Source organism: Tauraco erythrolophus, chromosome 20 (genome assembly GCF_009769465.1).
Source record: "Tauraco erythrolophus isolate bTauEry1 chromosome 20, bTauEry1.pri, whole genome shotgun sequence".
NCBI lineage: Eukaryota > Metazoa > Chordata > Aves > Musophagiformes > Musophagidae > Tauraco > Tauraco erythrolophus.
Window position 1 is genome coordinate 3,193,677 of NC_141484.1, and position 255,687 is coordinate 3,449,363.

At 41.3% G+C, this 255,687-nt stretch overlaps 3 protein-coding genes across 3 annotated transcripts; all 3 read right to left on the reverse strand.

Moving 5' to 3' along the window:
• Nucleotides 1-4,399: 4,399 nt before the first annotated feature.
• On the reverse strand, nt 4,400-26,859 carry AXIN2 (axin 2). Its single transcript, XM_086624097.1, is given in 11 exon segments — nt 4,400-4,526; nt 8,761-8,928; nt 10,105-10,200; nt 10,799-11,017; nt 11,302-11,481; nt 11,610-12,037; nt 12,039-12,107; nt 12,283-12,423; nt 14,300-14,402; nt 19,746-19,886; nt 26,036-26,859. Coding segments are annotated over 11 exon segments (2,496 nt in total).
• A 34,431-nt stretch (nt 26,860-61,290) lies between these two features.
• Nucleotides 61,291-228,480, reverse strand: CEP112 (centrosomal protein 112). Its single transcript, XM_086624318.1, has 26 exons — nt 228,381-228,480; nt 227,226-227,416; nt 226,286-226,449; nt 225,636-225,674; nt 219,761-219,857; nt 217,238-217,312; nt 208,106-208,153; nt 207,888-207,965; nt 194,396-194,482; nt 192,421-192,520; nt 191,078-191,196; nt 188,889-189,032; nt 186,000-186,154; nt 185,552-185,681; nt 184,470-184,562; nt 183,585-183,644; nt 180,075-180,154; nt 164,301-164,436; nt 161,148-161,255; nt 149,338-149,520; nt 121,328-121,558; nt 104,792-104,854; nt 101,076-101,234; nt 76,671-76,760; nt 63,825-63,926; nt 61,291-61,443 (listed from the first exon to the last, which is right to left on the reverse strand). Exons 1-26 carry the CDS (start codon nt 228,478-228,480, stop codon nt 61,291-61,293), a joined length of 2,985 nt encoding a protein of 994 aa, XP_086480444.1.
• Nucleotides 228,481-234,589: 6,109 nt separating this feature from the next.
• Nucleotides 234,590-241,775, reverse strand: APOH (apolipoprotein H). Its single transcript, XM_009992343.2, has 8 exons — nt 241,712-241,775; nt 240,279-240,455; nt 239,574-239,670; nt 238,123-238,199; nt 237,360-237,548; nt 236,208-236,387; nt 235,516-235,713; nt 234,590-234,660 (listed from the first exon to the last, which is right to left on the reverse strand). The coding sequence occupies exons 1-8, from the start codon at nt 241,773-241,775 to the stop codon at nt 234,590-234,592; spliced, it is 1,053 nt and encodes a 350-aa protein (XP_009990645.1).
• Nucleotides 241,776-255,687: the final 13,912 nt, after the last annotated feature.

The following is a 255,687-nucleotide window of genomic DNA, read 5'->3' on the forward strand; positions in this document are numbered from 1 at the left end:
CCCTGGTATCTGCTGTGACCTGCCAGCCAAGGGGCCTGCAAGCAAGGGCTGGGGATGCATTTTGCATCCAAATGCAGCCTGTTTTCTACCAAGGGAAGAAAACCTCATGTTTCCAAGGTCCCTGTCCCCACTCATCTCAGAGAGGAGAACTGACTCCACGGCTGCCCACTCCCCACCACTTCAAGCCTTTAGTTGGGACTGAGCAAGACCATTGCTCGTCTCCATGCGCCCCCAACAAATCCCAGCCATTAAATACTTGGGAAAGTGATGGGTTTTCCCCCAAAAAGCCTCTGATCATGATGCTTATGATTCCCAGCCCACTGCTCCCTCTGTGCTCCATGGCCCAAACATTCCCAAGGATCATTAAAGGTCCATCAAGGTGTTTTAACTGTGCTGTAGGCAGGGCCAGTGGTTTTGCTGGACTGTGACCCAGCCTGCAGAGCGGACACGTGGCTTTGAAGCTCACCTGGCCACCGCTTGCCCCATCCACGCTGCCAATTATCCGCCGGGCGCCGGTCTAACACGGGCAGGTTTACCTACCCTCCGTGGGGGTCGTGGGGCTGAACGTTTCCAGCACACTTCGAAAATGACAAATGCTCTAAATGTTAAGAATTAGTGTGATTTAAGGATGTGGAGAAGTTAGGTCTCGCTCACACCGTCCTTCCTGCAGCGCTCGAGCACTGATCGGGTGTTGCTTTGCAGAGCCGGCTCGTGCTGGTGATCTCGTTTGTCTGGAAAGACTCAAAACAGGATGTTTTACTTGCGGAAATGTCCCCTTTTTGGGTCCTTCCAGACAAGGGACCCAAAACGTCCCATTTGGAAGGACCCAAAAAGGGGACATTTCCGCAGGTGCTGTAACACCGTGAGGGCTTTTTTTCCCCACCATGAGTTTACATAGCTTTCATTAAACCAGATAAACTTAATCTAAACAAAAAAAAAGCCACTGGGGTCCAAATAAAGTCTTGCTCGCTCCCTGTATTCCGTACCATTAAAAAAAATAAATATATATATCTATGGGTTGGATGTGAGACTTTTTAAGCTGTAGCAGTAGAACTTTCCCACGCTGCCTCTCCATTTAGCAGCTGACAAGCCAGACCTGTAATCACGTTCTTTATCCCGAGCCAGGCTAAAAAAACAAAATGTTTCTGAAACGCTGAAGGTAGGTGAACATTTTCAGTGTCACGTATTAAGGTGGTGTCTAACAAGCTCCATGTCCCACTTATAATTGAAACAGAAGAGAGTGTTCACTTTTCATTCATTTTTAAAAGACTATTCAAATACCCTTTCATCTCCACTAAACAGCCTGCCATGTATTTGAAGCCATTTTATATTTTGTTTCTACAGACATCCAAAAAACAGAGGTGAGTATTTTGGAACATTGATAGAAAGATGCAAAGGCTTGCGAGGCACTGAATGGCTTCAAGCTGCCTCAAACACATTCATCTTCTCAAGAAGAATTAGGCACAGTGTGATTCATTTTAATAGCAGAAGAAAAAGAATACTACGATGTAGTGCTAAGTTCCCAACCTTTGATGGTAGACTAAAAAAAGAGAGAGAGGGAAAGAAAAAAACATAGCTTTCTTCCCTTATGTTGTTGAAGTCTCCCTACACCCATCCGTTATGTCCAGCTTATCAATTAAGATGAACCCCATGAACTTCAGATGGCTTTTTTTAAAACAAGGCACCATCCATTTAAATGTGTAAAACTGCCTGCAGCTCTCTTGAACTGCAGGATTCAGTCCCGAGCTCTGTGTACTCGGTGTGAAGTTGAGCCCTTTGATAGAAGTTTTACTGATGTTTTAAATGAAGTCTTCTCATACACACAAAATAACCCAGATAATTTAAAACCTCATAAAAAAAACAGGGTGGAGAGAGGAAAAAAAAAAAAAAAAACCACCTAGTTGGTGCCATTGGTCTAGCGAAAGAGAAGAGGTTGGCTTTGGTTACCAACGGGACGGACCAAAAGTGTTTCCACAGTTGCTTTCCCAAGGTTATTCGCTTGATCTGGGGAAGGTCTGAGGGACAGCTGGGAGACAAACCTGTCCCTGGTATGGACGGCTTCCCTCGGGGACAAAGTAAGCTCATTGGGCTATAAAATAGGTTTTGTACCATGAATACTGGTGAGAGGGAAGGCGCACGGGTAGGAGCTCCCTGGCGTTTGTCCTGCTCAGCTGCTTCCATTGAATCTCTCCTAACTTTGCCTCGGCCAACGTGGCCACGTCAGCCAGGGCTTTGCAAAGCTGGGTTTAGCTCTGGCAGGTGATGGAGGGGGATGAGGGGATCCCGGAGCAGCCCCAGCGCCGTCACACCTGGGTAAGGCTGTGACCACCCTCCATCGCCCAAGGGCTGACGCCGAAGCCCTCCGACGTGCCATGGCTTTGCAGAGCTCCAGCACTGGGGCCACCACATCTCCGTGACCATCAAGCCCTGGCTCCATCGGCCGTGTCTCTCCCCATCAGGTAGGCTTGGTGGGGCAGCCAGCCTACCCTAAATTTGTAGCTAAGTGACCCAAACAAGCTGTAAATAATTTAATCATTGCACCCAAGTGCAGCCCCAGCCTTTGTCTTGCCTACTTGAGCTGCAACCGCTTCCCAGCAGGAATAGCTCCTGCCAAGGCTCAGCTCCTGTTTCCAGCTACCACCATACACGAGAAGAAACCTTTTAAGGTATTAAGGGGGGGGGAAAAAAAGTCAGACAATATTAATTTGAAAAATATAAAATTTTAATAAAGGCTACATCTCTTAATTACAATAATTATTGTACCAAGTAATTTTTTTTTTTAAATGAAACTCTTTATAATGCATAATTTACAGTATAAGTAGAACAAAATGCCATGGCAAAAGTCATGAGTACAGGACTTGTAATAAAAGGCATAAAATATATTTATACATAAACCCCTTAAACAAACAAGGGAAAGCTTGAACCCTGAATATAGGGCGACGCATGGTCTCGTAACACCATGCAGGCACAGGTACTGTACTGATTAAATTTTAAAAACACTAGAGATAGTGTATTAATATCTTCACCATACATTTTCTACAATATATACAGACTTACACAAAGTAGCAATGGCAAACAGAATGCACAGATTAACTTAATCAACACAAAACCCAACTGTAGAAATGCAAGGTCTTTCTCGGGAAAGGGTCGCTCTGTCCCAACACCCACGCCACGCTCTGCCCAGGGCTGCAGGGAGCCTTGCCCGTATCACCCACGGGCTCGCGTGGGTGTTGTGAAGGTAAGGCCAAAAAAAAAAAAACCACCCCAAAACAACCCACAACCCAACCGAAAACCACCACGCAAGGAATCACGCGCTCCGCACCGATCTGAAAATACACCCTCGTGGAAACAGAAGCTGTGCTAACATTGAAGTAGGAACAAAATTAGCTAACTACGTGGAACACACACGGGGTTTTTAACCTGGCTTTTGCAACGTGTCCTTTTGGTGTGCTCAGTACGGAAACGGGAACTGGATGGCTTCTTCTACAGCTCTCCCAGGCTCAGGGTTTTGCTCAACTTTGCCTTAACCAAGAGGCCCTGGGCAGCACCTGGTACCCTCAGCGCTGACAGCAGCAAAGCAAAAACCTCACACCGCAGAAATCCATGGACAAAATCTCAAGTTGCTGTTGTTATATTGCATCTAACGTATTTAACGCTTAAGACCTTTATTTCAAATTAGAGCAGCATAGATTAAAATGCACCGGTCTCTAGATGAATGGTAGGACAGTATTTTTATTTCGGCTTTTATTATTTCTTTCGAAAAGTTTTATCTTCGCTTGGAGAAAATACTGGGCACAATGTTGCTCCTTCCCTCCTCCCCCTTCAAAAAATAAAAAAAATCATGAACGTGCTTATAGCCAAACTCCTAAATTTTAGACAGTGGGAACAATATAAAAAAATAAAATAATCCTTCCTCCCATCACCCCACTTCCCAGCCCCTCTCTTCTCCATTGTTAAAGCAGCATATCCAAAAACTGGACTTAAGGGAAAACAGACTGTTCAATAAATATCAATAAGGATTACTGTTAAGGTAAGCTATACACAGTTTCTCTTAGTCCATAGATTTCAGATCCCCAGGAAATCATATATTATGTATGGAAGTCTCTCAAACACGGTCTGCATCTCCAATAGCCAACAGTGGTCATGTTTTTAATAAATAGTTCAGGGTTTTTATCATCTCAGTACCTAACTCATGAATAATAACTGCCTTTTTTTTTTTTTTCCTCTAAGGCTAATTCAGCAAAGTCTTCATAGACTTCGCTTTTTTTCTTCATTGGTTCAAAACTTTCCTTCAGAGTTTGGTGTGTGGTTTTTTTTTTTTTTTTTCTCCTGGTCATCACTACTGTTGTGTGTCCAAAGACTTTTCTAGCTTAACTTTTCTTAAGAAACGCAGACACCATCAATCGATCCGTTCTACTTTCCCAAGGATCCGTCCTTCGTACATCGGCAGGATGGTTTCGTCTTCCCAAATCTCTTCAAACACCGCACCGCAGTCAAACTCGTCGCTTGCTTTTTTGAAGTAGTATCTGTGGTCAGGAGAATTAAAACACAGTTAAAAAAAACAAAAGGGAAAGCGAAGGATGCTTTGGCAGTTCTTTTAACCACAACATTTCCAATCTCTCCCTCCTAGGATGCTCCTCCAGCTCCCGGCGTGGCCAGGAAAACCTCAGGACTGCTCAGGTCCAGCAACATGAAAGCATCCCAGGAGCTGCAGGGACAGGGATGGGACAGAGGGAGCAGGGCTGTGCCGCTCCTCAGTGGTGACAATGGCTTCTACAGTGAGTAAATTACACACGTTGGCAGTGGATATCCTCAGCCGTAAAGAAAATTAGAAAGCACAGTGATTTCTGGTCAAATATCTTATTTAAAAAATAAATAAATAGAATTTCAAAGCAAAGTGTAAGGTTCCCCTCTTCCCCACCTTCTTTCTTTCATGTGTTTTCTTGTTTCAAGGCTGAAGCCCAACATTAAAATTAGCAACTGTTATTAAAGGAGAGGCTTTTTGGGCATACGGATGGATGAAAAGAAAACCATCCCAGCTCCCTGCAACGCAAAAGCTGAAACTCTGCGGTACTCCCACTGAAAAAAACACCCCGGAAAAAAAAAAAAAAAACAACCCTGGGAGCCTCACATTGGAAATAACCAAATGCCTAATTCACGTCTCCGTTTTAAGCGGCAGAAACTCCGGGAGCCGCGTCCCGCCGGCTCCCAGTGCGGCCCAGTCTGCGCGCTGGGACGCGGGGAGGTCACGCCGCGGTGTCCCGCGCTCCTGCTCTTTTGCTCCGGGTCGTTAGATCATGAAGCCAGCGCTCCCCCAGACAAAAAAGCACCCCCACCTCTCCCGTGTCAAACAGTAAGGACCCCTCTATTATCCTGAATTAGACCGTTCAGCTTCTTGATTAAAGGTTCCTTTTATCCCGTTTGGAGCTTTCTTCCTTCTAGGGCTGCTTAATTGCATATGCACAAATGAAGGGCTTCCATTCAGAGGGGTAGCATTTAGGGAGCCTGTCCGTCTGCCGCCGCACACCTCCTCCTCGGACATGCCTGCTCCCTTGGAAAAGCGCTTTGCCATCCGATCGCCAGGGCTGGAAAACCCTTCCTCAGATGGGTTACAAAGGAAAATAGAAAATAATTACCCCCGCTCACACCGCTCCCCTGTAGTCTGCAGACAACTGGGGTTGGTGGATATTTGTCAGGGGAAAGGGTTTTGCCATTGTTGTGCTTTTAGGATGGGAAAGGAGATGAAATTCAGCTCCCTTTTACTATTAAAGCTGAAAGAGCCACGGCAGGGTCTTAGAATTTTTTTTTTTTTTTTTTAGTGACTGTTCTATTACACATTTTTAAAATACTCAGTAACGACAGCCTGAAAAATCTATTTATTTTCAGGGCACATGAAAACTATTTTGGTAGGGGGCTAAAAGCTAGCTTCTTAGTCAAAGAGATGAAACCAGCTCCATTTAGTCAAGGTATGGTCAGGATTTATTTTTGTAAAGTCATTCCAAGCTGAATTGACACATGTTGCCTCTTTAATGGCTCAGCAAGGAAAAACATCTTATTTAAGCCCTTCAGAGCCTGAGCTTATTGAAGTCAGTGGCCCAGCTCCCACCAACTCTCATGCTGCAGGTCAAGGCCACAATTCCCCAGGCCAGCAGCCTTGAAACAAACCCAAAAAAACCCAAGGAAAGTTTGAATGAATTACAAAGAACTTTCTCTTCCCTTTCCCTTTCTCCACCCCTCTTCAGATAACAGCCGCTCTTCCCAATAACTTCCTCCACAAGCCCAGGCGCTGGCTGTGTTTACAAAATTTTTATTTGAGAAAACACGCTATGACCTTTTACATAATTACAACCTTATTTCACAGAGAAAAGGGAAAAAAAAAAAAAAAAGGAAGAGAGGAGGCAAAGCAAAAAAAAAAATCCTCCTCCACAACATCTTCAAACAAGTCACTCTGCTCTTATTTGCTCAGAAATGGGCTTTCCATTGAAATATATTTTATGTGGCGAGCTTTGCTCTTTTTTTTTAATTTTTTTTTTATTTTTTGGGACATCTGGCACCAATCGAGGCGAGCGGGCCTGGCGTTACAGCTCTGTTTTGAACCGCTGCCATCTTCGGATTACCCGACACCACCCAGTTTTTTTGTGCCTCTATGTTTGTTTTTTGTTAACGCCATCAGTATTAAATCACTGCTTAATTCCTTCATTTTCTTTTTTTTTTTTTTTTTGAAGGGAGGGTGGTGGTCAAGGAAAGCAAAGCAGCGAATTTCCCGGCGGCTGCCCCACGGCGGGACCGGCCGCGCAGCTCCGGCATCGCGGGAGCCCGAGGTACCCACCTCGCAAACTGATCCAATCAATAAAGAATTTGGAGAGCGGAGCGTTTCTGCGTGTCTTTGTGCATTAAATGAAAGGCAACGGCTTCAAAGCCATGCTTATTAAATGTGCCTTAAAAAGAAATCAATGCCAGATGTGACCAAAGCAGCCTAGTTAGTGCCTCCCCGTAACACACACGCTACTCCGGGCACTACGGACCTCTTCCCTGAAGGTCACCCGCAGTTTCACTCAAAGTCCAGCCAAAAGTCAAAGCTTAGATCAAAATGATTCCCCGGAGGTACACACATTTGTGTAATTAGTTTCACCTTGTGTCTGTGCAAGATAAAATACTGGGCACGTACCCAAGTTCCTTTTCTAAATTTCTGTATTGTCTTTACCCAGGTGTAAAGGGGTGAGATCTAAGCAAAACGTTGTTTCATCCTTGTCAGTCACTTAAAAACATTTTCTAGAGTAATTACGGGCTGACAAGGCACAAATAATTGCACCTGGAGGGACTTTCGGGCCACATAGGTTTTAGGAGCCAAGTCCTGCGCTTGGGCATCACGCAAAAACGTCATAGAAAACAAACAAACAAACAAAAAAAAGGAATTTTTTAGGGGGCGGTGGGACTGGAGCAGTGACAGACCAGCGACGAGGGGAGGGAAACTGGTCTGCAATTGGGGCATGAAGCTGCATCAGCCCAAGGAGAGGTGTGGTGGGCAGGAGAGGCTTTAGGGGCTGGAAAATGACACAAGGGTGCAAGAAGGTCAGGGACCTCTCCTGGAGGTTGTCCAGGTTGGGTGTACGTGCAGGTTGCTGCCATCTGATGGTGGCTGCCCAGGCTGCAAAGATGGTTTTAGGGGACGAATTGGCATTAATTCAGCCCCACAGTGCAACTGCCACAGCCAGAGCCCAGCTCAGCATCCCCCAGCCTGAGAGCACCCATGGGTGACCTACCTCTGGTCTGCACAGGTGGACTTCCCAAAGCTAGAGATAGGCCAGTGATGGAACATCGGCTGGAAAGTCCTCATACCAAACCCAAATGACCCATTTTGAGGTCAAAGCAGAGGCTGCCAGTCCCAGGGCAAACCTTCTGGCTCTTCGAAGAAGCACCAAATTCAGGGCAAATTCAAAACTTGAAGCTGGACCATCCCTCTCCTGCTCACCGTGCAGGAGAAGGGGCCAACAGACAATCCCACTAGTGCCCATGTCCACTGGGAAAGCACAGCAAAAAACAGCCAACATGAAGCTACTGCCATGGGAACTAGAACAGGTGAAGCAGCAAACTGGTTAAACTGGGAGCTGAGCCCTGGAAACCAGACAGGCAGGGTTTGGTGGTGACCCTGAGGAGAAATGTGGTATCGCTGACAGAGCTTTCCCTGCAGGGCAGAGGATTTTTTTCCCCTAACAAAGAGAAAAATGAGCTCCCCACCTCTCAGCTACAACATCCACTAAGATACAACATCCCAACCTTTCCCTGACCGCATTTATGGCCACACCATTGAAAAAAAAAACACGATTAAAAAAATCAAAAACTTAAAGGAGTAGGCAAAGCAGGAAGCCAGCACCAAGACGAATGCTGACCTTCCCCCCCTCCCCCCCAAATTGGGAACTGAACCCCATTGCTCCATGCCTTCACCACAAGGCCATCCCAGTTTTTCCTGGTATCTAAGCTTTCTGGACAAGGGTTGGGATGCAGAGCCTGCCAGGCTGCATCCCTGGGCAAGGGGAGGGATGGAGAGGTGGTGGCCCCGCAGCCAAGCTGCAGCTCAGGGCTCCTTTCTCCATCCCTAAGTTGCTCTTGGTTCGAGTAGGAAAAGAGTAAGAAGATCTACAGCCTCAGAAGAAAAAACCCGAGGTAAATGTGTCACTGCAGGTAGACCTGCAAAATGTCTGCTGATTCTTTTGACTTCTTAAAATATACAAAAAGAACAAACAAATCACAGATTCTTACCTGTAATTTCCCTTTTTGCTCAGCTGTTCTTTAAAGTGCCCAAGGGTAAGGCTCTGGGCCCTTAACATCCTCCTGTAGGGAATTTCTTCTCCGCAAAAAAAATAGGTGACAACCAACTCGCTCGACTGAGAGGTGTGAACAACTGGCAGTTTCTTTGGCTCTTTGTGACTGAAAAACAGAAAACACACACAAAACCCTCTATTTTTCCATTCAAGGACAAGCCCTTTCGCCGCGCTCAACCCAGCGGCGCTTCTGCCACACGAAACACGCCGGGCGTGATCCAAAAAGTCGGATATTCCCGTGCTCGCCGTGTGCACAGCCCTTCACTGGGCTGCCCCCGCATGCTGCCAGGGTGGGAATCACGGTGTCGCAAAAGACCCAGCCATGGGGAGACCCCTCATCCCATTTTACGGATGGGAGAACTGAGGGATGGAGGTCAGATGTTTGCTGGAAGCATCAGAGCAGGACCACAGGTCGGATGAGCGTGCGTAGGGCTCGCCATGGGCTAACCTGTACCCAGTGAGCCCCAGTACTGTACTCTGCTGATTTTAAAAGGCTCGTTACACCCATCTTCATACAAAACATCTGCCAAGCTGCTTTCTCCTGCACGAAACCACCTGCACCCACCAACAGCTAACAAAGCAAAACCACCGCCAGATTCTTCACCTGAAGTACACAGGTAATGTTAGTTTTCCCGGTGAGGATAAAATTAACTGGGTTTTGTCATCTGCACCAAGGAAGCCGTCTTAAAGAATAATTAAAACAATATTACCCAGCAAAATGGCAACGGTGTAGTGAATGCCGTGCAGCCAAATCTGCGCCCACTTCTGAGGCAACGTACACTTGGCATGTCAAAAGGTCACAAAGTGTTAGTCCGCAGTAATTTAGTCTTCCTAATTTGTTCTAAGTCTTTGTAGAGTGGCTTCAGAAAAAAAGCTGCTAGCAAAGACAGCTGGTGGACTTAAGGTCAACCAATTAAAAATGAAAGGCTCTAGTCAGGTGGCTCAGTCTGGACTTCAAACATTACTCATTGCTTAAGATGAAGAGGGTAAGAAAGAAAACTTTAATTATTTAGGCCATTTTAGACCTCTCTGTAGCAGATTTCTTGTTAAAAGAACCATCCTGTAATTAGACTAATCCAATCTTTGTCCACTTTACAGGAATGCACGTTAAAAAGAGCCAGAGACAAGATTTGAAAATGTTTTGTTCTTTCTTTAAGAAGAACGCTTGAAAGACGAAAATTCAGATGGAAGAATTTCCTCTTTTCAAAGCGCAATCCATTTAAGGAAAATATAAGCATTACAGATCCATTTCCCAACCCGTTCCTGAGCGCGCGATACTCACTCTTCTGTCGTTAGACTTGCACTGCAGAAAGGGCTGTTCCCCCCCGGAACGGCAGCGGAGTGGTTTCGATCCCTCGGCTGATTTGAGGTTGAACATCTGAAGGGGAGAGGGGGAGGGCAAGAGGGGAAGGGGAGGAAGAGGAAGAAGGAGAAGAAGAAGGAGAAAAAAAAAAAAAGACTTCTTAAAAACATTGTCGAAATACAATCTTCTTAATTGAAGTCTCCTGTGGGTCGTTAAGTTCGCTCTTTGTATCAACCCTCACATGTTGTAAACAATCAAAGGAAGAATTAAGAATGCTGTGGGCTCATTTATCCTCCCATACCCACATGAACGATAACCAGCCCAATTCTCCACTTGGTATGTAGCTGGAGCCCGTCCCAGAGGAAAAATGGGCAAATTACAGCCATCAAAAGAGTGGAAGTAATAGTCTAGGACTCAAACTATTTGCACCAGCGTAGGGTGGGGTTGGAATAAGGAGGCTCATCCTTGGGGCTCGGCCAAGACGCGCCGTCACGCGTCCCCACGGTCCGGCCCCGTGGCTGACCCTCTACGTAGACGGGGAGGACACCGTCCACGTTCACCCACCACCGTGGCTGAAGATGAGCCAACCCTGCACCCAGCAAACTTCTCTCCTACCCCTCCTGCTCCCCAAACCCCACGGAGGGACCAGGACCATCCCTCCCGCGGCCGTTACCGTTGCTTCTGTGGCTTGGAGACCTCGGCGAGGCGGCGGCACGCTTCCTCCAGCTGTGCCAGGGTGTTGGGCGGGGTGAGCGGGGGCATGGCGGGGTCCTGGACGAAGGGGTGGGCGGGCTGCGCCCCGCGCGGGTGGCTGCCGGTCCCCCAGGGGTGGTGGCGGCCGGGGGCCCCCTTGGCGAAGTCGGAGCTGTAGGCCTTCTTTGTGCTTTGTGTGCTTGGGGAGGGGAAGAAGTCGGGTTAGAAAAGCTGGAAAATATGACTTTAATAGCAGCTCCTATTCTGCTCGCTCCCTCTCAAAAGTCTGTCATAACATGAAAGGAGGTTTATTGCCAAAAACATGACATTTTTGTGGTTTTTCTGGTTCTGCGGAACAGCTTTTATATTAAACCGGAGGAGCAAAGAGTCTCATTTGTTTTTAGCGATTGTAAAAATAGACAGCCCGTGTAATATATAAATATTTACCGGGAGCAGTATTGCTGTAGACAGCTGCGTATTTACCTATGGGGCTTGTGCTTATTTTGCCTCTCGCTCTCCAGCATCCACTGCCAGACGTTCTGCGCCCGGTCCGCCTCGCCCCCCGGGAGCTGCACCCCTGCGGGGCCGGGCAGCCCCCCATCCCCGGCTGGCATGGCACCGCTCTCTGCTCCTCTGCTCGGCCTCTTCGGCAGCGTCCCTGTCCTGCGGATGGCGAGAAGAGGACACAAGCCCACCATCAGCCCCCCATGATGGCCCACGGCTGCCTGCTCAGCCCATGGTGGGGTGACGGTTCAGGGTGGGTGTGATGGAGAGAGATGCTTGTGACTTACCGGAAGGGCTCCAGCGGAGGGAGAGGGGGGTCCATGCTTTTGGGGTGGCCCCTGCACTTGGGGTAGCAGTAGTAGTCGCCGCCCGCCGGGCAGCAGCACTGCGCCCGCTGAGCCGCCTCTGCTTCGATCTGCTCCTTCGTCTTGGGCACGGCGTGGTGGTGGATGTAGTGGTGGTGGACGTGCTTGGTGGTCTGCTTGGTGACGAACCCCTTACCCAGCAAGGCGCAGGCAGCCGGCGATGCCACGCCGGGTGGCAGCTTGCCCGTCGGCAGGCGGTCGGGGGAGCGGGTGCGAGGGCTGTGCCTGCCTACGCCGGGCGACTGGCAGCCGGGGGTCTTCAGCACACGGGAGAGATGCTCATCCAGGATGGCCTGGGGGTCCTCCTCGTAGCTGCCGGAGGGCAGGAGTGAGAGCGGGTGCTGCGGGTGCTGGGGGGGTCGCCACTTCCCGACCGCTCTGCGGGCCAGCAGGGAGCTCCAAGCCCTCCTTCTCCTCGTCCTGCCGGCCGAGCGATGGCGAGAAATAAATACGAGGGGACGGGGAGCCCGCGAGGCGCGCGCCAGGATGTCCCCCCGCCGCGGGTTCCAGAACTGCAGCGCGATGGAAACGCGTTCCTCCCCACGGGCCCCCTCCCACGAGCTCTGCCCGGCCCCAGCAGGGTTAATCCTCCTACCTCCTGGATTTGCTGCAGCCTCTCCTCCAGACTGTCCATGGTTTCCTGCTCCTGCTTCAGCTTCTCCAGCCGGGAAATGAGCTCTGCGGCGAAGGCAGCCGGCTCCACCGGGGTCATCTCCTTGGGAAGACGGTGGGTCCTCTACAAGGAGCGGGGACAGAAGGCACAAGGCATGTTTAGCGCGGGGCGCGGGCGCTTAGCCGGAGCGGCACCGCCGGCCCCGCTACGCTTGTTGTGTCTCCATGTTTGGATGAAAAGACGACCGCAACCAGGCATGGGCTGCTCTGGATTTTTATGAGCTAGTGCTGTGGCCTCATGGAGTGACATCCTCCCCACCAGCGTTTGCCTTCGGCAGGAGCAGTTGGTCGCACTCTGAGGAACCCCGCTTGTTCTCTCTGTAGTACAACCAGCCCATCAGTAGCTACTCTGAAGTAGAAAATCTTCAAAGACTGTTGTCAAACATCAAAAAAAAAAAACCACCAAAAAAAAAAACCACCTCCAAAAAAAAACCCCTCTGAGGTGGGAGGGAGAGACTTTAACTCAAGGAATAAAGTGAGTATAAACAGAAAGGAGTTGGAAATTAAAAAAAAACAAGATGGGGGAGAAAAAGGGAAAGGAGAAAAAAAAAAAATAAAAAAAAAAAGAAGTCAAACGGTTGCAGATCAGAGAAGTGCTGGTAATTTATTTCCTGGCTACACACTGGGCACCTTTGAGGTAGTGTTGTCTCAACAGTGTCCTAGATCTCTTCCCCCCCCCTCCATCTCTTTGTACAGAAAATGAAGAAAGCTGCTGCAGGCGAGCGGTGCTACACTGCTGAGCTTGGCTGCCTCGAGCAGATCTATCAAGGGAGAAAGGGAACATCTCCAAATCAAGTGCAGAATATAAAAAGGCAAAATGCGAATTTCTGCCAAAAGAAGCAAACATGGCAGGAAAAGGAGGGGGGGAGAGGAAAAAGAAACCACCCACCCGCCTCTGCCCTCCCTCCTGCCACCCCCACGCACCCCACTCCCCCTCTCCATCTTCCCCCCCAAAAAAAAAAGCAGAAAGCTGAACTGCCAACTCCTTCACATACTGCCCACCAGATGAGGTGGGGCCTCTCTCCGGCAACCACTTAGCTCCAGAAATGATGTGAGGGTAGAAAAAGGCCACTCTGCTGGAAATTGTCACTCTTACACAAGCTGGCTCTATTCAGTCCCTGATCAAAGCACTGCCTTACAGAGAAAGTCGATTTGCACGCCCTGGGACAAAATAATCTAATTTACAAGCTCAGGCTATAGAACTTTCTTTATAGAGGAAGGGAGAAAAAAAATACCAAAAAGAAAAACCACATAAACCAACCCCCGCCCCCCCCTCCCGAAATATCAGCTATGATTTCTTGCTGCTTAAGACAGCAGAAAGAGGAATTTTAGCACATTAATCTCGAGACAAGATAAGTTGATACTTGTCTGTGTAAACAGTTTATTCACTGCAGGAATCGGAGTCTGCAAGTCAACCGAATTAGCGAGTCAGCGAGTTAATTTCCAAGAGCGCGGCGACGCCGCGAACCGGATCCGCTCACGGTGCGGCACGGCGCTGCTGGAACGTCCCTCCTTTGGGAGGTTCCTGCTTCCCCCCACCTTACAGACACGCGCTTCCGCAGGCTGCCGGTGCCACGCACGAGGCCAAGCCCCAAGGTGGAGGTGTCGGTGTGGTGGATGGAGCCGAGGCTCTCGCTAGACCCAACTGGGGCATCCCTGCGTGGGTTTAGACCAGGAAGACCAATTTGGTGCTGCTGAAAAGCCCTAATTAGCACCTGGCTTTCCAGGAAGGACCAAATTTTGACTGTACGCAAGCAGGTTTCTGCAAGGATGCTGAGAGCACACAGCTCCTGCCCAACACCAAGCAGCATCTCTTCTCAGGCATCATGCGGGGATGGAAACGATCTCCTCTCCTGCTCCCTTCCCTCCACGTTTGCCCATTGCCAATCCCAGCGTTTTCCATGGCCAGCCCAGTCCCTGCAGCTCCCACCTGGACTTACCGGAAAATGAGGTAGAGAAACTTGACCGTTGGCCTTGACGCTCCGATGCATTTCCCGCTGGAGCTGCTTCTTGCTCCCAATTCTGTACGGGGGGATCCCATCTCTGCACATGGAAGAGAGGTCACCATCAGTCGGGGCTCTCTCCACGCTCTAACCAAGATGTTTCTCCATCACCTCTGAAGCCACCCAAGCACACCGTGGGCCTGCGTACCCAGAGGTGCTGAGACCTCTGTATGTCACCTGAAGCCTCAAAGATCTGGCACCTTGGGAAGTGTCCATGTCACCATCTACAAGGATGTGCAGGAATACAGCAAAAGCTGAAAAGCAAGCTGAAGGCAACTCCACACTGGAAGACGCCCAAAGATCTCATCAGCTTCACTTCTGAGGAATCTCACAGAAAGGCCCTTCCAGTGCTGGGGTTCTGCTTCTGCACTGTTGCTTTTCCACCACTGAACTACACTCGCTAAGACCACAACTTTCCTCAAGCTCTGAAACAACCCACGGACCATTGGCACAGTGGAAACAAGAAGGAAAAGGCTGAAGATAGGTTGGCCACCAACAAGGCTGCTCCCCATCTCTAGCCCTACTGAAGACCCAGGATGTTTCTCCCGCCCTGGGGCTGGCCGGCACAGGTTGGCCACCGCCAGCCACGAGCAGAGCCAGCCTGTGCCCTCCAGACACACCGCTGCCCTCGGCCGCGCCAGCTCGTGGCCGGGGAGCCATGGGAAGAGCCCAGGCGAGGAGCGCCGGTGGGAACAGCCCCCCACACAGCCTGCTTGAGGCAACGCTGGGTGTTTCCATCTGTCCACGCAAAAAATTACCTCGGTTAGGATTAAAGGGCCTTCTACAGAGAGCGGGGACAGCCGGAAGAGCATGCCTGGAGATCCTGAATGTCTAATTCCACCTCTTCCCTCAGACTGAATAACCTGATCTCCAGTCCCGTCCCTTTCATCCACCTGCCCCCACGCCTGACTCATCTCCCGAGCGGACAACATCGCTCCTGCCTGAGGAGCGGTGGTGGTGGCGGAGCAGACAGCGGTAGCCCCACGCTCCTGCCCGAGGAGCCAACGTGGCGTCCCTGCGTGCCACCTCCCACGGCCACGGCGGTGGTGGGCATGCACCAACGTGTTTTGGACATGCAGCCGGAGACAAGGCGCAGGGAAAGCCTTCCCGGAGACACCGGGTCCCTTCCCTCGAGGAGGACAATCTGCTCCACGTTCAAGGTTTGAAGCACGCTACCTATCACAGGCCTTTGAGAAGATCTTCGCCAAAACGTCCGGTTGCTGTTAAATTTAGTGAGCAAGATTAAGCTGCAAAGTCCAGAGGGAAAGACCAGAACAATTTCATCTTAGAAAACTTGGGAAAATCTCAATAGCAAGAGAGCACACTGAGACCGCAGAGAAAGTCCTGGATGCTACAAGATGAACATCAGCCTCCTCCGGACTTGGTCCATGAACACAGGTTACGTTTCAAGTGGAAGGAGCTAATTGTCCTCACGTCCCCGTTTCACAACACGTGGCTCTGGAGCACCTTCTGGAGAAGCAGCCCCGTTACGTGCTGGCCATCACAGCCAGCCAAGGCTCCTGACTGCAGCCACTGGTGGCCACCAAACATTTCTGCTCCACAAACCCATGGGGCGACAGGGATCAGGGCACATGACAAGCTTTAGCTTTGGGGGAGAGTGGGGGCAAAGCAAGTCTAAGGTGAAAACCAAATCATCTGCACCTTCAGAGAAGCATTTGCTCACTGAGGCGTGCCGAGATAAGGGTCTCTTAGGGAAGACCTTGAATGCAGGGACTAACAAGCAAAACAGGCATTGGAAAGGTAAGGAAAAACACCTCCACGAGCACGTTACACACACGTGTATGTACGGGACTAATCCCGTTAATGTGTTCAATTAAAGAGGAGGTGTCCTCCATAACCATCAGCACAAGAGGCCAGATGAGGAAGAGCAGGGAAGCAGCTCTTGAGGCACCCAAGGACATGACCAAGGGACAGCGCGGAGTCGTCCCCAACCCCTCTGCTGCGGCCACTGAGCTGGGAGCACCTGTCCTTGTGGGGCATCCCCATGTCCCCAGCTTCCAGGGACTGTCTCTGCCCGAAGGGACAGTCCTGGGACAGGCTGCGGAGCAGGAGCGGGGACTCCCGCTGTTCCCAGGCAGGGTGGCCCAAAAAGGAGGAGGAAGAGCAACGCTGACCCAACAGCACAGCTCCTCACTTTGTTTAAGATTTGCCCGGGTTCAGGTGGGTACAAAAGCTGCTCCTTCCCCCCTAAAACTCCTCCAGCTGCACCGGAGAGCCCCACATCAAACCTCCTGCTCCCTCCTACAGCCCGGCCTCCTCACAAGAGTTCTACAACTTGTAACAATGCGCAGAATTAAAAAAAGATGTTTTTAAAAAAAAAAAAAAACAAAACAGAGGTATTTCACTGGGATGGGAAGGCTGTGGAGTAGCTCAGGAAAGTCATCCTGGGGAACGAGGAGCGACTTTCGGGGGAAAACAGAGAAAGCCAGGGCTGAAGGGGTGACCCATGGGTGATCCCCGATTACAAGAGGGACAGACAGACGGAGCTGGAGCCAAGCTCAGCTCAACAAGAGATATTGGGGGGGCAGAGGGAACCCTGATACTGAAACAGACCCCCCAGCCAGGAGAAAGAGCCTTCGAAATGAAAAGGCTGAGCTCGGCCAGAGGTCTGGGGCAGGACAAGGGTTAACCCCAACTCTCTGGGTGCCACCTCTGCCCTTGCTCCAGCAGCAAACATCTGCACTCGCTTTCTTGGCTACCAAAAGCTGCGGGGCTGAGGAGCTACAGAGTTTAGGCACTAAATAGTAGAGTTTAATTATAAACATTTCAGCTAACCAGGCTGGGGCTAAGCCAATCTGTTTCTGGGGGAAACACTAGTTTGAAGTCTTCTACCCAGTCAGCTGCCATTTAAGCTGAGCCAATTATCTTAGCCTTTTGACTCAGATGTGCCTGACCTAACCTGAATGTAGTTTTACTGCTGCTTTGAAATATCAGACTCATGCGCATATGCATTCACTCCCATCTTCATTTGGCAACGGCTCTGAAACAAGCCTCTGATCTTGCCAACATCAAAAGCCTGGTTTGTAAGATAAGGTAATATTTGAAGTTTGCTCAGCAGCATTCCCCTGTGTCCAAAGTAAATCCATAAATAAGATATAAGCAAATAAAAAAAAAAAAATCCCCTTTCCTCTCTCCCTCCCCTCCCCCCCAATCAAGAAATGGAAATATAAATTTGCATGATGCTTTGTGGCTATTACAAAATATATATGGACAGACTGATCCCTGGCAACTATAATAAAATAGAAAAGCCAGAATGCGTGCTATTTGAAGACAGTACAGTTTGGATTTAGATTTATTTTAAAAAAAAAAAAACAACCTCACTTTATTGCTATGTCTGACAGACTTTTCCAGAACAAGTTTTTCCTCTTCAGTTGATACCAATATAAGCCAAAAGAACTAATCTGCATCCACACTGATGAAACGGAACAAACCCGGGTCCTCTGGAAAAGGGGGGCAGAACCTCACGGGCAGCAGAGCGCCCAGCCCCATCTGCGCCCCGAACACATCCACAGCATCTTCAGGAACCAGCGGGGCCGGGAGAGGCTGCGAATGCCAAACACTTCACTGCCATCCCAGCAGCGGCAGTTTCACACCAACCAGCCTCAACTCTCAGCCCAAACCTTCCAAACCGCCCGTTCACCTCTCCCGCTTCCCAAACCACCCCGACACCCTGGCGCATCCGCCCGCTCCCGGAGCGTGGCTGCGGGGATGCCCGGGCAGCAGCTCTGCGGCAGGAAACACCGCGGTCCGGCTGCCCCCCGCCCTGCCCGCCGCCCCCCAGCCCGGAGCCGCGGGCAGTTTAATCAGCCGAGCTTCCCCAACCCCTCGCAGCCTGCGCGGGCCATTGTTCCGGCAGGAAAAAACAGGCAGGCTCCTTTCACCGTGCTTTATGGGGAGCTCCTATTCACTTGTTCAAGCAAATTTCAAAGCGGGCTGCTGCCCTCTCATCCCCGCTAAGCTCCCCTGGCCGAACAATGGGCTGAAAGCGATTCAGTTAAGCCTTTCATCCACCATGCACTTTATTTCTCACTCAGTGCTCTCATCTGTATAAGGCCCACAATTGGCATTGCTGTGAAGAGAGGGTATAATCCTGGCCCTGTGAATCCCAAGTGACCCTACACTGGTCCAGAAATGACTAACCCAATGAATGCTCTGTTGACACATGATCACATACAACCAGCGCCAGTAAGAAGAAATAAAGAAGTCACCCTATGATTCAGCTCTTTTATTTAATGCCAATATTGTTCAATAAGGGAATCTGGTGGGACAACAAACTATTTTTTTCCATAATATCAGTTCAAAACACACATGTGCGTTAAAAAAGAAAAGCTTTTTTTACGCATCAAGGATTTGGGGCAAATCCTGTTTTCCGTTGTGCATCATCACGCACATTGACTTTAAAAACCCAGCAGGCAAACCTCTCTGAGGAGCACACAGTAACCACCAGCCACGTCTCACAGAGACATTGGAGAAGCTTCACCTATGAGAGGAAGACCAGGAACACAGCACTCTGCTTACAGGTGGGCTTTTCTAGAGCACTTAAGTGAAGATCATGAAACACAAACAGCAACACCTGCCTTACACCCAGTTGAAGAAAACGGTCCTTAAGAGCGCAAAGTGGGTCTTACTGTCCCCTCTACAGACACAAAACCACCGTTTCTCTCCTGCTGCAGAAAGCAAACTGAGGAGGAACAGTCAAACGTCCTGCTCCCAGCTGCACACTCCTCAGCAGTCAGGAGAAAAAGACACATCCTGCAATTCCTGGGCTCCTCCACAGCATCATCTCTCATCCCTACACTCCTGAAAACACCCAGACCTGATCCATGCAGCTCCATTCAAATGGCTCTTTGAAGACTGCCCCAGCCACACTAGATGAGCAGCTATTTGCCCCTCCAGGTCACTGGCCCTATTACCGCACATTCTGACATTAACGACGAACCTTAATTACAGAAAGTACTTCCTACAGGAAGTAATCTCCTCTTTGATGACTGATAACTAGCTAAGGAAGCCTGGCCTTAAGACAAAGGCTGAGGGAGATATGCTCCTTGGGTTAGTCAGGCAGCACCATTAGCATAGGGCAAAACATGTTTGTTCAGCTGCAGTTGCAGAATGGCAATAGAGGGATTCATTATTTTACTCCATCCAACACCTCCGGCGACGGCAGGAAGAGCGAGCCCACGCTGCCCTGCTACACCTCCGGATTTGGGCGCACGCCTCCGTTTCGGCAGCCCCTAGTCAACGGCGAGCAGAAGCAGGGCGATGATCCCAGAGCCATCGCTCCCGTAAGCCCCCGCGGTGCATCGGTGCAGCTGATGGACAGATGGCATGTCCCAAAAGGACCTGTCCTGCATGAGATACTTACACACTGCTGTCCGTCATCGACATGGAGTCGTCCGTCAGGGCATCACTAGATATTTCACTATCGTTGGCGCTGGTTGCTGGGGCAAAAACATAGCCAGAATTCACATGGTATGGGTTAACTGGATCGTTCCTCTTGAAGGACCTAGGGACAAGCAAAACAGAAATCTAGTTACCAGCCAGTCTTGGGCTAGAGAAGAGCACACAAGTTTCATGGTAGCACTCTCTTTATGGGAACCATGCACACTGGCTGCTCAACCCCTTTAGAAGCATCTAACCCTCCACTGCTCAGACCAGCAGCAACCAGGACACGCTGTCTAAACACTTCCAAAGTCCAACTTCACAGGAGTTGCTTTCAGCATTGGAAGCGTGCTTTAGAAAACCCCAGGAAGCACCTCTACATACTTTGATCCCTTCAAAAACTTGGTCCTCAAAGCTGGACGCTGCACTGCTGAGGTCAGCAGGATTTTTGCTGGTGGCATCAGCAGGCAAAAGATCAGGAAGTTCACAGCTCAGGTCCCACTGAAAGCCACTGAGGCACCAGCTAATGAACACTTGAGTCTACTCTGAAGACAGCAGTTAGGGTCCCTTTGGGAATACAAGTTACGGTATCCGTGTTGCCTGAAACAAGAGAACTGCCTGAAACTACTGGAGCAGGACCACCATGCGTCAGAGGAGGCATGGACAGGGCTGAAATCTGCTCTCTCCAGCTTGGCCTCCCAAAGCTGGGTGCCATCTTCCTGGCGTTACACAAACACATGATAAAAAGGCCCAGTTTTTGGGAGAACCTACTCCTTGTTCAACTTGAGTTTTTGTGCGTGGAGTTGGGTGGGGAAGAGGAGGATGGGGGATGTGAGGACAGGAGCAGCAGGTTGTATTTTTAATGGACACATGAGTTACCAACACCAATGCCTTTGGCTTCACCCGGAAAAGCAAATCCAAAGCCCAGCCTGGATGTCTGAGTTGAGTACCCAAGAGTGGTCACGTGAAAAATTCACGGGCAGTGACATGGGCTGTGACGGAGCACCGCAGGGGTCACCACAGCAGGGTCACCGCATGGGGTGGGGGGGACACGACCTGGGCATCCCCCTGCCTGCCTCCTCCCATTACCCCAGCTTCCCAGCCAGGATCAATATACATATCTTGGGCAGGCGATAAGGGGATTATGCAGGGAGGTTTGAAAGCCCCAGTCAAGGTGCACATTTTGTTCCTCTTCCAGGGAAAGATGGGGTTGTTAAGCTTCTGCCTTTGTATATCAAAGCAAAAGGCCTTGTCATCTGATAAGGACTGCTGATTTTAATAATTAGGGCCACTTACCCAGGACCCGGGGGCCTAAGGAATGTACCAGCAGGCTCGGCAGGTTTTTTTTAATGGGCTTTCCACCTCCCTGCCCCCACAGGGGGTCGGAGGGGACCAGCTGGGTTTAAGTGAGCAGCAATGTCCTCCCACCGCCCGGCTCTCCATCCCTCAAACCAACCAGACACCCCTGCCACTGCCCACTCCCACTCCGAAAACGGGAGCCTCCACAAAGGCTTAAGTTTGAAAAGAAGAAAAAAGAAGAAGAGAAGTTTAAAAAAAAAAAGAAAAAAAAAGAGGAAAAAAAAAGAGGAAAAAAAGAAGAAAAGTTTAAAAAAAGAAAAAAAAAGAGAAAAAGGAGGAAAACAAAGAAAAAGAGGAAAAAAATGAGAAAAAAGAAAAAAGAGAAAAAAGAAAAAAAGAAAAAGAAAAAAAAAGAAAAAAGAAAAGACAAGGAGGGGGAAGTATGGTGGGGAAGATGGGCCTCTCTGGTATGAGAGGCGCGGGGCTGGCTGCAGGCAGGTATTCAGCCCAGCCGGGGCTGCATTCCTTTGCGAAGCAGGCCAAGGCATTTCTGATGGGGAGATCAAGATGTTAAAAAATATATATCTGGGAAGAAGAAGAAGAAAAAAAAAAAGAGATAGTAAGGAATGCCACAGGAAAGAAGTTAAATCTTCAAAGATAAATTAATTCCACATGTGGGTGAAAGCTAAGTTATCCTACTACTACTACTACTACAAAAGTTTCTCGAAAAACCACGTAGTCTTCTACTCTAAATCAGGGGGATGTGCAGCCCAAGTGACCGTTCCCGGGTCCTTGGTGGGCTTCTGGGTAGACTGTGTATGGGATGCAGCTCTTCAAACTACTTGATCTGAAACCATCTCAGGTCTTGAGAGCACATCCAAAGCCCAGGAGGCTCAGGGATGGAAGATGCTCCATGAGGTGCAGGGGTGCAGAAGGGTCCCCAGCACAGAACCATCACCTTGCCACCCCTGGATGCATCCAGGAGGGCTGTTTTGTCATGTTCTTCCAGCAGATGGGATGACTGGAGGGGCTGGAGTGGGGGCGGAGGCAGCAGGTCCCTATGAACCTGACACAGGGAGAGGAGGTGTGTCCAAACAGCGTTTGGAAAGATGTAATTAGAGAATGTGGCCAGAACTAATTCATTTTCTCATCAGTACTGGACTGCAGCACCCATTCACCTACCAACACCTCACGGACCAAAAAACCCCAAAGTTCACATATTTTTAAAGCCAGCCCCCACACTCCATCTCCAACACGCTGCCCCACAGAAACCCCCCAAACTGATGGGGGCTGATTTGCTATGTTTAATTATTATTCTTTTTTTTTTAATATATATTTTTTAATTTGACCACCTTACTCCAGTAATCACACCCAGATGCAGCGAGTTGCCCGCGAGGGTTCTGAATTCCAGCGGGAAGCGGTGGTCTCCTGCTGCACAGGCAAAGACCCGCCGCAGCTCCCAAACTCAACATGCAAAGTGTTTTCAGCTGTCAGGTACCAGTTGCTCTGGAGCTTCAAGGAGAATGTCTGATGTTTCTCAGCCTATTCTTATCTCGATGCGATGACACACAGCGTGTAACTCTCTCTCCATGCTATGTCGGGCAATGGGCATATCAGAGGTATTGTAACACCAGGAAAATTTCAGGGGCTCGTGGTTGTAGCCCCCCGTTAGGAGGGGGCAGTTTCAGAGCGTGGGGTTTTTCACTGTCAAACTCCACTTCTTCGAAATAAAAGCACTCTGGCAGGTCAAACCACAGATTCATACTGAGAGAGAAAAAAAACTACAAGGAGCATTTCGAGGCAAAACTGAATGTCATTTAGTATTTTCTTGGGACAAATATCACCGGGCAATCATGGGTTTAAGGATAAAAGGAAAAAAAAAAAAAACCCACACACGCACAAACGTGGGGGGAGGAAAAAAAAAAAAGTAGTATATTTTAACAAAACTATGTTAATCACAGCTTCCATGCTCTAATTGTAGAACACTGCTTCGAGCATAGCTTTACAATGGCATCATTTACTTTGATAATTGAAGCCAAACTTGGTTCCAATAACTTCACACACAAGGAGCTCCACCGGCGGGTCCTTTCAAAGGCCAGGAAGCACCAGGAGCTGGCAGAAGGCATCTGCAAGCCCCGGCCTCCGCACAGCAAGGAGGGTAATGGGAGGCAGATGAGTCCACCTCGGAGAGAACAAAACCACGCGCCGTGAAGGCTGCAGGGCTCCTCTGCGCACGCAAACCTGCGCGCGATAAGTTTAGCAGCGCGGATAAATAATAGCTGGAATTCCTGGAGCGTGGGGCCAGGTCCGGCGCAGCGTGGGGAGGCTGGTTCGAACGGCACCGCGAGCTAGAGGGGAGGGGAGTCGCTTTGAAGGACAAGAGGGAGGTTCTACATGTAAAATATTCCCTGTGTTAGAGCTCCAGATACACGAGCGGCAGCTCGCGCGCACGCGCCCGGTCTACGGCCGGGCACAAACACCGTGTTTTCACTTGACTTCTCCTGTTCCTGTCCATCACCGACGCTGGGGCCAAAGTCTTTCAACTCGCACGATTTCTGCGGTCTCCCGTTTGCCGCGGTTTTGGCCGTGACTCCATGCCCGGGGATGTCCAGGTGCTCTCTCATCCGAGATGGCTCTGCTCCCGCCGTTGGGTGTGCTCGGCCTGGCGCTCCTGGCTCTCGCTGGCATAATCACATCGAAACCCACCGAAGTGAATGGCAAAAGCCTGCACGGTGCTCTAAAACCAGAATGCGCCGAGCAGAAATTCTTTAATTCCATCACACGCACGAGGAGGGAGGTGTGGTTTGGATGCTCACCAGGAAAGACTTTCTGCAAGCTTCAGCTCCAGTCCTCAACGCAACCCTAAGCGCTGAGCGACAAGAGATACCCCATCTGAGATACCCCATCCATATGCTCATCAGCTTCTAGCACATGCACGCACAAGTGGCTTCACAAACGGATAGCTCAGGGAGCAACTGAGAAGCATCTCAGCTTGACCTCCCTCTCTTTGCATTGAGATCTCTTGGCCCCATGGAGAGCAAGAGCTCCTGGAAATTCAACAGAAGGTGATCAAAGCAAAACGCACCACCTAATGTCCTAGGAGGGTAGATCTGACATGTGAGGAGCAAGCTGCATTAATCCCCAGGCAGAAAAAAGATAAGAAAGAAAAAAAAAACAAAGAAAAGGAAATAAAAAAACCCAGCACTAATCAGGCAAGCAGCCACCATTCTGGGAGAGCTCTCCTGGACAAGGCACATGTGGGTTTTTAGCAGGGCCTGCAGCTCTGGTAGAACATTACAGCCAAACCCTTCCAGCACTGAACACCAACAAAGGCTGAGAGATAAAAGCATCAAACATCCCCCTCCTGGAAAGCACGCGAAGGGCAGCAGTTCAAACCAGGTTCTGGAGAGCAGCAGATGCTCAGGCAGCAACACTCAGGCACGAGATGAGGATCCCCAAACCCAAGTCCTCCATGGAGCAGCTGCCAGCAAGTGCCCCCCCCGCAGCCCCCCAGCAGGAGAGGTCCAGAGGCCACGCCGGGACAAAGCACATCCCTCCTGCCCGCACCCACGCCCATCACCCTCCATCACCCCTGTGCTGGCAGGGAGGGCCTCATGAGAGGGAGGGGACCAAAGAGGCCTCCGGCTCAGCAGGACCCTCGCAGGCGAGGGCATCCTCCCAGCTCCCGGCAGCTCGGCACCGGGAAGCCCGGCACAGCTGGAAGCTCTCGGCAGGGCAGGAGAGGAGGGTGAGCTCCAGCAAAGCCTCGCCAGGAGAAGCCTGATGCCCTTTGATGTCCATGAATCACAGACACGCTCTCAAAATTCCTGTAAACGAGATGTCAAACACTCACCACACCAAACCCCAACCTCCTGGGCCAGCGCAGGAGAGCGCACATCTGCCAGCAGAACCCTCTCCTCTCAGCCCTGATTCAACAATCCACATTTATGGCAAGGGTGGGGAGAGGAAAGAATACATTTTCAGAGGATTATACAACTCATCATTTGCTCATCGGAGTCTTTCTTCCACATCCCCCCTCCACTCCCCCTTCACTTGGAGACGGCTCTCACTTTCTTCACCCTCAACACCACGGTGCCACCAACATTTCCGACAAAAGAGAAGGGTTCGGTGACGCGGACGCACCCCAAGCCGAGGGCACGAGAAGCCCCTGCCACCACGCAACACCCTCCACATCCTCACAAGCTGCCCTTAGACACAACCACATTTTACTGAGTTTAACTTCCAGCACAAGGCCAACAGGAGAGCACCAAAGATCTACTGGAGGGATCTACTCTACTCCTCCTCTACACCTGGAGTGTCTCTATTACCTTAAGTACTCAATTTTAAGCATCCTCCTGTACACATTGGCTCAAAGCCATCCTAAATGGCTTTGACACGATACCAACACCCAACGCGATGGGAGAGGCTGTCCATCACACACAAACACACACACGGTCAAAATAAAAGCAGATTTTGTGCAAGTTGCAGAGTTTGATGCAATAAGCGCACACATTTCCTCCTCCATGACCGCACAATTGCTTCCCACATAACCAAGATAGTTAAACACTGGTCGATGGTGGAGTTGGGGAACTAGTAGGTTACATTATTCATGCGCCTATATGATCCACTCTACTCCTGCTCTTAATAGGTTTGAAAGTTGAATCAATAATTAACGAATGTCCGGAGGACATAGTTGCTATGAAGTTTTTGATCTATAAGAGAACTGAAAAAGCCAATAGGGCTTCAGAGCACAGTATCTTGTTTTCCTCTGTACAGAGGGGAAAACACAACTCAAACCCAGACAACACCCCCCAAATTCCAGTGTTTAGAGGTGCAGGGAAGCCCCTGTGCTCCTAGCCCCTGGGAAGCCCAGCCTCCCCTCGCCTCCCCGCTAGCTCCCCAGCAGCCTTCCAAAAAGGCACTCTCAAAGTCCTTAAAGTTGAAACAAAGCTCAATTTCCAGTGGTTCCCTTACCTGTATCCGTTCTCGATCGTTTCCGTAGATCTGACATTCGCCGTAACCCTCAACGTCTTGCTGGATAGTCCAACTACCGAAGGCAAGATTTTGTTTTTAAAGTCTGCACAGCTCCATTCCTCTTCTTCATTCAAGGTTGGGAGATAGCCACAGACAACTTTTAAGCTCCCCAGTCCATTGCTGTTCATGTAAGCAGGATTCTCTCCTCCACTCCTTACATATTCGAGGTATATATCAGAAGTTAAAAACATCTGGTAAGCATTTTCCTCCATCACAGTCTGAATCTCAGTCTGTGCCTGATCAAACATGATAGAATCTATCTGCTGCTTCTTGATGCTATCCCTTATGTAGGTCTTGGTAGCAGGCTTGAGCTGCTTGGAGACGATGCTGTTGTTCTCAATGTACCTTTTGTATATAGCTTTGGCTACTCTTAAAGTTTTGGTATCCTTAAGGTCCATCTGCCTGAAGCCATTGCAGGCGAACCAGAAGTCTAAGGTATCCACACATTTTTCCCTCTCCAGGAAGGTCCGAAAAAGATAGGCACCATCTTGATCTCCCAACAAGGAATGCAAGGATTTGGTCCATCTGGCCAGAGGGGAGTCTGGAGATGCACTGCCTTCCGGCTCCCCGAGTCCGTTCTCATTCCTCCGCGGGGCAGGAGGCACCGGCATGGCCTTGAAGCTTTGGCTTTTGGGGAGAAACGAGCTGGCGAGTTGCGGGCATGGTGCTTCTCCTTCCTCTCCTGGGACGGGGGGTCGGGGGGCGTCTTCCCTGAAGCTGCTGCTGGGGTCTGGGAGGTGGGCGAGGACCACGGCGCTGCTCATGGCTCCGGAGCCCGATGGGGAGAGAGGCTCCCAGTTGCTCCAGGAGCTGCCTGCGCCTCTGCCTTCCTCTGCCTGGAGTCAGCAGGGGATCCTCTGAGCCTCCTCTCTGCAAAGGGGAAAGAAAAAAGGGGGGGGAAGAGAAAAAAGGAGTATTGATCTAATCAAAACCAGATCCTCCCAACATCAAAGCCAAAAAGTAAACAGGCTTTTCAACTCTTCACATTCAAAAAAAAAAAAGGAGAGAGAGAGAGAGAGAAAGGCAGGGCAGAGGGAGCGCGGCTCTATCGCCAGCCCGATCGCGACTATCAGATCCGCTCCGCTGAACTCCCGACGCACTTTTAGCGGGGCCGGGGGGGGGGGGGGGGGGGGGGGCGGGGGGGCAGCGCGGCCACCTCCCCCCCCCCCCCCCCCCGGCAGCTCCCAGCAGCACAGGGCGTCCCTGCCCCGGCATCTGGTTTCCATTTTGCACCCCCCCAATACACACACACACTCTGCCCCTCGCCCTCCTCCAGCGCGCACGTTGCGCGCCCCATCAGCACCGCGCTGCCGGGGGCCGGCCGGTCCTCTGCCCCCCCCCGCCCCGTGACGGGGAGCACCCGCTCGGGAAAAAGGGCTTTTTGGGGCGCTTCTCTGCGGAAACCAGATGCTGGAGCAGGGACCCACCCTCCCCTTCCCAAAAAATATCCGGCGAGGGGGAGAGGTTGAGGCGCAACGGCCGTACCTGGGCGCTGCGGGGCATCCCGGGCCGGGCGGGCGGCCCCGCGCCCCCCCGGACCCGGGAGCCATCAAATCCAGCCCCGGGAAGAGGAAAATAAATAGAAAGGAGCACCGGGGGGGGGGGGGGGGGGAGGGATCGGGGGGGGAGGCAGCCCCCGGGCGGCGCCGACCCCCGCGGGCCGGGCTTCCCGGCGCTGGACCAGCGTGCAAAATAATAGTAATAATAATAATAATAATAATGATAAAAACCTGCTCCAGAAATGGCGACGGGCTGGGAGGAGAGAGGTCGGAGCCGGAGCTGGAGGGGGGGAGGAAGGGGGGAGAAAAAAGTCCGAAGCGACTTGGCTCCTCCGAGCCCTGGAGCCTCCGAGCCCTGAGCAACAAGCCGACCCCGGCCGCGCCCGCGGAGGCACCGCGCCCGCGCAGCGCGGGCACTGCAAGGCGCGCACGCCAAAAAAAAAAATAATAAAAAAAAAATTAAAAATCCATATTAAAAAAAAAAAAAAAAAATCCGCCGGCAGCGCGGCCCGCTGCTCCCGAAGTTGCCACTCACCGCGGAGCCGGAGCTCGCTGCGCGCCCGCGGCCCCGCCGCTCTCCGCCGCCGGCAGCGCGCAGGCTGGCCCCGCTCCCCCCGCGCCCCTCGCTGTCGTCCTTCTTCTTCTTCTTCGTCTTCCTCCTCCTCCTCCTCTCCTCCCCGGCGGTGCAACCGCATCGGAGAGCATCGGGAAGGGGGGGCGAGGGGGGGTGGGCTGCGAAGGAAGGAGCCCACTGCGATCCGCGCCTCCCTCCTCTCCCTCCCCTGGTTATTTATTTTATTTATTTTAAATACAAAAGCGCTGGTCCCTCCCCCGCCTCCTCCCCCTCCCTCCTCCCGTCCCCCCGCCCCTCCCCGCCCCCCCGGGCTCTCCCCGCCAGCGCTGCGCGCATCAAAGCGGAGGCCGGCGGAGCGGTCCTGCAAGGGCGGTAGCGCGACTCCGCGCCGCCCGCCACGCTCGCACACACAAAAAAGAGGGAAAAACAGGCCTCAAAAAATAATAATAAAAAAATAATAAAGAAGAAGAAGCTGGGGGGAGCACCCTCTGCCCCGCCTGGCGCTCCCGCCCCCGGGCATCCCCGGTGCGAGGCGTGCGCGGGGGGAAGCCTCTGCCCGGGGAGTGGGAGGGGTGTGCGTCACCATTCGTGAGGAAAATATAATAATTCTATTTTTGCGGGAGGATTTCCTTTTTTTTTTTTTTTTTTTTTTGCCCCCTTCTCTCGGCATCCCGGAGCAGCTACGGAGTTGCCAGGACCTTATCAAAGGGAAGCGATCGGCAGCCGCCGCTCCGCCGCCCCCCGCGCCGCTGCCTTAAAGGCGCAGGCGCACCTTCCGCGCCGCTCCGCGCCCTTCCCGCACCCTTGCGCGGGCCGCGGTGGTACCTGGCTGCCTCTTCCCCTGGCCGGGCGGAGTACTACAGGGCGGGAGGTTACTCCCAGGCAGGAAAACTTCGAGAAAAGTTTTCATCTCAGGGAGAAAATGGGGCGGGTCCCCGTATTTTCTTTTTTTCTAATAAATAATCCCAAGGCATGTTTTCGCTCTGCACGCTAATTAAACAATATCTGATTGCAATATAACTGGTACATCAGCAAAACTCCGTTTGCAGTTGTGTTCACATCTTCCCCCCCCCCCCCCCCCCCCCCCCATCTGTTAATATTTAAACAGACACGGAATGGAGGGGTTTTTTTTAACTTCATACAAAAGGTTTTAATTAGGGGTTGGCCCCCAAACCTGTCCTCAGATCCAAGGCGCCTCCTGCCCTCCTCCCCGTCCCGCTCGGCGGTTCCCTCCCGGCAGGAGCTGGCCCGGCCGCGGGGAGCCCACCCCGGCCCCGGCCGGCCGAGCTGCGGCGCGGCTCTGCCCTCCGCCTTCCCATCGCCCGCCCGGCCCCGCAGCTCCCTTTCCCTCTTGCTGGAGCGCAGCAAACGCGCCCCAGCTTCGTGGGCAGGCACGGAGCTGAGAACTGCAGGGCAGGACGGAGGGCAGTGCCACGGCAGGAGCCAAGCTCTGCTTTATCGTTATCATCATTATTAATTCCTACACTGCAAATCCTTCTAGAGGCCCCAAATGGATTCTCTCTACCGTATCCCTGAGCCCCACTCTTGCAAGCACTTCTGCACATAAGCAGAAGACCCCGTGTGCCAGTCCCCCCGCTCCTCAAGCCCCTGGGCAGGGACTACCATGGGCACCACCACCTAAAGACACCCATGTCTCCTTGCACCCAGACTTGCAGCTGGGCTCAGCACCCCATGATCCCCCTTTTCCTAGGAAAAGGCTTTGGAAAATGAGCCCGCTCCCCTCAACTGCTGCGCCTGCTGCACACGCGCGTACGGAGCCAGGAAGATGATGGCAGCTGCGCAGGGCAGCGCGGGCAGGGGAGAGCAGGCAGCGCACGTTGGCAATGCCTCTGGCAAAAACCAAAAGACACCTTCCATTTTTGGTGTGCCTGAATGTAATTTATGGCATCTCCTGGGAAATACAACAGCAAAGTGCAGCCTGTCATCAGACCAGCCCTTCTCCCCACACTCCGCTGGACACGGACTGCCCTGTCCCCCCAGCCCACCTCTGGCACAGACTCCAGAGCTGCCCATGCCAGCCAGCAACAACACCCACAGCTCCAAGAAATGGAGCTGTGATGGACCCTGCTCCCATCACTGAGGTTCATCCTCAACAGCCTCACCCAGCCCCCTCCTGCCCTGCCAACCCCCCACATCTCCGCAGCGAGGGGGGACCCCGCGGTGAAACCCCGAGGGAAGGACGAGGTGCACGGGACCCCAGCAGTGGGCACACCAGGGAGATCCCCAACTCTGGTCCCAGGGGCTTAACGTGATCCTAAATGGAGGACAGAAATCAGTCGTGGCCGCAAACCCGTGCCTCTCCCTTCCCGCCCAAGCCAACTTCTCTTTATCCACCAGTGAAAAAGCAAAACTGGTTTGCAACATCACTAAACACGGTGCTCAGCTTCGCCCCGCGCTCAAGAGCTCCCCGTTTCTTCTTCTCCCCTAGGCCCTGCTCAAACCACCATCTCTACCAAAACAACCAGCAAAACACCAGAGAGGACGTGTGTCGTGGTGGCCCTGGACGTGGCATCCTTTGACGCTGCAGTGTCATCAGCTCCGGGATGGCTGAATCCCTCCGAGCCACGCGCAGCAGCGAGGAGCCGACCGTGCCTATTGCCAGGTGCCTGGGCTGGACAGCCTGGGCTAATAATACAAAATAACACGTAGGTGAATTTGTTGTTGCTGCCCAATTACACATTTTTCAGGCCTGGGAATAGCTACCACTGGGCACAGAAAGCAAACTTTCTGCCAAACCCACGGGCTGACCAGTAAAAGCCATTTCTAGGCACAACAAGCAGTTATAAATTATTAGAATTAATAATATCTTTGCTGCTGATGATGCCAAGTATCAATATGCCACTATGCCAGATGCTACTGAGCCACACAAAATGATCCTTTCCTGGGAAAATCACAGAATCGTAGAATGGTTTGGGTTGGAAGGGACCTGAAAGATCACCTAGTTCCAACCCCCCTGCCATGGGCAGGGACACCCTCCACTACACCAGGTTGCTCAAAGCCTCATCCAACCTGGCCTTGAACACTTCCAGGGATGGGGCAGCCACAGCTTCTCTGGGCAACCTGTGCCAGTGCCTCACCACCCTCTGTGTAAAAAATTTCAGTCTGTGTCCCCTGGACCCCTTGTGATGGCGACAGTGAGAACACCTCCAGCCCAGGACCTCCAGCCACCAGAAGCTGATTGATCATCTCCTGCTCCTTACACCTTGAACCTGCTTTGAAATAACGTTGGCACAAACAGCTCTCTGAGTCTCATTTACTACTATAGCACAGAAAATCGAGCCATTATAATGGAGGCTGAAAACCTTGGACTTCTCCACTTTGGAAGCAAAATCTCATTAAGTATCATTCATTATATTTTCATAAAAATGTCATTTAACCAACTAGTTTTCTCCAAGTCCCGTTGTGCAAGAACGCTGCCCTGCACCGATGCCCTGGGAGCGCCCCAAGCAATCAACTCACCCAGGTGCTTCATTTACTGCATTATTTGGGATGACATGAGCGTAAGAGCAGCCCACCCAAAGACCTGTCTAGCCCACCATCCTCTTTACAAGTCACCAAAAACGGATGCTTTGGGAATAAAATTAGAGGAGGGCAAGCTCCTGAGGCCGTGGCTTTGTGTGGAAGTGCCCGTGGAGCGGTTTGTCCTCCCCGAAGCCACGGGGGCCCGTTCGTTCTCTGCGTGTCCGGTCAGGGAGTCTATTTTCTCCTCTTGCCAACAGGGAAGAGTCATGTAGTGCCTGAGATTTGAAAGCAAGCCGATGAACTAGGCAGGCGGTGGCAGGTACAAGAAGGTCTTCCAGAGTTTTCTTCATCTTTATCGGTTTTGGGAAGTCCTTGTTCACAGATCTACAGGGAATCTCTGTGTTCAGGTAGCAGCTGCAGTCATCAAGAAAGCCGAGTATCTTTGAATTTCCTTCTGATTTTCCAGTCTAAACTTGAATCTGAATTCCTAGGCTGAACAGAAGGAAAATTAACTATTTATATTTTATTTGTTAGCCCTTCTGCATTTTAGATAAAAAATGTGCGAGGAAATGACTGCAAAAAGGTGTACGAAGCAGCGCCACCCAGCCGTGCTGGTGCCCTCCTGGTGCCACCACAAAGGCCAAACGTGGCCTCTCCTCGCTGGCTGCTGCTCTGCATCACGTCCACAGGCAGCGCAAAGAAGCTTGAAGTCAGATTGTGGCACCAAAAAGGAATAATTTTAGATGAAAAGAGTCAGTTCACAGTGAAACTACATAATAAAGAGAATTTTTTTTTTTTTTTTTTTTTTTGTGAGAGCTGCTTTAGAGCAGGTAGTGGAAAAAAAAAAAAGGTAGGAAAGAAAAAAGCAATGGGAGCCATTAAGGACTCGAGTGCCAGCCTAAGAGCATCGCTCTCAGTGCAGCGCTGATGGATGTGCCCGTCCACGCTCCCCGGGCTCGTAATGCAACACCCCATCTTGTCCCAGCTGTGCCCAACTGACCCAGCTCCATCCTCGCCTTCTCTGCCCACCAGGCAGATACTTTCCTGATGTCTTGTTCCAAAAGAGATGCCTCCAGGTTGTCGTTTTTCTGCAGAAAGCTAGGCCAAACGCCAGGAACGTTGGGGCACTGAGGACCACACCAGGGTTGTTCTGTTCGTTCTTCCTGTGTGGCTTTGTGGAGCCACACAGAAAAAAAAAAATAAAAAAAAAAACGGCAAGATTGCAAAGATGTTGATGGAAAATATGGAGGAAGGATGGAATGAGGACACTGAGCTCCCTCCTCTCCCTGCTCACCTCTCACCGGTCCCCACTTGGGGCCAAATCCCCACCCAGGACCCCTCAAACCTCTCCCCTCCCTGCTCCATCCCTTTGCCTCCCCTTCCCTGGCCGAGCAGGAGGAGCACGAGCCACGCTGTTTGCTCTTCCCCCCTTGGCCAAACATGTTGCCATGGTGGGCTGAGGTCTCGGGGTATAAACCATCTTCCCGGCAGGAAGATAAGGAGGATCCATGTGACTGGAGGGTCTAAACCCACCAGCGGTGTTGGTCAGAGACGGTGACTGCCGTCATCTGCTCTGGCACACCCTCAGCAAGCGACCGGGCTCTCGCTGGTGGCCACGTTGATAACGAGATCAAAGGCTTGCAAGTATTTCAACAGAAGTGCTGGGAACAGTCTTGATCAAAATGAGAGGAAGGCCCTGTATACAGAAGACATGAGAGGTTTGCAACCCACATGTGAACCTTTGAAGTTATTCTTCCTTTTTTTTTTTTTTTAATAAACGAGTTTAACATCATTAGTTTAAGAGGTATAAAACTGCTGGGCTGTATAATCTCACTACCCACTGCAAGCACAGAGCATTAGCCACGTGCAGACACGCTTCTGCAGCGGGGGAAAAGCGCGCTGCCAGCGATACTCGAAAATAAGACAAGAAAACACACAATTAGTTTTATGGGATTTGAAGTTCATTTCATAAACCGACATACTTTTGTTACCGAGTATTGCCAGATAAGTCCGATACATTTTCTCTTCCTATAATCCTTTTACCATTTCCATTCCCCCCTACAGACTCTTTTCCTTGATGTTTTGTTCGGCGCACTCCCTGCTATCTGCACACACTCCGCCAGATTTTTTAGACTCCAAAGGGGCACCGGATCAGCATTAACGGTTCTATGAGAGCTGATAAACCACGTAGAAGCACTTTGCTATCTATTAACATTTCTGAACTGCTTCCTTCACCTGCACGGAGCGGTGATGGAAAAGAGGGTGGGGGCAAAAGAGGCGAAGGAGGATGTTTATGATCAACTTCCCACGACTTATTTTTTCTGCAACCCCTTCCTCGCCACGCACAAGCGAGACATCACTTTCTCTGCCAGCTTCTTGTTTAAGTAACCGGTGGGAGACAGGGTCTACAAGACCTCTGATGGGCCACTGCTTGCCTGGGTGCGTGCCACGGCGATGGCAGGAGGGGCTGCAGGTGCCACAGCCGTGCTACGGACTCTGGTCCTCACAGCCGAGTTCCTCACAGGCAGCACAGAGCCCAAATTTCGCCCTTGAAGGTAACGTTTAAGTCCTACTGAAATTTTTTAGTGAAATAGTGACTTTTTTTGGATGGAAAAACAAGCACTGCTACGGCTGCTGGGGACGTATCTGTGATGCCATGGCAGAGGCACTGAGTGTTGTCAGGCCCAGGTGGAAACTCCTTCAAGGGTCCCGTTCAGGGCCACATTCCTCCTCGCTCCCACCCCTGCTCACTGCTTCTGCTAGGCATAGTATTGATTCTGGGTTTGCTTCATACACGTGCCAAGGAGAATCTGAATCTAAAGCAGTTTAAAGCCCAGTTTTTGTTGGGGTTTTCCATGCACTAATCCTGTGAGTGCCTATGAAGTGACTTTTAGACACCCCACCACGTAAGCAGTTGAGCTTTACGCAACTGCTTGTAGGTGTCCATCACCCTGAGGGGGGCTAAACCTCCCCTCTCCTTGCAGAGTTTGCAGCAGTTCGTTAAAAGCATCAGCAGATAAGGTGTCTCTGGCAGCCTGCATCTTTATCTGCCAAATGGGTTCAGATTTAAGGATTTCCTTTCAAATTTGAGGTGGTTCTCATCCACCTACACATGCGCTCATCCTGCCTCCTCTGCGCTCCCACTGCGCCCTCGGCAGCGAGAACCTGGCACGTGAGGTTCAAGTGGGAGAACCATGGGGAGGTGATGGGACCATCAGTGCTAGCAAGGCCTGAAGTAGATTCCATCCTGTTTTTTCAGGGAAATAGGAACATTTTTTCCAGGCATGCTCAGGGAAGTCCTTCTGCTGAGTGCACAGAGCAAGCGGGGTGTGCTGGCTCTCGTTCTGCAAAGGCTGGATGTTCCTGGAAGAGAACATGGCCAGCTTGGTAACGAGTTGGGTCTGATGGTATCTTGGCACGACCGCGGAGGAAGTGAAATATATGATGTGTTACTAGCTTGAACTGATGTGATTTGATTCTGCGATATAATCCTTTTTGTTTGCTGGCTGGCTTCGATAGCTGTGTAAAAATGGTTACTGAAAAACTCAACTAAGTATGAAGTGTACTCACTGCAAATCTCAGCGAGGAAAGGAAATCCAAATGTTTTGAGTTTAACTATTAAACATAGTTTCCAGCTAGTGTGCTCAGAATTTGAAATTAAACAAATGAAAGAAACATGTTTCAATGGTTTTATGTAGGCAATAATGTCATTAACAGGAAATCAAGAAATTGGGCTTTGCAGCTGCGAGATGAAATTTAACCCTTCTATGGAGCAGGGTGCTCGCTCGCCCAGCACAGCGTGTTCTGGTCCCCACCTGACACGGGGCATCCCACACATCCGGCAGGACCCTGGAAATCCTGATTGACGCAGCCCTTAAAGGATGATGATAATGGAAAAAGCAGGAGGAGAGACAACGGTTACGAGTGAACAGGCTTTCCTGACTAGTGGAAAACTTTTAGATCACAAAGTCAAATAAAACTCTTCACTTTCAGGGGGAAAAAAACCCCAAAACCAACCCCTTTATGCACGGTTATTTTTAAGTGTGCTATCAAAGTTGAGAACCCTAAAATTATACCTGTTTTGGTTTGTTTCTGCCTGTCGATTCAATTTTCAGTATCAGGGAAGGGTATGAGCCTCCAGCCCCCACGGTGCTGTCAGGAGCTGGATGATGTCTCCACTCTGCCTCTCACCAGCTGGACCAGTACTGAGGCCACAAAAGAAGCACTGCATTTTTTCTAAGGATGCCTGTATTTCCAGGTGGGAAATACAGACTGGAGGGAGGAGACTTTGCATGGAGAAAGCCTCATCCCCACGTTGCCCATCAGGTCATCAGGTGTGGACCTGGCCCCCAACGTCCCTGGAGTGTCTTGTACACAAAGAGGTACACAACCACAAAGTCCCATATCTGAGCCCATCAATGATGGAAACACCACTGAGAAGAATATCCTGCCCATAGCGATGGAAAACCGCTGAAAAGAACATCCTCAGTATCTATCAGACAGAGGGGACAACAACCGGAGAGGAACCAGAAGGCAGATTTTTTTTTTTTTTAGTTGAAAGAGGAAACAGTTGGATAGCTAATTCTGGAAAAAAAAACCCCAACAAACAAGCAAACAAAAAAGAAAACCTAAAGAACCTACACCTGGCACGGAACTTCCCCTCATGTAGGGAAAATCAGCACCATACCCCAAAAGCTGGATTTGTCCTTCACAAAAGCCACTGCTGGCAGGCTGATGGAGACAGGCTGAGCTCTACTTCATTGCCTTGAACTGAAGGACAAGCCCTAAAGATCGCCTCTCACGTACACCCTTGCTTAAACCAGCAACCAAGTGGCCATCGGGATTTGTGCTGTAGGACCTGACCCTCCACGTCTGGAGCATTTACACATTCTTGATATAATTTTCTAGAACTAGAACCAGAAAAATCTCATTGTGTTTTTGGGGCACAACATACACCCACCTGCCAGCCCTTGTCCCCTGGACTGGCAGCAACACCCAAAACCATATTTATCACCGTCGGACCATCCTGATGGCACAAAGTACGGATTTTTGGTACCAGTTAATCTAGTATCAGACCGTGCTGCTCCCCCTTCTCCCGATTTATCTAATTTTTTTTTTAGTAGATCATGTTTTCCTCTGCCAAAGCCCTATTGACTCTACAAAATGGTGTTTTCTTCCACTATGGGAGCCTCCACCGTAATCCTTTCAAGAAAGGGTAAACAATTAATATTGGCATCCTCGTTTCCCCTTTTCATTAAGTGTAGGGGAAGCTCAGTAAGCATGAGGTCAATCTCTTCAATCTCTCTCCAGACTAGACCCAAGAAATGGCTGTTTAGACATGTGTTTCGTTAAGAGTCATTAAATTTTTTCTTTTTAGTAGAAATCATCATGCTGTGGGAGAGACCATCAAAATATTATTTTAATCTTTTCTCCTTTTGCTAGTTCAGATTTCTGATCCTTTCACAGAAGCCTGGAAATCACTAACCCAGTATCCTGTCCCCCCATAAGAAACTGGGGACACTGGGAACCTCGTATCACTGAAAATCAGGAGAAACTGAAGTGCTGTCAGTCCACATCCCCACTTCTGCAGTCCCCAGTAGTCACTGAAATCAAGTTCTGGGCTTCTCCCTCTCTTCCCAACACAGCTGAAATTAAGACACCTTTTTTTTTTTTTTTTCCTTTGAAAACAAATCTAACTTGAGTCTCCTGTTATCTTGAGAGCATATTCCTGGCCCTTTCACATCACTGACAACTCCTCCACTTCCTTTTTTGTAGCATTTGTAGCTGTCAGGATGACCATTCCCCAGGGACCTCCTGTTCCTCCAAAAGCCCTTCCAGTTCATGGGGTTGTACAGGACGTAACCCATCCCCATGAGGGTCCTTGGGGGAACTGAAGAAGTTCCTAGCTTGGTCCCTTCTACGTGTCCCATGTGCCCCTCCAAGGTCTTCTAATAAAACCTGGAGATTAGCTCAGCAGTGATGACGCAGCAGGAGCCCCTGATAGGGGATGGTGGCTGTGGCAAAGAGTCCTGAGGGGAGCAGGAGGTCACTGTCACCTCCGAAGTCCCAGCTGCTTCTTCCTGAGATTCATTTGTTTTGTAATGGGACAATTGCCACCTGGGGAAAGCTCTAAAAACTCCTAGAAAGCAGCAGTAAAAGCTGAAATCTTGCCGTGGCTGATGCGGAGTCAGGTTCTGAGGGTTACAGGACAACTGCACCGCTGCGGTACTTCAAATCCATAAAAAACACTGCTTCTGAAGATTTTGTTAGCAATACATTTTGGGGTCAATTTACCTCCATTTGTGCATGCAGCTCCCATTAATGTCAACGAGAACTTCCACATGAGTCCTTTGCAAGCTGGAAGGAGAGCACTGCCATGGTCTTAAATCACACACGAAGGGTTTTGCTTGGAAATGGCATCATGCAAATAGAGCTCTGCAACACTGGAGATGACTACGGTCCCTGTTCACTTGCCACTTGCTCCTCACCCGATGGGTTAAATTAAACGAGAGTGCTGCCATGAGACGTCTCTCCCACTGAAGTGAGTTGGGGATGATGGCCAGCTGTCAGGGAAACAGGCCACCTGCCAAGCATGGAGGACGTACTGGTGGGACGCCCATCCCCGGGATAGCATGGCATGGGGGTGGCTGCTCCAGTGGGCAGAGGTGGAAGGAAACTGGCAATAAAGGCAGTGATTTCTGAGCACTTTTGTACAGATCCAGGTCTGCCAGGGCTTGCCTTGGGCGTTTGTAACATATGTTTTAGCCCTGGGTCCCATTTATCCACTCCGTCTGCGCAACTGATAATAGACTCATTAAAAGCACAACAGAAATGCTGAAATAACTGCCCTAACTTTAGACAGTAACATAAATTCCATAGATTTAACCAGTATAGCGATATACCATTACACATACCAAACATGAGAACAGAGAGAACGGCTCATATTAAATTGATTTCAGTTCATAAAGAATGTAATATCAGTGCAGGCTAAACCCCAAGTTATTTAATACATTTTAAGGCACGCAGTTTCCACAAGCTTATACACGTTCACATCTGCTCTTGATGATAATGAGCCTCTTATGTGCTACACCTGACGCCAGAAAACACTGGAAATGTCGATCTGTCATGCGTGGCTGTGAGTAAAATGACAAAAAAAAACCTGTGGGCCAGATACCTGGGGTTAATCAGCATCCAGCTCTTGCCTTCAACAGTTTTAAGAAAGCCACCGTGCTTCTGAGCTGCTGAAAACTCTCCGACTGCTCCACTTTGGAAATGCAGAGCCAAACGGCTTTTCCAAAGCGGAGCAGTCAGAGAATTTTGAGCATGGGTCAGTTGTCATGAGAGGACCACTGCCACAGCCCCGTTCAGCAGCTGAGACACGGTTAAATATCCTGAGCTCAAACCCAGCCCTTTGTCCTGGACTGAACTAAAAAAACATAATCTGTTTAATGCTTCTCTCTGCAATTATCCTAGAATGGTTTGGGTTGGAAGGGACCTTAAAGATCATAGAATCATGGAATGGGTTGGGTTGGAAGGGACCTTCAAAATCATCTAGTTCCAACTCCCCATGCCATGGGCAGGGACACCTTCTACTAGATCAGGTTGTCCAAAGCCTCATCCAACCTGGCCTTGAACACTTCCAGGGATGGGGCATCCACAACTTCTCTGGGCAACCTGTGCCAGTGCCTCACCACCCTCAGAGGGAAGAATTTCTTCCTTAGATCTAATGGAAATCTCCCCTCTTTCAGTTTAAAGCCATTGCCCCATGTCCTATTACTACATGCCTTTGTCAAAAGTCCCTCTCCAGCCTTCTTGTAGCTTTCAATTACACTGGTGCAAATCAAGGAGAAAGGATGTACATCACTACAAACCAGTAAGAAAAAAAAAAAAATAAAATCCAAGTGATTTTTCTTCTCTTGATGACTTTACAGAGGCTGAAGCAGCTGGGGAGGTTCTCCCTGACTGCTTGAAGTTGCTTGGAGCCTGGACAGCAGCCTGGAACGGCAGCAGCCGTGCTGCGGAGGGGAGCCGGGATGTATATTTTGGCAGCAGGGACAGCCCGTTTCCTTGGGCCACCCCCTCCATTGTGAATGCTTCGTGCATTAGCTCAGGGAACTCACCCCGTTAAAAATAACCCTCCCCCGCACAAAAAAAAAAAATAGACAAAGAATAAAGGCTATTTATACCCCGGATCAATCCCTCGGGCTGGTTCACTGTGTGGCCCCAGCCCAGGGTGACCGTGGGGACGTCCCGCTGACACGGGGGGGACAGCACCCACCCAGCAGTGAAACTGCTTGACCTCTACAAGATGACTTTTCTTTTTTTCCCCTGTGACTATCAGGTGTTGGAGATGGGAAGACTCTGGGTGTTTTTATAATTTTGATTTTAGTTCCATGTGTTTTCAGTTTATAACTGTATTTTTTTTACCTTCACCTCACGTGGCTCCCCTCCCAGCTGAGTCAGGGCTGTTCCTTTATGTGCTGTTTCCAAATTCCTGGGTGTAAATGCCTCATACACGGACAGCAAAAGGGCCAGCCCCAAAATCCCGATGAGAAACAGATGATTAGCCAAATAGTCTGATAAAACTCGGGGAGAATCATCCATCCACCTCAGCAGACAAGTTTAGATATGGACAAAGATAGTTGGTATAATATATATACATTTTTTTTCCCATGTTGTTTTCTGTTTTGACTTCTTTGGGATCATTCAAAGGGAGGTTCAGGCTTTGATCTTCTCTATTGGCAATATTTTTTTCATCTAGGTTTTTATAGTTTGAGAAGAGATGTTACATGCTTGCAACAGAGACTATCAATATGATGTGGGTCTGAACAAAAAACCTGGTGTCAGGTTCTCCATTTGGAGTGTTACCTCAAGCTTTGAAGTTTGTAATGATTCAAAAGCATCTAGAGCTGCTACAAATGTTAATAAAATTAAAGCCATCTGAAAGTGAGGCTTGCATGTGCCTTTGAAAGTAGGTCTGTGATCAGTTATTACCCTCAATTACCTTGTTGTCCACTCTTTTAGCTCGAGGTTAAACTCTTAACACTTTGCTTTGAAGTGGTTATCCTTTTATCTATGACCGGACTGAGGAATTTAAGGGCAATAATCAATGAGAGCTTCATAAGAATAAAGGGGAGACAAGGCAAGGAAAATAGGTGTGAATGTTCCCTTAACGGCTGGCTGGGGGTTTGGGGGGGCTGGGAGGGACCCTGAGCTCTGACATGGTCCTTAAAAGAAAAAAAAAAAACCACAGAAGAAAAAGAAATAGAAGGAAAGAGGGGAAAAAGGGGGGAATGAAAGAAAGTAAAGAGGAGCTCCAGCAATTTCCAAATCACTGCTAAAAATGAAGCAAAAGCCCTAATTCAGGGTGGGGCTGGGAGTGGGGAGAGCACGGGGAGGTGAAGCCCTCATCAAAGGCGCGGGATGGGTAAGGAGGCACCCAGATACGATTAAAGTATTGGCTTAATCCCGGCTTTGATGTCCACCATGGCACCTCACCCTGCCCAGTCTCAGCGGGGACGGAGATGGGACGGGTCCCCTGCACCAGGGTCCCGCTGCCCTCGCCAGGCTCCCAGCGATGACCCCCCACCCCAAAGCAAGAGGTCCCTGGGCCGAGTGCTGGCACTAGATGCAAAGCAGGATACGGGTGATTCCTTCCAGCCGGCACAGGATGCCCTGGCACAGGGGGCTCTGCCCTTGCCGGGGAGCAGCAGCAGCATCTCTGCCACCTGCACCCCAGAAGGTCCTCGGCCACTCCCCTCAGCTCCCAAAACCCGCCGCGGGCAGCAGAACACCCTTCTTAGACGAAGGCATGTCCAGGGAAAGAGGCTCAGAGAATTAACCTGGCTGCTGGCTTGGTCTTGACATCCCACGTCACACCCCACGAGGAGCCGGCGACCCGGCGCTTTCCCCGCGGAAAGGCAGCCAGCCTCCGCTTTCACTGGGTCCGGGGAAAACTGGTGTAATACTCTCGGCCAATTTTCATTCACTTATTTATTTTTTTTTACTCCGAGGTGCCTACAGCAAGGTGTTGAAACGCGTGTTGAGCTCGCCGAGTTTGGCAGGGGATCAAGTCCAAGCGGCCGGGTGTTCTGAACCTCCACCGCCGCCGAGCGAGGGCTGCGTGCGCTCGGCACCGCCGAAAACCGCGCCGCTTGGCTTTGATCCCCGGCCAGCCTTTGGAGCTGCGTGTCTAATTTAAGGTGCTCGGGTTGGAAAACGTTGACAATTATTGTTACTCTAAAATTAAATCAGTGCTTAATTATTGAAGTGGATGGTAACTTAGGTGGCGTTTTCAAAAAAGCCTAAGGGAGTCAGAAGATTTTCAAAGGCAGTTTAATGTCTCAGGGCCACGTCTGCCTCCTCGTACCTGCACTTTTCTTACCGACTGCTCCTGCTTCGGCACCTTTTTAAAGCCATCCTGGAGCTGCTGAGGTCTTTTTACCGAGAAGGTACAAGGTGGACCTGAAACCACGAGCGCAGACCAAAGTCTTCAGCCCTCCAAATGCACTTGGCTAATTCACAGTGAAAAATCAATTGGTTTTGGGTGCCTAATTCTTCTATAATCCTCTAGATAATCCCATCTTAAGGCTTTCAAATACTGATAAAAAAAAAAAAACCACAACCCACAATACAATAGTATAGAACACAAACATATATTTCATATAACTTTCAGATACTCTGAACTTAATATGAAATAGGTTGAGGACAATAGCAATAAAACATTGCTCAAGAGAGAGTAAAGGCACCGAGACCGTGAAGCCTGAGGCTGAGAACACTGTTTCGTAATTAAGGTAGCCTCCAGACAACGATTGTCATACGCAGGCGTTGCTCAAGGACCCAACCATTATTGCTTTCATTATAACTTTTCAGGAGAGGATCTCTTTCTGGCTTGGCTCCACCTTCATTCAAAGCTCCCAATGGCCCCAGCCACTAACGAGAAAGCGTTGATTGAGAAACGCTAATGACAGCCTCCACGGGATGCAGAGGAGCGCGCCCGCGGGAGCCCTGCCCGGCGAGGGGTGGCCGTGGAGCGGGCTCGTGGCACCACGGGTCCAGACCAGGAGGTCTGGTGAACGAGGTGACACCGGTTGGGGACATCAAACGCCACGTCTGGGATGAGGAAACTTTCCTCCGTGGGCAGCGCAGCGAGACGTGGATCGCTGAGCCGTGCGGAGCGAGGGAGGAAGCTCGTGCTGCTGCAGCCTGGACCGGGTGGTCGCTTGCTGGTTAAATGGGGTCCTGCTGGTCTTTGTGCATCAAACCAGTTGAAAAAGGACTGGCAGGAAGGGTTTTCCAAAGAAAATTGAAACTAACTTTTTAAAAAATCCTGATAAAGCCTATATTGCAACCAAATAGCTTACTTTTATTAATTGCAATACAACACGGGAGCTGTCGTTTCTATGTCCCATGCTCTCCGCTTTCCACAGCCCTAGACTGCCTCTCCCACAAAAGGCCGGGCTTCGTGCTCGGACAAGGAGAGCGTGGGGGAGCAGAGGAGCACACGTGTGGCCGGGAATGGCAGTGTCAGGCATCCCGCACAGCGACCTCCACGACGGATCGCTGCTGCATTTCAGAATTTACACGTTCTGGGTTTCGGCTGAAATCGGAGTTTCAGCTTTGCAATGGGAGGGAAGAAAAGCATGAATTAGAAACTCCTCTGTTTGTAGAAAGTTTAATTTCCCATCAAAATCCAATTTGACTAAAAAAAAAATCAGTTGGTCCTATTTACACCATCTGGTTCTGAGAGAATCTTATTGGAATTGCAGGATCAGCTCCCATCATCTGATGTTACATTGAGCAGGACCATGCCTGTCTACACTTAACTGCTAACCTATCTTAATCATCCTAGTAATTAATACGCTGGAGCAAAGTCATGTTCCAACACGGTCTAATTTTCTAGTGAAGACAAGTGCCAAGAAGCATAAAAAACAAATGGGAACACCCCGGGATGGCTTCCTCGTCCCCCAGAGCCGCTGTGGGTCATTGCTCCTCTACCTCTGGTCTCCTTCATGCATGAACCCAGGAGGACCCTGGTTCCTGCCAACTCCTGGCTAAGCAGAAGTCCCGAGGCCGGGGTTGAGTCGCTTGCTCCCGCTGCTCTGATGTTTGGCCAATTATCAGCACCTGGATAGTAATGTAAGAAGGTAACGAAGGAAGAAAGAGACACTTTCAAGTTCTCTTTGCTTCTGTAATAATGCTTCTGCTCGACAGCCTGCCCGGAGACGGCCGGCCACAGCCCAGCTCCTGGGGAGCCTCCTCAGCCGCTGGCAGCCCAGCCGGCCGTGCCGCGGGCGGATGGACTCATCCCACGGAGGGCTGAGCCCCATCCCGCAGGACGGGGCTGGCTGTGGCGACATTCCCTTTTGCACTATGATTATTAATTATTTTTTTTCCCCAGCTCATTATATCGAAGAACGGAGGCAAATACCCCGGAGCAGATCACTTTGCTCTAAAGGGTCCCGATCCCTCTGCAAAGCAGCAGAGGTGGCCGAGCACCCACCGCTATGCTGCTCTGCTCCTGATAAATGCACGGGGATTTTTTCCTCCTGGGAGGCTGGGACTGACCTGGGCAAAGGCTGCACCAGTGCCTGCACCCCTGGGAGCTGTTGCTGTGGTCATGGGTGGACAAACCTGTCTCAGGTCTCCCCTCAGACCCAGGCAAACCTGGGAGGGAGGGAACCAGCTTCCTTAACCCTTGAGAGAGAGAAAAAACGGTGCCACCAAACAAGAGTGTAGGCAGAGCAGGTGCTGGAGCTGCAGGACCCCCCACCACCCCAGCCCCATCACACCTCCATCAAGAGGGCCTCGGGGCAGCAGCCGTTTCCCACCGCCAGCCAGGAGTCACTGGCTGCTGAAGATCCGTCAGGTTCTTTTAAGGCTTTAATTCATTTTCTCCCCCACCCAAGATAAATGGTCCTCTTCTGGGTCTCACCTTGATGGCTCCTCCACCCACTCCTCCTCCAGCACCTTCCACTGCACCAGATCTCTCCTCTTCTTCTACCAGGTTTAGAGAGAAGGCAGATAACAAGGGAGAGCAACTCCTCTCCCCGTCTTTTACCCATTCCTCTCATGTCTGGCCCCAAAAGCCAGGGGGAACGCTGTGCCTGTGCGTTATGGGACAGACTGGTCCCACTGCAACTTCTCCGTACTCTGATACATGACCCACCACCACCCCTTACACCAAACCTCCCACCTCGGGTGTCCCTTGCCTGTAAAAGAGCAGGTGGTGATCCCAGGCTCCTGCAAAACATCCTCCTGTCCTGGAGCTGGGTGAAACCTCGCCGGGTCCCCCCGAGATGGCACGGGGGGGAGGAGAGGCGCAGCCACCCTTCGCGAGGCCGCAGCAAGGTTTTGTGACTCCGAAGAGTTGGCAAATCCCCGGATAAAAGGGAAAATATGTTCATAATAAATAACACTGAAGTAACGCGTTGTGAAATATTTACTCCCTCGGAAAGGCGGCTGTTTGCCTTCAGAGGAGCTGCTATCTGATCCTCTGCCAAACGGCACGGAGCGGCTGGAAAAGAGACTTTTCTGTGGTCGGCGAGAGAAAACCAGGTGCCCAGAAGCGGGCTGACTGCGTGCGCTCGGGGAGACGGGCACGGAGTCGCGGGGGTGTCCGGCTCCCGCGAGCCCCGTTAACGCCTCTGCAGAGCGCACACCGCGGAGTCGGAACTTTCATTTTAATGCAACTAATCATATGTCAGCGTAGAGACTGGGGGAAGGAGAACAGAGCGGGGGGGGAAAAAAAGAAAGAGGTGTTGATAAAATACTTGTTAGAAAGAAAATTGGATTAGCGGTGCCATTCTGGCCATGAAGTTCTTTGAGCCGGAGAAAAGAAAATAATAATCTTGTTCCTTTTCTCCCCTCCTCTCTCTGCAGCCCACAGAAGGCCTCACAGCCAAAACATCAGTCCTTCTAATCTTATTTTCTTTTTTCTAGCATGTATTTTATTAACCCCTTTTCTCATTTAACTGCTATGAATAGCTCAGTGGGTAACATCCTTCTTAGAAAGCGAAAACCTCCTTGGAGATGCGGCGCAAGAAGAGAAATGCAGACAAACTTCCAGCTCCCGCACTCGGAAGAAAAGCCCCCTCTGTAATCCTGTCTGGTGAATCCCGACGTTGTACCCCGAGGGATCTGTGAGTTCCATGTCCCCTCTTTGGAGCAGGGACAATCGGGGAATTTATCTGCCGATGCGCTATGAGATCGTTCCCGACTCTACGAGCTCCACGGACATGGAGCAGAGATTAGAAAATAAATAAAAGCCCATGTTTCTTGTCGGGAAAGTGTATATATATCTGTAAGATGAAGTCAGGCACTCTGAATTACCTTTCCTTGACAGCTTCCCTCGCCAGCTATCGGTCACGTACAATGAAACCCCCCTGCGTGGGCTGGGACCGCTGGTGCCACAGGGGCTTTGAGGGGTTTTATTTGAGGGGTTTTATCCCTACCAGCCCCAAAGCAATACCTGGTTTGTCCTCTCACACCCAAGGCAGGATTCTGTGCCCCAAGTAAGACATAGTCAAACCGGGATCTCAAAGCTCAGGGGGGTCAGTCTTCCCTCTGCGCAACAATAAAAGGAAAAAACCCACAATTAAAATATCAAATCCAATGGAGATAGTCCTGCCCTGCTGTAAGTGAGAGCAGAGGTTTGGCCTCGCCATAAAGAAAAGCCCAGCTCCAGCGAGCTCGGCTGCCGCCTCCTTCCCTGCGAGCAGCAAACCTTCCTGGGAGAGGAGGGGAGCAGGATCCGGCCCCGTGCGATATTTGTGTGTTATTTTCCTTGACAGCTGTGGTGCATAGTGGTAAGTGCATGTTTAATTCATTCACAATTTATGGCGTAATGAGAACAATGGATGTGTCTGAGGGAATAATTGCTTCACGGCGGGGATGCTGGAGAGTTCAAGTTGGTTGGCACCTGGACTTTGAATCGGGGCTGGCGGGGATTGGCTCTGCCACCCCACAATAGCTCCAATAACAAAGCTGCCGGGGACGGGGAGGGGGTTCAAAGTCACCCCGCGCCCCCGCGAGCTGTGAGAGCCTTTCGCTGGGACGGCGGTGGCCGGATCCCAGCCCCGTGCGACCCGTCTGGCCCCATTCCCCGGGCGGCCGGCGAGGGCTGCGAGCGTGGTCGCTGCCTTTCCTTCAACCTGCACTTACAGGGGAGTTCTGCTGCGCTGCAGACCCGTGCCCCGTGGAAACCAGTGCTTCCCCGACTCCATCTCCCTCTAAGACCCCTTCACTGCTTGGTCCTGGCCACGTCCACCAAACCCCTCCTTTTGTTAGGGGTGTAGAGAGGGGCTTGACCCTTTCCAATGTCCCCAGCAGCCACATGGAGTTTTGGAGGCCCCAGAGGTCAAGAGCATCCATATGGAGGGCTCAGGAGCTCCGTGCGTCTCCCAGCTGTCCCCACGGCAGCTGTGCTCGCAGCCCCCAAACAAAGCTCGTTAGGGGGCTTGTTAGGATGCTTGGGGGTTGCTCTGCGCTGTCCTGGAGGAACCATGGTACCAAACCACCTCAAGAAGGCCGCAGCCAGAAGAAGGCATCATGCTCAGCTCCCGTACACGGACGGCTAATTATTCATCGGGCTGAGAGCGGAGAGATGGCGTTGTCTATCGGAGGCTCTTTCCTGCGGTGCCGGAGCGGGGCCAGATTTAGAGCTGACAATAAAGAGACGCCGACAAAGCATTGCTCAAGCCTTGGCCCACGCAGCAGGAGATATGCAGCAGCCCTCCCAACAGCTCCTGCCTCTTGGCACCTCGCGGGAACGCCGATCCAATTGCTCAAACAGACGTGTCAAAGCACGAGCGATGACTCTTCCGCACCACAAACCCACCCCGAGGGGATCCTCTATCAAGACGGGGCTCTTGGACCCAGCATCGCACATCTGAGGGAAACAGGCGTGCAAAGTGCTGCGAGACTCTCAGATGGAAGGTGCCATACGACCACAGAGGCTGTTGTTAATTATTACACCGTTATATTGGGGAGCTCTGCTACAGACCATCAGCGCTCGAGCTTTTCCATACATGGACAGAGCTGGGTCCCTGTTCTCCTTCTCCATATGGGAAAGCCGTGGGCTGGGGATGTGCTTGCCTTGGACATCTTTCAGGGATGCTGAGCTGAGAGCCCTGTTACACATTAACCCCCCCTCAGGGCTCTGCAAAACATTTTGGACATGTATGTAACACTTGGTAGCAAAGAGAGTCTGCTTTTAGCTGGGGCAACATCTGGGTATGAGCAGATGTGGGCCACGCTGTGAGCAAACCGCTGCAAGGGCTTTCCTTGAGGGACCAGAAGGCACTTTTTAAAAGTGTTTAAAGGGTTTAGGCACATAAATTCAACACTGTCACTTGAGTTAGACCTAATTCAGATTAAAAGGATCAAGATTTTGGGCTCCTATGTCCCCTTGAAAACATTCCACCTGTCTACACGATGGAACTAGCGACAGTTAAGACTGTAAGACAGAGCTTAGGTGCAGACAGAACCATGAATTTGTAGTCCTGACAGAGAACCGTGTTTTCTCCCATCTAGTCTGAGGTTAAACACAATGTTCTGTCAAGCCACACACAGAGGAAAACATGGTTTGGCAGCGGCGTCTCACGTAACCACGGTTAAACACGGCGTACCTCCGCCGCAGCCGCGCGCCATTGGCATCGCGGAGAGCTGCTGCCGGTTTCACTTTCATCTGCCTCTCAGGAACACCGAGGAAGCAGCGTAGCTGTAAATACATCAGCCGTTACGTCCTCCCTGGAACGCTCTGTCTCGTCACCCCTTTCTCTCTGGAGCTACAGCTGCTCACCGTAAAGCCCGATACCTCCGCCTGGGAGGAAAAATAACAGACGCCGAGTGCTTAAAGAGGGCCCGGCCAGGACATAGTCTTCATCCCTCCACGGGCAAGAAAAGGTTAAAACCAACCATGACTGTGGATGTAAAATGTGAATTTGGCTGGGGTGAGAGATCTTGTCCCCCTGCTCCATCCCTACTGAAGCTCAACCCTGGCCTGAGCCCCCCAAAAGTCCCATCCCTGGAGGAGGATCCAGACCCACCTCTGAGCCCAATCTCCTCTCTGCTCTTCCAAGCCAACAAACAGCCCAGATGACAGGTCAGGATATAAATAAAACCATCCATAATTGCACATCTTTAATTACTGAGGGTGTTTGGGTTTCTCGGAGAACACTAGGTTGTGAAGAGTCTCAATCAAAGAGCCCTTAGGGCGTTCAAATCAAGGCAAGCATCAAAACCCAAAGCTGTTTTGCAAACACAGCTCCAAATATGTACAGCGGAGGGGGAAGGCTTGAACCCGCCTGCCCAGTAAAGAACACACCCTGGAAGGGGTCCTCGCTACAAAGCCAGCTCCGTGCAAGGGCAAGGGCTGCGACCTCGGGGTACCAACATCTGCAGGAGCCTCCAGCGAGTCCCCGGGTTCATGTGAGGGCAACTTCAGCCATGCTTTAACCACAGCTTTCACCCAAGCGTTGGAAGTAGCCATCATGCCACAGGCAAGCAAGGGAGATGTTTCCTCTACCGTGTTTTCTCCGCTGTTCTCCCAAACCTAATCTTTTGCGTCCGTGCAGTGTAGCTCTGAGGCTGCACTTGCCAGAGATGCATTTTACAGCATTGTTCTGCACCAGCTCGGAAACGATTAGAAGAAAAGTTAAGTCAGGAAGAATCTTTTGTCAAAAAATTTGTGACTGATAATTGTGACCCCTGAAAATATCTTCAGCTAGACCAAACCAATGTACAACATGTAATTATGTTTTTATAACGATGGAATGGTATTGCAGGCACGTAAAGTGTGCAGAGAGGGAGTGGAACCAGCAAGAAGTGTTGTTTTTTTTTTTTTAAATAAATCACAAATTAAAAAGAGAAGGTAATTAATATACAAAAATTCAGGAAAAGACATGGTAAAATCTCTAACTAGCAGAGCTGAAGACAGTTCAAAGGACAGTTATTTTTAAGCAAATGTTACAATGAAAGGTGATTTGCATGAGATGTGTCCACTATTAGATCAAAATGAAAGACCAATGGCGAAAAGTCAAAAGCGTTCTGCATCTGGAAAAAAGCCAGATAAGCCATTAGAACGGAGATGAAACCTTTCTGTTGCAGAAGATAACATAAGAATATATTACACATCTTACGGTAAGACCTGACTATCAGCAAAGCTGCCTCAGAGTTTTTCAAAAGCTGGTCTCTCAGCTTGGCGGGCCGCTGCCACGCTCCGTAAAGCGTCCTGCTTGGAGGGGAAGGTCTGGGGCACCCGAGAAGACAGCTATGTTGTGTCAATGCTTAAAGACATGTGGGATGTTCCATATTGCTATTGACCTAAGCCCTGAGTTTAATTCCAAATGGGATAAGAGACTGATGCTCAATAAATAAAGATTTAAAAGAATACATGACAACTCACGGCAGTCTCTTTAATAACTTCCTATTGAATTAACCTGGTATTCTTTTTCATGAGATTTTAGAAAAGAAACATGATGATAACTAAAAGATAGGAAATTACAACCTGTTTGGAGATTGAGGGAACTTGCTCTGTCCTGCTTAAAAAGGTTTAACCAGAGAGGATCCAATCACAGGCAGTGAGAATGTAGAAGAGGATTTCAATAATATTTGGGTAGTAGTTCTTCTTCTAATAGAGATGTTCTATTTTAGCCAAACCCACTGGATTTGAAGCAGAACATTAATTCAGGGAAGTTCTAGGAAAGGTGTCCCTAGGCCATTCCTGAGTCCCTTTTGGTCTTTAGATCTCCAAATACAAGTTTCTAAGCACCCACACAGCAATTTCACAGCTAGAATTCACATGAGCGTGTGTGCGTTTGCTTGGAAATAGCTGTCGTGAAAAAAAGAGGAATAAAGGCCGGTAGATCCAGAGAGATCCACATATATCAATTAGAAAGGTTCTAGCAGTCATATGAATTTCAAAATATTATTTCAGTTTAAGCTTGGCATTTCTCATCCTCTTCCTTACAGTGACCATCTGGCCAAAACCCAGCATCTTCTGTAACAGCAGCACATGGAGGCAAAGGGCCACCAGCCCCTCCTCCACCAACCACCTCCCATCCTATAGTTTAACATAACAGCAGCCATAATTTTCAACAAGACACGTGCATGTTACAGAGGCTCGACCAGAGCAAAGTGCTCCTCTGCCTCTGCAAAGGCAAAAGCGAGGCAGAGCGATGAACTGGGGAGGGCTCGCCGCGCTGCCGGCGGAGGCATTCCCCGGGGGCACATGGGGCGGTCCAGCCCCCGACGCTCACCCGTGTCTCTGGATGCTCAGGCCCATCTGTCGAGGTGGCATCGCGCCAAGTCACGAGCGGGCTGGATCCCGCGCCGGGCTCAGCATTGCAGGCCAACTCGGCACTGCTCGTCACAACGGTGGTGGGCTTGCTCCTCAGAACAAAGCTCTTGCATCTATCCTAAAACATGGCTTAGCATTGCCTGGAGAGAAAGGCTCAACCCCCACCAGAAACACATGACAGAAAACAGTCCATAGCTCCTACTAGATCCACCAGAAAGGTTAAGTCACTTGATTCCACCAACGTATCACAAGGTGCTACTGATGCACAAACCCACTCTGCACAGGAAGCTGCTTCTACCAGTATGAAATCCCACCAACTCACTGCGGGGCCAGACCTTCGGTTGTCCTTTGCAGATGAGACATTCCTTTGAGCCTTTTTGCAGTCACCAACAGCAACTCCGGAGCTGCTGACACAGAGGGCTGCGCGCGCTGCTCGTGGGGAGCCCATGGATTTCCCAGGCAGGAAGAAGGCAGAGACGAGTACAATACTGCTGTGTAGAGATGGACTCTCAGCTTTGAGGAAGACATCTGGAAGCATAAAGCAGGTCAGGTATAATCTGCATTAAATCCAGAGGCCAACCATCAAACCTGGCTGTAGGTCTGAAGCCCCCAGAAGGTCCCTATTCATCAGCACATCCAAGTGTAAGGATGGGCCTGGACTTAAGTAAGTGCAGGTTCAAGGTTAAGTGTTTGCACATGTGCTTTATTGAATCATGGCCAAAGGTTCAGGTGGGAAGTGCCCTGCTGGTGATGGGCAGGTTTGTCTTCCTACTTTTTGTCCATCATCTGCGAGTGGTCCGGCCCCATCGCTGTCGGGGCAGGGTGCGGGGTGGCAGCTGCGCCCCGTGGCTGTAACTGGAGCTTCTCTGCAGGTGCCTGGTTACTTTTTTACTACACCCAGCATTTATATTTCAAACTGTAGCAGAGCAGCCCAGTGGTTTATGGAACCTATAGAGCTGGCAGGAGGGTCCATGGCAAAGGTCTGAAAAAAGGCACCGAGACATCACTGGGGCCACCACCTGGGGACAGGGCTGGCAGGAGATGCTCCTCTGGTCAGCTGCTCTGTGCGGGTGCTGCTGCAGGAAGGGGGATCCATGTGTTTGCTGTCCTCTTGTTTAACAACTCCCTTTACAGCAAGGCAGCTGAGCCTCGTCCAAACCCTGTGAGCTCGAGGAGAAACTTTCAGGAGATTGAAGTCCGCTCTAGGTGAGAAGTTGTGGGTCTCACTGCTCCTTGTCCAGGAGTGAGATGAAGGAAATGCAACACATGACGCCCCATGTGCCCCTTCTCCGTGTCCATGGGAGGCTCAAATCCCCTTTCTTTCTGCTAAATGCTCCAGCAATAGGAGGGCAAACTTGGATCCGTTGCATGACACAAGCCCCAGGAGCTGGACCAACCAGCTAGATACGCAGAGGACAACCCAGAGGGCCCGTTGTTCACTGTTTCATGATAGGTCTTATTCCTTGGCACTTGTTCAGGTGCAGCCACAAATGGTGTCCTTCCAGCCGTGCCCAGGGCAGCAAAACGGGTACGTGCATTCCTGTGTCTGCCTCTGGCAGAAGGACACGTCCACCTCATGCATGTGGCAGCCACATCTTACAAAACCTGTTGATGCTCATGTGCCAAGAGAGGAGAAGCCAAAAGAGCAACTGCGAGTCTCCAGAACCACACCAGCTCGATCCCGCAGCTCCCAGGATTTCCCGAGCAGAGCGGCAGGGAGCTGCCCACTTGCTGTGCCCTCAGCAGAAGGTGTCAGTAACAGAGGTGGTCCTCTGGAGTGCACCGACAGGGCTTGGTCTAGAGCCAGCTGCAGTCCCCTGAAAGTTTCCCTTTGAGTTTCAAGGGTTTGGATTACAGCTCCACGGCTGTAAAGTTTAAACACAAGGACAGCAAATACTGGGACAAAATTAGATCTCTCTGGTGAAGCTGGGGGGGAAAGGGAGACTGTCACTTATGGTGTTACTCAAAACCACCTGCATATCCTTCAGAAAGGGGCAAAGTAGGTGGTAGGACCGTGGCTGCCCCTTGCGACCTGCCCGTCGTCCCTACCTAACCCTGCTCTGCAGCTCCTCCATCACTTCAGCTATGAGACACCTGCTTTAAACACACTTTTGCATTCCTTTTCTCTGCAAATCCATCAATCCCGTGGGTTACTTTGGAGAAATGGTTGGTTCAGTTGGTTTCTTCAGTGTTTTGCTACAATCAGTGAGGAAAGGTTGAAGTTGCAGAATAATTTTAAGGGGTTTCAGAAGACTCCTGGCAGCAGAGCCAGGCTCCTTTCCCTCTTGCAGGAGCTCCATGGTGACCCCCCTGGCACCATCACTTTGATAAACAGCTTTTAAAGAAAGGGAGGGAATTGCCTGGGGAGGAATCCGTGTTCCTCTTTGGGAGCTGAATCCCCCGTTACTGATGGTTTTATCACCTCATTACACTGAAACCTGGCTGGGGCTGTTCACTTTGTATTTTGGCAATTTCAGCTTCCCACTAAACCTTTAGGACTCTCTGTCTCCTAATGGGTGGCAGGTTTTCTTTCCTCCTTTTTTATTTATTTTATTTTTACAAAGAATTTATGAAGAATTGCAGGACCTGGTGAAGGGTATTGCTCAATCAGAGCACGTTGTCTTTACTGATCTAACATCTAAGAAAATTAAAGATCTTTCTCTAATTATTTCGAACACGAAGTACTTGATTTTGTGTTACTTCCACTTGCACTTGAAATATATATAAAGAGCGTGGATAAATTCACGCAACCTAATTTTAGAACTTTCAGAAATTTTTCCATAACCACCTTTAACTGGAGTGCCCATGCTGCTCTATAAACAGGGAAAAACCAACAAAACACGATCTCCTCAGCACAGGTCACCGACAATTTCAGCTGCAATATTCAGCTCTATTAGGAGCAGCAATTAACGGTAAACGGAGTCAATGAATGTTTGCTCCGCTCCGGATCTGTGCCTGGATGAGGCCTGGATGCCCAGTGGCTAAATCATCTGTTAAACAGGTTCTTGGTGCCATCAAGGCACCGTGGGCTCCGTAACGAAGTGCTCTTGGGAGACGCACCCTTTCTGGTGCTCAGAGCACCCTAACGTAGGCATTTTGCTGAAACACTCAGCTACAGACTTCGGGGAGGTACTTAAATTCCATACACTGCTAGCCTGGAATTTATGAAAACAATCTGTTTCAGGTATCTGAATGCCTGAGGAGCTTTACGTTATACCCACTGTTACCAGCTCTGCACCCTGGTTCCCCTGAGCCCAAGGTGGGCACCCGGACTGACCCATAAGTCTTACAGAAGAAGGCTGAAAATCTGGTTAAGCGGAGGACTGAAGAGATACAACCCAGGCTTCCTCACTCCATTTTGCCAAAGCATCTTCACACAGATCCAGCGCTGTTCTGCTCTGCCGTCTGAGCTCCGAATTACTCCCAAAGGAAACAAATGGGGAAGAGGAACAGGGGAAGAGTCTTCTCCTGCCTTCCAACTTCTGCACTGTGGGTTTGATGCAAATACTTTTACTGCTGCAGGAACGGGGCGCTGAGCTCGTTCTGGAGCACGAGCCACGGGCTGGGTGGCTTTGGCAGAGGGCTCGCTGGCACCCAGGTGCCACGGATGCTCACTGCCAGTGCCATGGTGCCTCTGTGCTTTCCTGGAGGTGCGGCTGACTGGGGAACGGAAAACACGGGGCTTCGTGGGCTGGGGGTGTTCTCAGGGTGCTGGTGAGGTCAAATGGAAATGCTAAATAAAGCATCCAAGATATCCTTTATGGTCTGTGAGCATCAGTTACACAGGCGGCCGAGTTGGTGCTTTGAGATTTCATCCAATGGAGCTTTGCAAGCATGAGCTTCAGCACCTCTTTGAAGAAGAAGCTGTGAGCACCTCCTGTTAGTGACCCTGCCACAGTGTGCAGCACAGCCAGAGCAGCTCCTGTCTCCAGGGCCAATTCTCCATCCCTTCACTGCCCTGCTGCGCTGTCCTCCAGCAGGAACCCGGGACAAGTGACATTTCATCTACTACAGCCCAGGGAAGGTGAGGGAGAGGGGATGAAGAACTGATTAAAATCAGAGTTTGCATTCAGAGTTTTTATTCTAGATTCAAATCTATACTGAAATTAGCCAGCCAATGACCTCATCCAACAGCGATGAGCAAACAAGAAGATGACAAGCAAGTGTCGATAAGTCTCAGAAGACGTAACATCATTCCTGAGCACAATTAAACGCAGCCCTACAAACATCCAGGCTCCGACTGTTCATGAAACCCATATGGAGTCATTAGCCTTCTTAGGTCTGTTTTTCCACCACCCTTAGACACAGAATGAGAGCCTGCCTGTATAAAAACTTGCTGAGATTTAGGTAAGCTCTGAATTTAAAGAGAAAGAGCCATTTCTCAGGAACCCCTTTCTAAAAATGCTTGCTCTGGAAGAAGAGTGGTCAACTGTGAATCCAGAGGTCATCACAGACAACCCCCCAGATTGATCAGCCGCATCTTCAGCGCCGTGGTAAATGGCCGAGTCTGCTACAGCTAATGGTGGAGTTCAGCTGGAGGGAAACCAACTGGTCAACAACCGCACCAGTATTGTGTGTTCGGGGGTAGGGTACTACCTCTCAGGTGATATAGACTGTCAGCTAAGTCTCATTAAACTTGTCCTCTACCCTCCAGCAGTTCTCAGCACTACTGCATTGGTCCTCAGTGGAGAGACAAGGGCGGTATAATAAAGTCCTTGATTTCAGCTCAGGATCACTTTGACTGACAGACTTACGGATTCTACGTCCAGAATTTTAATAAATTCCTTGAAACCTTTCTTTGGGCAAAACTGGACAAAGGTAACTTCGGCATTACTTTGGCTGGAATAAAACAACCATAGAATTAGGACCCACAAGCTTCTTTTGAAATGATGGCCAAATCTGTCTGTTATTAAACTTTGATATCAGGCTTTGAGTGGGACAAGAACAGGACTCCTAAAGTATAAATCTGGTGAATAGATGTTATGAAGTTGGAAGTATTGTGCTATAACTTAACCACTCAGCTGAGACAAAGGTATTCCTTTCCTTTGCTCATTCCTTAAACACAAATTTCCTTGTTTTCAGTCCTAAGTATCGAGACTAAGTCTGATACATGTGCTGACATACCTAAAGCACATCGTTTCCACTAAGCTATATGTTTATGGAGCATGCAAAAAAAACCCCAGCTGTGCAGATAAAACTGTTTTAGAGCTGCTCAAAGGAGGTCGCAGCTCTAAATCCTCCTTGTGTGAAGGTAAGCTGTGTGCCCAGCTTCCCAAGGCTCTCCCAAAAAGAATACCTTGAATATGAGGCATATCTGGGTTAAAACGAAAACTAAAGTTTACTGTTGCTAGTAACAGCATTAGGAGAACCACCAGGAAAGAAAACATCTCCTCTCCCAAGGATGCCTTGAAGGAAGCACAGCATTTAACGGCCAGTAACCGACGGTCAGGTCATGGGATAAAGGCTGCATCAGCAGAGATCAGGATCAGGGACTGCAAAGCAAGGGCACGACACGAGGTCTTCACTCTTTTCTGTCACCATGTTTGTCAGTGAAGGAGAGATCATCTCATGGTAGCAAATGGTAAATAAATGATATTTTGCCCAGAGGCTTGACCTATTTACATTATTATAAATGTCAGATAACATTAGAGAGAGCTTCATAATTGCTATGTGAGTGGTATGAATTGCTGCCAAACACAGGACACTCACTCTCTTTCTCTCATACAAGACACATTTTTGCAAGATCAGATGCTTATTCAGTTCTTTCAATGTTTTTTCACAAAAAAAACCCAAACCTTCTAATTGAGGGAGGAAAAGTTTTATTTAATTGTCTTCTTTTTTTTTTGGTTTGAATTGACCAACTGTGTATCTTCCACTGGTTTTATCAAAGAAGCCACCAGTACCAGAGCACATCTCATTTTAAGTGGGCTTTAGTTGGCAGACTTAAAACTGATCATGCATTTTAGTTTCAGTAACTTGCAATTTCTGCGCTCTTTGATAGCGCACTTTAAAGAACAAGCCTTCTTTAATGACAAAGGCTTAAAAGAAATGACCTTTCTGAACAAAATATCAAAGCTTAGAAAAGATAGTTCCTTGAAAAAAAAAGTCTGAATTAAAATGACCTTGTGTTCTGAAACTTCTGCATACCATATCTGACGTCTCACTTTTCCTTTGTACCCTCAGAACAAGACCAAGTATAATTGAGTAGTGTGGTGCCTCCAGTACATGTTGTGATCTGGGAAGGACTTGCAGTGCATTAAGATAATTTAAAAAAAATAAACCAGAGCCCATATGCACTCTCTATCAAGACTGCTGCTTGCTAGAATCAAAGCTGCGCATGCTTTTCCGAAAACTCAACAAACCACTGTAAGATATTCTCGTGATTGCAAATATTTTCTTCTTTTTCTGTGCAGCAAAATAATTTCTCAGTTTGAAACTACAGTCAGCAGAGATTTGGGCAAGTAACAGGAGTATCTGCTGTCACCAGCACAATTAAAGCACTGTTGCAGAAGAAAGCAGAGGGCTGGGAGAAGGAGGGAGGTTATATCCCTTTTCTTCCAGCCGCACCAGAAATGAGCATATTTGTTACGTGTAACACAAGAACTGTGAGCGGCACTGAAATAAAGTGTCACCTTGATAAGGGTCACCTCCCTTGATACTGGAGAAAAACGTTATGATGCCTTTTTCTTGGGGGGTTTTATATAGAGTGAAACAATCCTCCCTCCCACAGCAAATATCAGTAAAATTAAATAAATAAAAAGTACAAATAAAGCTCTAACTGTACTCAAGCTGGTTTCGCCAGAGCTTGTTTTATGGACAATCAAGCCAACCACCAGCAGCTGGCAATTCCTTACCCAGGGGGTGAAGAGAGAGGTAGAGAGCAAGTAATATGTATGAAAACATTTCTAATCCTGCAATTTGGACACTCACTTGTCACAAAAACGATCCAAGAAATGTTAACAACTACAAGAGAACTCCAAACAACCTTGAATTTAATTTTTTATCAGGTTTATAAGCACCTCCAAAATGGTCCTCATGCTGTATTTGATGTTGGAGAGAGATTCCCAGAGTTTTAAAACTCCCTAATTGACCAAGATCTACTTTTCCCAAACTGCTTTCTGATCATCAATGACATCAGCAATGCAATTCCATCAAAACCAAGGAAACTGAAGCCTGAATTCATCTAGCTAGAAGAGGGTCCATGTGTTTCTTTCTGGATGTGTCCCCCATTTCGCTTTCAGAAGCACTGTAACCACCCATGCACCATGCAAAAACGCAAGCAGAGCAGCAGAATCAATAACGCCTCGTTTCCTTCACACATGAGAAGAGAGACTTCACTGTCCCAACATCTGCTGTTTGGACCCAGGGCAATACCCGACGGGTAAACCCCAGCCCACAGATCCCTGAGCTCCCGGTGCTTCTCCCGCCGAGCCCAACCACCGCTGCCACACACCTCTCTGAGTAAATACATTTCATTTTACTGCCCACAATTAACTAAACGCATCCGAACAAATTCCTCCAACTCAAACTCACCGTTGCTCCAGGCGAGGCTTCGTGCCACCTGCCGCAGCACCTCCGGCCTTATCAGAGCCACGACAACCCCTTATCTATAATTAGAAGAATCACTTGTTGATTCAAGGAAGGTGGAAAACCTGCCCAGGCCCCGACCAGATTGATGATCGGCAACGCACCCAGCAAGGCTGGAGCCTGTATTTGGCACGGAGCTGCCTGCCAGCACTGCCAGGAGGTGGGTGGATGGAGCCCAGCCTGCCAGAGCCTCTCCTGGTTGATCTCCGTGCCAGGAGGAGATAAGAGGGCAGCTGGTGAGCTGGGACTCGGCGGGACAGCCGCGTCCAGTCACCGGCACTCAAGCAGTCAGGACCCTCCGAGTTCTGCCCGGACCGCGGCGCGTGAGCACCGGTGCCACCGGGGCGAGGGAGGAGAGGTGGCCGTCCCCGCCAGCAGCGATACGGAGGGTCTCGCTGCTGCCGCCAGTGCCACAGCTGGACTTAGAAGACAGGAATTTCTGGCCCTCTCTCAAGCACTCAGACCATTAACTGTGCCTGGATACGAACGCTGCCGGCAGGATGGTGCCTAGGGAAAAAAAAAGCTGTTCTTGTATTCGGCGTATCTAAATTTACAGATGACGAATGTACTAATGTACACTCTGGCTCAGGGATGGCCAAGAGATACAGAAACCTTCCCATGCCTGCGAGGCAGAGCCGGCTACCAGGAGGACTCCCTGCCCGGGTCCTTCAGCTTTCCACCGTGGCTCAAACCTCATCCCTACAAACCCTCGGGAATCTGCTTAGATTTACCAGGATCACTCCAGAAAGCCTGTGTACACTCATGCAGAATCAAGGCCGTATCAGTTACGATCCTTTCAATAACATCCCATAACTGTGTTATCAGGACTTTCCTGTGACCGGTGTATGCAACTCCAACCATAGATTTACACGCTATTAACTGGCAACGGTGGCCGCATTTGTCATCATGGTGTTTTCATTCTTGCTGCAAGATTTTTCCTTGAAACACAGCACGAAATATTTTCCCAGTTAACGAAGCCATACAAAACTCTCATATGCACTGTGGCTGCTTAGGTGAGTGAGATGCCCAAGCAGGACAATAATGTCAAAACAAAATAGTACAAAATAATAATATTTTAATATTATGTAAACACATGGACACAAAACAATGTCAAAATATGTTAAAATATCTTGGACGATCATAATAGAAAATGGGATTTTCTTCATGTATAAAAGTGAAAAGAATGGTACTGGGAAGTAATAATAAAAATATTAGTAGAGGAAACTTTGCTCGCTCGGTAAGCAAGCTCAGCACGGAGTCAAACACACGGTATATCGAAAGCATAAGTCTGTAATAAGATAATGATAAAAAAATAATGGAAGACACAACTAAAGACATGCTGGCATGCGCAATGGATGTGTTTTTATGAACTTCATCACATTTTATGTGCTAACAAAGCAGCCACTGATCTTTGCATTTGAATTTACAAGAGCCAAATCTTCAAACCTATTCAAAGCAGTCCCTTTGGCAACCGAAGGAATCCAACAGCTCCAGCAGCTACCTGAAAACGAAGAGATTCTCATTAGTTAGATCTTATTATTCTTAGTGGAAAAACACAACGGGCTGAAGCCAGGGCTGGGTCCCGTCCCCGGTGGCCGGGATACGGCGCGATGGCTGCTGTCGGGTGTCCGGGGGGAGCGTGCCGCCGAGGAGCTGCGCCGCGGCTGCAGCCATGGGCACACGGGTGCAGTTTTTCAGTGAAGGAGGGTCAGGTAGATGCTAACACAAAATTTAGTGTGAATGTAGTCTTGGAAAAAAGCCCTGGTCAGGAAGAAAACTCTGAACAGAAGCAGCACAAAAGGTTCTCCAAGTCTCGGAGCAAAGGCGGCGGCAGCCCCGCTGGAAGCGGAGCCGCTGTGGGCCATGTTGGCTCTGCCCCTGCCCTTCCTCTCCGGCAGGACATGGCTGCGGCTCCTTCCAGCCCCGGCGTTTCGGTCAGTGGTGGCCTGGCCTGATCTAACGGTACGTGATGATTCATCTTTTTAAACAGCTGCTTTCCTAACTGTGAAGACGCTAATTCGGAATAAGCCTGAGACAAAACGCATCCCTTGGTAATGCTGCTGCTGCTGCTGGAGAGAGCGCGCAGACCGCGTTACGGTTTTACGTTCTTCTAACCAAGTTACCTACACTGGACATATTACCAAGAATCTACAACATTTTCCATTTCTGATTAGCCTTAGCTAATTCTCCTTAACAAATCGTTTAGGATTAATATTTCCAGACAACTTTCACACTGCTAACATTTTTACAAAGTTTCAATACAAATATCTTCACAAGCACCCATTCTTATTTGCAGAAATCCTCATGTGAGATACGCAAGTATCATCAAAGGCTATAAATGTAAGAAAGTCGGAGTGGCTTTCCTGGGAAGTTTCCTTTTACTCACCTCTCCATGTGAATCACTAAAGGCACAGCAAGGCTTTTTATTGCTGCAGCACTTGCTATAATTTATATTGGAGGGTGTAAACGCCTGAAAAAAAGCTCAGGCTCATGAAGATCCGGTACTTTGAAGATGTGATCTGTAATATTACGCATTGCATCATTGTTTTCTATCTTAAAAGGAGGTGGCATCACCGCAGAGCTGCAGCTGTGCACCGAGCCACTGTCTCATCATGAACATCGAGGCAAAGTCCAGACTTGTAATGCACCTGCAAGTTCTCTAATCTTGCTCTAATGGTACTGACTAAGCACTGGGAAAATTCTCAGACGCTTGTTTACTGAAAATAAGGATCTTTTAAAACTGCAACCGTATTTAGAGTGTTTTAATTAAGCCGTAAAACTTCAATAACTGGGATCCACAGGTGTGAAATGGTACAAATTGATCAAAGATAATCCCGTACCTTCTGGCATGGTTGGCGTTCTGCTCTTCCTGGAGGACAGACACTCTTTTCTGCAGAATATTGACCTGTAAAATACATCCTGCATGAAAACGGTGTACAAAATTCTAATTAATAAATTTGCCCTCATTTCATAAAGGGTGTTTTTCTCATCTGTCCTGCCTACATAAAATGCAGTAACACTTGAGCTGCATACTAGAATTAATACTTGATAGAAGATTGTTAGCATGGCTTCCCTGGCCCTGCTCCAGCTGCACACTATCTACTCCTTTAGGAACAGTCTACACAGTTTTAAACTCAGCTGGTGGCACCCTATGGGCTACGGGAGGGTTTGGGAGCTCCAGTCCTACGCCCAGCTCCCACGTGACGCCTGTGCCCTGATCCCTGCACTTCTGCTCTTGTGAGGAAGGTACTCACCTATTCTTGAAGCATATGAAAACTGATGTGTGTTAATGCACTGTGGCCACTTCTGGATGACTCACCCAGAGCTGACAATTGGGCAGCATGCTTTATATTTAGCAACGTTTTCAGAAAACTTGGCCCAAGCCTTACGTATTTTCTTTCCTTTTTTTTTTTTTTTTTTTTCTTATTTTTATCACTGCTCGGTGCTTTTACCCAGCCTGTCCTCTTCATCCTCCTCCAACAATAAATAATCCTGACAGGTGCAGAGATTCCACTGCCCTTCTTGTCTGATGTTTTCAAACAGGAATTTCAACAATTTTCAAAGACCAGGACACCTGTGCTTCAGAAAGAGTGCTGCTTACTGAGTGGTCTGCGACGGCAGCGTACCGCTGGAAACACAGCCAGCAGCTATGTATTTCTGGGATAGCACCCAGGTTTTAGTGTGTGTAGTTACTTTTACTCTTTTGAAATGCTGCTGCTGCTTACAGAAGCCCTGCAGGTGGATATCAGATTCTACTTTTTTTTCTCTCATTAAAAGGTGTGGTATTCTTATATAAGCTCCAGAGTAACGCTTCCTACCAGCCAGTGCTAACATTCAGCCACGCTTTAAAAATAGCTTTTTACTATCAACTGGAAATAGATTTCCCCAGCAGATCCTTAACTCTTTATTCCCTGCAACCATTTAAATGAGAAAGAGCATCACTTCCATTAGGTATCCCTTGACACGTAAGCAGAGTGTTTACAAGCAGAGTTGAAGTTGTGTCACTACTAGCACGTAGGAAAATGAAAGTTTTCCCCTATGAAAATTTCCTGCTTCTATTAAAGGCACACTTTGTGAGGGGAAGTGTCCCATGCAGAGCAAAAAATGCTCATGCATTGTAAAGAAGGGGAAAAAAAATAAGAAAAAACAGCAAATACATTAAATCACCAACCATCTCCATAGAGAGAGCTGGCATAAGAGCGAGCAACGGAGTTTGTAGATCTATAATTGCTTGAAAAATGGTCCTGAAAATTGGTATAAGGAGTGTGCTGGTATCAAGCCCAAACTTGTACGCTGTGTCCTCAGGGCTTCTGCTCTTCCCAGAGCTCATGGGCAGCTCTGAGTCACCAGCATTGCCCTGTCTTTCGTTTTTCCCTTCAGCCCAGGACAGATCCCAGCCCTTCCCAAGATGTTTAAATGCGCAGCCCTGCACTGGGCCATATGCGAACACTGACAGTGTTTTATTTGGATTAGCATCATGCCACATCTATGATCACTCCTCTTCATTGCTATTTATCCTTCCTCATGTGAGTCCAGGCAATGATGACATTTTGTTTTCTTCCAGCTCCTAATACACTGAATATGAAAGCATCAAATAACTTCTGCGGGAACCATGCACCAGAAACACAGCCAATTCATTAGTAATTCCCTATTCACAATGACATTTTGATATTTCTATTAGCCAGTTTTATAGTCTAGTTTATATAAACAGTACTGGTTCTGCATTATTCTAGATGAGCTTGTGTTTTGCAATGCTAAAGACAAAGCATTCGAGAAGTCTGTTAGAGCCTCTTTGTATAGGAAAATGTAGAAATAACATGATGATTATTTGGACTAGGATCTTAAAAAAAATATCCCATTTGCTTTATTACATAGGCTGGAAAGAACACAAAATGATTTCCAATTCTCCTCTGCACCCTTTACACACATCTTTTAAACGATTCCTTCAGGAGAAACAGGGTAAGGAAGATGAGAGATAACTGTGTGCTATATTTGAAAGGCTGAGAAAAAACTCCTAAGATGAACACAGTATAACTCCTACTTTCAGCTGTTAACTGCAGCAAAATCTGGGATCAAAAGACACAACATGGTAGCTCTCAAGCTGAGGAAAAGAGGAGAAAAGCCTCATGAAAGATGGCGAAGTGAGAAGCATGTGGGTGCTGCCATAATTTGATTTTGAGATTTATTCAGTATTTCGGGCCAAATTTTAGATAGCCATGATTTCTTGTCTTGAAGAGATGGTTTTTATCCAGTACAAAAGGTTGAAGATGAATAGTAATAAATTACCTGAGATTTTAAAGATACAATGGTGTCTTCAAGTTCCTGTCTCAAAGATGCTGGCATCAAACCTTTGAGTGTGGTTTCATATTCTTGTCGTATATGAGTAATCTGTAACAGAACAAAAAGAAATTTATATATAGATGGCTACTCCTGGAAGCCAGAGAGTAACGATTTTGCTTCTTTACTCAATTCGGAGTCCAAGTAAACTCAAAATTGGGCTGTCAAGGGAAAGAGAAGGAGAGAGAAGAAAGATCAGCAAAGACCTGTGAAGAGCAAAAGAGGTAAAAAAGAGGATGAAAGGAAAAAGAAAACATAAGAACATACAGGGAGAAGGAAAAAATCACGGAAAGGAAACAGGACAGCTTTGTTGGAACATGGTCTGAAGAAGCAATAATCATTGTTAAATCCATCGCAACAGCGTTTATACTGACACAGACTTTACAAATTGATAGTCAGAAGTTTTCTTTTTGTCTTCAGTGGGATCTGAACCAAGTCAGTAGAGTGATACTTGCCCCTTACTCCCTTAGACAAGGGGAATTATGGTTTCCCAAGATTTTTTTTACAAAATTTTGCAACTTCTAGGTGCTTTTAAGAACTTTTTTTATTCATCATGCAACTATTTTTCATTGCACTTCGTGTCTTCCTCAACTTCATTGAGGGACAGGACTTCCAACAAGTAGGTTTGAGCATCTTAGACATGTTACAAGTTCAGATGTTCACACCAAAAAGGAGGACGTTTTAGTCCATGACCTTATTCAACAGATGCTGAGTACACAGTTACAAAGCTGCGTTATACAAAGACAGATACAACTTCCAATAGGATTAACCACTTAATTCAAATTAAGCAAGTACTTAGGTGTTTTTCTGGATTAGCAACTGAACATGCAAATAAAGGATAAAAGCGGTTCAATATCAGATTAACTTACAAAATATCTTTCAACTTTCAAATTGAATCTTTTTTCCAATGATTTACACACCAATGCCATTTTGCACTAATTTTGTTTTAGTTACCAAATTGTTTCAATCTACCATTGCGACCACAAATCAAAACCTCAGTCTTACATCTGAAGAAGCCAGGAATGATAAATTCCAGCTCCCAGCTCGCTTAAACACGTGAGAACCAAACACAAAGTTGACTGCGAGATGTGCCAATTACCATCTTTCAGAAAAAGCAGGTCATGCCAAAATACACGTTATGCATAATGCAATTATCAATACAAAAGGAATAAAACAATCTGATGAAACTTGAGGAAAATTCTGTCTATGAGTCATTCCAACACGCAGAAGAAATCTCCATATCTCTATGCAAATAGGCAATTAGAGGCTTTCCTTGTGAGCTGCGAGTAAGTGATGCCACTATGCAAATCTAAAGAAAAAAAAACGGTGAGACAGGAAACCTTGCTTGAACTCTGCTTGTATGCAAGCCAGTAATCAAAATTCATGTTTTTGAAAGTTACTCTGATAAATTTATGCTACTACTTCTATAAAGGCTTACAAAGCTGTGCATAGGTGCTTTGCCAGGATAAATATTTTCTGAGCCAACAGCTCATTTGGGTGGGGACCTTGATAGAGCAGAAACATATATTTCAGTTAATTCAACATGTTACATTTGTTCTCGGTGAAGCGGGAGCAGAAACAGGCAAGTAGAACAGCAGCATGCTTTTATTTCCTAGATTCTGAATTCTGATTCTCTTTCAGAGAGAAGACATGCACTTTTTTTGCGGTGAAAACTGTTCTTTGGGATACAACTGCAATTTGGTTGTTTGCTAAGACAAAATATGTTACTTTCAACTGCGCTCACTAATAATTGCATCACAAGATGGAAATAAGATCCCAGCTGTTTCCTGCCATATTATGATAAACAACATGCTGATATTTTTGGCTGAAGTTACTATCAAGGTTTATTGACCCAAGAGATTAAAATAGTGCATGGCAAAAATCTGAATCACTTCTTACAACACAAAAATAACATATAGTGTGCTAATATATACTAATTTTAATGAAGGAAGGTTTTTATTTTTTAGCACTTATTTATGACCAATGAAAGCTATATCTGCAGGGATTTTTTTTTTTTTTTTTGTGCCTTAAAGGCTTTTTTGTTCTTTTATAGCCTCAAGCTGCCTCCCTAGGATCCACAAATACTATGTCTCCTCTTGCGCTCTTTAGAGATGTCTAAAATCGCAATTCTTCAGCCCTCAGGAGGGCTTTAGTCTGCTGGAGGAGGATAGCTCTGTTTCATTTACTGTTGTGTTCATTTTTCTTGAATCCTGAGAAAGTTTTTTTTCTGAAAATTCATTTTGGTGAGTTGATTTAATCCATGAACCCCCAGGAAGGTTTTATAGCTTTTAATATTAAGCTGCCACACTGGTCTTTGTTTATTCAGGTTGGTGGCTAACATATGAGGTTTAAAGTTTTACCATCAATCATCTTTGGTGTCAGTAGAAAGAACTGAAAGCTGAAGTTGCCACACATAGCTATATACATGCTTAGTCACACGATAAATTAGAAAAAAAGACAAAAATATTCACAGTTATACAAAGTGATGCAAAAAGCAGGGAAGTTACATTTTCCCAGACTGCCATGAGATCTTGTCATAGTTGGGCATTGATCGTTCTCAAAAGAGGTTAAAGTAGGTTTTGATGCCCAGAAGAGAAATCTCCAAGACTGAGGTTCCCGAACCAAGCAGTCAGGCCTGGCCCAATGCTTTTCAGCAGAGTAAGACAAGTTTCAATTTTACTACTTTGAGGAGTCTTCAGGTGGCACAATTCAGTTCTGCAGCTACTCATTATTTCTAAAAGCTTCCCAAGGATGTCTGTGGCGCTGGGTTAGAAGCCGAAGGGAGCCCAGGACTGATCAGGAACGAGTCCCATTGGCATCCAGCTGCACTGTGGTCACTCTCCTTCCTTTTTGAAAGAAAACAACTGCAGCACATCCAGGAGAAATACAGGATCTTCAAGATGACCAGGTGCATTTTAGTCCCTGTGCTAAGCACAGCCTGTAAAGCAGAGGATATTCTGCTTCTCTTCTGTGCTTTGCTATACAGCCACAACCACACCATATCTTATCCAGGTGCCTGATAGCCAGCTCTCCCCTTCTTACTTTTTAGATACCTGTGATGCCGAGTTTCTCATCCAGAACATGCTTTGGCCTTGGTACAAAACCCCTGTCTCGTTAAAAAAAAAAAAAAAAAAAAAAAAAAAAAAAAATCCCAAATGCAATCTTCTCCAGATCTCCCAATTGTAAATTACTTGATTCGAACCATAGCAGCATAAGTAAAATGCAAAAGAAACTCTGAAGTATACAAGGAAGTGAAGATACAACAGAAGAGTTATTCAAGTTCCTTTAAAAAAAAATAAATCTTGTCTTGAAGGGCATGAAGTTAACATTTTGTTTATGTCAGATAAGAATCAAAAGGCAGTTCACTTAACTAAGTTGTGGGGTTTTTTTAGTATCTTAATTTCTGCCTGTTTGTAATATTTGTGAAGGATAATAATTCCAGGTGTGCCAGGAAATATTAGGAAAGTGACCAAAAGGCGTAATTAGTGTCATTTAATTATGAATAAATTTTCCCCACGTTTCAGGGGGAGTAAGGTGAGAAAAGTAATTTCCTGTCTCTCTCAAATCATTTTGTGCATTATTTAAACAACAGTTGTTACAATGCTGTTTAAAACAGAACTGTCTTAAAAAAGGCTGTGCATGTGTTCTGCAGTACACATCTCTAAAAGAAGACATGAAAGATCTGCTGTAAGAAATCTGAATACAGGTTTGGGTACCAAAAATGTAACAGTAACTCTTCAGCCTTAGGCAAATAATTTAATCTCGGACTAAAGTCTTATTGTTCTAAATGAGGATAATAATAATAATAATAATAATAATAATAATAATAATAATAATAATAATAATAATAATAATAATAATAATAATAATAATATTGCATAGGTCAACTTCATTCAGGTGCTGTGAAGATTGCAGAAGTAATTTTCTGAAAGCACCTTGAAAAGGACAAACAAAGGATGAATTACTACAATGCCATCCCAAATAAAAGAAAATCCCAATCAACAAAATCAAACAACAACCCAAAAAATGTCAAAGTCATTATTAATCGCAGCCCATTTGTGTTCTTCCTAATTGCAGAAACTCCTCTTCTGCTTCTCAGCACTCCTAAACCCCAAGTGAGCACAGCTCTACTCCCACAAAACTGCTGTAAGTCTGCCCCTTCCTCCATCAGCTGGCATGGGGATGCTGGGCAGTATCTATAACCGAGGAACTAAATCTACCGAAATCTGAAATTTCCTTAAACTTCAGATCTCTCAGTGTTTTGCTGTAACAGAATATTTGGAGCTTGAAATCTTCTCCAACAATTTTTCCTGATGAAGAATCAAATGATGCATCCATCTTTTCAATGAAGAACAAGGCCTGAACACTGGTCTTTTCACAATATAATCAAACACGAATATCCGATGTTTTTTAGTCCACATCTTCTCTTATTTCAGGCAGTGGGAATTTCTATTCTTACTGTGCGACATGCGTTGAAATATGGTTCTTCCAGATTTAGAGAAATAGAATGCAATTTGATACAAATGTTCTCAAGTTCTTAAGAAAAGTAATGAACACTATAAATTGCATGAATTTGGCTCAGCTGAAAGCAGAAACCGGGCAAGATCAGCTGAGCAAGTTATTTTGTCAAGTGTGCACCATGTTGTTCTCCACTGAGAAAATACTGCCGGAGAACCTCCTCTGTCCTGACAGTTCCAATAAAACATAAATTGGTGACATAGCCCTCCTCTTTGTTTTTCTGTCTTTAGCTAGTAAACCATCTGAGCGTCCAAAACATTTTTGCCTCGTTGTTTTCCTAACCCGCGGGGACCTCCAGTTAAGCCGAGCCGCTCGCTGCGCACTCGGCTTTCTGCTCTAAGTCGTTTTGGTTTTTTTTTTCCAACCCGCATCCAAGAGGCCTTGTTACTTCAGTGGCTTGTATTTTGATATCTTTCTTTTCTTAACCAAGATCTCCCACCTGGAAAATCCTGTTCGTAGTTAAGCAATACAAGTCCATATAATTCATAGCTGCAAAGGAAGGGAAGGCAGGCAAAATTTTTTTTAAAAAAAACCACCAGTGGGCTGCATATGGCAAGAGCAGCATTCTTGGGATTACGTGAGTTGGAGAGGAATAAAAGCTTTCACTGTCAACACCATAGAACAACCAGGAATGTTGTGGCTAGAAAATTCGCGCTGTTCTCCCAACCTCCCCCTCTCCGGGGCTCCGCTATTGTTCCAGCCGGGATTTGGAGGATCCCCGACTTCTTTTCGCCTCCTTCCAAATGACTCATCACAGATGCCGTCTTTGTCCCCGAGCACTTTTTCCTTCAGCTCATGTCAATGCCGTCCTTCCATCGACTGGAGAGGCCACTGTCTCGCCAGGAGCGGTCCTCCCCTCCGCGGGGCGAAGGGGACCCGGACACGGCTCACACCCCCTGACCTGCAGGAACGAACCCAAAACCAGTCCAGCCCCTGACCAGCACTGCTGGGCCAAAGCTGAAAACACACAGTGTTCTTTGCTGGCTCTGTCGATTCCTAACGTGCTATCGAGATAATTAAGTCTGAAATAAAGCTATGAGCCTCTTTGACACCACCACTGGAATGTATTTATGTATTTCAGCTTTACATTCCAGCATGTGTTACCTTCTATACAATCCTTTCCATCCTGGGGTGGTTCAGCAAGTCCAGGTGTCTGATCCGTGGAGGTGCTGAGTGCTCGCTAACGACAGCCAGGACTCACCAAGCTCGGCAGCATGCAGGATAAGGCTCAATATTTTCACACTGACTGTGTGAACAAGCCAATCTTTGTAGATAATGATCACAAGCTACTTTTACTATCACCATTTCCCCTCTTTCAAGAACAAAAATCTGATCGGCAACTGGAAAAAAAGCTGCCAGGTTTACAAAGCATCATGGCTGGTACGAGCTGCTCGGCTTTGGGCACGGGTGAGGATGGGCAGTGCAGGAGAGAGCCACTGCTGCGCTTCCCGGATGGCATTTTGTGCTGCTTAAATTGCAAATAAAATAATACTTCAGAATTTAAATTATGTTAAAGATCAGCATAAAGGTGGCCTTTTTCAGTCCTTTATAGCTCCATGTAGGCACCTCATCACCTAGGAAAAATGAACAGGACAGTTCACTAATTGAGAACGCATCGCTGAGAGTCCGTGCTGGAGATGAGGTGTCTCTGCTCTTCTGCCATCCAACTGGCTCCTCCATGCATTGACATTTCTTCTTTTTTTAACTCCCTGCATTAAATACCAGCACCATTGTCCTTTGTGGTCCTACTTTAAACGCTTCTGAAAGAACAAAATTCCCTTAATTGACAATATGCAAGCAAACCACAGATGCTCTAAAATGATCTACTGCTCTCTTAAAAGAAAGATCTCTTTCTCATTCACTACTATTTAAGACAAAGAGCTAGAAAACTGACATTTCAAAATGCTCTCTAATTCCTGCATGCCAGCATATGCTTCTATTCTTTTTTGCTAAAAATTCTTTTTCCTTTTAACTATTTGTTCTGTAGTTTCTGTTTTACTGTCTTTCTCCAGCTGGCCACTTCGTTCCAATAATTCATTCTGTTCTATGAAGTAGGTATATATTTGTGTATTTTCCAGTTGTGTCTGATTACCAAAGCTAACATTTGATCATTGACTTCCACACGTACATCATCATCATCTACCTCCTTTCCCTTTGACAGTTGCACAGTTGGTGAGAGCCTCCACTCCCGCAGTTCCTGCCATATGGAGCTCCTGGGAACTTTCAACTCCATTGATCTCCAGCTCCTTTCAAATCCCACCTGTAAATCTGTTTTTCTGTGCTTGAATCTCAGCTTCTATCTCCTTCTGCTAGTCTGAAACTTCATGCTACACAGTATAACTTACTATATTCTGTTTAATTCTGCATTCCTTTCATAGCAGGCTGTTAAAGAAAATGCTATATAAAATATAAAACATGTCAAAGGCAAAGTTATGATTTATTCTAACAATCTCAGTCTTAACTGAAAATTGGGGGGCACTTTTGTATCAAAGTGATTAAAGAACATATCAATGGAATTGCACGTATGGTAGACACTCCCCAACATAAAAGTGGTAGAATTCGACTCCAAATAATGTCAGTAGTCATTTCAGGGTACTTTTGTCAATATTGCCACACACCTATAGGGGCACCTATATCCATGAAAGCTCCCTTATAGAGATACAACCAGAATCAGTCTGATTCTTCCCCAGCAGCCTCTATGGGGAAGTCTGAAAAGAGAACGACATACTAAGAAATGGATGTCATGGTCTGTGCACACCAAACACCCTGACCAGCACCGCTCTCGCTTACATCAGATTCTTCACTGCTTGTATGCTGCTGTCCAACATCTTCTTTTCAATAAAAGTCTTTTAAACTTGAAATTTGTTCACCATAAGCAGGTAGAAAAGAAATCTTCTATGGTGCTGTCCGCAGACATTGAACCAGCAGATTTCCAGGAGCCAGTCTGTGGGCAGCTACGCCCCTCTGGCTCGTTGTCTCCTACATCTTTCACAATATATATACATAGATGAAATGCTTTACAGGAGGAAAACAGCTGAAGTAGGCAGTACCCTCCCGACCCCAGCGCCCCAGAGCAATAGATGGACAGAAGTGAAGGGGCAAGGAGGGAAGGACCCTCCTCAGCCTCGCAGAACTGCAGAAAAACAAGTGCTCTTCAGACGCGGCCTCTCTGGTCCGTGCTGGTCGTGTACAGAAACTGCAGGAACTATTTTAACGTGACAATATTTGGTGTCGCTGTTCTTGAAAGTCACAGTGGAAACGTCTTTCAGCTTCTCACTTTCTCGCCCATCGCAGCAGAGGCTGCTGAGCGCCAGCCCGAGGGGTTAATGTCCCGGTCCGCGGGCAGGGACGGTGCAAGGGCTGCTCTCTGTGAATCACGTTGGTGGTTACAATCATTCAAATCTAGCCTAAGCTTCCCATTTCTGTGGGAGCAGTGATGGGTCTCCGGGGGAAAACTCTGGATGCGTTTCAGTGACGTGGGTTGAAGCAACCAGAGCAAACGGCAGAATTTCATCACCACCTCCAGCGCGCGCTGACTGTTTGTTTCCCAGTTTCCAAAGTGCTCGTCGGCTCGGCAAAACAGAGGCTGCCTAAACCCTCCTCACCTGCAGCTGGCCACAAAGCAAAGCTTTTATTTTTAAATACCTAACCTAGAGCTTATTAGCCTGATTTTAGATGACTCCAACATGTTCTGAGAAGGACAACCCTTTGAGAAAGTCTGGGAACTCAAGGCAGGGGCCCCAGAAGCACTCCTTGGCTTTTGCAATTATCTGGGGCACCTGAGCCAAAAGTCCTGCAGCGGGCAAGAGGCTGGTCTGGAGCAACCTTCCTGCAGAGGTTCGCCCACCTCCAGAAGGAGGAAGCTCCACTGCTTCCACCTGATCTTTCCAGAGCATGTACAGAGGGAGGGCAAAGATTTTCTGTGAATTTATCTGATTGCATTTGAAACTCTGGGATATCTTCAAAAATGAATCTGAAAGGAAATATGGACCAAAAGCCATTAATATTACTCAAGTCTTCCAGCCCTTGTTGTATCAGAACTATTTGGGACCCATATCCTGGACATAGGCAGACGTTGCTCATCTCTGTCTCACCGAGTCTTCACTCCCTGCTCCACAAATCTGCAGGCAGTAGCACTATTCCCAGCAAGGAGAAGGTGTGGTAAATGTTAGAAGTTCTCCGTGCTACACAGCAACTAACATTTCAGAACGATGCATCACGGCATTCATCTGAGAACAAATATATTTAGTTGGCATGGAAACAGTAAGTTAGGCTGAATGTGGTAAATATCCAGCAGTCATAAAAAATTGAGCAAGTCAGAATAACAAACATTAAAAATGAAAACTCGCTGAATGCTTTTGAATCATAGCTCTTTTACAATTATCACTCCTGTTTTCATTTGAACACGAGCGAAATCCACTCAACAAACTAAGCTGTTCCATTTTATTCCAAATACTTCTACAACACCCTTACTCAGATAACTCCTTTCTCCCTTTTTGGTAATCTCTTTGAGAAAAAAGAAATTAAAAGGCTGGAAATCTACATTGGTATTCTCCTTTATTTCCTCAGCAATATTCATGAATTGAACATAATTGATTTTCTGTCTTCAGAGAATCTCTCTTCTTTAAGACTCTATTTGTGACTTGACTGCTTGGAGGAGTATTCCTATGGTTTGAGTATCTACTATTTGATTTGTTTGTGAACATGAGGAATTTTTTTCCCTCTATTATCCCCAATTAGAAATTTTATATCATACTCAATCCACCTCTATAGTTAAAAACATTACAACACGAAATGAAAAAAAATAGTTGTTTTTTTTTTTTCTGAAAAAATTCTTGCATGTAATTCTCAAAAGAGAGATTCCTGGAGTTTTTTAGTATACTGAGTTGGGGTGATTACCCTTACAAAAAGGAATTTGAAATGAAATGAGGTATTCTAAGAAATCTAAGTAAAAAAGCAAGAAGATCACTAACAGTAATTTTTATACAGGCCTCAATTCAGCAAAATTTGTTGCACATGCCTAAATTCCCAGATTCATTAAGGCACACGCTTCAGCTCTCAGTGATGTGCATCATTTTTAATTACACATTCACAGGATGTGAAGTCTGCTGCATGAACAATTTAGATTTTTTGACTATGACTGACAACTGCATAAAGCCATATGACTCAAGAAAGAGGAATATTTTTAGTAGAATGAAGATCTTTCTTTCAGAAATCTTGTCTCACGTTAGATCTAGGCACGTATCGGAGACAACCAAGTGATACACTACAAGAGTATACGATACAGGAACATAACCTACATGGAATTAGTTGACAGGAAGCTGGTTCCCAGAGTTACATAGTACTGAGATATAAGAAACTTCAGTGTTGATTTGCAAGGAAAAGGTTTGGACATACCCAGATTTCCTAGGAACCTTCCCAGACTGCTTTAACTGTCTTGGGACTATATATCAAAAAATCTCTATATAAACCACTATATATTAAGTGTGAGTTACACTTTATTTACTGCTAGTTTGCCACTTTCCATGAATACGATTACACATCTCAAGAAGGTGGACATCTAATTTTTGAAGAAAACATCCAGCATTTTGACATGAAGAAAGATGATACAGTTCTGAGACTCCAATCTAGAAGAGTAGCATTACTGAACACATGGACGATTGTCCTAGAAAACCATGCTTTGCAGAGACAGGACAACCTTTATGGAAAAGATAAAAGTATTTAGGTCAGTTAAAGTGGGAGAAGTTCCCAGGCACTTTTGACAGATGTATGTTCATCTGGATTGGAACTCATCATTCGGATAACGTTGCCATACTGCATCACTGATGAAAAACAGAGATATACTGTGATTGCATCTACTCACACTGTAAAAAGGATCGCAAAAGTAAACAGGAGTAAACACAAGTTCATACAAGAACATGAAGTACTGGAATGAAAAAGCTCCATAAAAACAAGAGCTCATCTTCAACTGCAGTGCCGCGCTCGCCTCTAGACAGCTCAGGGCTTGCCATCAGAGTCCTTCTAAGATATTTTCCCCCTTATTTATAGCCTAGTTTGTCTCTCTGGATAATTACAATAAAGAAAGGTTAACTCTGTGCAATCACTAGAGGGTTATGGTAACAAAGAGTTAAGCTGCGTGGATCTGTCACTCTTAGAGACTGAAGAGTTATAAGGACACTGCACCGAAAAAAAAGACAAACATGGAGCACTAAGATACCACCCAACAAGCCATAACGAGAAACAGCTTCTTATTTTTAATTAAAAGCACAACAAAATGTTTTTTCATGTCTCATTCATTTGTTTGTTGTTGTTATAGAATCAAAACACAAGATTTTTCCTTTTAATGAAAAACAGAAGCTGTTTAACCCTCTCTCCTCCTTATTTCTAGACATGCAAAAGCTCAGAAAAGTGGCCTTTGTAATAGCACCAGTACAAATCTTGATAGTTTCTGCAATTCTGATTCAGACAATATTTAGCAAAAGCAGAAAGCAAGTTCTAAGTTAATACCTTAAATATTTCAACTCCCTAATCAGCTGATGAGTTGTTAGCTAGTGTTAATGCTTGATGAACATGTTTACAGGTAGCCTGGCCAACACATAATAACTGGAAATATGTTAGAGCTGTAATTTTTGCATTTTTCTTCTGGAGAGATAAGCATAACTAACGGATTAACCAGTCACAGAGAAAAACTAACAACTTTCAGAATGTTTGTCTGCAGAATAGACCAAAGCCACCTAAACAAAAACATCTTCACTGGCTCCAGCTTCTTCAGAAAGTCCCCACAGATGAATGGCAGAGACAAGACTGTTGATGAACTCAGACAGAAGTGTTACCATCAGTCTGCTAACATAGCTTTTCCTTGAAGGAAAAGCTCTAAGCTGGATGGTGCAGTATCATTTAAATACCATTTCTGTTCCATTTGTACTGGGGAACGGGACATTACCAGCTGAGCTCGTCCTTCATTCATTTAGTGTGGGCAGGATAGTGCTGTTGGTTGGTTTGGACCAGGTGCTCATGCAAGAGAAAATCCTGAAGGCAGAAAGGGGGGACCGTGCTGTGAAAGTGCACGTCTAGCCTTCTACCTCTGTATTTCACAAGTCATTTTTTGAGATGGGTTGGAAAAAATGCAAAATGGCCATGGCAAAGATTAAAGAAAAAATAACAAAAATAAGATATTTGGAAGAGGACTGACACAGCGTGCAAGCCAGTGCTGTTCCTTGGAAGGGACAACCATGCACCAAATAGCTAATTTTCCTTCTTTTTTTCCAGGAGACTCATTGAAGCCAAATGCAATGCTTGCAGGCCAGCTCACTCATTACACCAAATTCCTCCGACGCTGCTGCATTGCAGCTGAGGGTGAACCTGGCTCAACATCTAGATTTGGGAGGCAGAGGGGGAAGAGAGCAGGACAGCTCATCATCGACTCTCCTGAGGGGAAATACATGAACATAAACACCAAGGGTGAATGAGGGTTCCCGTGCACAAGTAGGATGCCAACCACTGGGGGAAAAATATTTGAAATTAATTATTACTCTTCTACAACCACCCCAACGGACTGTTCCTGCAGGCATAGATTTAGGAATGTTTTATATAGGATATATGTTACAGATACTGTTTACTCAGCATCAAAAAAAGTTCTCAAACGCTGCAAAAACTGATTTGTATCAGAAATCTGTAGAATTGTATGTGACCCAGATATCCACCACCTGTATATTTCCCTCAACGCTTCGTGTTAATCTGGTTTGAATGCAGATCATTGACTTCCCGTTTCAATACTAGTCTGTAAACTACATACACCATTTGGCTTCAAGCACACTAAATCTCTGATTTCACCGAAAGTGTCCAGAATAATTTTTGCACTATTAATCATATGGAACTGTTTACAGACAACATGCTAGGACAATGAATGCGTAAAATCAGGATTAGAGATTATTTTTAGCTCAGTTATTGTCCAATTACAATTCTCTTCATACAAACCATTAAACAACAGGTTAGAATAGTCTCAGAAACCTCTATTAAAACAGCATAGTCAGTTCAAAATAAATGCATCATTTAACAACTAGAATAGTTGAAATACCAACTTGAAATAGAGAGCATGAGATAAGTATTTGCCTGTAGGGTTCAGACAGTTTAATTCCCTTTTATTACCAAAAACCAGAAAAGCTAGCTGAAAATTTTGCAGGAAAATACGTGCTTTTGCTTTGAAGCAAGATATTATTTTTAAACATTGAACCTCCTTGCTCAAGGGAAGAGGACTGGAGGGACAGCACCCAGTACCTGTTCTTGAGTCTCCAGCTCCCTGCGTTGCAGCCTCTTCTCTGCAGCCCATGCCTGATTGCAGTAACTTTCCACTTCATCTTGTAAGATCTGAAACAATACCAAAGGGTGCAAAACATGCATGAGAAACATGGGATGGCAGAAAAACTCATAGGTAATGTCGTTCAACGAGCTGATTAAGAAAACAGTGCAGTATCAGTACAGCTCTTCAGCTACAGTTGCTTCCAGCTGTAGGTGATAGTTGCAAAGACACAACAGACCCAGTTTGGCCACCCTTACTGAGCAAAGGTATTCTGCACAGGTAGGACCACTGATTGAACAGGAGTAGTTAAAGCTTAGCAGTTCTATCTTAGTATAGGCCACAAGTATTCATACTAAAAATGTAATAAATATCCTCAAAGATTGAAAGGGAAATGGAAACTTTGCAATTGCAACAATTGCATTTGCATTCGCATTTGCAGATGTCTCAGATTTCTGTTATCATCATATTTGTACAACCTGTGCTTCCTAGGAACACTTCTGCAGTGTACCAATAACTTTCCCTTTAAGCCAGAAGAACAATCCTCTCTCTGGAAAAACTGTGTCTGGAATTTGCAATGAAAATGTATTCCATATTATTGAAACGGGATGCTCGCCGAGACGAGGGGCTCCCCTCCCGCCCCGTAGTAAAGTCTAGCATGTGATCTACAAATGAAGTATAAATGGCAATAAATAAAAGGAATCGTGTCACTTTACCACAACTATCCAGTCTTTATTTAGTTCAGAAACAATCACTTCTGAACCAAGCTCATAAAGTGCATTGACAAATTTATTTTGTCATTATTGTTCTTCTTATATATTTATTTTTATTACGGCAGTCTCTCAGAGCCTTGATCTTTTTGTTATATGCTTAACAAAAGCACAGTCATGCTCCAAGGAACTGATAGTCTATGTTATTTCTAACAGATACACGCCAAACAAACAATACCGTTTCAAAGATATTTTTTTTTTTAAAGTTTCCTAGTCATTGTTGAATGTTTGAATACACACTTAACATTTACTTACACATATACTAAAAGCTTAGTTATGCTGTCACCTTGAATGAAGGCATTGTTAACTGCAAGTGCTGACTTGAAGCAAAGTGCACAATGTGGATGTTAGATTGACATCAACACAGAGGCGGCCCTGGCGGCAGAAAGGGAATATTTTGAGTTATCTTTTGTATGCCAGGAAGTCAGGGCATTGCTACCCATCAGCTGAAAAGCGCGGTGCAGAGTCAGGACTGGACCTGGGAAGGGACTGGTGCTGGAGATATGCTATAAATGACATCGAAGGTTCCTCCAGGGCTGCTTTTTAAAAAGTTGAGCTGCATGGAGACCTTCTGCAGAGTGCCTTGGAAAGGAGAGACTAACAAGTCCATGGACTCTTAGTGCGCTTTGCAGAACATGAGATACAGCTAATGTTTGCTTCCTCCAAGTAGAATGCCCATACACAAACCAGGATCGTTAAAAGCACTTGTGGTACAAAGATTTAACAGAAAAAAACCCTTGGTCTTTTCCACAGCACTGAAATACTGTACTTTCAAATCATTTACAGGATAAAATTGCTATTGAGATAAGATAAGAGGACTACTTATGATAGATCTTGCACGTTGTTTTGAAGTGATGCCAGGCATTAACTTTAAAGTCTTCAGCTATAAGACTATTACATGTTCTGATGCCAAAAAATTTAACCAGACCCAAGCATGAACTTCAAATCTGCCCAGGGACTTTTATGCTATCACTGCTTCTGAGAAATGTTGATATCCAGGCTTTGAATATATAACCGGTCTTCAACACTCAACAAGTCTTGCAGTACCAGGAATTTGCATTAATATACCAAAATATATGTGTGAATTGTAGGCTTTTTGTTTTCTTTTTGTACATCTGGTTTTGTAAGGTAAAATACAAACAAGCATACTTTGCTTTAAAAACTAAAATGTCCAGGTCAAGCAGTGCAGAAATGTAATAAGGAGCAGCACTGTTCTGTGTATCAGAAAGATCACTGAAGACCCAATGAATTTGACAAAGTCCTGCCATAACTCCAAAGTCTCCAGACATAACCAGTACAGGGTGACTCTCAGGCACATTCACAGAGCATGTTTTGGATAAATGACAAAGTATGATCCGTCTTCTCCTGCTGTTTCCACAGCTCATACAGTTCAAGTAGCTTGACATGGTGAAATACAAGGAGGGAGGAAACCTCGTTACGCATCAGTGTAAATTCCACTTTTTCACAGAACTTTGAAGATGGTCAAGAGATAGCATATATACGTACAAACTTACGTGTATATATATGTACATATTTGCCTCAGAGAACAGATTTATGTCACGCTCCACCACAAAAATCTGCAAGTACCTAACACAAAAAAAAGATCTCAAATTGTTCCTGGTAAAGGCAGCAACTACATGGTGGCAAAAGAGAGAATTAGTGCACTGCTGTTTCCTTCCTTACTTTCTCCATTTTTACTTCTCTTATTTATGTCAGACAAACATACTTTGCAGAGCATAAAATGAGAGGTTCCTTTAGATCTGAGGGTTTGCAATGCATCTTAAAGTGATTTAATTTGGGAAATTCAGATAACACACAGTCTTTGTTCGGTCCATCTACTCTAGATACCATTTGCCAGCATGGAGCCCACATATTTTGTTTCATTATGAGAGCAGACAATGTCTTAAACAAGTACAATCTAGAAATAAGGTATTTTTACTATAGCATGTGAGTGTAGCAAACTATCAAGTCTTATAATTATCCATTCATCAATTATTCAAAACAAAATATACTGTATGAGTTTACAGACTTTTCCAATCACATCATATCTGCCTGTTAGTATGTTTTGTATTGGGATGGCAGTCCTCTGATCAATCATAAATACCTCTAACTGGACTATTTTTGGACTATTGCTGTGTGGACTACCAGTCCTCCTACCAGTCGCTTCGTAGAACCTAGTTTTGTGTATAAAGGATGTGCCATGAGGAGTTCAGTGTTCATTTGGGTAGTTCAGCTTTTCTATCAGCACAAAGGACAAGAAAGCAAAACCAAAAGATCAGTGTTTGATCAAAGCCATGCCAAAAAAAAAAAAAAAAAAAAAGTAACATCAAAATCTCATGGTTGCTGTAGATTCCTGCATACGATTAGCTCTGAAAATAGTAATTAGAAGTAAGCAACTTTGTTGCCCATGATTTTAATTTTGTAGGAGGAATCATGATGGATGTCATGAATAATGTGCCCTTTTGAAGATCACACTGAAAATTCTCTCTATTGTCAAAAAGCTTCACATGCAGTGGCCAGAGCCTGAATGCTGATGGCTGTTTCTGAAGCTCCCCAGTACCCTCAAATCTTTTTCTGTATCTGACACGGAAGCTTTGGTCACATAGAACACTCTTAAAAACAGCAGACAACTTACTGCAGGTACATCATAGAACATCTCTTTTGTAAAATTAAACAATGGGTTTGGTTTCGTTTTGTTTAGAAATGCAGGTTTTACTTTGCAGTTTCAAAGTGTCAGATTTTGTCCAAAGAGTAACAGAGCTTATGTTTAATAAGTGTTGAGATGAAGAAAAAGGGACAAAAACCCATAAAAAAACAGGCCAATTTTTAAGTGTCAGAAGCTTTTTTCCCTGAATGGAAAACAAAGCCTAACTTATTTAGTTAAATTTTTCCAGGTACAGAATTAATTCCCGTCCCTCAGCTTTGCTAAGTTGACTTACATCACTGTTATAAAGACAGGGTTGTGGGTTTTTTTTTTTCAGTTAAACCGGCTTTCAAATGCCATGTAAACATGTTTGCTGTTGAAAGTCTACACCATACCTGACCTTGGAAGTGCTTTGTGTTGGCCTGAGAACAAAGACATGGAATGTTTTGCTTTCCAGTCCAGATATCCTACACTTTGAAAAGCACTTAAAAATGTAAATGAGATAATAAGCTCTATTGCAACAATGTGGGTGAATTACAGCCATATAAAAGGAACATTCATTTCATTTATTTATAAAAATGGAAAGGATCCTAAAATAAAATCATATTGTAAATGTTTTGGTCGCATACAACATTGAGAGACACGAGAAGGATGGAAGGAAAAGTCATGGCTTTGAGACTACGCCACTGAAATATTACGGTCAGATTTTGGGACCTCAAGTGGGGCTGCTGGAAAAGTCCATCACTGTCACCATGATACATGAAATGTTCGGGTACTGGCTGATACGAAAGGAGAAAGGAACATCTCAACTGCACTTCTGGGTAGGTACTTTTTTTTCTATTATTCTATTGTGGCTTGATTATCACCAGCAAAACGTTTAATGAAGTTTATTTCAAACCCAACTGTGCTCATGGTAACTTGGAGCACTTTGAAGACAGAGTAGCCCATGGGGAGTTAGTGCAGAGCTTGGCCTGTGCGGCTTGCAGAGATGTTGGGACGGTGCACGAGACCGGAGGAATTCAGCCTGACTTCTGGGTGCCAGGCTGAGGCTGCAAAATAGGGCTTTTTTTAAAAAAAAAAACCAACTTGTAAAGCATATAGTTTTGACAAGGAGCCACAGAGAGACAAAAAGGTATGATGCCAGCATTACAAAATCACTTTTCAAGGCAGGAATAAATTTTTGGCATTAGTTACAGGGCTTAATCGAAATCAACTAAAAGCTGGTAAGAGAAAAAGTTCTAAGAATCACAAGACCAAGTATGAAATAGGAATATATGAAAGATTTAGTCTTTAATATATGAAAACTGATTTGATTATCCTTTAACTATAGGATACTTTTAAAAAGAAGTGTTGGATTCCCTGAAAAAAAATCAGTTCTGGAAGAATTACATAAACAGAAATCAGTATTATTTTTAATTACTCGGTATTGATTATTACTGTTAAGATACTGTATTTACAAAGCTGTGATGTTTTGCTTCTTCAACCCGAAAAATTTTTCTACTTTTAGTGTGTTCCTGAGAGTAGACAGGGCTTGATTCCTGCTCCCATCACATCAGTGGCAAGTCTGAGATCATGATGATTTATCTTTCTAGTACTGAGGGCTGAATAAGTGACACTTACAAGGAAAGGAAAATCTTCTAGAAAATGTTAAAACCCTGAAGTATTTTCACTTTGAAACAAAAAGTGTCTGCAGGAAAATCACTGCTCATCATGATCAGATGATGCCAGGTAATGGCAGAGTCTTTTTTTGATACATACATGTAACTTATTGCCTGTACCAGTAACTCTGCACACATGGACGTGCGTCTGTATCAAGAAAAGATCTCGATATTTATGACCAGTGCAGAATACTACAACTCAAGGTAGTAAAAGTTAGAACTTTTCATCCTCAAAGAACTTTTCAAACGTTACCAAATTAATATAATTAGTTAATGAAAGATGCAGTAATAAAAGCTACCTTAATTACCTACTGTAGTTTTAATTATCTCCTTACTAATGGCCACAGAAGAAGGCTTCCACTCTACATCCTCAAAACATGTGCCAACAATAATTCTGAATACAGGCCCCTCTTTAAGTGCCTTCTAAATTTAAATTACATCCATTGATGTGTTTTCTCTCCCCGTTCATGAGAAGAAAATCTAGCTCTGGAACAATAAGGAAAATCCATGTGAATGTTAAGAGAAATTAAAGCAAATTTTGTTCCAGAAATACATACGGAGATGCTTTAAAACCTCGTCATAGAAACACTCATTCCTGAGAACCTTTATCTCTCCGTGAAGCTGCAAGTATGTGCTGCCTGGGCAAAAACTTCTCCTTTATACCAGGTAGTCTGACAATTTACAGAGTCAAATGCAACTCTTATTCAAAGAAAGCAGGCCGAGTATCCCATCAAAATTAATATTAGAATTTTTTAAAGTAGTCATTATTTTTGCTAAAATATTTTACGGAGATACGTAAATTTGTCTGGGTTTATTACTACTATAAATAAATAGTGAAAATGTATCTATGAAGATCACTGACGTAACGCCGTGAGTCAGAGCAAAATAAATGTATTTTTAAAAAGTGAAATACTGACGTTTGAGCCAAATTGTTGGAGCATCCTCAATGCTTTTTGGGTTTTCACAGAGCTTTTGCCCACTAATGCTGCTCCGAACCTTGGACACTGCTCACTCTCTGTGCTGCATTCCAGCACACGACTGTTTGAAAACCTCTACATTTAAGTTCTCTCTTGGTTTTGGTGTAAAGCAAAGGAAATCTTATGGTTTTAACCTAATACATATGTTTGCTGTTCACATATGGCAAAATTCCTTTCTGGTGGGAAATTTTTGCTGTTGTTGCAACACACTATATATCCAAGAAGTCTCCTTTGATGTTGAACTATTGCTCCACTACTCGTTATGCTACTGATTCAATATGAAAGGCAAAATTTCTGTGGTTTTTGTTAAAACAATAGCTTTGTTTTTGCAAACAAATTTTTCCACAACCTACATACAAGGGCCAACTTTACTGCAAAAGAAGAGAAAATATCTCTATTTTTTTATACTGAAAATAGTTATGGTGTTTAATAACACAAATTATTCTTCCATCCTCTAGGTAACATCACAATTACTGTTATGACTGTACAGAAAATTTATGCCTTATTGGTCTTCAGGAACAGAAATTAAAACTTTAGCGATATTTTACATCTCTCTCACACTTTCCTTCCACTGACTTCCTCACCTTTTACCATCAGTTCAACTTCATTACCTGGGTGAAGCTGCTAAAAACTACGTGTGGGAGGGGGAAAAGAGAAGTCCTGCAAAGACCAATCTGTACTGTGTCCTACTATGCAATGAGAGAATGGCAAATTTGGGAATCTTCATGCCTAATATATAATTTAAACCACTAAACACTACTTCATGAAGAGTGAACATGAATTACAACATGGAATGAAAATGCAAATGGTAATACCTTCTTAAATGTGTCCCTAAAAGAGCTGGTTGCCCATGTTCTACTATTCTTATGAAAAAAAAAAAAAAAAAAGGTTTCTTTGGTCAGGGATCAGATAAAAGGGGGCAACTTCCAAAGGCACAGAATTCATCAACTCCCACTTGGAATAACGTGAACCCCCATATACTGGGCACATTTGAGAAATGTGGCCCACTTTGCTGACATTTCAAAATGGGAGTGGACATCTTGCAAAACCACTTGAGCTGTGGGCTTTGCCCACTCAAGTCAAGCGGCTCCTTTTGCACCAGCTTATATTGCTTCTGGGATCTGCCAGTAGGAGATGCCATTGAGAAATGTAACAACTTCTTCCCTTGAGGGACTTGGGGAAGAAAGAAAAGGGTTCAGGAAGGAAGAGAATAATTTGACTCTAGGAACAAAATCAAGTCTCTCTGGTAGTAGTGAAAACTTTTTAAAGTAGGTCACTTAACATAAAAGAAACATATATGCAAAGGTTTTTCCAGCGTGGTAGGCTCTAACGCTACACTATTTTTTATTTTTCACAACTCCTAGGCAAGAGACTGACTGGCAGTATATTATATACTTTGGCTCCCGGGTGGATCACCAGCATTAGTCCCTGAGCACTCCCTTAACACTCTCACGTCACACTTCATCTGGATTGGTGTCTTCTGGAGATTCCCTGAGCACTGTTAGGATTGTCAACATGCATATTTTTTCCTGCTTCGTTCCTATAAAATATTGATGTGTTTTCAGCATTTTCTGTAAACATCTAACCGAGAGAAGCGAAGTTTTAGGGCCATTTTTCTGCAAAGTCTTCAGCCATATATCCCTAAAACACCTTTATAGCACCAGCAGAGATACTCATAGGCTTAAAATTAGGCAAGGGTCTAAGCACTCTGCTGAGTCAGGGCTTCACAGCACTATAAACTCGGTTCTTTTGAAACACAAAGGATGTCATAAGGCAGAGCAAGTCCTGCAAAGATAAAAATTCAAAGAAAACAGCGGTATAAATTGTAAAGTTAAGCATTTTTTTCAGGGGGAGCCAAGGAAGGAATTGTTTTTGCTTTGTTTTCAGTGGCTCAGGTGACAGGAGAGGGGGAGGGCGGCAAGGTTCAAAGAGCAGCAATAAACTTGCTTTCATCTGCTTTTCTCAACGAACCACAAAAGCCAACAGGCAGTTGCCATGTGCAGGCATTGCTTTCTCTATTACCAGGGCACTTCAGGGTTGCTGTGATGAAGTCATTTGGAAAGCTTGTCAGCTCAGAAGAGTCCCTATAATACTCACCCGGAGTATTTTGTTAGTATGCTTTAAAACTGGCTTTTCCCTTTTTCCAGTCTCCATGAGTTTCACAGTCAAGAGCAGGGGCAGAGGTTGCCAAAAAGAGAAAACTGCTGAACTTTTTCCCCCTTTCACTCTCAGAGGTGTAGACAGAAACACCAATGGTTCACACACACCAGATAAACTGAATCTTTTAAACCCAAAGATACCATGACATCTTAAGCACACACTTACGAAAGAAAAGTTCAAAACTCCATTTTAAACCACTTATGAGAGAGGATTTACCAAGATTCTGCCTAATGTTCAGCTGACGCATTGTCAAAAACATTTATCACGAACCTTTTGAAGTTTCTTAGCCACCCCCTAGTTATTAAAACTTGAACTGCAGAGCTTGTTATCAGCCTCAGAGCACACACAAAATACATCAGGTATTTTTTAAGTCAACCTTTCAGTCTAATTTTGAGACTAATATACAAAATACAACATTCCCAATCAGGTTAATGTCTGACAGATAACACTGAGCAGGCGTACGTGCTGCGTCTGATTGATCCACGAGACAATTTTCATTTCCTAATTTGCTTTTTATTAAACACTTGGCAATCAAAGGGAACGGCAAGGAGTCTGCCATTCTCGGAGCAGGTTTCCTCTGAAGACCTGATGTCAGCTTCAACGTTTTCAGACAACTGCTTGAATTTTTGACACTATGTCATAAGAACGCCTAAAATGTCACATCAATGGATATGTTGCCCTAGTGAAAAACTGCTATTGTGAACACACATTAACTGGTAAAACATCTGGTTTTGCTGCTTGCTGTATTCTTACCAACAGCTCTGCAAAAACTGGCATCAGGGTTCGAGCAGAATTTCCTGCTCTGATTTAGAGAACGCCTGACTCATGATAAAGCCTATTTATCAATCACTTGCTGAACAAGGCAATCTTCTCACTGCCGGGGGCTTCATTCCCAACTAAGTTTATCACCAAACTGCCACTTTAAGTGGGTGTTCGGAAACTTTACACCTGGAGATGGACTAGAGGTTCCAGTAGACCTCTGGTGCTCTACAAACGTCTCCTTAAAATGCATTCCTCGTCACAGATGCATGAAGACCTGGAAGTATAAACATTTCTAACAGGCTTTACAAAGCATCTTATTTTGCTGTGCTCTTTAAAAAAAACAACATGACGGGCTCAGATATTTCTAATCAATAGGCTAATCTGATGCCCAGTAGCAAGAAAAGAAAAACTATTTTGTGCAATGAACGAGCAGACAGTCCAATATTGCTGGAATTCTCCTCATTACATAAAATAGCACACATTCTCTTACACATACACACACAAGAAGAAATCTAATAATGTCCTTATACCTTTCAAAGCAACCTTAATCAACAATATTAACTTGCAAGGCAAACCACTGCTTTTTGAACTAACAAGAGCGAACTTGACTCAACAGCTCCTGCACACTCAATACATCTAAGATGTGAGAGCAGCACAGCAATACCTTCTAAAATTATGTCTGTAAGCCAAAAGCTGGACGATTCTTGACAGGGGCAGAGAAACATTTGGAAACTTAGAAATTCTTTATTCAAAGTCTTTAATGACCTCCAACCCAATTACATTTGCAATAAGACATGATAATGCAATCGTTCCTATTTAAAAGTATGTGTGAAAACGGAGCATTTTTGAAGCTTGATTTTTTTTTTTTTAATCATGTTGAGATGAAGCTCATTTGCTTAAAAAGAAAAAATGAAAAAGAATGTCCTCTGCAGCTGGTCAAACAGATTACGAAACTCTAATCTCACTAGCCTGAGGAAAACGAAAACTGTTTTTCAAGTATCTATTTTATAGAGCATTGGCTTTATACTTTTTAAAAGACGCATTAACATAACTGATCAGAACATCCCAGTATGTTTCTGATCTAGTTAATCATATGACATTATGACAGAGATACTTGCTGTCATAATGCCAATGTTTCTAAACATTTCTAAAATCCTTTAAGTTCTTTTTTTTTTTTTTTTTTTTTTTTTTTTTCCAAAATTAGACACGGGTAAGATCTATTTCAGCTTCTTCAGAAGTTTTCCCTTCCATTTTAAAGCTCTAGAATACCAGTACAGAATACTTATAGATAGACATATACACACAAAGTAACAAAGAACAATGTCAGGCTCCACAACCTATTTAAATGTTTCTGCTAGCTTTTTATTCAAATATTTTACTCTAATTCCTGCATAACTTGTTTCTGGGAGTACCCATCACCCTATTTCTTTAGCTCTAATGTCATCACTTTTGCTGAACTGGAATCATCAATAAAAAATTAAGCATGGGTCTAGTTTAAATTTATTGCCCATGCTTCCCTTAAAAGCAATCGTTTAAAACATTCAAGCCACACTTGTTGCAACTCTGAGGACCAACACATATTGGATGATTTTGGTCTGCAAACTTGTAGAAGGTCTGAGCCCCTCCAAGCCAGCCCTGGTAAGACCAGCCCGAGGATTGCCTGGTAGAGGCCCCCGATACGAGCATCACGGCAGCAGGTAACTGCTTGGCTGCACTTGAAACAAACATTCTACATTTGATCTTTTGATGCTGATAATTTCACCAATACAGGTAACAAACTGATGGTAATTTATACACCAGGAAAACTAGGAAAAGGATGAGAGGGGAAAAAACACTTGCCAAAGCTATTGCTGTGTCTCAGGTTTAGTTTTCGTGGAATGTCAAAAGCTGTTACACAGTTGTGACAAAGTGGATTTGATTTCAAGGTAGTTTTGATTTTAATTTTTTTTTTTGGTTGTCTTTTTTGATCCAGTTTTGAGCTGAACGATGGTGGAAAGACTGTGCTAGTTCAGTCAGCGGATCTTTCTGCTGTGGCAGAAAAGTCTTATGTGGAAATGCACAGACACGAGAGGACCTCCGTGCCACACAGGAGAAGTTTCTGTTGAGTTACTTGTGAACCTAATGAGCAGCCCTAAGATATCCTCCCGCTTTTCCTTCCAAGAAACTCCCACAGGGTCATGACAAGGCAGCTGAAATATTCCCCAAAAGTCCACCAAGCCCAGAAACCATACAGTGAGGAATGTTTTGCCTCAGACCATTGTGAGTGTGAAGGGCACAAGGACTCAAAGGGCAACCACGCAGATCCACAGAACAAAAAGCCATTGAGGACTATTAAATGCAGACAGCAACTCCCTTAACTGTATCTTGCTGGAGAATGGGAAAGCATATCAAGGAAATGTCCCTAAATCTTCAGCCTATTCTTATACTCTTTCCTGGGCATCTGTTATCAGATACCATGGCGCAGAAAATGGAGACAGATGGACTCCAACTGGACCCAGCACAGCCACTTCTATTTTCCTTAAGCCAAAACAATTTTTGCAGTTTATCTTCTACAGGACTTTCAAGCTTCTGAATGGCAAGTGTCAAATCTTGATATCCACAATACACTACAGTCATCACCCAAAATGCTCTGAACAAGAAAAATAACCCAAGTGGTGCCTTCTGGTTGCAGAAACGCTTGGCGAGAAAGTTTCTGCGCAGGTAGAAAATGCTACAAGAGTTCGGCTGGCTGAGCAACGCTTGATCAATGCAGAGGGAACGCCTGCCAAACCTGTTTGGCACATCTACAAGGAAGGCAGGCTTTTTTCATTTTCTCTTATTTTCTTTTATATGTAAGTAGTTTCAAATATTCTTATATGGATGACATTTTTAAAATGCAAAAGCATTAAAAATAACAGAAAACAGATCGAGTTCTAAAGCGCCACCGGTTTCTCATTTGTGCGGCTGCATACTGACGTCTCGCATCAGACCTGCGCAGCACAAAGCGCTGAGCTTTCCAGCTACTTTGTGCACACTGAAAAAATTTTCCTTATCACAAACGAGACATAAACTACAGGAAAAAACAATATATGGTGCAATGTGAAAGAACTAAGAATTCCGGTGTTGTTGAGGTTGCACAAATCTCGATCTGGTTTCAGGATCTGATAAGGAAGCATAAATAAGCTTGTCCTCTGCAGAGGCAGGTTTCACAAACAGCAAGTTAGAGAAGAAGAGACATCAGGCTCCTCACCCACGCCGCGAAGGCTGGGTGATCAGAGATGGGCGCTCGCAAATGAGTCCACAGCAATGCCAAACCTGACTTGCAAATGCACATTTCATACGGTTCAGGATGAAGAGGAGACCTGGTAGGGGACAGCAGAAAGGAAAAAGCAGCATGCAAATACTTAAGGCAAGTATAAACGTTAACAGTGGCAACAAAGACCCCACTGCATTCTTTGTCCATCAGCCACTTCACATTTTCTTGTGTCCTCCTTACATTTGTGTAAATCCGAAAAGCAAGTAGAAGTGATGTGTTATTCTGGTAGGAGGAAGAAAAGAACACATCAGGTATGAGTTGGAGCTGAGAGCACAGCTGTGGTCAAAGGTGTTCCCAGGTACGCAGAGAATCAAAATCCACAGATACGATGGAAACTGGTACACAGTCTTCAGCAATTGCTGGTTTACCTTGCTGAATTACAAGTGCAAAATGTAAAGGATATGAGTGATATTAACATTGGGAACAAAAGCCATATCAAGAAAAGCAATGCTTTTTTCCTGAAGGCAGAGAGAGACAATACACATCCCAGATTTCTCCTTCAGGCTGCCTGCAAAGTTCTGGCTTGGTCCAATTGTGCAGGTGTTCCTGCAGGTACCTAACGTTTGGTAGCCTGAGTTTTTATTTATACAGTTTCATTCTGACACTCCCAAACTTCTCAGTAAGCAAACAAACCCACTTTTTATGTTTAGTTTTCTCTTGTTTGTACTTTCACCCTCTCTTACATAACAAACTTGGAAGAGAGCAGCAGCACGGAGAGTGCCTGGGGCTCCTGGGGTGCGTGCAACGGATCGGACACTCACCCATGGGCATCATCTCTCTCTGAATAAGCACATCCTCTTCCTTTGTCTCCTCCAAGTTAGATCCTGGCACTGGAAGGGTGGACACTGGGTGAGAAGGGAGTCACACTGGCAACAGGAATAGAAAGGCCAAGCTGGACCATGGTACTGCATTCGGGCACCCGTGGCAGCCCCTCAGCGGTCATGTAGAAAATGCTTTGGTGCTGACATGTCCTAACTAATTATTTCCCAGGAAAAGGGACTGCTTCGTTTTCTCCAGATCTGGTTCTGGAAGAACTTGCATTCACACATTTTTGTTTCACAAATTAACTGATTTGTTTTCAGGACACGATTGAGCGATGCTCTCCTTCCTCCCAACACAGCACGCGTTAATCCTTTGCAGGAGAGCAAACCCCAGTGCAAAACTGAGCTGTGACTTTACAGCAGATCTCAAAAAGGGAACTGAACAGTGCATTGCATGTTTTGTTTTCTAAGGCCAACACAGACAGGTTTGAAACCCATGACCTCATGCCATGCTGGGCCAGGAAAACGGCATATTCAGGGCACAGGTTTCCAGCATAAAAATACTCATGAGGTGATCTGATGTGGTTCTATTCACCTGCCAACAGTCCTGGCAGAAAAATAAACAGGTTCTGGAGATGAGCTGCTGCTGGAGGCAAAGCAGGAACCATTAGAAGAGCTGCCCTGACCTGTGAGGAACTGGCCTTTTTGCTTTGAACTTCAGCAGATCTTAATGAATTCTTCATAACTGGCAATCTGAGGTTTTCACTGAGGATATATTTCTCTTGAGGTGCCAAAGGCAGGAGACATATTCAACATTAGAAATAAAAATTTTGGGTCTGCTGGTTGGTTGGCCAAGCTGGTGAAGGCAGTTCCAACAGGTATGTTCCCCGCTACTGCAGATAACTGTTTGTGTTGTATAAGGGATGAGATTCATACATAAACATGCACCAGTGCTGAAGGATTCGGTTTCATAATTATTAACACATTGACTTAATTGAAGTTATTGACTTCAGTGCTGTGAAAGCTTGAACTAAAAATAAGCAGAGACAGTTTTAGTAACAGTAGAAGTTAAAAAGTGGTTATGTCAGAGGAGTAAGGTTTTTGTTGTGCTTGACTAATGTCTGCTTTACCACTCTGCCAGTCCTGTTATCCGGCAGTTTTGAAGGGGATGATGCCAAGAAGCTCATTTAGAGTCTTAAATTTTATCCTGTGGGCAACACTTATTTCAGTTTCCTGAGAAGAAATTTCATAGATGGACCCCTGAAGAAGAAAACAGGTGAACTCCTTTTACTCCACAAAACAGTCTCCTTGCTGGAGGACCTCAGGCTTTCTGAAGAGGCCAAAGATACAAAACTATTGATGCCTGCACAGAAGAGCTTAAGAAAAAGCTTCAGGCTTGAGGTTCCCAGTCTTCCCTATAAGCTTCAGCTTCAAGTCCCCACTCTTCTCCATCCAAGTTTTCAAGAGTCAACAAATAAAATCTTTACTATATCAAGTCCTGTTCATCAATGGAGAGAATCAACACAGTGTAGATGGTGCATGAGTCAGCAACAATAATCCATTCCCAGGGAAGGCACCCCAAACTCCAAGGCAAGATGGAGTATGCAAATTAAGTGCAAAATTCACGTGCAAAAGGCTCAAAGAATACTGTATATTTTCAGTAAAACTACCCAAGTTTTTCATCTTCTTATGTACACATGTACCATATGAGCACATACAGTTTCCTTGAACTGCAAGGCAACAAGGTGCACTGAAAATGTTTACAATACAAATTTTAATGGGAAAAGGAACAAAGTGCGATACACAGGAATAGAATTTTTTCTGTTTCTGGACCCTAGTGCTGCTTTGGCTGCCAATAGTACACAAAATTTCCACTGAAAGGCAAGTCAAACCAATTTCCCTTAGGACGGAGGCATCCGAAAACTTACTGAGGTTATTATATTAGTGCCTACGCATTCTTTAAGCAGATGAACTGCTTCACTTTGAATCCATGTCAAACCACAAGAACTGGCTGATAATAACATGCAATTAAAATGATCTCGTTCTTCCAGACAAAAATTGGCTAAGAGCTATATCTCACATTTTCTAGCTGGGCACAATGGGGCGATTGATGCTAGAAGGAAACAGGATAGGTTGCTACCAAGGATCCGAAGGGTCAGGTTTGGTGACAGCATTTGTAGGTTTAACCTCTTAGACAAATTTGTGAGATGAAAAAGCCACTTCTGCCGAGCACGAGACTGTGAGAAAGTCAGAGCAAGAGCTCACAAACACACAAGTTGTGCTAATTAGACAGATGTTTTGAAAACCCCAAACTTTACGCTCGATGCATCTTTGTATCTTTTGATGTCGTACTTGGTGCTGCCTCACACCACTCAGGGCTTACTGAGGAAAGCAGAAGCTGCTCCCCTGCAAGGCTGTCTGGGTGACTTTGCCATCTGATCTACTGAATACACAGATAAAAGTCGCCGCGTACTTTTTTCCTTTTCAAGTACAGTACTGTAGCTTGGAAAGTTCCTTTATTCTCAACTCCACTGATGCAAGAAAGTGGCAGAAATATGGCAGCTTTGGCTGCTTTCCTTTAGTAGCTCTTTGTAACTAATCTTTTAATGCTAAGGAAACAATAGGTATTTTCATTTCATATGGAAAAAAACACTCTAGTTATAGAAAATCAAGGCAAGGAAGGCTCCAGGAACTGTAAGAGTGTTACTGACCAATTCATTCTGCTGCTATTCTGCCTTTAAATATTGGTAAATAGTTACCCTGTCCAGGTATCAGATTCACCAGTTTTCTCTTGTTATGTTTAAGAAAAGTCCAATTATTACGAAAATGGTAAGTTTAGCAAAGATATTTCTATTTCACTGTGATCTGCCATTCAAAAGTGCTCGCCAGTCATTTTTTTTAAAAACACTCTGATATTTGATCTGCTTGAGTTTCAGTTACATGTAAAGCTGGAGAGCCAGCAGAAAATTCTAAATGGAATCTGAAGATTTCTAAAGTCAACACTCATTTTGGCAAGAGCGTTTTAATGTATAAAGCTGAAATCCTCAGTGACTCTCTCCTGCTGATACCCCTGGAGCAGCCATGATTAGCAAAAAAACAAAAGCAACCTATATTAGAACATACATTTTTTTTGCAAAAAACTGTTTACACAAATACTGGAAACTGTGTAGGCACGCTGGAATCTGTCTGTGCAACCTGGTGCTATTTCAGCTCACTCCTGGGTTGAGCCACACCATAAGAACGATAAAGGGAAGTAGATGCTGATAAGTAGACCAGGTCCACATCCCCAAATCTCTATTTGCCAAACCCTGCAACTTGTGCTACCGTGCCAGGCTTTAAAATCTTTACTACAGAGTAATAAACGTTTGCGGACTACGGAAGGTTTGCTTTGAAGATGCCATTTTCTCCAGCAACCTTCTGTTGGTTGGATATGCGGTTCACACATATTGTGTTTCCACCTACCCGGCTGGAGAAGCCCTGCAGTCAAGGCTGTTCCAGGAGCAGGGAAGGAGGCTGCGTTCCAGGAACTCACTGGAACTGGAACAAAGAACAGCCCTTGGAAAGTCTACACAGTCCTATGCACAGACTGTTTTACAGATGCCCTGTGTTTGGAGGACATTAGACACTTGTTTTTATCTTTATCTTTTTTTTTTTTTTTTTTCTCCAGTAAAGTCCCAGACTTTTGAGCACAGGCTCTTCCTCCCAGGCAGTCTGCCTTGTAACTTCTGAGTATCTCCCCAACTTTCTGGGCACCACTTTCTCCTCCACGTAAAAGTCCCTGTGTTCTCTCTCGAATAAAACATCTTTGAAATGCAACAATAATCTGTAACCGTCACAGCAGCCTTAAAAAAGCAAATTTTCATTTTCTTTTAGCACAGTTACAAACACTGTCTGCCCCTCTTTATTAGCTGCGTAGGCTTATGTCAGTACTACTAAACACTTACTAACAAGAGTGTTTTCTCTGTACCTTTCTAATCACCTAGGACTCCACTTGGTGTTATTACTCCTGTCTTGTCAGTTAAAAGCTGTGAATTTTATGGCTTGTTTTGAATTCCTTTTTGCCATTTTTCCACTGTAAAATTAGTGTACTCCACCTCATTAAAAGAAACTGATAGCTTAGTTATATAAGACTTTATATTTTGTTACGCATTTATGAAATCTTTAATTCCATAATTTGGAGACTGTAAGGCAGCATCCCTTCTAGGGCTAAAAAAAGAATAAAAAGGACTTCACGCAGCAAAGTGAAGGGAAAGCAAAACACTGAGGACAACAATGATAATGTAGGAAAAAGTAAAATACAAACTTTTAAACCTGCCAGATAAAACTGGACTGCAGTTCAGAGGACCAGGCAAGCACTAGTTCTAGTCTTTCATGAAACTTTTAAGTATGATTTTGCTGTTGGCCATAGTAAGTTCTTCAATGTGTTGAGACATGAAAAGTTAAGAAAATTGCCAGAGTGCAAAGCTTGCTGCAGGAAAAAAAGATGACTCAATTCTTTGTCTCACAAAGCATGTCAAAGATATTATAAAGTACTTACAGATGCTCAGCCGCTCGGATTGCCTGATTGGCCAAACATCTGAAACCCTGTAATTTTGAAGAGAAGGTACTATGCTTCAGACAATGAAATAATTTTTGTGGCAACAGAAAGAGAGATATGGTTATGAAAAGGAGAGAGGAGTTTTTGAAATCGGAATTTCAGTTGTGATTAACAACTGTTTAACCTTAACATGAAAACAAGCCTGGTTTTATTACCATTTTTAACAAATGTGTCAATACAGCCTTTCAAAGGCAACCATGCGATGGAAGCAAGAGACAGAGCACGAGCAACAGTCGATAAGCTCGGGGCTAAACTCTCATTTCTCTAATAGACTGAATTTGGGTGAAAATAGTATTCATATAAACAAAGACGGTGAAAAACAGGTGCCTCAGTTTGGACCCCATGTAAAAGAGAAAGCAAAACCACAAAAGCCCTGCAGATTTCATTTACCTGTCCTTTTGGAAGACACAACTTCCTTTGCTGATCAAAGAGAATATAGGAAATTATGAGCAAGATAATGTTATTTGCCTGGTAAATTTTAATGACTGCTTTACAATGCTAAAGGTACAAATGTTGGTGTCTTGTAATTCCCTGCTAATAAAAGACCCTGCAAAGTTATTAGTAGTGTTATAGACTGAAGTCAGCGACAAAGAAATAGAGATCCATGAAAAATGACTCCATGTATTTAACATCAAGAGCGTCCCTTAAAGCTATTTCACCATGCCAAATAGTTTATCATAGTAATGCTTAGCCACAAAAGCAATTAGATGGATTTGAGATCCCTCTGGAGAACTTTGTGACACACAGATCTCCGAAGATCTTCAATGACTGATAGAATTTGGCATGTCTGTGGCCATCGAACCATCACAAACAGTAATGCATGTTCCGACCAGATGTCTTGTAAGACGTGAGTCAGTGTCAGCTTCAACAGTGAAATGCTGACCTCCTTTTTACAGGCTCTCTAAGCTAAAAAACAACCACCTTCAGCCAAGTTAAAACAAAAAAGACAATAAAATATAAAAAACAAGCTTATAAATAATGTGGGTCCTATTGGCAAAAGTTTATTACACAGCTATGCAACAGTAGTCTAGATTAAACAGCTAACCCTACTGCATCAATGCATGCTGGAGAAGAGAGCAAGTCAAGGCTCACTTAACAAAAAGTCCTTGAAATAATAAACACCTTTGCTTTACCTTAAGTTTTAGATTTTCATATTTAGTTTACATTTAGCTTTCAGGTTCTTTTTTCCTAATTAATGTCCTCAGTGTGATCAGTTACACATGGTCATAGTCTTCTGAACAACCAGGCATTGCAGTCTTTCTGCTGTAAACACAAAGAAAATGCTGAACATGTAAATTATTCCCCCTTTATTTGCCATGGCTTGGAAACTTGTCAGCAGCCTTAACAAAAAAGAACAAAACTGGCCCAGCTTTCTCAAAAGGGTCTGGCGAGACTGCAAGTGTACTTGTTAGATGTGGCTTTAACACGGGGCGATCTCATTTCCAAAATCGCTCTACAGTTTTGTTACTGGTTGGATCCTGAAACTGTTCTTGCAGAAGGGCTGATGCACCGACTGACGCACGGATCCAGAGCTCAGGAGTCCGGAGTTAATCTCCATCTTTGCCACAAACCCTGGACAAAGTCAAGGCTCTACCCTCCAGTGTCTCATTTGTCAGATAGGACCAAAAATGCTTCTTCTCTGTACTCTAGATCAGGTCGATTTAGGTTGCATGCTCTCTGATGTCTCTCCTCCCCCTAGTAAGCACTTATAAGGACATCTAGAACACTGCGAGTTAGCATTGCTCAGGACTTCTAAATCAAAAAATCAGAATTCTTTGTTTCTTACTAAACCCAACATTGGCTATTGCAGAGTACGATGGTGGGATTCCAAAAGGTATTTTGAGGACAATAGACTAAATACTTCTGCAGGACTACAGTCACTCAGTTAATGTTCCCATAGCTCTGATACGCTTTTTCTTTTACAACAAAATGTTATTTGTAATTACAGGTGAAATTTGCTAATAAACATGGTTGATAAGGAAATATAACTAAATACGAAATTAACTTGTTCGCAAAAAAATTTAAACCCACAGTTTTTCTGATACACTGCATTTTAGGGACGCATGTAAATACCATCAGCCTATTTTGACAACTACTTTCTGGAAACAAAGATACCAGGTGCCCTCAAAGAAATGTTCTGAATGCTTTAGAACATCCTAAGGTTTAAAATAATTTGTTTGACTTTTGGAGGGAACCAAACATGAGAGGGAGGGGAGATCATAGAATCGTTAGGGCTGGAAGGGACCCTCAAAGGTCATCTAGTCCAACCCCCCTGCAAGGAACAGGGATATCTCCAACTAGATCAGGTTGCTCAGGGCCTCATGCAACCTGGCCTCATCCAACCTTGGCCATGCACACCAAGCAAGGAGGACCTGTGGCTGGGCACGTCACGGAGCGGAGACGTGGGCTGGGGGGGTGACGGGCGCTCCGAGCAGCGAGCCCAAGAGACCACGCGCTCTCCTTACGGGGCGATTTGCTGGCACGACATGCCAAAACAGAGGGATATCAATGTAAACTCAACCTCCTGGAAACAGTATTCCGGAATGAAAGGAAACAGAGCACCCCACGCAAGGACCGACTCAAGCATTACTACAGCAGAGTAAGTATTTTGTCATAGTTGCATTGAGAAATGTCACTGTATTGACAAAACCCTCAGCCCAACACTCACATAAAGGAAATTTATCTTTTTGCTCCAGGATATGGCAGCATCTAACACAATCTATGATGATGTTGGGAATACTGAATGCCCGTGTAGGCCCAGACAACTTAAACCCAAAAGTTTTCTCCTTTGTTCTGCTATGGCTACAAAATACACTTTTGATTTTTTTTCTCTCTCACCATTTTTAAACATAACAAAGAAAAACAACTGTTTCAAGATTTTTCACATGAAGGGGAACATTATTATATGACATTCCTTCCTAGAAATCTTTTAAGCCTTATTTATTAACAGAATTAATCTGATCATAAGCTGGCTGACACACAAAGTGTTGAAATATGTCATCTTCAAACCATGTTTTGCTAATGAAATTTTGGTGTTAATTCAGAGGATATAACAGGATCTTAGAATCTGTAATAAAAGCCAAACAATGAATGTGGTTCCTTTGGCAAAAAAGCATCATTTTCTCCCTTTTTTGTTGTGGGTTTGTCACTGTGTGCGCTCCATCATCTGTTTCTTTCCAGAATTTACTTTTTGATGTGGAGTCTCCACTTGGCCATCAACTTCGACATTAAAACGTTCTGAACATATTTTGCAGTTCCAATCCCAGGAACTGTTTTGCACTTTCAATCCCAGGATCCAAAAGGATTTCATAAAAAACACACCTAAGGCTGGGATTTCATAAATAACCTCAAGGTATCCTTACTTTGCAATCAGCTTTATGTTAGTGATGAGTCCAGTCAGTGACCACTGCCAACAGCAGTAGAAAAGTTAGGTGAATGCTCTGACCATTTGACTGTATGGACCTTCGGGTTGTTGTGGCTAGATTGCTATCAGGGTGCAATAAACCTACTTTAAATTTACCCTTAATAACTTTAGACCACACTTCAATGACCAGCTTGGCTCCTACATAGACATTCTCAGGTGTTGGGCACCCAGTCCCTTTACTGGAGGGTGCCTTCTGAAATCCCAGTCTAAAGCATCACAAATGAGTTAACAGACGTGGCAATTTAAGCAGCTTTTCCAAGCATCTGCAGGGCATTAATATAATTGTGCTCACAACTAATCCTATGGTCTGAACCAATGGTTCCTGGTCTTTGAAGTGTAAGCACGTCACAGGAGAGGCACCGCACAGAGACCAGGTGAGCTTTGCTGGATCTGCCCTGTGCCAGGCCAACGGCAGTGTCCTTGTGCTCTGCCCCAAAGAACGCCAGTCCTGGTAAGTACAAAGGAAAGAAATCTGCGTGGCATGAGGGGCAAGCTGTGCTTTTGGGATCGCTCTCTGTGCCAACACTGTCATAATCCCAACAGGCTCAAAGTCAACGGCAGAGAAAAGGCAGCGACAGGAGTCTCACAGCTGTTCAACACCTTTGACCAGCCACTGCTTCTTAGCTCGTTGCTATTAGCATAGCAACACCATGGCATCCAAACTGGTTGCCTTATAAACCACAAGAAAGGAATAAGATGAGCCAAAACTTTATCCTGATTTTATGACTCTGATGGCACAAACTCTGACTTGCCCTTGGGCCAGAAAAATCATGGTGTAACACAAAACGCCAAGTACTTTCGGCATGTCTCTCAAACGGACCCAAACTGAGGCCTTCTGAAGCCAAAAACAGTCTCTCGATTGGGTTTTTAGGTTGTCAAAAGAAGCAAAATGTTTTGAGAAGTTTCATTTATCCTTTTCCACTAATATTTAAGATAGTATTTTAAAAAAGGAATAATCAAGACTAAGGAGACAGATACAATTGCAAAATAGTAACAACTCCGAAATCTTTAACTAGCAAAGAGAGGCAGGAATTTGAATTAACATCAAAATAATGTATTATGGCATCCACATCTGGATATCACGTTACTGACTAAATCCAAAACTTCTCTGAGAGCCAATGGGTTTCTGTAAAAATGTACTTCTCCCTTTGGAAGGAAATAATAATTGGAAGGTCTTATAGGAAGTCACCCAATACCATATAAAGGAAATTGCAATCTGTTCCTCAATGTTAGTTTAAATCAACGTTATTTTTAGCAAATGCCCGTTTTTCAACAACAGTCTTTTTAACAGCTTATATCAAGTCTTCTCAAAGGCTTATGCTATATTAAGAATTGCTTTGTTTTTAGAATGTTTCTTTAACCACCCCTCAAGGTCTTCACCTTGCCCTAGGTTAGGCATTGTTGCCCATCTCCAAGACATCTAAGATTCCACTTTCATCAAAACCAATTTCTTTTGCCCCAGGCTAATAAAAAGCAAAGTATTTCTGCATATGCTCGTCTAGAAGTGTGTGTGGTTCTTAAAAATACTAAGTGACTGAATATTAAAAACACCTCTTTCTGCTTCCAGAAGCATACACAGCAGTTTACCTTCCTAAGAATTTTCTGTTTGGACATCTGGCTTTCAGTAAATTTCCATTAAATCAGTGGTTTCAAAGGAAGATTTTTTTTTTTTTTAAAAAGTATACTATAAAAGATACTAAACAAAGTTCAAGAACTCCAAGCATAACAGCTCCTGCAATTTCTTGCCCAAGTTGACCAAATCTTACAAAACACACTTGCAGCACCAGCACTAAAATCTCTCTGGGACACTGCTCAGAAACCCTGTGTGTGCAGAATTCCCTTTTGGTTTTTATGTATTTCATTACATTTTGAGGTAATCATGTCAAAATTAAGTTTATAATAGCCAAACTCAGATAACGCGTGATAACTGTTGAATTACAGCATATTTCTGACTACATGGAAACTACTCCACTGTCACAGGGTTTCTGCATATCCAGATGGCCACTAGAAAAGTGGAGAACTACAAATAGCACATTTTCTTAATGGGCAAAAATCTACCTGTACCCCAAAATAATGTGAATTAAGTATTTGCAGATCCTAGCGATAATAAAAGCTACCTCTAGTGATTCAATTCGGATAACAGGTGATGGCCAACGTCTATGTGCTTATACAGCTGACAGAAGAGACTAAAGAATGATTGCAAAGAAAATTCTGTTCCTCAACACACACAAATACAGACAGACATTTTCCTTGAGGGGAGAAAATAAATCATTAAACAAAAAGATCACTCTGCAGATAAGATAGCAATGTCAACCTAATTTCCTTATGCAAATCATTCAAATGTAGAGGACAACATTAACTGTACCTTAATTGAACATCAGACAGTTCCAACATGTCAAAACTATCATGGTTTCTTTTCAGCACAAAAAGTTGTAGGAGTTCATTCTTTCATGAGTTTCTAGAGTTAACAAGAGAATTCTTCGTTTGGTATTAGTAAACATCTTTACTAAGAAAAAAGGAATTTCCTTCTTCTATATAGCTTGTAATGAAGTGTTTTGGTCATCAATCCTAGCAGATTACATACTTTCAAAAATCTTCCATTGCTCTTTACTACTCTGAAAGGAAAGATGTTTGAAAAATAATTCTACTTGCTTCTGCAGGTGGGATTCCCAGCAGTTGCTTTGATTCAGGGTGTCAAAGCAGCAAGGAACCGAGCCCAAATATTCAGAACCTAAACTTTCTTTGTAAAAGAACAAATGCAACTCTGATGCAAAATACGTAGAAATCTAATGAAAAAAAAGTTACAACTAACAAATACTTTACTCCATTCGTATTTAGCACAGATTTTGCATCTAGTTTTCAATGGAACCTAAGAACATAATTTCCTTCATTGCAGCCTTAAACGTGAAAGTTGAGAATGTCATGTGAAAACCAAGCTGAAGCCCATGTTGTACTGCTGGCCTCTCAGGTGCTACAACTCAGCTCTCCTATTTTTCACCTTTTTTTTTTTTTCCTCAAGTACTGAAAGCACTGTATCAAGGTGCTGAAAAACGTTCAAATATCTGAGTCAATATTAAAAGAAAGAGAACAGGAAAGTTTCGAGTATTTGACTGAAGTGGATGGATTAGACTTGCCAAAACCCAACGTTTTATGCAGGCGTATGACCAGCTAGAGGAAGGAGAGCCTGAGTCATCAGATACATCAAAGTCAAGGTCCGGTGAATGGAATTAGTGAGCGCTGTGTGAACAGGAACCATACCTGCATTCATCTGCCCACTGCAGAACTTTTAATTACACTCCAACAGCCAGTAGCATCAGTGACTAAAATCCCCAGATTACCTTGATTGCTCTGTCATTATCTGCAATCAGCTGCTGCTTCTTATCTTCAAACTTTTGTACAACTTCCTGGAGCTGCTGCTCTGCCTGCTCTGCCGCAAGCTGCTGCCGGCTGCTCTCCTCTGTCAGAGAGGAAATGGTTGTCTTAAGTTCAGCTATCATCTAGAAAGAAAACAGCACGCTAAATCTCTTTTCAGTCAAAGGCATGTATTTTGCATGTTTTTATGCTCAGTACAAGCATGGCATTGGCAAACTGTGCTGTGCAAGCTCAGTATTTTAAATTAATGTACTACACACCAGCAAGCACGAAATTCCACGCAGAGAAAAAGGAATATAGTCAGGCTGCGAACGACAAAAATTGCTGAATACAAAATATTTGGAAGGGTTCTCCACTATGACATTGCAAAATATTTACTCATGAGAACAAAGCGTATCTGTGATCTTCAAAACAGAGCATCCTTCCAGTCTTCCACTGCACTGAAACCAGTAAATGCCAATTTACATAGTGATGGTGGTGCTCCTTTTTGAAAAGCATACTCTATAGCTCAATACTGCAGAGAAGAACACCTGAATTTACATGCTGGACTGAAATTTAAACTTGATAGTGAAATTTCTGAGCCGCTGAAAGGAGCTTATTCTGGCTTAGTGATACAGTGGGGACCTGATTCCACGTCCAGGATCCTTGAACTAGACCTTTCACATGATTCACTCCTGATTTGTTGAAATTTACTTGTTTCACCTTTTTTATCACTGTGGAAAGTCATAACTAAACCTGATCCTTCAGGCATATTTACAGAATTTTATGCTGACATGTAAGTCATCAGCCAGCAAAGCACTTAAACATATGGGAGAGTCACTGATTTTTTATTTAAGTGATATATATATACACACACACACAAGCTTAAGGTTAAGCTGCTGTAGCAGCATAATATAATTTAATTCTAAAAACACTTCAGCACACAGGCAGTTCAGGGAGAGACTACCAGAGTGCTCAGATTTGCAAGGCCTCCTCATTGGTAGAGAAACATTTAACTACACAAAGGCCACAGTTATTTAGGAAAAAAATGGGGTTTTTTAGAGCTACTAATAGGATAGGACTAGCATTTACAAATGAAGGTACTGGAATCAGTGGGGAAGGGGAAAATGATGGATTAAAACACTACTTTAAATTTATTTATCTGTTTTACTAACTGAAAACCCCAGAGAGGAACAAAGATTGTGAATAAATCCTACATGGGTATTTCTGCATTTCTTTGCTAAAAACAAATACATATTAAAAAAGACAATATACGGATCAAAAGGAAGGCTATTTGCTCTTCAATAGGCCGAAGTTTAGAGATTATCCAGCTAGGTGTAACTCTTTAGGCAGAATTAAGCAGTATCACCACGTTTGCAATTTAGATTATCATTTAGATGACACACAATTTGGCAAATTCGGGTTTGCTAGGTGTGTAACACATGCAGTGAGAAAGCAGGAGAAAGTGATGGATCATATAAATTATCAAGACGACAACTGGAAGGCATGCAAACCTGTACCACTTTGAGTATGTTCCATTTTGTCACTTCAAAAAAAGAAAACAAAATAACAAACCCTTTAATAAAACACAAAAGTGAAATTTAAAGCTTTTACTGAGTTAAGAACCTGGATTAGCACGGGAGTTCTGAAATGCATGCAAGGAAATTTCAGCATGAGTTGATGGAGAAAGATCTGCTTCGTGTAGTACTTTTCAGAGAAAAAAAAAATGTTTACTTTGTATAAACTTCAGAGGAAATTTCTTGAAATATCTTCTGTGTGTGGGTGTTAAAAGTGAATGTTCCAAGAGGCCACAGAGAGTAAGATTAGACAGATGTTGTCAGCAACATGACCACAAGAAAAGTTGCAATTGACCTATTATTAATACTGAGCTACAAAAAAAACTATGTTCAAGTAACTTTAGGGATTTGACTCAAACCCACAAAAGTAAAGAAATTCAGACATCAAGGTGGAACTCCTTTATTGTGCCAAACAGCCCTGACGTAGGGTGTACGTGTTGTGTCTGCCACCGAAAGCGCAGAGGAATGCCAGTTCTGGTCATCGGGTCCATGTCTCCCCAGTAAAGAGAACAGTGTACTAGCCTCAGCAATGCCTAGCTTAAAAAAAAAAGTCTCAAAATTTTTCCATTTCAGACTATTCTACAGGCTGATAAATTTCAATCTGACAAAATTTATGGTGACATTTCAATAGTTATTACCTTGCACTACACCACCCAGGTGTTCTCACAGTAACAATTACAGCAATTTCCCTCACTCCGTGTTTAAAAATTCAGAAATACTCATCCAGGAGAGCATTCTCAGATTTATCAGTTATGGAACTGGTGAGGGTGGAAGGGACCAGCTCAAAGCACAGTCACACACAGCTAGTTGCTCAGGCCCATGTCCAGTCGGGTTTTGAGTATCCCCAAAGATGGAGACACCACAACCTCTTTGTACGCAAGTGAATGTGCAGAAAATGTACATTAGGTTTTAGAAATATAATGTAAAAATATATTTAATGAGTCTGATAAATGCTGTCTCAAAAAATGAGGTGTGAAAAAAATGTGATAGTCCAATAAATTTCACTGAAACAGCTAAAGGCATAATTTTGGACAAGCTTTACAGAGAGTGACACTCAAGAGTAGCTGAAAAGCTGAAATCAGGACTTCTAAAATATTTTGAAGTGTTTGTAAACCAGTAAAGTTTGCAGTTTCTTGTTCTCTCATTGATCACCTCTGCCTAGTTTAGAGCTTTCTAAACCATTCTTTGTAATGGTTTTATTGGTTTTAAAAGAGTATTATTAGACTATTATTACTATTGCTGAAAACACTTCGCAAGCAAAAGGCAGGCGTTCTGCTGTGGTTGGGAGGAATGAGAAGAATGACACCTCCACGTAAGTCCTCATGGCAATTTTCTTATTATTAAAAGCTTAACTTCTGCTTGCATCTCCATCACTTTTCACACTTCAGTACCACCTGCCAATCAAACTGAAAGCTGAAATATTTCAAACTCATCCTGTCTTATCACTTTTAAGCATATATGTAAATTCAACCCGCATTTTCGTCTTCCATGTTCAAAAGACTACTCTGAAGAACAACAACTCAAGTCAAAACCAGTTTTTGGGACACTGACATTCGTCAAAGTGTTATTTTGGGCAGAAACGCTGAACGGGGTAGGAGCAACGATAAACATGAAGATGGCACGGGCGGGCCTGCCGTCCTGCCATTGGCCCTGCAGGCAAACACCACCTTGGGACAGGAAAGGCAAGTCCTGGTTGTGGAAGTGTTCCTGCTTTTATGAGATGTGCTGGTTGATGGGGGCACCTCGCTCTCCTTCCCACCAACGGAGGGAGGACTCGGTCCTCTTGGGGCCTCAGGAGAGGAAAAAGTAACCATAGAATGATTTGAGTTGGAAGACACCTTTAAAGATCACCCATTTCCAACCCCTACCACAGAGGCAGGGACATAAGGAGATTAAAAAGATGAAATTTGGAACTCAAAAAAAACCCTACCTGTTTTTTCTAGTCAGTTTAACGCTCTGTGTTTTTTGAAAGGTTAAAACCTGCAAGAAACACACTGGATGTTTGATTTGGGAACCGGTTATGGCTCCTCCTGATGGTCAAGACCGAGAGCAGAAGTAATTAACGCTTTTCCACAAGTTTCCACAGGATACGGATTCCCGCGAGGTCCTGCCTCCTCGCTCCCTACCTGCGAGGATCTCGCCAGCTTCTGCGCGTGCTCCTTCTCCGTCTGCTTCAGCCGGCCGCTCGCCTGCAACACGCACGAAAGGCGACCAGATTAGCTCCGACGAAGAACGTGTAGGGACACTTTGCCACCGACCCCTCCGCTTGGCACCTCGTCCGCATGCCTATGGCGGAGCCGCCGGGCCCCGCGCCAGCTCCAACGCCCTTCGGCGGCAGCCAAAAAACCGCCAGGGCTCGCCTTTGATCTCGGGCCAACTATTCATCACTTAAAAGAGGGGAGAAATTGTACCTCTGCTGCCAATTATTAAAAAAAACAGAAAGACTTCTGCGGATTAAAATAAAAAATAAAAAGAGAGCGAGTGCGCGTGTGGGGCAGGGGGTGGGAGACGACGCACAGACGAGTTTATCAGGGTCACTTCGTTTCTGAAGGAAGGGAAAAGGAAAGGAGGACAGTGCCAGGCACGGGCTGCAAGGGTACAACACGACGTGGAGGACACCACTTTGTGTCTCAGCTTGGTGTCTGCAACTGCCTTTTGTCCCACTGCACGTCCCTTCCTTTGTAAAGGTGGCCATTAAACCAAAAATTGACCCCGACACGCAGCTGAACCAAGTGGGAGCTCTTGGACATACAGCTCTTTCCTTCTTTTAGCGTTTTTTTCACAATTCAATGATAAAGAATAAAACAAACTGAAAACAAGGCTGCTTTGTCATAGTGGAATCCACTAAGCAAATGTTTCTATAATTTTGGGGAAAATTAGCTCTTGAGGCTTTTTTCTCAAGTAATTTAATTTCAGCAAAAAAATCTATATTAACAATAATTCAAAAATAATTTTAATTTAATTTCAGGACAAAATTCTGATTTGTATTTTCCTTGCCTAGTGTCACGTTATTGACAGACCATTCCCAAAACGCTGTCCTCAGATGAACTGCTAAGCGCTGGCGCATTCTTGGCTCCAGAATTTGAGGACAGGTGTCTAAGAAAAATATTTTCTTAGGGGGACAGAATATTACGAAGCTGAGTTCTGAAGCAAATTTAAGCTGATTAAGTTTTCAAAATCTATCTGACCTCGTGTTCAAATCTTTGATCTGTCGTCCTTAGTTTTCCGGCCCAGCATCCAGCACACAAACACATGCTCCTTCGGCTGCCTCTGTGCCAGCGCCTGGTCTGGGGGACCACAGAAGCCACGGGGACCCTCCTGAAGCCTCTGAACCCTGTTTGGATCCAGTGGCAAGACTGAAACTCCAGTTCTGCAAACACCAGGGATTTCAGTCAAGCAAATAGTCTTACTGATTTTACTGGACTATAAATTTAGGAGCTTAAAGTTGCAGAGAGTGTTTGGGAATCATCACCAAGTATGATAGGGCTCCAATCATCTCGGACGATCCAGGCAGCTTAATGTAAGTCTGTTAAAAATAATCCTAAAGTTTACATGATACTGCAATTTCAGATCTTGGATCCCTTCAGATTCCAAAATTCTGAAACATACGGAGGTCTCTATATTTCGTCTGTTTGTTGCTACCAAGAAATCTACTAAAAAACTTATATCGAAACCAATTATCAAATACAAGCGTAATTTTTGAGAACATGTTTTGGGTTTTTTTTTGTTATAAATGGAGAAAATGGCACTACACATTGGTTTAAAGCAGCATATACAAAAATTCTGGAGCGCCAGACAAGTTAAATTCCACCACTTCTACATTTATCATTTAAAGTGTGTCACAAACACTGTAAGGCCATATCGAGGGATGGCAGAAATCAAAAGAGAGCAGTAACACAGAATTAGCTATGCCAGACAGTTCTGTGCGTGCTACATTTCTCTTTGTGCTCGGGCTGACCCATGTTCACACTCTTTGGGCTGTATTGACATCTAGTTTCAGATTATGTTTTACCACCACTGCGTATCACAAAGCGACTGAAACTGCCAGTTTATCTTTAAGGAAAAAAGTAAAAAAGAAATTGCAGTAATAGATTAAATAAGTCTTATGCCCAGAAAGGGAGAGATACTAGTCAGCAAGGCACTGCAAAGAAGATCACATTACAGCTGCTCTCACTCAACGTGTCTGGGGTAAAAGTCTTCATCTTTCATAGAAGCAGCTTTATAACCTCCTGAACCCGTAGAAGAAATCCTAATAAATAATAAAAAAAGCACCCACAACTTTCATAAACAAATTAGAACTTGTTTGTTCGCACTGGGTAGAACCAGGATGACCTCTGATAGACATGACAGAGGTGATCCAAAAGAAAGATATGATGAATTTCAGTGTTTTATTCCTAATTGAAAGCAAAAAAAGTATATTCTACCAGTTTATTTAAAGGCGATTACAGCACTGGATTTTATAATGGCTTTAACAAATTCCAATTAGTCAACTATTTATAAGTTGTCTTCCAGTCATCAGTAAACCTCAAATTCTTGCATTTACTTGCAGTCCCAAACATCCTTATTTGAGGGGTCTGATTTTCAGATATACTGAGTTACCAAAACTTCCACTGGAGATGGTAAACACATTTAGATCTGCTCAAAAACTGGCTCTCTGGACCCTGTGGCATTAAAACCTATGGACATCTGCTAACTTCAGCTTTTCCCTCTAGATCTGTAACACTGTGCAGGTCTTGCATCATCACAGACTGCACAGGCAGCACCAGCGAAGCTCTGCAGAAGGCAGCTTCTACAAGTTACAGCACACTGGCCAGCTGAAAAGATCTAAATCATGGTGATGCACAGGACCACTCTTCTCCATCTTCTTTTACTGCAGAAACATAAAACTCTCCCCTCTTTAAAACCTACAACTAAACTAATTTAATACCTCTTGACTACAGGCTGGTGCTTTGCAGCCTAGGGAGGCAGAAACCTACTCCCCTGGGGCACATGTAGCACTGCTACACCAAAAAAAGCACCTTTTTACTTTTTTTTTTTTTGGTAAGAAATGGCTTATTGCAAAGTAAATACACACGGCTGCGTATAGTGAACACCACAGAAGATTATATTGCATTTATCTTGACAAATGAGAAGGTTAAAAATGGCACAGTGTACACAAGCACCATTTTCCTGGGCTCCTTTCTTCTACAACAGGCTGCTTGGTCCATGCACTGTACAAAGCATAAGCTGCTTCCATATTATTTAAGGGCATTCCCTCGCTTTCAGGCTACATGCTATTTCAGAAACATAATGAATAAGAATCCAACTGGAAGGTGAACACTTGGAGGGTCAGCCAGTATTCATTAAAGTCTAACTCTTTTTATAGTAAAGGGCAGCACTGCAAATATAGTTAATGGTCTTAAACTAGTTTTCCGTGTACGAGAGGTAGCTGTTGAAATTCACACTTGGCAAAAACTTGTCAGAAATATCAATTGTAATATCCATTTTTGTAATAAAAAGGTTTAAATTGGATGAGCCATAGAGGAATCCCACTGATTCAAAAATTAACTTCTGTTTAGTTTCACACAGTTAATACATATTTTAGCTAAAATTATCTGATTATGACAATTTTACATGCAGTTATTTTATATTAAAGAGTGAGGACTTTTGCATTAAAAAGATTATGTCCTTGTTACAGTTAATTGGTTTTAAAAACCAACTATAATTCTATAACAAGCCTTAAAACATCATATTGTGGTTGCTGAGCAAAACTGCACCGACTTAACAAAACATTTCACGTAAAAATTAAAAACGGTATTAGCACTACAGATGTGGTATCTGAATTAATGGGTGCTATTCTAACACAGTCTGATTTTCATTTTTTCCTTTCATTAAACTGAATGGCATTACTAAGAATAAAATTAAAGGATCTACGGTGGGACCACACCGCAAAAGCATACCATGTACTATCCTAATTTTTAAAATTTCGTATGTTATTTTTAAGGTATAAGATATATTAGAGGGACCTTCTAGATCTAGTTCCACTCGATGGAACATGTGCCCTAACCAGCCCCGGGGGCTGCTCACCAGTACAGCCACCTCTGGTGTCCACAGCAGCTCTACCTGCGCTATGGAGTTGGCAGACACATGGACAACTTCATCTTCCATCAACATCCCTGAAGGTGTTTAGGTCATCTTGACTGCTCATCAAAAATGCAACTGTTAAGAATTTTTTGGAACAGTACAGATCTGTACATATCTTCCAGCTTTACAACGGTGATTTGCTGCTGGGAATTTCGATTTCAATTATGCTGCAAAATGAATAGGAAAACCAACTCCTGCAACCTGAACATGGGTAGATCTGTAAGAGTTCAGGATGCATAGTGAAATCCTCTTCATCTATACATGAATTACAGTCTTGTGACTGATTCAGTAGTGTTTCAATGTGATTGCAGCCTCCCTAAAACATAAACAAACAACAAAGCCCCCACAAACATAACTCTTAAACTAGAGGGTTAGAGATACACACCCACATCCACTAAGAGAAAAGCAGATTTAAGAAATCTGTTAAACAGCTATGAAATAATCATTTTTTAAAATGCCTGCAACTACCTAAATGATGGCCATATATAAGCTGATCCTCCATAATTAGTTAGATAAAAGTGTAAGCAAACTAAAAAAAAAAAAAAAACAAACCCGAAAAAAAAAAATCAAAGGGTGGGGGAAGGAGAAGAAAGAAAACTTGCTCCAGGGAAGAAGCAACTGTTCTCTGATGTGCAGCAAAGAATTTAACATCAAAGAACTAATGTAAATGGGGCCCATTTACCTTAAAAAACAACACACCACTCCACATTCTGGAATATTTCTGTTTAAGTTTGACAGCATTATGCTTTGTACCAAAATTCAAGATTGTGTCATTTGACCCACGTCAAAAGAAAATGACCTTCAGAATGGCTAACTGTGGCAATTTTTGTTATTAAGTACGTTAAAACTCTCCGTACACGATCTGTTTAAACTTCAGAGATTAGCAGATCACCTTTTAAGTTCACCAGATAGCAAATAAAAATTTCACATCGACCTCAAAGCCTGAAACATCTATTTTCCTTCTGTGCCTCTAATACTGACAGTGGTGACTTTCCACGCAAATACTCTTGTTCCTTCTGCTGCTCTCCCCACCAATCAGTTAACAAATGGAAAGTCAGATCTCTGTGTAACACCAAAAATAGCATCCCAGTTCAAATATGTAATTTGAGCCACCTAAAAGACTATTAAAAATAGTTCAATATCCAAAACGGTGTTAACAGAATAATTAGTCAAGTACCAAATGACTTCAAGGGTTCTGAAAACGAATGATAGAAATCCCAACCTGTCATACTCACAAATCCTATTAATAATCTATTTTACATTTCACTTTTGTAGGTCCATAAATCTTTTTCTTTTTTTTTTTTTCCTTTAAACATACATCTTTAGGAAAAAACCCCTCTCATTCACGTGCTAAGTACTTTTCATTGGGAAAAAAACCAAGAATGAATAGAAATGAATTTGACACTCTACCTGTTCGGAGAATTGCCCTTCTGCGGTGCATTGCAACTCTGTGCTTAACGGGGGCCTACCAAAAACTGCTTGTGCAATTTGTGCCTTAGGAAAACTCTGATTTCCAGTCCTTTCCTTTAAACTAACTGTGTATTTCTAATCATTCGGAAATTACGCAGAGAAATTAAATACAGACATTTAACTCTTCCAGAAATTCTTCGATGAGACTCCAGCTGCACGGCGTCTGATGCTGAAGTTATACCACCCGCACACCAGTACGCAATTACCAGCTTCATCTAAATGGACTTACTGAGCATCTAAATATTTTCCAACTTCACTAATACTGATTTCTATTCAACATTGCAGCGAGCCAAGCACCTTATTTAAAACCAACTGCACGATCTGGCCTAACATACAATATATAAAATCATAGAATCACAGAATGGTTTGGGTTGGAAGGGACCTCAAAGACCATCTAGTTCCAACCCCCCTGCCATGGGCAGGGACACCCTCCACTACACCAGGTTGCTCAAAGCCTCATCCAGCCTGGCCTTGAATTGATAAAAAAAAAAAAAAATCAGATTGATGGTCTAGGTTTGCCAGAAGAAATTGTTCGATACCTTAAAGACCCTTCATACAAAACAGTGCTGATGCATGCAGCAGGCATTTCAAGGACAGACAGCGAATTGTCGTTTAATCTGAAGACTTACTGTGACATTTTGCCAAAATAGATGGGAGGCAGTGGCTTTTACAGTATGACACGATTCCTCCTTTTGCTCAACATTCAAATAAGATGAACTGAGTAAACCCAGCGAAGGTGTCGCGACTGCAGCACTCTCCACACTGGGGTACTGAAGCCCAGTTTTCCCACAGCTACATGCCTAAGTCTGGTACAGCACAAATGAATTCCTGGATTGTATTTTTTAACATTTCCTGGTTTTCCTCTGTTCTGTCCAACTAAATTAAGATGGTTATTTAAAGTGAGTTTAAGACATTATATCAAAAGTGGTTGCGCTGGTTTTGGTTTTTTTTCAGAACCTTAACAAATAAAACATGCACCCAACAGGAATTATTCGAGCTTTTACAAGCTGCCTTTATTCATCAGAAACACCGGGCACCTCTGCTACACAGGCACCTCACTCGCTCAAGTGTGCTCTGTCTCTCTCTCCCACTCTAACACAAAGACATTTACAGAAGAGCCTGTATCACTCAGGCCCAGATGTTTTTGGTACCCAAACAGCTGACACACAGTAAAATCACGAAGGGACAGGCTGCTAAACATCTTTGAAGATGCAAATCAAAGCTCATGTTCCCTCCACAAATAGAAGACAACAGTACCAAGATGTGACACTGATCCATGATTTGACTCAGTTGAAGGCTACTAAATATGAGCTTTACAATACGCAATTCTTTCAGAAGTCAGAGATTTCTGAGACCAATGCACTTTATCGTTATATATCAGCTAAGTTTACACTCCTTGATTTTTGCCAAGAAGAGACTATAAGGCTCCTGAAAGGACTATAAAGGGGTAAGAATGCGATTTTTATTTTTTAGATTCTCCATCGTTGCTTTAAGTTGAATTTTGTGGCAATAACAAGCAAGTGTTAAGGAGATAATGACTAGGAAAATATCCTACGTATGTATCATTTTGAGAGAGAACCTTTTTTATTAAGTAGAAAGAAAACTGGAAACAAAAGGACAGACTCGGTATTACTAATTTAACTTGGTATTACCAAGTTGCATCATTAGACAAGAGCCCAACAAAAGCTAAGCTTCTACAGCTGGAAAGACAAACACTGAATATACGACAAAATCCCCTAACAAATCTATGATCTGAAGCAATCGGTGTTCCTTAGCAAGATTATGCTGGATTACTTTTGTAGTTTTAAATGCAACAAAGCTTCCCAAAAAGAACGACAACTTCGCGGAGCCAGAAAGCATTACCGTACCGATGACTAACTACACACAAGTCCAGCAAAGTCCCAATTAAAAAGAGAATGGAATATATTGCTCAATCATGAAAGCAATTAAAAACATAAATAAGACATTGCGAGACTCTGAACATTCCCAATGTTTAATTATTTATCCGTTCTCCGTCCTGCAGCTGTAGGTCAGAATTAACTCCTCGGAACTAAACACAGGAGAACTCTTTGGGGGATTTGTACCTTATTCATTTTCAAGCAAACAACCAAATTCATTTCAAATTCACACAAGAACTGCAACAGTTTCACCTAAATCAGATTTTCTACAAGTTAAACACCCCTCCTACACTCAGATGTGATTGTGAAACTACTTTGATCTCTGTTCCCAAATTTATTGCTCTGTGTAATCCATGACAAAATATAATGTGATTTACTGTATCTCTATATGACAGCCCAGCAGCTGACAGAACTTAATAATTTAGCATAAGAAAAAAAACCTTCTGGCACCAAAATATACAAATCATAATTGAGGCACTTTAGTATCACATTACAATGAAGCATATGCAGACTGATCATAAGAACTTCAAAACAATTAGAATTCTTTCTCACCCATTAAAAGAAGGTGGGTTTTACTCCATGACATGTTCTGCAGCTGTAAGCAAGTTGTTTCGGAACACTTTTGTTTCTTCACATTAAAGACTCTGAAGGACTAATAACGTTGTTTTACCCCTTCCCTATTTCCCAAACACTCCTTCCCCCCCAAAAAGGGGAGGGGAAAAAAAAAAGCCACCTGCAGCTTTTCTCTATTATGAATATATGAAGAAAGAGCAAATTAGTGCAAACATCATCTTCAAATTGTGCCAGAATTTAAATATGCAATAAAGATGTTTTACATTAGTTTGGTCTTGACAACTGAGCACTTTTTCTAAAATAAAGCTATAGTGAAAAATTTAAATATCCAAATACTGACCTAAGCAGGGATGTGATGGACACGTTCTGTGGGGCAGCTTTTGTTTTGGCTTGTGCCAACCCTCAGGTTTGGGGGACCTGAGAAAGTCTTCGTGTAAAGGATGCATTACCCCCAAAACTTTCGAGAAAAGTAAGAATGTGGAGCACGTGGCATGGGATGCAGGAGAAATTTCCACTTGGTATTGGTATTTGGTATTGGTAAATTGGTATTTACCAATTCCAAGTAACAAATACCATTTACTGTTGTTTGCTTAAACAAAACCGTGAACAAGCCCCAGCGAAACCAGCAGTGATTGCTGCAGGTACTGGGATGCAGTCACAGGGCATTGGCTGTAGGGTCTGTCCTCTCTTCCCTGTCCAGGCACCCAGACCAGGTGGTATTCATTCAACAATTCTGAAAGAGTCTAAGAATGAATTGGCCAAGTTGTTTTAAAAAAAAAAAGAAATAATCTCACATTACAACCAGCTACTTTACTGGAGAACAGCCAATGTTTTTCCTAATGTTATAATGTCCCCTGGGATGTAAAGATAAGGAAAATTGGTAAATTAGAGAAAACTGTAGCTACATGCAATTGGCCTTCTCCAAGACACCTAGTATTGGGGAAAAAAAGGAGAGAATGAGGTAATGATTCAATTGGGCTTCAAAAAACATTTAATAAAGTTAAAATAAAAAGCAATTGTGTATTACGAGCTACAGTTGGTGTCTTGTAGTTTGTTTGGATAATGAAGAAAGGCTCAGGAAACTTGAAAAAAATAATTAGAACAGTCATTCTGCTACCGGGAAAGTCTCCTGCACTTTGTAACCAGGAAAGTTAAGATTGAAACATCAGTTGTAGTAAAAACATCAGGTCTGTCCTCCAGAGCCAGGCTCAGGGGCCACCGAGCCCAACGTCCTCTCCTGACGCTGCCTGCAGAGGCTGCACCAACCCGGCCCCTTGTTCTCCCCTAGCCCCACCACTGCCCTAGCAGGGAAGTTAGATGTTAAATCCCTGCTTATTCCCATTAGTGACTGGTTATGAACACGCTGCTCATAAAACTGTTTAATCCTTTTTGAACTTGCTGATAATATCTGCCTCCACAACCTCCATGGAAATCAATTTAAGCAGCTCACTATCTGTTGTTTAGAGAAGTACCTTCTTTCACCAGTTTTAAATCAATCTCTCATTAGTTTCCAGCAACTACGCCCAAGTTCTTGGGCGGTATATGACAATTCAACATTCACTTTATCCTCCGTCTTCATGGTTTTATGAGTCTTGATCTTATGCACATACACCAAAGGCTACAAGCTGGAAGTTAAAGAATTGAGAAAAAGGAGAGAGTGCCCTGCTGAGGCAGAGCTAGAAGTGGTGTTTGGACACAGACTTGAAAAGAAATAGGAGACAGAGAAGACAAAAAAACCCCCACAACCCACCTGTGAATACTTCTTAGATAGATACCTTAGATTAATACCAGTTAGTTAAAAAAAAAAACAACCAACCAACCAAAACCTTTTCAAACAACTAACCAACTACAATTGGCGTGATAGGGAGTTAATGAAGTGTGCTGAAAGACAGGCCACATGATAGAGCTCTAATTTCAATTATATCAGCCCTTGCCCTGTTGACAGCTATCTTTTTAATTCCGTATTTTGTCATAATTTATCATTTAGCTCACTTACACTTCTTCCTATCTGGTTCTCATTTCTTAACAGTATTGCATCAGTCATTTTAATTTTTAACCCTATGATGTTATTTGTGAGCGCAAATAATGTGGTGCTCGATCTCCTCTCCAAAATGATGCTAAAAAATTAAGCCTAATGCTCATGGATGCATATTTTCTTCCACAGAACAGTTATACCAACTATTCTTGGTTATCTCTGGAATCAGATTTATAAATACAATTGATGGGCAGAAATTTTGTCTGTTTCCTGGTTTGTTTTTCTGATTTGTTGTAAGGGGTTTTTTGTTTGTTTTTTAAAAAAGGGGCAGAAGCAGAGTAACTCTTTGTGAATAACTGAGACTGTTGCTTGAAATATCGCCACTACAGAAAGAGCCATAAATTCTGTTTAGTCTCCTTTGAGTGAAATATCCTTGAGATTATTCTACCATATTTTTCTTCATGTTTGGCTCTGTTGATTGAAGACTCTTCCAAATGGCTCCCCTAAGGCATGATGCAATTCCTGTGACCATGTTCCTGGTCCACTATCATCTTTCTTTTGCTTTGGAGGGATAGGAAGGAGCAGTGCAAAAGGGGACACAGTAGAGCAGAAATTGGTTTTCTCCTCTTGTCTGTGAGCAAAATTTTATTGCAAGATTTGCTGTAAAGGTACTATAGAAACAGATTAAATAATCTGCACTTCTTGAGCTAACATACAGTAACTTTGCCATACAAATCTTCTCTCTTTCTGAAATACATTTATTTTCTCTTGATCTTCTAGGCTTTTGGCAGAATTTCTCCAACAAAGATGAAGTATTACGCTCATTTTTAATAATATTAGCTAGTAAATCACTAACACCGTGTCAGAAATGTTCAAGAACCAAATGCAAGTAAATGTACACAGACTGGACAACACAAAAACAACAAAAATATTACTACTCTGGAAAAGAGAGATAATATCACAGAAAATCGTTCAAGGATTATAATGAAAAAAATTAAGAGACTTGGGGAATATCCAACTCCTCTTGGTAAGAATGAGAAGCTCCTTAGAATATTCATAGCTAAGATCTCAACAAAAGAATTCATGTAATGGATTCAAACAAATACTTAAAAAAATTTGTCTTAAAAAAAAGGGCACATACACAGCAAGTGGTGGAGATCCTGACTGCATTCAGCAAATAGAAAAACATACATCTACATTATAATTAGTTCCTAATTTAATGATATCATTATATTCAGTGAGAATACATGTCCCCATTTCATGGCTGACCTGTTTGCCCCCGTGTAAATAACCAGGGTATTGCTGCAACAAATGTGAAAATAGTTCACCTGGATGCTCACAGAAACGAAGCTTTCTATCCTACGGCTATTAGCGGACAAGTTAACGAACCGAAAGGTGCCACAGATCAAAGACTCCATTAAGCTAAGAAGCCTAAGCAAGAACCTACAGAATTGCTGCAGAGATGATGTCCAGTCTCCAGAAGGTCTTAGATACAAAGATGGAACCATATTTGGTAGTTAATGAATGCAGAGTTGGCAAAGAATGAGAACTAGACAGCACGCAACAACAGCTCATGGGCAGCATGTAACGCTTAGTCTTTACGAGCACAAGTAACTGCTTAGGGGAGAATCAATACTGTTAAGAGAGTATCTCTTGGAGCATCTCTTCAGTCTCTGAAGATGTCATATTCTTTCTCTTCATCTTCTATTTCTTTGCCAGTGCTGAACAGTATGACATCATTTGTGAGTACTGACAATTGTGCCACAACTGATAATGTGAATTACAGATTTTCCTGCATATGCAGTATGAAAGTATCCCCAATGAGTATGTCCAACTGGACAGCATCCTAGGGCTGTACTTGCTGGTTAATTAATCCAGCATCATAAAGCTTGATGCTAAAAGGAGGACTGAAACACTCTGCAGGGCACATTATCAGTACGTTATTTGCAAACTGTATGCACGCTGAAGCTGTTCAAAAATTAAGCATCCAAGTACAGGACACACTGCAGATTTTTGAAAAAGAGCTTGTCACAAAAACATTATATTACAACATAAATATTATATAGCACATTTATTCTTAATTAGGGCAGTGGTCACTTACACAGTGACCTTAACTTTGAATTCCTCGGGCATTTCAGTTTTACATGGACTTCCCACCAGACATAAGTGGAGTGATTGTAACAGACAGAAAACACTGTAAATGTAAAATTAGTTCCTAATTTTACATTTAGACTAGAAAACACTGTAAATGTCCAATTTTATTTAAAATAACCAAAATTTCAGGGTGCAACAAACTGCTACATTAAAACCTACAACTACAATTTGCATGGCTCTGGCCAGGTTGCATGTCATCTTGGAGTCCCATCTCTCCGAAGTGAACTATTTCACAACTGAACTGACAACAGAACAATTGCAAGTCCAGAAACGAAAGTGTTTGACTCTGTTGTTTTTGGTTTTGTTTTTGTTTTTTCTTTTTTCTGACTACAGCTTCATCCTGTAATCAAATATCATGGGCTCTCAGTACAGTCAATACACAAAAATGTAAATTACTTCTCCACAAGAAAAGCAGCACTGAAAAAGAATTAGATGTTCCTGGAACCTGCATAAAGATTTAACAGGAAGAGTCAAAATATCTATTTAAATATAGAAAAGAAGTCAACAAAAAGCTAAATGTTGAAAATTATTTAGAGAGGAAAAAAATCCAAACCCTTTTTCTCCCACTCCAATTTACTCATGTGCGCTGCTCCAAGCGAAATTTTTTATGAGATATTTTCAGTTCCAAGGTTGCTTCCTTTGAGCATTGTTAGCATGTCTACTGATCTGCTCGGGTCATGCTTTCTGAATGCTTATTCTCTTTGCCAAGAAAATACCAGAGATGAATGTTACAAACAGTTGTGTTAGCCAAGCTTCACATCTGCACGCACTTCGAAATGCAGTTTGTCTCTTGCTTTTAGTAATTTCTGGCAAACCTGACAATGCTCACAAGCTTTGTACAGTCCATCACACCTGGCTGATCAGTGTTTGTGCCCTAAGTGATGCAACCTATAACACACCTGTCTCCCTGCTGAAATTAGTCATTAGTGGAGCCCAACGACAGCGTTATGTATCTCTGATGTGTTTATTTCTTAAACAGCTTATGTTTCATTTCATCGCAATGCGGTATGACTGCAAATAAAAAAGTAAAATGACCCTCACGTTAGAAAACTATGATCACTTGCTATAATGAAAAGCAACCAAATTAAATTAATGGTTTAAAAGTAAATCAAAATCATTATGATCGAACACAAGTGTTCTTCTGAAACTATATTTCAGATTCCTTAACTAATAGACAAGAAATAATTTGGAGATATTCTCAAGTCATTTTTATGTCAGACACAGATAACAGATATTATAAAAGTACTGAAGTCCTACAAACATGATAAGTACTGTTTCAAATTCTCCATGCTATCGTCTCGAATTTTTGTCTGACTTATGTCCAGCATGGCTTATCTGACCCTAAGGACATTAAAATTTGTTACCTGATAAGGTGACTTTGTGTTCTAATATAACTACCATGTTAAGTCTTAAAAAATAAGCAATAAGGTGATCAAGTGTGATTAGGCTGTGGCACCACATCCAGCAAAAAGTGAGGCTGAAGAAGAATGGCTACCTCTGCCTGGCATGAGCCCAGCTGAGCGGCTCCTGTATCACCCCAGCCCTGGTTCTCTGTGCCACGTTGGTGGTAAAGACCTTAATTACAGAAGTCTTCTGACTTTGGTTGAGGTGGAGCCCTCACCACCTTCTCCAGCGCCAGTGCAGCTCAGAGGCAGCATTCAGCACGGAGAAGTCTCAGAGGTGCCCAACTTGTCCACAACAGGGTCAACGCTCCTCGTAACGTGTATATTTATGTCAGCTATAGCTCACTTTGTAAGAAAATGGTGTTTAAATGAAAATAATGCCTGCAACAGGGGAGAACACTGGAAAATTACAGACTTTTCCCTTTATTATTTCCACAACAAGAGATGTCATGTTTATTTTTCCTACAGTGCAGGTTTCACAGTGCCACTCGGCAACCTGCTAAATATTTTCCCACTTGTCATTGCCTACTGACCGGGAGATAAAGTAACTGCCAAAAGATATTTGCTTTTAGAATCCCAGGTTCAAAAACATCCCCGTACTACATTTATTGAGCAACTTTCTGGCACTGTATGCTGTAATCACTAACAAAATGAATCACTAAAATAGTACAATAAACAACGCACTATCTTTAAAGTTGAGATTTTTAAGCAAGAGAAAATTGAAGACCTCAGGAAATTAAACTACGTGTCCCTAAATATTGAAAAGCTGTCTACAAATAGTAACAAATATTTAAATGTCCAGTGTTCTTGCAATGAAAATTGTTCCTCAATCTCTGCCCCCTACTCTCCTCCTTCCCATCCCCACTGCAGCACGGCTACGGGGAGGGCAATACCATATGAGTTCTGTATCTCCTTCTACTCATCTTTCCTTCATTTTTCCTTTCCACTTAAGTTTTAGCCATTTCTTTTGTATTTCCTCATGTTCAGGTGAACAACGGTGCACAATTACACAAAGCAGTCCGCACAGAAATCCGCGTTACTCACAAAACAGACCACAGAGGAAGATCCTTCACTTGGGAACGGACTGACCTTCAGAAAATCTGGACAGTCAAATGTTCCAACCCTAAACAGTGAAATTCAGCTTTCCCTTGGATAAAAGCAATGTTTACAGAATTGGCAGAAAAAAGAAAATTTAGAGGACAGATTTTTCTGCCGTATTGTCCTAAATTTCAAGGTATCAAGATTAGCTGGAAAAATAAAAAGACTTTTAGAAACAAGTTTCAAGACTCATGCTGCAATTAAGATGCACTTCCCCCCCCCCCCTTGGATAAAAACTTCTTCATCAAAGTTCTGAATAGGATCAAGAATTGAACCAAGTTAGCTGAAACTGTAACATTGGAGCTTTAAATGGAGTTTGCCCTCTAAGCTACTTTGATTTTTGGATTTTGTGGCCAATTTCCACAGTTGTACATTTGGAAGACAGAAACGAAGCAGAATGGTAAAGGGAGTTTTGACGGCAATGCAAGGTATCTCCACATGTCTCTGGAAGACTTTCCAACAGAGATACTTTTCCCCCCCCCCCCTTCCTATCTTTTACTTAACACGTGCTCTTCTGATTAGAGGTAAAAATAGGGAAGTAGGTTAAATAAAAAAAAAATTCAATAGCAGTTAATATAGCTTAAAATTAGCAATTTTTTTGAAAAATAGAAAAAAATCCAACAAATTAAAAAAATAGTGTTTCTGACAGAAATGACAATTCAAGACTATTAGAGCTATTGCCCTATGAAGGATTATTTGTAACTTTAATTTAAGGATGCAAAGAAGTTAACTTTTCTTTTGCTATACTACACATGTAAAAAAAGATCAAAGAAAGAAAAGAATTGAGATTCAAATTCCATTTTTAAGCAAAAATGACAATGTCTTCCTGAGTTAAAATTAATCCTTTAATGATGAATTTCAAAGGTTTAAATACTTTCTGTGACCTTGGCTTTAAATAATTATGCCAAGCGGAGCTTTCCTTACATTCAGAAAAGATTCGGAATTGTTGATCACAGCCATTTTAATGGCTTCAGGCTGGCAGATTTCCAACATAATCCTCCGAATGCTGTTTAAAATTACAGACCAAGAACCTGACGCAGGTAAATGAAATGTCACTTTCACAAAGGCTGTTCAAACAGCATATGCAGATTGTTAATTTGCACCATGGAACATCACTTTGCAAGAAAATGTATGATTTATTACATTAACGCATATAAAAGATACTTCGACAACTATCTGCTTACGTATACACCGCCTCTACCATAAATATTAAGTAGGGTTTTTTTAGTTCAGCTTTTGAAATATAACTCACATGTTTTAGCTCATATCACCCCTAACGTGGTGAAATGCTTGAATTCAAGACGCTGGTACAAGCACTGATGTGCAGTCAGTGACCCCGCGGAACAGAACGGGGAGGGAAGCCTTGATGTATCCGAAACATTAATTTCTATTTCCAAGCCTTTCACACAGTACTCGCTCATCCGATGCACGCAGGCGAAAGTAGACCAGCCATTGTTAGCGACCAGACCCAATTTCCTTGCATTTTAGCCTGAACTTTTTCCTCCTTAAGAACTTTCCCTCTTTTTAAAAGAGGAAAAACTTGGTTTGACAGAACTGCCCTTTCTACTCCATCTATTCCAGCAAAGCAAAAGTGCTTAGCCTAGTCCTTGGCTGGCTTTGCCTTTGAAATCATCTGGATTTTTAAAGTCCCACCAGCTCCCCAGCACCGCAGGGTCATCCCCGTTCCATGCTCACCATGGCTGGAAGGTGCTGCCCCAGCCCCGCTCTCCAGCAGCGACCGCCACCGCTGCGCCCTCGAGGAGAAGTCTTTCATTACAGAACCACAAAACTTTCCATACTCGTGCCACGATTGTGGCATCCAATGTCAGATCTACAGCATCCGTCTGTTTTTTCAACTCAAGTGACCCCTAAACGTTCTCCCTCAGTGAAACTCTGTTTGTCTGACTTTTGGGGGGATCGCTCCCGTTTGGCCGTGCCACAAGAAGCAGCCCTATGCAAACCTCTTACCTTGTCCAAGGCTTTCTCCATTTCTGCTGCATGTATCTTTTTCAGGTCTAGCATCGTTTTTTCTGCCTCCACTTTTAACTTATTCACTGCTGCCTCGTGGTCTCGAGCTGCCCGCTGCTTCTCCTCGTCCCACTGACAGCGCAGCTCCAGCAGCTGTTGCTTCCGCTGAGCTTTTACCAGAATAAGCTCTTCCCTCAGCTTTTGGATTTGGTTCTCCATATCACAGATAACCTGAAACAAAGAACAAACAAAGTTTTTTAAAAAAAAACCACAAAACACTTGTTTTTGTCAGATAGGCTGTTAGCTGGAGTAGGAAGGAGACTCAAAGGATCCTCTATCCCTTTTCTTGGCCTCTCTTATTGCTCTTTCCCCCCTCTTCATATACACAGAAGAACACAGTCTCCCCGTGCCCAAAGCATGGATGGAGCAAGATTTACCTTTTTGGAGGATGTGCCCCCATAGGTGAAGAAACGTAGTTTGTGGTATATAATCACTACATATAACGTCCATGCCTTCTTTTTTTTCCTTAAGAAATGACCTGCCACCTTCTAAGGAGATATCAGTACATCACTATTAATTTATCAATCACTGCTACAGATTATAGACCATATTTCATCATAATGTGCTAACATGCACCAGGAATGTATGAAAGAACATCGTCCTTCGGGTGAGGGAACTAGAGAGAGAATGACACGGGCCAACGCAGAGAACCCTCAAGACTCTGCAAACACAGTATAGATAAGACACACGACCTTCAAAATGCAAGAGACAGACTTCAGAAGCCACAACTCTCTTATGTGATTGCAGATTATCCTTCAGTCGTGCAGGGCAGCAGTGGCACCAGAAGTGGGGGACGACGGAGCAGCAGCAGAGCAGTGGGCAGCGGGCTCACTGCCTGCGATGGGGGAACTGGAAAGGGTAAGGAATGAAGGTTATATGCTCTAAAACTATGTTACCCCTAAAGTATACAGAATACACTTTGATGCTTCACAGTAGTAGTAGAGTACACGTTTACTACTTTAGATTTACACTCGCATATAGCTCTCGGCAGTTACTTTTCTAACTGTATTTCTTCTGTAGCTTCTTAAATGAATTATAGGAGCATCATATCTGTGACAAAACCATTTTCCTTACAGCTAATTGCAATACATGACGTTGCAAGCACATAACGTTTTCATTTGTACACACAACCCTGAAAATGAGCATTTTCACTAAAACCCTCACACAGGACTTTCCCCTTTTTCCTCCCAGCTTCACAAGAAACTGTGTAGTTCCCTGGAATTCTTCCACAGAGGATGTGATAACACTGAGATGAGAGATTGATGTTCTACCAAAAAGATGTAGGTGACTCAGCTCAGGCTTATTAAAGGTTTCGTAAGAAAATCTGATGAAAATTACTGTGTATTTAAAGATCCCATTGCCCTGGAACACCAGTTACTGCTTCTAGAGCTCTGAGCTGATCTCTCCCTTCAACTACTGTTTTTCTTTGGACATTTTCAATATACTGTCTGTATTCAGCTAAACCATCTATTTGCAGTCTCTGAGAACCACATTACTACAAATCTTTGAAAAAGAAACATTCATTCCTGACCAAAGTTGGGAAATGAATGACTATCAGAAACACTGCCTGGTACATTAATATCCCAAGACAGATCATTATAAATACTGTGATCTGAGAGAGAAAAATTGAGGCTTGAAAGTTTGACTATTTTTTCAAACTATTTGAACTCTATGGTGTAATAAAAGACGTCGTCTCCCCTCAAACCTTCAGACGTGTCCTTCGACTATCACAGCTGTAATATGTATTAAATAACATTAATCACCTCAGAAATTTAGCACAAGACTGACTTTCACTTCCATGCTTTCTTAATTACTCATTGGCATTATTCCCTACTATGTCAAAGGTAAAATTTTGTGTGTGCATGCGTAGAGCTGGAATGAGCACATCACTTGTATACAGAAGGATAACACAGGCCACATACTTCAGCTATATCAACATTATCTCAAACACATGTTTCATATAGTGTAATCTGCACTAGATCCTTTCCTTCCTTTCCTGATCTTTTTCTCTACACGTCTAATTTTTTCTTAAATCTGTACACAGACTAAAAATGTAAAGTAAATTTTAGTACATAATTATACAGACTAAAATGTAAAGTACATTTTAATATATGATTATAATCCACAATATACTTTTGTAATTCTTTCAGAAAATAATTTCACCTCAAGATCATAACAAAATGTTAGCCTAACTGGCTTTTACTTAACCAAAGAAATGCTACAGAGCTACAATTTCTATAGGATGATATGGTCTTGAGTTCTAAACTGACATACCTAGTATTTGGGTTTTTTAATAGCTGTTCCAATGCAAATTCTGCTTGGAAGAGTAACAATTATCTTTTAATCTGTGAGTGCTCTTTTTGAGAGCTTATTCTGGCTATGCTACCACTTTCTTTTCTTTTTTCTTCCTTCCTTTTTAAAACAAAAAACTTCCTTAAACTTTTTTTTCTTCTGCCTGTATAAATGAAACATTGCCTAGAAGTTTCCTAAAAAGTTTGATACAATATTTAGTATAACGAGCCACGCCTAACATCTTATAATAGAGGGAAAATTCATTCATAAATCACATTACAATCCAAAACAGAGACTGGGTGTATTCCTCACTCAACTGTTACGTCTTTCTGCTTTACATTCTTCTATATTCAATAATTTTTATACAGAGCCATTAGAGAATCAAATAGCACAATACAGTGTTTTCTTCTGCCACGTGGAAAAAGTAACAGCTCTCAGCCTTCAGATGCAAAACTGGGGAGCCAAAGATAGTGGGCTGAATGTTATAGGTAAAGTAACAGTAATTAACATGCAAAGGAGCATTAATGTTGGACCTAAGAGATGGCAAAAGCAGATTTGGTTCTATTAGGAAAGAAGAAAGAACCTGAAGACAGGGTGATGGCAGCGAAACTAATGTGATTAAAGAAGTCCTTTTGGAGCAACTTCACTGCTACTAAGATGATGTTAAGAGACATCTAATCTCTCCAAAGTGACTGGAAAAAGCTTATATTGGGGATCACAGACACAGTTCTTGTCAATTACTTTAAAATAAGTCTAGTTCTCACAGCCAGATTATTTTTTCCCATAAACAAAGTCACTGGCAGAAGCAGCTTACAAGCGAACAACTTGCTGCATAAGACAACTTTGTGTGACATGGATATCTTCAAACTGCTAAAGGAAATGAATCCCAAAATCTTCATCACTAAGATTCTGCTATTCCACATGGCAGGTTTAATAAACTATTATTAGACTTAAATGTAGGCAAACTAGTACTACTAGGAAGAAAAACCCCAAGATGACGCAATTCTCAGTTGTGAAAAATCCATGAAACACAAAACTTAAGAGCAGCTGTCTTTTCTTAACAATTCTGTGGAAAAACAAAAGATGCAATCACCAAATCTCACTTCTCATGCTTGAGTTCTGAAGGCATGATGATTGCTTGGTTTCTTCAAAAAATCAAATCCCCTATCCCGATACTGGTTACTTAAAAATCTTTTCCTGGCTGCTCAGATCTATGTTTGTGAACCCTCCCTACCAAATTGTTTGTGTGGTCCCAACAATAACCTGAGTACAAGAGCTGCTGTGAGAAATACACATCTTAAACGCTCCGCCAGAGCAAATTATTCTTGTGCTGAACATATTGGCTTAAACATAAGAAATAAAGACATCATAATATATGATAGGTCCAAAATTTTATTGCTACTTGCTGCCTTTTATGGATCAAAACATTAGTCTTTATTTCAGTTGTTAGGTACAAGTAAATTAAATAAGAAATCTGCATCTTTTTTACAAAGAATGCAGAAGTTCACAGCAATGCCACGGGACAGCCATGCCATAGCAGCATGCCCCAAACAAGAAAGCATTTTGTAAAGTCACTATTAAGCCACATACAGGAAAAAAAAAAAAACAAAAAGGAAACACTAGCTTAGGGAGCATCCCAAATGGAACAAAAATACAACTAAGTAAACTGTGTGACGTGTAGAGATTTCATGTGAATTTATACAGCACACTTGTATGTACGTGTATGCACGTAGGATAATCCCATAGCTGAAGAAACTGCTAGCTGAGATGGTGATTTCTATTTCTGTTTCAAAGGAATAACTTAGAATTCTAACTAAGAATATCTGTGCTGAAATAGTGTCATAAAAAGGGTGGGTCATAAGCCCACAGCAATTTGCCTGTAGGGAAAAACTAGACTTGAAAGAAAAAAAGAAGGTTGCTCACTCACTTTGGCCTATTTAAAATGCCAATAAATGTTCTGCATGTTATTTGGAAGGAAAACACGTGCTCTTAATTTTAAAAAGTAAATTGCATAAGAAAATATGAAGCTGGCAAAAAGTTTAAATTAAAATCTGTGGCTGATGTCTGAAACTCTGCTACAGTTACATGCAACAGAGATGAGAAATGGACCAAACGACTACAGTCTAATTTAAAAAAAAAAAAAGAAAAAGAAAGATATATTTCCTTTATTTTCAGGAGCTCCTACTTCAACCCTATGAAGCATTTACTTGGATCAGTTTCTAAGGAAGAGGCTGGAGCACGACCGCAATTTTTACACTCACAGTGGTGGAATATATGGACTTCACTGTCTCCCTCTCAACATATTACACACCAAACCACATCCACCCCAACACCGTATTTAGCTTCAAATAGCGTTGAGGGCATTTTAAACTCCCCAAAACAAGGCAATGCAGAGTTAAGATCAAACCCACTCTTCACTTATTCCCTGAGGCTCAGATCTAGAGTCATTAGGTGTTGCTTCAGCAGTTTTTACAGTAAGTGACTAACATCTCCCAGCAGATGAAGCTGCAACAACCCTTCACTGCTCTTCACTGCTAACGGTACACAGGCTGGTGAAAGAAGTACCACTTTTAAAGACCACTGCATTTCTCAAGTGGATCATGACAACTCTACAAACCGAGTTTCACAAGTTTTCCACACTGGGCTAACTTGGCTTCAGCTGCAGATGACGGCATGGGTCTCGGTTTGCTGTGTTTAATTTTGCTTGCATCTAACGTGAAAAAATAACCCAACAAAAACTCCAATAGGGTCTGAGCAGTTCCATGGACTTAGCTCAAACATGAACTGTTAGGTTACGTGGTCACAATGATCCTCTCTAGCATAACCTAAAATAGTAGCCCACAGGTAACAGCTGTATTTGAACCACCGATATGCAGCTTCCCCCTCTGTGCATGCCAATACTTTCTCAGTGTTTTCTCACCTGGAAGACCATTAAAATTAGTGCATGCACTCTGTGAAATCATCAGCTGAACCCTCCTGAAAGGGAGATTTGTTTCTTGTGTCTTGTTACGCTGGCGTGATGTGACAGAGACGGATGAGGTACTCATAACATTTGTCATTGGGTTGAGGATTATTTTTGAAAGATCAGTCCAGTCAAGGGAAAGGAAGTCTGCAGTAAAAACAAAACTCACTTTGATGATGAAGAAGGAAAGGAAAATAAGGAACGAAGTAGAAACACTCAGTGATTCAGTGGTGACAATGACTCCTTTTTTACCCATGATCAGTGCAACATCCCAGAAGAGGTGGATGCAGTATCCCATCCCAGTCCTGCAGCAACTGGTGATGTGTTTAGTGTAAAGCACCTTAGAAAGGATTATCTGTTGAAAGTAGGAATCTGAACTAGTTTAGCTTTCTTATTAAAAACCAAAGCTTTATAAAGTGCTGCGAAACAGATAATACAAGTTTCTCTACCATCACAAAAATAAGCAATGCATCTAGCATAAAAGAACACTAAAAAAGTAAACAAATATTATTTGTTAGCAGCTCTAGGCTAAGAAAAAAGTACAGCTGTAAGAACTTCAAAGATATGCAATGTTGGTTTGTGTTTAAAACAAAATCAGTTTATATTAGTAAGTTTTAATATTGCAGTTTCAGCAAGTCACAATAACCCACCTTACGCTTGATCTCATTCTGGTTTTAGGGAACTATCCCTGTGATTTTTACCCTTAAAAGGAAAAAAAGTGAGGCAAGCAAGCGCAGTACCAAGGGCCAGGCACAGTCTTAGCGGCTCTCTGATCTTGTCCACAAAGCATCCTACTGAGTCCCACTCGCTTGTCCCAGTCTATCTGCTTTTCTCCATGCCGGATGAATTCCAACTGGCCAGTTCAGCCAGCTGGCAGCTACATTTGTGGCTCCTTTGTAACACGACAATGATACAAAGGGTACACAGCAGTGTTGAAAGAGGAATCTTTTTGGTTAAGCTACAACCTAAATCTGAAGAGATATCAAATCTAAATCGGTACTGAAACAGAATTTTGAATTAGCAAGAGTCATTAAAATTTAGGAACTCGAGTTTTTTAACATCATCTTCTAAATAAAGCTTTACAATTAACTCTATCTCCATTTTAACCAACCGTATTGAAAATATTTTCTATACCACAGTAATTTCAATGAAGATGTTAAGAATTTATTATCCAATTTTTCTTGTGACTGGCAAAAAATCAGCAATTTGTCAATATTATGAATCCTTAAAAAGACAGATTTGATTTGCAAAGAAAACTACTGCAAATGTCACGCACATTATCACACGGGTAATGACGTGGCAGAGTGCAAATTAACAGGGATAAGTAATAAACAGCTATTTAGCTTTCACAGCACAATCTATTACACTGTCAAGTTTAAATGCCTTTTGGGTTAGAACACATAGGCCCATAAATATGGTAATTAAGGCAGCAGATAAATGAAATGGTGTGAAATGAAGTGTAAATGAACAACAGTTCAATGACCAACAGCCTGGCCTCACCTCCTAAGAGCGCGGATCGAATTTTCCAAAAGCCATGGGGTTGTGTAAGCTCTTCTGGAGGAAACTGCGGAAGCAGGAGCTCTGCTAACACTACCATAATTATAAGTAGTCCTGATCACCAGCCTAGTACCTTCTGGAAATGCTAAAATATCAGCAAAGCTAAAACTTCAATACTCAAAGAGATGCACAAACTACATAAACATATAACAAAATGCATACTTAAGTGTTCTTGAGGGAAAAAATTCCATCCGTGACGTTGGTGCTATTGCACAACTTGTTAACTACAAGACATCTTTATTCTATGTATGACTACACTGTAGCACTGGGTGAAGTTACTTACTAATACATTCATAAATCAAATGTTCACATTTTATAAAACACGCTGTATAATATCAAGTTTACCTATTTTCTTTTACAAACTACACAAACTAAAGTTGTACTCACTAGCCTGCACCGCATACGAAGTGTGGCAGTTCTCTAGACTCAGATGAATGTTCAGTGTCAAAAAAACTTATGTAAAAGCACTGCAGATGGCAACCATAGTGCTAAGAGTAAAATGTTTGCTGTTCAGCAGCATAAAATCTGCATCCCCATATTACAGGGTTTACACAAGGGTGTATCAACTCCATCTCAACACAATCCCAGCTTTTCTCACCTTTGCAAATGTACCTCTGACATCTCTCTTGAAAATATCCACTAGGACTTGTAAAGCGAGGTGTTGAGCTGCTAACTTACATATTTATTCTATTAATTTTAACAGCATTAAGCCGCTTTTAAACGTCAAACCTCCTTTGTAAGATTCTTTACTTGGCCTGTTTCAGCACTGCCTACGCTCTGAAAAACACCTCTAATGCTTATGAATGATGTAAAGTAGATTCCTGCCAACATTGCTTATTTTGTACCTACTAGGGTGTTAGGGGCAAGGGCAGGTTTAACACCATCCTACCCATACAGTGCTGCTGGAGGGTAAACATCACTCTCTCCATATTTAAAACATGGTCAACTTCATTTTTTCCTTTTGAACTTAACTTAGTCCCCAAAACAGTCCAGCACCCTTTAAATTCGATTTCTTAGTAATGCATTTGCTGTATCTTGGCTACTCTTGTTTTACAGCTTCAGCATTTTCCTGAAACATGATGGAAGTGTTGACTCATGAAGAACAATAAAGAGAAGTTACCTTCTGCTGAGCTGTATTGTCAGTAAAATTAATGAAAAGAGTGTATCCGTGTCATTCCTATGGAGAAACGTGCTTAGGCAACATTTCCATAGGTAATCTAAACTCCAAACCATTCACTAACTTTGCCGTATATTTCCGAAGGTTGAAAATAAATACGAGAGACACAGGTATCTGAACATCAGTAGGAAAAGTTACACCAAAAACATTGGCACGGTTCTTGTTTCTACATCTATGACTACAAGCGAGAAAGGAGTAGCAAATTCTGAAGATGTGCTGTGACATGGTATTAAATTTTGATCGTTTTTTCCCACATAGAAATAGATCTGGACTTTTTTTAAAGAGGCCAGTTAGCGCTCTAAATCCTAGTTAATGTAAATGGCACTGAAGCTACAAACTACTGGGCTTTTTGAAAAAAAATGAAAGAGGGGGGCAGAAAGAAAGAAAATCAGACATGCACTTGAACAGCTCCACAAAGAGCTTAAAATTAACAGAGCTTATTTTGATTTCTTAATTTACATAAGTACATTTGATTCTAATTTAGTTAATAGCAGCTAGAAAGCAGGACTTCTTGTAGGTTGGTTATTGTCACTGCCTTCCTGATGAAACGATTTTTAGTTAAATGGAAGAACCTCAAGCCTACACGTGTAACTAAACAATACGGCGTGCTGGTGAGTGAAAGGATTACTTACCAAGTTGAAATTGAAATAAATGTAAATACATTTTCCATTTAACAGTTCTAAGACTTGTGAAAGACTTGGCCCTTTTGCCTGGAAGACACATCCAGAACGGTTTCTTATTACGTGATTTACTGTGTTTGCTTTGAAATAGATTAGTGGGTCAAAAATCAAAATGTCCAGCCTTCTTCCTCTCTTTATCTGATGAAAGAAGTGTTTATATTTCTATTTTTCTTCGTACAAACACAATGATTTGAATAAGACTACTAAAAGACCTGCCTGGAAAGGACAAGGTGGAGGACTCATTTCCTTCTGTCTTTCTGTCAAGAACTTTTAACAGAGGCACCCAACTGGGCACCTGGTAATCTACGTAATGGCGTTAATGCAACTCAAATGTGGAGACACCAAAAAATCAAACCAAACCAAACCAAACCAGCCATAAATACCCACTTAATGCAGTGATCCCCTAAAATGACTTGTGAAAGTAGAATAGAGATAAAATATAGTGGCTAAAAAAAAAAAAAAAAAAAGAATCTATATATAACATCAGGTTTGCTGCATCATACGAACCATAACAACTTATCCTAAACGATGATTGACGAAAATGACACCAAACACACGTGTTTAGACATCCCTGTATTCCTTTATGAAAAATATAAAGCTTTATTTTCTGTATTCCTTTCAGATAGAATCATAGAATCGTTAGGGCTGGAAGGGACCTTCAAAGGTCATCTAGTCCAACCCCCCTGCAAGGAACAGGGATATCTCCAACTAGATCAGGTTGCTCAGGGCCTCATCCAACCGGGCCTTGAACGTCTCCAGGGATGGAGCATCCACCACCTCTCTGGGCAACCTGTTCCAGTGTTCTACAACTCTCATGGTAAAAAATTTTTTCCTAATATCCAATGAATGTCAATGATATACTTAGTTCTGAAACAACACTGGAGCAAAGCTTGTTCTGAGAGTGAAGAAAACTACTATTATTTAAGGAAGGATGGGATATTCGTGCAACGGAATACAGAAATGGAGGCTAAAGATCTCTGCAGTGGACTAGGAAGAACTACCCATCAATCTGAGAGTATTTCTGTGTCCAGCATCCCGTTAAGTCAAAGCTTTTAAAAAACATTTGCATTTAAATTTTCCACATATTAAATTTAAAAGCATTAGCATTCCTGAACAACTTTTAATTCTGATTTAAATGCAGACATGGTGTATTGCAGATTTAAGGATTGCTACAGACATTCATCTCTATGAGGCAGCAAAATTAAATGTATTATAATTCCTAATTTGTCCTCAGAAGAGGTACAGGCTGTATTGTCTACAAGAAATGTCTTTGCCCTGTCGACTAATGAAAGGACTTCACTGTAAGTAAAAAAAAAAAACAAACACCACCATCCCTCCAAAAAGAAACCCACCCAGAAAAGTGACACACACTTCTCTTTCAGATGCATTTGTTGAATTACTGCTCAAAACACATACATTTTTGAATATTCCAGAAGTTTCATCCCCCATACCCCGTAAGGGATTTATGGTGATTGTAACAGAAACGGCATCGGTTGCAAAATTTGACAGGACAAAGATAAGACAAGATGCAGGTACAAAGCTAAGTAATAAGCTGTGCATGTGTAAGATATCTCCGATCTTCCACTTCCAAAGTTAACACTTGTAGAAATGCAAACTTCAGACACTAACTCCCATTCAGGTCACCTGCCATGACCACCTCCTCAACAAGCAGTTGAGGGACTTGATGAAGACTCGAAGTTCATGCTACTGTCCAAGCTCTGCCCTGACTGTTAATCAAGGTGAAAAAGATAAATTTTTCAAAACTCCAGCATAGTCACAGGAAGCCAACGAAGGAACCCAAAGCTGTTCTTCTCTGGGCCGATAACTAAAGATGACTTAAATGCACTAGCCTGTGTGTACTATTCTGCTCTACTAAAGAACCTAATACACCAGGAAACTCTCTCATTACTGATGTCATGCTGCTATATTGAAGATGACAGTCTTTAACCAAGCATGAAGCCCTCATTCTCGGTCTCATGAATGGCAATACGTGTGGGCAGAGATCCTGAAATCCAGCCGCTTCAGAAATAAAAATTCTGTCACTTACAGGTTTAGACTTTAAAGAAATAATCAGCTTCTAACTTTCAAAAGAACCCTCATGTCCGCAAGGCAGTAACAATGGCTGCAGTATTTCTGTTAATAAATGAGTTGTAAATTCTTTCCTGTAGTTAGCTGCTTACACAAGTAAGATGCCGAATTACACACGCAGGTACAACTTTTGACTTTCTCCTTTTTGAAATCAGGTCCTAATTGGAAGAAGCACTTTCTAGCTGATTATCTTTAGCATCAAGCCTTATATCAAACAGATAATCTTGCCACTTCCATCTGAAGATGAAAGTCCCAGAGCAGGAAGCCTTTACTCCAACCTAGGTGTTAGGCTGGAGTTAAAGGCATCAGCTGATGGTACCTATTGTGTATTTTGTGCACACACCTACAGCTGACACCATTTCTAGGCTCCTTCCCTGCACCTTCGTCCTCAAGTGCTGGTTACACTATTCCCATCATCCTGACAGTGGCTCCTTTGGAGTTCAGAGACCTTTTGGAAGCATCATGCTCCACAGCTACCAGTTCAGAGAGACAAGATCAGTCACAGGATGATCTGTACAAACTAAATGAAAACTGCGTGCATAACATTTTTTCTCTTGGAATTGAGAGTATTTTTGGCTCAGTATCTTCCTCTGGCACCTTTACATTGATCTCTATCCTTTTCATCCTTCTCAGTTTGCCCTTGAATTCAGTTGATGCCACTTTCGTTTTCTGAATGACAAATAGGCCACTGCATCCTGGGGCAGGAATTTCTTCAGACTTATTTATGCAACTGTTTTGAATCTACTGTACTTTGAATAAATATTAATACATGGTTTAAATGACAAAATCTAAATACATACTAAACATGCAAATTCTATGAAATACCAGTAAATATATCCCATGTATTTATATATACATAAAAATATATACATATACCCAAATAACCCATTAAATATATCTATTTATACAGGTTCAAGTTTATATTTACTACCCACCCCCCAAAAAAAACCCAAACAACCTCAAAATTGCATTAAGAGATCAGGAACAATGTATTACTCCTAAACCAAATACTCTTGCAGGGAACCAGGGTTGTGGGAAGGGTCTGAAGGAGAAACTGTTGACTGGAAGTAGAGCATCAAACAGAGCAATCTCCTTTCTGCACAACAATGAAGCACAGTCTTTTGAGAGGACATAATTTGCAGACTTTTGTAATCTCCTGCTTTACTTCTCTGGAAAGCATCGCTGTTTTGAAGGACGCAAGCTTATAATGTGAAAGTAAGAAATCATGACTATGTACCACATTTCTGCTATCATGAAGCACAAAGATCCAGGAACTATTAGAGAGATTATTTCTCCAATACCATGAGGTGGTATTTTTGACAAATGGCATCTGATGCATTTGTTGAGACAGAGATTTCAGCTTTCTCCATATGCATGCCTAATTAGCACACCAACAGAGGCTACTGCTACAAAGGAACAGCAAGGCTGTCTCTGCTGAACCTCCTTGAAACTCCCGCACAGAAAAACAAACGTTCCCTTCCACAGAAATTCCCACATTAGAAGCCATTACTGATTAATGCCGTGTATTTTCTCTCAGCCTCTGATGCAAAAGATGCCGAAGAAACGTTATCACAAGGGTTTGTTTGCACAGCTTTAGAAACGATAGCAATCTACTAAGTATCCGACACAACACTCAGGTAGAGCAGGTAAGAATTAATTGGTACCTTCCCCCCCCTCCCCAGAATTTCAGATGCTGAAACTGTTTTTCCCTTTATTGAACCAGCTCGGCCCAGACTGGCTTGTCCCGCAGTGACATGTATATTGAATACAAATCAGACAGCGTAGCTTTAAATCTGTGTTGCAGCTCTCATTTCCAATTCGAGGACTGTACTATAATCATAAGCTTCTGGTGGATGAAAGGAAATCAGCTCTCTGAATATTAGCTAATGCCACATTTGCAAGTCCTGAAGAGATCTGTGCTGTTTAAAAAAAAAAAAAAATAGATCATTTCTCGTGAACCTATATATATGAATCGCTTTGTACTGCTCGACTGATAGAAGCGATGCCTGTGCTGGGATTAAACCCTTTTCATCATAAAACCTCATCTGGTTCGGAGTCCAAGTCCATCAAACCTTTTCCCTTTAAAGTCCCGCCTTTGATTCTACATCAATTTATTCAAACCGCAGCTGGGTGGCTGAAAACGAAAGGACAGCATCATTTAAACCAACCATGTTCCTAACTTGAAAGAAGGGCTATAATTAAAAAAATGGGCATAAAAGAATGGAAATGGGATAATATTTTTTAATGGTAGTTCAAAGGCCGACAGATGTCAGAGCCTTTGAAGATGTCAGTACACTGAGCAAGAAGTTGCCATTAAATAGTTTGCCTGAGAGGTGAAGCAGCTTTTTAATGACTGAAAAAGCCCTTGCAGACACATCCTTGTGTTTTTAATTTGTCAGAGTTTCTGCAGTATTTTCTGATTAATGACACATGATTATAACTGCATAGCATACATATTTTTATACTTGGTTAAACGAATACTTTATTCCACATTCCTTCAGTGCCAGATAAGAACAGGAAAGCTTTACTACAGAGTCCAAAACTATTCGGATTGCTCAAATATTTATGGTAATTTCAGGGGATTGGCCAGATACAGAGCTACTATGTGTTTCTACCTTTTGTTCTTTAATGGTGCTATTACCACTGCCACCACAACGTGCATGCATTAAGTGAGCACGTGACCCAGTAATGTACTGGAGCCTTCTTGTGCGCTAAACAACCAGAGCTTTCATAATTCACTGATGAACAAAGTCATCGAATCAAAATAACATTTAGAAAAATTCCTCAATTGAATCTAAACAATACAAACAATGGCTGCCAATGCGCTGTAAGTGGAAAATAACTTTTCTCAGAAAAAAAAAAAACTGTATTGCTAGGAAACATCATGTTCACAAGAAAAACACGTATTTATAAATGCAGATAAAGTCCTCATCTTGGGCGGAGAAGATGCTCTTGCAATTTCCTTCATCTCGCTGTTAACATATGCAAATTTTTTCTATTTTCACCACGAATGGAAAACGTAGTAGCCCAAAAGCCAGGAACAGTTTATTTTGCTCCCAGGAGTAAGCTCTCAGATCACCACAAGAGTCTTTTGCAAAAGTGTGCCTGGCCAGCTGAGCAGGTAGGGTGCAGGGAAGCGAAGCACCCCAGCCCTGGGGAGGGACAGGAAAGGCCAGCGCTGCATGCCTTGTGTTGTATCACACCTTAGAGAAGTCATTTATATGGAAACACAGTCATTACAAAGGAATTTGATTAATGTACTGTTCTTTCTGCTCTTCCAGCCGAGATTCAGCTTGTTAATTGGATCATAAATAGAAATATGATGGGCTCAGCTAAAACTTAATGTACGGAGGGACTGGAGGTACCTGAGCAGAGCTTTGTGAAATCACGTGGTGGTCTCCCCAGGACACTTACATGATTTTGTAAGTACGAATGTTTGGCTTATTGCAATCCATATCCATCAGGAACCTCTTTGCAATAACCATGCTGCCCATCACCACCATCATGAACCTCCTTGAGGGGAGGAAGATAACTGTTGGATGCTCACTGTCACTCTGCAGTCACAGGCATCTACAACTGGCGATGAAGAAAGCTGCTATTAGCAACAAATGTTCTATGTGTCCAAATCACTGTATAGTTATCCAACTGCAAAAGCAAGTGTGGGAAATTTTGAAAAGGAAAAAGTCTATGGCTGCAGAGAGAAGAATTGTAATTCTGAGATTTAATTCTCCCAAAGGTATTTATTGGGAGTTTAAACAAATTTAGGGTTTAAACAAAAACAGAGTCCTGCTAGGAAAAAATACAACTGTTAGGATTCCACTATAAAGAACGCGTAGAAGTGGACTATTTTTAGTGCAAACAGTTGCAAATCCAATTTCCAACTAACCTGCAGCCTTCTTTCTCGGGTTATTCTAAAGTTACCTTTGAAGATAGTTTTATTCCAAATGCAACTCAAAACCTAATCTACCTTGCATCACTAGAATACTTGACTTTACCATGATTCTCACCAAGATTCAAAACCTCTACACACATCACATTACACACTTTGGCCACTTTTCCTAGAAAACAAACCACACGCAAGCAGCCAGGAAGCTGCTCAGCAGGATGGGGTGGAGGTGGCCCCAGGCAACACCCGCTATAGCCAGGCTGTGGACCAGAAAAGTGAGATGCAGAGCTCGCCCCCTCTGCCACCCACATCTCAGGAGCGTGGCAGATCCTGGTTACGTGGGGATCTCGGCACGGCTGCTGGACAGGGGCATGCTCTGGATGCAACAGAGCAAGGGGAGAGAGCTCTACTCATCTACTTCTCTCCAAAGGCTGTTGATGTTGCTGTTGTACAGAGACGTGGCACTTTCTGTTCATATTCAGTTATTATTTTAGCACTATGGTAAAAACAGGAAAAGAAAATGGCAAATTTTAAGCAACTCTAATTTGGCTGAAATAAAACTTCAGAGAACAAAGAAGAGGCACTTCTCTAAGCTGTGGGACTTTCTACTGAATTTCAAATTGATTTGACAAATTAAATGACCATTACCCACAAAAGATGTATCAGACTTATGAAGAAACATTACAAGATTCTTCTAAAATGGGAAATATCAGACACCCTGAAAATCAGGTTTTGCTACAGAAACCCACACACAAGCATGCAAAGCTGAGCCATTCAGATTCTATCCATTAGAGGGCAATAATACATACATACTCATATATATACATGCAAACACACACATTCTCTCTCACACACCCCCAATGGACTTTAGCAGGAAAATCAGTATTTTCTCTCTGATATTACCAGTGGTATACTGACAGCTTGGGTCTGTTCCATTTTCTCCTCCTCCACTCCTCCAACAACAGTGTCCAACAGATCAAAAGTTACAATAACAAATTATTCTTTAAATTTGCTTTCCTACAAGGAAATCGATATGACACACAGTTTTAGAAGGCTTACAGTTAGTTGTCATTAAATGTAGCTTGAGTAACTAGCATTTATATAAGCATGTAAATCGTCGTAAGGGTTCCCAAACTCTGAACAGACAAAAAACGTCCTTCATGGGTTCATCTCCCACCTAAAGTCAAACACTTTTCCTTTTCTACTCAGTCACATCAGAAACCTCTGACAACAGCAGCAACTGCAGACGTGGCAAGGATCCAATGTACTTTAGACGTCTCTTGATGCTACAGACAAATCGTGGAAAGGCATTTTTACTGTGTCATTAGCAGAGCCACTTGAGGGAAGCAGCTCATGTGCTGTGTCTTCTGCTTTCTTGCTCAAATCATGTCAACCTACTGATAAACCTCACCGTTTATCACGGGTCCTCGACCTTCTGCACGCTGCACCTACTTCTGATATCCTGGAAACACATTTATGTTATGAGCTTCCTGGGACAGGAATTGTCTGTTGTTACATATTTTCACTAACATAACATAGACTCAGACTCCTGAGAGGATTCCAGCAATACAAGTAATTACCATCAGCCCCTAAACTACTGCTTGTCAACATCTTATCAGGCACAGGATTGTTGGAGTTTACAGCAACGCACAGGCAGCTGTACCGGTCACATCATGCACGTGACGACCAGTAATCCCTACGAGCATCCAGAGTACACTGATCTGTGCTTGGGTTTTGGTTTTGTTTGGGTTTTTTTGCTGGTTTCAAATATTTAATTTTGCAATGATCAATCTGTACTTAATTAGAAACAATAAATCAGGTGATGATTTCAACTAACAGCTAGTTGTTTCCATGGACTGTTGAATAAATATGAATTTTATATTACACTAAAAGTTTAATTGAAGATCTCAATTCAACTTCATAAGGTCAGAGACAAAGATTAGACTAACATGCTGGTCTTGTGTGCGATCCCAGACAGCACACATGTGCCCTCGACAGGGGCAGGCACCTCCAACTTGGAAGTCCCTAATGATACCAAATACCACTGGAGAACATGCAGATGTTTTCAAATATTCCAATGTACTCTCTGTTTGCAGTGGCTGCCCTTACAAAAATCGCTTTCCTCACTATTTCTCTCTTCCAAATTTGTTTTACAGATGCCAATACAGCAGAGAGCACAGACTATAAAAGAATTCAAGCTGTCAGAGACAGCTTGAATCATATCAACTTTAGAAGAATCATATCACCCATACGAAAGACGGAGTTCACTCTTCCTGGGATTTTCAGATCTGTTTCAAGTAAAAACAGTGTCAGAGGTTTTTTGTCTTTTTTTTTTTTTAGAAAAAAAAACCCAACACTACATCAGTGTTGTTTTTATGAACTCCGAAGAATAACTTTAAAACCTGAAAATGGAATATTCACAATCAGGCCAATATTTTAGGGGTCAAAATCAAAGTTTTCTGATTTGCAATATTGCAGTAAGACTTACATACGAATACAAATTACCATGGGACATGTAACTGCAGTTTGAAATATATTGTTTTCTCCATTAAACAGAAATCCACGGCATCCTTGACATCGATTTCTGTCATTTTGTCATGATAAACACTCAGATATTAAGAACCTTCCACATCATGCACCCAGGCATGATTCCAATTAGTGCTGAATGGAAGACAAAATGTCAGCCTAATAAGCTTCAATTTGCAAAGTCTTTGAACATTTGATGATATCATCACTTTGCCAATCATTTCTTGTACTTTGGCTTCTTTTTTTCCACATCACCTTCCCTGTCAAAGGAAGTCTTTCAAATCTTCAGAAACGGAAGACATGAACAATGTCAGTCATTGGTCTGACTGAGCTGAAAGATCCAAAAATGACTCCCCAGTACATCAACAGAGAACTATGATGTGCACAATATTCCCTCAAAGCTAATTTGCTGCCAACATGTAGAGTAATTGGGGGAAAAAAGTCTGCTTTAAAGTCATACTGTGAAAAATATTTTTTCGCAAGAGATCAACACTACAGACCTTAAATCACTGTCAGAGTCAGTGTGTGACTCTTTCAAAATGAAGAAACAGTATTTGTTAAAGTAAGATGACAATCATTCCTTCAAAGGGGGCTGGACCAAAGAACAGCTCTGCTGTCTGACTTCATATTGAAAATACTCACTGTATTTTAAAAAAAATGTATTTTCTTTCTATTTTGTTTCTTTAAAAAAAAAAAAATCCATGAAGAAAAAAGGCAAATTGCAAAAAGAGCATATACAGTTCTGTACACTTGAACATACATGCCTAGCACATGTCCAAAGCCTATAGAGCTAAGGACACATGGCACTTTCTCTATCTGGAATGTCCCCAAATGTAGAACCTAAAATCCCTGCTGTTACCTGGGTTTGAAGGGAAACAGAAACACAAAATGGCAGCAGAAGAGACAAGGAGATAACGAATGAGGATGGGAAATGTGGAGCAATACAAACGACTACATGGGCCCTCCAAGGCTCTGCCCAAGGACCAGGCGCAGAGTCCCAGTTCTGCTGACCAGAGCACACGACCAGTGACCAAGAGGCTCCACCGCCCAGGTCCAACACGATCCTTTGCGTTGCGCCAAGTTGCCCCATTTCTTTGGTTTGCACGTCCCGTGGAGCCCAGTCAGGAGACCTTCACTGGCACTTACTTGTTACTTACGGCTCAGAAGAGACAAAACCCAGCCTACACCACGCATGGCGTGGCAAGAGTCGGTGCTTCAGTGAAGGAGGAGATCGACAGCTTGGAAAGGGTGGATCTGGAACTGCCTCCTGGAGCTGAAACGAGCCGAAGGAGTTGGGAGCATACACACTGGTGTGAGAAGCAGCGCTGAAAGAGTGCAGAGCACTTGGCTACCCCTCCAGCTGATGGGTTAGCAAATTCCTAACATCTGAGGCAGAAAGAAGACTTCGAAGAGTTGCTACAGACACCAGGGTTGGGCCAGTAGGCAAACAGCTGCAGAGATGTTTAACAGTAAAGTATTCAGCCTGGTGTCTGTGCCAGTAACATCATCTTCAGATCTGCAGATAACCCATCATGGGAGTTGTTTGGGTTTTTTTCCCCCTTATAGCTACTGTCTACGAAATAGAGAAAAAAAAAAAAGAGAGAAATTTTCCTTTTTTCTTCCTGACTGAAGCAATATACAGAGGAATAAGCAGATCAGTGGCAGGGCACCCAGGACAGTGCAGTATGCCATAGGCATCTCAGCTGCAATTTGTTACTGGTTTTCCACTTAAAGGTTTCTCTGTAGCACTTTAATGTGGGAGCGTGCGGAGCTTTAAGGATGGTCTCATATTTCTCAACTGACATATCTTCAGCCAAAGCATGTCAGCCAGAGGAGAGGGCAAGGCTTTTCACTGGCTTTGTGATTTCTTCTTCCCCCATCATAAACCACATAAAAGAAAAATACAAATAATCAGCTCTCCAAAATTGCTATTTATTACCTCATCATGAAACCGTCTACTGGACCCTGCAGTGGTATTGAGTAATATCATTACTTAAACCAAAAAGAGGTTGTATTTATTACTCAAAATTGGGAAAATTAGCATCCATATGGATCCTATTGTTTTAAGATCAGTAATGCTGCCAAAACAAGTGGTGTTAACATTCCAAACTACAGATTGTCATAATTTCTCGTCTAGTGTTTCATTCTTTCATTTGGTATTTATAATACCTTTGATTTGAGGAACTGAATGGATCATAAAATCTCTCCTATCAGATAAATCATTTAACAGCTAGACTACTGTTCAAAACTCGATTTATGGCGGCAATGAGTGAACAGAATTAACATCTGCTGACCTAAGGAAGAGAGACTAAATTGGTTTTGGATAATCTGTCTCTAGAAAGGGGACAAGAGGAAAAGCACACTCTAAAAAATTTAACCACTTAACTTGCAATACGTAGCACCTTAGTAGGTAGCCACAGACAGGATATCCTAACCTCCATCCCTGGAAAAACTATGGACTAACACTCCATGAAATTAATTTCCAGGCACATGAGGAATAAAAGGGTCACTGGGAACAGCCAGCCTGGATATACCAAGGGCAAATCATGCTTCACCAAACTGATTGTCTTCTACAATAAAACAACTGACTACACAGAAAGGGGAGAACCATCAGTGTCTTTTATCTTGACTTTAGCAAGGTTTTTGGTACAGACTTCTATAGCATCTGTAGAGTCAAACTGAAAAGACATAGTTTTCTACCATGAAGTGAGTAGAGAACTCACTGGACCACGGGGTTCAAAAAGTAGGAGTCAACAGGCAACCAGTTACAAGTGGCATTTCTCAAAGGTCATCTAGGGCTGATACAGCTTAACATCTCCATCAAAGACCTTGATGACAGGACAGAATGAACCCCGAGCAACACTGTGGATGGCATCTCTTCGGAGGGGAAGTGGTTAGCGTGTTGGAGAGCAGGGTTGGCATTCAGAGGGACATCAAACTCTGCAAGCAGGAGGGAATGGGCCACTAGGACCTTCAGGAAGTTTGTCAAACTAGGCTTATTCAGCCTGGAGAACAGCAGATTAAGGAGGAATCTAATTGCTGTCTTCAGCTGAGTGTGAAGAGGGATTGTAGAGAAGAAAGGCAAACTTTTCTTGAAGGTGGCAGTGAAAGCACAAGAAGCTACAGATCCAAATTGTAACAATAGATATTCCAAATGGATAGAAAGGAAAAGACATTTCACAATGGATTAGTAAAATAGCAGAGTAGGTTGCTCAGGGAGGTTGTGAAATCTCCATCATTGCAGATTTTCAAAACTCAGTTGGACTTGGCCTTGAGCAACATGATGTAATTTTGAAGTTAGACCTGCTTTGAGCAGGAGGTTGGATGTGATGACGTCCAGAGGTCCTTCCAACCCAAATTACTCTATGATGCTGTGAAAAAACTTCAGTATGAATCCCCATCTCCCATCAGAGGATGTCCCTTCAGCCATTCAGTGGAATGTTCGAAGTAGATACCACTGCTGTTTTCCAAATTGCTGCACTTGTTCTATGGACTAACAGAAGTCAACTTCCTTGTATTCAACAAGTCTCTCAAGCAAATTATAAGATAACATCAAAAAGCAATTTTCCAAAGAACTGAAAAAACATTAATAAAGAATGTTTCGAGTAAGCACCCCCTTCTCTGCACAGCAGAGATTTACCAAACAAGTTCAGTTGCAATATTTGGAACAATCTAATGTCACAGAAACTACATTCAAAAGAGAAGATTTAGACTCTCACCCTTGGAAGTAATATCAATAATCAACTTTAGAGTCTGGTTTTGCCATATGCTGAACTTCACATAGAAAGTGTGTGCTCCTTTTATTTCAAAATCAAGAGCTTATGTTGTAAGTCAACCATTTCTGCAACGCAGTAACACTGTATTTTTGCCTCTGCTTAGAAATCATGTTACACCATCTCAAGTGCAGTAGTTACTATCACCTGTTTTGTGTTTACGAATGTGCCGGATCATTTATGACTTCAGTATTCCTTTATATAACTTTAGTTTTAAAGATAAGTTCTTGTATCATGTATAGCTTATTGTCTATTAGTGTTAATCATTCGTTGTAACCATCACACACAAACCCTACACACAAAGCCACGCCTAGTGTATGTGTTAAAAAATGGCATAAAGATCCTTCACCTTGCTGATAAGCAAGACTGACCTCATTTTTTCTCAGCAAAATTATTCTATATTTATTAACACTTATGCAGGAAATAATAACTTTTTCCTAAACAGAGAGTACTGGTATAAAATAAAATTACTGTCATATGATACACAGTCTGCCCCTACAGCAGTGAAATTACACATTCCACCTTTTCAGCTGTCAATATTTAAAATTAAACCAAAAAATTAATATGAAATGTTGATCACAGTGTCATAACAACTACCATATACATGCAATTTCATATTATAGAAACAGAAAGTCCATTTTGCTGAAAAGAACTCCATCTCAGAATCAGAGTTCATATTCTGTGATGAGCTTGTTCCTATGGCAACTGCTTTCTCTTTTACATACACTACAGACAGCACAAAATGTCAGTTCTCTCCTAAGCTAACTTAACATTTTTAATCAGCAAATGATAATTTATGCACTATTATCTATGGCTTCCAAAAATGGCTTTAGTCAATATTTCAAATGCTGAACAGCCTGGAGTATAAAAGGAGAGAGGAGCAAGTCAAGTCACACCTCCTGCACTGAAATCCTCACTGTCTAATTTCAGTCATATTGTAAAAAGCAAGAGTCAAGGAAAAACGTGGAAGAGATCATAGATGATCACCCACTACAGCACGAGAACACTTTGATGGTTCCATTAAGCGAGGAAGTGGCAGATGTTTATAGCTTGTTCAACAGCCTTTTGAAAGGCATCTCAAACAGAAGCAGCAGCTTAGAAGTGAGGACCAGAAGCAGAGAGCTTGACACAAAACAGCAAACGTGGCAAAGTGTCTTCATCTGAGCAGGGAAGGCGCCCTGGTGGCCCAGACCCTCACCTGGATGGGGGGTGTTTGATGGAGGGGTCTCCGAGCCTGAACTCTGTGTGCTTCAGTTTTAGAGCAAAGGCTCATTTTTCCGTCTAATCTCAAAGACTATGTCTACGCTGCAGCCCAAATTCTTCCCGCAGCTCCTCTGCATTTACTCAAGTCCAGCTGAAGCCAGCGGTGTTATCACCAGAGCCCAATATGGGACAGTAGTTGAGCATTTCCCCGGGAAACGGGTGCATTTGGCCATTTCGCTGAACTCTCAACTTCACAGCTGCACTATTCGTTTAGAGCCCAGTTTGAACATCTCTATAGGACCTGTCATCAGATCCATTGATTTTAGCAGATATTCCCCATCAATGGGATTCATCCCAACCCCGCATCAGTCGACGGTGAATAACAACCAAGGGAAACCATGCAAGTGCTACAACAAATATTTGGTACTTAAAATATTTTACATCAACAGTCACGTTCATTATCCTGGGTTGACTGGTGCTAAATTAAACATGCTGCAACGTAGCCAAAAGCTTTTGTTTAGGAAAGGCTAAAAGGGAACGGCTGTCTGTCTACAGAAGCCTGATTGTCAGCCCAATAGCTACTCTCCAAGTAAAATATAACAAACAAATATTTAGATTGCAACTCCATTTAGATTGTCTGCAGAGGAAGCAAACAATGCATTTCTTCTCATGCCAAAGACATCTTTTATCGAGAAAAGAAAAAGAAGTCAAATAAAAAAAGTAAGTCACAGAACTTATTTACTCCAAACTGCATACCGAAGTGACACCAGTAGCACCATCAACATCTGAATGTTTCACGGGCTGCATCTACCTGTACTCTCCAGACACGATCAAGCAAACTGCTTGCACTGACGCTAGAAGAATCTCTCTGTGGGAACTGGTGTTTGGAGATACTAGAACAATTACACGAAGCAGAAGAGTTGATCAGTGATGTATTTGTACGGTAACAATAGGGTCTTTCAGATCAAAGTTTAAGAAAGTCTCCTATTGTGAAACAAATGCTCCTGAAATCCTCCTGTATTAGTATGGTACAGAAAAGTTACTGCTACAGCAATATTTACACAGAGACAGAAATTGTGCATGTGGTAGGATATTTAGTTATCATTAAAAAAGTTTATAACATTTCTATTTTTTTTTTTCCTGTATTTTCTCTTGTCAATAGTTGATAAAGCCCTTCCTCATATCAGCACAGTACCACTTCGGAATGTCTATAAATACGGAGGCAGGGCAGCCTCCACTTTGTTGATACAGTAATTATCTATACAGAACCATAAACATAAGCCAAGGATTTGCTGGAACAAAAATAACGATCATTGCTGGAATTAAAGTAATGATCATTACTGTTGTTTGGTTTGGGTTTTTTTTATTGTTAACTCAACAGGCTCAAACAGGTTGGAATTCATTCAGACAAAACCAGGTGCAAAGCAACAGTTGCAGAAAGATCACTGTTCACAAGTGCAAAGAAGCAAATTTTCAAAGAGAAGCAGCCAGAAGAGAAGTGGAAGGATGTCCTGTCCATCAGGCCCCAGGGAAGGAGCCACTGATTCCTGAGAAGGTAAAGCAACCGGGAATGGTAGAGGTCAAGGGGATTAGGGGAGGTGCAAAAAGCAAGAGGGAATAAAAGAAACAGATACTTGGGCCACTTCTTTATATAACAACTTCCGTTCTCAACATGTCTGTTCACACGACTTCAGAACTGCTTGAGATTTTCCCTTCCCAACCAGCAATGGTTTATCCAGAGCCCTAAGACATCCCCGAACACCACTGATCTTCTCTGAGAGCAGCCTCATTTTTTAAAGCTTCAACAGTCAATGTTAAAATTAAATACCGTGACATCAGTGGCAAACGTGATGGCACGTGATGGCACAACGTGCCTCAGCGTTTGAGCTACTCTTGACCCAATTACCGATGGGGGAAAACAGTGGATTTGCCCATTATCTCGTAACAGAACCTGGAAAGAGAATTCAGATTCCTCATGAAAACTTTTCTTCCTCTTGCTTTAGTGCAAAGCACTATATTTTAAGTTGCAGGGGGGGTACTTTTTTTCTTTTTTTTCTTCTTCCTGCCCAAAGGTCAATGGTCAAAGAATGAGCACGAAAATGACCCAACTCTGTACAGCAGCTGGAACATGGAAATCTTTGAGTTGGTTGAGGGCACGTGTCAGATGCTGCAGACAGAATGACATCCGCAGGATAACGGGAAAATGTAAGGGCACAACTGGCACCACAGCCACCACAGCCCATCTGGCACCGGTTATTCAAATTTCCGAACCTTATTTTGCAGAAACAAACTAGATGTATTATTCTCTGTAATCAGAAGTCTTGCTTCAGAAAAATCACCGATTCAGTACCAAGGTTGTGTTTATTAAAACAAAAGGAAGATCTCTACCATCCAAAGAGTTCCCTGCTTTGCGAACTAATGCATAAACTAAAATTATTTAGGAAGGTGTGGAACAAATGAGCAACCAAACTGTAGCTCAAAAATACTCTTAAAGAAAATCCAGATAATACAAAAAAATCTAAACTAAATACAAGCAGTGATTCAAAACTACCCTTAAAAAAAAATCCTGTATTATTAACTTCTATTTAAAGAATAACAACATTATGGCAGTTCGTAGAAAACGTATAGGATTTAAAAGACTACAAGAACACAGCGTGGTATAAAAGCTTTTGTACTGCTTTGACTTTTATTGACCTACATGTCAATTTACTCCTCCTCAAGCATTACAACCCTAGGTGAAAAAAAATCCAAGCATGCCTCCGAGAAATGGATAAATCCAAGAGTTAAAGTGGAATGCAATTGTTATCCAGAAATTCATCAGTAATACAAAAGGTGATCCGCTTAAATCAAGTTCCTTTCCTGAAAATATATTGAACTTCTATTTCAAAGAAGCAGTAACATTGTTTTATTTTTTAAATAAAAATCTGGTAATCGACTGAAATCTTAATTTTAATACTTTGGTTCTGATTAAAACACTAATAAATGCATTCATATTTGAATAAAAACTAACCATTTTGTATACTTTTTTTCACAGTAGCTGAAGGTCAATGTGAAAGTAGAGACTTTGGATATGCAATTAAAAAAAAAAAATTAATCTTTTCGGTAACAGTATAACAAATTGTTCCCCAGTACTCAGTCATAGCTGTCTTCAGTGATATAATAAGAAATACGTATTTTAAACAGTCGCTACTCTTCCATATGGAAAAGGATTTAAGAGAGAATAACAGCAAACACCTTTAATAACGGCACTTTCACATCATTCACCAAACATTGAACAGACAGATCCTTCAAACCAAGCTACTTGTATGTGATTAACACTAATTATTATTTAAATTTTTTGAAATATCCAGCAAATCTACTTTTCATTCAGTGAAGCAAAATGGCCTCTTCTGTTTCATCACACCTTCACTGTAACATGAAGCCGTCGTAAAAATCACTCCTTCAAACACGGTTCAAACTTAACGGGTTTTTAAAAACCAACGTCTACACAAACTCATTAAATCACTGGGATACCTTTGTTGAGAGACTGCCAAATGTTTCATAAAGGACATTGGCCATTAGTCACGTTAGATGTTCAAAACATGCATTTTAGCAAACAGATGCAAAGATTAAAAAAAATTATCAAAAATACGTGATGCAGTTCCTTATGACACACCAGTATTGTCCGTTGAGCTCACTGCGAAGACAGAAGTGAATTCTAACACAAAGACCAGTGGAAGGAAAGAAGAATGATTTATTTTCCAAAATGGAAAAAAAATCCGCGTCCTCGAAAGCTGCTAGATTCTTATTAGAATTGAAATAAACAACAGCTCTTCCAGTCAAAGGCAACCACGTTTTCTTCCCTGATTTACATGTCATTCTCATGGCAGCAATGTTTAAGTGACTGTACAGAGATATTCAAACTACAAAGAAAAGCCGTGTAAAAAGGCCAAAGTTTTTGCTATTCAGACTGTTCCACATTTTCCTAATAGCCGCGATATTTCCAGCTTCCTACAGAGCACCTGTAGTAGCACCGTATATCCCACAACCAAACTTTGGGCTCCAATCTCTGCCAGAAACGACCCACAACAGAACGAAAGAGAGAGATATACTTACAAGACACCTCTCGGATTCTCTGAATTTCCTTAAGATTGTCCCTTCTGCTTTTGTATTCCATGTTATACAGAGCAATATAATAACTGACGAACGCTGGCGTGTAGACAGAATAATTCTATGTAATTCTATGTAATTCTAAAACTGTTTTTTAACCTGAGCAGCTCTGCCTTCGTACAAACACAACATCAGGAATGCAGGTGAGAGGATGACACCACTTTGAAAAGGCACTCACAAATAGTTATATAGTTAAGATGCATCTGTCTTGGGCCAAAGGAAAAACCACAAAGATAAAACCCAATCCCTTTAACAATTTAAGTCTTTGTTCACTCTTACAGTGAAGTGGAATAAACGGCGAGGTTTAATTTTTCAGAAGCCACCTGAATATCCTCTTCCCAAGCGTTCTCACAAAAGTATCTCTCGTTTTCCTTGGAAAACCATAATGGTGGAAATGGAGAAATAAGTCCTGGCTCTGCAATATATCCCTCATCCTCCCCCAACAAGCCATTTGTTTTCCAATAGACTTAAGTCAGATTTCGATAAGAGTCTGAGTTGTCCAAAGGTAAAAAAAAAAAATAAAAAAATTAAAAATTAAACATTCAATTTCACTTAGCTACATGATAGTTGCCAGCAAAAGACACAGCCTACTAGTCTACAGGAAAGTAAAGTGCAAACGCCTCAATGTCAGTGTCTTACATCTCATAGGGAAGGCGGCGGTGTGCGGAAAACGTATGTCGTTTAAGATGCCTTACCAAAATGTCCAGTTTTGGTATCGAATAATCCGTGCATGATAAGTAATTCTAATGCTGATCAGTAAAGATTATTCTCTGAATACTCTTTAAACTACAAAATCACCTTAAATTTTTAAACACTGCCATTGCAGGCCTTTTAAATATAGGCTCTTAAGCAAACACACCATGTCATCCTTACAAAATATATTGAAAAAATGCAATAAGATGTTTTTTGAACTGAAAACTCATAAAGATCATTTTCCATGCTGACAGTACGCATTTCATCCAGAAGTTTGAAGAGTCAAATGCTACCCCAGCTGGGGGTTATTCTGCCAAATGGCTTCCAACAGTGACTACAGAGATGGAGGATGGGAGGGGTGCATGTGTGTATAGGAAAATAAACGTGATGGTAAGCAACCCCGAACCCACATCGTCTTATCAAATATCCGACATACGTAGCCAAACACACAATGCAAATCTAGAATACAAAACCGAAACAAAAAGAAGTGAACAAAATGAAATAAAGCCATTTGTGAGTTACCTGCAGAGATTTAAAACAAAACAACAAAAAAAAAGCATACGAATGAAGCAGATATAATTCATATGGATTTGCCCAGGAAGGAGAAAAGGAGGGGTCAGTGTGAAGGCTGGGGGGGAGAAGAACAGATACCTTTTTTTCTTAAACAAATCCATCATGAAAGAAAATGAGACAAGATTATAAATAGGCCGAGTTATAGCGCACCATGGGATTTTTAATCTGGCTACCTGTGGTTTTTGCAGTTAAAGCCCTATTCAGCAGTGGGAAGGGAGGGGGGGAAAGCGGAAAAAAAAAAAAAGAAAAAAAGAAAAACAAAATCACGTTTCCGTGCCAGTTTCGCAAATGCTAACACAGCGTGCACCACCAACAATGCTGGCAAACAGGAAACAGTAATTATTAGCATTTTCTAATAAGCGTATGCCTTCCAAACATTATTGATCATTACCTGTCCGTCTCGTTTCCTGCATTCTTGAGTTTTACTCTCGTGCTCTGCCATGGCAGCGCGAAGCTGTTTTTCCAGTTTCTCGATTTCCCGTTCATGGTCTCGGACCAGGCAGTCCTTCTCTGCGTTGTGCTGCTGGAATAGGTGCGTCTTCTCCTGTTCATGCTCCAGCTTCAGCTCCACTATCTGATTGGACAGTGAGGAGTACAGTTCATCAATAGAACATCCTTGTCGTCATGACAACTCGTCTACAGCTTAATTTTCCCCTTAATTTCATCAAGTTGGCAATTTTATTTTTACGTCACTATTACCTCACCTTTTAAAAAGCCACCCTTAGCGTGACAGAATTCCTCCAGACAATTCCAACAATGGAGACAACCGAGCAAATCCAGCGCATCCTTAACCAATTTGTTGGTACAAATGTCGGCGCGTACAAAAAAAAAAAAAAAAAAAAAATTGCATTGTCGCATTCTGTGTACGGTCCCCCCGTATCCTGCTGCTGCTCATCAGCAGGGCTGAGGATCCTAAATGGTTAATAGGCAGCCTGCTCTCCCCTTCGCTTAAGTATACACACACAACCCCCCCACCCCAGCAATTAAATCTTTTAAAGATTTCTTTATGGTTTCCAAAGCGAAAGCTCTTCCTTCGATATTCCGCAACGCTGTTGTACATACAGTTGTCTTTTTTTTTTTTTAATAAAAAAAAAAAAATTTAAAAAAAGAAAGAAAATGATAAAAAACAAAGCCCTATTATCCCGTTGTCAGCTACGCTATCCCAACATAAACAGATGTATGTGTTCCAGAAGGGCACCTGCTGTGCCGCAAGCTTGCGCCATGATTTCATAAGAAGCCCTCTATTCTCAGGATCCTTTCCCAGTCCGCACCACACTGGATGCTGTGACCTTGGCCAGTCTTAGCCTCTCCCCGCGAGACTGAATGGCAGCCCGAGACCAAGGGCCTGGTTGCCGCAGCTTTGATACTAATCCTCCCGCCTGCGCACAATGGCACCCTACCTGGCCTGCACACTGGAGCAGCCAGGCTGCCTTTGAAGCAGGTGATGAATAGGGACGGCAGGAAGCCGCTTCCCCACTGAACTCCGGGCCACACAGCTGCTAAGAACAGTCACTTGGATTTTTCTTCAGTTTTGGTGGATTTCGGAGAGGGGGGAGCGGGAAGGAGGGAAGGGAAAGAAAAAAAAAAAAAATGCTCTTATCATGAATATGGTGGGTTATTTTCAGCGTGAGAAAAAAAAAAAAAAGGCGATGGGAGGAGGCGGCTGTGTGTGCGCCGAGAGCGCCCCGGCACCTTATCTTAAAGCTGTAGCATTCAATTCTGGACTAATATTAGCTGTTCGAGTGGCTTTTGGGTTTAAAATTTGAAGTGAAGTGAAAAAAACCACATTTTCTCAAACTACAGAGAGGCGTATTCTCAGTTTAAAAGTCAAATATGTCATCTGGGCTGCAGCCAGGAGCATCCTTCTGAAAACGAAGCAAGTAGAACGGATGCAATATTCTACGGTTTAACATATCTACATTATTTAATAATACTAAAGAGCTCATTAACAGACGTCTTAGGTCCCTGGAGGAGTTAACCCCCCAGGAGGCACACATCATCTGTACTGGGCCTGGGAGCCTTATGCAAAGTTCTTTAAGTCTGGTTTTGCCCAAGGTTTGGGTACCAAACTGGTTTCTTTTCAGATGCTATTGATGTCCTCAGCGTGCCTTAGTGTGAAAGAATTCTTCTTCCCTAAAATAATTGTAAAGGCTTTGCCTGCATTATGGGAACAAAATGTTTAGTGGATTTTGAGAAATCAGACCTGCTTAAAAAGAAATTGTGTCAACAAGAGAGGTCGGTTTAGTCAGACATTTTCTTTTCTTAATTACTGGACTTTCAGCCAGTTGTGCCACATAAGGTCTGGGGTAAGAAAGTTTGTTGCGGGGAACTTCAGTTATTTAGGTTTTCAATTTTTTAACGGAAGACAAGAAAGGGCAGCAGGTGGGGAATGTGTGCCCAGAGGGGCAAGGGACAGATCCTGCTGCCTCAACCAGTTACATGATACACGTGCACATCACCAGTTTACCCAACCAAAGTAATTACAGTTTTATTCAGTAATCTCTCCACTTACAGAATTTATGTTATAGAAGCAAAGGTTTTGAAGTTCAGAGATGGAAAGAGTGAAAAGGGACTGGTCCTTCGCACGCAGGGGTGTCCTCCCTACATGCTACATGAAACAGAAAGGACGGCAGCGTGAGGGGAGACGTTTTACAAAAAGGAAATTTGTTGATGATAAAAACCCTCATCACTTACAGGAAAGTATTCCCCATGATGGTTTTGTTTTGCTTTTTAGAGGTTTCTGAGCAGAGGTGGAGACAACAGGAGAGGAGAGAAAGGAGAGGAGATGAGAACGTTTCCTTCCCTCAAGTTCAAAGACCTGGAAAGCCCATCTGCACCAGTGATTATTAACAAGTTCCCCACATTCTTAACCAACAAAACGTGCATTCCTGTACAAATAACGTGAAGTGACTGAGTAGCTATTTGATTGCACTGGGGAACACTCACTGAGCCTCCTGCTCTCCTCAGAACCACTGCCAACACTACAGTTTCTCTTCCACTCCTCCCTTTTGCATTCTTGTATTGCTGTTGAAGGTCTTTTTGAAGGAAAAAAAAATAATGTATACCAACAAAAGGAAAAAAAAAACAAACACAAAAACAAACCAGTGCTGTTTTTCAGCAACAACAGGACTTCTTCATCACACGAAGCTGCTTGAAAACTATATTAATTCTTCATACATCAGTATGGATTCTGTCTCTTCTTTGAGGTAGAGAGCACCTTTATGAATGATATAACAAAACCACCTTCTTTAAAAATTGTATCGTGTTGAGATCTTTCTGCACCTATCCCTAGATGCTGAGCACTTCATGGGATTACATTAGAACATCCACTCAAATCCAGTACGTAAGTGTCTAGAAGACAGACAGGTTTGGGTGCTATGCGTTTCAGACAGACAAGCAACACAATATTCACAAGGAGAATTAGAGGCAACACTGAAAAGATACGTACATTAAATAATAGTGTGTGGTCTATTACCATAATTAGATTATATTCATTGTGGTTTAGGTATTTCCTCATTTTGCCCTCCTGAAGATGACAGTCTCTTATTCTCTTCTCTGCACATCTGTCCCTACCTCCAGTCGTGGCCTGGACACTAAAACAAGATGGACTATCTGACCCCATATAGCTGTTCTTACCATGAAACACTTGTTAAAATACAAGTATTTTAAACTTATTACCTCCTCTTACATGAATTCTTCATTTTTTAATTCTGTCCACACCAGTATGAGAACACCATATTCAAGGCAACAGCAAACAGCTGATTTACTAAGCCACCACCGGAATTACACCACTGATTTTTTTTTTTTCCCTGCTTTTAACTGAAATTTAATAATACTTAGTTAACTCTTGCAGAGAAAATAGAAGACAAAATTATTAAAAAAAAACCCAAAACAACTAAAACCAGACTGATCCAAGAATTGTGACCATCTTTTGCTATTCACCAGCACAAACACACCCGTACATGCAGACTGCCCAACAAATCCTGCAGCACAGGAGATGCTTTAGAACAACCTGCTAAAACAAGAGACCGTCTAATAAAGTGAATCACGTTGCTCGTGCTGGTTCAGTTTGCACATCTAAAGAACAAAGATCTGCAGTAAATAGCCTGCTGATCGCAGGAGATATTTTCAGAAGCCAAATACTTGTAACCTAATCAACGTCAGCAAATACCTTTTTAAAGTCCCTAATATAGACAAGACCTTCTACTATCCAGTTTTTGCTTTTACATCACACACTAACTTTAGGCTTTTCAATTTTAGAACAATTTTGACTTGTTCTCAAGAACAAGTATGCCTTTGAAATTCTTTTTATAGTCCCCAAAGGAGGGAAAGGAAATTAGTTAGCTCACTACCTCTTTGAAAAGTGTAGCTGCTACAATAAATATTTGACACCAAAGTATGAAAATTCATGTAAATTTATGTCCACAATTCCAGAAATATTGTAAGTAACACTTATATAAAATATAGTTTTGCATGGTAGGATGACTTTATTAGCGCTACTTTGGCATGACTGAACTTCTGAGGGCTGGAGAAGCCACCAGTAAGTTACACGTGTCATGGCAAAGATCTGAACTAAACTGACTCGTGCAGCGTGCGTCTAGCACATCTATTTTTCAGCAATTCTATCTTATAAGCATTTAAGAGTGCTTGTAAATCAGGTGTCTTCATTATCATCACTCTGCTCAAAACCAGCCCTAACCTCTGCCCAGCACAGCAAACAACACACGATCCATCCCCAAGCTGCAACTCTGGTAAAATCCAGCGTTTTCTAAGCCTATAAATAAACGTGCGTGTTTCATGAGGATATGGGGATTACCCATCCCTGCAAATACACTGCTTCTAGAAGTAATCTGATATAACAGGCTGGAGGATCGAGTATTAATCATGCTGGGCTCTGGCTTAGCATAACTTTGGACAGAAAAGAGGAATCTTCACTGCAAGGCAAGGGAGCATACCAGAACTACTTTGCAGCAGATAAATTAAATGGATTTTTAAAGTACATAATTTTTTGAGATTTGGCTATAATTTGGAACACAAAGTACTCCCAAGATAAAAGGGCTGTAATGAGCCAAGGGCGAATGGGACAGTGAAAAATATATCAGTGCAGAACCACGTATTATGACTGAAGTAGAAAATATATATAGGGTAATGTATATGCATAGCGAATGCATTTTACTTTCTATTTCATTGCAGGCTGCAATAACTTAATTGGCATGACTGTGTTTCCTGCTATACTTGACCTTGTAATCAACCACTAATAACTGTATTTCAACTGCAAAGTAAGAATTGCAAGAAATTCTCTAAGAGAAGAGCTGGTCTATTAGCCAAACTGCAGTTTATTTATCCTCCCCGCTACAACACCACACCTGAGCGCTCTCACTATAAATATAAAATGGTGTTGTCTGATCTGTAAATTTTTACTTACAAAAGCCTTCCAGAATTTTAGTATTTTTGAAGTATGGGCAGCACAACCCTCCCCTCAGTCCTCTTACCTTCCCAATCCTCCTGCCATGATTAAGTTTGTTTTTAAATCACTAACATATTGGAAATGAAGTTGCATCCCTGTGATTAAATCACACTGAGCACCCTGAGGAACATCAGGAGATCCCACACCCTCCCCAGCCCACCTGCTCCAGTAAAGCCAATGAGGTCTGCAAACACAAATATTCCTTTGAACTAATATACCTGGAGTCACTGCAAATGCCTGTTTATAGCAGGTTCTGGTACAGAATTTACTGTATATAGTCTTTGTTTAGGGATTCAGAGTTTATCCAAGAACCTTCTTCAAACGGCGAGAACCGACTTCAGAGGCGTTCGCAGCCTGACTTGCTATTTACTGCAGGCACCGATTTATGTTCCTGGAATCGTCTCCCCTTTCCCTCCTCCCCCCAGAGTTCATTCTGTTGACTATACAGGGAGCTCAGGCTTTTAACTCTGGATCACACACAAGTTAGATGCCTGAAGGAGACAGTACAAATACCCATCTGTCTGGTTAACAATTCTCTAAACAGCAATGGTACACTGAGACTTCCACCCACTCTTTCCTTGGACGTTAAATTCATATCCTTTTCCCATTCGTGAGTTTTAGCTATATCATAAAGGGAAAAGTTGATGTCGGTGATTGAAGAAACTATTCCTCAGATAATCTGTGCAAATGGCATTCATCTGCGTGTTAGGATGGTTCAAAGGAACCATTTACGCATCCTAGATTAATTTATAAAATGAAATTTATGCAGCTTGTTGCTGATGACATGAAAAATGTAGAGCCTCTGCTAACGTGCTCATTTGGCCTCCATGCAAGAACAGACTGTATTTCAATTATCTGAGACTACAGAGAAAGAGGAGAGGAACAAAGCTTTCTACAAAGACTGTGTCCTTATAACTAAACCAGCATACTAAAAATGGATTGTGAATCTCTGAATAACTGGGCTGTTTAAAGGACAGCTAAGAAATGTCTGGAACATTGGTCTGGCTGAGGAATACCATATTTCAAGCACGTCTTTGCGAGTGTTGTCCTCACTTGAGTGGGTAACAGATCAGTCAAAAAAAAGCTAGAAGAAACAGAAAAGGAAGAATAAGGCCAGAAGAAAAGCTAGGATGTAATTGCAGAGGCAGGAACGCTTAACTGAGAAAAGGTACAGGGACAGAGGAAGCTGAACATTGAGCTTGTCACCTCCATTAGTGTGTCTGGCTGAATGTTTCTGAAGGTTCGAGCGTGACACTGGAGCCAGAGTTTGACACACATACGGTCATTGTGTCTTGTGATAGGACTGATGATGTTTGTAGCAGTTCTGAAGACAAGACCACCAGCTGGACGATGAATTGAGCTAGAATATGCCAAGTAAACGTGATAGGACTGTAAACTCAACACGTCCAATGTCAAAGTTCATCCTCTCCACTCCCTACCTTAGAAAGGCAGAGTGGCCATGGTCAAAGCAGGAGGTATGAAGGAATGCTGGCTCTTGAAGAGTCAGCTCATGCTCAACAGACCCTCCAGCCTACACTACCCCTCCCTGAGCCCTTCTGCAGGACTTGCCTCTCCAGTGCTCCTGACCCATGGGACTAGACGACATTTCTCAGCCTAAATAGCTCTAGGCTCCATTGCACCAGCTTTTCACAGCCACTCACAAATTCTTTTCACAGATAGAACTTATTTCCCTTGAGGAGCTTCCTTCCCAAGTCACAGCAGTTTCTTGGTTTAATGCTTAATCGCCACTTTTTACTCTACTCCTTACCTATGCTGTGTTTTCCCCTTTCTCTCACGAGGTCACAGCCTTTACACCACTCTTTCATACACAAACTGTTCTGGCTCCATTTCCCAGAGAGGACGTGAAAATTCTCAGTGAGACTCTTCAGAAAATTTACCTGCTGAACTCTCAAACATCTGAACTAAGCAATTTTTATTACCTAAGTACACTTGAGTAGATGTTCAAGGGAAAACCAGAAAAACACACCCAGGTCAAAAATACCTCACCCCCAGCATTTCAAGGGATTATCACTACAATTTTAAGCAAAAACAAAACACCACCATCGCAGCCTAGATCATCCAAACACTGGTGAAATCTTGTGGCACAAATTAAACAGCTAAAAATTAGCAGGGGAGATGCTCAACCATTAAACATCAATCTAAATAATACTTTAGAATATTTTTAAGCAACTGAGCACAAGATTGTGCTTGGAACCTTAACATTAGATGGTGCTTCTAGTACTGAGTAAGATGTTTGTTTTAAAATATAGACACTTATGTATAAAAACAATAGTTGTGATTACAAAATTCGTATTTTACCTGAGGTTATCTCACTCTTTTCTTCAAATTAACCTCACTAGAAAGTTATAAAAGAAAAGACATACAGAAAGATCTAAAGAATATTCTTCCTCTCCTCTTAATAACTGCTAAAAGAAGAACAATTTCCAACATTACCTCAGATACTTGTCCTTGCTGCTGGCAGGTAAGATTACAGATGTGCTTTTTTTCCACTCTTAACCAGCTGATTCTGCACTTCTTTACCTCTCTTTCTTTAATATAAAAGGCATATTTAAGCACACCTTTGTCTTGCTCCCAACTTAAAAGTGTAGACTATTTCTCTCATCTTTAACATGATTTGGAAGTGATTTTGTTAAATAACCAGCAAAATATTTCTGAAGGTGTCCTGTTTCTTTCCTACTTGGCTAAATAGGACAAGAACACAACTCTAATTATTCCTGCACAAGTGTTACAGAAGTCAGAACTCAACAATAAACGTTGCAGGAAAGGATTTCCTGAGATACAAGGAGATTCTTCAGCTATCACGTAACAGTTCTCCACTTTGCTATGGAGGCATGAATAATTATTATTTTAAAATGGAATAAACACAGCTAAAGAAAAGACAAACCAAAACAAAAGGCTTATTTAGACATTCAGGTTGGCACCTACTCTCAGAAAGCATGTCCATAACTCAGCAAATACCACCATCCTGCTATGATCATAATTCATCAGCATTTTCACAGTATGTTCTCCCTGTTGGGAAGATAAAGTTTCATAGACTTTGGCTCTCTTACTAATCTTGCATCTCAATTTTTCCACACTCAACGTTTATCTATAGCAAAAAATGGGTGTAACAGTGATCATAGTGGTCTATTATTGTTTAGTTGGTAGCTTTTTTTCTTAAAAAAAGACAAGCTAATGCCATGTAAACATTAAGTTCTCCAAAAGTTCACGGGAAGTGTTCCATTCATGACAACTTATGAAAATCAGCTTGAAACAAAGGTGAGTACGTACTTCCCTCACGAGCCGTGGTACCACAGCTCGTCCTGTGCTCTCAGAAAGGGCCCAGCTGATGTGGATGCGGGGGAAAAAAAGCAAATTCATTAACTTTTCTGTCAAATTTGCCTGCCTAAAATCCGTTACCGCAAAGTTTGGGCACATGCTCTTTCAAAAATTTGGGCTCATGGAAAATGATTTCAGCAGGAACACTCCCCAGGTATTTTGAGCGAAACTGAGGATGTAATTAGAAAATAAGGGGGGGGAGGAAAAAAAAATAAAAAAGAAAAAAGGGAGGGGGTGCAAAAACCCAAACAACCTTCTTTCCTGTGCTGACGGAGCCATAAAGCCCAGCTATAGATACTGCCCCATTTCAAAGGCAGGAAAGGCTGAGGCCTTCGCTGTGGTGTCCACTGGCTTTGAAGTGCCGAAAGCAGCTGCTCCCAGCAGATAGGAACTGTGGTGCTGCTGGAGTTATTTTTTTCTTCAAAATACACTTTCAAATCTAACAGCTGCAAGTAGAACAAAGTTGAGCTAAAGTATATTTAAAGAAAAAAAAGTCACCAGTTTCTCTCTAAGAGTGTTCTCAGTGGACACTTCAAAAGAAAGTGGCACTGAATCAGATGAAGCTGGAACCAGCAGCGACACGTGACAGCTGAAACCAAATACTGCAACATCTAAAATGTCTTCTTTGCTTTATTAATGGATTTAAATGCATTTGAAAAGTTAACAAAATATTAACTGCCATGGTTTTATACGTTTTTTTCCTAATTCTTTTTCAAGAAAATTTTTTTTTTTTAAAAAATCAATATTTATCAGGTTATTTATTGATATAAATATCAGATAAATATCAATATATATCAGTATATCTAATCTGTAGGCAGAGCAATCTTTCGGCCCCACAACCAACAGTCAATGTTCACACCAGCAATCTCTTTGAAATCGAAATTCAAGGAGAGCCCAGTGAAGCACAAGCACAATTCATACAGAGCAGAGAGGTGAAACCACAGCTCACGGGTTCCTACACTTCCAAGATGTCTCTCAGGAGGACTGGATAACACGTCGGTTCATTTGGTTCTTTGTTACCAACTTGATTAAATTTATGGGCAACTGAATTGTCCAGTGTGCTGCCAGTGCTGCCTCTGCCACTCACCATGCCAACCTACGCAAAATATATGTGAAGGTCCAATTTTCTTTCCCTTTGTGTATAAATTCCATTTGACAGTTAGATTCTGACTCTTGAGGCAGAACATCTCAAAGCAATTACTACATTTCTCAGGTAAGTAAAGTATCTGGTTTTAGCTTGAGTGTCTCTTTCCCGCCTGGAAGTCTGCTGGAGCCGTGCTGAAATGCACCACCAATTCTAATTTACTGCTCTATTTAAACAGTTTAAATCAGTCTATTCCTCCCCATGTAACCACCAAAGAAATATGCAGTAAAACAAGGCAAGGAAAAGTCTGCTTTAAAAATGGTTTAGAAGTTCTGAAGCATAAATAGAGTAATACAGAGAAACAGAAGTTGGAATTACTGAAAGGAAATTTTAAAAGAGGAAGAACTGAGCTCATACTGCTCCGTGGCTGGGCTGAAGGAGCTTTGTACTGCAGAAATGACAATACAAAAAGAACGCTGTTTCCAGCGATAACCCATTGCAATCCGCAGGAAGGGTCACATATTTTTCATATGTGCACAAAACCAGCAGATTATTTGGCAGAAGATCCTATCAATGGCTTGGTAGCTCTTGCCACATATGATGAAAGTAAAAAAAAAAAACAAAACATTTGTAGGTAGGAATAGGATTGTCATAAGATCTGATGAACTGCAGATTAGTACTTATCTCTACAGATCATGTTCCTAAGCCTGGGAACAAAATCTCTGAATAAAAGCTTACTTTGGACTTTGATGCACCACATCTTATGAGAGCTGTAAAGAAAAAAAATGAATCAACCATATCACTAAAATGATGTTAATATATGATTCGATAAAAAAAAAATTCACCTTAAGGCAGACGCCCAACTAACCCCAACGCTTCCAGCGTCCTCCCTTCAGTACATCCTTTAATTGACGCATCAAACTTCCTCACCTTAATGCAAGTGATTATTTCAATGGCTTTCACATGAATAAGTAATTTGAAGAAATTCTATTGCCATGATTACTTAGTAGTGACTGCATTTGTGATTTCTAGCCTTTAATCCAGAGATTATACTAAATCATGGCCGAGGTAGAATTCTTACTGTTCTTTTGGCAGATGAGGTCATCTGCAAGACAAAACCCATGAAACAAAAACCCCCAATATCTCTGCAACCTGGACTACTCCTGAATCATTAAATAGAAGAATCAAAAATACTATCACCCAGTAAAAAAACACCTGTGGAGATGTATCTGTTACATGGGACAGCTTCTCACCCTTTGTCTGGTGACAACACAATTAATAACGTTGACACTTCTGAGTGAGGACAAGCAAAATACTTTGATTCAAACCAACAAATTGCCTTTGATTCAAATCTAAGTTGAGCCATGCACAAAACACACTATTGTTCCTCCCAAGCACAGGCAAAGGCCTCTCTCAACACCTACCAAAGTGATCCCGTTCCTTAATTAGTTGAAAAAGCCCCTTCCAGACAGACCAGATCAGTTCTCGTACCACAAGCCAACTGCAGTATTTCATCCTTTTACCAGCACAGCAGAGAAATAGAAATGAAGCTACATAGCCCTGGTGGAAATGTAAACTTATATCCACACAAAAACACTGATAAGAGAGCTTCAAGCTTATGGACTAACTGTATCACTGCTAAAAAAAAAAAATATTCAATCCTTTAACAGGTGTTACCAAACAGACACTACTTTAGTTTCACGACAAAGTACCACCTTATCCAAGTGCTTGATGGGCTGTTTCAGCTGTGTAGCTCTCAAGTCTATATGATGCAATAATTTGTCTGCTTCCATTTCTACTTTTTTCCCCTTTACACTTCGCAACATTACTGAACTCAACTTTCTTGCCTCCACCCAAATGTTTCCTGAATATTGCCCAACCCTGAAATTACATTACAATAAAGAGAATCACTATCAGTGGGCCAAAACAAGCACTCATATGAACACTCCCCATGTTAAAAATGATAAAAAAGAATAAAATACTGTTTCTTGACAAGAAGAAAAACAGTTAACACATTAAATAATTTCATCTGGCCATTATGAAAATAGGTGTTGCCACCTGTAAGCCTGGGAAACAATTTGAAAGAGTCAGAGGTACAAAGGATTGCAAAGAGGAAACAAAAATATTTTCTATGTAGACTCTTCCCCCTCCGTCCCCATCACATAAACTCTGCGTATCTATAAATTTTGCCTTTATACAAAGAACAGCAAGGCACAGGGAGAACAGGATTAAGCCTGCCACAGGAACTGACCGACATCCGCATGAAGAAATGTCCCTGCACCTCTCCACCCAAAGGACCAAACTGACTGACCTGTTGCTCGTATCTTTGCTTGAATTCTTCCAACTGCCAGGAGAATTCCTTGGATTGCTTTTCCCGGAGTGATTTTGATCTGCTTAGATCTGCTTCAACCCTTTCCATCTACATTGTAAAAGAAAGGGAATATTTAATTTTTTTTTAAAAAAGGCACAGCTTGAAAAGCCCTGACGTTTCTACAGTTGTTTGCAAATCATCAAAGAGGAAAATATAACTTGCTGAGAATGATAATACTACTACTTGTATGGAGTGAAAACAAATATTCAGTGACTACCAGAATATTAGTTACTCAAGGATATAGTGATCACCTACACCGTGCCACTCCTCGATTACGAAGTATTTGCTTAGTTTTTCACTTGACATCAGTGAACATCCCATCAAAACTAAGTGAATAATTTTTCTAGACATATTTAAGATTCAAATATATTTCACTTAAAAATAGATTGCCTGTGGAAATTCAAGGGAAATCATGTGTGAGTCAGTGCACAAACTACATATTTAAAATAAGTTTACATTAAATCAGTAAAATAACTTAAAAGAGAACTATTTGGCTGCAAGTAAAGTTCTCTGATGATAGTCAGAGCCTATGAATAACGAGTCCCACAGATTCCAGCACGCAGCATCAAGGAAGCAATTTCATAACCCACTTAACAAAGGCTTTTGTATCAAAAGCACAACTGTCAGCTGTACATCAGGCATGTTTCCAGGGGAATATATATACATACAGCACTATGCTGCAGTGCATACTCATCAATTACTTTTAGATCTAGGTCCCAATACAAGCAGCAAATAAACCATCTCCCTAAAAAAAAGACAGAAAAGGGGTGTAGCTGTCAGGAGGACCCGTGCTGCCACAAGCCCATCTGCTGTACCAAAAGAAGAAACGCATGAATTCCTGAACCCCAAGCCAAAATCCTGTTTGGCCTGAGGGAGTGCTCTGTCTTCAACAGATGTCTTTGCCAGTCGGCCTGGACATCACTTCTAAGCCAGGGAAAGAGGAGAAAAGGCAGTACTCAGAGTGGGAAAAGCATTTTTATTGGAAAATGCTGCAGCAAGAGAAGAAGATATAAGATTAGGAATTGTAGGCTGGACAGAAAGTGGAAAAATAGAATAGAAAGGAACAAGTTATCCTTCCAGTAGTTCTTGAACTTCACTGCTACTATCAAGAAAAGAGACTTCAATGAATATTTCAAGAATAATTTCTTCTGTCTCCAAACTTACTCAAGTTGCATGTTCATAGCCATATTTTACTCTTTTTGCTAGTTATTATTAGAAAAAAATGCAGATCTTAGCAAAAATGTGCCACTCACCCATCAATGGGCATCAGGTGACTCCTAATAATCACAAGCTTGACAAAATAGGAAGTAGATGGCAAAAAATATCACAGAGCCAAACTAATGAATCAAATATTGATTACAAGAACTGAAAATGCCAGGCTCCATTCTACTTATCTCCATAATTAACTTCACCACACACTAAAAAAAATGGGTTTAGAAGCCCAGTGTTTCCAGTGTAGTTAGAAGTACCGTGTTGCTATAGCTACTACAGTTTTTGCTTTATAAGTAATACATTCCATCTAACCACAAAAAATAGACTTTTCCAATATGTTACAATCTAACGGGTGATTTATCTAAAGAGTACGTGTGTGCAGAAGAATGAGAAAGGACAGAGCTGTGAAGACAGCTGTAGTAGTGTTTCTTTGATGTTATTTCCTTGAAAGTTCCTGTAGAACAGTACTGCTCAATTGTACAGTATCATTTACTGTTTCTGTATTTTACATGCAAGTAGGGACAGAATAACCACATGGCTGATTCTTGGAGTACGGCAAAATTTATTTGCAAAATTTCCCAGAACACAGCAATGTTCTAAAAGAAATCTGCAGTAATTTTTATATGACAATTGACTAAGCTTTCTAAATTCTTCTGCATGCTTCTTTGTTTTGGATTGGTTTTGTTTGCTGGGTTTTTTTAAGTGAATGACACTATTATTATGCTTTCTAGAATTAGACTGTATTCCTTCTGGAGCAGAAATAAGATATTATTTTAAGTCATCGTGAAGAAGCTGGAGGAGAGTCTCACAGCACAGAAAATGTCGGATTAAAATTGTAAGATTTGTTGTACTGCCCTCATGGGTCTAGTTTGCAGAACAAATCTTGCTTTTGTAAGTTTGTTCTTGCTTTTTTCATTTCCAAATTCTATTATTTGCTGTCTGCATGGGTCTTAAAAATATCAGCAATGCCTTCCTTAATGTCTCACTTTTGTTGAGGATTTTCAGAAAAAATACTTCTTGAGAACAACTAAAAGAATTTGTTAAATTATAAGCCAGCATCCTTAGAAATCCATTACAGTATGAGATTGCAGCATCCTACTGTCAGCGTCGAGGTTTGGCTACGATAGGTGAGGTTGGAAAACTGAGTATACGGTCAGGTAGAACTACAAGCTTGAGATATGCACGGATATTTTGACCACATGAGCAAGTGAAGGGAATACAGGGGGATTGCAACTAGGTGATCTTTGAGGTCCCTTCCAACCCTAACCATTCTAGGATTCTCTCCCCTTCTTTTTGATCACCTGTCGCTTGTTCCTTATTTCACTCATCGTGCTGCATTTGTAAAATCCCATGGGGTAACTATTTTTTGTTCCATAATAAATTTAAGACACTAAAATCTTTTTACATAAAATTGCTGCTACTAATTTTCAGGGACAGAAAAACGGATTTTTCTGTCCTCTGTCCATGACTGCCAGCAGCCACAACGGCTCTGCCCCTCTTCAGCCTCAAACTGATTACAAGACCTCATTAATGGAAGACAGAGTTGTTCCGAAAAGAGTAGGACGAGACACACATTTAAGTGGAAAATTACAAACGTCGTTCCGTAGGGGTGTACAAACTAACACTTTCTACTCTCACTCCTGAAAAATCCCTAATCAGTATCCTAACCACAGATATCTTTATAACAATGACAATTCTGGCTTTGTTAGAAAGATGAAACAACTGCTAACATCCCTTTCTGACTTGCCAGCAAAGACACTACATTGTGAAAGATTTTGATGTAGCACTCTCAAGTGAAGCATGTTTCTGGCATTATAAGATCAGAATACGCTATCCTACTGAGACAGAGTTTCAGAAAGGCTGGCATTGTGACCTTCTCACCTGCTGTTTCATTTCAGCGTAGACTTTTTCTGAGTTCAGCTCCACCTGCCGCTTAAACTCCTCCAGGGCAGCATCTGCCTGCTGGGCCTGCAGCCTCTGTACCTCTGTCACCCGAGTCAGCTGCTCCTCCTTCTCCCTAGAAAGTCACAGGAAATTTTCAGAGTTCAAGTATCAAATAAAAGAACAAGTGTGCTAGTGTAAAAGAGAGGCCTTTAACCCTATCAGTTTAAAATAGTATTCAGATTTCCATTTCCTGTCCCAGCTTCTGCCAAACTTCCCTAAGCAATACTTTGAAGAAGGGAATAGAAGGCTGCAGTTATTTTCGCTGCCTCTTATTGAATTTCGCACACCTAAACACGGTGTTCGCAGCTCACGACGATACCTCCTCCTTCAAAGTCTGCCCTGACGGGAATGGTTTGCTTCTTGCTGTATAAATCCCTTTTTTTCCATTTTACCTTTAGAAGTGTATTGCCCCCCGCAATATTTAAATGAATTCCTTTTAGCATGATCGTCTTCTCCCATTCAAACAACCAAAAAAATTATCCCAGTGCCATCTCTGCTCAGGCAAGATGCAGGATTATTCACTGCTTGACATATATCAAAATGCAAAGCAGGGTAACGCGTGACATATGGTACCTTCTTAATCTATTAGAAACCCATAATGCTGTAATGTCTATTCCACCTTTAAAGCAATGACAGATGTTAAATCTTTGTGCAAAGATATTTCATATTAACAGCCCATACTATTTGACATATTAACGTCGATACATATATCGAAATCGGTTTGGATTTCTTAAACGTATCAATAGTAATGCACAGACAACATTTTATGTACATGCACATATATGTACACATCTGAAAAATAGACATATCCACCATATTGACACATTGCAAACAAAAATTCTGAAAATTAAGAAATTTTGATGTGATTCTTCACATAGAAAACCATCAGGCAGTGTTATTAACTTTCTATTACACGTTTCTGTTATCTCAGGTCAGCGGAGTTGCCTGACTCCGTGTTAAAACACAAGGAACACAATGGTGGCATCCATAGACAAAGCTGGCTCCACCACTGGCTTGTAACAGAAGACACATTCAAACAGACCTGTGGTTGACATTTTCCTTTTACAGGCAGAGGAAGTACCTCATGATACATTTCCCATTTTGACAGAAATTATTTCCATATAAAACAAAGCATCTGACACATAAGAGATGGAAAAGACCAGCTAATTCATCTAGTCTGTCACCTTGCCAGCACTGAACTAGCTATTACAGCACTGAGCAAGCCTTTTATAAAGGTCAGGAAGCTGCCAATCCCAAAGTTACAGTATTCACATCCTCTTCTGCGGTTTTCATACCCAGACTTTGACAATGGGACAAAGAACATAATCCTACATCTTTGCAAAGTGTCTGTTTGCAGTGTAGGAGGGCAGAGTAATTCTATTAGCAAAGAGATCAAAGAAATGTCACAAGCCCTGAGTAAGTATATTACTGTTTAGTTTTTTCATTATGAATATTTAAAAACAAAAATATTGATTTTGGTACTTTACTTACAGCTGAAGGATAATTGAGATATAAGGAGACTGCTATTTTCCTTACAGAAAAAGGAAAATACCTTTGTTACCAAGCAGAAAATGGAGCAAAACAGAAAAAAATCCTGTATCACATTTTTGATGATAATTGTTTAGGGTTTTTGGGTTTGTGTTCATAGCAGAGTGTGTGCAAATTGTCTTCAAATTTGCTAGAGAGCATCCATCATCCCTACACAGATATGCTTTATTTCTACAGCCACAGCAATTCTATTTTCTAAACTCCTCTGAGGGGAAGCATATCTGTATATTAATCTAAGTTACCACGTTCTCCATTTGTTCACGAGACAATAAAAACTACACAGCAAAAAAGAAGACACTACCATTTTCCCCCCATCTAAATTCAAATGGCAAAGGACCATTTAAGATTTAAGTTTCCACTACAGAGGGTCCAAAAGATCAAAATTGCAAGTAGGAAAATTCTCAGACATTTCTGGGAACCGGCACACCAATGATGCCTCCAGAGCTAAACGCGATACGAACCGTCCGATGAGCTGGTTATGAGTCAGCTCAAGCTGCAAAGGCATTTGGCTCAAACATCCTCCTGAAACCCAGGCACTAGGGAACTGATGAATACAGAAGTTTTTAAGTTAACAGCTGTTTGATATGGTGAGCACATTGCTCCCCTCTCCCACAACAAAATCTACCAGCAGTACACAGGAAAGAACACGTAAGAGGTCGAATTATCTTCTGAGACCTACGTAGGGCTCAACACCCTGAAAGAGAAGACGGGAGCTGGGCAGCAGCACAGTTCGCCAGCGGAGCATTATCCACATGTGTTACCTTGGAGGAAACACTGAGAGGGCAAAACCTCAACTTCTCCTCCCAAAGATCCTTAATTCAGTTATGGGCACTGGGTAATAAATCTCCTTTCCCACAAAATACATCTAATATTTCCAATTCACACTGGAAACAAAACCAAACCCCAAAGCTTATTCAAATATATCCACACTGGTAAGTGTCAGGAGACACTGGAACAACAGTTTTGGTCCAGTCAGATGGAAATGCAACAACTTTAAGTGTAAAAGGACAAGATGCCGGACCTGGTGCCTCCAAATATATACATCTTCTTCCTGAGGAATATATTTTTATTTTGAAATATTATGATGTAAACTTTTAGGAATCTGGTTTTATGCAACTTCCTTCCTTTTAAGGACTTAATCCCATGAATAGATGCAACATCTCATTATAACCAGGAATAAAACTTCATTTTTGAAGGATGTGGGAGCCAGCTCTCTCTACCTTTTGTGCAGTTTTGTACAGAAGCTTAGAAAACATGTGCAACAATGGACCATGGTTCACAAATATAAGAAAAGCTTTACTTTTTTTCCCAAGACACTGAGCAATGTGCCTTGCATGAAGCACTAAAATATTCACTTTGAAGATTATTTTTTTCAGTTGGACTAGTTGTGGGGCCTAATACAATACAATTACATCACTTCAATCCCCTAAAGCTGAGCCGGCTTGAATATAAAAATAGGGTGAATTTACTCTTTGGCCTCAATTTAAAAAGCAGCAAATTCCTCTTGTTTCAGTGTATAAAGGATTATACAAGAATTAGCAACCTTATACAGCACAAGCCATCTCAGAGAAAGTTGACTATGAAGTCCAGAACTGCAATTTCAGAAAGCAGCACTCTGAAGTGTACTGATAAATGGAAAATATAAACATCTTACATACTTCCTCTTCATGCTTAATCATAAATATTCTCCTTGCTTCATAAAACATCTTCCAAGAGGTAACAACCAAACACAGTAAGACATTGCAGCATTGCAAGTCAAGTTAATGAAACACAGGGCAATCCAGGGATTTACATGAGAGGTTAAATAAACTCAAGATGTCCCAGCAAACATGGTACGAACCAGCACCGTTACTTGCAGGGTTCTCACCATTCCCTGTACGAAAGCAGGGGCTGACCAAGAGCAAAGAAGAACAGGAGATGCACCTGTCCTGGTCTCTGCCTCTTCAACAAATGAAAATGTTTCAGACTGCATGTAAGCGTACCCATGTACAAAGTGTGTAGCTCCACAAGCTACATGTGGACAACTTCTGTGGACAGCAACTTTCACCTGCCATTAGCAAATCTGCACACAAGCGCCCCGGGCGGCGTCGAGACAGCTCTTCAGTGATATGAAAAGTAACTAGATGGTGAAAATCCTGGCATTTTCTAATAAAAATTGTATCAGGCTTTAATTCATGAATATGCAAATTCTTTACTAGGTTTTCAAATAGTCCTGGCAGCAGCGAAAACTCGCTCATGTCCCAAAAGACCACTGTTTCCCCGACCGTGGTGGAGCACAAAAGCAGAGCAAGGAATTTCTATGATAGGGATGTGTTTTGTCACTGAATAAGCTTCTGAAACGTACATTCTGATGGACTCCACAGAGGGAGAGGCTTCATCTCTTCTCCAAGTCTATCACAGGTTAGTACGAGTCTGGGTTTATGCCTGGAGATAAAAATGAGTCTTGCTCTGTAAGGCTGAGGGAAGGGAAATCAGAGTAACGGCTGAGCCTTCAGTCCCACCGATGAAGCCGAGATCTTCACACGGTGATTTGCTCGGAAAGGCCAAGCTCTCCTCCTGCTGATTGCCCTGATGATCCCACGTTACATATATGCACTGATCCTACATATTTAGATTTGCTGTACTTACACAAGTCTTCTCATCCCTTTCTCTCCTTCCCAAATATTAAGATTTCTGATGGAAAATTGTTTCACTACCCACCAAACTGCAAACTATTCTCTTGCTGGAAGGCAGCTGAAGAAGGATATTGCTGGGTTTGTTTCTAAACAGTTTTCCTTTTTATTTGTTGACAAAAGAAATAAAAAAAATCGACTTTTTTACTAATCTGTGTTGAAATAAAATCAGTTATCACCATTCACATAGCCCATTTAGATTTAAAAAAAATCCTAGATAAACACACGTTCCCAAAGGGGAATGCAACTCACTAGAAAACATAATACACAGCATATTGAGCAGCTAAAAACATAGCCGTCATCAAAATATGTATGATCTGCCCATGCAAAGCAAAATCCAGGAAATTTACTTTAGTATCTTTTGTGCATAAGCTATAGACACAAGTACTTGTCCAGTATACGGACACATATATTTACATATACCAAAATCTTATAGAAGTGACCCCACAATCCTGCTCCCGACCTCAGAGACTCTCCCACGGAGGTTCCCTGACACTGGCAGGACCACATGAATGCAGCATTGATCATTTATAGCCAAATGCAAGATCCACGACATCACCTTTTAGCTGGGTGCGATAACCATTAAAAAAAACCTCCGTGCAGCAGCCCCTCTAATTTAATTTCTAGAAAGCTGATTATTTCAACTACACAAACATTGTGTATTAAGGCCTAAAGTACCATATATTTGCAGAAAGGAGGAGTTATTGGTTTAGTTTATTGTTACAGAAAAATGTTTCAGTAGTAATACCAATTCTCTGAATTATACAGAAAACATTTTTACTTTTCCTGGTCTACTATGTTTAACACAGTGACAGTTAAGTAACAGCTTTCGGCGTAAATGACATATTGGGCCTAAACGAAGCCATCTTAGCTGTGGTTTGAGTATCTTACTACAGATCCAGTTGTTACCAGCACAGAATGAGGAACAACAAGGGCTCTCCTACACCGCGAGCGCCCAAACATATGGAATATCTGCAGAACACTTCTTTTTGGTGTGGAGAGGAAGAAAGACAGTGTGAAGTCATTCAAGCGGAATGATAACTAAACCAAAGCCAGATCAAAGGAACGAAGAAGAAAGACTGAAATGTGAAGCTGAAATATTTATTGCCTTCAAAACATCATCCCTATCCTGTCCCTGGGCACTTTAATATTTCGAAGTTGTTAGAAAGCATTCTAACTTGTTTCATCATTTCAAAGAAATAAAGCCAAAAATATAAAGAAGTAAGTATAAGATGAGCTTGTCTTTATGAGAAAAAGCATGAATCCACTTATAAATTGTTTACAGTTTGCATAATTTGAGATGTTAACATCAAAAAGCTGGTCTGCATTCCTTCAAATAAGCTATAACAATGAATGATATTTACAATATAATTATTATTTTGAACTGTATACTTATGTTTTAAATAAATCATGAGATAACATTAACAAACTAAACCACTACTTAAAGCTGTTAATGAATTTAGAGTAAATAATATTCCACATGTGTAGTCTCACACTTCTGTGAAACAAGAATAATGCATTACATTCAAAATTAATGGCTCACCAATTAACTAGGCATTGGTTAAACACACTAATAATTATTATAACTATTTCTCATTATAATAATGACAGGGTACTGTTGTGCTAGGTGCTATGCAAACAGAATAAAAACAGCAACTGTAAAATGATGAATGAGATGTGGGTTAAAAGGCTGGGCAAGTGTTGTAAATGTGGCTGGAAAGGAAAATGTTATAATTTTGCTCAACGCTGCAGAAAACGTCTCCAAGATTTACATAGACCACATATATGAAAGGCCACAGAGGCTCGGTTATCCAGAGAGGAGGATTAGAACAGAGATTAATAGTCATGGCTTTTGCATGCTGAGATGACAGCTAAACCTCAACAAGGAGCACATGGAGGGGAGAATTAGAGAGACAGGTGTAGATAATGGCTTAGATAAAAGGAGACAAGACTGTAATTAAAAGGTGGACCAGAAAGCCAGCAGCACGGAGAGTAAATAGATTCATGAGATACCCAGAGAAGAGGTGCAAAGAACGAAAAGATAGGGATCAGAGAGCAGTGCTGTGGCACAGAAAGCTGGAGGGTGAATAAAATAAACCATCTGAAGGCCAAACTATGGGAGAGATCACTGAGCAGAAGAGAGCCAGGCAAGAAGAATCACTTAACACTAACAAAGAACAGCCCAAGATGTGTTACGAGTGACAGAGCCAACAGTGGTTGGCAAATCAAAGACAATGAGGATGAAATAACAGTATTAAGACTGTCTCCATTTTTCCAACACAGAATTCTAAATGAAACATCTAACTAGTTACTTGAGCTTAAAGCATGCCAGGTTTATTATTTCAAAGAGGCGCTGATAAAAACACCATGGGTCAAAAAGCTTTTAATAAAATAAATTATTTCCCACCAATTGTGTTTCTTTTCTGTCCTTAGATAACGACGGCTACACCACCAAACACCACTTTTGTATAAGCAAGTAAAGAATTCAAAAAGCAACCATGTCACTCGCCTATACAGGGACACAGTATTCCTTCTGTCATTCAACATATTTACGGCGATTATTTATATGGCTAAAATAATTGTACTATTATAGCATAGGATTCAGCATAATAATATCCAAGACTGAGGAATGATGAGTAGCTACTCAGCTCATCAGTTTCTTCTTTCTAAGGGGCTGGTACAGCGGACAGGGATTTTCACTTTTTTTTTTTTCCCCAATAAAAATACTATTTGAAATATTAACTTCAACTCCTCAATGAAGGTTAATTGTGTTCTTGAAGCTGTTGTACAAAGTACGTAAAAAGTAAAAGTAAACTTAAGATTACTAAGTGTAATTGAAGTCTAACAATCACAATCATCTAGCAACACCAAAAGGAACAAAGTCATTCCTTGTACTATTTTTGTAGATAGTTTTTAACTGACTCAAGAAAGGTAACACCCTGAAACATCTCACGCTTATTAAAAATCAGGCAGATTGATTAAATTCAATCATCTCTAAGACTCTCTTTAGCCAACTGAAGACTCTTCTCATTTCATCAATGTTTTGGGCACTATACAGCCTTGAAATATACTGCACTGAATCTAAAAGATGCACTACTGTGAAAGGGAAGCTTTTCAGAATAAGGGAACAACTCTGATATTTGTGTTACATATTTGTGTATTCATTTAACGAGGCCAAAATCTACAGCCCTTAACTACACCAATTAGTAGAACAGCAACGTAACAGCAGTTAACCTGAGCGTTATAGCATGATACATTGATGCTGTTCATCTCACAGGGCAATGCTTCTCATTTCACACAGCTGTATATTAAAGTGTAGCATTTTCATAATTGACATCATTAAAAAGATGCCCTATGAAATCTCTGTAACCATCTTGAGGGACATAACAGTGCCATAGACGTAGACTAAAAATCAACCATTACTTTTTTTGTACAGCTGGAGCTTTCCTTTAAATACATATTTCATTATTGCCAGTAGGTCTCCAGAGGAACTGGTGACAGAAAATGAAAGGCTGTAAATAGTTAATAGTACACTTTATTTTTTCTTTTAAGTGAGACTATTAAATAAAGCTACCACATTTTTTTGTCCTCTGTTCATACTTTACATTGTGCCCCATAGAGTGAGGGTTATGTCAGCGTGTTCACTAGGGCTAAAGGAATGTTTACAATATGCTGGAAACTTTGACTGCTTTTGCTCTAAAAGGTTTCAGATGCTCAAACAGAGCACCAAGTGGAGAACAGCTGGCTGTTTTTCCACTGATTCTTAGAGGAGGGAGGAAAAAAAAAAAAAATCACTCACCAAAAAACACACAGCCTTGTTTTAAGAAGTAAAATTATATCCAAACTCTTCAGCCACTCCACATTACCACTGATTTTAAATCAAAGTTTGCTTTTTTCACCATATTTCAGCTGTCGTAACAAGTCAATGCTAAACATGTTAATAAAAGAGAATGATGAACACAATGAACATGAATATAAACTCTTAACAATGTTCTTTATTGCAACATTTAGAATTAAAGACAATGCCTTCTCATATTTCTTTAATTATTTCCAGCTTTAAATAGTAACAGCTTTTCCATTCCTACAAGAATTCCTCCACACACAAATACTTCATTTTCATGAAAAATGGAATTAACTATAGGAAAACAGCTACACTTAGGCAATCATCCTAAAAATATTAACGACAACAAGCAATTATACAGAATCTGGATTCAACTTAGAGGAGTAAGGAAGAAAAAAAATCAGCTTGTGGTTAAAGCTATCACTCCATTTATTTATTTATCATTGCACTGATGATTATCATGTGGTTGTATTTTTCTGTGTGCAATGGCATTTATGACATCCACCGCTACAGGAAGTCCACACAATACAATCCATACCACAGTATTCTGAAGAAGACTCTGCTTAATGATAAAGTCCTGAAAGGGTTTGGTATTAAATTCTCAAAATCCACTGTAACTCACAGGTTTTTAAAAATATAAATCCTGTGTATTTCGAAAGTCCAAATTAAACTTTTTTTTTAAATGCTGAGATCCAACATAACAGCAAATGCAAAATTATGCAACTTGCAAAATGAAATTCTGTTCACTGTTATTTATTCTATCTCCTCCTGCCATCTACCTTCCTGCTTTTATTTATCCTTGCCTGCATCTGTTTTTCCTCTATTAGCTCAGAAGCATCATGTATACCATTTATTTCTTTCAGATTTACATCCCCTCATTTATTTTTACATTGTCTCTTTTATGATAATACAGAGAAAAGAAAAATTGTATAAACACTATGGGAATTTTGCAAGAGATTGGTAATCTCCAAGACTAAAAGACCCTTACATAAAACTTCTTGTGCTAAAATTTGATACACTTTTACATATTCTGAACAAAGCAAAAAGAGCCTTTGAGACCAAACAAATCCAGGCCTTCTCTTTGTATATCAAAGAAAACTATACAATGAAAAATGAGTTATTACACAGCCATAGCTGTAGGAAAAAGTAGAACAGAGATTCTGCAAAGGACTGTCTTGTCCTGCTCTCATTTTTGTCTCGTCCCCATTTCACCCATACAGGGGGACCATGGCAAACACCGGGCACAATGCCCGCTGGAGGCGGACAAGTAGTCTCAGAACAACAACAACAAAAATACTCAGGGCAGCATAACAGGATCATGTAAACTCAAATCATTCCACCGCACCCCAGAGTCTGAACCAGACTGAAACCCTGTGGAACTAAAACCGAGCGGAGATGGGAACGCCCTGAACGTCCGCGCAGCTGCAATCCAGGCATCCCTTTTGTCAGGAATTCAGGCTGAAATTGCAGAACAATTGTAATTACATTTCTTCTGGCAGAACATACTGACACTAGCTGCTGCTTTTGAGTAAGTGTGATATAAAAGCCATTCTCCTAGGGCTCTACAAGCCCCAGTACTACGTTTAAAACCTCAGGACAAGCCCGAGAAGAGCTCCAGCACCATCGCTCCACATATCTCATGACGATGCCAGGTGGGGAACAAATAATTCAGAAGGCAATAAGTAAATAGCTGGCAAACTATACCAGGAGATGACAAGTAGAAGCCCTTTGAATAAAGAAATTACTAAGGTTTCAAGAAGGGTAACCATTACAAAAAACCCCACATCATTTCCTTCCTAAACCAGCATTTTTCCAGCTTGTTTTATTAAATGCAAATACAAATGCATTTTTATCACATACTTTCTATGAGACAAAACCTTGTAGTAGTAATGACTGTACTATAAACAAAAACTGAAATTTAAAATATATATTCGTATCAATAAGCCACACTTGACAAAGTCCCTGGACAGTAGTCTGGCATCAGCATGTGGAGGTATAAAGAACTATCATATTAGGAGTAATGAAAAGCACTGAAATAAGTCTTAAGTCTACAGCGAAGAAATTCCACAGCACCATCCACAAAGAGAAATCAGCTTCTTTTCCTTGATTGTCATGTCAAGGATTCCCAGAGAAAAATATGTGCATATACACAATTATATATAGGAAAAGAAAGGTAAATTACTTTTACTTCCATTTTTTATTGAACATCTACATGCACCACTTTCACACCATGCCTTTGGTTGAAAAGACTTCGAAAAGTTTTGGACTGCCATCTAAACCAAATCTCAAAATACTGTGAAAACTTATGTGCAGGCTTTAGAAACTGTTGTGAAAATACAAATCTGTTCATAGATAGGAGCGGCTTTGCTGGGTTCTGGAAAGTTCAGCCCCTCTTTCTTCTCTAGAAGAGTCTAAACAAGTTCAGATGAGGGGTAGAGAAGCAGTGGAGAAAAGAGGTGTTGCTAGTTTCTTACGTAAACAAACAATTTTATTAAGTGACTTTCAATAAACCAGCTGCTAAACATTTGCTCTGTATCATCACCACTGGCAAAGTGCTGAGATTTGGCTCCATAGGCAAGTTTAAAAAAAAGGCAAAGATTGAGAGCAAGAACGTTATGAAGCGTTTAACTGCAGATAGGGTGCACACATTCCTTGACACTTCGCTGTTCAATTACAACATCTGCACCTGTAGAGGTAACAGTTCATTTCTGAATGAACTTCTCCTAACACGACTTTTAAAAAATTGCTTCCCTCAATCACCCTACCAAATAGGAGAATAAGAGCTCAGGAAAGCTGTATTTCAGCAGCATAATGAAATATTAATTTGTGTACGAAACACGCACACCAAAAAGAATTTCATCAGATTTCACAATTATTTTTAGTATGTGAGAACCATCACAACCAGTATCCTGAGAAACCAGCAGCAGCAAGGTGGTCTGCACTTCCACACAGGTGACAGATGGTAAGAGCCTCATCTCTTACACATGCTTAGAATTTAGTCCAAAAACTCAGTCTCGAGATGAACAAGCTTTATACATCTATGCAGTCATAAAGGTATTGTGGGCTCCAGAATGGAAGCAGCAAAAACAAACCACGTTAAAACTGAGGTGGTCTAAACATATGCTGTATTGACCTTTAAAAAAAACAGTAACTATAACTACTTATACAATGAAATCCTCCCTTTACTGTTTCACCCTCAGTTTTTTATAGATTATTACTGATGACATATAAATGGACTTCAAACTAAATGCTGTAAAACAATGTTTCCTCCTGTACACTCGATATCCTCCTTGATGTAGGTCAAGCTGGCAGTTATACCTCGTACACTGATGGAGTACATAAATACTAATAATGCACATGGCTGTTCTGCTCTTTCTTTGGATCATAAAAGAGATTTTCACCTCCGATCTTAAGCAGCAATGTCCTAAGTTTCTCTGTTTATGAGCAAATAAATGAGGCCAGCCTTAAAGCATACGCACTTCTGCTGGCTGCACAAAATGCCTGGCACAGAACTGTGATACCTCCACAGGATGCTTTTTGGGTCATTGCTGTGGCTACCTTGCTAACACTAAATTCTGAATATTTAAATTGTGAACATAATATATATCTCCAAATTCCTTACTGAACACGTACTCTCAGTGGTGTTTAATGAAATTACTACTATAATTATTTCTGAAATTTTCACAATTACTAGGAAGACGGTTGTCTGTAGTTTACGATGCTATTTTGGAACCAAAAGTAACAGTAAAAAGAGAAAAGTATTCTTTTTAAGAAAATAGAACGTTCAGCATGCCTTCAAACAATTCTATAGTCAGAGGGGTACAGTTGTTGTTCACCTTTATTTCACGGCCTGATATCAACAGAGGTCATTGTTTACCGAACCATCTGTTGAAAAGAAATATAATTTAATATTTGTGATTGACACATTAAACTGACTAAAGCATTAATAGCTCAAAATGTTTGCATCTTCTTATGAAAACAAGTTTGATGCAACTTTTCTTTAGTAATTAAGACAGATACTTACTAAAAATTGCTACTCAAATACAGCAAGTCTTCACAGCCAGAGCATGTGCAGAACAGGCCCAACTGAAGGGAGCTGAAATACTTCAGTATTTCAAACTTGATAAAATTATCAGTGAATGACAAATACTGCAGTCTAACCTGATCACCAAAGAGCCTTTAACATGTCCTGGTCTCATTTTTAAACCACATCAAGGCCATGCCTGTTTCCACTTCCCTAAAGTACCACAAGCCTCTAAGCTTCCACATTTCAATTCTTCAATAAAATGGGAACTATTTCCCTACAGCCTACTAAATTAAAATCACGAAAAAAATGGATATTAAAATATCAGCAGAGGGGAAAACAATATTTTTAATGAATAGGTGTCCAAATTTTACAGAGCAAGACACAACGGATCATGTTGAGAGCTACACTGGATAACAGTGTTGTGTACAGTCAGCAAGACCTTTTCTTTCTCCTCCAAATAATTTCTTCAGCAATAAATGGATACAGATTTTTTCTTCATTTTTTCCTGTTGTATTCAACTCAGTCTGTAGTGTGACAAATTTTAATATATGTCTTTTTTTCCTATTCTTCTATTTAAAATAAAAGAGATAAGAACCACAGAGATTAAGCCTATTTGTAACCCAATCTCATGACATATTTTATGCAACCAAACTAAAGGGATTAGAGAAACAACCTTTCCCCCCAAGAAATTACGCAGAAGCTTTTTAAGAATACTTTGTTATTATATACATGCCGTTTAAATGACATCCTAGAAAAATTCTTGGAGTACTTCCTATAGTCACCTTTGCTATTAGGCAATGCCTATGACATGCATTGCTAAATTAAATACAAAATTTGTATCTAAAAGTCACCACCAATAGTCATGAGTATTAAAGCAATTCTTTTGCAAAACGTTTTGGTTTTGACAGATACTTCTACCACAAACTTCAGAAGAAGAAAAAACCTTCCATAAACTATGTAAAGCTCTATTCAGTGTTAAAAGTCTGGCAACACTATTTATTTGAAGGGAAAGATACCGTTAGAGATGTGGATTTTACTATTCCACACAATGTCTCAAAATCACTTTCATTATGCATCCATGTGGATAGGTTTGAAACTGCAACAGCACTGTTTGCTGTCACACCACTGGAAAAATAATAATAATAAAAGACCCCACTAAAACGCCTGCCACTTCCCTTCCTATGTGTCTGCAGCTGACGAGCTACTCAAGATACGATCCTGTGGCCATTTCAGAATCAAAGTGCATTCAGATCAAAGTAGTTTATGAGAAATCACTGATGCACCTACTGGGTTCTGAGCTGCAATTCCACAAGGCATCGTTTCTATTGAAGATGGTGAACTGTATTTTCACCCATCTCAAGGAAGATAAGGTTGTTTTCTAAAGGTTTACTGTGTCTGCCTTAGCTTGTAATTACTTGATCTGATTCCCCAAATAGTCAAAGAAATACAGAAAAATAAAGCTTTTTCACATAAGACATTAGGTTTCGTGAATTCATATTCATAGCAAGAACCTGTTAAAAGGACTAATTTTTGCAGCAATGGGAAAAAAATAAAAGCCATAAGGAAGCCATTCACTTCTGACACAAAAGTATCACTGCTCATTATGTATTATTTATGTACATATTGTATAGAAACACACACATGTAAAAGTCTTAATATTTTCCAGAAACATTGGTCCTAAATGAATGGCTTGGTTTCCAGAAAGCCAGCCTGGCAGGATTAGCAGTGCCTCTGTACTGGGCACGCGAATCCGTCCTCAGCAGCCATGGGGACTGCCACATCCGTGATCACAAACGTACAGATGCAAGACACGGAAGTTTTGCACCCAAATTGAAATCTGAAAGAACCAGCCAGCAGAATATGTGCTGGGCTTAGACTGGAGCACTATATTTCTGTAAATATAATACTTTTTTATCTTTAGAAGCACAAATCCACCCCAGTGCTTCTGCCAAATCCTGTCTCCATCTAGACAAAAACAAGGATGAAAGCTAATTTTTATTTCTATTCAATTACAAAATAATTACTTATTGGTATTACTAATTTCATTACCATCCTCAGTTTTGGCCAAAGGACTGACTCACAAAAACACAGGGTTGGAACTGGCCTCTGCTAACATCATCTTAACTCGTGGGCCTTGAAGCATCCACCAATAAACTGGGCTCTTGAACTTTAGCCTTTCAAATCTTTACTCTAAGCCAAATATTAAACCTAAGCTTAACTACAGCTAGGGAATATCTGAAATAAATGAGGACCTACTCAGTTATCTACAGAGCTTCTCAGCGCAGTGCTGTTGATTATAAGTGAGTTGAAAACGCCCAGCACACTAACCCACTTCACAAATACCTGCCTGAAGTGGAGCATCACCATGTTTACTCTGCAAAGAGAGCACCCAACGTGGGCAATAAATCCTGAGCAGCCACTGGACTGCAAAGACTTATTTTACTCACATAAGTCAGTGCAAGCTGACGTTTATTTGAAAGCCATAGAAGATAATTAATGCAGCTACATTATCAATGAATCAGATGTTAAAATACTAGAAGATTAAGTTTAGTTAATAAACATTCAATCTCCCTAAAATTATAAATAATAGTCAGTGTAAAGAATTTACAGATTAAAAGCTACAGTTTTTATTTGCCTACAGTGATTTAACATCTCTATTGACGCCAAATACCTAAGAGATTATAGAAATAAAGGAATACAGACATCAACCCTGTGACTTTTATTGAATGAAAGTATCTCCACAATTCTCTATCAGCCTAGATAAGATATGTTCTAACATTTAACTGAGTAGTTTTAGCAAATAACTTCTGGTTTGTTTCAGAACAATCTGTTTTCCCTAAAAATTATTTCCATAACGTTGAATTTAAACGGGATAAACATATGGAAATAATATTTTACATAATCAAAACCAGAAGCAGCATAACAAGAGTCAATCTTGTCATACGTGCATCTGCTGTATGTAAACCACCTCTGCTTAGAAAACATCAAACTTGTTGCATCTTGATTAGTTTTTTAAAGTGGAAGGTCAGCACAATAGCTGTTCCAAGTTAGTTAATGAAAAGTGTCTTCTGCTTCAGAAAACCATTTGTCTGATCCTTACCTCCATTTGAAAATTAAGTATTCACACAAAAAAGTGTGACATCAAAGAGGAAAAATCCACATTAAAGTTGTAATTTACAGATATTAAAATAAAATAAAATCACAAATATCATTTACTAAATCAAGTTAAAATATAATTTGAATAACTAAATCTCTCAAATTAAATTCTTCCTCTAAAATAGCCCAAAGCAATTCGTCTTTAACTTGGATTATTTGCCTACTATGTATCCATTCTAAACTGAAGCTGATCGCATTTATTTGACAGGGCAAGACCTGCTGACATCACTAACTTCAATTCTGTTTTACTCCTACCACTTAAAAGTCAACAAATTTGGGTGGCTTGGTTCTTGCTTTACTTTTCTAATTTTTATGGCCGACTAGAACCCTGAAGATGCAACTTTACAATGAGAATATAACCCAGACAAATTATAGGAGGGCAGATAAATGAGACAAAGCATAAGTTTATTTAATAAATTTGACTAAAATATTGGGGATGGTGCAACAATTATTCCATATTCACTTACTTCAAAGTCTCTTCCAGTTTGCGAATTTTCTTTTGAGTATCCCCTCTTTCTTTATCAAGATCATTCTGGATGTCATGAATCTACCATTTGAAGGAAAAAAAATACTGTATTTTAGCTAAAACAAAGTCTGATTAAAAAGAAATATGTTATTTTAATTTATGAAAACTATTTATTGTGCATATTTCTTTTGCACTGATGTAGATGACCTTCTATATATTTCTAAAATTACATAAAATGGAAGAATAAGGATTAACAGAGATGAGTATAAGAATATAGCCAACAAGACTTATTTTTCTTCTGAAAATGAATATTATTCTCTAGAATAAAGAAATAACAGTCATTACATTAAAAAATATATACTTTCTTTAGATAAATACAGGAAAGCATATAGGAATCTGCCTAAAATAATGTGTATTTCTTTATGGTGCAGAGTTCCTACTTACCAATTTGTGAATACCCAAAGTGAATTACTTTTTGTCAATTCTTACAACAATCAAAATACCAAACATCATGATAGTAAATAGCATTATTTTAGAATAATATATGCTCAAACATTAACGAGCTGAGGATAGATACTCTTCCTCAAAGTTTTACTTTTCTTAGAAGTGGTTTACTGCTAATGAACTCCTGACCCAGTGAAATTGAACCAGAGTGCTTGAATCATTATATAAAACTTTTCATTTTTCCATTTGGCATCCAAACATTAAAAACGCCATTTGGAAACACTGGGGTACAGCACTTTTATGTAAGAGTACAACTAACACACACACAAAAACCACACAGACACCTCTAAAATGAAAGAGCATCTTATCCCTCTTCCTTTCCATTTCCCCAAGCAAACGGTGCACTTCCAAGTAATTCTCCATGCAACTGCTGTTACACTGGGCAATATCTATATACACATATTTTAAAGGAATTTATACGCAAAAGTGAGACAAACAGACCTCTTGCATAAAAATCCTAAAAATACTGCTACAAAAAAAACCCAAACTTTGAAGAGCTTTAATTCTCCTCTATATGTTTGTATTTTTCCCCAGTATATTTCAGTTACCATTTAAATTTCAAAAACTATTTTAATTCCTATTAGTATTCAATCAATGCAAAATGAAAATGGCAACTTTCAAGACCTCACAAGGAACATATCCCAGCCATCTGAGAAAGTGCTTCTCCCCCTGTAAAGCAATACAGTTGCTGCAAAACATTGAACAAAATCTGACTACTACTTCCTACATTCACCAATAAGGAATAGACGTTTTTATGAAGAATTCTTTTCCCTGGTACTTTTGGATCAAGAAAGGAAAGCATCTTCAGAATTTGGCAACCTCCCAGGCACGATGCAAACCATGAGTTTGTATTTTTTCCCAAAGGCAGCTGCAGTACAAGAGCCTGTTTTGCTTTTCGGATCGCTCAAGTAACAACGTGACCTACTAAGCATGTTTTTCTTTATCAGATGGGGAGCACAGGAAATCTTTTATCCACTTACAATCATTTGCAATGTTACATGCTTTTAAGTCACTATAATAAAGAAAAATGTGTTTTAATAAGTGTATAGTCAGAAGCAGAAGAGTCTAGTCCAACGAAAAAACAAACGTAGAGATTCTCTACTGTAAGCAGTTCCGTGTAGGTGTTTACTACATGGAAGTCCAAATACTTAAATGGTTTGAAAGAGCCTCCAAACTGATGGGCTGCCTATCACAGAGTAAAGATGGTATTGCCAGACCTGGTAAAATTATATATATATTTACCAGCTGGCTCGAGAATGGCTCTCAGGAATAATCTGTCACTGTTCTTACGCTTAGCTGGATGTTTGGAAAAACAAGCGGTAGATTATTTATAAAAAGCAGGTGTTTCCTTTGCTTGTAAAACCATTTAGCCTAACTGGTTCCTGATTCAGCAGATAAGAACATTTAATCAAACAGTGACATTTAGGGTTACTATCTTTTGTTTGATGTTTAAATATCCTAGGAGGCAATAGCCACTGTAGACTAATAAAGATTATTAGATAATGGGTAGGTTCTCAAGTGAACAGATTGCACCAGAGACTTCATGATTCCTTTACTTGAAGCTTGGTTTAGTATTTTATGGGACAATCTATGCTATTTTATGGATTTATATCCATAGATTGTTCACATGTTTTTTTTTTTCTCCTCCTTTCTCAAAGATTTTCTTTCAAAAACACAGTTACATCAAAATTTATGAACAGGCAAACTGCTGTAATGTTATCTATGAAAAATAAAGCGTTTAATTTCTTGTTTACTGATCTAGAGTTACAACTTTCATATCTGTGTTTACTGGTGTAGACTGATTGCTGACATGCTCTTAGCCCACGCTAAGTAGCATTCTCCCAAACGATCCTCAGACCTCATTCAAAATTTACTCAGGACAGGCACCCCTGCAGAAAGGTGATACGGATGCATCCACCTTATTGTCCAGAAACAAAGTTTAACAGTGTAGATATGAACCATTTGATGGCATTTGGACTTGGTGCCTGGAAACATTACCAGCTACATTTAATCTGTACTTATCTGCAGAGGAAATGATGTATTGCAATAAACCAATGTCCACTATACTTCAGTAGCTAGAAAATATCCAAATTATGCTAATATAATTTTATTGACCTGCAATATTATTCCACTCCTAGGCTTTTCTTGAGGCCAATGTCCATAAAAACCATGACTTGTCTAAAAAGACAAATTTAGGCTGAGATTAGATCAAAACACACCTTGGAACAAAAAGGTACTTGACTTCAAGTCAGCAGAAGGCACTAACTCTAACCAAACACTCACTATAATTCATGTTGCAAATGCTATTACCAAGTGACAATGACCGGAATTCATTATTTTATGTCATAAATTTGCCACATTTGGAAGTGACAGGTTTGAATAACACATCCTTTCTATTAAATAGGTGTCTAACGCACCCTCTCACTAAACACTGCATGAGTTGAACATAAAACGTCACTAAAACTTAAGTTTAATTTGAAACCTGTTGATGTTTAAAGTCTAAAAGAGCAGACAGTATTTGCAAAGTGGTTTAAGATGAAGTGGTTTTGATGATAATTACATTTTTTTAATTTAAGTTTCTGATGTTAATGCAATGTTGAGAAGATATAGAAAACACATTCAAATCATAGGAAAGTATGGAATAAAGACAGATTGGGAAAAAGAAGTATGGAAGAACATAGGAAGACTGACAACAGGTTGGCTAAATTCAGTTTAGTTTGTTAGCTAAGATCAGGTGCCAACAAAAGAAGTGTACACAAACAGGACAAGCTTACAGCAGCGCTGCTTTGGTAGAGCTCTCCCCACTTCCTTCATTTGCCTAGAATCAGAGGCGATGTCTCTTACTTAAAATCTTCCTTGAATTTGTCCAATTATTCTTCCAACCCATGTGAAATGCTTTAATTCCAAAATTTACTTCTTTAGGGATTTCAGAATTTAAACCTTTAGCTTCTGTGTACAACAAAACTGGAAATGTGCAAAAGACAATATGTTTTCTTGGAAACACTACCTGTTTTTCATATAAACGCTCCAAGTGAAGTTTGTCCTGTTGAAGCTTGTATTCTTGATCCTGCAAAGGAAGAGATGTGTATTCTAAATAAACAAATCAAATTTTTCTTTCATTTCAAAGCAGTCAGTAAACATACACACATTTGCTATTATACAGAACAGTCCATAAAAATTAAAAATCCACTTTATACCATGATTTAAAAAATACTTTGACATAACAAAGAAATTCAACCAATGCAAAAATATCCACACATAACAAAACTATCTCAAAAGTCATGATTTGTGTTTTCTATAGAGAAATAGCAATTTGTTCTCCTGAGCTATTAACATGCCATTCTGTACTACATCAACTGTGAAATGAAAGACATCGGAGGAAAAGTAGATGTCAAAACCCAAATGGGATTGATACATGATACAGATGTTGAACTCATTATCCTGAGATAGGAGGGTTAATTTAAATGTCTACAGGAAGATGGAATATTGAACTGAACTGTTAAATAGCAAAAAAAAAAAAAAAAAAAAAAATTCTGAAACTTACTTAAAAAATGTTTACAGTTTAGGGAAAAAAAAAAATGTATTTGTAAGTCTTTGACATGTTTCTCTATAACCCACTGATACACATTTATACTGTTTTAACATGTGAAATCCAACAAACAGCCAAACAGTCCCGTTCTGCTCCTCCCCACCCATCAAGTGATCTCTTTTACTCATACTTTGAAAATCAACCTTTAAGCACAAGGTGACACTTCACATATTTCTCTGAATAAATTACACACAGACACACAGGTTATATGCAAGTGCATTTCAGTGTGGCTATCTGAACATTCACATCCCTGGAAAAAGTACTGAGGGCTGGTCATCCTCGAGTGGGAAATTTAGGGCTCACCCTCAGCTCTTGCTCTTTTTGATGTCCTGAATCTTGTAACTGTTGTTTTAATAGAGACACACACTGCTGTAATTCTTTAATTGCATCAGATGCCTGTAGGATTTAATAGAAAAAGGAATTTTTGTATTACATTCCTCATTAAGCTCTACAGATACATCTTTTATGTTTTTAAATTTATTTCTCAAAGGTGCCTGTAAATCAGAATAAATTATCAACTTGGGAAAAAAACCTGTATGAGTTTACGACTTCGAACATGTCACTTCAGTCCATCTGGTGAATTTAGAAATGTAAATAAAACCACAAAAATACCCCTAGTAATAAAAAAAAACCCCTCCTTGGGGTTAACCATTGAAAGAAATACTTTGTAAATTAAATGGAGTAAAGTATCATCAAAGCTCCTAGAATTCCAGTAAATAAATGCAAAAGACCCCATTTTTCCTATTGCTGTAACGATTAGCAGATTGTTTTCAAACCATGAGCCTTTTCTACAATTATTTAACTTAAAAATTACATTAAATATATACTATATACCTCCCTATGCATATTTGTAGATATCAACCTGATAGATGTTTTTATAGAATCGAATGAGAATTCTAACATTTTGGATGGAATGTACACTTGCAGAATTTAAAAATAATTTCTTAAACACATAAATATTTAACATCATGTTCCACATTAAAGAGGCCTGCAAGACAGTTTCTTCCTGGGAAAAAATATATTCCCTCACCGAAGAAGCCTTATGGAAACATTAAGTCTTTAAGTGCACTGAGGTCCTCTGGTATCTGGAATTTTTACAGAAGTACAAAGAAAATCAACATATTAATTGTACCTTATCTGAATCAGCTATGGAAATACCACCTGTATGCACACATACACACACCCACCAGAATTATCAGTCAACTTCAGATGATTTTTCAAATTTAGGAATGAAATTAAATCACTTTTTTAATAAAAAACACCCAATTTATGCACATGAATGACTTAAGGAACTGAACAGTTCCTTGGATTTATTCATAAACATTACACTTAGATTGAGTGTTACAAAATGAACATTTTAATGCCTATTATACATGGAAGCATACCTTGGCTGCAGACAGAGCATGTTCCTGCTTTATAAAATTTATATCAACATCATATTTACTTTGTAGTTGTTGAATGTTCTCCTCATATTCCTGTATAATACAGTCCTTGTCTTTCTGCAGTGAGCTGTGCCTACAAGTAGTAAGCAAACAGAATATGGAAATCGCTTTCATATTTTGGCAATTTGCCTGCTCAGTATCAATTCTAGAGCATGGAGCTCATTATAACACAATGAAACACCTATAAATAAAAGAAAGATAACATCCTTCTTACAATGGTCTTTTGGGTCAGCTCCAAAATGAGTTTTATATCAATTAACACATTTTCATGACAATTTTCTAATGCCAATTACCATTCACTGAGTTCTCGAAATAAAAATTATTACTAACGTTGACTTTTGGAAATTCCATATTCTTCAATGTTAAAAACCAGCGACTTCTATTTAATTACCTTGCTTTCACTTCCTGAAGTTCAGAGCATACCGCCTGGTAACGTTGTTCTGCGTCAGCCTTTTCTTGAGATAATTTTTGACGCTGTAAATTACTATTTTCAGCCTCAACAGTCAACTGCTGGACACGAGCCTCCAGTCTTTTGGCCGTCTGGTTCTAAAAGAATAGGTCATTGTTGAGAAAACACCAGAATAAATTCGGGTATACCCCTGTTGTTATTCAGTAGCCTGGAGCAACAAAGTTCTTTGGCAACACAAGAGTTACAATAGCAAAGCTGTCATCAATCATGACAGTAAATTCTATGTTGTACATTTAAAAAAAAAATATATTTTTCAAATCTATTCCCCCTGCAAAGTAACATGTCTTCTCCCCTAAGCTAAACAGTATGTGCAACTGATTTCTAAACTACAAGTCTTTTTAAATGGGAGGGACTAGAGATATTTCTATGGAAAACTAATGGATGAGAACACACGTGAAGCAGGTTTAGAGCTTCCATAAATCAAAAAGTATGTTACCATTAGCAATACGTACAACCTACATGTGGGAAAGAATACTTAAAGAAAAAAACTATATCTATAAAAAGATTTTACCGCTCATTATGGCAATAAGCATCTATAAAAGTCAGCTAGAAAACATATTAAACTGTAGAGCATCCAGGGAAATCTGTAGCTCTTTCATGCTAAAGTCTTCTATTTTTACGACCATCATATGTTTACAGACATAGAAATAGATATATCACACTTCTAAACCTAAACAAGGAGCAATGCACTTAGGTTGCTAAAGAATTACAGATTTTAAACAACTGCCTTTTATGTGCACATTTTGGCAAAACCACATCCAAGGATGTAAACAATAAGACACAGTAATATCCTGCAAATCTGCAGCAGAGAGAACATTATAACACAAATGCTACGTTAACAGTGCAAATGCTATCTAGCTGTGCTTCAAATTAATTAATAAATATTAACTCAATGATTCACCAATAATCTTGTAAGGTTAAGTAAACCCTCTCCATTTTATTCCTGGAAAAGGAGGCACATGGAGAAGGGAAGTGTTGTGCACAGGAATATAGCAGATCCGTATCTCACCACGTCTCTGCTGGTATACCTTTCCCTAATCCACTTCTCCATATCATTTGTTTAATTACAGTGATTTCCTTTCAATAAATTACAAACTACTATGAGAAGTTGTATCTTTTTCCCAGAACTTCATCTCCCAACACAAACAATTTTAAAACCGAGCAGAATGAGAACAGGCAGGTAGCATGAGACCACTCTACCTCCCATTCTTCCCTAAATTTATGTTAATATGCACAGGAATGAGAGAAAAACTCCTCAGAAGGCTGGAGTCAAAAAACAAGACACAGCTGTCCTTCCAGGATGTATCATAGTTATTTTTATACCAACAAAGGTCCGAAGATGAGGGAAGTGGAACAGTGTAAAAGTAAAATAAAACCGCAATTATCCAAACATCTGCCCTCTCACGTCAGTGCCCCAACGGGCACAGAACCGTTACACGGGGCTGGACTAACACAAGAACGTCACACAGCCACAATGGCACCGGAATTTTGTCAACTGGCCCAAGATATTTCATGAACAGCAAACTTTTCCATCAATGCAAAGCCAGCTGTGCAGTACGGGGTTTTATTTTTTTGGGGGGGAGGTTGTTTGTTGTTTCTTATTTGATTTGTTGTTTTGGGGTTTTTTTTGTTTGTTTTGGGTGGGTTTTTTTTGAAGAATGACAATAACAAAAAAAAAAAAAGAAGGAAAAAAAGAGTCATATCTAACATATCACCAAATATCATCACTCCTCCCTAGCCCCCCACCCCTCAAGGAAGTTAATACTTGCTCAGGGCACAAACCCTTACTTATCAGTTCTATGGTATTAGTTAAACTGTTCAGCCAATTTCACTTGCTAGCAGCAATGGCATTCTGACAACGTGAAACTCTGAACAAGGAAACTCTGAAATATCAACAAAAAAAAAAAACAGAAGAGAGAAAGAGAGAGAGAGAGAAAAAAGAAAACTAATTTCCAGTGACAGTCTAGTCTTTCATCTTAAGCCCTGCCTTGAACTCTACCTTGTTTAATTATTAAATCAGAAGCTGCTCAGCAAGATCTGTCTAGTTTTGATGGTTCTTAAATTCAATCTTGCTGACAGACTGTGTCCATTTTTCTCTGTATTTACTGTTACCTGTGACATGATCTGAATGCTAATTTTTAAATTCAACATTCATTAATAAAGGAATAAATTTTGTTTGACATTGTCTTTTCACTCATTCAATTTTCTTCATACCTCATCCTGATAAAAAGTACAGGTTGCTTTCTTGAGGATACTTGATAATTTTTTTGCTTTTTACATCATTTATATAGCGAGCACAAAATCCAGATTATACCTGCTTACATGTTTCTAACTATTCTAGGGAAAAAATGCAATAAATCTGAATAATACAATAATTATTTTTAAACCCCTTTTTATTTGATCTTTAATCTAACAGAAGAATTTGATCACTCGAATAGGAAGTCAGTAAGAAGTCACATGCAGCTATGAAAATAGATGTATTGCATAAATCCTTTTTATGAGTCTACAAACCTACAGAGACAAAAGTTCCGCTAACTTGAACCAAAAAACAGTGAGAAATGCTAGAAACAGTCCTTCAATACAAATATATATCTGCACATTATTTATTGAAGGGATGTACTTCAATGAATTTTATCCAGGGGAAAAAAAAAAATCCTTGGTTGCCAGGACACTGTTCTCTCCCAAGACAGAACATCTGCATCAAAAATACTTCTCAGCTCAACAGTTTTCTGTACATTTTTGCACAAACGCATGAAATTTGAATATTGCAAGAGACACTTGCTGTCGTGGCACATTTTTAAAAAAACTTACAGTTGACTTTGTCTGTTCCAAATAATCTTCCTCCATTTTGTTCAGACGAGCATTGGTGTTCTCAAGCAGCTCCTGCATATCTTCTGTGTGCTTCTTCTGAATATTAAGTTTCTCCTTTTCCACCTCAGCCACAGCATTGTGAAGCTGCATCACAAAAACATTACCAAATAACAAATGGCATATAACACTAGCATTTGGAAGTATTACACTATCACAGTATATAAACAGAATAACAGTTTATAACAAGCACAGGCCACTTTTCTGTCCTCTCTAGCAAAACCAGATCATTGTCTCACTAAATAGGTCCACTAAGACTCTATAAAGCAGTTAGTTAGAAGTCATTTAAAAATGTATAGGTGACATTGCTTATCCATACAGAATACTGAAACACATACATATTTTTGCAATTCTCTGCTATTCTATTTGTTTACATATTTCAACTGAACACCAATGACTGTTGCACAAAATTAATGAATTTCTACTACAGAAACACTAATATTCTCCCCAGATACTTACACTGCTGCTTTATCTGCCTCTCAATTTGTGAGAAGCTGGAGAGCCTTGACTATCTACTTGCCTAGTAAAAGAATTATTTGTGTCATTACTAACCCTTGATTTATCTTCTAAACACCAGTGGCCTCCCTTTCTGGTTAAGCAGCCTCAAATCTTTTCAAATTAGCATACAAAACTTGTATGGTGTATTGGTTGTGTAACACTTATTACGTATTTCTCAAGTTTCTAACATGCATTTCACAACTGAAGGAGACAGCTGCAACATGAAAATAAAAGTATCATTCTAAACACACTGCTAAAATCCGATTCATTTGCACAAGCATAGATTTTTTTCTCTCCAACATACAGATAAACAAAATCATGGAGGTGTTAGTGAATCTGGACCATTATTTAACAGACTTCAACAGTGTGCAGTAACAACATCAATTTTTCATGCAAAAGATAAGAATGCTAAATAAATATTATTCTAAATATCATGTATATACTGCAGTGTTCAGAAGATTTGCTGAATTTGAGGTCCTTTTAAAAATAATCTAGGACAATAAATAAATGAAGGAATTAATATTTAATCTCCAAGTGCATAAGATATAAATAAAACAAAAAATTCTGGGAATATCTCCCCCCCTCATACAACGGACTTCAATATTTGCCTTGCTGTCAGCAACATCTATTCAAGTAATCTGCATCTATTCAAAGGAAAAAAAAATACACAGAAGGAAGTAGCATATAAAGTTATAAAAATATTGTACAGTTAACTTTTACTACATTTCCATCATACTTCCCAGTATCCATGGTTTTCCATAAGATATATGCTCTGATTTCACTTCTACTATTTCATTAAGTTAAAATTAATATTAGCATTTTAATTTCCTTCTTGTTTGCACACTGGCATCACTGATGACAGTTGCAGCTGTAGAAACAGCACTTGGTAACGGCAAAAAGTAGGATGACCTCGGGCTGAAAATAATGCTTTTCTAAAACAAAAAAAAACAACACCTAACACTGAAGCTTCAAGGTCTTACACACAAAGGACAAAATTTATGATTTATCTCTTACAAGACAAGAATTAAAACCAACATTGCTTCCAGATGCAGGGTTGAAAAAAAAAAAAAAAATAAATTAAACAGCATACTTCATCTACGAGGGGAGGTGTTTTTGCCCTTTTTGTGACCCTCCCTCTCTGGAGAGGGATAAGCAGGACACATACTGACAATGATCTGGGCAAAGGTGAAGCTGTCTTGCAATAAACATGCTTTGCTTTCTGCTTTGCTGCTGTCTGGAGTCTAATAATAAATAAAAATACATTGAAGAATTCATGACCCAATGCAAAAATAATAGTTCAAAGGAATCACCGTGGCAGCAGGTAGCAGCAGGTTTACTGAGATTAAAATTCCATGTCAGGTCAACCAGAAATAAACACTTCCCTAATACATCCAGAGGCTTGCCAAGAGGGCCAGAAGAAACCCAGGAACAGAGTGACCAGGTGGGTGGGGGTGGAGGTGCAAGCATCAGCAAAAAAGTCTTGCGATATTACTCCAGAAAAAAAATAAAATCAGTGTAAGAAGGCATCTCTAGAAGTAACATATTCCTTCTACTATTATTTTTAAGGGACAAAACGTATTATCCCAGATACACGCTGTAGGAGTCTTCCAAAGAAAGCAAGTAGTATTCATTACCCTTTTCTCCCATTCATTCTTCAAAGAAACATTGCTTTGCTCACACATCTTCTTCAACTCCACAATCTGCTTCTCTTTCGTTTCTCTGACGACTTGTAACTCACGAGCAAGGGTCTGAACTGTCAAGAATGGGAAAAAAAACACAACCATTCAAGAAATACCTTTGGCATTTTTTGGTGTTGGCAACAGATGCAATCAGATTACATCAGTTTTCCAATTGACCTGGCTTTCTGATGTTTTTTGGCTCTTAAAAATACTTAATGCATGTGATTACTTAAAATTTTGCACTTAGATTCTGTGTCACTAAAATATTATGAGGTGTTCTCTCTTCTCTACTTTATTTACAACACATTTCATAGTGAGTTTTCCTCATTCAAGCAGTAAATATAAACATAATTCTGTACAACCTGAAGAAAACAAACATTTTAAAGCTGATTGTTTGTGCATCCTTAGGAGAAAAGGTTCTCAGGAAGGTTGAATTCCCAAGATATACAAGGAAATTAAGTCCCTTAACTTAAAGTGAAAGTGATTGCATCAAGAATTCATCGTCTGTGAAATTTTCTGGAAAACAAAGCAGGTACATACTCACTTTTCAGAAGTTACTGATGATTTTCACTACCTGGCAAGAGTGCAGGTGACTCAAACACAACCCGTTACAGCTGAGTGCAACCACCAGCCCACTAACAGAAGCACCAGATCTCTTGCTGGACAATCTACTTTGCCAAAGAGCAGGAAACAATATACATGGAACTCTCTCCCTTTTTGTACATAGGTTATCAAACTTGTATATTATTTTATGTTGTGGTTTAGTCCATAGTGTAAATGGACTCCAAGGAATTCTAAAAGAAACTAACATGCAAAAAACTGCTGACAAGCCACACTCAGGCCAAGTTTTGTTCTTATGACATATTCAGGACTACTACTCATGTTTGAAATCTCCTGCCACATAGTCCTAAACAAATAATACATCGTGGTTTCATTAAAATGTACTGAACATATAAATAAATTAACCTCGAGTCAAAGATTCAAAAAAAAGTTTGAAAGAAGTGGTCAAAATACTTCGGTATCATCAAAGAAACTTTTTCTGGTGATGCTCATAAAACCTTTTGTATTAAATACAACCAGATCGCACTGCCTCTTGGAAAATTTGGGTTGGGAATTGGACAGCAAAGACAACCAGACAAGGCTCTAAAAAATCTAAAGGAAAAAAATCAGATCAAGACCTTCAAATGAAGACGAGAGAGACATTTGCACCTAGAAGAAACACGTCAGCCCACAGCCACAACAAGGATGCAGTACAATACCACCACGCAGAAAACAACCATCGTGAATATAAAAATAACCTTTTTTCTCCAGTTTTCTAATTGTGTCCTCAGCTTCACTTTGTTTGTTTTTGTAGAAGGACTTCAATTCCTCTATTTCGTCATTCTTTCTATCCAAAATCTGTAGGGAAAATTCACAATACTTTATCAAAAGATAAAAAAATCAAAACTACAACCAGAGCACAAAATAATACACACTGATCTCTGTCAAAGGAGTTGCCTTCAAGAAGTGCTTAGGTTGTGCAGGACTAAATGATTAAATCTAAGCAATTTTCACAGGTAAGACTGCCAAGTCATAAACAAAGCATTGATTTAGATAAATGTAGGTAGTAGAATAGATTAAAAAGGAGTTTCATCTTTTTGCTTTCTTTTAAACTTAGACAAATCCAGTGTTGCTTCTGTTGAGTTTGGAAGTTTCATGAAGCTACCACTGCAAATAGAAAGGATTTGTTTCTCTTTTCACATTTATTTAAAAGCATCTAAAATTCTCAGCAGGTTTAAGAAATACTTAAATAATTGGTGAGCTTCATTACAGTCTTTTGTACTTCACCAATTGCAATTCTTTGCATGTACTCCAAGAAACAATGGGTTGGAAAAGAGCAAGTACATGAGGTGTAACTATATTCACATTTCTGTACACGCTGATTTTGGAATAAAACGCTCGAATATTTGCACACTTTGAGATAGTATTTTAATTTAAACTTCACGTTTAAGATAAACATTAAAGTCAAAGAAATTTTATAACAGTGCCCCAAATCTCTCATCAAACAGAAGCTTTCATCTTAAAACAATATTACTTCATCTGCATTAAATGGTTTGTGTCTTTAAAGATTAATATGACACTATTTAACCTTTTCTAAAATATCCAACGTTATTAAACAACTTCAAAAGACGCAATTCTAACATCGGTTAGAAAAGGATGACAACTCAAGGGACGAGAAAGCATTTAAACTATTTCTTACTCTCACAAAGCTGTTTCCTTTAGACTCCCAGCTTTGCTGGCTAGTTTGGCTTCCAGACTTTGAGAACAGATGAGCCAAATATGCACCTGACCAAATATTAACATCCTTTCAGGAGGCTTTGATGTGTCCTAGTGTTGTGTCAACTAACTTCCTCCAAGTCTGTGACTCAGTCTTAAGAAACAAACCCGAGGTGCTCAGTAACGCGGAGCTTACAGTAGGGTAAGTCATCGCCATCCCGACGCGGAGCAGTCGGCTCCCACTACGTTCCTGGGATCAGAGTGCTTCACAAGGCACTTAGGACCTCACAGAATTTTACCCTACATGTTTAAAACATGGTATTAAAAGTAACATTATGGCCTTTGATATTTCTGATCTTCCCAAAAGTGGTGTTATGCCACACAATAGACAAATCCAACTTAACCCACGGAAGCGTATCTGGTGTCATTTTATTGCTGTGAAGAATTAAAAGCCACATACAGCTTTAACAATGCAGTAACATAAATAATAAACTGTTTATTGACCAGCCTATGCTTTCAGATACAGTGTCAAAACAGACACGTGAGAACAAGCACGACTGCTGTATTAGTAGGAAAATATGTGACATACTTGCAGATTTTGCTACTGTTATTTTTTGCATTTTGTCAATAAAAATTTCATGGTTTTAAGTATTTTTATTCATATTTTTCTATAACATGGGTGCTTTCTAAAAGAAAAATCAGGGGTTTATGATTTCATCAGCATACGAATCCATAGAAGCTGTCAGGCTGGTAAAATAAGTTGCTTTGTTCAAACAAACAAATCCCCTCGTGTTTCATCTGTTTTCTGCAAGTGCCTTTCTCTTCCCAAGTTTGTGTTTTCATACAACAGTGTGCATTCTTACCAGCTTGGGCAAACTGTTACCTACAATCCTGCTTTAAAGGAACATTAATTACAATTGTGAAGAAGTTAAAGTACAACTGCAAATCATTATAATCAGATTCTCTATTATTTCATTTTATATATGGTCTTTGGAAAAAAACAACAACAGTTCTTACCTTTTGAACATCAGTATCATGCTTCTGCTGTAATTTAAGTTTTTCTTCATGAAATTTACCTTCTGCTATTTTCATTTTCATGTCCAGCTTTAAAAGCAAAACACAACAGATATAGAACTTCATTAAAATAAAGAATAAATGACACTAATGACCTTTGCATAACTTTTAAATCATTCATTTATGTATTTGAGAAAGCAATAGGAAGTCGCTAACAAATCATTGCTATGAAAAATCTATATTCGGTTTCTCAAGGTTTTCATATTTATTTGATAAAACTGTGACAAAAGATCCCAACTTAAAATATTTATTTAGAAAATGAACTTGTAAGATGTTTTAGTTGGCAACAAAAACAACTGCTACTGCCCAGAAAAAGCTATCATCTTTTATTTAAATAAACACTTAAGAATGAAACTTTCAATATTTCTGTTAAATATACCAAGTATGGTAAACTTGCTTTTAGTCTTTAGGCAGGTGTTACATTTATACAAAGAATGTCGTTTAGCCCAGATGCATGTTTATTTTTGTTTGTTTTCTATTATTCATAGATTTCTCACTATGAACACATTTCCTTTTAAAGGTTACTTATAACAGGATTAAGGATATTACGGCTGAATTTGATTGCTAAAATATATTTCCTGCTTCTGCATGTGTTTGTTCAAAGCCCTCTGACACAATAACACATTGCCACTTCTTACTTATGGTCTAAGTTTTCATCGTTCAAGTATTTTTAAATCTCTTGCATATTTTCACTACGCCATTCAAGACTGTCTTCAGGACTCTGCAAATATGATAGGTATTTTGTGTGTCTCAGAGTTTTCTAAAAAACAAAAGTGACACCTCGAGTTCAGATTCAGGCTATTCCACTTCTGCACTTCATCATTTCTACTGTTCAGAAAGCAAAGTGAACAGAAAAGCTTCTCCAGAGTGACAGATCCCAAGGAACCCCCTCATTTTAGAGAGGACAGACCAAAACCATCGGAGTGGGAGTACCAACACCTCATCAGAAGACATCTCTAAGCAGTCTGTTGCCAACAAAAATATTTGTATTTGCGTTTTGGATGTTCTAAGAGCCCATGGTGCAGAGGTCCACCCGCCTTGGAGCTGGACACTGGACATCCATCACCATCCAGCTATTTTCAGTTCTTAAATTTTTGTTTCGCTCAACTAATATTCTGAACTGACAAACTCTGAAGGAACCAACAAGCATTATTCATTCTGCCTTTATTTTTATTCCTTTCACTTATCAAAAGCAGTCATTCAAGCATGAATCTTTATCTAAGATATACAAACAATAAACACTGCAAATTATTAATTTCTTTTATATGATTAGTTTGTGTTATATATTTCTGTTTATAGTGACTTAAAAACATCACTACATTACTGTGACTTGAAAACATGAGCTACAACTATCCAAGACAACTTGAAAATGCAAAATGCTATGCAGTAAGCATAGAAGACTCCAGAACTGAAAACAGAAGCAGCAGCAAATTCTTTCCGTTTCCGGACTCCACATCCACTGGTACCCAAAGTTTACTCCTGCTTATTACACTGCGTATAAAGAGGCTACCTATCTACCAAGACTAAATAGGTGCACAATCATATGCAAATTACCAGGGGAAAAATGATTGACAATTAATCCAAAGAAAATAGATAGTATTCTCAGCTGTCAGCCACCTCTTTTATCACCCAAAAATAAGCATCAGGATAAAAATGCATGTTCTATTCATGAAATATACGCTTATGTATATATGAAAAGAAATATATGCATATATCTCTCCAACAAAGTGACATTATAGAAGAAAAGCTTAGTATCAGCTGATAAATAAGTGTTGATTTAAAAAAAAGAGCACAGTAATCCACTTCCAGACAGACAGCTTGTGAACATTCCATAAATAAATATGAAGGTCTTGTAAAAACACAAATACTAGAAACTAAACATGAAAGAGACTCCAATCTACTTGAATTACATTAAAAGCTTATGAATTACTGATGTACACCTATTGCACTCACACAGCTATTAAATTCCCACAAACACATTACAGTTAAAACTCATTAATAAAGTGAGAATGTCTTGGCTGATGCAAATTAATCCTTGGCGGTTTGCATCAACCAAGATCTGGTCTACGTTTTATTATTCTGTAGGTTGAAAAAACATAAAAATAAATCAAACTCTACAATTTGTCTTGTATTAAATACAGATATATATTTTCAAAGTGCTGGTGATTGTTCTCAGCCACATGGCTGCTTTCCCACAGGTTGACAGCAGAAATCCCTGTACCTGAAGTTGGCTCCCACTCCTTGTCATTCATCTTCCACTTAACACTATTCTTGCACTTGCACTAGTTCTCATCAACTTTAGTTCATTAATTCATTGCGCTACTTCCAGTAGAATAAACGTCCCCTAAAATTTCACAGATTTGGGGACTATTTTCAAAAAAGGATCAGCAGCTTCGTCTCAGGAGAGCTGTTGGCAACCAAATAACAGATTTGAAAAATGTATCTGTCCAAGATACAGAAGTCAGCTCTTAATGAAGGCAAGTACTGAGATAACAAAATAGGTTACTTTTCCTTCGAATACTAAAAAAAAAAAACCCACCACCAAAATTTCTTACTTGAAAAATCCCAAAGACCAACCTCTCATCAGTCAAGGGCTGAAAAGGTGATACCTTCAAAAGCACCCAAGGTCCTCAACTGCCAGAAACTTAGTACAATTCTGAAGTTTCAGCACCCCAGACATTTTCCTGCCCAGTCTGCTTTGTCCACAACTTACATAATTTTGTCCCTTCAGGACCTGCGATATAAATAAATGTGAGGAGCCCAATATTAAAGTTTTTTAATTCAATAGTTGATGTGCACGTGGAGTTTTCAGCTAGTCATAAGAAGAAAGCTGTATTTGTAATGAGTAACTGGCAAAAAAAAAAAAAAATCTCCAACATTTAAATTTTATAATGGTCCATAGTCCTGAGACACACATGAATCTTCAACATAACTTCTGGAAGTACTAATTTGAGCACTTGCTGTAAAAATAAAGATATATTGGTTTAAAAACCCTACACTTACAACTTCTTCTGTGGAAAACTGCTGGAACAGCCAGAAAGCATAAGGACAACAAAACTGTGTCCTATAGCAAAGCCTGGAGTACTGGTTTCATTTATAAATCTGCTTTTTGACCCACCCTTTGTGTCAGGCAGACTTCCAATCTCACTGCACATGTAGATAAAAAAATCAAGTCATGTAAACACATTTTTAAAAGTGATCTCATTAGGGCTGGAGATGAAGCAAACTGGCTCATCACAACTGGGAGTGAAACTTCTCCCCTTCCATTTCAAAGTTTAAACATGTTATTAAACACTAATTTCAACAAAGGAGTATCTTTCAAATTGAAACCATACCGAAGTGAGTCAACTGCATATCTGCAGGTACCAAATGCCAAAACTCATTTGCTCAGTTAGTCCCAATTTCCAGTGGAATAGCGCTTTGTAACTTCATGTGCTGCTCTTCCATAAGGTGTCCTTCACACCTCAGCTTTACTTTATTTATTAAACAACATCAAGAAACAAAATAATCTACAACAGTAGCAAAGACTTTCATAAGTTTTAGAGAAAATAGATAAAAACAACTCAGAAAAGTCATTCACCTCCTTAGAAGCAATTAACTGTGCTCATGCCCATCAGTTTTAATACCTTTTTATTACCAGTTAAGAGGCAGCAGAGAACATGAAATTTATGGCATGTTATTATCCAAACAACAACAAAAAAAAAATTAAAAAAAAAGATGTCGATATTTAGCTGTAGTTGAGAAGTTTGCAACTATGTATGAAATGCAGCCATTGCTGTTGCCTGAACATCATTCCTTTGGATTTCTGTCATTGTTTATTCTCCTTACAAAGAGTATGAGGCAATTAAACCCTAAGGCCATGTAAACATTACTGATGTCAAACATCTGTGCTGTCCCTGTTATTTAAAGCCACGGAGGGTGGGATCAACAGAACTGCTTTTATGTGCCTAGTCACACTTTCTTCCTAATTTAAAAAAAACAAAACACCACCAAAACCAGCTAATGGTTACCTGAGAAAGGGTTTTCATCATATCAGTGTCCTGTAGTTTTCATAGCACACGTTAGGTGCTATGAAAATTTAAATAGTAACTGTCAAAACTAAAAAAGATGGTTCGAACTGCAACTGTGATAAATCTTTGACAAAATAAAGGTGATACCTCAGTTTTTCACGCCAGAAGATAAATACTCATCTTGTCACCATTTACAAAAATTCATAGAAATATTTAAATACCTGATTTAAAAGTAAATCAATAAGTAGACTACCAATATTAATCACAGACAACTTTGATCTACCGATCACCGTTCCCTTGTCTTTGTTACAGGGATCACCCTTAGGCCAGAGAGGGTATCTTGAAGGTTTAACATCCATCAGAGGTTTGTTTTTTTTTTTGGATATTTGACAAAACAGTACTTGTTTGCTTGCCAGATTTTTTTCAAGTCTATGAATATATGGGGGAGGGAGGGAGGAAGCGAGGAAGGGGGAGAAGGATGTAAACAATAAATGAGAACTTCAAAGTATGAACTAACAATGTAGAACAATGACTGGTATATCTTACAATATACAACAAAACTTATTTGTCTTGGTGTTATGCAGCTGCTAAAAGAAATCAGTGCACAATAAAAAGCTTTGATATTTTCATGGAAGAAAAAGGTTTCTTAAAAAAAACCAACAAACCAACAACAAACAAGCAGAACTTTCTAGTGAATGTGTTTACTCAATTTTCACATCCAGGGTTAAAAAAATAAATATAGATAATTTATACAGTGTTTTAAACGATATAGGCAGGCCAAGGCAGTACTTGCAAAACATTCAAGATTAAATATACATATAGACGTGCTAACTTCAGAAAAAAGTGATTTGGAATAGTGTATCACACACTATAATTAACAAGCTATCTTTTTTCATAGTGTTATTTCTGCATCTTAGACTGTACCTTCAAAAATTTTTAAGATTAGCTTTGAGGTATATTAATACTTTTAACATTTAAAGCAATTCGAGAGTCAGAATAGCCACCTAAATATCTAAAAGAAAATCACTGGCATGAAAAAGGAAACAAATTCATAGTTCATAACAAGTTATTTGAACAGAAATTTCTACAGTAAATATAAAATGTAATCGTATTGGAACTAACCTTTCGTTCTCAAAACTGAACTGCTGAAAAACTTGTGCTGGGTTTTTAGAGTATGTGGAAAAAATACTGTTCATTTCCAACTTCATTGCATTCAGATGTGTGTAACCAGCACACTTGTTACATGATACATAATTTAATATCGCATCTTATATTTAATGAGCAGCTTCTACCCATTTGCTCAAAGAATTTTGAACATCAGTATCTACTCTTGAACTGCTTTTAACTGAAGAAAGAAATGCATTACAGTATGAAAAGAAAGCAGGGAGGGTAAAAAGGTGTAAGATACGTAGGAGTACACCTAATCTTTCACACATTGATGAATGTGGTGATCATATTCCCTTCTCCTGATAGCCAAGAGTTGGAAAATCTTCACAATTAAACCAGGCAAAGTACATTGAGAGAGAAAATAGAAAATTCACTGATGTTCTGGGTCTACAGCAAGGCAAAACGTGCGTATCATGACCAAAGTATCAAATATAACCACAGGTCTTAAAAGCACAAACGGATTTTATTTCCATGCAAGTGCAGATAGTATTTGAGGTGCATGTTGTACAGGAGAGTTTAGAGATCTTTACTCAAAGTCTAAAAGACAGGCAAGAGGAAAAGTTATTTTCTGGAAGAGTTAAATAAAATCCTCAAGTCTCTGTTGTTTACTTAAACTACTCAGAACAAACCTTTCTGAATGATAACAGGTGAAAAAGTCTCCAAATTTGAACAAAACACAAGACAGACGTGATATGGATGACCTCGCATGTAGCAGTTCACCATAAAATTCCAGGAAGGCTAAAATCAGGACGTTCTAAGATGTGCCAGTGTAAAGCAATGCAGGTCTACAGACAGATTTGCAGCCCTACCAAAACTCTTCACAAACAAGTAAGGTAGGTATAAGGACAGATGTTTTGTTGAGGAAAAATAAAAAATAAATACATCATTGAGAAGTTTGCTTTTCTTCACAGGTTAAGATTTCAAGAGGAGTTCCACTACCTGCTGCATCTCCCTGAGGTTCAGTTTGCTTCCCTTGATAAACAGGATCCTATACAATAAAGGACTATTTTGAGTCTTTGACATTTTTATATGCAAAGGAGATTCTTTTAAGTATGAAGGGTCATTACTTCTCACTGTTTCAGATGCAGATATTTCCCAAAAGTGTCCTGGGGTGAGGGGGTAGGGATGGTGATGTGTAGTTTTGCCATCTAGCTGCTTTTACTTGATTGAAATTTCCTAGGCTCTATAAGGCTTTAAGAACAAATCCTATAAATTAAAGGAAGTCATAAATAATATTTTTCCTAGTGGAACATTACACACAATAAATGCAGGTTTTCCATCTGGGATTCACATTAATATTGGGCTTTTTTTCCTGATGTTTGTGCTCATCCTCTGAGTGTAACACAGACATTTTCAAAAAAATAAAAAGAAAAATTTAGAACTACACTTTGAAGCAGGAGATATGCTAACCACTCCAAATTCTGCATTGAATATCACCAATATTTTTATCCGATGCAATGCCTAAGGTGAAATAAATGTAAAGTCTCTGTTGCAAAGAGCTTACAGTCTGGACAAACCAGAGACAGACTGAACGAAAAGTGGTGTCAAACAAGTGAAACATGCAAGTCAGAAATTAGACTGTAGAAGGACCCTTTATAAACATGGCATTTTGCCCAGATTCAAAGGTCCCTCTACAAAAGCCCATGTTTATGATCTGGACTATATTATTTGACCTAACAAACATTCATACTTCTCTCCACATAACTAACCTTCTTTGTACTTTTGCTCTTTAAAAGCACTACAACTGCTACTTCTAGTTATAATATTTTTACAGAGTACTCTTTGAAGAGAAACTAGATATTCACTTAAGCAAAGAATTAATATGACATTGCCCCATTTTTATAGCCACTAAAATTGAAAGGCTTTGTCCTAAACCAAACCATACCAGCTTTCTCTCATGAAGAAAAGTCTGACTTTTTAAATGACACTGAACATTAATACACATTTGCTGTATACAGAAAAATATTTGAATGGACAATTGTTCTTATTCATATGTAAATGTCATTAGACTCTTTCAAGAGAGAACAATGTATTTTTCACAGATTTCCAGTTGGGGGTGGTGGGAATTGAGAGGAAAACCATTCAGCTTTGTATCTCATCAACTGTAATAACTTGAAATGGTATTTTTACTCTAAAGGATGTTTTCTGTAGCTAAAAAACCTAACACGCATATTAGCACCACAGCACATTAATTAACAGTGTAATTTGGAGTGGCAAGTGTCCCACTTCCACATGTAACAAATATGTCTGCCACTTGCAGCGGAGACTCTGAGCTCAGTTAGTACCAAAAAAAGGTCAAAATGTGATTAGGAATTGTGAAAGCTTACACATGGTAGTAACTTAATAGACACCGTTTACTAAAAGACAGCTCAAAAATGCAACAAACTATCTACAATGGCCAGTGCTGAAAATTGAACCCAGTTGAACCTCATGAACATGCAGAAATCATACTGATTTCAAAGGGATTTAGTAAAATATAATAAACTATATAATTGACTATAACAAAATAGTAGATACTACTAGAAAACTTCACATAATTCTGCACAGTGCCAAGTTCAGTGAAGTAAATGAGTCTGTATACTCCGAGTCAACAGTTACTTTTTTCCTCAGTGTTAATCCTTTTTTTAATACGTTGTACTTCAGCAGCTACTTCACTTTTTGCGCTCATTTCAAGATGTCCTAAAACAGTCATTAAAACTCTACTCTTACCTTTATTTCCCACGTGCAACATGTAGTAATAACAGTGTATAGCACCTATTTTTTCAAGTAAATGTCTTTTCTCCCTTAAAATCCAGGCTTTATACATGCAAAACAAAAATAAAAATAATTTTTTTTTTTTTTTTTTTTTTTTTACAGAGAGACACACTTTGAGGTAGAGATTAATCATGAAGCAAAAGATTAATTCCCAGCTGCTTGGCAACCATCTGGACATTCTACTGGTTAAAACACTAGTTTGAATTGCTAACCTACCTCTTTGATCTTTCTCAATGTCTCCAGCACATATGTGCAATAATTAAAGACATAGTTCACAAACTATTGCAAAAAAAATAAATAAATAACTGTACATGTACGGATATATCTCCATGACCAGACCAATTAGCATCAGGAATTATAAATCACAAGTCAGTTTATGAAAACATGTCTCATCCTGACATACACTGTATGTCTCACACCAGTCTAGCAATAAAATGAGGTTTGGGGTTTATTGCATTACATTCTGAAGAGTTATCAAAGCAAGACAGGATGTGTTTTCCTCACACGGAAGACAATGGACAACTTGCACATGTTCTTAGGAACAGGACATTAATCAGCCAGGAATCATGTTCACAGAAGTTCATGTTTAAGAACGCAGCAATCTTGACTAACAGATCACTATTCAGAGTGATTACTCGGCGGTGAGAATCAGTTTACAACTTAATTCTCAATATAAATCAGACACTGCCTCCAAAATAGACATCAGGTTTGCGGATAAAAGGAGAAAATTCAAATGAACCGGAGAATATTCGAAGTCACAATACACACTGCTTGGAATATTTTTAAGGGGAATAACCCAGTATTTTCAGAACCAAGGTGTCATGAGAAAAAAGTTACGGAAAAGTGGAAATCAAGATGAAAGCAATAATTATGTTACATCTGCCTTTTGGCATTTTCTTGCCCCTTCTTACAGGCCACACTTGTGTGAACAGAATTCAGCACACATTCTTACATTTTAACAAGAATATTCCCCCGAATTAAAAACCTTAACAGTTTTCACCCCTTGGAAAACTGCAAGACGTTTACGAATAGAAGTATGACTTGGACAGTTCTGAATGAACACGACGACAAAAGAAGGCGAACAGTGAAGGAAGAGAAGTGGAAGCAAAGAACAGAGGGATTAGGAAAAAAAAAATTCCAACACGCGAAGCTTCAGTTATTGTAAGATTGCCGTTTTGGGCCCACCTACAGATGCCTTTGCAACTCAAACGCTTTCAGAAAGTCCATTGAAAACACTCTCCTGCCATTATCAGTAAATAGCTCTGAGCTTAAAAAGCGTAACCAGCATCACCAGCCCCATTTCACGGCTAAGCAGGTTCCCCCAGCTGTATTCAGCTCTCCCAATACCATACACATATGTATCTAGATCCATCTACCAAGTAGATTTAAAACCTAGAGACATAGATACACATAAGCACGTACTTTTATTTCATTATAATATACAAGAGAACAATATTGATATATTTTGTTACCATTCTTGGAAGATATGAACAAAATACCTATTTTCAATGAGGAAAAAAATACCAAATCAATGATGTAGCTAAAAGCACAATAATGTTAATTTTACATTGGTAAAAGCTCAGTTTAAAAGAACTCTTGTAATTAGAATACTGTCTCCATATGAGTTTTATTTATTGCTTTTAATTTGGCATGCATTGAATGTTTAATTCATTTATTTAAATACTTTGCTATAGAACAGAGCAGTTAAGAGCAGGAAATCAAAACCAAAAGGACAATGCTCACTGATCATCATCTCCCCCTAACTGCAGGGACACAGATTTTCATCTTCAAGCGTTCTTTCCCCCGCCACCCCTAAAACCCCATCTCTTTTCTATAACACTAGCAAGTGTTATCCACTCTCTCTCCCAAATTCTACAGCTTCCTTTCCCCCCTGCATTCTTTCTTCTACATTCTATGTATGGTCCCTTTTGGGGAAAATCTATACCACAGCCCTTATGCAACTCTCTCCATTTCAAGTTATAATCTCTTGCCAGATAAGCAAGCGGCACAGTAAATCTGCTGCTTTCAACACTTTAAATTCAGAACACTTTTATCCAGACCAAGACTAACTAGAACATCATCACTGCAGCACGTTGATTTTATCTGAATGTAAATATATTACTAGATCCCAAAACACTTTTGGTGCAGTAAAACTATAGACATGGCTTGATGAGCTTTATAAATAAAATCTGTGTTGTGCAACAAATGGGAGTGCTCATTCACAAAAAAAAAAGGGATAAAACCATAAATAACTATTATAAAGGTTCTAAATAGTTTTTTTTTTAAAAAAAAAAAAGGCTGTATCTTAAACTTATAATTCTTGAACACAAGAAAACCCACAACTCTCTTCCTTGTCATTTTACTTCTGGTCATCAATCCATGAAAATGCATTTTCAGGGGAAAAAGATGGGGTTTTTCCCCCATTCTCTACACTCCAAGTTATCTTCCACTACCCAGCTGATCTCTGCTTTTCCCTGGGCATGTACTCTCTCTTCCTCTGTCCTCATTCCACATGACATATTGGTGGAAATTATCCTGCAGATATTCTCTATCCTCTTAAACGTTCACCCATTGCTCTCCCCAGAGGTACTCCTCCCTCCAGTTGCACTGCCCTAACCACTGATTGTAGGAAAGACAAACCATTTCTGCCAGACTGCTTTAGTTTACCAGAGGCTGGAAAAGCACTCGTGTCCCCATGTCCAAAGACTTTATCAATGGATTTCCAACAGTCCAAACAGAAACGTAACAGAAGCACAGTGATAAAGTCAACAAAAACACTGGAGACACTTGATGTTCTCAGCTAACCCAGACAGATGAAGCTCCATAACACAGTTATTGCACAAAGCATCGAGCTTGCCAGTTTGCCTAAAAAAAATGTGTAAGATTTGGCATAAGGTTCAATTAAAATTCACTCCTGGTGTTAATTATAACCGTCAATTTAAAAGAATAAAAAGAGAATATCATTTCCAATATTCTTGCCTCAGATTTGTTGAGGTTTCATTTGCTGAGTCTAGACAAATAAATATATTTGCTTACAGAAATAAAACAGAAGGAAACTGAGAAAAATGCTAAGAAAAACTAACAAAATAAAACTCTAGAAATAGATCTTCTTTAAAGAAACACCAGAACGTCTTTAAAGGATACATCAGTTTAACCAGTAGTTTGAGAAAGGTTAACAAAACAACATATTTTATTAACATAGCAAAATTGGGGCTTTAATTCCAGAAGAATTCCAAATTCATATCTTAGCGGTGCAGTAAGTTCTGTTTTTGTCAAAAATCACATATAAGAGCTTTTTCTTTCCCCCTTCTCTGCTCCATGGAGCGCTGGGTGGCACTCGGGATGACCGAAGGTGAAGTTCAAAGGGACGCTTTTCCCTATTTATCACGGTAAGCCAGTCGTGCCATCTGTTCTGTTTTGCTGGACTGCTGAAAACCAATACATTCCTGTTTTGTTGCATCTTCCTTGTTTGAACCCATGATTTTTTGGTAATGACAGTTTCCCAAATGGTCTAATCCATGTCAGAAGTATTTGGGGAAAATATGACTAAAAACCACTGCCTGATGATACTCACATTTTCATAAATCTGTGATGTGGTTGTCATTGAAAATGGCCATGTGTTTAGCATTAGAGTCAAAACAGGTGCAGGAATGGTTTATGAACAAAGGTCCAAAGGTTAAAAGCAAAAAACCACAGTTATCCTATTTTATGTTCTCCTGTTCTACTACAAAGAGGTTGAAAATAGTTAAAGGTTTACCAAAACTCTTCTGCACTGCACTATTTTTCTGCTAATACATTTACACTGCAGAAATGAAAAGGCTTTATTCCTAATTAAGCTTCACAAACAAAATAAGATGAAAACACATTTAAGTTTTCTACTTAATAGCACACACATGGTGATTGTGAAATACTGTCTATAACCTTTCCAGTTTGAACTAGCCCACAGTCGAGTATCATTAGCAAAAAGTTCTGGATTTTTAGTGTGTGGTTTAGAGGATTTTTCCACTGAACTAGGGAAGCATTTGCTGAGTATGTTATGCAGCTACTTGGCATACATTCTTGTTTATTTAATTTGAAAATATTATTTAAATGACAACATTGTGCTTTCAATTTATTTATTTTTTGGTCTATTTTCACATCTTAGGAAACTTTGCCTTGCCTCACCCTGAGGCAATGGTGGTTTGAATATTGTCAATACAAAAGAACAGTCAATATTGGACTAGAGCAGAGAAAGTGAAAGGTGCATGTGTTGTGCAACTGCCACATCAAGGTGCATGTTTACGCATCAAATTACACTGCCAGCTATCAACATAAAGGAGACTTTCATATCCATTACTTCATTAACGATGGAAGTATCTGCAAACCAAATCTGCCCTCCCCTGTGTCTCAGTTAAAGATGTCTTCTGAACTGTCCCTGAAAGTAAATTTGGAATAGTTCTAACTCATAAGCGTCCTTACAACATACCATGTCAAAGGAGAGATGATTTCAGGGTTGGCAGATGACGCCCCTTCCCTCCAACTCATACAATTTTGGAGTCCTATGAAGTCCTAAGTACTGTGGATAGCTAGGGAACTCTGTACATATGCCTTGATTTTCCAAGAGCATATGGCTGAAAATAGAAAATTTGAAGGGCAAAGAAGAGTGTTGGGATTTTGTTGTGGTTTTTTTTTTAATCTTTTTTCCTAACACATTTAATTCCCTTTCCTGAAGTCTGGTCCACCAGACTGTTGATTCACTGATTTTCAAAAAAAAAAAACCCAAAACAACAACACACCAAAAAAAACCCTCACAAACAACCAAACAGAATGAAGAATCTGAAATATCTAAGTGCTAAACATAGTATATTTGAATTTTATCTCATGGCTGATGTTTTAAATTAACTGAGTAGCTCATGACAAAAATATTGTAAGTATACAACTTCCTCAAACTACAAAAAAGGTAAAAACGACCACAAAACTTTATTTTTGTCCACTTTCAAAACAAAACAACACGGTATGTGAGAATTAGATAGGCAAGCTTTGGCAGTAATCTCACCAACTAACAATGTTCAAAACAAATAATACGAAACCCCACATGATTAAGAAAGGATTGGCACTAGATGAGGCAAATATAGAAATAACACAGGTCCTAATAGAAATAAGGTCTAGATCTGCAGATTTTTGAAGCTGTATAGAAAGTAAACAAAAATCCTCACTACATTAAGGGTTTCATTGCTTCTGCTAAAAGGTAGTCTGGAGGATTCCTAGAATTCAAACTCTTCTACACTACAAATTCCTTCAAAGGAACAGTAAATGTGTTCAGAAAGTCTTTTTAATTCCCTAAGTAATTGGGAAATACATTAAGTATTTAATGAAAAGCCCTGTCACTTCAGCAAAAATCTCTTACATGAGATTTTCTGCTATAAAAAACCTGCTTTGTGAAAATCCAATTTTCAAAGAAAATGCTCTAACTTACTAATTTGGTTGTAATTTTCTTTCTCTAAAAAGACTAAAAAGAATCTTACCTCTTTTTCATGCATTCGAAATAGCACCTGTTCATCACGAAAAGTGCTGCTTTTTCCTAGGTCAATTTTGGGTGTCATCTATTGAATGAGAGAAAGTTCAAAACAACTTTTTAAGTTCAAAGCAGGAACTCCAAGTAAAATCAATCCTAATCAGAAATGAAAAATATTAAGGATGTTTGTTTGCCCTTATAAAATATCAAGGGAATACAAATACCTACCAAAGACACTGGCATTGGTTTTTCCCGCAAATATCTTGGATTTTCTAACTGAAAAACAAGTTAGAGAAAAAGTAATCATGTCAGCAGTGCCTTATTTTTTCTTACAAACAGTAAGAAACATCTCTAAATATCCAAAAGAGGTTGCAATGACAACTTTGGGTGCATACTTCGAGAGGCAATCTGTATGAGTGAGGGTGCACTTGACGCAGTAACTGGTCACCCAAAAGAACAGCAAGAAAACAGATTCAAGCACCCTCTGGATGTACACACCAGGTTCAAGAACTGCTTTCCACTACAGAATTTTATTAACTACAAACTTCAAATCATCAACATAGCACTGTCTCTAGATACATGGCTGTAACCTAGAAGTAACACGCTAATTTTCTGGTGCATAATTCTTTTTTCTTTAGAACATTTTGATGATCCTTAAGAAAAGCACTCATCAGAAAGCAAAGGTCCAATACCATGCTGCCATCTTTTAGGGTTATAGAAAATCTTCGGAAGAGATTTTGTTGGACATGACCTACTCAGCAAGTTTCTCCTTTCAAGTGTCTCCTAATGCAAATAGAGAAAAAAATTGCACTTTTTTTCCCCAAAACCTTGTGGTTGTATAAATTCCATCAATGCACGTTTTAAAATAATTTGGCAGCTAAATACACTGCTTATACAAAAGATTTCCAACTTTACTGGATAAACTTTCATTTATATCAGTGTAAAGCGAGAATAAATTTACAGATTACAATTATTTTAATCTAGTGTTCTCGAAAAATTGCAGTTGATTGCATTGAAACTATATCCACATATGTAAGTCAGAGACAAAACATAAGGAAATAATTCATTAAGAGCATTGTATAATTAAAGCAGCTCTTGTAATCACTATTTTTAAGAATCGAATACAAAACATTGTTCACAACCCACTTCCTCTATCAGACAGCTATATCTTTTTAATTTTCTCAGAAGATGAGGCTCAAACATCCCATCACAGAGAACGTGTAACACCCAGGAAAAGCTTTCAAGGGTATAATCTTGTAAAATGGGGCAGTGAGATTTGGAAAACAAATGTGATTGCAATACACATCTTACAACATTGAGACTTTTTCCCCCCCCTGAAAAGATTAGATTGATCTGTGAGGCACATATCAAATGCTTGCTTTCTCTCTAGTATTATTAAATTTGTCTGTTGAATTTATCAGTGAAAAAGTGGGTTAATCCCTCTAAAATTTCAATTTGATACAGTATTATTCATTTCCTGTCCTAAAATGTTACATATGTAGGATTTCTATATGCTGTTGAAGAGTCATCAGATTTCACCCAGAAGTAGTTGTAGATATTAGCAGGTTTAACACATACATTCAAACTCAATAGTGTTATTTAGTATTTTAATACCCTAGCTGAAAGTTTATAAAAATAACAAATAACGTATTTCTCCGTATTGTCAATGAGTTTACTAAAACAGAAACATTAAACTTTCTTTCATATAAAGCACCCTGGGTTGTTTTATTCTGAGATTTTTTTTGGAGTCTTTTTCTTTTTTTCTTTAATATATCACAATGATTGGCATGTAAAAAATACAGACAGACACTAGTGAACACCATATGCACCTATCGCAAAAAGAAATTAAGAATTTCATACAGAGGAGAATGGTGAGGACAGGAATACAAGAGTGAGAACATCGTGGGGCATTAACCACAGAAGGTAGATAAAGAGGGGAGGGAGGGGAAGGCAGGGAATCAAGAGAGGAGGAAATAAACAGTACAGAAATTCTACATCAGGAAAATTCAGGAGGATTTTCTTTGTCCTACGCGTTTGTAGCTGCAATAGTATTTTCCATCTAAAACGCTCTAATTTTACTAGCATTATACTCTTCCTCCTAGCTCATTTCACCTACATGCCCATCTGCCCCACACACCTAATCATCGCCTATACACATACTGAGGACTGAAGGTGGTTTGCCAAAAGTTCAAGGTAGACCCCTGATGTGGCTCCCTAGAAAACTGAGCAGCAGGCAGCATTGAAAGCCTTCACCGACAGCTGGTGGAATTTTCAGAAGGCTAAGGCTGCACAACCAAATTTCAAAGGCTTAATTATTCCCCAAAAGTGCGCTCTCCTATGCAAAATGAATACAATCACTTTACTTTTGCTTTTTTAAAGCTAAAAATTATTGTGACTATTTACAGTTAATTCAAATACTTTATCTGACCATGAAATTACACTGTTTACAGTCTTCATTTCAAAACCGATCTAAAAAGCTAAGGTATATCCTACTTGTTTGTGAGAAAGAAGGAAAATGTGTCTCTAATACTGCGTATGGCCTAAGTCTTGCATTTTTTGATTTTGTAACAGGAGCCATATGTGCTTTGAAGTTAAATGTTCCCACTTTGTTACTTGTTGTGGATTATATCCACTTAAACTGATCTGTAAACATTTAATGTCTCCACATTCATTCTTTTCATGCTGGCCTTCTGCAAAACTTCTTGTTCTCAAAACTACACCACATTAAAGAGGGAATATCACAATAAAGAATGCCCAAAAAAGAAAAAAAGCTTGTATTTATGAGAAACATGCAAATTTAAAAATAATAAGCAAAAGGTCAAAGACAAACCAAAATACATATGTATGAAACTGAAGGGCTGCCATGAGAAGAACAGTAAATCACATGCTTTTTTAAGAGCATGAACCAAATAAATGTCAACATGAAAGACATCTTTATTTGAACTGGAATTGAACTCTAATTTGTAAATATCACTTCTTCACAAAAATGGCATTTTGAATTTCTTTGTAGAAAAGATTTTGGATTCTCCTGTTCTATTAGGCAGTCAAACAGGCAACAAATCATGTTTCAATTTGTGAGGACTGGCACAGCCACCTTCTAGTACTTGAGACATAAACCAGACTTGGGAGAGCTTTGGATGATCAGGTCCCCTTTAAGAGATCCCCATTACTTAACAGAAATCATCTACTTTATAAAAATTTTCTTTTCAATTGAAAAATGTATGGCAGAAATCTGCATAAAGACACAGATTCCAAAACTGAATTTGAGGTAAATTAGCCATAAATTTTAGCATTTTCTATTTCTATAAAGAGCACATGAACATTTCTATAGTATGCAATTTTAAAGCTACCAAGGCAAGCCATGAGTGAAGCACTGATAGGAGAAGTAACCAGAGCTGAACTGGTTTCCCCCAAAAGCAGAACAGTGCAGAAAAAGCATAACTTTGAGCACTAAGTACTTCCACAAGGCTCATCTCCAGCACATTAACAATTTTCCAGCCCTTGCCCTGAAAACAGCGTACAGGCTCGGGATCTGTCATAGTTCAGAAACTTATACCAAAGCTTCTGCTCTTTTGACACAGTAAATACCACAACGATGACAACGTCAATGTTGTGCTTTCATTCTACCCCCTCCAAAGTCACATTTTGTTCTTTGGAAGATGTTTATCAAAGTAGACTGATCTTCAACAATGCAGAACTGTAGCTTATTACAGTTCAGCAACACAGTCAGAAGGTATGTTGTATATATAGGCTCAGGAAAAAAAAAACACCACATTTGGATCAGTAGCCTTGTTGCAAATTCCCCCTTAAGCTTCTTCAAAGACAAACTGTGATTGTTTTCAAAACAAGGATGGAAAAAAACACACATGAAAGAGTTAAGAACACTTAGGATTTTGAAACGGTAAACAACTAAACTGAACCTTGCCCTAAGTTCTTACTTTAATCCAGCAAACCCAGCCAGCCAGCATGTTCCCTACAGAAATAACTGCTGAGTAGCTTCAGGAAATTTGAGTAAGGACATTCTTATCTAACATCATAATTCGCAGGGAAGTTCACTTTAATGCTGCTTCTGCAGTCTTAGTGGAAGGACATTAAAGCACATGAAGATTGTTTGTCAGCATGGAAGTTGAATTTGTTTTTTGAAGTCACAACACCACTTGGAGTTCACTGTGGGAAAGTTTTTACAGTGTTGCTGCCCTCCAACACCACAACATATACAGTAGGTATGTTTATAGTAAGCAGACAGACTAAGAAACCAAACAAAAGATAATCAAATGGTTTGTACAGAAATGGTTGAGCTTAACTAGACTGGAAAGACACATGCAGATGTGAGCCAAGTACACAAAACAGGCATAACACACACTGCTGCTGTAGCCACCCAAGAATTCTCTATGCTTGCATCTGTTTTAACCCTGTGTTAAATATAATTTCTCCAAGAAAGGAGAACGAAATGCAAGTCACTGACCGCAGAATTTATTTGGTCCAAGTCCTCTCAAATTTTTATTAGGCAGTAACATATCGCACGACAAATTCTTCTGGGCAAGACCTGAGTGTTCAGGTTCTTCATACTGAAGATCCCACAACACTTCTGGGAAAAGCCAAAGAGTTAACTCTTGTCCCAGCTGAATTCCAAGGATGAAAAATTATGTTCTCCCTGATTAAAAACCTCTTTGCTGTTTCCCCACGGTACAATCTCTTTGTATGCTTTTGACCTAAAATGAAGTCCTGAATTTCCTGGGATGTTTAAAAGAGTTGCTTTGTCACACCTAAAATTGGCTACAATTCAGTGACAAGAGAAACTGAATCAGAATCATCACAAAAGAATAGAAAGAGGGATAGATCAAGTAAGAACATGCAGGAGTTCAATTCATTGTTTTTCCTTCATATAACTTAAATTTTCTATTCAAAAATTATGTTTGTCTACAATCTAAAAAAGCTTAACAACTGCAAGTGGAAAAGAAGAAAAGAAAAAAATATGCGAGTTTAATTCTATTATCCAGTAAGCTTCTTTTCCTGACACTAGATATATTTCACAATATTTAATTATTTTTGAGACATAACTAAACAGAAGGTGAGGCTCTCCCATTTATGAAGTGTACTAAATTTCCAACAACATGTAGAAGTTTATTGACAGCTGTTAATAAAATAAGATAGCTGAGGGATTTTTATTAGATTCTAAGACAGCTGAAGAATAACAAAGAAAGTCCAAAGTACCATTACCAAAGAGTACTTGCACTTGTCTAAACTCCTGGCTCTGAAACTTTTCCCTTCAAATAGCAATACAAAAGGATTTCTTCTTTTCTACATTGTAAATGAAGCTTCAAGGCATGAACACTTAATAAAGGAGAGTCCCCACATTACTTTAGAAAGGCTAACAAAAAATTATGGGTTTATAATGTATTTATAATTAGCTTATATTAGTATTCCATATATGAAAGGTAGATTTATCACAATCAAAACTCAACTCTTTTTTTTTAAACATTTACCCATGACTAGAATCTAAAAAACTTGAACAATAAAATGTTTGACAGAGATAATCAGGAATGCTGCAAGGCAAATGGAAAAATTCTTTTATTACTCATGAGAAGCAACAGTAGCAGCAAAGTAATGCAACAGTCTTACTTCTCGTGTAGAAAATGTTATTACTACTACTAAAAATATCTGAAGCCTCCATATTACAGCCTATTAAGCTTTGACCTCTCTGCTTAGAAGAGAAATCATAAAATTATTTCCCAAAACTTTTCACAATATTAATAAAAAAAATAATCTCAGCCACTGATGTAAGCATACCATAAAAAGTGAAAACATATTCAATATGTGACCTTAGAAATACCTGACCTTTGTAGAGGAGGAAATTTAGAATGTATTAAAGAAGCAGATGCCCAAAAGATAATGATAAAAATAAATTAACAGTTCATAACTGGTCATCATAATCCACACAAGCCTATCCTGGAACATTGAAGGCTTAGCAGCAACTCACAGCTGGAAGAAGTTAAGCTTTTCTCACCTTTATGTGGAGCACCTATCTAGATATTTGCAGATTCTTGAATAAAACCATATTCTCCATATATACCTGCTTGAAATTAGAAAAGCTTCCTAAAATGTCAAAGATTCTCACTGAGAAAAATCCTTGTATAAGGACTTGTCCAAAATTCCTAGAATCAGCCCTGTCCCCATCATTGCAAGGAAAACGTACAGAAGCACATGTTCTTTGCCAGACTAGCAACTTTGATTCACCAGTTATTCCTTGACACACAAGTGGAAAAAAAAAAAAAAATAAAAAAAGGAAATTTTGAAAACATTTGAAAAGCTTTTTAAAAACAAATGTTCTTTCTACTAGGCAGCTCAAAGCCAAAGCCATTCTGTATTTCCTTTCCTAACTTTCCTCCACTGCTGAAGTATTGTTTTGGGTCAAGGGTCTCTGTATCTGAGGTGGGATCGCTTGTAAATTAAGTCTCTCAAACAGTCTGCAAATGTGGTTAGCAATTAAAAGACAGGTGGATGCTCCTATGGCAATGTAAATGCTTACAAATAACAGCAGGCACATCTTACACTCAAACCTTACAGATTCTGAAATGCTGTCAGCATTTAGTAAGCACTTTTTTCATTTTTAATAATTACATATTCTTTTTTAAGTATGAAACTCCATTTAAAACTTCCTGACCCTTTAAGAACCCACTGGAGGTTGTGATTCCTAGCAGGGAGACACAGTTCGACAGCAACCACTTACAGACCTCTCTTCTACAACCTCAAATCCTCTTTGTCAGGTAACTCCCAACAAGTCTTATCAGGCAAAGTTTCTCACTAGATACTTGTTTAATTACCATCCCTGGAGAGGAAACTCAAAAAAAAATGATTTATGTGTCACAGTAGCCAATTTGTTATCCAAGTGAGCTCCCATATCAGTGGAGGATCATTACAGTTTAATAACCATCCATTATCAACACAACATGATTGCAAACTGGAATTTCAATTAGAAAAAGAAATAAAAAACAAATAAAGAGATAAGCAAGCAGGCAGATCAACACTGATATAAAAATGCTGGATATAAAGAGATTCCTTGTCAGCATCAATTGGAACAATTTGTAAAATGGCCATGAGCAAGTTTCCCCCTGCTGCTTTAGCAGCTTTAAAAGCTCAAGGTATCACAACTATCTGTTCACATAATCCAGGTATTTATACAGCCCAAATACCCAAAATCTGCAAGTGAGTGCTTGCACATTTGTTTCAGACACCTGCACAGCACTTTCACAAACTGGAGTTGACTGTATTGGAAAGCTCTCTGGAGATCCACTCTTCCCACTTCATAAACCAACAATTCTTAAAAAAATATATTTGTCTAAGTCTGGAAATTGTTCTTGTATTACTGTGTAAAAGACAAGGAGCTCCAAGGAGCAATACCATACACTCAGACTAATATTTTCACTAATCTCCACTTTCAGTTTGAGGAAAGCAGTCAGGCAGCTCCTGGATTGTCTCAAGGTCAGGACTTCTCTCTCTCTCCAAAGTAGAGCAAGAAAGCAATTTGCATTTAGAATGCTAACAGGCACCAAAACAGCGAGAAACACCAAGGAGGACACAAAAAAGTTAACATTCTCTCTTGTAATTTATGTTTTTACTGAAGAGAATTTCACCATCAATGCACATGGAGCGTAATAGCCAAGATTTTTAAATGCTGCTATATCCCTCTGGGCTGACAACAGTGTAGGAAGAATAAGGATTATTTGGTAACTGATTATGATTAAATTGACAACATGAAAATACATGACTATTTTTAAAAAAAAACACAGCTGAAGTAGTTCATTAGAAACTAGCTCTCATCCCTCCTAACTTCAGCTGCCCTCTCCCAGTGAGCTTCCAACCTGTGAGAATAAGCAGAAAACGCGAAAGAAAAAAAAAAACAAACACCCCTCTATTAAAATAAAAGTTATTTTAAAAAAATTAAAAGCTTATGAGAATATCAATCCTAATCAAATAGGTTAAAGATTTGGTGGTACAGGAGAAAGGGTTAAAAAAAGACAACATAAAAGAAGAAATACAGTGGAATAGAGCTACAGAGAAAAGGAACCTCATTAGGACCTTAGAATTATCATGGACTAATACCACGGAAAACAGAACCAAGGGAATAAAGTCTTATTATAACAGTAGCCTTAAAATAAAATTTAAATTCATCTAATATGTCTAGGACCAAAACATTTGATTAACTGCTCAGGAACAACACATAGATCAAGCCCCACGTTATTAAATTCGACAAGTAAACATCAAGAAACATTAACACAGATTCATATCAATCTTGGCTAGTAATTTTTTCACCTCTCTTTATAAAAATATATTTACTCCCTCACTATATTTACACCAGCCCAAAAATACAGAGAATGTGTTCAAATCCTAAGAAAAGATGATAGCTTGAAAATAGATTCAGTTTTACAGAAGTGTTTGCAAAAGTGGTTTAGAGTCTATAAAAAAATATTCTTAATATAGATTAAAGTCATCCTAGCTGTAAACATGGAAAGCTTTGGGGAGATATCTTCTACAGTTTTCCTGAGATCCAATAAATACTACCTCTGAAGTTGTCGAGCTGTCCAAGGAAGAACTCCTCCTTATTCCATCCCCACAGTAGATTCTCTTTCAGATACTTTAGGTTTGATATATCAAAGTCAGGACAAATCTCAGCATTGCAGCAAAAGTGTCAGATTCACAAACACCTTCTAAAGTCAAGGCTACACAAGAACATAGGCCAGAGTACTGCAGAAGCTTCCAGAAAGGTAGATTCTTTCCTCAGCAAAGCAAATTTGTAAAGACACACTATTCTTTCCATGAGGAAGAGCCAAAGAGCTGGTCTAAAGATTCTGATTATTAAAAGGGAAGGAAAGAGGTTAAACACACTGAAAAGCCTCTTGAACACTTTCAAAAGGAGGCAAACTGTGGAAAAAAAAAAAGTTGAGTTGTCTTAATGGCTTGCAAACTCTGTGTTCCTTAAAAAAAATACAGTAGGCTAAATTTTTTTTCATTTATTACGAGCATAAATTCAAAATAATGTTATCAAGTTATTAAGAAACAGTCTCAATTTCTATCCGAGTAACATACTTGGTTTTGACCAGCAGGTATTATTTTGCTTGATTTATCAGTAACTATATTCACTAAAATAAGATTATCATTGCTTAAAAATGAGGTGTTTTTAATGTTTTCTTCTCAAGATGACATGTATTCATAATTAACCTTTCCAAGCTTTACCATTTCCTTTCTAAAAGACTGATTCCTTCATAAAGTTTTGTTGGCTAAATTCAGAAAGGCAGACTACGTTACTAAGGAGTTTTCATCTCAAGTCAATAAATAAGTAATGCATTCTGTTTATTTTACCCCAAGATTCCAACTACTGAGACGTGCTTCGAGGTCACTGCCATCCAAAGAAATGGTTTTTTTATGACGATGGTCCTGGAACATAAAAAAGTCAAACAAAATATCAGAAGAGCTGGCAGATACATAGTCTAAAAAAAAGCTTCTCATTAGACTTGGCCATGCCTACACTGCACTTCCTAATAATGTCAGGATACCTCTGACAGCATTAATCTTAATAGCTCAGTTACCAGTAGGATACCGTGCAAAGAAAGGAATTCAGAGGACAAATTAGCCTGCCTCCTCACTTTAATGTTCTTTATCTTACTTATTTCCAAAGCAATGGCCTCCTTTACAAAGGCTGAGTTTACTAAACAAAAATCAAAATACTCCATTCTTCAGGCAAGGTATTTATCCTGGAGGTGAGCCATCTACACAGCACCTTTTGTTGGGCTAATCCAGAATTCAGAGATCACCTGATCAGCCTCCAAATGAAAAAAAAAAAAAAAAAAATAAATTAAAAAAAAAGGTAACCACAGCAAGTTGGGGATAGTTGTAGTGGGCCAAGCTGGAAAAGCAGAGGACAGAGTAGCTGCTGCCCAGCTCAAGGCTCGGGGTCCTCTCTGGAGAAACAATTTCCAACATTCAGCAAGGACTGTAGGTATTGCTGCTCAAGGTCTTTCAGAAGAAAGTTTTTCCTGTAGGACAACAGCAACTACTGATTGTATTTAACACACCAAACAAGGAAGCTGGTACAGAAGGTTTGCCTTAAGTGAGATACAATGCTATCTAGAAAACTGATAGCACTTTTGTCTCATTTTGCTAGCAAGAGGTTTGCGTATTGGCATGCAAGCACCTTTTTTAAAAATCTGCTCATTCATTATGAGCATCCAGTGAATGAAGCTTTGACTGCAGTTAATCAACACTTGGGTTGAGGCAGTTCTTCACGTTTCTTAAGGCTCCCTGTTCCTCTACCTGGGCCTGAATTATCCCAGAACATCTGTGCGTCACTGACAACAGAACAAGATACTATTTGTTCCCATCAGCCAAATGTTCATCAAACTGTTTGGCAAAGCAAGAGAGGAATATTTCACTTAAAGGTCCTTTTAAAGCTGTAATCACAGCAGAATCCAGTATATGGAGCTGAAGAACAATGAAGTGCACTGATTTGCCTAACATTGCCCTGGAAGCCTGTAGCAAAGCCAGGAACAAAAAAAAACACAACACAAAACCACACCACAAAACAGAACAAACACCAAAAAAACACCAAAAAACACTTTAAAGCCCCAAATCCAGATTTCAACTGAAGGAAATCCTTTTCTTTATAATAACTGTTCCATAAGAAATATTTCTTTAAGTCAAGTAAAAACAAATAGGAAACCAAAAACAAGAAATTTAGTAATTCCAGCATCTGGTTTTATTTTTTATTTTTAGTTATGGTATTTTTTTTAAATGACATTTGTACATATACAATCAACACACACATTAAAAGTACATTCACACCAACCAGAGCCTAGAACAGGGACATTCAGCTTTCCTCCACAGACCATTTGTAGCCTGCCATGACAATGCACCCCCTTGCTAGTCCTCTACTCCAAATGCATAGCAGAGCACAAATTTCCTCAGAAAAATAGGCCCCAGAAGCAAGCTTCCAGTTGATCCCACTTGCGCTTCATGCCCTCATAAGTTCGTTACTGTGCCCAGTAAAAAAGAGCAAGAACAGTTTGTACGAATTGCTCAGGTGTCAACAGCCCACTCTCAGCTGCAATCTGTCTAACCTGTTCCTCTGATACAATCGAAAAATAAGTGTGGGCAGACTTACACCATACGTAACAGCAAATTCAGTGTTTCCCAGAGGAATGAGAACTATTACAGATGCACAGGCTATGGTGAAGGAACCACAGGAGACAGACTTCTCCAGTAACAAGGACTGGACACTAAAAGGTTACCAAGCCCATTCACGAAGGAAAACACCATACCTGTTGAGAACATATATTTGTCAGGAGTAATTTTCAATTTAAATCCTTGCAATTACACATACAACATCATTAACTATTTTGGACTAAAAGGGTTTGACATGAAGTCTGTTCAGTGTCCTCCCGTCAGCCATAACACTAGTTGTGAAAAGTTTGATAAAACAAACTGTCCAAAATTCACTCTTTCAGAGTTCAGCCATCATTAAATAGAGCTGAAGACATCTATGCAGCTTTCTTTAATCTATTACTGCAAAATACAAGATGACATCAATACAGTCAGTTTGCCAGGCCTAGGGAAAACAATGCAGCAGACATTGAACGCGCTACACTAAACAGAGGTCAACCATTAGGATGAATCGAGAGCATCCTAAAAGAAATTGTTTTCCCCTGCACTTGCAGAGGGCAGATTTTGATGAGCTTTAATCCTTCCTATCACTCCTTCCCCAAAGTCTGCACTTGTACACAGGGACAATGACTCATGCAATTAGAAATAACAGCTTTACAGGGGTATACAAAAACAATTCATTGAAACTAGAGCAAGTTTTATGACAAAAAAGGAGAAGCATCTTACAGACAGTGGTGTGGCTAGGTTATCTTCATCTGTCCGGTGAGGAGGACTCGTAGAATGTGATCTTAATGCTGGCTTCTCATTGTACTTGAATCTTTCCCTGTTATCAACAAAAAGAGTAAGCAGAAAGAGAAGAACTCATTTTCAACAACTTGTGGTACGCAAAGGACCTTAATCTTAAAATAAAATCTTTTAAAATATACAAGAGAAAATAATTGTAAAGATGTAAAGATCAAAAATCGTAGAATAAAAAAAGAAAAATTTCTTATTAAAGGCACATTAAAGGCAAACAAAAGCCTTAAGCATTCCATTAAAAAAACAAAAAACAGCCAAAAAACCCTACTCCAACAAAACCATCAGAAATACCGTGTACGTCACAGTACATTAAAAGGTGTTCTTTGCATTTCTCAGTTACTACGTGATCCAACACTTCCCAACAGATTTTAGAAGAAATCTAAGTTAACTGAGGAGGCTGCTGCTCTAAAAGAACATTTTTGAAAGAAAATTGCACAACGTTGGAGACAGTATAAGACAAAGTCCAGCAAATCAGAGACGAGAAAGGAATGAAAGTGATGGTTGGCCACACCATAGGGGAGAAAACTTTCAGAAGACCAAAAAAAATATGAAGTTAGATCAAGATGTATCTTCATATAATACACAAACCTGAAGACAAGGGCAAGAACTACACATACAGCTCAGCAGAAAAGCAATGAACTGAAAGGCCAGAGTGGAGAGTAACATGTCAAAGAAATAAATCATAAACACTATTAGTTGCATTTCATTTCAGCTCTGTTTCATGGACCAAAGTGGTGTACATCAGGGGATGGTAAAGAAAGGCCCTCAAGACAGGATACAAGTACAGCATGAACAAGTACTCTGTCCAGTACAGGGAAAAAAAGCGGACAGGGATTTTTTGGAAAAGCTTTTGTCATAATAAAGCGTTTGAGCAAAAGGGAATTAAGAAGAGCAGATCAGTGAAGATAACCTCCAGTGATGCACCTGGTCAACAGACCTTTCTCAACTATAGAACAGTGAAAGAAAAGAACAGCCTGGAACAAAACAAAAAAATTATAAGAGTTTATTAGACAGGTTGATATAGCAAGAGATCCAAAACAGTAGTGAAACACCCTTCAGCCTATACTCCAATGTCAAATCCACATGTATTAAAGTAATTAAAAACTCCTGCTAGTCCACTCACTTCCTATGACTAGCTATATTGTATCAAAACCAAGTCAGACCATTAAAATACCTTTCATTCTTTCCACCCTGCAGCAAATTAGACAGTACCTTATGCCAAAAAGACATTGAGACAAATTAAGTGTTTATGACCAGAAAGACAACTGCTGGATGTACAATGGAAACGAGTCACTTCTAGAAAGACAAACACAAACTTTCCACGCAGCACACCGCCCCAGCTTCCATCAGAACAGCAGGGAACAGTGAAATACAACAACTGGGAGCACACCTTCCCTCCCAGCACCAACAAATACCAGCAGCATACATGGAAGCAAAAGTAACAATCACAAAGCAGCAAATAGTTTAGATAAGTAAAGTCTCAGAGATAAAAAAGATCAAAAGAAATATAATAATACGACTGTCCCCAGCATTCCAAATCGTGCATTTCTTACCAAGATTTCATTTGACACAAAACTATCTTTCATTAAAAGGAGACACATCTTTGCCTGCCAGTAAATCTGCACTTTCATCAGACTTCTTTTCTGAACAATACTCAGGTTACCTAAAAATTCAATGAAGTTCCAATTGTTTAAAATGAGAGAAAACAGAGTTCATGTCCCTATCATTAAGGGATTAAGGAATATCATTAAATACTCAATCCAACCCAAGTTACCAGCAATATTTTTAAATTGACAAAATGGGGAAAAAAGAGTCTAGACATATTCTTAGTTCTATATTTGCTATTTCGAAGAGGAACTGAAAAGGAAGCTGCTTTACTTGATTCTATGAACAGAATTTGAAAAGACTTAAGGATGGACCACAGTTTTGCTCATATCAAGCAAATACTACCCGTTCACTCCCTCTTCCAGCCTTTTGCTAACAGGAGTCAGGCTCCAAAAATCACAAGATTATGTCTTTTTCCTCCCACGGCAGGTGAGTAGAGAACGGCCAAAGTTTTGACACCAGCCCTGTGACCTCCTGCTTCAGCCAAAACGGTGAGCTAGCATGGGAGAAGGAAGCAATTTGCTGCTAATAAAGGAGATTAGTAAATAATTTCCTACTAGAAACAAAGTAAGGGAAACTCACTGGTTCCTCCAGGTACAGCTCAGCTACACACTAACCTTTAACAATGTTTTTCAGGCATAATCTACAAACATACAGCAGAATTTTCCTGTGTGGTCAGAAAGACCAGGCTTCTGCTCAAACCAAACTGCACGTTCCTAAAATCAACTCTCTCATGTTTCAAAACAAAGATGTACCTTTCTAGCACCAGCTAGCTTGGTTTTATTCATTTACACTCCAGTTTGCAAGAAAGGTTTTTCTATCTCCTTTTTATTTAGCCAGATAAACAACTTCTTATAGAAAAGTCAAAATCTTCATACATAGAATTATGTGTGTGGTAAGATAAAAATAACTGTTAAAAGAACATCTCCGCTTGTTTGCTTCTTTTAAAGGAGGGAACCTTGAGATAAATAAACATCAAAAAATTACTCAACTGTTTCTCACTGACATTATCTATTTTGCCCTGAGAAAATGTTACAGTCTATCTGTAAGACTTGAACCACGGTTGGAATGCAAAATTTTCATCCAACTACATCCATTGCATACCTTTGGACACAGTTTTCCTAATACACAGTCCGAGTAGAGAGACAAATAAAACGTAACAAGATCACCATCTGCTGGCTCTCTCTAAAAACTGCAAATTCCAGAAATATTAAATACTTTAGATCTTTACTTGCACTGATAGCTCATCCGAAACCGTGAATTCAAAGACAGGATCTGTACACTGAGTATAGCTAACATCTTCATACAGACATACGTAAATAAGTATTAAATAAGCTATTTCTACAAAACATAACTGCTGAAACATTTACCTTCAGTATTTCTTCCTGCATAACTCACACATTTAACTTAAGTTTCTGATTGCTATGAAGATTAATTCATGTCATCTACAGAGCTATCAAATTCCAATTGCCAATACAAATTCAGATTTCCTTAGACACGGCTCCACTGTTGGTATGAGTACCCATGAGCAGAGCCATGCCTACACAGCTAAGGTTCACTCCCAGATTTCTTTAAACTAGAACCTTATTCCATCACATTTACTTGCTTCTCCTAGAATGAAATAATGTGCAATATGAGTCTCCACAGAACTCACCAGAGCCTTGGGAATCACCTGCTGATCACCGATGTAGGTATTGCTACAGTCCCACAGGACAAAAGAAAAAGTAAATTAAATAAAGCTTTACTACCCCACCCACATCTTAGGGAACTCTGCCAGACCAAGCTGAATCTTAGTTCAGATACGTAATGGGAAAAGGGGTCAGAGTTCTCATATTCTGCTATAATCCAGGTAGGGAAGAGAGAAGAAAAATGGCAAAGAACACAAGGGAGGGAGCAGGCGGAACTGCACCTCAGCCTTGCTCCAACAGTGACAAGCACCGGCTGGATGCAGAGGGAGGAGTATGCTGCCTGATCCCTCTCAAATAACACCCCTGCTGACAGCACAGTAAGGAATTCAGAGGGAACAGGGGTATTTTTATGCTGCAAACATGGCTTTGTAGATCTATCACTATGCTAGATTGGGCCTCATAGGGGTGGGCTGTGCCGATACTGCTCCACTGCATCTCATACCCGCAGTGATACTGCATCACCACGGTGCTACTCCAAGCGACCAAGACGATCCAATCAGATCCATGCCAGATATCTTGACGTGGCACAACACAGATTTAGCTGAGGTCTCGAAAAGCATTTCTAAAGCAGAATATATTCCTTGTTTTCATAAAGTCAGACCTGTTTTTTTTAATTGAGGGCATTTGGACAGCTCTTCCCAATGGTTCTTTGTGTCACCAAGCATAAAGCAGTAACGTAGTAACGGAGTCTGCACTTTCTCCATTCTCCACCTTTGTTTCTTACACCACAAGTCTGCTATCAAAACCATAGGTTCATATCAGAGCATCCGAGTGTAAAGCAACCAGAAGATCCCTTAGTATTAACATTGCATGACTTGGAAGAGGAGATGCATCAGTCCTAAGAGTAACTTTTAAAATGACTGTTAGAATTACACATAGTTGATGGATACACAAGAGGAAAAGTTCCAAGACACTCAATACTGACAAGATGTAACTTGCAAGAGTACCTATCTGTCATCTACCCAAATCACAGCTGGAAATTTAAAAAATGCAAGACTCAGCACTGTGATACACACCACAAACATCAGTGCGCTTAAAAACATTGAACAGCTAGTAATAACCACTTCAGAAAAATGTAAGTGAATACAAAAAAAGCAATAGACTTCTGAAACAAAACCTGTGAGTATATTCACAATGCAACGAAACCAAACCAGAAGTTTCATACAGAAGTAGAGCGAACACTTACTTCCTCTTGTACAGAGCCTACTGAGTTTCAAATAATATTCACTCCCTATCCCTAAGAGTGCGTTTTTCACCAAGGATTTCAGAGAGTTTAAACATTAACTAAACTTCAAAACAAGCAAGCAGGAGGCAATTCCATCCATGGCTGAAATGTAGCCACATAAAAAAAAACAGAACATAGACGTTCATAATCAGTGCACAGTTGCACTGCATAAGAAAAACTAGAAAGAAAGTAAATATATAAGACCAGAACGCAGATTAAACTAAAATTTACCTAAGATTCCCCAAAAATAGGACAGAAAAAACAAACTCTGATTTTTCAACAGTGTGCAACTGATCAGTTTGCGTTATGCTAGTGACAAACATGCAGGATCCAGGCATAGGAGGTGTTAGTGACCAACACAGCACATGTATTTGTGTAGATAGCATGATACAAATCAAAACATTTTAAATCAAACTCAGAAAGACTGTTCAAACAAGGAGAGCCATTGCAAACAACCCTCCCCACACAGGAGAGCAAAACAACACAGCAGAACATCCCACAGGCAGCAGCTCTGATTTTTTGCCTCATAAGTTTTAACAAGCATAGCTGGTCCAGTCTGACTTTCTGTAATCCAAGACTCATGAAGCTTATGGGAAATACAAAGAAATCTGGCTATTTCATAAAGAAGCCATGATGGAACATGAAGCAAACAGGTAAGTGTTAAATAAGGACTAACACGCCTGCAAAATGATGGATCAAATCTGTCTTTCTTTGTACACATCTGACTTTTCTTCTTTTGCCACAGAACAGCAAAACTTGCTTACGTGCAGGAAGTCACTATTCTGTTTCCCCTAAAAAACCTGTGAGCAACAATGACAGAACATCCTTTAAATCTACCATGTGTATGCTTGTTTATATTTCTATTCTCTACAGAAAAAAAGCCATTAAAAACTATTGGATATAGCAGCTCCTTTCAGCATTATGACCTCAGACTACAAGGGTTTTTTTCATTTTATCCATTTACTCTCCCCACATGTTTTTGTCTCTTGCTTACTGTACATTCCTTTTATTTTGAACTGTACAGAAATAGTGAAGATTAATCCACCTCAGCTTCATTAATTAATCCTACTTTCCAGTTTGCACTCATCAGCATGCAGAAAACAGGACCGTACAAGGACTCCAAGGGGACAGCAACCTGTTTGATCTATTTTAACAAAAATCTGGCCTGAGAGTCTTCTGCATCTATACAGTCTTCTACCACATCACTTCTTCCTTACTGCCTGTCCACATTTGTCTGTGCTTCCCTCTCCCAGATAAGTAACTGTGTATGAATTCTGTCTCTTGCCTTGTGACCACTGTGCTTTGCCACCATAATATCTGAAGTCTGAAAAATATAACCAGAGTACCATCTTTTAGAACGTCAGAACAATAGCTCTTATTTACTTTTGAAGTCTACAGAGCATGTTACCAAGTCTACAGAGAGTATTAACATGAAGAGAGATAATGGTGCAAAAAAGCAGATAGTGATTGTACAAAGAGCCTGTTTGCTAACATAGAAACAAGTCGTGAATACCCCATGGCAATCACCAGCCCAAATCACTACAAAGCCCTCTCTTCACTTGCAGTTAAATTTCTCAAACTATCTAGTTTGGCCTATTGATTTTCCATGCTAAGTGTCTGTAACTGGAAGAGAAAGGAAAACAAGAGGAAGGGAAAGAGGACAGAGCTATAGGACACGGAAGAAGACTTACAGAAGCCAGAGAAGAAGACATAATGGAGGAATGTAAAAACAGAAAAGTATAAAAGTTATCATTAAGTTAGAAGCTATTACCAGAGTTTCTGTATATAAAGCACAAACACTATATTCAAGAGGAGTCCGTAAGGGAGTGTAACAAATTCATACATATAAATTCAAATACACAGGCAGAGCTTATCAAATCAAACATCTATTAAATATGAATCAAATACTGAATAAAGCAAACACAGAAATCTTACCCATACGTAAGTGATGTTGCTAATGATTCCTCTTTAGAGCATATCTTCCACGATTCCTCAAGCTTCGATTCCCTGTTTCCTAGTTCTCCCATTACCCAGTCAGGTAAGCAGTCTGGGCTACTACTCCGAACTCTTGTTGAATTTGGTTCATCGAAATAAATTGACTGTAATTAAAATAAATGCAAAATCAACACTCAAATATATTTACACAAATACATTCTTTACACTGTTACAAATACATTCTTTACATTGTTAATGTTGTTCCTTGCAGGAATACCTGCAGCATAAAAATTCTTTTTCCAATGAAGTCAGAGGTGTGCAAACACTACCTTTCCATGGAAATTAGTACAACAGGCAATGGCGTACATGTTTTCCAGTACTTTACACCTTTCACTATGGGTAATTTCAGCATAAATCAGGACTGTTATCTCACTAAAGCTGATGCCAATGATTGATACAGTATGTTCAGGTCTTCAGAAAACAAACTGCAAGCTTAACAATATCTATGTGAAATACTGTTCTTTTCTTTCATAGAAAGACAGACTACTACAGCCACCTCAGACTACTCAAGCCACCTCACTTAAGCACACTTTTCCCTTCACAAGAACCATCTGCTGCTTAAGACAAAATATAGCCTCAAGAGTTTGCTATTACATTCTTTCAAAGAATTAGACAAAAATTCTGTTCCTTCAGAACACCTGTTTTTATAAGCCTTCTTAGAACTTGAATGTTGAAGAAGAAACATGTCTCATAAAAGGTTTTGCACACTGAAAGATCTTCCCAACACCAATTACAAGATACGCAACATAAATGCCTGTATTTACCACATGCAATTCCACTCCGTTCAGAATTGTTTTTCACATTTATGCTAAACCCAAGACTTCAAAGTATTTTCAGAATATACTTCAGCAAGTTTGTCTTAAGAAGGAGTTACACTCACCATGTAGGAAGGTAAAGCTTTCAGTATTCCTGGTTCTGGTTTATGTGCAAAAGGCCCTTCCAGCACACCTCGCTTTAGCATGTGGAGCAAAAGTTTTGCATACAGGTTCCGATTCTTCCTTCCCACTACTCCTGTGCCTGCTCCTGAGGGTTCGCACAGCTTTTTAATCCACAGTGCACATCTTTGTCGTTCTAAAAATATAGGTATAACATAATCACTATACATTTTCAGAGCGTATCAAACACAGAAATAATAGAAGCCATTACCGGTCATCAATTTTGTAGATGTTTCCCTTCTATCCAAAAGTTTAAAGCAAAACAAACAAAAAACCCCAAATGACTGAACGAAAAGGAAAAAAAAGGTTAAACACCTAGATTAGAAATTAGTCTTTAACAATAGCTCAAAAATATGTAATCCAGAAATAAATTGGTATTTACCAGAAGTTTACATGACTTCTAGAAATAGCATGTTGGAATCAATCTCTAATAAGTACAGAACACACAAGTCACCAGGAATTCTGAACTCACTGCAAGAGCTGCCTTTAACTACAACATACAGCTTGCATGAGCATTAACATTTTAAACACACAATAAATCTTCATTCATTCTAAACATCTCTATTTACACAAGCTTTGTTACCAGATGATGGAATTATTCATTTGATTAAAAGTTTACAAATCAAGGTCTTAACTAGCAGAGTTCATGCCTTTGGTAATAACCAGTTTGTTCTAATCATTAGATTTATAAAACATCATTTGTTAAGTGATGTTTATATTATTACACATTCCTAAGCCAAACTTCAAAAAAACTTAAATCTAAAAAATATATGCAATTTTGTAAGTGCAACCTCAAAAAGAATGCCTTTTAGAAGCTTTTATTTTCTACTTTATTAATTTTTTTAAAATAGAGATGTCAGTGTATTGATGCAAAAGCACATTTACACCACCAAGATACGACAGGTAAGCTCAAACAACAGCAATAGGTACCTAAATAATCCAACTTTCAAAGTTGTGTGAAACCCCCCTGAAAACAGTGCCTTGTAACATCAGAATTAAGCGTCTCATTAAAGAAAGCGGTACAAATACACATAATAATTATTAGCAACCTAGGATTTCGTTATTAGCGTTCCCCTGTACGCACATTTTACCGTATTTACCTGACCCATCCTGTAGTTTTAGAACATGAGGCTTCATATCCACAACACAGTGATCAAATTCTGCATCTAGCTTTTCCCACGTTTCCTCTTCACCATTCATTTTGAAAGGACACGAAGTAACCTGCAAAATTATTCACATCGAGGTGGAAAAGATCAAATACCGCTACACATTAGTCTTTGTACATCTCAGACCGTGCAAAGAGATGCTTCGGAATCAGTTGGAAGATAAAACTAAGTATTTTATTATGTTCAAATAATGAAGTATTTTATTATGTTCAAATAATGAAGTATTTTATTATGTTCAAATAATGAAGTATTTTATTATGTTCAAATGAACACGGAAATCGCACTGATACTTTGCAAACAATGTAACCTACAAAAACGTGTTTGTTTGGGTTTGAAAACGAACAGGTGTTGAATTGCACACAATTTGTACAAACAACTGAAATGAACCTGTCACGGCCACATCCGTAAGTTTATCTTTTTTAGAATTAGTTTGGGTTTTTTTTTTTTAAGAGAAGAAGGGAGGAAAACCTGCCCATAGAGTAGCAGAACCAACAAATCTTGTCACAATTGGTTTTTAACGAAGGAGCATTGCGGAGAGCGCCAAACAAGCGCTCCTCACCCACGACCTGTCAATTTCCCAGCTGGAACACACACCCTTTGGCGCACATTCCAGCCCGCAGCCGGCACGCTGCCGCCGCGGCCGTCCCCCGCGGCCAGACCCCGTCCTCCCCCGACGCCGGCCGGGCGACAACGCGCGGTTTGCCGCTTCCCCTCCTCCGGGCGCTCCGTCAAACCGCTCCCGAGCAGCCCCGCGCCTGCCCGAGGCGATCCGCACAGACTCTCCCCAAGGAACGACGCCGTTCCCGCCCGCTGCCGCGATGAAGTTGGCGGGATTTGGCGCCCCAAGCCGCCCCCGGCACGCCGCTCCCTCAGAGGAGGCCGCCCCGCCGCCCTCCCCGCCCCCGGGACACGCCGCCCCGTTACCTCGCTCTGCGCAGCTCCCAGGCCCGGCCCCGAGCCGGGCCGGCGGGCCCCGGCCCCCGCCAGCGGGGAAAGGCCGCCTCGGGCAGCGCCGGCCCGGCCGAGCGGCCAACGGTTCAAACCGGCCGCACCGCCGCTCCCGGCGGCCCCGCCGGCGGCCGCCCCCGCGCGTTTCCGTTTCCGCGGGCCGCCCGCCGGTTGCCCGGCGACGCGGCCGGTGACAGCCGGGCCGGGGCGGCCTCGGGGCGGGCCGGCGGTCGGGAGGGGAACGCGGAGGGAGCGCGGAGTTCGGGGAGCTGCTCGTGCCCGGCAGCCGGAACGGGGGAAACTGGGCTCGAGAGGGAAAACTGTGTGTTGAGGGCGGTTCCGCTCCCACCGCGGGAGCGCAGTCGCCGCCTGGGATCGTGGATTATCGTGCCAAGGGATTGGCATCACCTGGCGCACCGTCAGCTCGGCTCCAGGCAGCGGCTCCGGTGCACCAAACCGTGCCGTCATCACCCAGCGCTGCCCCCAAAACACACGCGGTCAATGATTATCCATGTGCTCAGCCATGCGCGCACAGGAAAAAACTCAAGAAGGCCCCGCAGAGCCTGAGGGAGCACCAAGGGAGACGTGGGACATGCCAGAAGATTCCTGAGGTTGGCTCGAGCCCGTGTGACGCAGAGGATAGACCCGGTGCTTCGGCATCGCGGCAGAGCCTGGACCAGAAAGCGAGGGTGCAGAGGCAGCGGGACATCACTCTGGGTTGTTTGGGATGTGTTTCTCAGTTTTAATTGCTGCTAATTGGATATCGGCTGTGTCTATTTTCGTATCTTCGTTATGATCGATATTTGGGGAAAAAAAAGCGTGCTTCCGCTCAAAGCTTAGTGAAAAATATGTGCCACTCTGAAGTTAAAGGTCACTAAATCAGAGGCAGCTTTTGAGTCTGAGCGATGTTTTTGTGGCTCCATAGTGGGTGCCAGAAATGTGAGCGGATAAAATGAGACTGAAATGGCAGGTACAGGCTGAATAATTGCAGGGCCAATTTTTGTTGTAGTTTCTGAGTGTTTCTAAGTCAAATTTGTTCAAGTATACCCGTGTGGATAATAGAGTGATTTTGAGTTCACTTTAAAACATTTAATTGCTCGATATTGCTTATCTTTCATGCATTGTTTACATCCTATCCCAAGGACAGAAAATATGAGGAAGAGAAAAATTGTGGAAGAGGAAAATTAAAAGTTCGTGCCTGACATTTCTACACAAGAGACATGGGTTACGCTTTTTGTTTTGTAGCCATGTCAAGAAAACCATTGATCAATTCAAAAGTTGAGAGATCTCCCAGTCCTTTCACCTCTTCAGCCTCCTCCTGAATCGATGAAATAATTGTGTATGTGTATGATCCCAAATAAAACGTCTGACATCTTTGATTCAATTACTTATTTCTCTTTCTCCAAAGTCATTGCCCTTACTGTGTGTATAGTGTCTAAAGCGCTTTTATCTCTAACGAGGTCTTCTGAGCTTGATTCATGTGCACATATACATCAAACAAGAATTTCTTAAATGTACGGTAAAAAATTGGCTATTTTCTTTGATTTCTCAGCTAATCTCCAGCAGAAATGATTCTGCATTAGGGCTCATTCACTGATAGCTATGACAGCTACACTGGTTGCCTCCTAAGATTGCACATAGCTCTTTAAATCAACATTTGCATAGAAGCAATGCAAAAATCAGTGAGGGAGTGTTTAATCCACGGTAGAATCTCATGAGTAGATTACAAATATTTTTTATTATCTTTAAATTCTAAATTTAAAATAATCATTTAATATATTTTTGAAGATATGACTACTTTTAATCTGTTTTAAAATAGAGAAGGCTCCAGGGCGATCTTATTGCAGCCTTCCAGTACTTAAAGGGGGCCTACAGGAAAGCTGGAGAGGGACTTTTTGCAAGGACAAGGGGCAATGACTTTAAACTGAAAGAGGGTAGATTTAGATCGGATATAAGAAAAAAAATTTTCACTCTGAGGATGGTGAGGCACTGGCACAGGAAGTGGAAGTGTTCAAGGCCAGGTTGGATGAGGCTTTGAGCAACTTGGTTTAGTGGAAGGTGTCCCTGCCCATGGCAGGGGGGTTGGAACTAGATGATCTTTGAGATCCCTTCCAACCCAAACCATCCTGTGTTTCTATGATTCTATGATAGTGGTAGATTCTTGCGACACAGTAAGATTACTGGGTGGCCGACTTGCTCAAAGAGCTGAACTTGCCAAAATTTTCACACCTGAATCACCACTTCAGGTACCCAGATTTGTCACTGGAATTTTGTAATCGTAACGAAATCGATTTGTCCAAGTCAGTCCAAATCACAGGAGACACGCAAACGTTCTGTTAGTTGGTAGAATACGGAAAGCTGAATGGACTTAGCAACGTGACTCTTTCCAGGCAGGTTTTTCAAGGGCAGCACAGCAGCACATTGGCCAGGTGATACGGTGAGGTTTGCATTTCTGTCCGGCTTTGCAAATCTGCATTTTGATGGTTGAAAAGGGCTGGGTTTACTAAACAAACTGTTTTGTATGTTGTATATCTGCACACTGCCTTCAGATTTAAATATATCTCTGTCGTGCTCGTCACAAAATACTTTGAAAATCTGAATTTGCTAATATATGGTGAAAAGAACACGAAGCAGAGCAGAACCAATGAAACTGGAACCAGTACTCCAGGACAAATATTCTGAGAGAATAGGTCCAGTTTCTGGGTCTGCTTAACCAATGCAGAGCAGCGTGGGCAGCGAGGCTGAAGACTCCCTGCATTGATTTGACAATTGCATAACTTCTGTCCAAAAAAGAAAGAAAAACTAAAGATTCAAGAAATGTCTGAGGTCTTGTCTCCACCGAAGCTGCAGCCTGGAGATGGTGAGTACTGATGCGCACTGACACTCTGAAGGAAGTCACTATAGATACACAGTCATAGAACACATAGATATCCCAACCAGAATACAGAAAAAAATCCCAATTTGAATTGTAAAAATATCTTAATTTAAGTAAAACACATTCAGTACTTTTTTTTTCATCTCATTTTACCATGTTCTCTCATCTCTGTAACTGTCTCAGCAGGTTGCCACAAGTAACATGAGCACAGCTTAAGGCATTCTTTCAAACATCTTAAAAAAAAAAAGACAGACAGGTTTCACTCACTCATACCAGCCTTTGGAACACCTCTAGTTGCAATGCATTATTTTTCAGACCTTCTAAGCAAACCTTTCATGTCTGAAAAGTTGTGATTCACAAACATCTTGCTACTTCAAAGACTTATCAGGTCACAGATTTTTTTCTCCCTCTTCTTGCTTCGGGAGACTAGATAATAAATTCAGCACAAGAGCATTGGCTCCTAAGGGTGATTCTTTAAAATATTCAAATACTGTGCATCCAGCTAGGAAGCAGAGCCAGCTGATGTGATCTGTTGTTACCCTGTTGCACAGGTAAGTAGAACTGGGAAAATTTGCTTAGAAAAATCTGAATGTTCCTGGGGCAACTGTTTTTGTACAAAATACAAATAATTTCAGGGAAAAGTAGCATTTCTGTGGCAGCGAATGCTGACTTTACCTACGCCAGCTGACAGTGTTTTGCTGTGAAAGACGAGTTAATATTAAACTGTGTTTGGTATCTCAGCTACCGTCCTGAACATCCCGATCCCAGAGATGTATCCACACAACATTTAGACTAGATTTCCAAACAGATGGGTTCCTGCCAGCTGATCTATGTCTGTGTTCAAAGCAGGGATGAATATCTTGGCCTCCAAACCAAACCTCTTTCAAGGATCCTGCTTAAATGTGTTAGGAACCAAAACACAGTGCGCATTTCACCAGCGAAATACTCCGTTCAGTTGCTAGTGTGAATTTGCCTGTTTATTTGTACATTAGAGAATTAAATTACTGATGAATACAAAGTATTAAATACTTAATAATAGCTGCCTCAATCTCTCCTTAAAAAGAATTATATCAGTCATGCTACTAAAATATTCATGTGCAGCCTGCAAAAAACCGAAGACGATTAGACTATGTTCAGATTTTTTAATGGTAGCTGTAGTATCTTACAAGTAGTTGGATCTTGATGTTAAATGGTCTTTTTAAAAAGCTCTGCAGTAGCTTGCTTAGTGTGTAACTTACTTCTGCTTTTAATCACAGAGAAAGCCTTTCTACTTCAGAGGCATCCACATATGACTCATGACAATTTATTTTAAGTGCACAGCAAATATTTCTCTATCACTTTCTAGTGTGTTGAAATTATAATTATTATTTTTTCTGAATGGAAATACAGACATAAGCACAAAACTTGCCAGACTGGGTCATACCAGTGAACTACCTGTATCATAAATCAAATTACAAGTACAGTTTACTTCAAAGCTATTTAATGACCAGAAATCATTACTATTGCTCAATGCTGTACAATTCTTTCTTTTTTTAAAAAAAGGAATCAGTTACATTGCGTAATATTGAAACAGTGATAAAAATTAACAGTTGTTTAAACCAACAGTTTCAGGTGAAATTAGAATCTCAAAACCACAAATAGTCTTATTACCTTTAGCAATTTTTTTTTAAGTGTAAAAGAGCCCTTTATCTAATGCTATTGATGTTTAAACCATACTTGGATACTTGGCTTCTAAACTCATTTGGAAATCTTAATCTTTCTCCTTACGTAAATTCTGGAAAATCTTAGGCTGATGACCCTCCGTCCATCTGTAATTAAAGGTCCACTCCCTGTTATGGGAGAGTGGTAATGGGATCAGAACCCAGCTAATTACTAATGATGAAGGCCTTTCTGTATAAATCAGTTAAGAGCTGAAGGGTTTGGTTGGTGACTGGGTAATATTAAATAAGAACACGCTGTTGGCTGAAAATTAACTTTATTGAAAAGGGACTGCTATTGAGAAAGTCATTTACAATTGCATGAATGATGGAAATACAGAAGGAGCGGCGGTGTTGTGGGGAGTCTGAAGAAGTCACAGAGAATGAAAATGTTAAAGAGAATGAAAGAGAACAGAGAATGAAAGTTAATGGCTGAAATAATGTGTCACACCTCGTGAAAGGGGCTGGCAGGGATGGTGGTAGGGAAAACGGCTGAGACGGTGTTCGCAGAGAGTCCAGAGTTCGCCTGGAAACTTACACTCATGGGACCTAAGTTTTCCTCTCTTATATGTAAGGTTTTGTCTCAGTAAGGCAGAAATTTAGTATTTTATTACTTCTCTGATTCACGCTTGATCTTCACATGGTTTCATGTCTGATGGGTCCTTCTTCACAAGAGATGAAAAAAAGCCACGTTCTGTTAAAAACAAGTTAAGAACTTGAGTTAAATTTTTGAAACGTGGGATAGCTGAAAACAATACGTGTCATGGAGCCTGCCAGGTGAGCAATCAATCTTTGCATCATTGTAAAACCACTAGAAGAAACACATTATTTTCATTCTCTTTTAATGAAAGCTAAGCTGCATCCATCAGAAGTTAAGCCAAATGTGAGGAAAGATGTTTTCATTATGCATAGGCTGTGTTTTTTCCTTCACTTGCAGATGAAAACAAAACTTACAAGGAGTATTCTGTGCAAGGAATATTGATTGATGCAAAACATTTCCTCTCGCTAACAAACTTTGGTATTTAGACTGTTTATTGTAAAACCCTGGGTGCCTGTGAAGGAGTTCCTCCAGCATCAATTCCTCACTGCAGCCACCAGCTGCTTTTTAACACTCTTGGTCCAAAGTCAGAACCGGTGTGTACTGGTCAGCATAACGTGGGAATAATCCACCAGAATGGGAGTGAATACATCAGGTTCTCGAGGCTGCAGCAGTGTTCAGGCTTTTTCTGAAGTCGTTGATCCGAGGATTCATGAAATCCTGGGATACTTTACGTGTAGCCTTTTATTTGGGCCAGGCCACCTCTATATAACACCTTCTAAGAAGAGAGCAGGGATTAAAGCAGAGCTCTGATGTATCCGAAAGAAAAGTCTGCTGTGCATTCTCTCCTTCTCTCAGGCCATTCCTTCTTAAATACTCAACAGGTTTAGCACAAGATAGATGAATCAGGCGGTCAAATAGGGCTCAAAGATGAATTACAACAGTGTCCCCACACTCAAGTACTTGCTGTTCCACCAGCAGAAGCTGTTTTAGGATTAGCCTCGCTCGTACCTTTGAAACAGGCGGGGAGAGTAAGGTTGCCATCCACACATGGAACAGGTACGGTGTAGGCACAGGATTTTTCTTTATTCTTGCAGAAGAAGGATACGGTTTCACCATGCTGAATGCCTTCCTTAAGGTCGTTCTGAACTCTCTTCTTCTCACCGTTGTATAACACTACGGCTTTCTTAACCGGTATTTTACATGGTCCTGTAAAATATTCCAGTTGTAAGCAGCTCATAAGGATAATTAGAACTCTATTTTGAAAAGTGGGTAGATTAGATCCCATCAGAAATCTGTAGAAGTGACATTTGGGTGAAAAATAATGTGTCTCACGTATATTTAGTACTTCTGGTACTAAAATGCTGAAGGAATTCAGACCCCTAAGTATAGGGTCAAAAGTTTCCAGTGAAAATCCAGCTTCAGTAACATTCCTAATTATATTAAACAGGAAGAGGAGAGGAAATACTCAGACAAAATAAAGTTACATGGCTGATTACTCAAGTCAATTCAGATACTTCATATCATACAACGTTCAGTGTTGGGAGTGGTCTTAGATTATCAGTGCCCTTAAATTACTGTTTCAGTTTTCTTCTGAGGACAGCTCTTGCACAAGGGTGTAGTGGCTCGCTAACAATCAGAGCGGTGGTCTTTTAGGAAATTTCAATTTGATGTATGGTTTCTAGCAGATAGTGTGTGTATACCTTTACAGGTTGGCTTTGTGGACCAGTTTCCAGTCTTTTCACATCGGGAATGCTTAGGTCCATCCAGCACGTAGCTGGGCTGGCAGCCGAAGCTGACGCTTTCGTTATAGTGGTATGTTCTACGAACAGCAAACTCTATGAATCCATTCTCTATTCCTGTCGGAGTGGAGCATGTGACAACTGCGGTACAAAACCAAAAATGAACCTTTATCAATGTTGCGGTCTAAAAGACACTCTATATACCTCAAAAAAAATACATAAAACTTTCATGCTGGTTCATTTCAGCCTCTTGCACAGGAAAACATAGCCAGAGGAAAGACAGTTTTAAAAAACACAATAATTACTTGATTTAAATACACATCTATTGCAACCTGTGGTTGTATCTAAAAAGTACTTAAACGTGGCATAGTTTCACTGAAAACAGTGACGTTCTTAAGACTAAGGGTAAGGTTGTTTATTTAGAATCATAGAATGGTTAGGGCTGGAAGGGACCTTCAAAGGTCATCTAGTCCAACCCCCCTGCAAGGAACAGGGATATCTCCAACTAGATCAGGTTGCTCAGGGCCTCGTCCAACCTGGCCTTGAATGTCTCCAGGGATGGAGCATCCACCACCTCTCTGGGCAACCTGTTCCACTGTTCTACCACTCTCATAGTAAAAAATTTTTTCCTAATATCCAATCTGAATCTACCTCCCTCTATTTTAAAACCATTACCCCTTGTCCTATCACAACAGGCCCTCCTGAACAGCCTCTCCCCATCTTTCTTGTAGGCCCCCTTGAGGTACTGGAAGACTGCTATAAGGTCACCCCGGAGCCTCCTCTTCTCCAAGTTTCTTAGATTAATCCTGGCATTTAGTAGACTAAAATGTTCGCTGCACTCTGGAGGCCAGGCTCTGATTTCCTGCTGTGAGCTACATTTAGCAGGTTTTGTTTATACAACCTTTATACCCACAGCAAATATTTTGTCAATCCCATGTTGCATGCAATCTCGTTAGCAATCACTTTGCATTCATGAGTCCAACTTTCAGAATAATTCTACTGTATGTTTGCAATAACAATTGTAAAAAACAAAAATATTAAAGTTGTTCATATGGTTTTACATATACAATTCTGGGGAGTGTTTTTAGGTGTTGATAAAAGTAAGCTGCTTACCCTTGCACTCTGGAATGCTGCTCCAGCTCCCGTTGGCCGTGCAGGTGGCTGTCTCATTCCCGATAAGTGCGAGAGGAGGCACGCATTCAAAAATAATTGTGTCCAGGAAATGAGAAATATTTCCAGGTTTTAAGCGACGGTAAGAAAGGACTCCAAATTCCGGAATCGAGGGAGGTGCACAAGTCACGGCTAGAAGAGCACAACATTCATAGAAATTAAAGCTTATAGATCAAATTATTACTAGAATCACGGGAGCAAGATGCTTGGAACCACATCAACCCACAGTGCCCTTTATGGAGGCGTAGCTAACAAAACAAAAAGTTCAGATTAAAAATCTCAGGAGCCTTATAGGACGTAATTAGTTATTTTTGCTATATTTTTCAGACAATATTATGCAATATGTTGCTTTTTCAGTAAAGTGCTTATGCAGGACAGGTTATACACATACAACAGTTGCAAAGGCATGACAATATCCTCTCTTTATACACAGGGAGAATGCATTTGAGTGGATAAGCATCTTACCTTCAGCTGTAAATAACATCACTGATCCTGGCCTTTTGTACGGACCTTTAAACTGTATTTCTCTAAAACTACAGTCCACACATCTAAAAGCAAACATACAGCATTCTTCTTGATTTTTCCTAACCATTTTTTGCACAGCACTGTAGGAGGCCTCTGAATAAGAGTATATTTAATTCTGAGCAATGTAAGGGAATCTCTCTGTAATAAGGATAGAGTAGTTCTTTCGTATTTAAACACGTACGTTGACACTGTGGAAAAGTTCCACTCCACTTTCCATCTGCCATGCATTGGCTCGTTCTTGTCCCGATAAGGTTGTAACTGAAAACAAAAAGATCTGGTTGTCAGAAAGTTTAACTCACATGGAGAAGATTCAAGTTGTTCTTTGCAAAAAAAAAAAGATTACCGTTTCTCATAAACAAACTTAAGAGTCTATTTCTTGAATCTTTCTCTAGTTCTAGCACTTACTGACCTCAAAAGTTTAGATGCGACTATGAAAAATTGTTAGTATTCAAGTATTGCAAGTATCCAGACAAAAGGCTTGATACAAAAAGATGTTTTGCTTTTTCAACTATATATTCTCTCTTATATATTAATTTCTACAACTGATTAGCACTGTGCACATATGTAAGTAGTGAGCATTGATCTGTGATTGCTCATGTAAATGTTACAGTTTCTTGGGAGGAGTTCCTAGCTAATCACGGCAATTAGGATCAAACTATTGCAAAGAACTCAACACTCTTAAGAGCTAAAGTCACTGAGGTGCATTGTTTTCTTTTAATGCCAGATAGGCCAATTTAATTTCCATATGCACTCTAAATGCTCCTCTGCTAGCCTCTGTACTTACATTATTAGCACTTTGTTTTAAAGAAATATTCACCATGTATCTCTCATTTCAACATCACGCAACTGAAAGCCAGTAAATTACAATTAGCAAAACTAAATCAAGTCCCATTGCTGCATTGGGTGTCACAGTTAAGTTTATTTATTCCTTATCTTGCTCCTGTTTTGTGGAAGAAGGAGGTAGCTGAAGTTCTTGATGCTCTTCAGTGAACTCTAGGCTATGTCTCATCTAAGATCTTCCCAGGTAAGCACCGTTCATTAATTAATTACCCAAGTAAAATGAACTGCATGCTACTATCAAATATTTCCCTGTTTACCACAACTATTTTTTCTTTAAATGCATTCTCATTTCTAAAACTGGCAAGTAGCCTTGAGTAAAAGTGCATTTGCTCCAGGGACCAAATTAGGATTAACCTCATGTTTTCATTTGCTGAGCTCAGAAAGGCATAGAAACAAAATTTTCAGTCTCCAAAGCCTAACAGCGTAGCAACTTAGATGGAGATTATCTTCTCTCTGCTGTAGGATTTCATCTCATGATGTAATAAGAGGATTTAAAAAGCAGGAGAAAGCAGTCCAAAATAAATCTTTGCATAAAATCTCTCCTATTTTGATGGTTTCCACATCTGTAAGACATTGCTTTGGAGTAGCAAAGCTCCAAGATGTTATAGTCAAGACTGAACAGAGGAGGATCACCAAATATTCTTTTTTTTTTTTTTAGTTTCTGAAGTGGAGCTGGGGTTTTATGTGTGGTTTTCGAAGATCCTTGGCTTGCAATACTGCAGCAAGTGATACTAGAAGGTAATATTGTAATTTAGGTTATTCATTTAGCAGCATGAGGAAGGGAACACTTACCCTGGTTCACATGAAAAACTTAGAGAACTCTGATAGTGGTGGTCTAGAAAATCAATTTTCCCATTCTGCAAGGGTCCAGGACTCGAACATCTCTTTGCTGTCAATTAAAGATTAAAAAAAGAATACTGTTATTTCATGAGGCATGAAGCTAGGATAGTGGAAATGAGTTGATCATGAAGGGGTCCTGGTGTCTTTCATGTTTCTCCGCTCCTGTGATTACATTTCATAAGTCCAGCGATTCTACGTTTCTATTGAAATACAGTAGTTTCAAGGTTTTTGTGGTTAAATAGTTTTTAATGTTTGATTGTCTGAGGAAAATAACTTCTATGCAACGAAATGATGGAAATGAACAATGAGGGATGCAAGAAAAGCAAGTGTTATCAAGCGGTATGTGTCATTAGAGTGTAAGCGCTGCTGGGCTGAGTCAGATTAAGGTTCCCCTTGTTCAAACCCAACCTCCATCACCATCCAGGGGCAGAGGCTTAAGGGAAAGCGTGGGACATGTATGGGAAGATCCTTCCCCTGTTACTCACCCCTGTTCTCCCCCACACCCAGTTGTCTTCCAACAAGTAAGGGAAGAACAGTAGGAGAACACAAGTGTACCAGTTTAAATGTATCAGGTTCCTCACGTGGACTAGAAAATATCCTTTTCAGATGGATGCATGGCATAAAATCTAGGAGTAATATTTACTTTGTTTTACTTACGTAGGCACAACAGCGTGTTGAGAGGCCACTTGCCAGTCGGGAGGCAGGTGTACTTCCTCTGCCCGTTATTGGGGACGAACCCAGGCCGACAGGTATATTCTATTTCCTCACCCACTTCATATACACTTTTGTTTACATTGATTGTGGCAAACAGCACTTCTGGTGGCCTGGGACAGACTGCAGGAAAGGAGACACTTTACAAGAAATTGGGCAGAAAGTTGGAGTTGGCTTTATTTTTCAACTGGAAGTACAGGTTTCAGCTGGAGATAAACAGTCCTGTTATCTGTGGGTTCAGGTTTTACTGAGGCAGCTGACGGCTGCTTGAAGTATTAGCCAAAAAAAATGTGTTCTTCCTCTTCTCGTCAGCAGCTCTAGCAGTGACCCCAGTTAGATTTTGCATTGCTCTTTTCTACTAAAATTTACTTTTGCTTCAAAATGAATTTATGAAGGTATTCTGCAAAGTGAGTCCATTATGGTAAATCATTTTGAATGACAGAGGTGAGAGGGCCTTAGAAGCAAACTAATACCTTTAATTTTTAATCCAAATTAGTTTGGTGGGGTCAGCCTGAAATGAGAATTTTATGTTTTTTTAGTTAAATTTCTTTTTCTCTGGTTTCTCTAGTTTTTCTGTTCAGTGGGGCAAACACTCTCTGTTACATGAGACATTTCTGATTCCAAACCAGCTTTAACATGTTGACAGTGTGAACAACTCATCCTGGAAAGTGAGAACAGAGGGGAGCAGGGAGGGAGGAATGGAGGGTGCAGACTGTGCTCCTGCAAAGGGCATGGAGAGAGGCTCCTGCTGAGACTGTGGGGACAGAACAGAGGAACACAAAGCTCGTGTGTAGGAATGCATGGCAGAGGGAGAGAGTACATGAAACAGTGCCCAGGGCCCTTGGCATGGGGAAAAGGAGGAGGAAAGCAAGGTGGGAGCCATGGCAGGCAGCCCCTGCGGCAGAGGGGAATGCGAGGTGAGCTGGGAGTGGGGCAGAGGGACGGAGCGGGGCAGAGGAATGGAGAGGGGTAGAGGGATGGAGAGGGGCAGAGGGATGGAGTGGGGCAGAGGGATGGAGCAGGGCAGAGGGACAGAGTGGGGCAGAGGGATGGAGAGGGACAGAGGGATGGAGCAAGATTGACTTCTGGCACACGCAATGCCCCCAGCATGCAGGCAACCTACTCTCCACAACTTCTGTCAATATTTCTTCTCTTTTCCTCCATTTTATGCTTTTATATACAGCAATTCCCCTCACCGTTAGAGAGGGAGGAAGGAATGGAAGGGAAAAAGAGAGGAAATAGCTTTCAGAGAAGATTCCCCTTCAAAACACTTGACCGGCGTTGTCTGAGGGCTTTAAAATCTTGTTACTTTCTCCAGCTTCCCTCGTTCACGTTTCAGGATAGTATTGGCTGTTAGAAAGAAAGTGGAAGACACTTACCTTTCCCTGCAAGAGCACAGTGGCTCAGAGCAACTACGCACACAACCAGTGCCAGGGAATGCATCGCTGCCAGTCTGCAAACTGCCCGAATGACCCTCGGGCCAGTGTTTCTTCCCTCAAAAATAAAGGCACCCACAAAAAGACGGTTACATATTAACTCTTTGTATTTATTCCCATCCTAGTAAACAGAAGATAAAAGACTCCTTGTGTCGCTTGTAATAAAGGATGAAACAACCATCACATGTTGCAGTCGTACATAATGCAGGAATTCAAATAGCGATCTCTGCTGACAACGTCTCCTTTCCGGTTGTTTCTGCAGAGCATCTCCTGTTGGGACCAACATTTTTGAAAAAACAATATTCTCAGCATCTTTAGAGGATGAGGATGTTTGGAATACAATATTGGATCAAATAACAGAACTGTCACTGAGAAGCATTTGTTTATCACTCGAGCATGTACATTTCTGTGTACCAAAGAGCCTTGAGAGTTATAACTTAAAATCTTTTTAAGGCGAAATAATTAGTGTTGGAGTGACACTGGTATTGTCAGATGCCTCCAGTGATGATACCAACTTCATGCCGGTTTACACTAGATGATGTTCTGGCCTGAAACTTCAGGCTTCAGGGGCCTGTTTGATCAGATTCATGTTGTCAATAAGCATCTTTCAATTAACAGATAAAGCAGCAGAGGCAGGGCTTGCAATGCCAGCGCTGCAGGAAAAGTTAAATAAAGATTTTGTACGGTACTTACTTGTGACAAGGGGGAGTCAAACGTGAATCATATTTTTGGGTGGTGTAAGAACTTGTTGTGGTGCTACGATTTGGGGTCATCGAGTCAAAACTCCACAGATATCAGCTGAAGTTCTGATCAGTGCAATTCTCCTAATTTAGCAGATTTTAACTGCGGGAGCATCTGAAGTGTAACCAAAATAACATTTGTGTAATCATTGTTCCACAGTTTGGTGTTTCTAATCTAAGTATCCTCCTTCCCTGCTGACTCACAGCCTGTGAGGGGGAGTGAGGGACATTTGAAGCTCTAACGAGAAGCTAGGTTATGTCAAACTCTTACTGCTGGGATCTGAAATAGTTTGTTTATTTTGTTTTATGACGTTTCTCTATTTGCATTTAAAACACAAATCTTAGCCACAACATTAAGCGATTAGGAACAGGCTATTCTTCTCAGAAAGAAAATCCTGTGAATGTCCTGCTCAAAATATTTGCCAAATACACAGTGCCAAAGGGCAAAGTACCACGGCTAAATCAACAGAAAAAGATTTACTTCATTTGCTGTATTTACATCTGATTATTTTTCCATTTGTCACAGCCTGGTTCTTCCTCTTCTCTTTCTCTACAAAATCTCCCAAGTATCTTTTCCCTTCCAAACACACCACAATGCCATAATGAACTTTCTTGCCTCTGGTTTAAATCCTTCCTTAGATCTGCCTGCTATTTTGATCACATTCTTTTCTGTGTTTAAAATAGCACAGGAATAGGTGGGCACAATTTTATCCGTTTCAACGTGGACCGTGTGTGTATTTCTCACTGTGCTCAGCAGATGGCAGAGTGGACTCTACCATGTACCATACAGGTATAAACTGGAACTGGAAAGTTTTCTATACTACTTTAAGGGTGGGGGGGAGGCTTCAATTATGTGCACATGAATTTTTCCGTAGATTTTGTGTATGATGACTTTACTGCTTTTAAAATTGAAAGTAAAACTGAATGATTGTATGTGAAACTGAAAGAGAAATGAATATTTAAGTATGCATTTCACACAACTGCGTAATAACTGCCAATATTGTGATTCTTTTTGAAAATTTATTTCTCTGCATTAAGAGGAAGCATTAGAATGTATGTTAGAAATAACTCTGTCTTTTCCAGTAACTGGAGAAGATGTGATTATTATTGTATGGATTCACCTTGGCAGAGCATGAGCAAACCAGCCTAGTTCTTTCTGTATTGGGCAATAAGATGCATTTATATATATCATCTGATTCTCCATCACATCCAACCCACTCCTTTAGCACATGTGGTGTTTATCCTTGCAAACACTATATGTACTCCTGTAAACCCGATCATGAAGCAGAAGTTCGTTTCACTAGTGGCCATATAAACACAGAGCAGACTGCTGGTCTCTAGCACAAATAGTATTGCATTTTAAGGAAAGAAATGGTAGCCACAAGCGGAGAAAGTAGTGCAAGAACACCCTGAGATGATATCAGCCAGCACGATATATGGAGTTATCAGTACCACAGCAGCCTAATTATTACCTGGTTTTGTGCTATCATAACCTAAAAGGACAATATCCAGGAGGGATGTGAACGAACTGGCTTTGCAGACGCAGTGTTGCCCAGATAAAAGTATGAAGGGCAGCATAGCAGAGATCAAGAGTGCATGTTTGGAAAGATAGCTATTAAATGATGGAGACCGGCACCATTGGCTGATCAGAGTGGTTTCAGTAAGGAATAAGAGAGAGGAAGAGGATAAGTCAGCAAAGGCCTTGAAAGTGAAGGTAAAAGTGTGTCATACAGAAAGAAGGAGGAAAAAATAGTAGAGTGATACTGAAAGAAAAATGATGATGAAAAACCATCTATTCAGCAGCATTCTTCGTTGACACCAGGGATCAACTGGAGCTGTCAGGACAATAGGAAAAGACATTGTAATAATTGGGACACAAGATAATAAGAAGGTAGACAAAGACTTTCAGACAGGAATTGGTCTCTCCTGGTGACACTATGCAGAAAGTTTGCAAGAAGTAGACAGACTGAAGGGCAGTGCGAGGTAACGTTTCCCCAGCTAATGAGCCAGACCTTATGTCCTTCCTCTGATCTGTCTGTCTGCTTCTCTAGTTGATGCCGGAATTTTCCTGGCAGTGCAGGATATGTCACACCTCTGATCCTGCCACAGGCTTCCTGGCAGTCTGTCCTTCCAGACAATGAGTGTTAGGTCTGCATTACCTATTACCACCAGTCGCAAGATTCTATGACTGTTCTCCAACCAGAAAATGCACAACACAGCCAGTTCAAAATACAGGTGTTTCTCAAATCAACAGGAATGTGTTGATTAGGGAAGCTGGGATAGAATATCAAAGAGAGGCCTGAATGCAGTCCTCCCTTATGTGCCAGCATCCGCTTGCTGAGGCACTCTTCTGGCATGGAAATTGGCCTTAGGACCGTACTTGGACCAAAAACCTCACCCTTTTCCAGCAGGGACAAGATATTGAGATTCCAGCTTCCTTCATGCCGTTCCTTTTGTTTCACACATCAGTCACTGGGTTTTGATGTCTACGCCCATTGCTCTCTCCGGAGTATGAAGAGGTGATGTCAGATGACTAACGGATGTATCCGTGTTCCTCTGCGGGAGCAGGTGTTAAGTCACGGGTCCAATCATGGCCCTTCATGTTGCTAAGATAGTTCTATTAATATTTGTTCAAAGTTCATTCATGCACTGCACAAACATTTTTATCACCTCTACTCAATACGTCCAATACTGAAGTGAGTGCTCCATTGCACTGAAGAGATAAGAAATAAAACGTAAGAATTATTTTTAATAATAATAATAATTATATAATATCATTATATAATTATTATTATTATTTTCCAGTGAAAGTTTGTATTTCATGTGTTTGGAGATGTTGGAATTAAGCACACAGTAACTGTTATTGACCTGAAAGAATGCCTCAGTGACATAAAATGTAACCAGTATCTATATAATTCTTAAAAATATTCTTATAACTTAGTAGCTCATTTTAGAGGTAAACTGGTTCTAAGTTACCACTGATGTTCCACAATGTTTTTTCTGAAGTCAGCAAAATAATTGTCATTTTTGTCCTAGACCTTAAATCGCTTTGAGCACCCACCAGTTTACTGGAAGTGCAGTATTAAAACACCCAACCCTGTATTAACCTGAGGTGTCAGAGGACTGGCACTAACAAATTCTCCAGGTGACAGCAGGCCTATATTCTCTCGCAGAGGCACAAAGGTGTTCTAGTTTTCACATACAGTAAATTCACAGTTTACAAAACCAGAGAGCGTTTTAAGGATACTTCCTCCTCTTCGTCTTCTCATTTCCTGCACAGAAAATCCGCAGAGTCTCTCTCTCAGTTCTTCTGCGACTCAAATATTGTGAAACAGTCTGTTCCTCTGATAAATTCATCAAAACTCTGCCTAAAAAATCCTGCCTTGTATTTCTGTATTAGGAATGTTAAGTTATGAAGCCTTGGGGGCAAATTATTCTCGGTGAGAGTCTGAATCTGCAGTGAACAGGCCACAAAGGACAATTTTTAAAATGCTGGCATAAAAGCACAGTATGGAGCCACAGACCTTCCCAGCCTTTTTTGCCTTCTCCCACCGTTTTGGCTTTTCCCTCAGTGCAGATGTAGAGATACACCATTGCACGCAAGGAAGAAGCCAGGCAGCCATTGTAAGAGAGAGGTGAGAAAAGACAGAGTGCTCTCCAAGCTCAAGCCAAACTGCTTCTCTTCTCCCATCAAGCTTGAAACAAAGTTTTCAAGATTCCCTTCATCAGTATTGTTCCACTTTCTGTTAAGCCAGATGCCAAAGGTTTCTGAGAGACCAGCATCTGGCCTTGAGGTTTATTTTATTTTATATATCTAAATACATCTATCTATCTATCTAGATCTTCAGGTTGCCATCTTGTTTACAAGCTGGAGAGAGTTCAGACCTGGTCAAGATCTGATGTAAGTTCTCCGAGGAAAGCGCACGGCTGTAGGAATGCACTTTACACTTTCAGTACATCAAAAATGTCATTAGCATTTTACCACTTTGGGATCCAGCGGAGCAGTCCATGCTAGTTTTCATCCTGGGATGGCTCCATCCCTCCCAATAAAGGATTTCTCTGGGTAAACAAGAACACTCTTACATTGCCTGTGCCTCCCTTGGCACTATGGCACTTGCCACAGTACTATCAGAAAGCCCAGCTACCACCAGATTTATTTACTGCCATTCTTTGGGTTTCCCAAAGGACGGATAAGAGGATCAATAATCAAGAAGCCATCTGGTATATTCATCCACATTAAAAACTTCATTGAAGAGTGTATGTGTCTAAAAGCAGCCCAGAATCGATGCTCTTTGGCTGTGTTGGAGGCGTCCGTTGGTATCACCTAATAAATCGACAGCTTCAACCTAAATAGATCCTATGATCTCTATTAACCCATGGATATTATCAGTTAAATTCTTTCTGGGCAGACGTCCAGAGCGTTCCAGATGAATAAATCTACCTTCTTTGTGATTCAGCTCCTGTACTGTGTAATCAAAAAGTGGATACTGATCTCCCTTATAGTCTAAACCAAAACCTTCACAAGCCAGCCTGAGTCTTGGCATTGGCTTCATTTGGAGCTTTTTTAGTTGGATTTTATCAATGTTTTTATATATGATTTGAATCAATTTATATACAATTAACAAAATTACAAGATTAGGAATTTTTTTCCAAATCTTTATTGTCAACACAAATAGTTGACTATAATTTTTCCTCACATATTTTCAAGCTGGTATTCTTACTAAATTTCCTCCAAAAGGAGGGATTCCTCACCTCACTGTTGACTGACAAGTCTGAAAAAGCTAAAAACGTAGTCTCAGAACTGAAAATTTCACAAATTGTTGGATCCATGTGTTTAAGAGTGTTCTTGAATATTTAAACGTACGTGGATAAGTTTAGGGCTAACGCAATAGGAAAGATTAGTCTGTCTTCAACTAGACATTTTGCTAGAAAATCCTGCTGCTGTTGAAGCTTCCTCATACACCTCTGTCGATGTGGCTGATGTCTGATGCTCATGACATCGCGTTATTCTGTGTCTGGATCCTGTTAACAGTCTCATATTGTACCACAAAGTATGATACTTTCATAGTGTGGACCATTAGAGAGTAGGAAGATATCAATAAACCAATTTCACTTTGTGACAGCCTCTAATCTCCAGCAATAAATCCAGGGCAAAGCCTTTCTGAGAGGAAGCAGATTTTGAAGGGGCCAGTATCAATAACTGGAAGCAGATTTTCAGAAGGGCTTAAATTCTATTTGAACAACTAAATGAAGGCCATGCTTTTAAAAGCACTCACTTTAATAAAGTAAATTTTTGGTGTGTTGGGTTCTTTCGAAAATGTTGCTCTCTCTTTTGGTTTCCAGAAGGCCACTCAGCTGCTTTGACAATCTCCACGTGTGTATATCTCTAAAATTTTGATTCTAGTGTTGTGATCTGCATCATCATCTAGCCAGGTTTTTCTTGGAGTGTTGTATTTATTTTGCAATTTTATGTAAAAATAACAAAAAATAAATATCAGAGGTCAATTTTCCTTTGTTCATTGCACATGGAGATTTTTTATCAGACAGGGAGACACAAAGATGCTGCCAGAAGTTTGGCGACAGAATGAAATCAAATTGCAATCATTCCAGTATTACCAGAACTGAGACCAGTGACATTCTGGTAAATTTAAGCTTTGAAAAGAGAAGATGTCCAGATATTTTGAAAGGAACAGGTCATGAGCATTCTCCAAAGTGCAAAATATTTACGATACAAATACATGAAAATGCACAAAGAGCACATGTGTGTATGCTCACTACACATTTTGTTTCATTTCTTTTTATATTTTCAGGAAAAAAAATCTCATTTTTCTCCCTCATGTCGCCTAATCATGTGGTCATTAACAAGAGTGTCGTTGTTTTTCCGTGGACATCAGAGTACAGTCAAGTTGAATAATATTAGTCAGCTGTACAAGTTGGCTTAACCACATGGCATAATACACCTGGAACAAAATCCACCGGCATTTGCATATGGGATGCCCTGACTTGTTTTTTTTTCCTTAGCAGCATTGTGGATGAGATGTCCAATTTTTGAAAGTATGTTTTCTGGAACAAAACTGTTTTAAAATGTAATTTATGTTGAAATTTTGTTTGCATACAGATAGCAATTTTGGGCTGTTGAGGTCGCCATACCTTGCAATACAGAACAGCAGCGTGAGACTGACTTAGCACAACCTAAGAGATGTTCCCTTGTTATGATATGTATCAGTCTGCTAATCTTTTCAGTCTTTAATCCACAATACTGGATTAAAAGACCAAAAATAGTCTGTACTGTCATTAAAGGACAGTTTCTGGGGGTTTTTGGGAAATGAAAATTCCAGCGGGGAGTTGAATGAGCGGTAAATGCTAACAAACAGAACCCTTCCTCGTGTTACGTCTCTGTGGCAGAGTGGTTTTCCGCACCTCATTTCACAGTTAACTGTCACTTTGGGCTTTTGAAATGCTGTTTTGAAATTAATGTCAGCTCGGTTTGTGCGTCAGAGTTTTCTCTTTTCAGTTCGCCTAAATTAAACAAATATTCTAAAGCTGTGTTTGTCCAGCCAAACTCTTGTCATTTCAATTATTAGTGTTTCCACAAGTGTGAACACTTGTGTAGAGCACAGACAGACATGGTATAATTGGAAATCATACCACTGAAAATGGTATTCTGCTTTCTCTGCATCAACAAGTCATAATATAATGGTGGCACAGAAAAAGAAGTGAATATCCTGCATATTCCACCTGATATGATTTTGGTTTCCTCTCACATTTATTCTTTAGAATAAATCAAATGCAACATGAAAGTTACTATTTCTTGTATATGTGATCGATGATATTCAGCTGTCAAAAATAATAATTTGAAGCATGATACATGTAATATCTATTTACATCTTATCTTCATGTGGCAAAATTCTACTCACCTTACTCTTGCAAAATTATCATATTTTTCAAGAGAAAATTTGTGGGAATACGGTAAATAAAATATTCCATACCTTTCTGTTCACACTGAAATGGTGGGAAATTTCAGTTTGACTTCAGTGTCAGTGAGATGACATCATACAGCCCATAACTAGCATAAGAAACGAGAAGCATTGTCCTGCTGGATCAGGAGCTGTCTGATGCTAGACACTCATGTTCTGAAACTGATATTTTCCAGCAATCAAGCAGTATAAAGTAGTTTACTTTTTATGCCAGTTTAGTGTCAGAAAAGCACACTGGAGATTCCAACAGACTATTGGGAAAAGGCTTCAGGACAGTGCAGTGGCTCTGCTTTCCTAACCTGGTTTTGATGGACTTGTTTTACTCTTCAAAGGATCGCATATAGCCAGAGTTCCTTTTACCTGGAAACTTAAACCCTACATATACAGCTTACACTTCTAATGCAAAAAGAGTGAAAAAAATAGCTTTTTGAGGGTAACTTTTCATCAGCTGGCAGTGATACAGTAAATATTTTGCCTTTATTAAAGGAGAAAACGAAGTGATGGTGCTGGTTCAGGCAGGGCCAGTCTAACCGAGTAATTTGTCTGTAACAGCGACCACAGGTGCACACCCAAGAAGAAGTGAGAACAAGGCAACCAGATATGATTCTTCTTCCTAAGAATCTCTCACTTTCTGAGCATTTTCCACTGAGGGAATTTTCTGAGCCAGCTCAGTCTGTGCTTGGTAACACCCAATGTTCCTCCCTCCCAGTCTTTCCCACTGCCCTGAGCCCCCGACAGCATCCTGCACCAGTGCTGATTCTTGCCTTTGGATCTTCTGGGCAAGGAATCCCAGAGGTCAATTGTCCATTGCAAGACCCACCTACTTTGTCTCTTACAAACCTGTGTGCCGTGTTTCTCTAAATAAATAATAAAGGCTCTCTTGTTTAGTTGGTACAAGAGACGTTTGTTCTTTTTTCCACATTGTGCGAGTGCTTTGTTTGTATTTCAGAGTCTGAGCCTTTCTGCCTTTTTTGTGTGTACAGTTGAAGACTGAAAATTTGCCTACACAAGAGAATTGTTCTGATGTACTCAACAGAATGTGAATTACTTTTTGGAAGAGATACTCAAAATTTTCCAGAGTGATTGCTGGTGGGAAGGACAAAATCTGCAAAAACAACAACGATAGCAAATACTCCAGCTGAGGCAGAAATTTGTATTTATACCGTCTAGAAAAAGACAAAACCCACGAAACATCCCAGAGGGCCCCCACCACATTTCAGTGTATACCAGCATCAAGCTCTGATTCAGCTCTATCTAGGAGATGTTTTAGCATGCTCCTAACACGCCTGAGATATGGGAAAACAATAGGTTGTCACTCAGTATTCTGATGAGAACACTGATATAAAAAATGTATTTTACACTCAACATTCTGTATATCATCAGTCATTTATTTCCAATTCTATGGAGAGCTGCTGTAAGGATAACTCACAGGCAGTCACAAGCGATCTGCACGAGGAAAGGGGGTTTTTTTGCACCACTTTCAACGCAACACAAGTTGAAATAACGGGATCATTTACATATTGCAGAGGGAAGTAAGATTTTGCTGAGTAGGACATATCAATGAATTGCAATTTCATCTCTGGCAAATGATTAATTATTATGATATGCCATTTTTTCCCCCCAGAATTTTTCATAAATATTTTTTTTCTGTGACATTTCATCTCCGATAGGACTTTTTTTCTGTACTTAGTCTTCTTTTTCACTGTGTTTTAATACATACATTCAAACTTTCACATTAGTATTAGCATGTGTAAACAAGCTGTCTGTGGCATGGAATAATTTAATAATAAAATCTGTTTAATGACCCAGTATTTCCCAACCTGCAATCTGAGTAACTTTGAAGGGAAAAGGGCAGAGAAGAGAATTAGTGTAAATGCAGAAAGACACAGAGTTGTGCAGACTGTGAACGTACAGAGGCAGAAAGACAAAGAAAGATGCAGAAACCAGCGTTGATATAGAGAGAAACAAAATATTTCTACCTCCTTCTCACCACTCCAATAACAGCCGTCCAAACACTCACACAAATGTATTTATTTATGTTACCACATCCTACCTTTTCCTAATTTTTGGAAACATTTAGGGTACATTGTTGCCAAAGTGTCTGGGGAAATAAAAACAATTAATTTTGATGAAGAATGTGTAGTAGAAACTGGAAAAAACATAAGGGTAGTGGACAACATCTCATGATTAATAGCTGCCAGTCAAAACATGACAAACGAACTCAGGAAAGGGAACTTCCAAACTAAACTCTACAGGTAATTTCAAACAAGGAATGTGTGTTGCGTGGAAAAAGAAATTAAGAAAACCTGGCTTCTGCAATTTAGCTCTGAAGTCCAGGTATTAGTGGAAGCCGATAGCAGCTTTTGACTTAATTATGGGAAGTAATTATTCCACAATAGTTGCTGGTAGAAATGTCTCCTAAGTGAACTGCATGGGAATTCCTTTGGAAGATGAGACTGGGTGAAGCAAATCATTTTGGACAGTTGGTTTGCAATAGTCAAGTCATCCTTCCTAAAACGGATTTGGAAAATAGCTACTTGTGCTGATAACTCTCTAGAAAAGGAAGTGGTTGTAATTTGCTTTGAAATGTGAGGAGAAATTAGGTTGTGACCTTTCTTACAGGTCTCAAGCAGGAAGTGATTCCTGTTTGTTGAATATTTCTTACAAGCAGGAAATAATAAAATAGAGAGCCACGATTGTATCAAAGTTGATGAAGATGTTCTCCTTGGCTTTGTCTTTGAGCTGATCTAACGCAGCGCAGTGCTTGTAAACAGACAAAACAATTCAGACACCTTTTTGTTCAGGAAGGAGACCCTTTTAAACTGCTTTTTGATGCAAAAATGATACAGGCAGGAGGGCACTGATCCAGCAGAGGAGTAAAAAGAGAAGGCATTTCACTGGCAGCAGAATGACTCTAAGAAACCTCTTTCAAAATGAATGTGGATGCTTGCACTTACAGACCTGGGATGATATTGATGCAAATACAGAAAGAACTTGAAAAGTTGTGCTTGTTACAGCAATAATCAAATTCATCAGAGAAAAACTCATAAACCATCCCATGGGGACTTCTATCAAGGACGATCTCGCTAGAATATTATCCAAATATTCATACAGGAGTAAATTTGTTATCAGAAGACCCTGTAAACGATGCTTTGGAGTCAGGAATTCTGGAGCTGCTTGCCAGGAGATTGGAAAATCTGGTACTCTGATTTAATGACCACGTACATGCCTGAACACAAACAACGATAATGCTGACTCCTTGTCCAGATGGCCTGGATCAGAAACAAATTGCAAACACTACCCTAAGCAGAAGAGCAAGTCATGGGCTGCTGGTGGGAATGCGTGCTTGCAGGAAGAGATGACAGTCATCTCTCCTGCAGTAGCGTGCAGAGGAAGGATGAATTCCTGCATCACCCACAGGGCCTGAGTGCAGAGTAGGAAAAACGGGTGTCCACGCAATCAAAAGCCTTCCAGCAAGAGGATGCTGATCTCAGGTTAGCATATACCAAAAGCGGCTGGTGAACGCTGTAAGAGTGTCCTGGTCACAGAGACAAATCTGACATTTGAAGATGAATATCTATACGTATAGCAAAGAGCATCGTGTAGGTGGTGCGTATCCAAAATACAGCAGGAAGGGGAGTTGTATGTTGTATATGGTAAGGAAAGGTTATGTTACGATGGTTTACCTACTTATCTGAGCATTGCTACACACATAATAGATTTTTTCTCTTGCTTAATGTGTAAATTCTCAATGTTCAGACAATTATTAGGTTTGAGATAAAATGGTTGCTTTACAGAGACAGTGAAGTGACCCTAACATGATCGTGTGGTGTCATGACTGGTGTCAGTTGGCTCTTCCCTGGGGCCTAACAAGACAATTGGCAGGTGCTGGAACTAAGAGCCTGGGGCACTGGCCGATGTTTCAGTGAATGAGTCTTGCCCAGAGTCACTCGGAGGAAAAGAACTGGAATCCAAAATGATTCAGCAGGTTTGTGAGGTTTTTAAGGACCAACCAAATGTAAAAATCGCCCCAAATCTGATGTAATGTGAGTTGCGTCGGATTCTGTCCGATTTTCCAGTTTCAGTAGCTGTGTTTGTAATACAGCACTAAAGGAAGAGAATTAAATACATTCCATATTTCTCGATAGAACACTTAATGAGAGTACAAAATGTTTCTTAGTGCTCCTCATGCTTTGGCATAAGTTAATTAAGGCAAGAAAAATCTATTCTCTCTGAAGACGAATAAAGGATTTGAAATGCGTCGAATGGGTAGAAACCAAACTAAAAAACTTTGTATTTTACTGAAATTCAGATCAAATTTGAAAGTAGTTGCTTGCAAAATAAAAGTCCATGAAGCAAGGGCATATGGAAAGAGTTTATAGGGCATCTGGTTTGATTCTGTAAGTTTAGGAAAAAAAAAAAAGCAAGACTATCACTGTCATCAGCTCTTTGATGAAATGCCATGGACATTCCAGTTCAGCCAGGCTGCACCCAGAAACCTAGCTTTTAAAATTAAGAATTAGATCACATGTAACAAGTTCTTTCTGTTGTGTGGTAAATGTCCATGTGCACTTTTCCCGTCAGCAAACAAGACTTAATTTGAGTTAATTAGCTGGCTTTCATTCTTGTGAAATGAAACATATTACGCATGCTTACACAGACTTACGAGTACGTAGATATATTGTGGTAGAGGAATTTTTAATATGCATCTATTTCCCATATGTGAAAACTTGTAGCCACGGGAATAACCTTTATTTTTATAATGACGATTAGAACTTGGGTATTTTTTTCAGCACATACATTGTGTTTTTACACACACGCAGTCATGCTTTATTTGGTGTTTTCCTGAATGTATGGAGATACTTTATACATTGCAATATGAGAGAACATACGTATGCCATAGGCAGATAGTATTTCTGCGTCCAGAGACTTGTGAACAATTTGTGTGTAACATGAATAAATAAAGATGAAGGGCTATATTATTTTACAGAATACTTCATCATGCTGTTGGTGTGCTGCATAAGTGCATCGTAAAGTCTTCTGTGTACATGTTAATTAGTGAAGGGCCTTGCTGTGTGGTTCCCGAGGGCTGGAGCACCTCTGCTATGGAGACGGGCTGGGAGAGTTGGGGCTGTTCAGCCCGGAGAAGGCTCCAGGGTGATCTTATAGCAGCCTTCCAGTACCTAAAGGGGCCTACAGGAAAGCTGGAGAGGGACTTTTTGCAAGGGCATGTAGTGACAGGACACGGGGAAAATGGCTTTAAACTGAAAGAGGGGAGATTTAGATTGGATATAAGGAAGAAATTCTTCACTCTGAGGTTGGTGAGGCACTGGCACGGGTTGCCCAGAGAAGCTGTGGCTGCCCCATCCCTGGAAGTGTTCAAGGCCAGGTTGGATGAGGCTTTGGGCAACCTGGTGTGGTAGAGGGTTGTCCCTGCCCACGGCAGGGCAGTTGGAACTAGATGACCTTTGAGGTCCCTTCCAGCCAAACCATTCTGTGATTCCGTGATTCTACAGCGGTTGCGTACGGCCTCAGCCAGCGTTGGCAGGTTCGCCACTGGGTTCCTGGGCCGCAGGAAGGGGAAAGGTTCGTGCAGGAGAGAGCCTGGGCTGCACCTTTGTTTGTTGTGGCTCCCACGGTAGGCACAGGAAGCGCAGAGCGCGGCGGGTAGGGGTTAGCTGTGCCCTTCGCCGCGGTGGCGGCTGTGCTGGCGGCGCGGGCAGCAGCTGCACCGAGCCCGGGGAAGACGGTGGCGGTGCCGCCGCGCCGGAGAGTCACCGGGCCCGCTGCCGCCGGGCCCCTGCACGGGCCCGGGCGCTGCCGAGCGCAGCCGCACCGCTGGGTGCCGGGGCCCCGTTCGCAGTGGGGGTGTCGGTTTGCACGGCCGACACCGGGGGAACTCCGCGTCTGTGCGTGTGCGCGCCAGGGGAGGCGGCGGGGGGGTGCGTGTGCGAGAGGGAGCGGAACCGGTGCGCGCTTTAGCGGGGAGCCGGGTGTGCGTGTGTGTGTGTACGTGTGTGTGTGTGTGTACGTGTGTGTGTACGTGTGTGTGTGTGTGTGTGTGTGTGTGTGCGTCTGTGTGTGCGCGGAGAGCCGGTGCGTGTGCGCGACAGAAGCCGCTGAGCGTGAGCGCAGCCCGTGCGTGCGAGGGGCGGGGGCCGCTGACGAGGGGCGGCAGGTGCTGCCGCCCCCCCCGCTCCCG

Coding starts and splice junctions, on each gene's coding strand:
- CEP112 (XM_086624318.1), bottom strand. CDS start 228,480: ATGAATGGTGAAGAGGAAACGTGGGAAAAGCTAGATGCAGAATTTGAT. Junction 207,966..208,105: donor AACCAATGCCAGTGTCTTTG/GTAGGTATTTGT, acceptor CTCATTCAATAG/ATGACACCCAAAATTGACCT. Junction 180,155..183,584: donor AGCGTTTATATGAAAAACAG/GTAGTGTTTCCA, acceptor TTCAAATGGTAG/ATTCATGACATCCAGAATGA.
- APOH (XM_009992343.2), bottom strand. CDS start 241,775: ATGCATTCCCTGGCACTGGTTGTGTGCGTAGTTGCTCTGAGCCACTGT. Junction 236,388..237,359: donor CAGCATTCCAGAGTGCAAGG/GTAAGCAGCTTA, acceptor TTTGTACCGCAG/TTGTCACATGCTCCACTCCG. Junction 234,661..235,515: donor TCTCCCCGCCTGTTTCAAAG/GTACGAGCGAGG, acceptor TGTTTTTAACAG/AACGTGGCTTTTTTTCATCT.